The sequence below is a fragment of the Sciurus vulgaris genome, assembly GCF_902686455.1.
Source record: "Sciurus vulgaris genome assembly, chromosome: 13".
NCBI classification, from domain to species: domain Eukaryota; kingdom Metazoa; phylum Chordata; class Mammalia; order Rodentia; family Sciuridae; genus Sciurus; species Sciurus vulgaris.
In genome coordinates, this window is record NC_136474.1 from 52,922,871 (window position 1) to 53,211,228 (window position 288,358).

Below are 288,358 nucleotides of genomic sequence, written 5' to 3' on the forward strand. Positions count from 1 at the left end.
CGGGAACAAAAAGGGATGTCCTCTTTCACCACTTCTATTCAACATTGTCCTCGAAACTCTAGCCAGAGCAATCAGGCAGACCAAAGAAATTAAAGGGATACGAATAGGAAAAGAGGAACTTAAGCTATCACTATTTGCTGATGACATGATTCTCTATTTAGAGGATACAAAAACCTCCTCCAGAATACTTCTAGACCTCATCAATGAATTCAGCAAAATAACAGGCTATAAAATCAACACACATAAATCTAAAGCATTTTTATACACAAGCGATGAAACAGCTGAAAGGGAAATGAGGAAAACAACTCCATTTGCAATAGCCTCAAAAAAAAAAAAAAAATAAATAAAATACTTGGGAATCAATCTAACCAAAGAGGTAAAAGATCTCTACAATGAAAACTCCAAAACATGAAGAAAGAAATTGAGGAGGACCTTAGAAGATGGAAAGATCTCCCATGTTCTTGGATAGGCAGAATTAATATTGTCAAAATGGCCATACTACCAAAAGTGCTATACAGATTCAATGCAATTCCAATTAAAATCCCAATAATGTACCTTACAGAAATAGAGCAAGCAATCATAAAATTCATCTGGAAGAATAAGAAATCCAGAATAGCTAAAGCAATCCTTAGCTGGAAGAATGAAACAGGGAGTATCGCAATACCAGAACTTCAACTATACTACAAAGCAATAGTAACAAAAATGACACGGTATTGGTACCAAAATAGACAGGTAGATCAATGGTACAGAATAGAGGACACGGACACAAACCCAAATTAATACAATTTTCTCATAGTAGACAAAGGTGCCAAAAATATGCAATGGAGAAAAGATAGCCTCTTCAACAAATGGTGCTGTTCGGAAAACTGGAAATCCACATGCAACAGAATGAAACTAAACCCCTATCTCTCACCCTGCACAAAAATCAACTCAAAATGGATCAAGGACTTTGAAATCAGACCAGAGATCCTGCATCTTATAGAAGAAAAAGTAGGTCCAAATCTTCAACTTGTTGGCTTATGATCAGACTTCCTTAACAGGACTCCCATAGCACAAGAAATAAAAGCAAGAATCAATAACTGGGATAGATTCAAACTAAATAGCTTTCTCTCAGCAAAGGAAACTATCAGCAATTCAAAGAGAGAGCCCACAGATTGGGAGAATGTCTTTGCCACTCTTACTTCAGATAGAGCACTAATTTCCAGAATATATAAAGAACTCAAAAAACTCTACACCAAGAATACAAATAACCCAATCAACAAATGGGCTAAGGATATGAACAGATGCTTCACAGAAGAAGATCTACAAGCAATCAACAAACATATGAAAAAATGTTCAATATCTTTAGTAATAAGAGAAATGCAAACCAAAACTACACTAAGATTCCATCTCACCCCAATTAGAATGGTGATTATCAAGAATACAAGCAACAATAGGTGTTGGAGTGGATGTGGGGAGAAAGGTATACTCATACATTGCTGCTGGTGCTGCAGATTAGTGCAGCCACTCTGGAAAGCAGTGTGGAGATTCCTTAGAAAACTTGGAATGAACCCACCATTTGACCCAGCTATCCCACTCCTTGGCCTATACCCAAAGGACTTAAAATCAGCATACTACAGAGATACAGCCACATCAATGTTCATAGCTTCTCAATTCACAATAGCCAGACTGTGGAACCAACCTAGATGCCCTTCAATTGATGAATGGATAAAGAAACTGTGATATATATATACATGTATATATATACACACACACACACACACACAATATGGAATATTACTCAGCTATAAAGAATAATAAAATTATGGCATTTGCAGGCAAATGGATGAAATTGGAGAGTATCATGCTAAGTGAGATAAGTCAATCTCAAAAATCCAAAAGATGAATGATCTCGGTGATAAGCAGATGATGACACATAATGGGGTGTGGGTGGTGGGCAAGAATGTAGGAAGGAGGGACTGTATAGAGGAAGAGAGGTGGGAGGGGTTGGGGGAATGAAAAAATAATGGACTGAATCAAACATCATTACTCTATGTAAATGTATGATTATGCAAATGGTATGCTGTTACTCCATGTACAAACAGAGAAACAGCATGTATCTCATTTGTTTATAATAAAAATAAATTAAAAAAAGAGAAGAAAAATATGTTCCATTTTTAGGTAATTTCTGTTGATAAAATTTCAAAGTCACTATTTTTTTCTTCTTTAATATATGATCTGCTGCTCATCCCAAGTGTATTTTTCAGACTTTATGATTTTTATTCCTAGAAATTTGATTTTATTCCTTTTTATATTTTTCATGTCACCACTTAAACACATTCAATTTTTTGTTCCTTGAACATGGGGAACATAGTTTAATAACTTTTTAAATGTCCTTGTCAAGTAATTCTACCATGTGTATCATTTCCAGTTTGGTTGGCTTAGATTTATTTGTTTACTTATTTTTCTGTATTTTTCTTTGAATGCCTGCTAAGTTTTGGTTGGATGCTGGCTGTGGTGAATTCTACCTCGCTGAGTGCTGGATGTTTGTATGTTCCTATAAATACTCTTGTTTTGGAATGAAGTTGAATTACTGGGAAATAGCTTGATCCTTTTGGGATGTGCTTTCAAGCTTTGTTAGGTGAGACGGGAGCTGTGTTTAGTCTAGGCCTAATTCTTCCCGACCTCGATGGCACTCTGAGTATTCTAGCCAGTGCCCGTTAATTATGAGGTTTTCCACTCTGGCTGGTGGGAACACAAACTCTTTGCTGGTGAGTTAAGGCAATTGCTTTCTCTAATCCTGCATAGTTTTTTTTTTTTTTTTTTTTTTTTTTTTTTTTTTTTTTTAATTTAAACATCATCTTCAGTAATTTCCTGAGACACATGCTTGGGTCAGGGTTCAGCTGAAGAATCCAGGGAGATCCTCTCCATTCTGTGGTCTGGTCTCCCTGGACTCCCAGCTCTTTCTTGTCAAGTCGGCAAGCCCATTGGCCTCGGCCTGGGCAACCTTCCCTGCACTGTGGCCTGGAAACTTCCTCAAGGCAATTAGCTAGAGCAACTGCAGGACTCATGCTGTTCCGTGTCCACCTCTCATAGGTTGTCTCGTCTATTGCCAGATATCCATCCACCAATGTCTTGAAAATTCCGGATGCAAAATGTGTTCAGTTTTTGAGATGCTGCAGGTGGAAGAATAAATCTGTCGTTCCATAGTATGCAAATGTAGAAGTCCTACCTGATTTTTAATTTAATCTACAGTAAGTATTTAAAGACCCAAACTGTTTGGGAGAGTTAATATTACTAATAACTGATTGCCTATTTTGTGCTAGCTACTTTACATTTCTTTTTTTTGAAAGGGGGTACCAGGGATTGAACTCAGGGGTACTCGACCACTGAGCCACATCCCCAGCCCTATTTTGTATTTTATTTAGAGATAGGGTCTCACTGAGTTGCCTAGTGCTGTTGCTGAAGCTGGCTTTGAACTCGCGGTCTTACTGCCTCAGCCTCCCGAGCTGCTGGAATTACAGGCGTGTGCTTATGAGTACAAACAAGCTCTCCTAGTGTTGGCATGAGGAACGTGAGACCCATACTCCATCTAGTCCCAGGAATGACATCCATTGTTTCATCTGTCGTCAACAAACATGGACTCCTACCATTGAAGATGTGAAGGTTGGCCATTAGATCCGTGGACATGTGATAGAGATATCAACATTAGTGATAAGATTGATAATAAAATACAAATAGGGTGCTTTAGAACCATAGAGAAGTGTCCTCCAGTTAAGGAAATACAGGGAGATCACCATAGGTGAAGGTGAAGGGAATCTTGAAGGATGAGTGGAGGTGATTAAGAAAATAAGAGGAAAAACATTCCAAGTGGGAAGACTTAAAACAGAATGGCACAAGGGGTGCTAGAAGCACCACGTAGGAGGCCACAGATGAGGCTGAGGTACAGGGAGAGTGAGATTAAGGAGACCCTTGCATGCCGCTCAGGACCTGAGATGATTCTGTAAAGCATGAGGGAACCCTGCTGGGCCCTTACCAGGGGGTGACTGGGCTGCCATGCGGGGTAGAGATTCTAGGGGGCAACACCCCCATTCTCAGCAGGAAAACTAATTAATATCAAGTGAAAATGGTTTACATAGGAGGAATTGATAATATGATATTGGGAAGTGCTAGTAGAAATGGAGAGGTAAAGGCTGGTTTGAGAAATGTTTAGGACTTTCTGTAGAAGTTGGTGACCAAGCGAATGTGGGGAGCACAGGAAGTGGCTCCCTGTGCAGACAGAAGGGAGCATCCTGAATGGGGACAGGAACCCTAAAAGGAGAAAGAGAAGGCCTAGAACCTAAGGAAGTTCAGAGTGGACAGCCAGTGGAAATGCTTGGCAGACCCTTCAATTCAGCACTCGTGACTCAATACACTGAAATGATCAGATCATGTTTTACATTCCTGAATGACAAGGCCGCGTCTTATTGTCCTGTGTCCTTCAGGCTGGTTACCGGGCCTGGAGCTCTGGGAGAGGTGCACCCATATAGTAGGGTGGTGGGGCAGCCGTACTTGGATGAGATCACACAGGGAGAGGAGACTAGACTGAGAGGAACAGACATCAAGAAAAGACATTCGCACCTGGGATGGGAGTTTGGGAAATGAGAAAGCGGGTGGCCTCACATTGTCTTGCTACCTCTTCTAGGGGCCCTTCGAACACTGCCTGGTGCAGTCCTGCTGCTCTGCCAGGGTTCGGGAAAGACATTCCCTGGGTTCATTTTCTGTATTAAAATAAAGGCTTTCAGTGAGGTATAGAAATCATTTTGATCTGTCACTCAACTAACTTTGCTTAGAAGAAAAGAGGGCTGCGGGTTGAGGATACCAGGTTACTATAGACTGAACAGAGGCAGAAAGCTACCAGAAGGTGGGATGTGTGTGTGTGTGTGTGTGTGTGTGTGTGTGTGTGTGTGTGTGTGTGTGTGTGATTTTTCTCCCTCCCATCTAGGAACTATAAGAAAATGACTGTTTTTGAAATTATCATGGCAGTAGGAAACAAAATTAGATAGTTCAACACTCTATTTTACAAACACATCTACTCTGCTTAAAGTAAGAGCTGTACGCCAGACCTGGTGGCATACACCTGTAACCCTGGTGACTCACTCAGAAGGCTGAGGCAGGAGGATCTCAGGTTCCAGGCCAGCCTTAGCATCTTAGTGAGGCCCTATCTCAAAGATAAAAAGGACTGGGGATGTAGCTCAGTGATAGAGCACCCTGTTCAATCCCCAGTAACACACACACACACATACACACACAGAGCTATAACTAAATTATTTTCATGAATATGTAACCTACTTAGAATTTCAAAATTTCTGGTCTTTATATGTTTAAGAGCCCAAACATTTATTTAGAATGATATTGTAAATAATGAAACATTTTAAATAAAGAATAATGGGTGAACATTTTAGATTTCGGGGCTCCCAATGTGTCTTCTTGCCCAGGTAATTGCCCATTACCAGTGATGATTAATAGAAAATTCAGCAGTAAGGAGCAGGCCTGGAGATGATCCTTGGAGTCCTCCTCAGGCTGGATTTAATCAACTGTCCTTACTGGTTTACTTCTTTTCTAACCAACATGATTCTTCTGCGACGAAGATTTGAACTTCAGTTCCTGGGATGGGTTTTCCTAGTTCGATTCTCAAGTTTGAATGGATGGCACAGCTAGCGTTCCTCTGGCTTTTTTGGTCCTGTTCATCAAAAGCGTAATTGAATACCTGCAGTTCCTGTTGCGTCTCCAGAGCAGGATGCAGAGTGCTGAGGGCCTGTGTGCTTCACACCGAGAGTGAAGGCAGGGTGGGGAGTGGCTGGTGGGAAACGCCGAGTGACTGAGCCGATGCTAGCATGCATCCAAGTGCATCCGGAGGATTCTGCGGTATGTGGCGAGGGTTATGTGCAAATTAAAATATACGGGGATAGCCGGGCATGGTGGTACACACCTGCCTCCCAGCACCTGGAGGCCGAGACTGGAAGCATCACAGGAATCCAGGATTTCAAGACAAGCCTGGACCACACAGTGAACCCTGGCCTCAAAAACAGATAAATGAAACCAACAAAATATACAGGGAAAGGTGGATTCCTGCACACCTGTGGTCAGTCATTGTCACGGGTGGTAGAGTCTGCTGGGATTATTTCCTGTGTTGGTTTCTGTTCACACAAGCCTCTGACAGCTTTTGAAGAGGAGGTGGAAGAATGCTGTAGCCTACCAAGGCTATTCCTACAAGATTGGGCTGTTTTCTACCTAATTAGGAAAGGATGAAGGTCATTGAATTAAATCTCAGTAAGCACTTCCCTCAAATCACCCCTCTCCACAAATATCTGCTCCCCATGGCCTCACCTAACTCCATTTGGAAATACTGTATTCAATATGGCCCTCAAAAAATAAGAGACACCTTGTTAAAGACTTGGTTGCCAGTCTGTGTGCTTAGGAACTAGGGCCTGGGGCCCAGTGGGAAGAAGATAGGTGCCTGGAGGCGTGTCCTTGAAGGGAATTTTGGGACCCTGGTGCCTCTCTCTCTCTCTCTCTTTTTTTTTTTTTTTTTGCAGTGCTGGGAATCGAACCCAGGGCCTGTGCTTGCAAGGCACTCTACTAACTGAGCTACATCCCCAATCCTCTCTCTCTTTTTTTAAAAAAAATATTTTTAGTTGTAGATAATGTACTTCCTTTGTATTATTTATTTTTATGTGGTGCTGACGATCAAACCCAGTGCCTCACATGTGCTAGGCAAGTTCTACCACTGAGCTATAGCCCTGGCCCTTGTCTCTCCCTCTTTGCTCCTTGACTGCTGTGAGATGAACAGGCCTCTTTGACTCATGTTCCTACCATGATTACTGCCTCACCACAGGACCACAGGAACAGGGCCAAACAATCATGATCTGAAACCCCTGAAACTGTGACCCCAAATAAACATTTTCTTTATTAAAATGATTTTCTCAGGTACTTTGTCACAGTGAGGGAAAGCTAACACACCATCTATTGTTTAATAAATATCCGTGAAGTCAGAAGAAGGCAAGTCATAAAAGTACCTCTAGAAGCTGAGTGTAGTGCTGCAAGCCTGTAATTTCAGTGACTTGGGAGGCTGAGGCAGGAGGATTGTGAGTTCAAAAGCCAGCCTCAGCAATTTAGCAAGGCCCTAAGGATCTTGACAAGACCCTATCTCTATATAAAATACAAAAAAAGGGTTGGGAACTTAACTAAGTGGTTAAGTGCCCCTGGGTTCAATCTTCAGTACCAAAAAAGTAAAGTACCCCTAGAAGATCCTCATCTACTCCTCGTAGCCTAAATTAAGGAGAGCACAATGCTATTACCCAGTATTTTCCACACTTGCCTGATCCCAGAATCACCTGTGCTTGTCATTGTTAAAATACAGTCTCAGGCTCTTCCCTTAGAGATTGGGATTCAGAAATCATGGGGGGAGGGGCGGAGGGCAATGATGGGCTTGGAATCTATACCTCTAACAAATGCCTTTTGTGTGTCTTATGACAATCAAGGCCTTGCACAGTGGTGCATGCTGTAATCCCAACATGGGGAGGCTGAGGCAGGAGGGTCAAAAGTTTGAGGTCAGCTTCAGCAAACTCTCTCAGAAATAAAAAATAAAAAGTACTGGGAATGTATCTCAGTGGTAAAGCACCCCTCTGTTCAATCCCATCATCTAAAAAAAAAAAAAAAAAAAAAGAAAGAAAGAAAGAAAAAGAAAAAGAAAAAGAAAAGAAAGAAAGAAAAGTTTGGGGAATACCAACATAAACCATAACCCATGATAGACTTCCAATGAGAGGAGCTGCTGGACAGTTTCAGAATCAGACAAGAAGTCTCAGAGCTTTTATTCTGGATTTTAGTATTAGTTAGTCATGGATGTATTTCCTGTTCCAAAATCAGTAAGTTATGGCAGTGACCAGTAACAGAACAAAATTATTTTTTGCATGAGTTAGGAACCCAGAAAGTTTTGAGTCCTAGGTATTATTCGAACATGGTGTGCATGCATGTGTGTGTGAGTGTGTTTGTGGACTTTGGCAAAAAAATGTATATACATTTTTTACTTGCCAATGTTCTCAAGTATAAAACTTGGACAAAAATACTAACTTCATGGGACTTCCATGAGGATTAAAAGAGAGACCATCTTAAGCCCTTAATACACTGCCTGGCACATAAGCATTCAAAAGGGTGGCTTACTATTACTATAGTCATAGGCCAGGATTTAAATCTTTATGATTATAAAATATGACTTAAAGTTAGCACCAAAAAATTTTTTTTTGGTGCGGGGATTGAACCCAGGGGCGCTTAACTACTGAGCCACATCTCCAGCCTGATTTTTATTTTGAGACAGGCCCTTGCTAAGTTGCTGAGGTTAGCTTTGACCTTGCCATCCTCCTGCCTCAGCCTCCTGAGCTGCTGGGATTACAGGCATGCACCACCATGCCCTGCCAAATTTTCATTCTTTTCTGCTTCTTTTTTCTTTCTTTCTTTCTTTCTTTCTTTCTTTCTTTCTTTCTTTCTTTCTTTCTTTCTTTCTTTCTTTCTTTCTTTCTTTCTTTCTTCTTTTTTTTTCTTTTAATAAAGGTCATATCCTTCGGCAAGTGAGTTCTTTTGCTATTACCATGTAATTCCACCCAAATGGAATTTGTCTAGAGTGTCTATAAAATTGTTTTATTATTTCATAACTCTGAATTACAAACTGCTAGTCTGCAAATGTCTTATTTGGTCTATACATTTTTTTAAAAAAGAGTTCTTATGCTTACATCTCTAGATATTTCACACAAAAATCTGGATTTCTAGGATTTGAAGGAAAATGTGTTTCAGTGCACAGGACCCTTGTTTTCCTATGACCACAGCTTACAGGATTCGAGGGGGACACATACTGCAGTTTGCTGCCTTCTGCTAATTTACGTGGCTTTCTGACCCTTGTAGGCATCGGAGCTTGTGACCCAAGGTGATGTTTTATTTTCTCCTACATCTTAATGGTCGGCTCTTAGCTGCTCTGTAGGTCATCAATGGATGGACAGAGGAAACAGCGGCAGAACTGCCCCTCTCACCAACACACTGTTCTCAGCCAATCAAGCCTGCAGACTCCCTGGATGGATATCCGCAGAGCCCACCTCCTGTGATTCTCTCACAGTTTTTGACTGAAGTCCAACCCCCGCCTGTCAGTCAAGATCGACTCCCCACCCCCCAGCCCCTGTGGATTCCCTTTCTAGCCCTCGTTTCCCTTGGCCCCAGGGAAATCCAGCGGCAACCCACAGCTTGACCTGATCCTGCCTTTTCCCCAGCCCAGAGCCCCTGTCCTCCTCTATACCCTTTCTTTGCAAGTGGCATCTCCTCAAGGACACTTTTTCAAATTTCCCAACTAGATGTGACCCCTTATCATTTGGCATAATCCTTGGTTTAAAGATGAAGAGACACATGTCCCAACAGGCTTTGGACTGTAGTCAGGTACACGCATTCCTTAATTCTGCCTCTAGATGTGCACTCCATGACAGAAACCATGACACACGATCACAGTATCACCAAAACTGAGTTGCCCGATATATTGTAAGGGATGCTTAAAATACTTCAGCATAGGAATACATTTCTATTTCAAGGAGAAAATGCAATTAATAATCTACTTTATTCTTCTTCCTATAACAACATGAAAACTTACTTTTTCTCAAATATTATAGTTTGTTTTGGGTCCTCTTTAAAAAAATAAAAGCTTAACTGAGCATTAGCCTCTAGCACGTAATTTACTTGATTTCTCAAAATCTTAGTTACTTTAGCAGAGAAGCTTGAGTAATGTGGCCTCTGATGTGGTCATATGGATTAAATAAGTTAAAGTAGCTCAAGCGCTTAGTACGGGGCCTAACACAGCAAACGCTAAATAGATGGCTGTTGCTACACAATGCAGAAACTCATCTAATATTTAGAAACCAGTTTAAAGGTGGCTTGCTCCATTCTATTTTTCTGAAGTACTTCTTCGAGGGATGGGGTGGTGGTGCAGACTGTAATCCCAGTAATTCGGGAGACTGAGGCAGAAGGATCACATGTTCAAGGCCAGTCTGAGAAACTTAGTGAGATCCTGTCTCAAAGTAAGTCTTTTTTTAGAAAGTCAGTCTCAAATTTGTGGTTTGTTTGCCTTAAACAAATATATTTGGCCAAAATTTTTTTTTTTCAAGAATCACTGGCTCTGGCAATAGTAGCTTTCGAAGATGTACACTTTTATAACGACTAAGGTAATAATTCAGGAAAAAGTGACCAGTGGATGGTAAAACTATTGGGTGTGAGTTTGTGGAAGGAAAGGATATTTATAGGGTTTCCTACTATCATTCCACAAATTACTCATTAACAACAAAGAGAAAAAACTACATTTATATTGGTGAAATTTGGTGGATATCAGTTTATCCCAGAAGCCAAGATCGCCACCACCAAACTGGTCCTTGTGATATGATATCACCTATGTAGCATTCTTGTGAAAAAAATGAACAAAAAAAGCTAAGTTGTTTCTATCAAAAAGAAACAATCAAACAAATCCAAAACAATTGACCTAAATTCTTCAAATAAGTTGATAAGGGAAGGCCATACTTCTCCCAAAGGGAAATTTTTTCTAAACTAAGGGAGTCTAAAGAGACATTATTAATAAATGCAGTCCATGCATGATCCTCGATCAGATGACCTGATTGGGATAACTGGTGAAGTTTGCATATGGACTGTATATTGGATTATAAAAACAGTGAAAAAATAAGATTGCAATTCAATTATATTTTAATTGACCCACTTCTTCCTGAAGTACTTTGTTTTCTGGAAATCTCTATATTCCAAGACCTAAATATTGTAAAAATTACAAACGGAATGTTTGCTCCATTGAATTGAATCAGTCTATGTATAAAGAACGGACACGTGAGTTGAAGTTGTATGAATGGGCCTAAGAAGGCGGTAGATGCTCATACTAATGCACACAGTTCTGTGGGGTGCACGTGTTTGGTTGGGACAATGCCAGCTGCATGGAAGGCGTGCTGGCAAATATTAACTGATGACACTGACCAGGAGGGTCCCAAAGCGGGTCCCTGGCTTTATTGATTTTGTGATATTTTTCTCTAATGAGAATGGATTGCTAGTAAAATCATGAAGTGCCTTCTTCCAGTCGGATGTGGATGAAAGAGCAGTTGGTGGGGCAGCCCTGGCTGTTCCCACCTGAGACAGTGGTGTATTAGTCTCAAATAACAGGAAATTACAGAAGGATGTGGCAGCCTGGCTGGCAGTCATTAAAGAAATTCAGTGTTTGGGCTGCCTCTGTTTCGGGGAGTGATAGGAGCCATTAACAGCTTACTTTTAGTTTCAGAAGGCAGAGATATTTTCATTACTGGTGTCCTCAGGCAGAGACTTTTTAATTTAAAAAGAAAGTAAGTTCAGGATGGAAATAGCCCATCACCACAGGAGCATCTCTGCAGCAGAAACACATTATAGTTTACCTGTCAATCTTAGCAGCATGCCAGGTTATTTTAAGTGTCTGGAATGAGGAAGAGGAAGTAAGGAGAAAGGTGGAGGGAGGGCTGAGAGAGGAGCCAGCGTCACTAATACCTTGGAAAAGCCAAGGACTTAATTCCAAAGTGATATTGAAAGCTCAGGTTTCCTACCTCTCGGGCTGATAATAAAGTGATTACTCTCACCCTGAGGTTCCCTCTACTTTCTCCAAAGCCACAATGCCCTACTTTGAACATTTTTGGGGGACAATATTATGGTAGATTCAAGTTGGCCACCTGATCTTTGTTATTGTCCCTGAAGGAGGTGGATTTTATTTTGCTTCTCCTGGAGTCTAGGCTGGCTGTGTGTCTGACTAGTCAATGGAATTCAGCACAAATGCCGTGTGCAGGCCCAGGCCCAGCCTTCAGGAGGACTGTGGCTTCTGCTCCTCGTTCTTGGAACACTTTTATGCTTGGGTCATTCCTTCTTGCTAAGCAGGGCCCAAGCTGCACAGAGGCCAACAGTCAGTGTGATTGACAGCCATCTGGGTGAACCACCGTGGACATCTCGGCCCAATTACACCCTCAGTGATATCACACGGAGCGGAAGCAATCCAGCCAAGGTCAGCACACAAGAATCACAGAACCACCAGAGAGGTTAAAAATGTTCTAAGTCACTAAATTTTGGTGTGGTTTGCTCTATAGCAATAGACAACCAAACCAGGTGTAGCTGAAAATTTCATTGGAGAGTGTGGCTCAGTGGCTTGTGTGAGACCCTGGGTTCAATCCCCAGCACAAAAAACAAAACAAACAAACAAACAAAACAACAACAAAAAAATAAAAGTAAAAAGGAGGAAGTTTTACCTTGCTCATCAAGGCAGAATACCAACGCATAGGAAACAACAGTTGCTAAGTTGGAAGAGAACTGTCTAGAACAATTGTTACCATCATTACCCTTTGGTGGGTTTATTCTGCAAAGTCAATCCCAGCTGAAAGGCCTCTTTTTTGATGCTCAACACAGAGAAAAGGAAGAATTTCATTTGAATCCAGCTCACCCCAATACGTGTGTTTCACACAGACCTTATTTTTTAAACAGAGTTTATTGTATTTAATACATTATAAAATTTGAAAAATTGTAGGAAAGCAGCGGACTCAAACTGGAGCATCTCTAACAAGTAAGAATTCTGGCCCCTTTGCAAAACTGATCAGTTTAAAAACAAAGTAAAGTTCACATCTGTGAGGCGGACAAAAAGTGTCACTCCTGTACAAACTACATTTAAAATGTCATGTCTAATGTCCTTCCATAGCAACGTGCTCATGAGAGTTCTTCTGAAATCCTGCCTGGTCCCCACCTAGAGAGACATGAAACCTCCAAACGCAAAGAACTCCGTTCAAAGTGTTTTTTTCTTTTTTTTTTCTTAAAAAAAAAGGAAAAAGAAAGAAAGGAAAAAGAAACAATGGATGGCTGTTGGCAATGGAGACTGTAAGGAGACTGTGTCCTCCGCTCATGGCTTGTTTATTGGTCAGAGGCCTTGGGAGACCCAGGACACTTCGCGGCCATCACAGCACCGACTGAAGCTATCACCTTATTTTGTGTTTCGTTTTTGCATTTCCTACCTTTTGACATATATATATATTTATATATTTTTTACACCTTGAGGATATCACTATTCCAATTGTTCCCATATGAATACAGGTGTGATCTCTATTGGATATAAATGTGTCTTTTATTCAATTTTAGGTCCAGAACTTGGTTTGCTGTCCCAACTGCACGTACTGTCCCTTCTCTGATTGCGTTATTGGTTGTGTATGTTTTCCTTTTTTTTTTTTTTTTTTTTTTGCATAAGAAATATGTCTGTTTAGTCCAGAGGCTCCTGCTTTATCCGGATGACAGAGGGTACGCGGGGCGTCCGCCTTAGTTCCCGTCGGAGGACGTATTCGCTGAACTGGGACGAGTCCACTCCTCCCCCGCAGGAACCCACAATTTCAAATCCTCTTTGCTGCAACCTCTCAAGGACCTGCAAGGGCACAAGAGAAGCACCTCGTTAGGGATGAGGTAATTTCTTTGAAAACAACACACCAAAGGATGGTTCCAAAGTTTGAGGTCAGGTGCGGGTCTGGTCCATCTGATCCAAACCTTACATCCCTTGGAGATTCTATGCTCAAAGGAAGACCCTGGATTAATGGGCAGGAGGGAGGAACAAAAATTCTAATACCTAAAACATGCCTGCTTGCTTTTCACATACCAATTACAACAATTGGTACTAAGAGCTCCATTATTATCGATGAGGAAACTGAGGCCCATGGGTTGTAAGTAATGGAACTGGGTTTCCAAGTCCAGTATGTTTGACCTCAAATCCCATTTTTTTAAAAATATGCAATGCTGCCTACTTTGTTAAAAAAAAGTGCTCACATTTCCAAATTCATTTACCACTAAAATATATTCTATGAGGTGATAAAGAATATGGAAGGACAGTAGGATCTGAATTTACTTAGCCAGTGATTCATCTGTACTCTTGAGTTTCCCCAACACTGAATTAATATCTATATTTCAGCCTGGACCACTGCTGTATTTCACTAGCAGAACAAATGGAATACGGATTTATCTATGGGTTTTCAAGTTTGTGGCATTTAAAATAGATTCATTGCTTTGTGTGCATTCAAGGAGAGGGGAAAAAAGGGGCACCAATTGTGTAGTAGAAAATACATCCACAATAAAGACATTTGGAAATTCTCACAGAAGCCAAATGATCTAATCTTTAATTTTGAAATCAAATACCCAGTGCCAGAAGGACCCCTGCATTTGTCACTACATGTCTGATCCTCTCAATTGCGGGACACAGTGCTTGCGACTCTTAGATAGGCACAGGAAACTCACCTAACACATTCTTTAGATGCTCGACTTGTGAATGTTCCCTGCCAGGATGCTGCATATAGCTAAATTACTCTACACCACTCTAAAGAGGATCCCAAAATAATTTTTTAAAAATGCCTTGCTTTACTTGTTTTTGGAAGGAAGTGATATGTTATTAAATAACACTCAAAATACACTCAATGATAAAGTGACCCCTTCCTCCTTTTCTTAAATGTTATTTTTGGTTATCTCCCTGGATATGGAATATAATTTGCTACCTTGCAAAACGGCTTACTAGATGAGATTGGAAAACAAGAGTGTGTTTGCTAAAAATTAAACCTCAAATTCTGGCAAATTAAGAACACTCCCAAGTCCTTCTAAATAACTAAATAAACATTTTATGTGTAGGGCTCTATTCTGATTGGTTGGTTGGTTTGGTACCAGGGATTGAACCCAAGGGTACTTAACCATTAAGTTACATTCCCAGGTCTTTTAAAAATTTTTTATTTTGAGACAGGGTCTTGATAAATTGCTTAGGACCTCACTAAGTTGCTAGGGCTGGCTTTGGACTTGCAATCCTCCTGCCTCAGCCTCCCAAGTCTCTGGGATTACAGGTGTGGGCCACCATGACCAGTCCGGACTCTATTCTGTAGGTGAATTCAAAATGCACACAAGTGGCAGTCAGCCTAAGGGCAGCATGAAGAACATACTCCAAGTTCAAAATTAAGATATGTATTAGGGGCAGGTGAATTTAAAGGCATAGAAGAGTCCACTCCAAGGAGAATTCTCTGGCAGTGGCAGGAGTATAGACTGCCAGCAAGAGATGCCCCTGTTTTCTCTGGAAGGATTCTTGGCCATGATTAGGAGAGGAAAAGTAAAGGTGAAGAAGTTGTAAACAATAACACATCTAATTCCTGTGACCTGTTTTTCTTTCAGTGTTATTATGGCCACTAAAATGCTAATATAAGGGAATCCTTAAGTATCTTTCTCCCCAGGGGTTCTGATATACATGATATAATAACTATTCCATATGAGCCAATTTTACCTTGAATGTGGTCAAGTCCTTATTTCAATATAAGGCAAATAGCTTTTAAATACCAACTAAGCAAAGCTGCTTAGATTTAGCAGCCATTTGAGAATGTATAACTCAGTGGCATTTGGGGTATCAGACACCTTATCCCAAAGTCTCTGCGTGCCTACAGGAAGACATCTATTTCTTGGTGATTGGAGCAGGAAGCAAGAGTAGGTCATGGTCCTATTGTAGGAAGTCGTTAACTCAGATGAACATCTTCACATCTGATCTGGGAAATGCATCAAGCACATGAACTGATGAAAAGTAGTCCCTGGCTAAGGAGTGGGACCCACAGTCTTGCTGTCCTGGTTCTGAGAGGTTCAGGCCCTCCTGGGGCTCCGATGGAGCACCTGGGCAGGGTGCGTGGGAGGGGGAAGGCTTCCTGGGCTTTACAGGCATTTAGAAGTCACAGAGGCTGTTCAGCCAGGGCAGAGCAGCCACACACCTCCAGGGGGCGCCATCCGCACAGGTGAGAATGTGACTGTCACCCGCTGGAGCTGTGATGAGTGTGCTTTCCACTAGCATGCTTGCGGGTCATTTTCTGCCAGTGTTTTCTTCTGTTCTGCTCTCAGACATCTGCTCATAAATTTTAAAAATTATAAATAGTTGTGGAACAACCCCCAGAGGCAGCCTGGTCTAGTGAGCATTTCTAGGCTTTGAGCTCAGGAGAAGTATCGTTGGCTAAACACTGAACGAAGTCATGGGCTCACTGCAATGCAAGAGCGGGGGAAAGCCAAGCCCTCACTCTGCTGACCTTGAGTAGTTTCATGGCACACAGATCTGCAGTCAAGACCCAGTCGTGTCTTTTCTCACAGCAAGACAGGGGCGGAGGGGGGATTAGCAGGCTTACTTGTTAGGGGTGTGATAAGAAGACAAGGCACACACTGGCCATTGCCCAGGAGGGCAGAGTCGGTGCCCAGCACAAGTGAGCTATGACGATGACAGCACCCATCAGCACCTAAGGCAGGGAGCCTCACATGGTATAAGCCAGAGTCCTGAATCCCAGCCCAGGTCTCCTCCTCCATCTCAGAAAATGGCAATTGCACTCATCAGTTCCTGGGTCAAAAAGCTTGGGTATCCCTGGCTCTGCCTTCCAACCCACAGCCGGGAATGGAAACCCTTGCTAGGTCTCTACTTGAGACACAGAATCAAATACTTCTCAACGACGCCTTGGCACGCTGCTTTCTAACTGGTGTCTTTGCCTCTGCTGTCTTCCACTTGCTGCAGGAATATTTGTTTTAAAATACAAGCTACATCAAGTTGTTCTTTTTTCAAAACTTCTCCAATGGCTTTCCATTTGACTCACACATGAGAATGAACCCAAAAGCAAAAAAAAAAAATCCAAAGTGCTCACTTCTCTCTCTGGGGCTGTCTGCGATGGTCCCTAGTCACCCTGGGGCCTCAGGTCCCAGCATTCACCCACTCTCTCTGATTCACTTTCTTCACTACTGGCTTTCCTGATATTCCTCAATATGCCAAGTACGTTCCCAGTTTGTGGGGGTGGTCTTCAGAATTGCCGATCCTTCTGCCTGGGACATTCTACCTCAGATACCCCCTCACTGCTACTTGGACAATATTGATGTTGGTCAGGGTCTATCCCCACCCTACTCCACCAACATAGAGCTGCTGTCTTGCTTGTTCTCTTCTCTATCTTTAGTGCTTCTACCAGCACTTGGCACATAGTAGGTGCTCAATAAAGCTGTGTGGACTGACTGAATGAATGCTAAAGGGGGATGAATAATCACCTTCCCACTCGAGTGTCTCGGCTCATGGGAGGAAAGACGCTAGCAAGGTGAAGTTAAGCAACAGCACTACGAGTCATCTGACGGCACACAGCTGGTGCTGCTGTACCTGGACTGAGTTGAGGTGACAGTAGCCATTTAGTGGAAACCTGATGACATGTGTCGAGTCGTGATTCCAGCCCGCGTTGACGGAGTTACACATCACGTCGCCAATCTCGGGGAACACTTCTTCTATCAAGGACTTGTCACCGCTGAGCGTGATCCTCTCCCCGAGGTCCGGGGCCACACGCACCACGAGGCACTCGCAGGGCCGTGAAAAGCGACCCATTTCTCTGTCCTGCTTCCATCTTTCCATCTCCAACAACATTGGCTGAAGTTGAAAATATTTGGCCTCTTCATATAACAAAGTGTAGTCCTGGGGTGGGGGATAAAAAGGCATTTCACAGTGCAAAATACAAACACAAAGTACCGAAAACCTCCACGTTTGGGAGCTAATATTTTTTCACCTCTGTTGTTATTTCAATAATCAGATCTAGGTGTACATTTTTCACCTGTAACACATTCACAAAGAGTCAGTTTACATTCACTTGCTCAGGGAAGACAAGAGGAGTTTCGGGTGGTAGGGCCTGGCAGGGCTCGTCAGAACGTCACACGGATTTAGGTCTGAAGTCCTCAGACTCGACCAGTGAACAGGGAACCGTCATCATTCCCACTTTGCAGATGAAACTGAAATGTGAAAGGATTCACCCCAAACTTTGCTCTTCTAGTAGAAAAATGCCTCTGGGCACTTCCAGTTTGATTTGGTGAAAATCCAGTTTCCTCTAGAACAGACATACACTAAGGTGTATGTGCACGTCACTAAAGCCCACACTTCTTGTCCCCTTCAGTGGCAGCTTGGGAACCAGCCCAATGAGGGAGGGTATGGGGCCGGTGCATAGTGGGAGTGGGCCTGGAGACCCCTGTGGATGGGCGCCTGGGGGACCAGCGTGTAGGGTCTGCCTACACCTGTGCTGCTCTGTGATGGTTTGGGGTGCTGCTGGAGAAGGCGAGGCTGTCACCGCCCTGCCCCCGGCCCCGTCAGAGCTGCCGTGGAAAAGTCAGAGATGCAAACATTAGACCCTGACCTCTGCAAGTTACAGGTGCCCATTTCTGAAAGCACAGTCACCCTGTCTTTTGATATAGCTTCTTTTCCTCTAGCATTACAAAAGAAAAAAAAAATTAAAGCCAGAAATCCAACAGGCATTAAAATACACAAGCCCCTGAATGAGAAGATGAGAAGACAAAACAGAAGAGGCTGGAAGAAGCCAGCAACCTAGGGACAATGTTAACAAGCTGGTCAATATTATGTCTGAATGTAGCTATGGTCACAATCATTTCTGGGTGTTTGATAAGTGGATACTTGTCTAGACATGCTGACTGAGAATGTCTTAATCAAGTGACACAGGCACGTCTGCTTGCCTTGCACGGGCTGGAGCCGGTGGGCGGTGCCTGGGGCCAGTGTGAGAGTCGGTGCTGCAAACCTGTGGCCCGATGCCCCGAGAGCATGGTGGGGCACCAGGAGCAGAGCACGGCCATGGGGAACCATTTTCACGTTGCACTTTGCTCATTCTCTTGCCAATCAAGCAGCTGCAGCAGCTTTATTCAGGATTCCGGAGAAGGCAGTGTGAACAGAGGAGGGCACCAGTGGCCTCCAGCTGGTGATCCACTTTCGGGACTGAGAGCTGGAGCCAGGTGGGGGATGCTGCTGTGAATCCTCAGCAGAATCAGCTGCATCCTTACTCTGCCCCCCTGGCAACCCCAGTGTGCAGGAGCATTGGTCCCGCAGGAAAAGAAGCCACTGCTCAGTCTTCCCTGCACGTGTTCCTGCCTGCCTCGCCTCCTGACCTGTAGGATGTAAGGAGCTGAGGATTAAGCTGAGGTGTGGCCACTCTCAAGCCAGGGCAGAACCGGGGCCCCCAGCTCAGCCCGCCAGGGAAGAGTTGGGAGATGCCGCAGGTTCCCCTGGCCTCCCTGGGATCCCCACTCCCAGGCCATGTCATCTATGAATCACACCCACTGTGAGACACTGACCTAAATACTTACTTATCAAGACGACAGCGGCAGGACTTAGACAAGCAGTAGCAATGAGAACTCCTGTGACAGCTTTTAATTTTCCTGAGAGATTTCACTACAAATTTTAGCAGGAGGAAGGATCGAGACTCCTGTGAAAAACATGCCTTGCCTTTCTAGAGCCATCAAGTCTTCTGATCTTAAAGGTGTTAAGAACAGTCTTCTTGACCAACCTTGACACTCTGGAGGAATCTTTCCAGTGTCCCTGGACAATGACCACTCAGCAGCGTTTCCAGGGACAGGAGGCTCACTGCCTAGTGAGGCACAACATTTATTTTGCTGTCAGCTCCAATTGCTGCAGGTCTTCCTTAGGAAGACCTGAATTTTACAGCAACACCAATTTATTTGTTCTAGAGTTATGGTGAGTCTAATTTTTCATTGACCTGCCAACTCTTAGAACATTCGGAGACGACAGTTTGGTCTTCATATTCTTCAGGTTGAATGTACTTGATCTTTTCAGCTCTGGCTCATTTGTTGGGAATCTGAGGTGCTCGACATCCAGCATGTCCCTGACTTGTCAGCACGTGCACTAATATCCTAACCAGAACAGAGCCTGCCATTTCAGCTGGGCTCCAGTGAGTGCAGCGAATAGGACCCATCTGGATAGATGCTTTAACTACTGTTATTAACAAATTTTCCTATTGCTGCTGGGAAACCACCACCAACTGAATGACTTAAAACTACACAAATCCTGCCGGGCAGGGTGGTGCACTCCTGTAATCGCAGCATTTTGGGAGGCTGAGGCAGGAGGATTGCACATTCAAAGCCAGCCTCATCAACTGAATGAGGCCCTGTCCCTAAATAAAATATTAATAAAAGGGCCGGGGATGTGGCTTAGTGGTTAAGTACCCCTGGGTTCAATGCCAGGTACCAAAAACAAAAACAAAAACCAAAAAATGAAACCACACACGAAAAGTCTAAACGGGTCACTAATGCTGTGTTTCCTCTGGAAGCGCCCAGGACAGAATCCACCTCCTTGACTTCTCCAGCTTCCAGAGGCTGCCCGCCGTGCCTGACCTATGGCCTGCCTCACTTGCTCCTCTGCTTCAGTTGTCACCTGGCCTTTTCTCACTCTGACCCTCCTCCCTCCCTCTTGAGTTATAGGCCTTGTGATTGCATTGAGAGCGCCCCGGTAATCCTGGATAATCTCCCCAACTCAAGATCCTTAGCTTAATCACCTCTGAAAATTCCTTACTGCCATGTAAGGTAATGCATTCGCAGCTCCCAGGAGTTAGGACGTGGCCATCCCTGGGGGCCATTATTCTGCCCACCACATAGCGTAGGGCCACGTTAGCTTCCTTGGTCTCTCGTGACTCTAGTTCGCGTTTTGCTTATGGTGGAATTCCTAAAGCCTTTCCACAGGGCTTCTGTGAGCTAGCTCTTTCTCATTCAGTGTTTAAGTTTTCATTTAGTTCTTTATTTTTTTTCCGGTGCTGGAGATTGAATCCAGGGGACGCTTTACCTCTGAGCCATACTCCCAGCCCTTTTTAGTTTTTACTTTGAGATAGGGTCTCACTAAGTTGTCCAGACTACCCTTCAAACTTGTGATCCTCCTGCCTTGGTCTCCTGAAGATTTTGGGATCACAAAATCTATTGGGTGCCTGGCCTTGTGAAAGTTTTAAAAGGCTTCAGTATTGGTCACTCTTTAACTTTCATATGGTAGATTTTGAATTTATTCTGACTGAGAAAACCTAAAGTCTCTCATCCAGCGTCCTAAGTCTCCCTCTCGCCTCTGTGTCATTTGTTCTGCTTCTATTGTCAATCATTTCTCAAAGGACTAGGAAGATGGAGCTATGTGCAGCCTTTGTTCAGGGCGACGCTCAAGCAATAATACATAATGGCTCTGGATTTCGGCTTTTCAAGCAGTTATAAAACCTGTAATTCTAAGATCATCCAGCCCGTAATCATGGCATCTATTGAAATGTTGTATGTCTGGGTGGACTCTGAGGGGACACTGGAGGGGCCCAAGTCTCCATACTACCCAGGGATTCTCCTTGACCATCTAAGGCTCCAGTCTCCTTTTCTGCAAAATGAGGACAAATTATATTAAAGCTGCTTCTGGCCCTAATTTTCTGTGAGTCTATGTCCATAACAAAGCCCTGATCTACCAACTCGCCTAAAATAACCCAAAGGTTAGGGTGTGCCTAGCATGCTGGAGGCCTGGGCTGGATTCCCAGCACCTCAAAAAAGAAAAGAAAAGGTAATGAGGCTAAGAGGACTTGGTGTTAGAAGTCCTCAGGTTGACTCTGAGTTCTTACCATTTCTTTACCTCTAAATTCATAAACCACGTGTTTAACAAACTGCTCTAAAATCTGGCTCCTGGAAAATTAGAAAAAAAAAATGATTCTTTTAAGACATTTGGCCCTGCTCGGTGACTTCTGAAGGACTTCTGGCTATAACAGCGAAGGCTGAGAAGGGCCCTGCACGGTCAAGCCTGGCCCTGGGACAGCATCTCATGGGCCTTGCCTGAAACTACTTCAAGCAGCCAGGACTTCTCTGGCTCTCCTTGACTTCTCTGGCTCCGTGGTTTTCCTTCATTGTGCTGCTCTGTCCCTTTCCAGGCAAGAGCCACTGCCTGTGCTGGGGGTGGGGGTGACGTGGGAGAACAGCTGAGCACCTGTGGATGGCTCACCAGGACAAGGAACTTCTAAGGCGCAGCCAACTCCACCACTAAAACGGTCCCTCTTATTGTGCTACCATTTTCTGCAGAGTCGTACTCACACATCTTTCCATTTCTGGCTCATCAGAAAACTCCCTGCAAAGAGCAGGCCGTCTCCTGGGCTGCTTCCTTTAGAAACTTCAGCCTCCTCTCCTCCCTTAAGCAGCCTCATTTAATTTCATTATCTAAATCCCACTTTCAGAGGTTGGCATGGTTCTTTCTGGATTCTCTGGTCCTGGGCTCACCCCTTTCTGGTCGCTCAATCTTTTGAAATCTTCCTTCATGTTTTGGTTCTGATCTGACAGTGTCTTTCCATTGGCTTTTATAAAACTTGAAATAACTTTAGTCTCTTCTTCCCAAGGCATTTGGAAAGAGCGTGGGGGCAGCAGCTGCTTCGGCACCAGTTATTCTCCTCAAGGAAACGAATCCAGAGCATTCACTTTTCAGCTCTTCTGGGTGAGGAGCTTTCGGCAAAGCAACCCAAGACTGTGTTGCATGTCAGCCAGCGCAGGGGGCAAGCCTCTCATGCCCCTTTTATCGTCTCTGATTAAAAAAGCACCATTCATATTACTCGCTTAGGCCCCATATGCAGTTAACGGGAAACCAGTTATGCACCTATCTATTATGGTGCTTAAGTGATTTTAACATCCTAGAATACATATTTTTTAAATAGATTATTTTTTTGAGATTTGCAATGATTCCTCAAGGCAGAAAGATCAAGATCTCATTTTACAGGTGAGTTTCCCTGAAACCTTCAGACAGGTACAAGGAATAACAAGGTAAATTATGGTAGACTCCAGAATTTGAATAGGCCGTGTTTATAACTTATTTTTGGATAAAATACATAGAATTCAGAAAACATCCTTGGATGGAGGAAAATTATACACATGGTGTATTAGTTTCCTACTGCAGCTATAAGAAATTGCCATAAACTTGATGGCTTAAAGCAACACAGATGTATTCCCTTATGTTCAGGAGGTCAGAAGTCCAAAATGGATCTCACTGAGCTGAAATCAAGGGGTTGGCAGGACTGCCTGCCTTTCTCAGGCTCTAGCAGAAAAATCTCTTTTCTTTTTTTTTCCCAGCTTCCAGAGGCTGCTGGATTCCTTGGCTCGTGGCCAGCAATCACATCACTTCCTCCATCCCGTCTCCTTTTCTGAACCTCCTGCCTCTCTCTTATGTGGGCTTCTGTGATTACACAGGACCCACCTGGATTATCCAGGATAATCTCTCCTAGTTAAGACCCTTAACTTAATCCCAACTGTAAAGTCCCTTCTGCCATGTAAGGTAACATGTCACAGGGTCTGGGGATTGGGACTTCTGGGGTCACAACTCAGCTTGCCACACACAGTTACTTGTTCCACAAAAATCATTCAAAGGCTTATTTAACTCCTAATGTACTTAAAAGTTTTTCAGAGTGATTGATGTGTTCTTAGGCTCAAAAGGCAACTCAACCACTCACTCATTCATTTAAAAATGTTTACGTGGCAGATGCCACTGAGGCACGGTGGGTACAAAGAGGGTCTTCTTATGAGGAAAAGGTCCAATACCCGCCAGGAACTCTGGAGGCCCTTCTCACAAAGCAGCATCTAAAGTGCAGCCATGATAAGACAAGACAGGCTTCTGTAGGGCTTGTTTTCTTCCAGAGATCCCTCCCGACGGTTAGGGTGGCCCGATTGTTGTGTCAGTATTAGGGGTTTGAGTTCTCCAGAGTTCTTCACTGCCCTGGCTCTGCAATGCTGCTCTGGGATGACATCTTTCTTTCTTCAAAGCCTCGGTGGAACTGGCCCACTTGCTCGCGTTCACCTGTTCTCAGTGCTCCTTCTTGCCAGGCGGCTCCCCCCACCCCCCCATCCAGTGGCACCAACTCCCAGATCCTGTGACTACTCTCGTTTTTCTGGGCCAAGGGCACCCAGCCTCCGATTTGTCCCGATGGCTACTAAAGGAAAGGGAAGCAGCAAAGTGTCCTTTCTATGCCCTGTCACTGTCTCCGCCCCCACCCGCTGAATCTCACAGGGACTCGAGTATGCAGGTCCATCTGCATTTTGAGGCAACGCTCTGGTTTGGCAAGTCACGTGGACCCTACACAACCGGAACTCGGCTGGATGATGCCTCCGCAGAGGCGAGGCAGGGGCCGGGGCTGGCTGCTCTGCCCTCCTCTTGCTGCAGCCAGTTGTGTCTCGAGGGAATGCAATCGGGAGGAGAGAGGTGGGTGTGGGCAGGAGGACCAGGCAGGAAAATCCTAGATGGCAGCAGCTGACATCAGGGGCTGGGGTAGATGTCCCAAGTGGGCACTCCATCAGGTACTGGAAAAGAAGTTTTGGGGGAGTTCACCACTCTTCCTTCTCTGCGAAAGTTCTAACCAAAAGAAGTGAGGACCAGGAAGCCATGTATATGTTGCCAGTGGTGATTGGCTAAAGGGTAGACTGGAGCCAAACTGAGCCAATCAGACCGTCTCGTTCTAGAACGAAGGAAGGGGAAAGACACCCTGGACGACGCTGGGGCAGATCCGTGTTAATGATAGTACTCATAGAAAATCTCACAAATGAGGTCCTCAGAATGTGTTTCCACCCCTGAGAGAAGACTTCCACTAATTCTATGAGGGAAACTAGTAAATACTTCCCATAAATATTTCCAGTCTGTTTGTTCTCAACTTGTGTGCCTTTGATGCTTGAGAGCATTTTGCAATGTCTGGAGACCATCTTGGTTGTTGAAACTGGTGTGGGGGGTGCTACTGACACTTGGTGGGGAGAGACCAGGAGTAAATGCTCAAAATTCTACATTGCACAGGACAGACCCATCCCAAAGAATTATTTGGTCACAAGTGTAACAATGATGAGGTTAAAAACTCTGAGCCCGACAGAGATCATTTTTTGCTGTAGCTTAAGGAACATGTAACTCACCCTGATTGAATGGTCAATCCTAGCTTCGTCAAGGGCTAGTTTGGGCAGGTTTGCTCATGTGACATGACATGAGGTATACAACATCCCTGGAGATGTGTTCCCACTGGAATGTTTAACTTAAACCTATCAAACCTTTACTTGCCAGTTTACAGGAAACCAGGGGATAGATTAGTAAAAAAAAAAACTCTGCATGATGGACAAGCGGACAAATCTAGATAGTGGGACATTTTGTAGAAAACTGACCCAGTCTTTCTGTATCATATAAACAGGAGTCCTGCTAAATGATAAGAGGATTATGGGCCATAACTTGATTCACTATGTGGTCATACTGTCTTAGAAAAATAACCTCTAAGAGACATTTTGGGGTCAATCAGGGAAATTTGAAAGTGATTACAGTATTAGAGGAGATAAAATTTTAGTAAAATGGAAAAGTAGAGGATTATTGTAAAACAAACAAACAAACAAAAAAAAAAAAAAAAAAAAAAAAAAAAAAAACCACCATGGAAAAAGATCCAGGAGGCTGCGCTTTTAAGGTTTTAACATTGGCAATCTGAGAGGTGGGAATGTATTGTTTAGACTTTTGGTTTTACTTATCTATATTTTCATTCTACAATGTACACACACTTCTGTAATATTAAAAGGTTATTAGGCTTTTGAACACAGCCAGGGACTGCCTGGCAGCATATTTGTCTGTATCTAGAAGTGGTGGGCATTCACAGAGAGAGGTCACAAAAGATGTTAACATTCTGGGGGTGCGGCACTCACCAAAGATGATGTTAAAAATAAAAAGCTAGAGGACAGAATTTTATGGTTCTCCATATAAAACAGGACCCAAAACTCTAGACTCATGATGAATTGGAAATTGCTATTGTGTGTGTGTGTGTGTGAATGTGCACATTATGAATCCATGTGTGTATGGTGAGAACAAAATTAAAATGAACAAAACAGTGTACTTGGGGGCAGGAGAAATGAAGGGAAAAGGATTGTTATATCCGTAGCAAAATACTGCAGAGGAGTTCTGTAATCACTGATCCAGAAAAGAGTCAAATAATTTTCAATGAAAACCAGGGTACCATTTAAGTAGTGTTTTGAAATATGAGATTGTCTGGATTGTTAAACAGGTTTCTAGCTCAGCAGCACATTAGTGGAGTGCGATTTTAAGGGGTGCAGAATGCTATCATTTCACACCCTTCACTAAGCATTCATGGCTGGAGAGAGAAGCCGGTAATCAATGCTCTACCTGGCAAAGCCAGGAAGAGATTCTCTGCATATGCAAAAAGCCATGTCCCTTACCCAGGGTCAGAGAAAAGCTTGGGTGAGGAGGGAAGCCCCAGGGGGACTGTTCAGGAGGTGCAGATGGAGAGCTCATAGGGGCACTTGGCAACTGTGATGTGTGTAAACTGAGAGACTGCTGGTGTGCAATTCTAATGTGGGCCACACGAGCCCAGTGGCCACCTCAGCATCCACTCACTTCTGCTGCTTCTCCCTCCCAGGTTCCAGAACACCCTGAGCTAATTCATGGCCTGTCACCCAGAGGTTCTGTGGGAAACCTTTCAAGGCTTGGGGATACATGAGTTTCTTTTGACATGCGTTCGTTTTTTTCCCTCCAAGATGGGCTACAGCCCAATTCTGAGCCGATTAAAGGGCATGGTCTGTACTGAGAACTGATGAGCAGCAGGTGTCTGAGGGCTCCGGAATCCTCAGGGAGCACATGAGAGGTGTAGAGAAGCAACAGTCCCAGTCCTAGGCAGGTGAGTGACTGGGTGAGTCCTCAAGGGACAGTCCTTTACCGTCAGTTGGTTGCTGCTGAGCTTCACGTGGGTAACCTTTCCTTCTCAGTGTCTAATCTGAATGCTCTTGGAGGAAAAGTCATGCCTGCTATGTAGGTTTATGTGCTGAGCATGTGTTTAAAATACTTAGTTCATTTTTTGGAACATGCTGCAACTAAAAAGGAATGGCCGTTAACATTTTCTAATGGTAATCCCCAACATGTTGTTTTGTGATTCCTTGGAGTCTGTGCCCCTTTTAATAACAGTAATTATAAATTAACATATCACCCTGATAAGTTGGTTAGGATGGTGATATTATATACACATGCTTCATATATTTGGTTTAGTTCTATGGAATTTTAATAGCTATGCAGTATCTATTTATATCCAGCTTCTGGTCTCTTGTGATTTTTGACAATTTTATGCTGTTTAAATTAATTAATATTAAGAAATTATTGTGGATATAGAGACTATCATGCTAAGTGAAATAAAGTAATCCCCAAAGGCCAAAGTTCTAGAGTTGTCTCTAGTATGTGGAAGCTAACCCACAATAAGGGGCAGCAGGTGGAGAAGAATAGAAGTTCAGCCGCTTAGAGAAAGGGGAATGGAGGGAAGGGAGGGGGCATAGGAAAAGGAAAGAGAGTGGAAAGAATCTGACATAATTTTCCTCAGTGCATACATGAATACACCACAGTGAATCTCACCTCTGTGTATATCCACAAGTCTGGATCCTAGTTAGAATAAGCTATATTCCGTGCTAGTGTGATTATATCAAAATGGATTGTACTGTCATGTACAACTAAAAGAACCAATAAAAAAGAGAGAGAGAGAAAAAAAGAAATCGTGGACCCAGCGCACAATGTCCTCAAGAAACACATAAAAATGTCCCTGCTGTAAGAACCTCACAATGCAGTAAGAAGTTGACGTGTGCACACCACACATCTGTAGTCAGACAGGAGAACATAAATGGCTGGGTTTCACATGAGTTGCTATGAATCAGAGTCCGGTGTGAACATAAGACTCACTCATTCATCTATCTATCCAGCCCTGTACTTAGCTGTGCCACAGGTACCGACATGCTTACTGGCAGGTGTTGACTGAGCATGACGGACAGGGCTGGCTGGCTTTCCAAACAACTATTCACACTCGCTACCTCTTACCTATGATTCTCACTACTGAGACTGATAAAGAGGGGAAAACTATCACTTTCTCAGCCTTCTTTGAAGCTCGAATGGGTGGCTCAGTTCTGGCCAATGAACTACCAAGGGAAGTCTTCTGGGGGATCTTCTGATGAAGATAGAGTCTTGTGACTAAAGGACATTTTGCCTTTTTCCTGTCTTGAATAAAGATGTGATGCCTGAAGCTGTGGCACTCACCTTATGATTCTGAGGTGGCAGTCATGAGACCAGAACATCAGCACTGAGGATAGCAAAACAAAAAGACAGAAGAGTCCTAATCATGCACCTCTGACTTCTTATATGAGGAAAACAAATTTCCATTCCTTTAAGCCACTGTTAATTGTCTATTCTGACCCTGGCAGCTGAAAGCTCTCCAAACCTGCAACTGGGTGTACAGTGCTAATTAATAGAGACAGAAAATTACAAATGTACTGCATGTGACCATGGAGAGTCGGGGCACAGGAAACCTAAGGTACAGCAGTCCCAGGAAGACTTCCTGGGGATGTTATAAGGAATAGGATAAGCCCTGAATTCAAGAGAAAGTCAGAGAAAATGCAATGGGCAAACTAGACAAGCAGGTAGGAGGCTTGTTCCTTAGGGTTCAAGAAGACGGGGAGCTCAGACAAGTCCTATAGGGCGTACGTGCGGGCAGAGCTGGGTGGAGTGGGCAGGGGCAGGTCTGTCCAGCCTCGTGGGTTCTTGCAAGGATAGAATGCTTTGCTCCAGGAATAAAGGGGAGATTCTGCAGAATTTCTGCTAGGGGAAAGTTATGATACGATGTCTTTTCAGAAGAGCTCACCTGGCCAGGAATGGGGTGGAGATGGGGGAATGCAGAGAGGAAGGTGGGTGTGGCATCAAAGGGCAACCAGAGGGGACCCTGTGCAGATGGGATTGTCCTGTGCCTTGACTGTACCAATGTCAACATCCTCTTGTGATGGTGTATTGTCATTTTGTAACATGTTCCTACTGGGAGAAGGGGACTGGGCAACATGGGATCCCTCTGTATTTTTATAAGTGTGTATTAATTTATAATCATGTCAAAATTAAAAAAAATCTAAAATAAGTGTCTCCTGGTGTAAAGAGTTGATGAGAGAGGGGTAAAGGTGAAAGAGGGAAGACCATCATGAAGACACTCCAGTAGTCTGGAGAGCTGCTGAGCCTGGGGCGAGGGAGGTGGGATGAGAGGGTAGATAGATTTCAGAAGTATCCAGGAGGTAAGAGGGGCAGATGAACTGATGGAGTGTACATAGGAGGCCACGAAGACAGGGAAGATGCTGGCAGATTCTGGTATCTTACAGAGACAGGATATAAGGGAAGCGGGGTGGGCTCAAGGTGGCAGTGGGCAATGGGAGAGGGCCAGGGTGAACTCACGTTCAGGCAGCTTATATTTAAGGAGTTAATGAACTACCCAGCTAGGGATGCTAAGTGAGCATTTGGAAATGCAATCACCTAAAAGTGAGGTGATTTTAGTATTGTACCAACTAAACTTATTTGTGATGAGTCCAGGGTATAATAGGACTTTGATAGCAAAAAACATGGAACCCTGTGGCTGCTGCTTTTCCTTCTACATGTCTTCAGTCACAGTAATGTGACTACTTCTTTGGCAAATTCATTTTTAAAATGTATCATACTCTTGTTACTTAAGTAATAATATGTGGATGCCTGCCCCTCATAAATAAAATAACAAAATTCAAACAAAAGTATATAGAACTAAAAGTGAAATTTCCTCCTTCACTCCTTCCCTCTAAGAAACTGTGAGAAAATGAGTGTGTAAAAATGTCCCTCTACTTCTCCATGTCATACTTTAGCCCTTTTCTATGCACTTACTTGTCTGTCCACAAGGGAAAGAAGCCCAGATCCAAGTGGCAAGTGCCTGACATTGGTGGCACCAGGTCTGATCAGTGTCAGGGACACTGCTGAAATTTGTGCCCCATTTCCTCTCTTCACATGGGACCAGTGCCTGTTTTCTAGGGTGAGCATGCCTTTCCCCTAGCTCTTCGTTGCACTTGGAGCTAGTGTAGGAATCAAGCTTACTTTCTTCAAGCCCAGTGGCCTCAGAACTGCTGTCTAAACCCAATTATCTCCCTCTGTGGTGGTGTCTGATCTTGGGTGTCCCTAGCACAAGGGCCAGAGTAGGAGATATCACTTGCCTAATCCAGTTACTACCTATGGGACCTAGATAAAAATTTATTAATAAAACAGCATGCATGAAAATACAGGAAAAAGATTAAAAAGTTGGCATGTAAAGAAAAAACTGTGCACGTTGCAAATTCCCCTTGACAAACTTCGTAGGAGGGTACCGTATTGGAAATGGCTTCTCAATACACTTTCTGATTTGAAAGCGATCATCACTGATGAAGTAGCTGACTTTCATTTAGGAGCCATGTTGCACAAACCAGGTCCCCACATCTTTGGATCCTGGAATCACATTCAGCATGGTGAGATGAACACCCTTGAGTGGGTCCTGGGAACTGCTACTGGCTGCGAGCAGCAGGCTTGGGAGTCTTCCTCAGGTTCATTCCAGGGCAGCAGGGGACCTGCTAGGCTGGCTGCAGTTGTTCCTCTCTCCCTTATTTTCTTGTCAAATGCACACAGTTGTTTTCATGTAAAATAAATGTGCACGTAATGCAACTCCTCTGTGCTCTTTTCCATTTCACTAAAAATCCTTGACACATAGTCCATTGTTCAAAATTCAGGAGAAGATGGATGAGAGGCTCCTGAACCATTTGCTAATTTGGGATCTACTCTTGTAGCCCTTTCTAGATGTACACATATATTTTTTTTCTTTTTTTTTTCATAAATGTGAACATAATATCATTCTGTGACTTACAATTTTCTTTGAATAATAAACTTTTGGTGATTTCCCTCCTATACATCAGCAGATATACATGAACCACCTTCTCTGTGACTATTTCGTAGTATGGGTATTCTGTACTATATGTAACCATCTGACACTGTTGAACTTGGCTGTGTCCAGTTTTTGCTATTTTGCACATGACTGCAAGAAATGTTCTATGTATGCATATGTTTACATATTTATATGAATATTTATATAAATAATAGGTATGAAATTGCCAGATCAAAGAGTATCTATGTTTAAATATGAATAGTTACTGCTGAATCTTTCTTCAAAAATGTCTAATAACTTTCATTCCTAGTCACACTTTGTTTCCCAACACTGCATATTATCAATCTTCTAAATTTTTGACAGTCTAATGGATAAAAAGGAGTATATCATTTTATTTTTGTTTCTTTGATACTAAAGAGATTGATTATCTTTGCAAATATTTCTTGGCAACTAACATATTTTTTCCTTTGGGAAAATTTTGTTTAGAGTTAAAAAGTTTCCCACTGGGTTTGTATGTTTCTTATATCTTTTTAGGAGTTTTTTTGATGGAAACTATTTTTTGTGACAAATATTTCTTCTACAGTAATGCCTTCTGGGTAGTAAGTCTTATTTCGATAAGCCCTTTCTGCCTCAAAATTATACTTTTAGAAATTCCTTTGTATTTTTTTCTAATAACTTTGGAGTTTTAGTTTTTATATTTATTTCTGGATTTTTCATGGACTTATGATGATAGGGGCTCTAGCTTTATGATTTTCCCAAATGTCTCAGTGCCAATAAGTGACCATTCCTTCCTTTTCTCCCTGGTTTGGAATACCACCTTTATAATTTATCAAACGGCTATGTACACACACACATCTACTTCTACTTCTGGATCTTCTTCTTGTATATTTCAGCTCTGTCCAAATAACACTTTTAAATTATTGCCTGACAGTTTGTTGGGATGTTGGTAGGACACATCTACCATCCCCTACCATTACTCAATAGCACAACCCATAATAATTTTTTTGCTATTCTGAAGCTTGTTTTCCTTCTATATAAGCTTTATAAATGAATCAAATTTCATTTAAAAAACCTATTACTTAAATGGGTTTGCATTGAATGTATAATGATTTAAGGACAACTGACAACTCAACAATATTGAGGCTTCACACCCAGGAACACAGAACGTTTCTTCATCAGGCAACTCATGTTTACATGTCAAAATTCACTGTTTTCGAAATAAGACTTTGCATATTTATTGTTAGGTTTGTGCCTAGGTATTACAATTTTTGTTGTGGTATGAAATTTCCCTTTATACTGTGAGATTGATGCTTGCTATTCTAAAGCAAGATATTGATTGTAGTATATTGATCCTGAATTTAGATGCTTAATGAGTTCTTTATTAGTTCTAACAGTATTTAGTTGGTTCTCTAGAGTCTCCTATTTACAGAAACATTATCAGCAGCAAAAATCACAGTTTCATATATTTCCTTCTAATACTGGTGCTTCCTATTAGTTCTCTTGGTCCAGTTTTGTTGCCTAGAGTTACCAACACAAAGTGAGACTGTCTGGGGTGACCACTTTGAACACTTGTTACTGACTTTAAAGGGAACAGTTCTGAACTTTTACTGTTAATCTTTCCTTTTGATTTACAATAGACAAAGCTGTCTTCTTGGAGGTAAAAATTTCCCGTTATATCTAGCTTGCCAAGACTTATTAGAAATGAACTTTTCATCTTTTCAATTTATTTAAATGAATCATAACTAAAATCCTTTTTTTGTTAAAGCAATCCTCTTTTTGTCATTAATGATAATATGCTTTATTTCATGAAGACAGTAAAACCATGTCAAAAAGACCTGTGATGTCATTAGAGTTGGTATATGTTAAAAATATAGAATTAGAAATTTTTTTGGAGCACATCAAAACAAATCACATATATATTGTTAATTTCACATGGATTCCCTCACCTTGAAATCATCAGGAATGAGGAGTTTTGATGTTCGTAGAAAATTCAAGATATATCTGAACATTTGTCCATCTCTGTCAATGAAATAGTGCTGTTTGAGACTGTCCAAAACAATGGGCTCTGTACCATCAAAAAGTCTTCCGATTCTGTGATAGAAAAGAGGGAACAGTGAAGACAATTAGATCAACTGGCCACTAAGACTAAGACTCTGACAGTTTTGTGTCACTGTCAAAGGTAGTACTTTCGCAGATGGAAGTCGGGGAAAATCATCCATTAAATAGTTATGGCTCACTCAGAAGTGCTGGTCCCTGCTTGATAAATATCTCAGGATGAGATAATTCAAAATAGTTTCAGATTTTCTCAAGTACAGTCTTTTGTTCAGTGTCATCTGCAAAGAAAATGTTCCTGACGTCGTGATTATGGCTAAGTGCTGTCAATGTAATGGAAGCACCTGTCTTTTCCCTGATGTTACTTAAAACAACCTTCTCTGCTACTTAAAAAAAATGTAAAAAGCTCCAAAAGTGTCTTTAAAACTGATTCTACTAAAAAGGCAATTCTCTTTTTAAGAAACCTGTTTTCTGAGTTTTCCACATCCATAATTCCAAGCTTCTTATAATGCCTATATGCTAACATCTATTATTAAAAAAAGAATAATTTAAAATATCATTCGTCTAGGAGAATATGTTCTCCTTTAATGATATACCGTCCAGTTTCTTAGGTCTTAGAAAACAGCAATCTTAACAGTCAGGCATCATCATAAAAAATAAATATTTGATCATCCCAAACTGTGACCTAGTTTTGGAAAAAGCAACTGCACATAATTTTTTAAAAACAGGGATCTGTAATACGTTTTTCCCATTTGTACAGTGTGCTGCAGTTAGAGCATTTTGTATTCAGGGTCATTTGTCCTGTTAAGGTGGGTTGAACCCACACATTTAAGTACATGTTAAGTTAACAGAAAGTGGTCATATCTGTTCTATTAACAAGCAGAGGACTAGCTAATGATGTACAAATATTTTATATCTGAAATAGAATTTACACACTAGAAATAAATTTCTTTACCAAAAGATTTATTTTACTTTTCCTTATACTGTAGGCCGGCAAATGCTCCATTTTTTAATTAAAAAAAAATTGCTGATCTCATAAGTCTATCTCTGATTTGGAATATCATTGTATTCATTTGAATATTTTTTGTTTTTGTTTTTTGTGGTGGTGGGGATGGAACCCAGGGCCTTCACATGCTGGTTAAGTGCTCTACCACAGAGCTACAAATTTTGCTCTTAAAGTTGTTTCTTTTTTCTTTTTTTGTGCAGGGGATTGAACCCGGGGGTTATTTAACCACTGAGCCACATCCCCAGCATTTTGAGATAGGGTCTTTAGGGTCTTGCTAAGTTGCTGAGCCTGGCTTTGAACCTGTGATCCTCCTACCTCAGCCTCATGAGCTGCTAGGATTATAGGTGTACGCCACAATGCCCGATTTGAAGCTTTTTTTTTTTTCTTAAATAATTTTCTAATCTTATGTTGAAATGGGACAGTGGCAATGTAAATCAATTTTACCCCTCTTAAAATATGACAAGCAAACAAGTAGGAAAGTTGCTTCCCTCGCTCCCCAAAGGAAAGTTGTGTGCATTTTCGTTTCAATAAAATTTTTTTAAAGATGATTTTTAAACTCATGCCCTATCTGAAGAGAGTATATGCAAAGAAGAAAGCAATGGTAGGGTTAGATTTCTAAAACTCAAACAATTTTTCTAAGCTAGTGTTTTCGTCCAGCTTTCCATGAACGGAAGGTGATGATCTGGGGTGTGGATTGCACTCACCCTGGGATTTCTTCACTGCATGCTCACTGACACATTAGTCAAACAGTTGGTAGGCCCAAAACTAAAAGATGATTAGTCACTTACTTGTAATGTTTCCAGGATATTCTGATGCAGGGTGGGAAAGAATGAGACAGGTTTGCCTCTTATTAAAACATTTTACTGTTAATAACATGATAAATTTTCGGTTGACAGGGGAAGAACATGGAGCTATAGCAATGCTTTCTAGATGTCTTGCACTATCCTCAGCACTTTATTCATGTAAAAATCCATTATCTCCATCTTAAAGATGAAGAAATAGGCTTGAAAAAATGAGTAACTTGACCAACTAGTTAACCAACTAGGATTGGGGGATTTGTACAATGTCTGGATCCAGAAGAGACTCCCCACACTGATGGGAATGAAAAGAATTGTCACTACTGATTGAAAATTTTTTGGTCTAGAGTTTTTGTTTCTATCGTATTTGCTGAGCAAAAAGTTGACAATCAAATCTAAGCCTCTATACTGATTATTTTGGGGACCTGAAATAAATCAGCATCAATGATCCTAAGTCATTTTAGTAAACAGATAAAGGAATGGAAATTATTTTATTCTTAGATAAATCCTATGCCTTCTATCTTAAATGCTTCACTTCTAGACTTTGATATACCCAGGCACAGAATGTGAGATTAATAAATTTTATATCAAGTGAATGAGAAAAAGAATCAGGAATAAGTGAGGAATGTGGAATGGGAATGAGGCCTTGCCAGTTACTAGCTTTAATCTGAATGAATCAACTTCTCTGTGTCTCCATTTCTTTTATAAAATTGTCTCGGTTTATCTTATAAAATAAGAATGTCAAGGTTGATGAGAAAGTCCAGTGGGTCATGGTGAGCTCAAAGGCTCACGGTAATAAAAGGTATTCTAAGTGAGCCAACAAAAATTTGTACAATGGCAGTTCTTAGAAGACTTGGCACAAAGGAACAGGATTTTTTGGTCCCCACCCTGCCTGAGGGTCCGGGGATTCGAACCGTGGTCCTTGAGCATGCTAGGTGAGTACTCTCCAAGAGGAGCTATCTCTTCAGCTTCAAAGGAACAGGGTTTAAGGAAGAAAAAGAACAACTGTAGCAGAAATACATTGTCACAGACCTTTCCAAAATACAAAGAAGTGTCACTGAAATGGTTTTTAGGAGGCAAAATTCAAAGCCAAAACAGCCTCTAGTGGATACAGGAAATTGGGCATGGATACAAAGGTATCTTCACTTCAGATTTATGTGAAATAGAAAAAAGACGTAAAAGAAAGGACAGGAGAGAAATCTAAGCAGAGACCCTGAGCAGAAAAGTTGGTCCCACCTGCGGGCCTAAAGGTAGCTGTGATCTCTGGGCAAGGTTGCGGTTGGGGAGAATGTAATCTCCAGGGGCACTCAATCAAGACTAAAAGAGACAAGAAGCAAAGGAAGAGTTGAATTCAACCAGCATTAAAGGAAACCCAGTCTGGACTACAAAGGACAATGAGAAAGAACCCAGGCCATGTCCGGATGCTCCCTTCCTCAGTGAAACTGAAAGTGGTGGCTACGTCACCTCTAACCCACTGCTGCCAGCTGGAGGTTGTGCACCCCGGAACCTTGGGCCAGGTGGAGCAGAAGTGCTCCAGTGGGAACAGGAAAAGGGAAGGGCCAGACGTGGTGGAAGTGCTCCTGTGGGAATAGCAATAGGGAAGGGCCGTGTGGGGCGGAAGTGATTCCATGGGACCAGAGACAGGGAAGATGGAGTTCCAGGGTGGTGGAAAGTGGCTGAGGGCACTGCTTACGGCAGTAAAGGCTGTGTGGGCCGAGGGCTGTGGAGGGAACTGTAAGGACTGGAGGGAAGGACCCTTGGGCCACAGATGCACATCCCTGACTGAGGTGAAAGTCCTCTTGGAGCAGAATGAGTTCCCCATTCAGAGCAACAAATGTTAGAAGCAATAAAAGTAATTGTTGTGCTGCTGATTCCTGCCAACTTTAAAGGGAGGAACATTTTGAGTTGTGAAAACAATACAGAAGGGGAGGGGAGGCAGTGCCAGTAATCATAAAATGGCGTCCCCTGGTGGTTTTTGACACCGGGCTGGCTGTACTGTGGAAAATTATTGTTTGGCAAAGCAAATAAAGGGAGAAATCAACACAGGCTGTATTTCTTGTGGACATATGAATGGAGTTACAAGTCAAACTGCAGTGATTTGTAAACTCTGGTGCCTGAAAACTATGTGGAACTGATTACAGTTTACTAACCTTGGAGAACATTCCTGTTTTCCAACTGACCAAGACCAAGCTGGCTCCAGATGATGTATGGCTGGGCTTTTCTTCTTGTTGTTTTTACACTCATTGACCCAAGTGGCAATGTGGAGAAAGATTTCCTTCCACAATTTTTGAAAAGGATAATCATTTTACCATTTTATTATGGACAATTTCAAACTTATAACAAGGCACAGAAAATGTTATAATGAACTCCAAAATGATCATCATCCAGTTTCAGAAGCTATCAACTCTTGGCCCATCTTATTTAACATCCATCTATCTCTATGCCCTATTCTCCTCCCCTGGTCTCTTCGAAGTAAATCTCTAACATCACATCATTTTATCTGTAAATATTTTATTAATGAATAGGATTATAAAGGTTCATTAAAAATATACATTAATTGATGTTGAATTATATTCTTCTATGTTGTCATAACATAAGTCAGGATCTAATCTTGGAGTAAATCAAGTTGCCCTTGGAGGGAAGTGAGTCTTATTTCCTGTTTCGGCTCCCTCTTTCCTTGGCATTTACAGAATGATCTTAGGGGACAGAGAATGTAGGGCTAGTATCTCGTTTACCTGGCTTAATGAGTCATTTGTTAAGAATTTTTCTTGTATATTCATTCACTTATAGGACCTGGTTTCTCTAATTTACTGTGACTCCATTCCTTAAGAATTTCTCTTTTCTTGTGTAATTATTCAGACCAATATTCACTGAGTCTGACAATACTCAGATGTGAGGAGACGTGCCACAGTCTTTGCTTTTGTGGAATTTAACAGTCTGTGGGGCAGGGAGAGCAGGTCAAGTGCAGTGTGATCCAGAGAGTCAGTGTATGTATAGAGGGACTGTGAAGAATGCCCAGGAGGTGCCTCTAACTCATCAAACTCAGTTATGGGTTAGTAGGGAAGAAAGAAAAAACTCTTTGGAGACCTGAAGGACAAGGAAGCTGGCCAAATATAGGGGTGGGAAGTAATATTGGGTAAGAAAGGAGGTGTGGGGCGGGGAGGTACAAAGTCCTGAAACTGAAAAAGCCTGCCATGTGAGTCCTCTTCACTGGGTGTAGATTCAGGCAGATTGAAAAAGGAGGCTGGAACAGCCCAAGCCAGATGGAAAAGAGCCCTATAAGCTAGGTCAAGGAGTCTGGATTTGGTCTTAGGGTGATGGGGACTGATATCAGGCCATGCCTTCAGGGATCTTAAGGGGAAAAAAAGGCCTATTTAGAAGTGAGACAGATTGAGATGCCATATCTCAACTATTTCCTCACATATAGCTTCTGGCTTATCCAAATTCTCTCTCCTTTGCCTAACTTTTGACTATGTCATTTGCATAGTGCCTTGGTACCCAACCCTGACAGTACAATGGACTTACCTGGAGGGCTTTTTAAAAATGCCATGCTGAGGGCCCACCCCCAGTTATTCTGACGTAGTTGGGTGGGAGCGAGGCTTAGGCATCTGTATTTTATACAACTTGCCAAGTCTCAATTAAGTTGAGAACCAGTATAAAGGAGGATGAGCCGAGTGAAGAAAGAGAAGCAAGTTAATGTCATCAGCTTGAAATGGTTTGTTAGTCATGTTCTCACTTTCCACGGTCACAGCACACTCTTAGAAGTCAACCACACTTCCAGAAATGAAAGATCCCTAGGATGACCTAGTTCAGCCTTCTGTTTAAAAATGTAGAAGCAGAGTCCCAAATATATAACCCTCAAGGATCCATGGCTGCCTAGACACAGATCTACTCTGAACCCCTCCCTGTTGCCCCTGGCATGATTTGTGGAGAACTGTCACATTGAAACCCTTGGAGGACAACTGCCCTAATGCTAGTTACTACTTAGCGAATAGTATCATGTACCAAAGAGTGACCGGGCTGTCTTATGGGCTTTATATCATTTAATCTTTACAATGATCCTCTGAAGTGGCTTACTATTCTCATCTTGTAGACAAGGAAATAAGCCCAGATGGTTAAGTCACTTGGCCAAAGGGACATAGCTTTCAAATGATGACGCCTGGGTGCCAACCCAGGTCTGAATCCAAAGTTTGCTTTCTTGACCACTAAATACACTGCCTTTTCATTTGTATTAAAAACAAACAAATAAACAAAATATAAATGATTCCCCTTGGGAGATATTCCATTGTTATATTTTGATAGAGTTCAGTATCCCAATAGCTAACATTATTTGGTTATTATCAAATTTGTAGGTAAACCAATGCATTTGATAGCTGGGGTTCAAAAAGTTGAGGCTCTGGGACTTTGTTGAGATCTTCTCATCTCCTAAACCAAAGCAAACCAAAATGAAGCACCCCAAGACTTCTGAGGTTGCTTTGAGTACAGCTGGTGGAACCCCAAAGGAACGTCAGAACAGAGGGAGAGTGGGGACTCAGGGAAATGGAACCCATTCCTCCAGGTACCTTCTACGCTATTTGCTGTTTTCTCACATTTAATCCGGACACACTCCCATGGAATGCGTGGCTGCAAAGGAAAGTCAACTTGGAGAGCTTTCCAACCCTACTGAGGCCACCTTCTGTCTCCAGGTTCCACACACCCACTTCTTCCCAGGCTGCCACTGCAGGGTGAGCACCTTGTCAAGACCTGGCCACCGCCTGTAACATGACACCAGGCTCTGCTTTACCTAGAGGCAAGCTGGATAATCCTGTCAGCCTTCCCAGCTGCTGCAGGTTCATTACAGAGGGGGCACTCCTGCAGCTGCTGTGGGATGGACTTGTCCATGGAGGGTGGAGAGGATCCTGGGAATGAAGTGCAAGCCCCACCAAGGGATAAAGAGGATGAGAAAGGGGTGGGACACAAGTTGCTGGACCTTTCTACCCATGTAGTTCTCCTTTGCCAAGAAATATCTTTTTTCCCCTCCATCTCTGGGTTTCCAAGCCACAGAAAAATAAGGGTTGGACTTAAGGAAAAGATTTCATTTAGTGTCTGGTTCAGATTTATTTGGCTGGCCAAGAGATTCAGCGGCCACTTCTAAATGACCTCTTTAGCATTTGGAGATATTTTTAAATTATAAAAGTGATACCTACTCCTTGATGAAAATGGGAAAAGTATAGATGGTGAAAAGCAGCAAAACAATCTGCCATGAGTTTGCCACTTAGGAGGACATTTAAAAATCCGATTTAAAGAGTATGCTCCTATTGAAATACTTTGTCTTCATAAGCTTGCAGCTCCTTCTCCTTCCCTTTCCCCTTCCCCTTCTCCTTCGTCTTCGTCTTCTAACCTGGATTCCCAACCAAGTTGCTGTCCTCATAGTTTAAACATAAAGTAGGTGGCAAATGGAGTAGAAGTCCGGGTGGAGGTGTGTAAGCTTGTGTGTGCAGCACCATAGTGTGTGCGTGTGGGTGGGGTGGGGTGTACCTGGGCATGCATGGGAGTCTGAGGTTTGGGGAGAGCTGTGTCTGCAGGAGGAATTTGCCCTCCAGACAGCTGGAAAGGAAGGAGAGTTGATAGAAGAGACAGTGTTACAACAAAAGGATATCTTCTCTGTTCTGCTCAGATGGAGAGGAAGTAAACAAGGAGGGAGGAAAGGAAGTGAAATCCTAGATTAATATATGATACTTTTTGAAACGTGAGGTTCAAGACTGAATTCTTCCTATCTTTTTTTTTTTCTAAACCTTTTTATGAATTTATTTTTAAACGTTCATAATAAAAACTTTCTTTTTAAAAAGGGACTGCTTTGCTGGGTATTATGGTAATGTTAAAAAAATCACAATTTACAGTCAGAAGTTTGAGGGATCGCAGATATCATTTAATTTGCTTGAAGTCTTAGAACTTAAAAAATTCTAGACATAGCTCTTTAGAGTTTCCAGACTTGGTAAATTTCATCTATATTTCATGATCACAGATTAAAAAAAAGTCACTTTGGAGCTTGTTATAGAAATGGATAGAAGTAATTGAAGGGAAGGGAGAAAATAATTTTTAAGTAAAAAGCAAAACAAATCTTTACCTACTTATGGGGAAGTAATGTTTCCAGTACCTGTTACCTGAGGCAGCATCATTTTCTTAAATGATATATAGAACCAAAGAAAGTAGGGGAGCCAGGAAATGCAAGTTTAAATTATATAGGAAAAAGTCTGAGTGTAATAACAATGCAGGAACTTAGCATTTTTGAGTATCGATCCTGATGGCAGTATTGACAGCTCAGGGGCAGCTCAGATCCACTGAGGACATTGCTTAGGACATGAATCTTAGGATTCCTTCCCATGACTCTTGGGCTAGAATATTTTAAAAAATTTAAAAAGGAGTCCTATTGACTGTTTACTCCAAAAAAAAAAAAAATGTATAATGATCTTGAATGTTTTTTTAAAAATCACTAGAATTTAGAATTTATGTAAGCAGGCTTTTTGTTTTTCTACATTTATTGAATGCCTACATGTACCCACTGCTCTGTGTGCCTCTTGAATGGAGCATGGTACAGAGCAGGTGCCATGGAGGGACAGAGGTGAGGGATCCAGCAGGGGCTGGCAGGAAGGCTGCCCACAGAAGGTGAGGCCTGTGTGGGATTTTAAGGTATCACTGAGAATAAGGGGAAGGGAGGGCAAAAGAGCTTGGAGAAAAGATTTGAGACCAGGGGCTCAGCTTGAGTGCAGACACAGAGGCAAGAAAGAACAGGATGGGTGAGGTGGAGATACAGCAAGTAAAGGACCTTTCTCTTCCTGTGTCAACCTGAGCATAAGGCCTGTGGTGCACAGTTCTCATAAGAGCTTCCGTGTGGCACATTTGTGTCTTAGCAGTTCCTAGTAAATATGGCTCTATGACTCAGACCTGGGTTTGAAACCTGGCTTTAGCATCTTTGAGACCACATCTGTTTGAGTTTTGTTTTCTTTATCTGTGAAATGGGACAACACCCAGCTCAAAGAATTTTTATGAGCAACAAATGGATATCCAGTAAGACCCACACTGACTGTTTACTGTGTGCAAGGTATGGTACTGTGTCTGTACAACTCTGTGAGGTTGGTACTGTGGTCCCCATTTTACAGGTGAGGATGCTGCAGCCACCTAATAAACAGGGATGCCAGAACTCCCATCAGGCCGTTGGGTTTCGGATCCCAGCTTGGACCCGCTCCCTTACAGCCCAGGGGTCGTTCCACTCTGTTGTAAAGCGCCTGGCATGGACTCAGTAAATGCTGGCAGATGTTCCTTCTTCTTTTTAGGAGATTAAGTGTTATGCCCTCAAACAGAATTCTGACTCTCTATAAAATCCCACTGAATTGGAAGAAAACTTTTAAGATCACCTGGGCTCCCTCTGTGGTTTGTGCAAGTATCTGTTTTAAAATGATTTCTAGGGCAACTAGCTATTTTCTAAGATCTGTCCAGGATCAGATAGTAACCTCTCCTGGAAGCCCAACTGGGTATTTTTTTTTTCCCCAGTGAGCAAGCTTTCTGTTTAGGTTTCCTCTTGCTTTTTATTTGGCCAGGCAAGCATGAACATATGCATACGAGCCTGCCCCCACAGCCACCCCTCCCTCCTCCCAACAGTCTGTTCTACACTGGGAGATATTTTTGACACACTCCTTAGTCTTTTGTCTCCATTTAAAACTCTAGAATATGTTTTCCATTTTACAATAATAATTACTATTCACAGAAAAATGCTATAATAGCTAACATTTATTGAAAGTTTGTGTCAGGCATGCTGCTAAAATAACTTTATGGATCATCTGCTTTAATCCGCACAATGGTTCTATCCAGCATTTTCAAGTAATATGTTAATTATATTAATGAGAAAACTGAGGCACAGAGCCATTAAGTGACTTGCTATGGGTGCTGAGTGACATGGTGTATTTTTCCTGAAGAGTGAGGGCCAGCCTGTCCATGATGCTGTCCCTCTTTACCACCACCACCCAGAAAAACTTAGGCGTACTAAAATTTAAGGCTGAGCATGTATCTCAGTGGTAGAGAGCTTTCCTAACATGTGTGAGGCCCAAGGTTCAAGGCCAGCACTACAAACAAACAAAAACAAAACCATACTTGGACATACGATGCTGTCCCTGACACAGAATGTCCATCTGTCCTAGAACTCCAATCTCCTCTGCTCTGGCACCTCCTGCCAATCTTTCTTTATCTTGCAGTTGTGCTCCAACTTTCTTGGGACAGGACAAACTCCTTTGCAAGTGTTCCCAAGGGAGGTAAGCTATACAAGAAGACGGTCCTTAGTCCTGGGCTTTTTGGTATTGGCAACTGTATATGTGGGACCAGAGCCTTCCTGTATTTTGAAACGTTCTTGATTCTTCCATCCTTGTCATCAGTATCTCTAACAGATGGAGCCGAGTCTGGCCCCCACCCCACCATTGCTGCTCTCCAGGTGACCCATGCTTTCTACTGTTCTCAGCGGTCATCCATGAGGACAAGACAGGAATGGAATGTGTCCCCACGTCTTTGGGTGTTCTACTATTCTAGGCTGTTGGAATATGTCATAGTCATCGCTCTGAATACAAGCATCATAGTATTTACATGAGAGGACGATGGCCAAGCCAGCTTATTTCTATTTCCATGTGAAGTTTTCTCACTTGTAATCACGCCAACAAAACAGCAGCTTATGATGAAAGTATGGAAATCTTTTGCTGAGTATTTCTAAGAGAAAAACCAGAGCTTAATGGTATTTAATGAAAAGAACAAATATACAGTTTACCTAGAGACCAGGTAAATGTTTTTGAACACCTTACAGCTTATGGACAAAAACAACTGAATTTACCTCTGTACCTTCTTCTCACTCCTCCATATCATCTCTCTCACTCTCTGTCTGTCTGCCCCACTCCTCTCTCTCTCTCTCTCTCACACACACACACCTGCATTACTGACATCATGCAAGGGTCTTACACTGAAACAGTCTCATTTAAATATTCAAAGTACCAAAAGGTGATTGGGTGAATGAAGATAAATAAATTGTCCTGTCATTGTGTGACTTCACAGTGACGAGGAAGCTTAAAAACACATCATCCAGAAACGAGGCTGACCTTACAATGACAAAGCCAAAGGGAGCAGATTTAACCCCAAGACTGTGAATCCCTAATAGAAAAACTTCTTCAAAGAAGAGATGAAAACTGAACCTGGACGAGTGTCCTCCTTATGCAGCTTCCAAAGTATAAGAACATATTAAAGAATATCTCAAGGACTGGGGAGGTAGCTGAGTTGGTAGAGAGCTTGCCTTGCAAGCACAAGGCCCTGGGTTCTAATTCCCAGCACCACAAACAACAACAACAACAAAAACTCAAACGTCTACATCGCCAAATGATTTCTTCTTAAATGTCTAATTGCTTCTTCACCTGGCAATGGATCATGTGCCTGGTTGGCTTTCCACTCTGAGAAGCTTAAGATTTTTAATTCACATTGCAAGATTACTTAAATAGTCACCAAGTCAAAATGACATGTGAAAAAAATAAGTTTATATCGGCTCATGATTCAAAGACAACACTGGCAGGCGTGCGTGGTTGGGAAATACCCAAGGAGGCCGCTGACAGCATTCTGCCCTCGGCGGCCCCCTGGCCAACGATGCACAGTCTGTAGGTGTGTGTCTTGAGCAACTGTCCACGCCCTGCTGGGCTCAGCTTGGTCGATCATAGTTCAAGAATTCACCACAGGGGCAACAAGCTGGTCCACAAGCACACTGGACAGTCAGGGTATCTATAGATACTTCTCCCCATCCCTCCCAAAATAAAAAGACGGAACCATGCCCTAACCTGCAAATTATCTATAGAAAAAAAAATGCTGGCTAATACGAACTTTGCATTTTTCTCTTTCTTTTAAGGTACTCATATATAGAAATTGAAAAGTCTGAGTAGTCATCTGATAACACTGCTTCCCATAACTTGCTGTTCTACTTTCAGCCAGGAGTTTTAGATGAAAAAGAAATTCTTTTGCTGTTTTAAAATGCTGCATACAAGTTTAAGATGAACCTAGCATGACACGTAATTGAAAATAAAAGCATGTCTCTGCTGTTCAGCTTTTCTAATTGTCACAGACACCTAGCAGGTGAAGAAAGGAACTTTATTAAGGGGATTCCTTGGTTGCTACAGCCTTTAATCTGGTCCATTTTAATGCATCCAGTAACTCCCTGAACCCCACTTCATGCCATCCTGTTCCTTCTGCAGCGTATCATCAAAATGGTGATGTTTTAGTGGAGCACCTTCCTTAGGGCCCTTTGATGATAGATCAGTGAGATCTACCTCCCTCCCCTCCCTCCTTTCCCTCCCTCCCTTCTTTCCTTCCTTCCTTCCTTCCTTCCTTCCTTCCTTCCTTCCTTCCTTCCTTCCTTCCTTCCTTCCTTCCTTCCTTCCTTCCTCCCTCCCTCCCTTCCTTCCTCTTTCTTTCATATTGACTGAGCTTCTTCCAGACTAGAAGAGTCTTTATTTTCTAAGTGAGCTCTAACACCCTCAGGGCCTTCTAAGCTTTTTTAAGAGATCAATTTTTGGAGGCTGGGTGGGAGTCCTGGAACCCGTGCGGCTCCAGTCGCGGAAACAAGTTTGGGCGAGCTCGATTCACCTTTGCTGTGAAGCCCTCCCAGCCTGGCAGGGTTTGCCACTGTTTGAAAGCTCTCGTTAGCTGTCATGCATTGCAATTTATCTTCTCCATGCAGGGAACGCAATAGGAAAAGTTGCATCAGAGCAAAAATAATCATTGCCACCAAAAAAGATAAACAGCAATGTCATTTCGAAGCAACCTGACGACACATGGCATTTAAACAGCATTGTCCAGGGACAGTGCCATTTCCATGGACACTGTGTCTCATTAGATTCAGACAGTCTGGCAAACAACTGATACAATTGTGGAACTGAAACCTCGGGGTGTTTTAAATATTTTCTTTTGTTACCTGATTGGAGCTTCTGGAACCTTCTGAACACAAATGCCTGAAAAACACGCACCTTGCAGAGGACACGTGACTTCTCATCCCCTGCCGCACCTTCTGATACCCCTCCAGGAGCATCCTGGGCACAGTCCAAAGGCCAGTACAGAGGGCACATCGACCCACTTTAGCTGGCTACTGGGGACAAACTTGCCACTTTCTATTTACAGGCATCTTGAGAATAATCTTCAGAAGAAGCTGAACACTGATAATTCATCTAATTGAGGGCATGCATCCTGAATTTTTTTTGTTGTTGTTGTGGTGGGCATTGAACCCAGGGCCTTGTGCATGGGAGGCAAGCACTCTACAAACTGAGCTCTATCCCCAGCCCTGCATCCTGCATTTTTAACAACAACAACAAAAAAATGATATTTTAACAGGTGACACATATAATGATAATGAGTGAACTGTGTGGTAGATGAGGTGGACAGGATTCTTCTACAAACACAACTCAGGTTCCAGCAGAGAGTGCCGCTGTGTTCAGAGGGCCCATGAGACATTTTTCAGTGTGACGTTATGAAACTACTCACAGGAGATTTATTTTTAAGTGCTCAATTTTTATTTGAATTAATGAATTAACTAATTTTTTAAGAGATGGAGTCTCACTGTGTTAGCTAGCCTGGCCCTGAACTCCTGGGCTCGAATGATCCTTCTGCTTCAGCCTTCTGAGTGGCTGGGATTATAGGCGTGTGCCACTGTGGCTGGCTAGTTTGCTCAAATTTTAAATGAAAATCATATTGCTATGTTTGGTTTTGAATAAATGCTTCCGTTTGGAAATGCTTGTTTTCTACATTGGTTTAATAAAAACAAAAAAGATCGTGAGGCTCTGTGGTGCACACTCGTAATCCCAGACACTTGGGAGACTGAGGCAGGAGGACTGCGAGTTCAAAGCCAGCCTCAGCAAAAGCAAGGGGCTAAGCAATTCAGTGAGACCCTGTCCCTAAATAAAATACAAAATAGGGCTGGGGAGGTGACTCAGTGGTTGAGTGCCCCTGAGTTCAATCCCTGGTAATCCACCCCCACCTAAAAAGGGAAAAGACTCACTCAACTTGAAAATAGCTTGCACATGTTTTTTTGTCCCAGCCAAGGGCATTGCATGCTGGTGTAGGGTGCTTCCTCACTGCCACAGAGACCTCCTATCTGTGTGAAGTCGATGTCGAAGGACTGGGAAAATGACATCAAGCTCCATGGCAGACACAAGAATAAGGTTGCAGGGCTTAATAATTCTTGCCTCCCAAGTTCCCCCACGGCAAAAATGCAGTTTGTCTTTTGAAAGTTCATGTAAAATGTTTTAATATTGGTCACTATTTGCCATAAGAAGTTCGCAAATGAAGCACTAAATCTCAAATCACAGCTATGTGACTGACAGAGGCTACAGATTGTGTAGAGCTAAAGTGAGCCCCAGAAAAGAGATGTATGAAATTCATGAGCTGCACTGGATGAAAAGACATTCAGACATTTCAGCTCCTTTAATGGAATTGTTCTTGAGAACACAATAAACTGGAACATACTTTTCACATATTAACCTTGCAAGAAATTACCTGAATCTCCTATGAAATACCTCATTAATTTTTCAAACAAATAAATAGACCATGGCGTTTTATTATTATAAAAGTTCTTTCTTGTGGGGTGAGGGGGAAACATGAAAATATGATTTTAGAAAAACAGTAAAAATGACCTTGGCATTGCTCAATGACACCATTCATCATGCCAGATCTAAAACAAGTACAGTCAGTATTACTGTCCTAAGCAACATGAATCATGCCAGAATCAATTAAAAAAAAAAAAAAAAAAAAAAAAGTCTTGCTTTCCCAGGCTGCGTCCTGCCAAGGCACCGTAGTGCCCACAGCTCTGCCTGTTGACCTCATTGTACGTCTCCGCAGATCAGGGGATGCATGTGAATTGCTTGGATGCTTATTAAAAGTGAAGATTTCAAGTGAGCCAATAGCTCAGTGTGCAGAGGGCTTGCTTATTGTGCACACGGACCTGGGTTCGAATCCCCAGCACCTTGGAAAACAACGTGGTGGCTTCAAAAAAAAAAGTCAAGATTTCTCTGGCTTCCTGAGAGACACAGATCAGGTAAGCAGCAGGTGGAGCCCAGGAACCTGCATTTTCCCAAGCTTCCAAGGCAACGCTGATGTGTGTGGGATTAGGAGGTGGTATCCATTGAGGACAGCAGGGGTCACCCTTCTGTCAATCTGGTTCATCATTATTTCCCTTCAGGGTAAGGAGACTAGAAATCCCTTTCTAGTGTGTGCCTTGAAGAAAAAAGGATGTAAATCTTTGCTGCCCAGATTGAAGGAGGCCCGTTGTTCAGTCCTAGGGTCACCCACGCACCTGATGATTCACAATATTTGACCTTTACACTGCAGCAGCTCCAGAAAGACTGAATTGCCCCAGGTCAGAGGAACACAGAACCACACTTATTCAATGTTCAATAGCTATTTATCAAGCATTTGAGCACAGGGTGCAAGATTCTACTGGTGGGTCTTTTATTTGTTTAAAAACCCAGGGCAGAACAGGGTATGGTGGCACACACCTGCAATCCCAGCAGCTTAGGAGGCTGAGGCAGGAGGATCATGAGTTCAAAGCCAGCCTCAGCAAAATTGAGGTGCTAAGCTACTCAGTGAGACTCTGTCTCTAAATAAAGTACAAAATAGGGCTGGGGATGTGGCTCTGTGGTCGAGTGCCCCTGAGTTCAATCCCTGGTACCAAAAGAACACAAAACAAAACAAAAAAAACAAAACCCAGGGCATGAGTTTAGAAGGTCTATTTTACAAACACATTTAAAAAAAAAAAAGGCTTTCTGTATTGGTGTGTGGGTGTGTGCATATATGTGCACACCTTGTTTTGTGCAGAAACAAAACTGTTTGCTGCGTTCATAGGGCACTTGTGAGTCTACTGTTCCAAGAATAGGGTCCTGGGAAGAAAGAGGAGACTGACACAGGCTAGACACTCCCACCCTGAGGAGTTGCCCTCAATGCCCCAGTGTGATCCTTTCCTTCCAGTGGATATGCTGGACTGGGGTCAGAGCTGGTCACTGACTGTTTTCCTAACAATTTCTCTTCACGGTCATAACCAGTCAGCCACCGGACAAGTGGCAAGGTCTCTGGTCCAAGGCCAACTTTGTTCTTTGCTGTAGACAGGCTTGTAACGTTGGATATGGGTGGCCTGAAGAAAAAGAACTTTCAGAAACCCACCAGCACATAAGAACAAGACCTATTTGTCCCGTTGGCCAAAGGCAGCACTTACCAAACTGTTTAAAAAGTCACAATACACAGAGAGAAATCAGCATGGAATTTATATAACACTGAGGTAGGGAGAGAAGGCTGCTCACGGTGGGAAGCAACTGACCAGAGAACTCTGGCTACCTTGGCAGGGAAGGGGTTGGCCTGTGCCTCAGTGTTGACTGAGAGGCTCTTGATGACTAGGAAATAAGGTAGAGGTCACCCTGAGAAAAAAGCAGCTTGAAATACTGGAGACAACTGGCCCTCTGTTGGAACACACTTCTGAAAAGTGGTATGATGTTCTGTGCTATGGTTCGTCCCTCTGAAGTTCCTGAGATGGATCTTGGTCTCTTAGGTAACAGTATTGACAGGCAGTGGGACCCTAAAGAGGTGGGGCCTAGTGGGAGGGAGTTGATTAAGGTCATGGGGCACCAACCTTGTGAATGGATTCTTGAAGGAGTCAGGTGAGGTTCTCTCCAGCTCAAATTAGGTCTCCCAGCAGTGATTTAGGTCTTGCAGGAATGAATTCATTCTTGTGAGAACAGTTTGTCACAAAGCCAGTCTGGCACTACTCTGATCTCTCCTGCAATGTGAACTCTTGTCTACACATGCCTGTTTCCCTTTCCACTTTTCTGTCTTGTGCATGATGGCATATGGCCCTCATTAGCCGCTGAGCAGATGCCAGCACCATGATCTTGGACCTCAGAACTATGAGATAAATAAATCTTTTATTTATAAATTTTCCAACCTCAGGTGTTCTATTACAGCAACAGAAAATAAACTAAACCAAACTACTACATGGCTGAGCATGGAAAACCTAAAAAAAAAAAAAAAAAAAATCTATGCCCAGGTCCCTGCCTCAAGCCAGTAAAATCATTAATTATCTTTAGGAGCAGGGCCAGGCATTGCTTGTTTTTTGTTTTGGAGGGTTTTGTTTGATTTTTTTTTTTTTTTTTAGTACTGGGAATTGAACCCAAGGGTACTCAACCAATGAGCTACATCCCAAACCCATTTAATTTTTTTTTTTTTTTTTTTTTTTTTTAATTTTGAGACAGGGTCTTGCTAAATAGCGGAGGCTGTCTTGAACTTGCAATCTTTCTGCCCCAGCCTTCTGTGTAGCCTGGATTGTAAGTATGCCCCAATGAAATGAGTTCAGCCAGTCAGGCTTTTTTTTGTTTTGTTTTGGTGGTGATGGGAATTGAGTACTTGCATGCTGGGCAAGTACTCTACCACTGAGCTACACCCCTTGTTCCAGGCATTGCTTTTAATTATTATTATTATTTTTTTTAGGTATTGGAGATTTAATCTAGAGGTCCTCTACCACTAAGCTATATCCCCAGTCCTTTTTAATTTTTATTTTGAGACATTTTAAGGTCTAAGTTGCTCATCATCTTGCTAAGTTGCTGAGGCTGGCCTTGAACTTGTGATCCTCCTTCCTCAGTCTCCATTGTTTTATTCTTAAGAGCCCCAGTTGATTCTGTCATGCCCCTAAATTTGGGAACCACTGTAATCAGACAGGAGAGAGTAAAGGCCCTAGAGTCAGACTAGGGACTGGAATGCTGGCTTTTCCCCTGAAGGCTAAGTCCACTTACCCTTCTCAGAGTTTCAGTGTTCTTATCTGAAAAGCAGGGTCAATACCATCCCTACCTCTGGCCTAATAAGGTTACCATGGCACATAAACGAGGTAATAGGTGTAGTGAACCCAGCCAAACCTTCTAACTTACTTTATACTTTGAACTAAATTACTAAATCATTTGCCCTCTATTGTTTTGAGGATATGGCCTCTGGGTACAGTGTCTTCCCAGTCTTCTTCCACACATTAAGCAAACCTGTGACTGTCCTACTCTGCAGCAGGCACAGTACTAGGTCCCAAGAATGCAAGGTGAAAAACAAGTGAGAGAGAGAGCTTTGCAAGGAGGTGGGTTTCTAGCTAAGAGAAGGGCAGGTCGTTCACAAGTGAGAAGTTCATAAAAGTTGAGAATGGACGCAAGGTCCTTCCTGAGTTGTTCCATTTCTAACACACAGTATTACTCCAAAGTCACTCTCTGCCATTAAGGCACCAGCAGGAGTGCATGTGTAAAGGGCCTGTAGCTGACAGGGTGGGTGGTCTTCACCTTCTTCCCTTGTTTAACCTATAAAAGGAGGAGTGGGCTTAGAGAGAAGTCAGTGTTATGATCATTTGCCTCTGTGGGGCTTCTGCATGCATGTTTCAATGTCTTTTAACTCAGTACTTTTGTCAAAAGCAAACATAACTTCAGTGATCAATAAACGCAAAATGAAAGAAAATGCTACTCAGAGAGCGTATCAAGGGTAATACACTAGCAAAGTAATCTCAGAGGATCTGCCCTCCGGCCACCCACACCCAGGGCTGGGAGCCCAGGAGACAGACTTCCTGTGCGGTTCCCTCCCACTGAGACGAAGGGGGAGCAGACAGGTCTGCCACCCATCAGCTCTCCATGAGTAACAGGATTCGGAAGATGCAATTAATCACAGGTCCGGTGTGACGCATGATACCAATGCAACAAAAAGCTACTTCTAAATCTAAGCTAAAAGGAAAAATAGACTTCTGTTCTGAGAATTTAGATGAACAGATAAAGATGTTTCTTGGGGAGAGAATAACCACGTGAACTTGATCATAGAGAAGGCAAACGACATTTATCCTGTGTGGTTCCCCCCGCTTCTTAATCTCACCTACGACTTAACGAAATACTGCTCTTGGATGGTTTGTTTAGTGTTGGTCCCCTCTATTATAAGCGACAAGAGACTGAGGGCTTTTATTAGCCATTGGGCCTTGACAGATGGCAGCAGATATTAAATCTACTGAATGAATGACAACATGCTAGGGAAAACTGCAGACACGGTGTCTTTTCTCTAGATGACACTCCAGGACAAGATGCTGTAAGTCAGATTGCTTAAAAGTGAGACCTGTTTTGTTCCCTGCTGGCAAAGGAAGTTTGCTGAGCACCCTCCACACTACAGTGTAACTTAAGAAAAGATGATCTCTTCACCCTAAACAGAAAACCCAGCGTCACTCTTAAAAACAAAAACAAAAACAAAACTTTTGAAGCCATTTGTTTCATTTATTCTTTGCCTATTTACCAGAGGGGCAATTTTGGAAAAGCAATATTATAAGATGAAAAGGAGAGGAGAGGAAAATTTCCCTGTTACCCTGGAGAAGCTCTCCGTCTTCCATTGGCCAGGTGTCGTCTCCCCGTTTCTCCTTAAATCCCTCTGTAAACTAATTTGCTTTTTCAAAAGATCGGCCCATCTTCAGATCAGAGCAGTTCATCATTTTATGCATTTCCTTATGAGTGTTCGCAGCGGCTGGCATATGCTCTTCCTTCCTTCACATTTGTGTGGCGACTGTACAGCCATCTGATTTCTGCTCCTTTTAAAGTCCCCAATAACCTATTCTCTTTAATTTAACATAGATGTTGAATTTCCAAACATGAGGCAGGCTACGACAAAAGCTTTCTCTTCCATGCCACGCAGTAAACGCACAGGAAAGTTCAGCAGACCGCTTGGCAAGGTCTATGCATCTATTCTGGGGGCATTTTTGTTGAGATCCATGAAGCACGGGGCTGCCTGACCCATGTCTAGGGAGCACGGTGTTCAATCTGGAAGCAGGACATCGTAAGATGCAATAGCACAGGGTCCCTGACCCCGATGCAGGATTGTAAGAAACTCCCTAGGCTGGCCTAGGACAAAGGCATGGAAATCCAAACAACAGAGCTCAGTTGTACACACCCATCCTCTAACATTGCACTCGTCTGACTTTTCTCTCAGTAACAATCCTGTCATGGCTCACGCATCCAAGAGTGACGCACGCCAGAAGCCAGATCACTGCTGGCAAGGCATACACACTTGGCATCTCCACCTTAAAGCTCCAAATACACACACCCCTTGGGTGGCCACGGGTGTCGACTGCAAGGCTGCAAGTGGAGTCTCTTGGGTTTTGCAATTACCTACATATGCCAGTGTGCTTAGTAACTCTGCTGCTATTTCGGAGGGACCAATTTAGCATAATCTACTTATGTGGGAGTTAACTCATGTACCAGGTTTAAAATACACAAAAGCTTTGTCAAGCCATCAAATCAGATGGCTCAGGGACTGGAAGGAGAGTTCTGTCTTTTATCCGTGGGTCAGTGATTGACACTGAGCTCTTTTTGCCAAGCCCCTCACCTTGCTGGCACCCCACAGGTCCTGTTAATTAGTAGAATCAGCGCACTTCCTGGTTTGAAAAAGTGAATAACCCATGCAATGCAGCTACTACTAAGATTGGTTTTGCTAAGTTGATAGTAAAGGATGAAAGAGACCTAACTTTGAACTCAGGTATGTGTCTTACTTTAAAGTAGTTACTGAATGTATTTTAGTATGTATCTTTAATATCACACCCTTGTGCCAAGACATTTTAAAGATGAGCTGGGTGGGGTGGCGCATGCCTGTAATCCCAGCAATTCAGGAGGTTGAGGCAGGAGGATCTCAAGTTCAAGGCCAGCCTCAGCAATTTGGTAAGACCCTATTTCAAAATAAAATATAAAAAGGGCTGGGGGGTGTAGCCCAGTGGTAAAGCACCCCTGGGTTCAAAATCTCTGGTTCAAAATCCTTAAAATTAGTAGAGTGCCTGCCTCTCATGCTGGAGGCCCGGGTTCAAGTCTCCAGCACTCTGGGATTGTGGAAGTCACAAAATCCTTAAAATTTGCAGGGTCCAAGACAAGAGTATAGGCGAAGGTTCACCTCCCATGTGTCTAGACACACTAGCTATGTATCAAGCCAATACATTCTGTCTTCCTCTTCTCTCTCCATCCCCACCAGTACTAGGACTTGAACCCAGGGCACTCTACCACTGAGTCACATCCCCAGTCCTTTTAATTTATTTGTTTATTTTTGAGACAGGGCCTCACTAAGGTGCCCAGGCTGGCCTTGAACTTGCAATCCTCCTGCCTCAGCCTCCTGAGTTGGTGGGCTCACAGGTATGCATCACCAAGCCTGACATGTTCTACCTTCTTTATATATCCATTAAATTTTTTTCTTGCTAGTGATACACTTTCCTTGTCTTTTTTTAAAACTTGATGTAAAATTGCAGATCTGAACAGGGTGTTTGTTTTGAGAATTTCAATTCAAACTGGCCATCAGAATTGGAGACTCAGGATCCTCCAAAAGAGATCAGTGTTGATTGCTGAGATGGTGTAGGCCAGCCTTTGTCTTGTGCATGCCTTCAAAGAACTATTTTGCACCTTACACAAACATCACTTAAAGACTGAACGCGTTGTGGATGGATGTAATACTTCAGTTAATTTGAAAACACGAGTCTCTTCAGCGAAAACACCTCTGATGGTGGAAGTGAATAATAATGTGAGTGATCAGTCTTGTTGGGCGACATAAAAGCCAGCTGCTTATGGATCACCACTCGGAGTTAAAAATAAAAGTGCACGTGGGCAAACGCTAACCTTGGTAAGAAAGACATGACAATGGAAAGTTTCTACCATTTGGTGAAATGGCCATCGTGATAAAGCATGGAATATTCATTGAGGAAGAGACCTGTGTTCTCTTGGAGAGATCCGACATCTTGGTGGTGTTCAAAGCCAGATGGTGAACACCAGGACCTCTTAGGAAGATTGCAGAGTTCCCTGTTTTATTGGTCTAGGGCAGAGCCTCGCATGACTTTTTAATGCTTCCCAGGTGCTTCGATACTCATTTGTGGAGGACAGTGTATCACTCTCTGGAGACAGTGGTCTAAGGGTGGTCTTTAGCTCAGAGGGCAGGTTAAAAAGAGATAGGACAGAAAACCATCTGCACCACCTCAAAAGGGAGTAAAGGTTCCTTGTAGGACCTTGGAAATTATAGAATGGCATCATCTTACCCGCTTCTCTTCTGGTGCCAAGGATCTAACCCAGGGCCTTTGCACATGCTAGGCAAACTCTTGAACGACTGAGCTGTCCCCTACCACATCCTGAGTTATGTATATAGGGGTCCTTTAAACTACAACTCTCCTCCTGAAATCTGAGGGAAAAAACAACAAAAGAAAAACAGAAACAAAAGCTTCCCCTGGGCTAATCCAAGGAAGAAGCAGGTCAGAGGGCAAGCAGGGCTCTAACTGGGTGGGGCAGGAAAAGGTCCTACAGGAAAGGAAGCTAGAGGCTCCCTAGGATCTAGAGAAGCAGAAGGGGAGTTATTTGCAATTCCATGGTCACAGGAAACCTGATGTCCCAGGATTTACCCCTGAAGGGTTAATACTATGCAAGAGATTTCTTCAGAAATTGGATAGCACCTGACGTCTCCAGGAAAGCAGGAAGATCTGCTGCTTCTCTGCATCTTTGACGACTAAAATGTGGGTGTGGGGCCCATGAAGTGATTGCTACTTTAAAAGAAACATTTTAAAGCCCATGAGACCCAAGAGGGAGCAAAGCAACACACAATGGTCCCTTCAACAACTGAGGGCAGCGTCACTTGACAGGTACAAGCCACTCAAACAGAAGTTACCTTGCAAGGCTCCTTTCAAAGAGTCGTGCCCTAAGCTGAAAGATCTCTCTTAAAGATATGGATGAGCTTAAGGTGCGTGTATTTAAGAGGAAGGGCAGTAAGGTGCAGGCGAGAAGTTCCCTGAGACTGTAGTAGTCCAGATGTCAGGCTGTTTGCCTGCTCTAGGAAAGGAAGGAATGGGATCTATTTGGAATTTGGAAGGCAGTCTAAAAAGAAACAATTGCCGGGTTTGGCAGAAGATTATACTAGTTTGGGCACAAGGCCACAGCATGATTTTCATAATCACATTTAATCCTCCCAATAACCTTGCAAGAAGACATAGATGCACCTATTTTACAAGACAGAAGACAGGCATTCAGCAGTCAAACCTACCTGCTCGCCTAACAGCTGCAAGGCAGAGAGAAGTCTGCACCCAAGCACAGGATGAACAAGTCAAATCATCTTTACTTGGGCTGGGGATGTAGTTCAGTGGTAGAGCCCATACTGAGTATGCACAAGAGCTGTGGCCCAATCCCCAGCACCCCAGGTGAGAGGGGAAAGATTTTTGCAATTGCTCCTGTGACAGGAAGCATAGGGAAGGTTTGGGAAAGGAAGATGAACAATGCTTTCCTAATTATGTTGGTGAAAAAGAACTTCAATTTTTGAGGTATGCAAGTATTAGGAGGGGGGGGGGGAGGGCAGGTTTAATTAGATCCATAAATATCTATTCATGGTTTAGCACTATCCAATAGAAATTAAAACAAGACACTATAATTCTATATTTTTAGTAGCCACATTAAAAATGTAAAAAGAAACAAGTGACATTAATTTGAATGATATACTTTATTTAACTTAATATATTATCATTCTGACCTGAAATCAAGAGAAGAATTATTGCGATATTTTACAAAAATTTTCTTTCTGGCACTACATCTTTAAAATTCAGTGTGTATTTTTCACTTGGAGAACATTTCAGTTTGGACTGGCCACATTTTGAGTGCTCAAGAGCCACATGTGGCCACTGGCTACCATAAGACACTACAGGCATAGAGAACAATGAGGTCCAAGGGATCTGAAGGGTGAGAATAATAAGGGACAAAAAATAGACTCTTAGAAATACTTGTGGGAAAGAATCACTAATGGCTGGGCGCTGTGCATGTACCTGTAATCCCAGCAACTAGGCAGGCTAAGGCAAGTTCAAAGTCAGCCTCAGCAACTTAGCAAGGTGTTAAGTAACTTGGCAATGCCCTGTCTCAAAATAACAAATAAAAAGGGCTGGGTACGTGGCTCAGTGATATAGTGCCCCTGTGTTCCATCCTCCAGTACTGGGAGAGAGGTAGAGGGTGGCGGGGGGAGAGAAAGAAAACAGACTCTTTGAGTAAGAAACTATTTGAGGTCTTTATCTAAAACATGCAGCACTATTGTGTATATATACCATTCATATATATAATGTATTTATCCTTTCATCTGTTGAAGGGCATCTAGGTTGGTTCCACAATCTAGCTATTGTGAATTGAGCTGCTATGAACATTGATGTGGCTGTATCACTGTAGTATGCTGATTTTAAGCTATCCCAAGGAGTGGGATAGCTGGGTCAAATGGTGGTTCCATTCCAAGTTTGCAGGTGAATGAATGGAGTTGGAGAATATCATGCTAAGTGAGATAAGCCAATCCCGAAAAACCAAAGGCCAAATGTTTTCTCTAACAAGTGGATGATGATACATAGCCAGGGAGAGCGGGGGTAAGGGAAGAATGAAGGAAGGATGGATTGTGTAGTGGGAAATGAGGGAAGGGGAGGAGGGGGGGAAGGAAAGATAATGGAATGAGACAAATATCATTACCCTATGTGTGATTACACAGTGTGACTACTTTGTGTACACCAGAGAAATGAAAGTTGTACCCCATTTGTGTATGATTAATCAAAAAATAATAAAACAATAAAAAACAAGACAAACAAACATAAAAAACCATGTAACACCAAAATGATAAAAGTGGCAAATTATTTGAGAGATGGAAACTGAAGGAATAGAGCCTTTAATGCTTTGTCTTCTACTACTGCCAACAGGCCAGGTAAGATCAGGGAGCTTCAGGAAGAGCCAAATCCCATGGGACATTAGTCAGTGGAAAGAGACCCAGCCAGCTGCAATGAGCAGCCAGAAGAAAACCGGCTGCCTGAAGGGCAGACAAATGGCTCACTATGGAGTGAGCATCCCTAATCCCCAAATCCAAAATCTGAAAGGCTAAAAAATCCAAAACCTTTTGAGTGCCAACCTGACACCACAAACAGAAAGTTCCACCTATGAAAGTTTGTCTCATGCACGAAATTATTTTAAAAGTACTGTACAGAACTACCTTTACCCTACATGTGTAGACATATATGAAACATAAATGAAATTCATGTTCAGAGTCGGGTCTCATCCTCCAAAGATCTTATATGCCAATATTCCTCCCCTAGAAAATCCAAAATCCAAAGCATCCCTGGTCCCAGGCACTTCAGACAAGGTATCTGGACCTGTGTTAAACTTCCCTCCTATATCACAAGTTTGAAAGGCAAACCAAGACAAAAGGTTACAGACCAGTGAATTTTCATACCAGTGAGGATTGATTTTTTTTTTTGACTCTTAAATATATTTTATGGCTTGCCCCTGGAATTAGCTCTCCTCTGAAGGGCCAGCAGTGATTTTCCTGTTGTTGATGCTGGTATTAGCAGAAGTCAGAGGGAATGGAAAAAGGCATTTTTTTGAAGAACACTGTTTATATAACAATATTTAAAAAATACATCGCCATGATGATAACATGAATTTGTAGTGCCTACTTAGGGAAGATGGAGACTCAATACTAATAGTTGACTAATAATAATCCCTTTACTTTAAAATAGTTTCGTGGATGATTGAATAGAAATCTATTTTTAAAAAATCATTTCATTTTGATTAGGAAAATTAAATCTGGAAATCAAGAAAGAAAACTATTTTTTCTTTCTTCTTTACTTTTGTAAAATATCAGGTAGTCAAGGGAGATTTAAAAAATTAGAAAACATGCCATTTTCAGAATGAGGGTGAGTTTTATTCAGTACTATTTATTTAGGCTGTGAGCTACCAGGGATGGGTCACTTTGCATGACATTCTTTAAAAATGCAACAGGTGCCCTCTGAAAGCCCAGGTAGTGCATCTCCACTTCCAAGGAGCAGAAGCAAGCAGAGAAACACCCTTTCTCCTGACACTGGCCCACATGAGCTCATGCCTCCTCCCCTAGCTGCTGGCAGAGCTGGTGAAGATAAATTCCCATGTGAGATCTGGGTAGAGCCACTGGCAAGGTCAGGGGTGTCCCAAGGTGTAAAGGAATTTTTTCCCTTAGAACTCCTTTAGAAAGGGGTGGATGGGGACAAACATAAGTGTATAATTCCTATTCGTAAACCATTTTCCCTCTTCATACTATTTAAATGCCTTGAGCTGTATGTACCCCCCTTTTAACAAGACTATCTTGGCTTCCTGGACTTTTGCATACTATTCTAAATACAATGCTGATAAGATGCTGATAAGAAACCGATAAGATTGTCTCATTTTGTTTTCTAGTTTACAAAGTGATAGGCCAAGTGACCTCTTATAAGATTATCAGAATTTTTGCGAATATGTATTTTAGAAGAAGAGGACAGGAGAAAAGGAGATAGGGGGGAGAAATCATCATCCCTTTTGTATGACATTGAGGATCACAAAGATCTTGGTTGAGTAAAATATCAAAGAACTCCACTCTTGAGTGACATTTGTATATGTACTCGATGAGGCTGTGGGCCAAACTGTGATCTGTAGAAGATGCACAGACCCATCCGAGAGCAGCCTCTGCAGCTTGGGATCTACCTGGGGCCTTGGGCAGGCCACATGCTCTGCTGGTCAAAGGAAAAACAGTTAGGTCATCAAACACATGCACTTCTGAGTCTGATTTTCCCATATTCCAGATTACCTTGATTCGGGGTATTTGGTGAGGGTAGCCAGGCTGCTGGTGTACATGTGGCCGCCCACATCGATGTGGACAGGCGCATTGGATTTTGTGAGTTGTGCTGGAGTAGGAATGCCTTGGTTGTTCAGTGGAGATGCAGGGGATCTAGTGATCAGAGGTCTTGACATATTGGGCCGACTGTCCTACAGAGAGATAAGCAAGTTTAGACATTGTTTCTCTTATCAGTGGAAAGGAAATACATAGATCATAAAAAATAAGCCAGTGACTAACGTTGATATTCACTTGGTAATAAAATCTGAAAAATCAGCAAGCTCTCTCCCTTTTGTTATAATGATTATCAGAAAAACAAATTCTGTAACAAAAGAAAACTTCATGTGCTTAAAATCCAGGAGCTGAACAAATGTTCGTTTTGAGTATTTCTGAGGACGATGAGGGTTTATTATTCTAATGAATTCTCACATTTAACAATTGGTAAATGGCACGTGGAGAAATTCTATTCCTCCCAAATGAAAAGATAATCAACGCTTAAAACAATACACATCTAAATAAAATATGTGTGATTTATACTTCTCTTTGGAAACTTCCTCATTGCTATGCATATGGAATAAAAACAGATCTTCAGCACTTGTGTTCAACAAAATGTTTTCTTAAATTTCTGTTTTCTGAACCAAGAAAAAGAGGGCATAATTGCTCTTGCCATTGGCTCACAAACTTTGTAACCTTGGAAAGAGGAATGATAATTTTATTAGTCAACAGATTTTAAAATTCAGCTGAGGACTGGGGATGTTGCTTAGTGGTGAAGCACTTGCCTAGAATGTGTAGGGCCCCGAGTTCAATCCCCATGACTGAAAAAGGACAGAAACAAAACAAACAAACGAAACCAAACAAACTGATATGCTATCTGCTTGTACCTGCTTGTTCCCTGTTTCTCTTCCAATGAGACTGTGGGTCTGGGGACACTTAGAATAAGAATATACTCTCAGGTGATACATATGTGCTTGTGAATCATGATCAAGTGGCTCTTCTCTATGCCTGACTTCTTGAAGAAACCAAGTTCTCAAAGTGGGACTGAGGCAGATGTTGCCATGGCAACGAGCAGCCACACAGGCAGAGGTGCAGGGTGAGCCATCAGGCCAGGATGGGAATAGCACATGGTGGCAACAAGAGCCTGTTTAGGAAATGGAATTCCTGAGAAAACAATTTTACATCTTTTCCATGGATTCAATATAAGTGTCTCATACCCTATCCAAACATGGTTGATCGCCTTCCAATTAGAGCTCAAACCACAGACAAGTCAAGTCAGGTCTCTGACATTCAATGAGGGTCAAATATTTTGAGTATCCAATGGAGGAATAAGTTAAAATAGCATTTATGTATGAATTCTGTAAGACTGACAATGCACACATCCTCGCAGATTTATAATTTAACCAGAGACTGTTTTCAAACACACACACAATGTGTGCCAAAGCCAGTGATAAGGTTACTAAGGGGATTTTGAAAAATGTCTTTGATGGAGATTATGAAGGGGAAGTCATCAAGTCTTTGTGCTCAAAACGCAGCATGATAAAATATAAATTTGCAAAACATCATAGGTTTCATGATCTGGAACAGCTTGAGGAGTTACCTGGGGCACAACTGTTAGTCTACTCAGCATTAACCACATGTCCAAGCAAGGCTGTGGCTGCACGTGCTTTCTGAAACTCAACGTCCACTATGAATGGAGTGGTGATTGGGCCTTTGCACAAAATGTTTACCATCTGTGTGGTGCCTCTCTGCCTGCTGAATTAAACAGAGCCCAAAGATGGTCACAGAGAAAAAGAGTTTCTTTTAGTTCTTAAATTGGCTGGTGGGTTCATGGGTGTTCACTATTCTTTATTCTATTCCTGGGTATTTTTGATAGTGCAAAATAGAGATTTAAGACACAGAAGGATGTTTACAATGCACAAAGAAAAGGAGATAAAGGGGAATGGGGTAGGGGGGAAAAGTAAAAAAAATCACAGATGGTAGGACATATAAAACAGTTAAGGTTCGGAAGTATTTGAAGTAGCATTTTAAATTCTGGATGAAGGCAAACACATTTTCCCCTTAAAAAAGCAATCATATAACCCCTATTTTTAAGAGATAAATACTACCTGACTTCCTTTTAGAAACTGATTTCCTGGCAACACACACACACACACACACACACACACACACACCTCTCCCTGTTACGATTCTGCCCATCACAGCACTGCAGAGTCTGTAATAGTTTTTCAATTGGACACGTTTTCTATTCTGCCTGAGGGTGCTCAGGCGAAAATGAACAGATTTGCAGGGTTAATATTGTCGTTAGACTGTGACCTCATTCAGCACAACTCTAACACTGCGAGGTCTATATAGAAGGAGGAAAAAAAAATTAAAGCATAACTGATTGGTTGAAGGATTCCAGATTTCTCAGAATATATGCCATTTACATTGTAAATCATAAATGGATGGATATTGCTAAATTTAAAATTAAACCAGTTTCTTTAGCTGGGGTGGGGGATTAACTCTTAGGGGCAAGGATTAGAACTGGTCTTGCTGAGGCCTTCTAGCGCTCCTCCTAGGCTCTCTCCCCATCTTTGTGCTTTTCCTGCTCTGTATATGTCCCCACAGACATGATCATTTCTAAGTTATTAACTGATATTAGCTAACAGTCAAGGGCTTTCATTTGCTATTTTCCATATTGGCATAGACTGAAAGAACTTTTAAAATCCATAGACTGGAGCTGGGAGAGAGAATTTTGGGATGGGGAGTTCTAGGCACTAGTAATGCGGACTGGAGCTGTCAATCATTCAATATCTATCCCATCTACTCCAGTTGCTTCATTTAATGCAATTGTCTCCCTTTACCATACTGGAGCCGATGCTTTTGAATCTTTACCTAGACCCTGAGATCTTGGGTGGCATGCAGCCTAGGAAGCTAGGACAAAGCCAATGCCCACGGTGAAAAAGGAAGTCAATGCCCAGGGCAGCAGAGCTGAGAGTTGCAAAGAACCTGGGTCCTCACTGACACTGTGGAGACACTGAATCAACCAACTCTGAGCCTCCAAATTCCAGATTTTTTGCTATTTGGGAAAATAACCATCTTTATTTTATTTATTTCTTTAGTACCAGGAATTGAACTCTGAGGCACTTAATCACTGAGACATATTTCCAGCCCTTTTTTATTCTTTATTTCACTAAGTTGCTGAGGCTGACTTTGAACTCACAATCTGCCTGCCTCAGCCTCCAGAGCTGCTGGGATTACAGGCATGTGCCACTGTGCCCAGCCACCATCTTTATTTTCAAAGCCAGTGTGAGTTGGGATTTTGGTCTCCTGTCCTGGTAGAGTACCTTTCCTGTACTTTTCCTCCTGCTGCCTACCCGGGAGGTTGTTTGGCTTTGGGAGATGTGGCCTGTCAGGCAAACATCTGCCTGTTGATAGATGCAGCAGAATTTTCTAACGTATTATCACCCTTCTTCAACTCTACTTTCCATCTGTCTTTCCCTTTAATCATTCCCCCGTTGTCTCCTTAGTCTGCATATGTCTTTCACTATTACTTTTGAAGATAGGAAAACCATAAACTCTAAGCAGAAAGAGTACAAAGGACTTGGATATGCCTTTGCTCTACTGAAGAAGCAGCTGAGAGTACTTAAGATATTCTGAAAGCTGGTCAGATGGAAAGCTGTCTCTGCTAAGCCCCTTCTGGAACTGACTCCTCACCCAGGGAGAGGAACCCTGCCCAGCATTAAGCCGTGTGGTTCTTGCCCCTTCCCAGCCCATTGGTTTTTCCTCCCACAATGTTTAACATCTCCTCAGTGCCAGGCACTGGCTAGGCAACCAGAGAACAAGACAGACTGGGCCCTGGCCTTCCACGCTTGTTGACCAGTGGAAGAGAGAGACCAAGAAATGAATAGAGTCAGGGCAGGTGAAGGTCAGGTTACTACAGCAGCTTAATGGAGGAGTCACTTAACTCAGGCTTGGGAGCTGGGAGGGAGGATGGGAAGGGTCCCCAGAGAAAGCCTAAGCTGAGACCTTATGAAGGAGAAGTTAACAAATACTGGGATGCTGGAAAGAGGGTTCTAAGCAGTACTACCAAGGTCCCAAAGTGAGAGAAGCCATGGTACATACTCAAAACTAGAAGTTCAATATGGTACTAAGATTCGATCACTTATTTCTTCCCCCATGGTGGTGGGACAATGCAGGAAACAGAAACTAGTATGATGATGACCTGAGAACCACAGAAGTAAGCAATAATTTACAATTAAAACAAAACAAAAACCACCACAGCATCCTTACATCAGGAGAAGAGGAGGAGGAAGAGTAGGGTGCTAACAGACAGTGGAATTTTCTGTAGTAATGGGCATGTTCTCTATCTGCACCCTTATGGTAGCTACTTGAGTATTTGAAGTGTGATGGAGGAAATGAATTTTTCATCTTAATGCATGTTAATTAATGTAAATTTTAGCTTAGCTCCCTACAGCTAGTGCCTGTCATATTGGACAGCAAGAGTGAACAGGGCTTGAATATTTTTTATATTTAGAACATTTGATCTTAACTCCTGTGTGATGGAGAAGAGACATTTTAGAAGTGAATACAAAAGGCATAGGACCCCACCACACCTTCCTTTCCTCGCCCTTGTAATGATATTTCTCTCTTCCTTACTGACATTATGAAAAATAATAGAAATTAAAAGCCACACAATGAGGAGAAAAGAACAGAGTCCCCCGGATTGGACAGAGGTGCTGGACACATGAGTCTGTCCTGTGTGGTTTTGTCATGTGAAGTGACAGGCAGGCAAGACACATCTGTGGTGACAAAGACCAGAACACTGGTCAACTCAAGGGCTACCAACTAGAAAATTCTACTTCCTGATCTGTGTGGTGACACAGGTGTGCACATGTGTTCTCCAAAGTTTTACCCATGTTATTGTAAGTTCTACCTAAATAAAAGGAAATGAAACCAAAAATAATCTGAAAAAAGTCATTCTAATCAGAATGTTTTCCTGTTTGAATACTCACTCAACTTTCTGTGAAATGCTGCCTTCTTGAAAAGCCACGAGAGGGTTTGGCTCAGTGGAACGGCTTGCCGGGCACTCGCAAGGCAACTGGTTCAATCCCCAGCACCAGTTTTATAAAAAAGACCAAAAACTTGTGTATTATTTCCTTTTGTAGGATTCACTGAGTCTGCCTAAACTACTCTGACATGAAACAGCCCTCTGGAATTTTATTTCTACTTCCTCCCTTTCCCAAATCTTTCCTGTACAGAGTTTTCGGGCAAGATGATCAGTTTATTTTCAAAAATTTCCATCTCCCAGCTGGCTCCAGTTTTTTGCATCCATTTCACCTACCCTGCAGAGTAGCAATGATTTTCTGGAAGTAGAATCCTTCAAGGGATTTGACTTCAGGCATCTTCCAAAAGAAGCTAATGAAAAATTTGTCTCCTAAGTCTAACCTAGCTATGTGCTGTTCAAACAGGAACCCCAGGGCACTGCCTAGAACAGACGAGCTGAAGTTTAAACTGAAAGTTTTAATGACTTTATTTGTTAAGAAAGTATGCCCCTGTCTCATGTCACATTTCACTATCAAGTTGGACTCTTATCACCTCTTTTGCTAAGGAAAGAAACGGGTCTTTTTAGCAACACCTCTGGATAAGCATGCTGATGGTAGAATACGCTATTTGATGTTTTAATTCATAACATTCAATACAGTAGTAAAAGAACAATATAGATGAAAATCTCAACCTGGATTTAAAATGTGTTAGTCCCTTCTGGACCCACTCACATGTGCACACAGCCTCTATCTTATACAACACGCCCGGAGAAGGGAGCATTCTGATTCATTATGTTTCTGATAGTTCTGACAACAGTTTTTGTCATGCAAACTATAATCAAAGTATCTTAGGCAAGGGCCCCACTTCCTAGGATGGAAATGTGTGGTTGCCTTGGGAGTGTTATTTCAGGAATGACACAATCCTTTTGGACTCTCAATAACGGGTCTTGTTGAAAAACATCACTTTCCTAACCATAGTTACTTAATCGGATAGCAAGACCCAACCACAGTGTTGATGTATTTTGAAAGAAGCCTCATTTGTTTCTTCATTCACTCAAGCACTGTTTACTGGGCACCTCTCATAAGCTCACTAGTTTCTATGGGTTTTAACTAAATAATAGAATGACCCTGGTAGGGGGCATGAATGAATTTTCCTGATAATTTCACAAGAGTTTAAAAACCAAACTTCGCATTGCATGGTGATAATAATTTAGACATCTGTTAATCTTAACCATGTGGAAGACAGTAAAAAATTAGGCCAAAAAGTCTTCTTAGCATCCAAATTTGACATCAAGATTTCTGTTCACTTTAGCATGGAATCCCCCTTCAAGTTCATACTCTACTTACTCTGAACTCACACATTCTAAAGAGTGTGATTACTGGTCTTCTAGCTCTAACCACAGTAGCTAATTACCAAAACCATCCCAAATTAAGTCATTTGAAAATCAAACCCCAGACTCAGATTGTAAAGTACACAATATATTGAAGAAATATTTCTGTCCAAAAATAGTAATGCAAAGTTTTTTTTTAGTTGAAAATTTAGAAAAAAATTCATATAGCTATGAAGTTACATATTCAAAATATATTGAGGTTGCAGGAGAAAGAGACCTGTGTTTTGGGAATCTGAGCATTAAGTTTAGCTTCATCCTTTGTGCGATGTTGGAGAAGTAACCAAACCTATGTGCCTCCAGCTTCCTCACCTCTAGAATGGAGATAAACCTTCCCACTGCTAAGCAAGGTCAAGATGGAGATCAGAGAGTGTTTGTGAATGTGCGTAACACAGAGCTTAGCTTAGAGTAGGATACAGGAAGTTTACAGTCGGGTCTACTGAGTCCATGGGTTCCACATCTGCAGATTCCACCAACTGAGGATCAGAAGTACTTTTAAAACCAACTGCATTTGTATTGAACATGTACAGAGATTTTTTTCTTGTCATTATTCCCTTACTAACTAATATAAGAACCATCTACATAGCATTTACACTGCATTAGGTATTGTAAGAAATCTAGAGATGATTTAAAGTCTCTGGGAAGATGTGCATTAAGTTTTATGCAAATAATATGCCATTTTATTTTTCTTTATTTTTATTTTTTAAAATCTGAGTTAGTATTCTAAAACATACAACAAATCTGTACCAATTAAATACTATAAACTGAACAAGGAAATAAATTACAATTTTTCTTCTTTTATAAACAGATGGTAGTGAAATATACAGTCAGTTCACTTCACACAAAAATCATGAACAGCAGCTTATCAATAAAGTTTCCAATATCTTACTCATTTACTGATGCTAAGAATATAAAGGGAAAAGGCACAGCAGGTTGTATGTATGTACTCTCTTGCTTACTATGCCATTTTGTATGAAGAACTTTGGATTTTGGTATCTGCAGGGCTGTACAGTCAATCCCCAGCAGATACAGAGGAACAACTACATTTTTTTCTTTTTTCGTTTTTTATTTGTGGGACAAGCACATTTCTGATCTTCTGAATACATAAAAAAGTAATCCAATGAACGAAATGTACAGAGGATTCTTCTGTGTTCCCAGTGAGAAGAACAAGACCTCTTTTATGTAGGTGAGAAGGCAAGGTCTATGAAAAAGACTGTGATATGAGAAAGCATGATATTACAAGGTACAGATAAATAAAACGAGATAGAGCAGAGCAAGATGCTGAGCTATGTGTTTTGGAGAAAGTGCATGAAAGGAAGTAGAGAGTGAAACCATCACTGTGGGTTTACTAAATGAAATGGCACTTGAACTGCACTGGTTTTCCCCTTTCAGATAAAAATCTTACATCCATAGAATAAAAAGAAAGAAAAAACAGGGTGCTTCAAAGTTGTTTTGAAATGATCAGTTACGGTGTTAAATTAATCTACAATGCTTTCCTAATCTGAAGCTGTCATATGTTACTCTTCTTGCTGTGGCCGGGACAAGGGGTCACTACTGTTTATCTGTTTCAAGGCACAGTCTCCAGCAGATCTGGAGTGAGTGCTTCCACATGCCTTTTCATTTTTTTCTTTTTTATAATGAAATATGCATCTGAGAAGTTCCCTTATTAGATCACCAAGCTGAAGCCGTGAAAAGGACTATTTGCCAATATTTCTCTGTTTTTTTTTCCAAAAGGAAAATAAACTTGAGAAAAAGACATTTTGATGAATTTTTAATGTGTTTATTATAGCTCAAGTAATTTTTAGATTGCTTAGATTTTTTTAAATGTGCTTAAAACACTAGAATATTTAAAAATATATACTACAGCTTTACCATGAGTATTAATTTTTAAAACTGAAAATGTAGCGTTAAAACGACTGGCAGTTTCAGGGGTAACAGATTATGGGGAAAGGCTATTTTTGTAAAAATATGTGTATGTGAAATGAAAAACTCTGGAATTATTAGATGCACCAAAATATTAGTAGGGGTTGGGGCTAGGTGATGATATTACAGTCAGGTTCTTAAAAAATTCTTTTATGTTATAAGGAGTTGAACATTTATTACTATTGAAATATAAAAAAAGTTATTAAAAGAAAAAAAAAGGACACCAGCACAGTGTTGTCCCATTAAATCAATTAGTAATCCTTTTGGCATGCTGCTTATTTTACCTTCATAATAGGTATTTCTTTTCTTTTCTTATCTTTCTTTTTTGACATTTTTAAAAGGACTGAATGAAGAAAGACAGAAATAGGAACTAAACTTAGGAATAATGCTTCCTTCCCTTTGTTTTCTTGCCAGGGAGGAAATGTGTGGAACAGAAAATTAAATGGGCCTCAGGTCATGGTACGCTCATATTCAGCTGACACACAGGACCATTTAGTTTGATCCTGAAAGAAAGGGGCAGGCACCCAGGGTTTCCACACTCTTGGGGCCCATGAGGTCACCTGCCTCCCATTCCCAGCTGCCTCCATTCCGGGCTCTGGGGCCCAGCAGGGACAGAACCATGGAGGCTGCACAGGTACACCCCTGCTCTCCCAGAGCTCAGGGTTTTGCATGCTCTCTTGCAGGGAAAATGCAAATGGCAGCAACCCTTGGTAACAAACTGGCATCTAACACTCATGGCAGGCCTTCTAGTCTGAAACCAGAAACCTCCACACGATGTTAAGTATTATCACCATTTCACAGAGAAGGAAGTTGACTCTGAGGTCAAGTGGCTTAGCCTATAATTACCTAGTAATGAATTTACTGTGATATTTTACACGCCGGCCATTGTGTACCGAGATAAGGTTGCCACTATCCTATTACATATGTGCTCTGGCTTTCCCAGAAGGGATGATTGGTCCTGTCTGTCCCATCCACATTCTTTCAACTGACCTGTCTAGGGACAAGCATAACTGGCTGGAAGGCTAGAAGGATGACCAGTGGTCACAGAGCAGGCAGGAGCCAGCTGGCCCAGAAAGTGGACCCCATTACCCCCCTGCCACGGACTTCTTATCACCCCTCCCCAGAGAACTGGCATTTAATTTACTCCCCCTAACTCTTAATTCTAGGTGCTAACTACAGGACCAGCGGCCTCTAAATAGACACTAAGCTTGACTTGACTGACTTCTTAGATTGAGTCCTTCCAACCTTAATTCAGTCTCTAGAACCTCCTCCTAGATTCCTAGGTGCCCACTTACCTGACTTTTTCTCCATTAGAAAATTAAAAATAGGACACACAGCTTTTATAAATGTATGGCTTATTCCACTTTATAGAATATGTTCATATAAAATTCATTTACTTATTTTTTTATTCACTTGGAAAATTATGGTTGGCTATTCTATTTGTTGCCACACTGGGACCCTATGCAAGTCAGCTCCAGGGAGTTGAGAGTTTAATGTGGGAATTAGTCGTATGCACAGGGAATTACTGAAGACAAGAGACACCCATGTAAATAAAATTTAAAAAATCAAGTTATGCTTTTCATCTCTGAGAACTACTTTGGATGCTCTTAAGTGAATCATTTTGAAGGCAAACAATACTTTGGTACAGCAAAGAATGCCCCATTCTTGGTCTTATGAATCCAGACTGTACTATTCTTAAATAACACTTACTTATATTTAGTATTTTCATATCACAAGAACTATATTTCTAACTTGACCAAATTACCTATTAAATAGGGAACTAGGTGTTGACATTGATTTTCCTGAGGGTGTGGCAAAAAAGGGACCAAGCTTTAGTCTAAGCTAAGGCACTAACGGATTATGTGCCTTGGCAAATTATAAAATCTCTCACTTCAATTTTCCCATTTATACTATATGCAGTTGGACCAGATGGTCTATAATGCTCTTTCCAGTTCTGAATTTTTACTATTGTATGATTTATTACTCTTTTTTTTTTTTATTTTGGGGGGTGCTGGGGATCAAATCCAGGATCTCGTGCATGCTAGGCAAGTACTCTACCACTGAGCTACACTCCCTATAATATGATTTTTAAAATACATAAACTATGGAGATGCAAATATCTTAAGAAAGCTAGCATTTTAGGAGGTCAGAACAGGAATTCTAAGTTCCTTTGTAAGAATGAAGAACTGGTCATGTAATGAAAGGCATTCCAAAAGCATGAGTCCAAAGAGGCCGACCCGGGGAGATTTCCTAACAATCACACCATTTTCTTCAGCTGATTGAGAAGATTAAATTTTAATCACTACTTCTTTTTATTTGCCTTCACTAGCAGGACGAAATGACCAATAAAATATGGTGCTTAATGTGCAAAATGCCTACTAAGGAAAGATTCCTTACTTAATATCACTTTATTGGAGTATTATTTATTTATATCTTACATTGTTCTAAAATATCAAAGTAATCTTAAAGTAGTTTATGTGTGAATAGAAAAATCAGGTTTAGTGATATATTGTGGTGCTTTTTAAAATTAAGGTAAGACTCTCTCATAAGACATGTTGGGTGATTGTTATGGTTCTAATATGAAGTGTCTCCCCAAAGAGTCATGTGTTGAAGGCTTGGTCCCCAGTGTAGCAATGTTCAGAAGTGGAGCCCTTGGGAAGTTATTGGTTCATGGAAGCTATGACCTCCTCAGTGGGTTAATCCATTGACAGCTGAGTGCATTATTGGGAGATGGTAGAAACTTTAGATAGGTTGGGCACAGTTGGAGGAAGTAGGTCACTGGTGTGTGCCCTGGAAGGGTATTTTTTGACCCTTTCTCCCTTCTCTCTCTCTTTGCTTCCTTGCTGCCATAAACTGAGCAGCTTTCCTTTGCCCCACCCTTCTGCCATGATTTTTTTTTAACCTCATCTCAGGCCCAGAGCAATGGACCCCACCAACCATAGACTGAAACCTCTGAAATTGTGAGCCCCCCCCCCCAAACTTTTCCTCCTTTAAGTTGTTTATGTCAGGTATTTTGGTCATAGTAACAAAAAGGTAACAGTGATAAAAACAAGTGAGAGAGAGAGACCGGAGGGAAGAGATATCAATATTTCCACACTAGATCCAATGGGCCATGGATTCTGCTGGGCAGCATGCCTGAAGTCTGTTGGTTTGCTAAAAACTCTTCTCAAGTGATGTCTGGTGCTCATTGGGATCTTTACCCTCAGAAGGTGTAGACAGATTCTCTTCTGGTTCTTTGGGACATCTTGGTTCTTTGTTATATTGTCCATTTGGGGCTGCTAATGGGAACTGGTTTTGAATAAACCAATGTGGAAATGAACGAATGGTGATCTCCGACTCTTCTCTTTATGGTGTGATGGAAGCAGGTCTGCCCACAGTCCGACTGAGGTCAGTGATACTAGGAGTCCCGACAGCAGAACTACTGGCTTGGCATTAGTACAGGAGATTTGTTTCTTGGGATATTTCAGAGAGGATAGGGGTTCATGGAACTTCAGGCTTAGGAGCAGAGGGTGACAAGTCACATGGAAAGCAGAGATTTGGAAGAAGGCATTTGAAGAAACACTAGGACCTGACGAAGTCATCAGCTTTCTCAGTATATTATTGCACAGAGCTATTCTTTACAAGTTTCACACTGTAAAGGAGACATCTGTGTTCTTGGAGATGTATCTTAAAATAAATACCAACAGGATTAAAAAACAAACCAACTTTTTAAAGATCAACCTGATTGGGAAGAAAAGTTTGCTACATAGCTGGAAATGCATTAGAAAAAAAAAAAAAGTCAGACCTTACATTGACATGCTGTCTTATGCATATGAAGTAGTTGTTTACCAGATCCCAGAATTCCAAAGTCGTTGTGAACAACACTAACTCGTAAGTCTTTTAAAAGGTCCAGAGAGAGAAGAAGCAAGGCCAATATAGTCGTGTGCAAAGAAGGAACAGCAAGGCTATATTGAGATTAACTGCCCAAGGTCGGAAAAGTATGTTGATTGGGAATGAGAAGCAAAACGCTCGCCCCCTCCCCACCACAGGACAGGTGCCCTCTGGTCCGCAGCAATGTGGGGTCGGCCTCATCAGGGCTTCCACCGACTCATCGCGCATGCGCTAAGGCACTCCCGCGGAAAGAAAGGGAAGCTTGCCTCGCGCTTTCTTAGGCGTTCCTACGCACCTGGGCTTCATTTTATTACCTGGTTGTTTAAGCGCAAGACAATGGTGTAGAACGCAAGACAGCGTGGGGGCGGGACAGCGAGGTAGGTACACGCAATGTCCGAGGCTAAAAGGGGTCACGGTCGAGGAGCAGTACAGGGACAGAGAGCCCAGGAAAAGAGGCCGAGAAGAAATGGGGAGAAAGGCAAGAGGAGCAAGAAGTGAGAAATGGTCAGCGGGCGAGCGGGAGGGCTGTGGGAGGGGAAAGTGATGGAAAATACAGGAGACCCGCAGGGTGCGCGGGAGGAGTAGGGCGGGCACGGGAGGAAGGGCCCGCTGGGCTCCTCTCCAGGACTGCAGGAGGGCGGTCTCTAGAGCCCTGTGCTTGCTGGAGGTCCTCTTGTTCATTCCACAGTGGGGGACCGCTTGATCCCGTGAGTGGGCTCTTGTGATGTGCAGCCAGGAGAAGCTTGGAAAAAGGGTTACAGAGGGCTCCAGGGCTTACGATTTGTTTCGGCCATGCTGCTAACAAATCCGAGTGATGTGTCTGTGAATAGAGATTCAGGTACATAGAACCCTGACCCCAGTAAAAAGTGCCAATGCAGAATGCCATGCAGGGGCTGAGATTTTTTTTAAAAAATATTTTTGTTTTAGTTGTAGTCGGACACAACACCTTTATTTTATTTTTATGTGGTGCTGAGGATCGAACCCAGGGCCTCAAGCACGCTAGGGAAGTGCTCTACCTCTGAGACGCAGCCCCAGCCCAGCAATGAGTGGTTTTAACAGGTAGAATGGAAGACCACAGGTACCACCTGAAAGCCAACAGATAGAGTGAAACTACCAAACAATTTTCCCTAGCAACTACTTGTAGTACTTTGTGAGTACTTTCTTCTTTCTGCACAGGGTAGAAAATGAATTAACAATACTGCTGATGATAAAGAAAGTCTGTAAGGCTCTATAATTGAGTGCTCTGATCTTTTTCCAGTAAATGACCTCAGTAATGTGTCCCTCAGGGCAGTGGCCCTCAAAAGCATTTTGATTTGTTACCTACCCATCCCACCCAACAAACAAAAAGAAAAAAAAATCTCACGGCATTAATAAGCACACATGTCAATGAATGAAAACTTAAGTACTAATGAACCGATAGGGATTTTGTGAAAATAAAACAAATCTGTAATATTTTCTAAGACAGAAATATTGACGCAGTCACACTGCACAGTATAGCCTCCAGTGCTACAAGGAACCAGTCAGCCCGTGCTCTGAAGGAATCTCCAGGGTTACCGTCCACACTCAGGTTGAGTGACCAAAGAGCCCCACCCAATCATTTGGTGGCCTTCTGGTCATTTTTTAAACTATAACAGTACCCACCTCCTAACATCCTGCTTCTCAGGGTGCAGACGGGATAAAATAAAATGCAAAATAAAATGCACTCCTCAGAATCATTCTTGGAAATGTACCAGACTGTAGGCTCTTTGGGGATAGGAACTGTGATTTGTTCACTGTAAACCCTGCCCCCGACCCTGCCCAGTCTCTAGTAAGCCCGGCACTAAATAGACATTGGTCGAATAACTCAATATGGAATTACAGAAGAGAATTTAAAAGAGAGGACACGATGGTTCTCCATCTTTCACCTTCCTTCACATGGACTTTTTTCTTCTCTCCAATAACCATATAAAACAGAAACAAAGTTAGTACAGAGGACAGAAGCAGAAGCAGGAAAAAATCTGATTGGGGCTGGAACAGGTAGAAAGCTTCAAGTAAGGTCATCTAGCAATAGAGCCACATGTTACTGGTCCAGAGCCCATGAGAGATGTCATGAGGAATGGAGATGTACATTTACTTGTGGTACAAGTAATAACATTTTAAGATCAAGTGAAATATTTAAAGGTATAATCTTATGAATTGATAGTCACTCTTTAAAAAATTCTTTTTGGAAAAAATATTCCTAACCCAGGCACCATGTTACACAGGCAGGTGAGAATGACAGCTTCGGGGTCACAGGTGGGCCTCCACCTTACCTCTAGCACATACCTGCTGTGTGACTTCACCGCTTTGCACCTCAGTTTCCTCATCTTTTGTTTTTTGGTTGTGGTACTGGGGATTAACCCAGGGGCACTCTGCCCCTGAGCTACATGCACCATGGCTCTTTTTTTTAAATTTATTTTTATTGTACACAAATAGGATACATACTGTTTCTCTGTTTGTACATGAAATAAGGGCACACCATTTGTGTAGTCATACTTTTACAAAGGATAATAGTGTTTGATTCATTCTGTTATTTTTCTCCTCCCCCGCCACCCCTTTTTTCCCTTTATACAGTCCCTCCTTCCTCCATTTTTGCCCCCCTCCCAGCCCCCACTATGTGTCATCATCCACTGATCAGGGACATCATTCGTCCTTTGGATTTTTGAGATTGGCTTATCTCACTTAGCATGATATTCTCCAGTTTCATCCATTTGCCTGCAAATGCACCCTGGCTCTTTTTAATCTTTGAGACAGGTTGTCTTGCTAAGTTGCCAAGGCTGGCCTCATACTTGTGATTCTCCAGACTCCCTGGGATAATAGGTGTGTGCCAGCACGCTAGGCTGTTTCCCCGTCTTGAAAATGGTAATAATAATGTCTTTTAGGGGGTAGAGGCGTAACTCAGTTGTAAATCACTTGCCTAGCATGTGCCAGGCCCCACGTTCAATCCCTAGTACCACATATATTAATATTAATAATGCCTTTATGATTACTGTAAAAAATCAGTAACTCATGTACAAAGTAGCAGTCATGAAAAACATTAGTGCCCAGAGCATAACTCTGCTCACACACCATCCTTCTGTCTTTCTTCCCTTTTTTCCAGGGGTTCCAAACTTGCTGTGCAGTCTCACTCAGCATTCTCTCTACTGCCTTGGATGCAATGCTATACAAACACCCAGAAACTTAAACTTCACAAGTATTATCTTTGCAACTGAGGGTGAATGTGTACTAATGAACTTTGATATTAATTATCAAGAATCATAAGTAGCTGGGCACGGTGGCCCACGCCTATAATCCCAGCAGCTCTGGAGGCTGAGGCAGGAGGATGACGAGTCCGGCAAAAGTGAGGTGCTAAGCAACTCAGTGAGACCCTATTTCTAAATAAAATACAAAATAGGGCTGGGGATGTGGCTCAGTGGTCGAGTGCCCCTGAGTTCAATTCCTGGTACACACCATCCCTCAAAAAAAAAAAAAGAAAAAAAATCTTAAGTAGCTGGGCATGATGGCACAGGCCTATAATCCTAGGAACTCAGGAGGCTGAGGCAGGAGGATCGCAAGTTTAAAGCCAGCCTCAACAACTTAGCGAGGCCCTAGGCAACTTGGTTGAGACCCGGTCTCAAAATAAAAAAAAATTAAAAGGGCTGGGGATGTGGCTCAGTGTTCAATCCCCAGTACTAAATAAATAAATAAATAAATAAAATAATAAGTAGTGAATTCATATTTTTTCCAGCTTTCACTTTATTGTCAAAGTTTTAAAAATACAACCTTTATCTCAATTAGGACCCATGGTGAATGATTTCACAAATATGCTTAAATTTCACAAGTCCTGCTTTTCAGAGAGCTGCTAACTAATGATGACCTTGGCCTCTGTTTAAAGAATCCCCATGTAAGTGGAAATGGTCTCAGAAATACAGAACCTGTCTTCCGTCAGTGCTTCTACATATCACAGGCAAAGGATGAGTGATGTTAAGAGGTTAACTACTTGTTTGTATGTTAGTCCATTACTTTTATGGGAAAGTGGGATAAATTGTAAACTATCCTAAGTCTTTAGGATATTGTGGCCTTCAGGATGTGCTGGCCTTCTAATGGACATCCTCAACTAAACAGTGATCTGATGAAATTTACAGTAGTGGCACTTTGTTTTCCAGCCTGTTTATTACCATCCAGAGAAGATGGCCCAAGTATTACTAGTCATTCGGCCACTTATATAAACTAAAACTCAAAGTGAGTCCCATCACTGGAATTATTTCACCTGCTGATAATATACTTGCTATCCTATTTTGTGTTCTTGGTACAAGGATATTAAGATGTTAAACAAATTAAGTAGTGATTACCACTTTGCTCTCTAAAGCTATATTCAGTTGCACTAATAACAATTTAGATGATAATAAAGAGAGATAGGAGGAGGTAAGAAATTAGCATACTTGAAATGTAAAAAATAATTGTGGTGAGGGACCGTGGCTGCTCTAGGTGAAAGTCTATATATTCAGAGCCAATTGCTGCCATTTGTTACTCTTAATTTAAAAATCTGTAAGAAAGCATCAAAATCAATTCAGTTCAGTCTTAATGAGACAGCTCTAGCAAGAGTCTATTCACTGTACCTGCTCTAATTAGCATGAATATGTCCTCAATGTCAAATCTGACAATACACTTAACTAAATTAATGTTAAGCCCGTAACACAGAACCACATTCTCTAAAACAGAATGCATGCTAACATTTTGGCAATAAATAGCAAGTGAATTCAGATCTGGAAAAGAGCTGGCTTAAGACTGTTTCTAGAAAAAAAAAAAAAAAGGAAACTGAGGCTTAGGGAGCTGGGTGGCCTGCAGCTGAGAAGTAGGGTAAGTAGGGTGGTGGCTTCATTGCACACACCTGCCCGGCTATTTGCTTTCTGCCATCTCCCCAGAGAGAACTGGAGGCGGTGTAACCTTGTAAAACCAAATGGAAGTCAGATGATACCCACCTGCATTATTGATGACTAACAGTATTTGCTAAGACTTTACAACAGAAGACCTCAGGTACCCCCATGGAGGTTATTAAGTATAATTCTTACTTTTTAATTGCCACTTAAGCTGAAATTACTACCTCTTCAAGATTTATACAAAGATAATTTAGAGATTTAGTTGGAGGTGGATGTCGACATGCACACTAATTGACCTTAATTCACATGTATTTCTAAAGTGATATGAAGGATAAGAGATGAGGAAATATGACAAATTAGAACTAAAAAAAAAAATTAAAAATAGCTGCTAAAAAAATGGCATCAGCCAATTCCATAGTTTTCCTCTAAAATGTTTAATATGTCCCAAGCAAGAAACTAAAATTATTAACTACTACAAAGTTTTATTCCAGTTTGCCTAGCACTGGAGACTCTGAGATAGGTGAGAACCGTCCCCACTTTGAATTGATATTACATGAAATATCCCAGGGTTGGGCTGGCATCTCCCCTGTTTAAATTTCCTAAAGGCTTAGGTCAGTGGAGCTGGGTTCAAGTGCTCTTGCACTCACCTGCTGCCCAAAGCTGTGAAACCTTGCCACACCAAAAGCCAGGAAGCAGAACTCCTTTGGTGGGGTGGCCACATTTGCTCATTGCGGACCCTGTGCTTTGTAGGGAGAGCTTACATTTTAGGCATGGATTAACAGTAGAAACAGGCAGAGCAGCTGGGTGAATGGACCTTGAGGAGACAGAACCACTCTCCTTGAAGTTGCATGGAATGGCCAGGGCCCGGAAGGATGGAGAGCTGTGGCTGAGATCATCACAGAGGGGTCTGTGGTGACAGCCTCTGAGTCCTCTAATGACAGCAATGACAGGTAAGTGTTTTGGAGATGCTACTGTGAGCCAGCACAGTTGAAAACATGCACTGTCTCATTTACTCTTTGTGATGATCTTGTGACACTTCAGTGAAAATATCACTACAGGCATACTCCAGTATTCTGAAGAGCTCATCTTGGCAAAATGCTCAGTTTCCCTCAATTATACCCATTTCCCAGGTAGTAGTAATCAAAGACTTAAAAAGAAAAAAGATATCCTTAGAAACTACCTCTTTACTAAATGGGCAAAAGACTGGGTGAGGTAATGCATGCCTATAAACCCAACGACTTGAGAGGTTGAGGCAGGAGGATTGCAAGTTCAAAGTCAGCCTCAGCAACTTCGTAAGTCCCTAAGCAACTCAGTGAGACCTTTTTCATAAACAAAAAGGTGGGGGACTGAAGATGTGGCTCAGTGATTAAGCATCCCTGAGTTCAGTCCTTGGTACCAAAAAAAAAAAAAAAAAAAAAAAAAAAAAAAAAAGAAAGGAATAAACACTCACTTCACAGGGCTGAGCTGCTGAGGGTATGAAATACCTAATATAGCACCAAGGGGATAATAGGAAAGCAATTCTTTTTTTAAAAGATCAAAATTGTCCTCCACTAACTATGGAATTCTAAGGACTGGATTATTAAACTTCACTAGATTCCTGTTGACTCACAGTTCACTTTAAAAACAGATGCAAGCGCTGGGGTTGTAGCTCAGTGGCAGAGCACTTGCCTCACACATATGAGGCCCTGGGTTTAATCCTCAGCACCCCATAAAACTAAGTAAATAAAATAAAGGTATTGTGTCCATCTACAACTAAAAATATTTTTTAAAAAGCAGACGCAAACCAAAAAGCCAGAATGAAGAATATGTACTAGATTTCATTTACTTGAAATTCTGCAAAAGGTGCAGGAAGTGGGTCACAGACTGCTTGTGTGCTATGGTGCACAAGAGGGTCAATAGGCAGGAGGAAGCTTCTAAAATGATGGACATATGTTTAATTGAATCTCTTCTCTCGTACATTCTTTTTTGGGATTGCATACTATATTGGTGCTGTGGGTTAAACTGTGTCCCTCAAATATTCATATTTATATTCACATGTTGAAGTCCTAACCTCAGAATGTGACCTTATTTGGAAGCTGTAGTTGTAATGAATTAAAATGGGGGCCTTACAAGATGGGAACTTATTAGGGTGGGCCCTAATACAATGATTTATCACAGGGGGAAATTTGGATACAGATAAGCACACAGGAAGAACCATATGCATGTTAAGACACAGATTGAAGTGATATACCTATAAGGAAAGGAATGCCGAGGTAGCTAGTGGGGGTGGTGGCATGCATCTGCAGTCCCAGCTACTTAGAGGCTGAAGCAGGAGGATCACTTAAGCTCAGGAGTTGGGGCCAACTTGGTCAACATAGTGGGACCCCATATCTTAGGAAAAAAATTGACACCAAAGTTTACTAGGAAACCACCAGGAGCCAGGAGAGAGGCATGGGACACATATACCCTTGTAGCCCTCAGAAGACATCAATTCTGCCAACACCTTAATCTCAGATTTCTGACTGCCAGAGCTATAAGACAATAAAGTTTGGTTGTTTAAGCCACTCAGTGCAGGTTCTTTATTATGGCAGCCCTAGGAAACGAATAATCAGGTAAATCCTTTTCTCCAGCTATATAGGATTTGACACTTTGGCCAACTCCAACTTTTTCAAGTTCAGTCAAATCTGATGCCATCTGTTTCCAATCATGACTGTTGCTGTCCCCAAGATGTCCCCTGCACTCTTCTGAACAGCATATCTGCTCAGAGTTCATGAACTAATGAAAGTCAGTATTTCCTAAGCACTTACTGTGAAGCCAGGCACTGGGTCAAGGGTTGTGAGTTTCACCTCTATCATGACCACAGTAGGAATGCATAGAGTATCATTTGCAAACAGAGAAACAGGTTTACAAAGGCTAAGTACTTCAGTCAATGCACAAAGCTGTTAAGTGGCCAAGACTCAAACAAGACTGCAAGCACCTTCCTCAGTACCTTGTGCACTGCTCCATAAAACTAGAAATGTTATTTCTAGCCTTGTGGATAACTTTGGGAGTTTCTATATTAGAACTAAAATTATTGTGAATGGTACACAGTTACAGAAATATATTTCAAGTTACTGAAAAATTACATTTTCACGGTGATGTAGATTTGTGTTTCTCACATTGTTATGAGAAATCGTGGGATTAGAGAGGACCAAGTGGGGGTAGGGAAAGGGTTAATGATTGAGTACATTTGGGAAACACTGAGTTAATCAGGTTTCTTGGCTGTGGGTGTAGCTCAGTGGCACAGCAGTTGCCTAGCATGTAGGAAGCCCTGGGTTAGATTCCCAGCACTGCAAAAATCAAAACAAACAAAACCCAGTCATCTTTACATGAGGTTTCCAAGAGGATGGCACTGTTTCCCGAACTTACCGTATGGTGTGACCCTTTTTAAAATTTTTTTTTCTAATACCTATTACCTATAGCAGAACCAGTGATTCCTCTAACTCTGGGAAACTATCCCAATGACATACTCTCTGTATAAAACTGCTATGGGACTTGGCTATTTTGAGACTTAATTTTTGCATTAATAAAATGTAGATAATAGTCCTTTTCTCCCCCGACCATCTCTAGGGGTTGTTTTAAGGATCAAATTAGATATATGTGAGAAGGACATTAAAAACTGAAAAAAATCATATATGTAAAATAAGCAGAATGTGGTATCATGAAAAAAAGAAAAACCTTACTATTTAACCTAATTTTTTTTTTTTTTTTTTTTTTTTTTTTTTTTTTTTGCATCTGGAAAAATAGTGGTGGGTAGCCTCCAGTAACCTACTACTATTTCTTCTTTTGTAAATTAAGAATTTACAAAATTTACCCCTCCCCTATTGGGGATTGAACTCAGGGATGCTCTACCACGGAGCTCCATCCCCAGCCCTTTTTATTTTTAATTTTGAGACCGGATCATGCTAAGCTGCTGAGGCTGGCCTTAAATGTATGATCCTCCTGCCTTGGCCTCCCAAGTTGCTGGAATTACAGGTATCAAACATCATGCCTGGTGTAAGAAAAACTTCTGGCAGACTGGAGAACAAAAACCGTTTGTGGAACAACTTTTAGAGTTCAAGTGACCAAATCCTGGCTGGTCCCAGTAAGAATGACACCCTCCCCACACCCTCCACCTGCTTCTCTAGGGTCTGGGAATGCTCACTGTTGGCCAATGTGGCTCTAAGCCTAGGACAGACTTGCATCTGCAGTCCTGGAATTCCTCACCTGAGCAGGATATAATGGCTAGAGTAGTGGCACTAGAGACAATGGGGGTAGGACTTATTGCTGGACCTTCTCAACTGCTACCTTGGGGCATCTAATGCAAATACCCTGAGACCACATGCTTGGGTGTCCTGCTCTCCTGGATGAGGAGGCACACCCTGGGGCCTGGCTCCAGGTGATCTCTATTGCACCTGGAGAAGCATCTGACCAGCACACACTCCTGCCTTCCCCAGGGGCCTGCCTGCCACCTGGACCACACCCACCCTCACTTACAGGCCATATTTCTCTGCTGGGGGTCACCCTCCCAGGAAGAAGTGCTCATAAGCTCCTGTCACTATCCAGCTTTGCTGAGAAGAAAAGACTCCAAATGATTCCAGATACAAGAGGAGAAAATTCAAGGTCCTACTTCAAAACATCCTGTTTCTATAGACAGAATGAGCTCAATTTAACAGTTACATATTATTTCCATTTTATCCCATAGCAATGACACTTACATAAACATGAGTAACTCAAGTAAACATGAGTTCCCAATGCACTAATGCTCAGGCATCATTATCTCAATGACATTATTCCATTTTCTTTCTATATTGTTCTATTTTTTCCAAACCTTTAAATGGCTGCCCTTCATGCAAACATTTAAGAAAGCCCTACCTTTCAAAAACCATATGCAGTGCATACACATATATCTGAAGAATCCATAGGAAAATGTTAACAGTGGTTGTCTCCAGGGACAAAAATGAGGGACTGGCAGTCAGAACCAGGAGGCAGGCTCATTTTTCATAGTATATTTTTAAATTTTAACATGTACATGTGTTAAACTTTAAGGCTTTTTTTTTTTAACTTTAAAAAAATCCAAAGGCACCAAACCACATATGCTCCTTGGGAGTCATTTGTTAGAACCACAACTTCTACTCCTCCTCTAGCAGAATCCTTGTCCTCCCTGGCCGGATCCATGCACTGCCTGGATGAACTGTACTCAAAAAGGGCCTCTAGAAAGAAGGCTGAATATCAAAAAAGTTCACATCCCTAGGAAAAAAAATCCCTCTTTTAGAAAACCCAGCCAATTCCAGCCTGCAGTCTCTGAAGCCTTCCTTTGATGAGTGGCACAGACCAGAATGATCCAAATACCAGCTTTTAAGATCTTGCCTTATTTGTCACATGCAAGTTGGTCGTTCCCCCACGCCTCCGCCTCCGCCCTGCCTCCCGTGCACTTTTTTTCCTACCAGTAAACACTTCCCAGAGGCCTCCAGGGTTGAGAGGAAGAGGACACTAGCTGACCTCCACTCAGTGCTTCATCATGCCCGGCCTCATGCGAATCCTCCCCTGAGGGAGGACTGCTCCGGTCTCCACAGATCTACTGCAGATCGAGTAACCTGCTTCAGGCCACAGGACAAACTGCGACAATGTGCGCACGCTGGTCTGCTTTGCAGCTGGCTTTGTTTCCTCAGCAGAGTTCTGGGGTGTGAGTCCCTCCTGAAAGCCAGCATCCCCCAACCTGCTGGCCTCCAGCGAGGTCAAACAGACGGTTCCACCTCATCTCCCTTCTCTGCACCAAAACTGAAGTAACATGCTATTTCCCAAAGATTTGCCAAAACTTTTGTGCAAGCTGTTCCTTGTCCAGAACGCTCTTCCTCTGATCAGCCCTGTCATGCCTCTGACCTTTCCTGAAGGCCCATCTAAGAAGCCCCACTCCCCTGACAACACCTGTCACCTCCCCTCATTTTCATATTCTGTTCAAAACTTACTACCATGTAGTATTTTTTTCCTGTTACCTAGTTCCCCCTTCACCCATCTCATTCCCCCTAGAATCTAAGCCCTAAAAGGGCAGGGCCCTTGTCAGTTGGTTGACAGCTGTAATTTCCACAGCTGCTTGCATTAGGTGTTCACTGAAAGTAATTGAGAGTGATATGCCAATTACTGACCCCAGCCCCCAGAGCTGGGGCTCTCCGTTTACAGTGGAATTCAGATCTTCTGTTCCTGGAGGCTGGAAGCCAATCTTAAATAGCATTTTCCATGAAATAACAACAATAACAAAAAATCCAAGGATGCAAAAAGTTGTGACAAATGTGAGACGTGTTAAATGTGAGACAAGACCAGCCCAAGGTTGGTCAAAAGCCTAGGAATGGACCCAGCTGTACCACTCCTTGTGTTAAACTTTAAGACAAAGTTTGGTATTTATCCCAAAGAATCAAAGTTAGCATTCTGTAGTGATCCATGCATACCCAGGTTTATAGCAGCATAAGTCACAATAGCCAAGTTATGGAACCTGGGGTCCATCAACAGATAAATGAATAAAGAAAGTGTGGTATATATACACAATGGAGTTTTATTTAGACACAAAGAAGAATGAAAGTACGTTGTAGGAAACCAGTAGAATAGAGGAAGGGGACCAGGCTGAGGGAGGAAGGGAAGGAAAGGGGAGGTATAGGGAATGAAGTTGATCAAATTATCTGTGCGCATGAGTGCATGTGTAACAATGAATCTATTAACGTGCATAATTAAAATGCACCAATTAAAATTTTTCAAAAAGTCACCAGCACAGAAGCAGCCCCTTCCCTGACGCATTTCTAGGGACTCAGGAGCACTCTGAATAGGGAGACCATGTCACCCACATGCAAGGACCCTCCCCACCCTCAACAATTTGTGAAGTTCACGAACTCTGCAGGGTCCGGTTCAGCTCTAGGAAGCTGGGATCTTAGATGGGTGTTCCTTTAGGGATTGTGTAGCTCCGGCCGAGTTGCAGGGTTAGTTGGGTAGTCTGTGGATGACGATTTTATTGCTTCTAAATAGTTATGCAGGGGTCTTAGCAGGTATTGGAAAATCTAACAGAAAGATACTAGGTGTACGGAACATGGCAAAGTTGCTTTCTCCGAGCAAGAATCAAGCCACAGGGGGCATGGTGAAGTCTGGGGGGGATTCCTCTTTACTCCTTTTGTGCGGTACCCAGAAGGCCGCTGGAAGCATGGAGATGCTCCGCTCTTCCAGACTTGGCGAAGGAGAACCTTCTAGGTAGACAAAGATGCTCAACTCCCGGGGCAGCTTTTCCTGGAAAAATGGTATTTTCAGTCCAATGCATTCTGCACATTTTGGGATTTTGTCCCCCCAACAACTCTCAAACCACAGGATACACAATGGCCGGTTTCTTTGGTTTTCAAGCAAAACTTTTTTTTTTTTGTTCAAAGCAATAATGAAGAAGCAGCAGAACAATGAACAGAAGTGCTTTAACCCCTAATCCTCACAGCACGCTACAGTCTTTCTTGTAACATTCCTGCCTGCTGTGCGTGCCTTTAAAAAGTCGCAGCTTCTCCTCTTTGTCCTTTCAGGGAATACGAGTCATCTCTGCAGGACACAGGAGAGGAGTCATCTCTGCAGGACACAGGAGAGGCCCACGTTCCTCAGCCAACTGCCCTGCCGTGTTTAGGGACAGTAGGATCAAGCACAGGTTTTTCCCTCCATTGCCCAAAGGGGGAGAAAGCCTCTGTTGAAATGTTAACTATCGAGAGCTTTAAAAAGGGGGAGGGAGAACTGACCAGAGAAGAAGAAAGCTGGAATTAGATAGGGACAATTACACAAATTAAGTAACTTATTGCTTTAATGTCATTAATTCCAAGTCAATGACCAAATTTTTCTCTTGTGTATTCAAATCCAAACAAAGCTATTAATAAGTCTTCCATCCAGATCTTTCAGAAAGGTAAGATGGAAACACAAATTTTTATGTTCCCAAGGGAAGAGGACTACTCTAAATGAGGAAATCACCAGGGGAGGGAGGGTGGGTAGGCGGACGAATGGGATTTATAGGGCAGGGATTCTGAATGGTAGTGTAAAGGTGCACATATGGGGTTACACATCGGTACAACACTGAGTGAGCCCTAATGTCAACTGTGGACTCTGGGCAGTACTGATGTGCCAGTTTCACTGGTTGATCAGAACACATACACCTCTTCAATGCTAAATGGTGACAGTGGGGTCAGGAGGAGTGTTGGAATTCTCTGTATTTTCCACTTAGTTTTATTTATTTGCTGTGCTGGGGATTGAACCCAGGGCCTTGCACATGCGAAGCAAGAGCACTACCACTGGACGACATCCCAGGTGTTTTTTTTTTTTTTTTTGAGACAGCATTTCCCTAAATTGCCTGGGCTGGCCTTGAATCCTGCTCCAGCTTTCCAAGTAGTTAGGATCATAATTGTGAGTCTCCATGCCCTACCTTTCCACTTAATCTTACTGTGAGCCTAAAACTGCTCTAAAAAATTGACGTTTATTCATTAAGAAAAAATAAATGAGAGGAAAAAATTATAAATCAGTAACTTTTTTTCCAGAAAAAAAAAAAAAAAGCTAGCAAATAGAAGCCTTTTTCCTTACATCAATCTAGTTCAAGCAGACCCAATTCAGCCTCAAATCTAGATATTTTCTCTCTGCACACATGCACACTACTTAAAATCAATAAAGTGATGCTAAGACTGGTTTTCTGTTTGTTTGTTTTGTTTTGTTTTTGGTACCAGGGATTGAACCCAGAGGCACTTAATCACTGAGCTAAGTCTCCAGCCCTTTTTATTTTTTAGTTTGAGACAGGGTCTCTTTAAGTTGCTTAGTGCCTCACTAAGCTGCTAAGGCTGGTTTTGAACTTGCTATCCTCCTGCCTCAGCCTCCTGAGTCACTGGATTACAGGCATGTGCCACCACACCTGGCACTAAACCTGCTTTAATTCCAAGAAACACAAGGCCCAGTGTGTTGGGCAGAAGGGAACTCATTGGTTCTCTCTGGTTTGTGCAACATTTCTATTTTATCAAGCTTTTCTTTCAGGAGCTTGGTTGTGGCTCAGTGGCAGAGCACTTGCCTGGCATGTGTGAGGCACTGGGTTCAATTCTCAGCACTGCATATAAATAAAAGGTCCACTGACAACTAAAAAAATATTTAAAAACAAGATTTTCTTTCAGTATAATGGGTCTTTACCTTAAACTTGATCCTCAGCTTTGTCACAGACTCAATTCAAATAAAAATGTTGCTCCAGTTCAATGGGGTTGAACAAGGGATGCGCTTTACGGGGGTTGGGGGTCCAGGATCCTTTAGGAACCAGGACCCCAGAAGCCCTGCACAGGAGGAGGGTCCCCTTGGGCCAGGCCAGGTGGTGAGACCAAAGTGCTGGTCTAGCCCAAGCCAATCTTTCTGGTCCACCTTTTTAGAAAAGTACATTAAAAAGTTAATGCCACCTTCTTTCCTGCTTTCTTTAAACTCCATATTTCTCTCATCATAAAAATATAGAGAACCCCGCCCCCCACACCGCTGCTGTCCTGCTGCTACTGCTCCACTGCTCCTTCTTTGACAGAAATACTTCTAGCAGCTTCTCCTTCCTCAACTCCAATAAGGCTCTGTCCACAAACAAAGGTGTAGAGGTGATTAATGGCCTCCCCGCTGAGAAGTCAAAGGATTTAGCCGGTGGTCTCATCTTACTGGGGATCTCAGTTGCGGCTAATGAAATCGGTCACTTCCCTCGCTCCTGAAACTACACCCATGAGTCCCCCTCCTCCCCCTTGACGCCCAGTCCTCAGGATCCTGCCACACCCCAGCCCAATAGCACCCTTCTGTGCCCTGCCTCCAGATGTTCCTCTTTACTGGGGTCCTCCTCTTCTCCCACTATGACTTCTAAGCAAAATAATCTACCCAAATGGCTTCATCATCCTCTATAAAGTGATGGAATTCCAAATTTAGTCCCCCAGCCCTGACCTTTGCCAGACTTGTGTGCCTGGTTCCTCATAAAGCATTTCCACTTGGTTGTCCCATAAGCCTCTCAAATCCAACGAACCTGTCAAATTCCCCTCCTGTTCCCACGCAGGGGCCCCGTTTCAATATGCAGCACACAGTTCACTCATTGCTACACCAGAACCTCCAAGGTCTGTGGCTGCAAGTCCCAAATGTCAACCTTTCAGCCCAGTATGCCACCCTAGTCTTATCCATTGTCACCTCTCTCCAGATCTGGTCCCTCCGCAACCCACCATCCACATCTCTAGTATCAAGGGTGGGGGAGGGAGGAGGGATGTGGGAGGGGTAAAAAGGAAAAGCAGCAGCAACCACAAGTTGGATCCTAGTCTCTATTTCACACCTTCCATAACTGCCCTGCCTATAAAGTGAAGTTTGAACCTTTCCCATGGCCTTGGCATTTGAAGGACAGCATCCTTGCAGAGTCCTTCAATTTTCTTTTTCATTACTTCTCTATTGTGCTCTATGCTCTAAGCTCACAGACTTTCTGTTCTGGAATATTCTGGAACATTCCACAAACTCTCCTGTATAAAGGCTTATGCATTTCCATCTACCATGTCTCTCAGTTCAGAATCTTTTTCTCTGCCTTTGCTCTCTCTGCACCCCCTGAAGGGAAACAAAGAGTAAATCCCAAAGGAAAATCAGGACCAGAGAAACAGACCAGTTGTAAAAAGGTGGTGGAATGAAAGAAAGAGGTAGTATTTATCATTTTATTAACTATACTCAAATCATAGTCTTTAAATTTAAAAGAAAATGGTACATGAGACGTTTGTTTTTTAAAGCTGAAGAGAGCACAAATTTCCAAAGGACAGTAAATAACTTTAAGAATACTGATTTTAATTTCCATAGTTGTGAATGATCATGAGGATGACAGGGGCCCAGCACGGTGGTGCACGTCTGTAATCCCAGCGGCTTGTGAGACTGAGGCAGGAGACTCGAGAGTTCAAAGCCAGCCTCAGCAACAGTGAGGCACTAAGCAACAGCAAGACTCTGTCTCTAAATAAAATAGGGCTGGGGATGTGGCTCAGTGGTTGAGTGCCCCTGAGTTCAATCCTTGCTACCAAAAAAAAAAAAAAAAAAAAAAAAAAAAAGATGACTGGGGTCCTGGGGTCCATGGTCAAATCCTGTAAAATAGGACTAGTAGTAAGTCACTGATACGTCTCCTCTACTTAAAAACCTTTGTGTAAATCAGTCTCCCATATTAAAACCCTGATACTTCCTAATATAGTACATGGTGCATCTTGATATTAGAAGAATCAAATAGGATTGAGAAGAAGATGCTAAACAATAACTGCATCAGCAAAACCCCAAGAGAGATGGCTACACAGACAGGATACAAGCCCTTCTCTGACCCCCTTTCTTCTCTAGAAGGTTGCTTACATATGGACCAAATTCCATCTGGAAATCGTTGATGTTTATTCCTTTGGTATTTCAGAGCAGTATGACTAGAGTCCCTTTTACCCTCTTTCCTAAACCCAAATTATAACACTGGCCCTCAAGGTTGGAGTCCCCTCCTGAAGAAATTCTCAGTTTTGCTCTATGGACCTATACTTTGAGCAAATACTAAATATGGACGGTTTTGTGAAATAGGCACTTTCATAAAAGGGTTTCTTCCCGGTTGCCTTTCCATGGCTGGAGGTTGAGCCCATGAAGGGTGGAGGAGACATGAGAATTATAGGGAAGTAAAAAGAAAAAGAAAGAAAGAGAGAAAAGAAAGCATAAGCAAGCTCGGGGTCCCGAGGGGACAAACATGGGTACAGACCTAAGACGCAGAAAAGGCTAACAATTCATGTGGTGACTTGGATTCAAGTTCATCTTAGTCCTGGCCCTCCCTCATCTCCAGGGGGGCTCCACCTGCCATCCAGACCCACCTGGGACCACCAGGACATCACAGTTGACGGAGTTGGTGACTGAATTGGAGTGTATGTGATTCCCACTGTGTGCTAAGACATCAATAGGAGATGAATTAAATGTGGAGCATGGGCAGCAGAGAGCGTGACTTCAGGGGTGCCATCATAATCGTAGACCCTTCAGAGCAGAGTGCAGTGCCAGGCACCCCGCAGGTGAGCAACGAATATTTATGGAGTAGCGAATGCTTTTTTTCCCCCTTTATGTGCTATTGGAAAAGCTGTTTATTTCTAACCTAAAGAATTAGTTTTTTCTTATTTTCAAATGAGGGTAAAATAGTTAGATCCTTTCTGCTTCCAGAGAGGAGGGTAAAGATGATAAATGGACCTTAAAATGTACTTCCAATCCCCTAATGTGTGCCAGGCATGGGAAATCATGCAGTGAACAAGAGAGGGAACATTCCTATCATCAGAGAATGGACTTTATTTTAAGGGTAGAATGAATAAAAATCATGAAGATATTAACACTCTTAAAAACATTCAACCATTGTTTTTTTAAAGAACTACTCTGGATATAGCAAATAAAAGTATAAAATAACCCTAAATCAATGAGAAAATTTCAACCATTGGTTGAAATACAGTCACTCAAATGCATATATTACATGAAGTCTAACATTGTAAAACAAGACACACACACCCTGAAAGCATATAAATGCTAAGTGGAAGTAGCAACAGATACTGTTGTATCTGTAGACCAAAGTATGTTTATCATTAAATAGTCTGATCCAATATTGGAATTCACATCAAGGACAAATGAGAGTTCTAAAATGGAATTCCCTCTGTGTATTTAAACTCTGATCTAATTTATAGACATTTAATTTTCACACATTTTGCCAGTATAGAATCACAGGTTCTGAGGGTAGGAAGCGATTCTAGACCTGGCCAGGTGTTATTTCTGGAGCCTCATGGTCCTATTTAGCAGGGCTTCTTCTACATGGGTTGGTGATGGTCTGCTATGTAGTGGGAAGAGCAGGATAGTTTAACTGGATCCAGCAGCCCTGCCTGCTGATCTCACATTCTCCAAATCTAATCCCATGATTCTAAACAATGCCTACCTACCTTAACAGTTTCTTTTGATCCCATCAGTAACAGTGTAGCTACTTTTACAGGAGTACAGGAGATGGACAAATATTCTGACAGACCTAAAGAGTTGGGGAAAGTATGTCACTGAGAGAAGAAAGAACTCAGTCCTGAACAACTCGTTCAGCTTTCGGATGGCGTGGGAGACCTACCCAGGAGGAGGCCAGATTGAGGAGGCACCATGTAATCGCATATTATAAAGCCAAGCAGAACCTAGCATGTGAAGACAGAGGGCTTTGTCAACCAGGAAAGAGAGTCTGCATCCGTGAGTCACCATCAGTTCTTGGCCCTGGTCCAGATTCTGCTCTTTAACCTCCCTGGGCCTCCATTTCCTCAACTGAGCGTCCACCCTACCTGACAACAGGTTGAGGAGGTCAGATGTGCTCCCCACTCCAGTTCTTAAAAAAAGAACTTTGCTAATACCTGTCCTGATACAGTCTGCCCATCCTCCCCCTAACTATTTAAAGAACTCCACATCTGACATGGCTGTGCAACAGAGACCACATTTACTTGCAAGAGTGGATGAGGCCAGGCACAGCTTCATGTGCCTTAGGTTTGCATGGTGTCCCCCTTATGATTGCCAGCAGAGTGATCAGAGTCTGTGATCTGCTTCTGCGTGGGTGGGACCCAAATGGTCCAAAAAGGGAATGCATGTCACCAGGAGTGTAAAGCAGCTGCTCAGTCACTTCACTCTATTTTAATGACAGTTCTGTTAGTTTCAAGGTTTGTCTTTCCATTTAAAATGGCAAATCCACAAGGAATGAGACCTTCTCTGTTGTGTTCTTCACTGGGTCCTCCATGACCAACACATACTAGGTGCTCAGTAAATAACTGTTGAGCAGGTAAGAGACCTGGGATACAGACCCAGGCTTGCCATTTACGAACTATACTTCCTGGGACAGGTCATTTACTTCTTTAGCCTACAAGATTGCTAGGGGGATTATATGTAATAACGTACACTGAGAATTTATGGTAACATGTCGTACATGTAGGTAAGCTATTGAGTTGATCATGAGGATGAATTGTTCAGAAAGAGGTATAGCCTGCAATCAAGCAATACACAGAAGGCTGATAATCTGGCTGAGATCACACTTCATGATATACACAGTGCTGATATCAATTCCAAACCAGTGGATGTAAACTAAAGTAGGCTTAGAATGTGAATTATTTGACGATTTATGTCAACTGAGCAAGTATTTCAGACAAGTCAGAGAAATGACATAATCTGTCTCAAATGAGCACTTTAACACAAAGAATACCACTGTTCTGTGTAATACATTGCCAGAAAGTTTCATATTCTTTATTGTATTTGGATGAGGTCTTTCTGGTTCAGTGGCCATGAGAATATTTTAAAAACTATCTATAAAATCTATAAATATCTGCTTCTATGTGCTGTTTTTAATGATAAAAGCGTAAAAAAATCCTAGTTGCACATTCAAGATGAGTATTTTTACTCACTTATTGAAACAAATTCAGAATATATTTAACTAGTATCACAACATCCAAATAAAAAGTGACTGCTATAAATTCATTGCTTATAATTAGGGAAAATCAAATTATGTATTTTTGATGAGATGGGTAATTTTTTGTGGGGATACCAGGGATTGAACTCAGGGGCACTCAACCACTGAGCCACATCCCTGCCCTATTTTGTATTTTACTTAGTGATGGTGTCTCACTGAGTTGTTTAGCACCTCACCATTGTTGAGGCTGACTTTGAACTCTTGATCCTCCTGCCTCAGCCTCCTGAGCCCCTGGGATTACAGGCATATGCTACCATGCATGGCAGAGATGGGTAAATTTTATTGAATGCTGAAATATTGGCTTTGCCAGTAAGTCATTTTATTTCCATTTAAAATCTACTTAAAGTTGCCAGGAATAGTGGTGCACACTTGTAATTCCAGCTACTCAGGAGTCTGAGGCATGAGATTTGCAAGTTCAAGGCCAACCTGGACAATTTAGCAAGACCCTATCTCAAAATTTAAAAAAGGGGGGTGGGTGGGAGGAGACTGTAGTTCAGTGATAAGAGCACTTGCCACAAAGAAAAATCTAATTAGTTACTATAAACATTAATCCTTTAAAATTTTATATATAGTATATTTGTTAGGGAATACAAGTTTGAGAACTTTTATTTTTATATTTTAGTGAGTCACATATTAATTCAAACTGGAATACCTATAATTTAATATCCATTCTTCCTAAACTTTCATTTTTCTCAATTATTATTTTACTCTTACCATAGATGTGAATTTCCCAAATAATTTCTTTATAGATTTCCATTCTTCCATCTGTGTTTACAAATATTTTGATTCCTGTTGGACCCTTTATCTTATCTTCAAAATACAATATTGAGGATCAGCTGTAAAATGTACATAACCCTCTAGTTTTTCTCTAATCTGTCAGTAATCTCTAAACAACAGAATTTTTTAAAGCTATCATTTATTGAGCACTTACTACATTTGGTTTTGTTTGTTTCTGCAGTGCTAGGGATAGGACCGAAGCCTTGGGCATGCCAGGCAAGTGTCCTTTTGCTGAGCTACACTGCAGCTCCACTATAAACTTTTAATATAAGTGAGTAGATTTCTCTTTATCCATGACTGAACTTTCAGGGGTTTCAGCTACCCCTGGTTAACTGTGGTATGAAAATACTAAATAGGAAATTCCAGAAGTAAACAGTTCACAAGTTTCAAGCTGCATGCTATTCTGAGGAGCAGGATGAGATCTTGTATCCAGCTGTCCCAGGGATGTGGACCATCCCTTGTCCATCACATCCAGGCCATACATGCTATGCCTTGGTGAATCACTCAGTGGCCACCTCAGTTATGGCGTCTCCTATCAGTGCATTCACAATGCTTGTGTTCACGTCACCCCAAAGTGCAAGAGTAGTGAGGCCTGGTGATTCACCTGTGCCAAAGAGAAGCTGTATACACTCTTTAAAAGGTGAAAGTTTTTTATTTGAATGAGAAAAAAAATCATAGGCTGAGATCTACACTAAGCATGAATTTTCTGCACAACTGTGCAAAAGCAAAAGGGTGTGTGCTTCTCCAACTGCAAAAGTGATGGCCACAGCATGTGGCAGGTGTAGTTATGATGGATGTGTGTGTATGTGTGTGTGTGTGTGTGTGTGTGTGTGTGTGTGTGTGTAGGAAAAAACAGTGTGTTCAGGGTTCAGCATAACAGGTAGTTTCTGGCACCCATGTGGGGGTCTGGGACTGTATCCCTGGAGGATAAGGGGGATCTACTGTGCCCTCATTATCCCCATTTAATAGATGAGAAGTAACTTGCCCACAGCCAATCAAATTAATTATTCGCACAACTTGAACTTGGTTTATCCCACAGCGATTCTATCGGAATCAATAGGGAATGGGTTTTGTTCCAAACAGATGGTACTTTTTTCCTGTATGACTGGAGATCCCTTCCCCACCTGCCTCCCCTATACTTTTTTCCCTCCTGTGACTTTCTCTGGATTTCCCTTCTATTCCCATGTCACCAAAATGGACTCTATCCCTGGTGTTACCTGTCCTCATCAACAAAAGGTGTATACATCTGTGGTTGCCGCTTTTCATTGATGTTCCTGCAGTAAGAAGCCAGGTTACTCGGAGAGGGCTGATCCCTGTCACTTGCCTGTTCTGGCTAGGCAAGAGCTGCTTGCTAAGAGCCAGCAAGGGAAAGGCCCAGGCAGGGAGGGCCTGTGGTCCTGCGCCAGCAGGCAAACCCTCGCCCCATAAAGTGCCTTAGTGTCATTAAACATTTTCTATTTGTCAGGCACTTTATAGCCATTTTTATTGGTCCTTTTTACTAGTTATAACTCTGCATCAGAACCATGTTTTTTTCTTTCTTTCTTTTAATTAAGTGCTCTGAGTGATTTGGAAAAGAATGAAGGCCTTGGGGAGCAAGTCTTCAAGTGCCAAAGAGTCAGAGCATAGATAAGGAGTGGCAGAGACCTGGGACTGGTCCCAGCAAGCATGGTCCCCCAGCAAGGAGCCAGTCAGCACTCCAGCGCTACAGAAAGGGCTCTGCAGGGAAGCTTGACTTTGTATTAAGAATCTGTTCCCAAACTGACCTAAGATCACAGCTTCCAGGCACTGATATCTGGGGGTGTGCACTGACATTTGGAAGAGGGGCCATTCTATTTCACCCTAATTCATAATGCTCACTGTTACCGCCCTGAATCTCCAAAAGCACAAAAATCACATTCAAATTCTCTTAGTATGTAAAGGACACATCCATACATACACTTGTACTCAGTGTCCTTTTTGTCCTTAATGCTAACTGCACCAGGTTTATATTGTTAGCTATCAAGTACAATAGCTAACAAAAAAGTAGGCTGTATAATAGGCCTGGACCTGGAGCTGGAACTAGACTCTTAACTTTGCTTCTTTGTAGGGACGTGAAGTTGGGAAGCGGAACTCTCTGTGGGCCAGTTTTTCTCATCTGTGGAATAGGTATGCTTAGAGTTCCTACCCTCCCCACAGATGGCTTTTCCTACATAAAGAGTTTCCAGGACTTATCACACCCTCAGGGCTTATTCTTCTGGTTAGGTGTCTGCCTCCCCATGATGCATATGAGTAATCTCTCCAAGGAAGAGGATTTCGTCCCTGTCCCAAGGTCTACCTAACCAAGTACCTGACAGAAGAGGCCTGTGAAGTTTCCTTACACTGAAATCACCTACAGGAAAGTCCTTGGTAAACTGTAAAGCACTCTTAGAATGTAGCTTCTTAAATGATAATGAGTACTACTATCCCACAGACCACGAGATGTCAAAGAAATGATGCTGGGCACCAGAGGAGCCAGGCTTTTAGTGATCATAAAAGTGGTAAGTGAAACCAACTGAGACCCAGTACTGGCTCTGAATCCTTTGGGTTATTACACATAGATTCAATCTTAAATATGAGGATTAACAACAGGTGGACATGACAGTGTCTGACATGCGGTGAAATGTGGCAGTTTCCTCTGAGTTGGGACCATCAACATTCTAGGGGAGAGGCTGAGCTTCCCTTATATGAAAGTCCAAAACTTTGATATGCAGCCATCATGGAAAATTCCACAACTGACCACATTGATGGTTTGCAGTCAAAACATAGGGTTGCTAAAATCACTGTATAATTACCTATAGGCTATGTGTATAAGGTATATATGAAACAAATGAATTTCTTACTCAGACTTGGGTACCATCCCTGAGATACCTTATCATGTAGATGCAAATATTTAAAAAAAAAATCTGAAATCAGATATGAAACACTTCTGGTCCCAAACATTTCAATAAGGGACCTTTGGTCTGTACTAAGGTTTGCCCAACAGGGTTGCAGTGTTATAGCAAAGAAAAAGCTTAAAGTTTCAACAAGTATTTTATTTTTTGAATTTCCATACTCTGCTTACACAAGTTTAAATAATTAGTCTTTTAGTTTGGTCAGTTTGCCTTTGGTTCCACTTCTTAGATACCATTACTTCCAGAGTTTACCTGTGCATGGTCACCAGATGAGAGGAGACCCTACTCTCCCATCAGCCATTGGGACTTGTGCTAGAAATCCCACTGCCGTTTCTCCAGTGTCTTACATACATCTCAATTTTTCCCCACTTCCAAATTCCTATCCTTGCACACATTGAGCATTCAATAAAAGCTCATAGAAGCAAGTCCAGTATTCAGAGCTTTTCTGTATAGCATTCTCCTTCACCTTTCATCTTTTAGATCATAACTCACATCCCCAGAGAAGGTTCTAGAAAACATACTTGAGTATGTAATTATGGGTGGGATTCTATGATTCCATGAACCTCTTGTAAGTTCAAAACAAAACAAAACAAAACAAAACAAAACCCTGAGAAACTTTCCTGGAACTTTACCATTACCATCCTCATAGGACGAAGTGGAAGGGCAGCGAATTCACCAGCTCTGTGAATACCCTGCCTCTACTCTCTAACAGTACATGTGAATGAAGAGTGGGTTCTGGGCAAAAGAAAATGAAGCTAGCTATGAGTTTTTAGAAGTTCTCATTATACTTTTATTTAAGCTGTGTGCTTCTACAGCAACATGTTTTTAAATTGCTATCTCAATCCATTGAAAAAAAATATTCTCCAAGTTTCGTTTTCATTCTGGAGTAAAAAAATGAGACATTTGTTCAAGATGGGACACCTAAAATATCTAAAACCTATGAAGACATAGTTCTGCCAGAACTATGCCACAAGCCTGGTGCAGTGGGACATGCCTGTAATGTCAGTGACTCAGGAGGCTGAGGCAGGAGGATTGCAAGTTCAAAGTCATCCTGGGTAACTTAGGAAGGCCCTGTCACAAACTAAAATGTAGCTCAATGGTAAAGCACCTTGGGTTCAATCCCCAGGACACCTTCGAAAATAAAATGCCACAAAAGAGAAACCAAAATTCTAGATGAGCTGGTTTAATTAAACAGACTGCCTAAAATCTACAAATTTACGCTACAAGGACTATGCTGACTGAATACTGTGAATATTTGAAGGGAATAAAATAAAGCAGAGGTAACAAATCCCTGCACTGTCACATGAATCATTTCTACTTTATAAGAGCACTTTGTCACACTAAACACAAGTCACTAGAGGTTATTAATTGGTGGGTAATATTATATCGAAATTTTACCAAATACCTTGATCCTGTATTCTATTCAAAACATCTATCAGTATACCTCAACTTTAAGAGGTATTTCCATTTTTTTTTCTTTCCTTTTCAGTACTGGAGAGTGAACCCAGGGGAGCTCTAAAACTGAATCACACCCCCAGCCCTTTTTATATTTTGAGACAGGGTCTTGTTAAGTTGTCCAGGCTGGCCTTGAACTTGAGATCCTCCTCAGTCTTCTGAGTAGCTGGGATTACAGTCACGCACACTGTGCACAGCCTATTAATTATTATGCAGTATTCAAGACAGAGTTCAAGAATTAGAAAACTAGTCCATTTATGCATTAGGGAAATGCAGATACCATAACATAGGATCAAACCAGAGGCCTTACTTCTACAATACTCAAATTAGGAGATTTATGAAAGTGATTGCTAAAACATAAAACAACCTTCAGGATGTTTTAAGAATCCCAGCATTGTGATCACTCCCTTAGTCCCAAATCACTTCAAATAAAATTTAATGTCTTACAAAACACTGTTAACCAGGCACAGTAGTGTACACCTGTAAACTCAGCAACTCAGGAGGTTGAGGCAGGAGGACGACCCTGGCCAATGGGGTAATGCAGCAAGACAGTGAAAATAGAAAATAGAAAGGGCTGGGGATGTAGCTCAGAGATAGAGCACCCCTTGGTTCCATCCCCAGGACGGAGGGAGGGAGGGAGGGAGGAAAGAAGGGAGGAAGGAAGAGAGAGGGAGGCAGACAGACAGACTGACTGCTGATTTCATTCTAAGTCAACTTTTGTGAATCTCTTGGAGTTGGGGCAGCAATTACTTCCAGAAGTGGAATCCTTAATCACCTTTAACACTTGAAAATTCTCAAGGCTCTGTAAGACAAATAGGAAGGGTCTGCAGAACAAATCTAGAAGAAGGTGTGGAGTTAACTCTTACCTGGACTACAGCACAGGCAAATCTCAAAGGGAAGCAGAGAAGCATGAAAACAGGTTTTGGAATAAAGCCTGCCTGTGCAGGGCTCTGTGAGGGGAAGGACAGTCCAAGAGGGCCGGAGTGCAGGAGCCTGCCCTGAGATTTCAGTGTACCAGGACACCAGCAGCACTGCTACCAGCCAGAGTCCAAGGATGCCCCAGAAGAAACAGCAGAGGCCCTGCCCAGCACCTGGACGAGCTACTTCCAAGAGAAGAGTTGAAGCCTGAGGCTGGGACTTCATCATAAAGAACTGCAGATTTCACATGCAACATTCTGTGCTAAGAGAACAAAAGGACAGCAAATGTTCCAACAGCACTCATGTCCTCAGCACTTTTCAAACAGTTAAAAGGGACAGATGTGTACCCCATCTGACCGAGGAGAGGAACTGACGCGCAGGGAGGTCTGGGTAGAGCTGAGATCTGGTCCAGGGTCCTGGCTCTGGACCAGGACGCTGTGATTTGGTTTCTCAAGAGAGGATGTCCCAGTCTCCAGACCCTACAAAAGGCCAGGGACCTGCCCCCACAGGGCCACATGGGGCATGCTGCCCACGTTAAATACTCTTTCTTATTCCCTGCACACAGTGTCACTGCTGTGTAGTGCTGTGTTCTCATGAGCTCCCTCCTCTTCAGCTGTCATGGGAAAACACCTCATGTAGCGATGTGACATAATGCTCTACCATCTTCTCTACTGGATTCTTTTATTTGAAGAGTTGAGAAATGTGGAACCAATCAAACATGGATTTAAAAAGCAAAGGCTCTGGAACTAGAGGGGCCTAGGTTCAGATCCCAGCCTAGTTATTTGCCAGTTGTTGGGCTTTAAATAAGTTTCTCACTTCTGGGGCTGGGGATATAGCTCAGTTGGTAGAGTGCTTGCCTTGCATGCACAAGGCCCTGGGTTCAATCCCCAGTGCCCCCCCACACACACACACAGTTCCTCACATCTATTAACCTTAGCTTCCTCCTTTGTGAAATGGAAAGAATAACCATGACTCCCTAAAGAGCTCGGCAGGATTACATGAAAGCCCAGGCAGACCAGTGCTCGACAAGGTGTCCAGTGCACACAAACCAACCACCTAGGAATCCTGCTGAAATGCAGATGCTGATTCGGGGGGAAGGAGCGAGCACTGAGATTCTGCATTGCCCACAAGTGATGTGCATGCCGCTGAGCAGTGGAACTTCAGCATTCCTTGGTTATTATTAATGAGTGTATTTCACTTCATAGCTACATAGTTGTAAGAGTTGACGTCGAAACTCTGCAATGAATGAATCACGACTGTCTCTGAAGACTGCAGCCCAATGACATGACAGCCTCATGCCCCCAGCACTCCCTGCAGTCCCTCCTGCCTGGATCTGGTCTACTGGTCCATGCACCAACCCATGACAGCCAGGAATGTAGAAATAGTTCACATTTCTAAGACATGGTCCTTCCAATGACATGTGAGAAACCCGGGTTAACCCAGTCTAGGCACATGGAATAAAGCTATAAATTGATGACTACACACTTCCCAACTAAACCTTGACATTTTAATTTGGTAATTCAACTCCTCACAAAGGAAGCCACATCTGTCTCTGTCATTCCTTAGCATTCCTTTCTCAACTCCTCTGCCTCTCTCCAGAGGCCAACCACCTAACTGTCTTAAATCTGTCAGCCTCTTCAGGTGGCACATTTTTACCCTCTTCCTCCCAAGACCGGATCCAAACACCCATCTTGCAGGGTTTGCTGCCAGAAAGTCAGGAAAAAGCAGTAATTCAGGTGTGAATGAATCTGGATCCCCCCAGGAAAAAAAACTACAAAGAGGATTTTCAAATGGCAAATGGTGTTCATAGAGACGGACTGGGAGTGGGAATAGCTGAGCGGCCCTGGCCCATGCCCCAGCCTCCCCTTCAAGATCACTCCAGGTTCCCTTGGTTCTCAGGTTACATAAGGGGCTCATCACAGGAGACCTGCACCATCACACTGTCCACACCCCCATGGGATTAAAAACAACCACAAAAGTCACAGCCTGGGTGGGAGCAGGAGCTGAAGTCAAACACCTCAGAATGTAGAGGGTCTCCGGAAAAAGCAAGATACCACTGGGGCTGAAAATGTGGGAAAACTCAAAGCAAGCTGCATGCACAGAGGAGTTGCCTAAAAGCACATGTGATTTACAAAACCCAAACACTCTGGCCTGACGATATTATAACATGCTTCTTACTTCTGTTATTTAAAAACATCCTGTTACCTAAGAGTTGGGCAAAATTTAAGATATGATATAAAAAAAAGTATCACTAACAGAAGTTCATTGTCCTATAATAAATGGATCTTTTTGAAGAGTGAAAGAAGACTCCCATCAGTCTGTTAAAGTGTGAGCTGAAAGGCAGGCAATCTGATGGTAAAGAGAGTGCTGAGAAGCTGGGTTGGGAGGCACACACCTGTAAGAGCTTTGGGAGGCTCAGACAGGAGGATCTCAAGTTCAAGGCTGGCTCAGGCAATATAGCAAGACCCTGTCTTAAAATTTTTAAAAAGTTAAGAAATAAATAAGAAAAAAAAAAGAGAGTGTTAGAAGGTTTTAGAGAATCACCGAAAGCCTAAAACATGCCTCTCTGGGGTTCAGTCTCCTGTAGTACAGCAAGTACAGCAGTGTCCGTGATCCAATCGACAGTCATGGGCATGAGATAATACTACCTCATATTCAGCAATCACCCTACTGCAGAGAGGCATCTCAGGGGTGTAATCATTCATCTCCAGACCATGCAGAAGCTCATTCTGATACACAAAGACTCAACAACATTCTGGGCATGTCCTCTCTCAAAGGAGAAGAGCAAGCCAAGAGAAACCTTTATAAATCCAAAAACCCAAAAGAAGTTTATGGAGCCCCAAATTTCAAGAGGTCACCTGTTCCCACTCAGATATTTAGGTATCAAGCAGAGAATGTCTTCAGCTTCAGGGATTCATCCACTCACTTGTCCATCCTCTGTGAATCCCTACCGAGGGCATAGTCTGAATCCTGTTCCTCTCTGCAGCACTTGGCAAGCACAGAGATGCTCCATTATCGATGCGTTTGGCATCTCAGAACACCAAAAATGTTGAAGATAAGCGTCCTTGTTCAATGTTTCAAATCCTAAGGCTATGATTTCTTTCATTTTAGTATATCAAGGTCAATCAATATCCCTTTTTGGGCCAATTAATTCACACTACTCTATTTCTTATCTAAATTCTCCAAAGATGTCTTTAAAAAGGCACCTTGACCAATTGCTATAATGCAGCGAAGGACATGTGCATAGAAGTAAAACAGGTCCTAGAAATAAATGTTTTGTCATACAACAGATGCATGGATTACCGGTTTACATATTTGGTCCTAAGACTTTTAACACATAACTACATAGGAACTCCTCTATTGATTCTGCTTTTGAAGTGGCAGCTAAGACACCAAAAAGTAACTTGATACCAGGTTTTTATTATATAACTGAAGTGGAGTTCCTTGGTGGAGGCCAAGGCAAGAGCTGTACCAAGGTAATCTCACATAAAACAAGCAGTCCTCTGGAAAGAAGGGCTTCTCTTCATTAAAAATGTACTTATCAATGACAAGAGGGAGGCCCTTAGGTAACATTTGCATGGAACACCAGATTTTTTTTTTTATGGCAGACAAATATGCCTTACTTTTTTGTAGTACTAGGGATCAAATCCAGGGTCGCATGCATGCCAAGACAAGTAATCTACCACTGAGTTACATCCTTAGCACTGAGAGCCAGATTTTAAGATCAGGGTGATACAAAGATTTAAGTTTTAGATGAATAGTATTCATATTCTTGTTTGGCAGCAAAAATATTTCTACTTCACATATCAGTATTAAACATAGTGAATTAGCATTTAATGTGGGTTATATCAGTTTAAAGTAATATACCCTGCCTGGTGTAGTAGCACAGGCCTAAGTCCCAGCTACTTGAGGTCGAGGCAGGCGCATTGTTTGAGTTCAAGGTCAATCTGAGCAACAAAGCAAGACTCTAGCTCAAGAACAAATAGAAAAAAAAAAAAGAAAGAAAGAAAAAAGAACAAATAGAGTAATATCCAGGTACAGTGGCACATGCCTGTAATCCTCACAGCTGGGAAGTCTAAGGCGGGAGGATCACAAGTTCAAAGCCAGCTCAGCAACTTAGTAAGACCCTGTATCAAAATAAAAAAATAGAAAGGGCTAGGGATGTGGCTCAGTGTTAAGTGCCCCTGGGTTCAATCCCTAGTACAAATATACATATATATATATGCCCAAATACTGATTGCAATATTAATATGACTACATAAAAGAGAATATAAAATTATGATTTCTTTCCCCATATGACAGCTGCAAAACACTGACTGCATTGCATTAGATTTATTTTTATTCTGATCAGGTTTTAATATATAAAAAGGTCAAAATCTTACCAGATTACTTGCCAAGTGGAAAACTGATTAATTTATAGATTCCTGGTACAAAAGCCAAACAGTAGGTGCTCAGTAACTATTTCCTGAATGAGTGAAGAAAGCTATGTACTTATGTACAAGACATTCAGTTCCTCCACCAACTTCAAGTTTTCATGAGACAGCAAACATTTTGTTGCAGAAAAAGGAATGTAGTCCCAGGCTAATATTAAAAATAAGGAAAATACCTGTTGTAAACAAGGCAGTTATCTTTGTAGCACCTTATGGATCCATATAACCATTGCAAAGAAGTCTCATTACAATTACTATACTCCTCTTACAAGTATAGACATTTGATTCCATCTTGAAGCGGGAAAAGGGTCTCTCTCCCACCTAGTCCTCAAATTCAAAATAGAACTTCAGCAATTACTTCAATAATACATAAACTGCATGCTTTTTTCTAGGAAATATAAATCCAATATTGCTTCTTTCTTCCCACTGTAGTACCTGAATGAAAACTGGATTCCCACTGCTGTCAGCCTCTGACTTCTTCCCCCAGGTAATTAAGGAACAACTGTGTGCATCTGCAGGGTTGTGCCTATGTCCAGCTTAGACACTGTAAGGAGCATATCTGGTATACAGCGAGTGAGGCCAGTCAAACATAAATAGTGGACATGCCCCACAGAATCTTAATGCTAATAGATTTCCTACTTACAGAATTCCTTAAAAGTATTTCTGGAAATAATCTGGGTTAGGGCCAAGCAAGTACAACCAGACACCTTTGTCACAAGCTTGCAAATACCAAGTACTTTTTTTTTTTTTTTTCTTTTTTTTTTTTTGGTGGTACTGCCCAGGGCCTCATGCAAGCCAAAGCTTGTGCTCTACCACTAAGCTACATCTTCAGCCCCTAAATACATTTTATAGCGAGCTTATGTGCACATTTTTGTTTGGTACTGAAGAGAGGCACAGACTCTCTCCAAAAACTTTAGTAACAACTGTGACATGTCAAAACTAAAATTCTATTAGTATTTTCCCCTATGAATGCTGCAAAATAAAATTACAGAGTCTATCACCCATCTAAGTTGAAGTACTGTTCTCTGAGGCAGGAAAAAATGCTGTTATTTTCATGCAAAGAGAAAAGATATGACGATACAGAATACAGTGTTAAAACTGTTTAAAATGGAGCATGTGAACTGGTGGCAGAGTTCAGCAGAGGACTATGTGCTTTAGCATGTGCAGGGCTCTGGGTTTAATTTCGAGCCTCCCCAAAATAAATAAAATTCAAAATAAAATATAATAAATTGGAATGGGTAACTGCCACTTGGGAGCTAGCAAGCTGTACCAATAACTGGATCATTTCAACAGCTTTGTTGGGTGGGGGTGAGAAGGGAGCTAAAACTACTCTTAACTTGTAACACAGCCATTGCAGACTTAGAGTGAACCAGTTAAAGCAACCATTACAACCCCACCCCAAAAACAAGATACTTCACAAGAGTAAAAATCCCAAATCCCATAATCTTGTTTATCCCTGGGTGCATTCATTTTCCACCAGAACCATAAATGATACACTTGTAACCACCCTCAAGACCTTTAAAAAAAAAGGAGTGTGGCTCTCCTCCCTTATCCATGGCTTCACTTTCCAAGGTCAGCAGTCTGAAAATGCTAGATGGAAAAATCCCAGGAATGAACAATTCATAAGTTTTAAATAACTTTTATTTTATCATTATTGCTAATCTCTTATTGTGCCTAATTTATAAATCAAACTATCATATGTATGTATGTATGTCTAGGAAAAAAGTCAGAATATATAGGGTTTGCTACTAGCTGTGATTTCAGACATCTGCTGGGGGTCTTGGAACACATTTCCAGGGATGAAGTGGGGCCACTATAAATTCATTTAAAGTAATAGGCTCTTCATTTTGGGAGGAACTTGCAACATTAGAAGAGAATCAAAGCATCAGTGTGTGACCTCTGCCTTATGAGTAAGTCTGTAATAATGTGGTCAGCAGCGGGCTCAGAGGCACCACTTGATGAGGCCTGTCGGTACTGAGGTTAGAATGAAGAACTAATGAAGGAATAATGACTGAAACTTGAAGTACAGAGGGCATTTCCTGGGGATTAACAACCATTCAGGAGACTTGGTGGCCTCAAGAAATGCCACTGGCCAGTAACTCTGGGCCGTCATTAATTCCTGGAAAATGCCCTGGACCTCAATCATTATAGTGATTTTAATAAATACAGAAGGAAAAGTTTAATATTGGCTTTCTACTTAAACTATAAACAGCTGTTTCATACTTAGACCACTCAGATTTCCCAGCATGAGTTCTTTAGAAGTTACTAAAGAGTTCCCTTAAACACCTTAATGCTCATTTAAAAAAAAAATTAAGTGAAAAACTGAATATTAAATAAGTGCAAAGAGGACTGAGTATGTAGCTCAGTGATAAGAGAGCTTGCCTAGTATGTGCAAGGCCTGGGTTCCATTCACTGTGAAAAACAGAGATAGAGAAAAAGACGCAAACAGAATAACTTTATGTAGTGTTTTAACTAAAAGAGAATTAAGGCTAAGTCTTAGCTTTTGATTAGCTCAGCTCTTGATTGAGAGCCATGTAAGCAGCACACGGACCTCAAACGTGTAGCTAACTTGGGAGTTCCCTGACAACAATTCAAGAATAATAAAAGCATCAGTATATAATTTTATGGAACTGATTTATCACTTAGGTAAATAAGACTGTGGCAGAGGATCACACTCTTTATAACAAAACAAAACTAACAACGATCAAGACAACAAAAAAAGACCCTAATCTTTTGTGGATTTTAAAGTCACCAATTCTCTATGGCACCAGTGTCAAGAGACCAGCAGACAGATGCAAGTAGATAACCTGTTTCATTGTTATTCCAAGTACATACATGGTTCAATAAACTTTCTTAGACTTTTAATTACTAAGGTGCACTTTTAAGGGTTTCTACTTTATCAGAAAAAAAAATGTGAACATTTATTTTCGCTTTCAATGATAATGCAAACTCAAACTCCTATCCTTAAAAACTCTCTAAAACAATCTCCCTGTCAGAAATGGATGACCCCAGCAGTACGAAAGACACACAGCCTGCAAGTCTTGTGTATTTTAGAGAACTGTGCTATTTATACTGCCATTCACAGCCCCTTTCTCTGTTGGCCTTGAGGCTTGCCAATTAGCTGGTAAACCTCTCAAAGGGTCAGTTTGTCCAGAACTGGAATTTCCACTTTGGAAAAAGCACAGAGGTAGGTACCTGACATCTGTCCCTGAAAGGCCTGCACTACACCTCCAAGTTTAGGGCTGAAATTCCTATTCTGCTCAGTGGCAGGGAGGCTGAAGTGGTAAAATCTCTTATGGCTACTGCTGCGTGCACAACAGGATCCCCAGAGACCTCTTATTGGTGGCTCCTAGAGAAGAGTGTCCAAAAAATGAGTATAATTTGAATTATACTCATAAATACATTCCTCTAGGTAAAATAATAAGGGAAGAAGCATCAAACCCTTCTAACATCAGGCCCCAATCTCAATCTAAGCTTTGGTACTTCTGAGGATAAAGTAATTTTAGGGTGGATGTAGTTCCTCATCTTTGATGAGGACACCTGTGAACTGATTTGCCCAAGCAGGCTCCGTGTCTAGGCTAGCCTGCTTACTCTGATGGTGGGCCACTCTATCTTCCTCTTCCCCCAGATGTTACTTTTGGAAGGGCTAAGGACAGACAGAAATGTTTCAGTGCCCCACAGCAAGCTGGCTGGGAACCTCCCATACACTTTTACTGTGTAGTCTGACTGGTAGCACGGAGACCTAGTTCCCATCTGAATAATAACCTTAACAAGTGATTAATGAGCGAATTTAGTTAATGGAAACTACAAGCCAGAGGTCACTTTACATTGGACTGCAAGCAACGGTACACAGGGGGCACTCGACTTTTCTCTCCAGTCTCCGCCCCTTTTCTTAAAAAAAAAAACAGGAAATGGAATTGGCATATTTTTTAATAATTTATAACTTTCTGCCTTCATAAGTTATGGTGAATGTGTAACGGAGTAGTAGTTTAACACTTTATTCAAATGTTTTAAGTAGCTGCTCCCTCTCTATATACATCCTCCCTGCACTGTGCTTTATACAATTCACACATTCAATGAAGAGGAGGTGCAAGAGCCAGTTAATCCTTTTGTTCTGCAAACTTCGACGTTTCTAGCATACTGCTTAGCAGTGATTTGTTAGGTAGCACGTTCCCCTACCCCAATCTTTAAAGGTTAGGTGTAAACACTTCCTCTGTCCTGAAAAGCACCAAGAGAGTTAAGCTTCAAAAGGTGAAGTCAAATTCGATGCAGTATATTGGCTACTTTTAAAAACTTCCCCCCAACCCAGACCTACGTTAGCACAAAAGTTAGTCCCGAAGTGGTACCAGAGAAATATTTCATGCATAGAGGTTGGTTTGGTTACCTGGGTGGGGGAAACAATAGCAGGTGAAACTATTGTGGGTGAATTGGTGCTTCTGTGCCCATTGGCTTCTGGAAGAAGAGGCAGGGGGTCGTGTTTCACGGAAACCACCACCACCGCATCCACAGGCTCCGAGGGGCGGATACAAAGTCTTTTGGGGGAAGAAGGGCCGCAGATTTCCCCGGACCCGAACACTGACTCGTAAAGGGCGCGCTTGGGCGCAGCCTCGGACTTCACGTCGGGCCCGACCTGGCTGTCTTTGGGGAGGATATAAGTGTTCCCCAGCGAGGGCGGCTGGGGGCGGTGGTGGTGGGAGGGATGGGTGGGGGTATGGTGGGAGTGGTGGCGAGTCGCCCCGTTCAAAGCCTCGGCATAGCAGCCCTGCGGGGCTGGAGAGCCCAGTTTGGTGCCAATACCCGCGATGCTGTTGAGCGTGGCGATGGAGACAGCGCCGATGCAGTGGTTGGTGTAAGTCTTGGATAGCTTGGCCGCCTTCGAGAGCATCTGCATCCTGGTGCCCAGCAAGTTCTTGCCAATGGCTTTGTTCTCGTACCAGGTCACATCGCCCTCACTGCAGTGGTCCCGAGGCCGTTGGAAGAACGCCTTGCACAGGGGATTGCGCTTCGACAGGTACTTGACGAAGCTGGCATAGGGGCAAAACTCTGTGCCTGTCTCGTACATGCGGGGCAAGTTCTCCTCGTCGCTGCTCTCTGCGCGCTTCTTGCTCCACGACGACGAGCGCGACTTGTGGTAGGGCCCGAGGGACTTAAAGTAGACGAACTTGCGACCGTCCTCGTCCATGGCCAACCCGAAAGAGTCCTCCTCCAGCTCGCGCTGGTTCTCGCGGCCGCGCGTACAGAAGTACATGCACGTCTCGAACCAGACCTTGTTGAGCAGCCCAAAGGGTGTGTTGGTGCTGAAGACGCTAGAGGTGTAGAGCTTGCGCAGGTCAGCGCGCGTGATAGCTTGCTTCTGTACCACCGGCCCCGCGCCCTGCTCCTCAAGCTTGCGGATGACCGCGGCCAGCGTCAGGTTGGCGCTGCGCAGCTCAGGGTCCTTGGTGAGGTCGAGCGTGCGGCAGTACGGGGGCTCGTTGAGGTAGCGGTTGAGGGAACTGCGGATGCTGATGAGCGACGACTTGCTGTAGAGCTGGCCGCTCTTAGAGCGGGCCTCGGCGTAGAAGGAGCGCAGCACGCGGCACAGCGCCCCCTTGTCCATGGTCTCGAAGTCCGGGCTCTGCGCCTTCTCGCTCAGGTACTCCCGGAAGATGCGCACGGCATAGCGGGTGGCCAGCCGTGTGTTCTCGCTCAGCCGGGCCCGCTCGGGGCGCTGCAGCACGTCGGGGTCCAGCTCCGCGCCGTCCCCGGGCGGCCCGCTGCGGGCCCGGGGCGCCAGCAGTCGCGGCGGCGCCTCGGGCTCCAGCGCGGCGCTCTGGTCCATATTGATCATATGGACCGGCTCGGGCTCCAGCTCCTCCCCGGCCGAGTCCTCAGGCTCCAGGGGCTCGTCCCAGTCCAGCCCCATCTCCTCCTCTTCCTCCTCCTCGTCCTCCTCCAGCCCCCCACCTCCGTCCTCCTCCTCCTCGTCGTCCCCCGTTATCTGCACCTCCTGGATCTCGTCCTCCTCCTCCTCCTCTTCCTCCTCCTCCTCGCCCGCGCTGCAGTAGTGCGGGCGTCCGTGGCGGCGTCCGCGGCCCCCCGCACCGCGCTCACCCTCGCCCCGCTCCCCATTGTTCTCGGCGGCGGCGGCGGCGGCGCTGGCGCTGCCGCCCGCGCTGGTGTTACAGTCCCCGCTGCCAGGCATTCTCGCCATATTGCCGTCTCTCTGCCAGTCCTCGGGCAGGGCGCATGCGCTATATTGGACCGCAGCGCTGAGAGCTTTTGTGTTTAATGACCTTCAGCTACCGGGAGGCAAAGCCGGGCTCTTAAAGGAGCCGCGCTCCAATTGTCATCCGGAGCGCTGTTCCGGAGGGGCAGCGGCGAGCAGGGGATGCAGGGGAGGGGAGGTGGGGGTAAATTAGACAGGGAGAGGGTAAGGGACCGCGGCTTGCCGGACCTTCTTCCCCTACCCCGCTCCCCACTTCTAAGAAAACTTTGAAGGAAAAAAAAAAAAAAAAAAAAGGAAGGGGAGGGAGAGCTGTCGGTGGGGGCGAAACACTCCCAACTTACCCTCTGGCGGAGAGGCGCGCGGGCCCGGGCGGGAGAGAGGGAGGGCCGGCGGGAGGGCGGGGCGGTCTCACTTCTCTAAGTAATGCCCGAGGAGCAGTGCCCCTTCCACCGCCCCCTCATTGCCCCCCAGAACCGGGGGTTCGGGGCGGCGGCTGCGCCGGGTGGGCCGCGGGTACTGCTGCGAGAAGCCCGTGTCTGGGGCCGCCCGGAGCGGAGTGGAGCAGGCAGGTTAATGAGCAGGGTGGAGGAGGCACGGCGAGGCCCCGCACCCTCTCAGCGCCCGCGGCCAGGGCGCAGCGGGCGAGGCTTGGGAGCGGGATGGGGCTGGCGGCGGCGGCTCCCCCACCTACTTGCTGGCGGCGAGGCGCGGGGGCCTGGGGCCAGCAGCGCGGCTCCCAGCTCCCTTTCCGACTCTTGCAAAGGAGTGAAACACGCCCCACGTCAGCCTCATCCCTTTTGACTTTTCCAACTGCCACTTTTAAGCTGTCATTAAAGACCTGGGGCGCTCCCCGTAGGTCTGGGGCAAGTCCGCGCTGGTCTAGCCAGCCTCGGGAAGGAGCGAGAAAAAAAGGCTGGGAGGGGCGGGTGGGAGGGGAGATGCTAGAAGAGGCACTCAGGACCCCAGGGACCCCCTTCCCACTTGTCCAGATCGCCGCTCTCCCAGCCCCAGAGCAAAGTGACAACACCCTCCGGCAAGGCGCTCCACCAGATTGGAGTTAAAGCAGCGCAGGTCCCCAAGGCCGAGCAAGCGGGCGGTCGGAAAAAGTGAACTTGGGTCTCGGTTGCCCCAGCCGCGCCACAATTCCGGCAATTCGGATCCCCAGTGCGCCCTCACTCGAAGTTGCCAACCGCCATTCGTTCGCCCTCGGGGCTCTGCTGCCTCCGGCGCGCGGGGGCGGGCACCTCGGAAACTGGAAAGGCAGCCAAAGACCTCGCCGGGTCCCGCTTTCCCATAGGAGACGCTGTCCCATTTCCAGCCAAACACCCGAACCCGGCGCGCCCAAGCTCCGGGCGCGCCCTCTCGTCACCACCTCCCGCTCTCTCGACCCAGGGGCAGCCCCCCAGTGCCGCCCTGGACCTCCACTGTTCTCTTTGGCTACGCAGCTCCGGCCGCCTCCGGAGTTCGCACTGCATCCTAACTTTCACCTCCTTGGGCAGCCCGAGTGTCTCCTGGTGGACCGACCAGCTCGGAGGAGTCCCAGGCCCAAAAAGAACCAACGGAATCAGCCAGCAGTGCGCCCCCGTGCTAGGCCCGCTCTCCAGGAGGTAGCCTAGCCAGCTCCTCGAGTGCATCCTACAATTTGCTTCCAAGTTCGAATTCTGGATATTTAAGCCTTGCGAGGTCTGTCAACTGTCTTTTGCCCGGTCTCCGGCCCTCCCGTCTTGTTTTCAGGGCAGTTTATCATTTTGCGCACCGAGAAAAACCCACCCATCAACTTATAATTTAAAAAGAAGGAAAGGGAGACTAGGTTTCTGGGCCGCGCGGGTAACCAAGTGGGAGCTGACTATGTCTTCTGCAGAGATCGCTGCTTGCTCTCCGCGTGCCTTGGCCCTGGACGCCCAGCAGCGTCGGGGAAACAGCGCCAGGTGCGAAACAAGTTAAAGCAAGTCCCTGCCTCGCGGGCCCCCTCCGGCTCCTCGGGGAAACACACACACACACACACACACACACACACACACACACACACACACACACACACACACACACACACACACACCACACTTTCTCTCTCCCAATCTCACTCTCTTTCATCCGCCCTGCTTTCCGCAGAGAATCTGCAAGGAACTCTGAGGTTGCACCTCTCGGGATTTGTTCCCGAGATGTGGCCAGAGAGATGGCCGGCTTTGTTAACAACACACTATCCACCCCACCCGCCCCCAGAAATATGTTGAAAGCCGTGTTTGACAGAACCTTGGGCGGTGGGCAGTTAAGTCAGTTGCACACAGTGGCACACATCAGTCACACACTACTTCCGGAGGGCTGACCCTTTGTCCCGGGATGCCCCAAGGTTTTCTGACCACTAGACGCTGAAGCGGAGAATTTCAGCAGTGCTGAGAACTCAGGTGGGCGCAGGGCAAGTAACCCACCAGGGGCCACTACTCTGGCGGCCCTCACCTCTAGCGCAGTGAACCCAGATCCTGCGCTGATTCCAGGGTGTGCTCCTGCTTGACCTGGGGGTCTAGGACTGTGCTTCAGCCCACTGGGGAGCTGTTCCCCACTTCTGCAGGGGTGGGGAGTACTCCCTCTCCAACATACACACACCAGATCCACTCCCCGCAGGGTGAGCTGCTTTGAATTGCTTGCAGTTTGCCGGAGGCGGTGTGCTGGGTTGGACGCTCCGGGAAACAAAGCGACCAAAAACAGCTCCCAGTTGACGTCAACGTATTTCCAGAAAAGAAAATAGTTTTTTGCTCCCAGGACAAAATAACCCCCAGGGCAGGTCTCTACTGGCAAAAGCCGGGGGAAAGGGGTGGGGGAGCAGCAGAACTGAAAAACCCCAAGCGCGAATACCTTTTTAACGGACTTGGAAAAACAGCAGTTTCAGGTGCTGCCTGAACTCTTTGCAAACAACGGGCAAGACCCGCGCTTAAATTACGCACTAAAAACTCACCTTGCAAAGTATGCCTTGGTTTGATTACCGGGCGGCTGTCAATGTGCTTCGTCTACCACCTCCTGAAACACTACCAATTTTTTTTGCCAGTGATACTCAAAATAATGGGAAAGACTAGTTCAGGTTAGTTACTACAATAGTCACCAGGTGAGATATGGGGGGGGGGGGGGAAACAAGGAAATATGTACGTACCCTCTTCCCCCTTGACCAAAAAGAAAAGTTGCTTAATTTTTAAAACGCAATAACACAAAATTACAGTTGAGTTCATAAAGGAATTCAAGTTCAGGTTTAATAAATGATCCTTTAAAAAACATCCTGTGTTTGCACACACATAATTCCAAACTAAGAGGAAAGCTTTCTGCTTATTGTTTTTGTATGACACAGTGTTAGTTGTTCAGCCTATCAGAGCAGCTTCTCTTTCCTCCTGTTGACTCTTAGCATCGTGAAGTCCATTCAGCCCACCACTTAGAACTGACGCTGCCATCACTCCTTTGAAAGGACGCTTGCTTTATTTCTTGCACAAGACCTATGGCTTCTTTATCATAAAACAATTCCAGTATATTATGGAACACTCGTGTAATCACTACACTGTCAGAATACTTAAAGATAGTGACACAATTATTTTGGGAGGAAAACCTCCAAGTTTTCCCCCTTTTAAATTCTATTTGTACTGTAGATTCACACTTTATGAAAGTTTATGCCATATAGAAACATTCATATATGTTATTCTTATATTTTTATTATCAATATCAATTAGGATAGTCTTTTTGAAAAGCAATTAGACAACCTCACTAAAAGCCATGAAAGTGTTCATATTCTTTGACCCATAAACTGAGTCCAGTTTTCTGAGCATAATATATCACATACATATACAACTATATGTAGTTGCTTTTTTATCTGCTTGTTTCCTCTACTAAACAATACACTTTAATAGTTTCAGGCTAGTGCTTGGAACATGGTGAAACTCCAGTCATTTGTATTGAATGAATGAATGTCTAGGATCTGTGTTTAGTTAAATCCTACATTTAGTGGGAAACTTTTTTGTGTGAGAAATGTAAGTATCATAAATCTGAATTTCTATAATCCAAAATCAGGACAAAAAGTAATTACATACAACATATTGCTTGCAAATTAAAGTGAATTTAATGACTACTTTGGATTGATATTTTCCTGTTATTAATTTTTTCTCTAGTGGAACATGCTGTACTAAGTTATTGTATAAGTAGAGTGTAGGTCCTTTTCTTTGCCCTTGTAGAATCAATGTTAATTAACCCTTCTGAAGGCAGACCCCTGGATGAGAGGTGTTTGTGTATTAAGAGGTGGGTAGGAGAGGATTTAAATTGGTACATTCAAAGGGTTTTGTAGGCTCTTGGGCAAAGGCCAGAAAAAGCATTTAGCTAATCACTTTAAAGAAACAAATCAAAAGAGAATGCCATACTCTTTTGATTTGATCACTAAAAGATTCATAAAGTGCTTTGGAGGTTAAATATGAATTCATATTAAAGCAATTTTGACATATCTTTGTTTCAGTTTCACTATTAATTCTGTTGAATTCAACCGAAGATCATCTTGAGTAATGTTTTTTGAACTCTGATGAAAACTGAGCCCATGTAATCTAACTACAAAGTGGAAGAAAAGAAAAACAACTCCACAAGTGCAGAAACTACGTCTTATTACTGTAATTCCCATTCATTCCCAATTCAGCTACATAGCATATTTTAGAATGGTGGCTGGCATATAAGAAACACTCAGTAAACATACAAATAGTTCTGTGAAGGGAGAGAGCTAACTTCAACCCAAGATTGTCTAGCAAAGTGATCAGCTTCCTCTCTGAAACCAGACTGCATGGGTTTGAATCCTAGTTTGCCTTACCAGGTGCTCTTTCTATGTTTCACTTCTCCATTATTACATTTTCTGGGACATAATAATTACAGTTCCTACCTTATAAAGGATTGTTTTGAGAATTAAATAAGTTCACATGTGTAAAGCCCATAACAGTGTATGGAACATTAGTAAACATTCAATCATTAGCTCCTATTTATTAAGGTTCTAATATTTCCCAAGCTTCATTATAAATAGCAAAAAAAAAAAAAAAAAAAAAAAAAAAAAAGGTCAAAGACACTTTAAAGGGTTAAGCTATGTGCCCAGGTCTCTCAGGCCTTGCTATGGAAGGCAAGTCTATTCCATAGCTCATGCCTGAGCTTCTTGATCATGCTCAGCCTCTAGGAACCAAAGAATGGGAAAAGAGGAAGGAAGGAAGGATGGACAGATGGGACTGACTTCAAGGGAACAATTCTTTACTGTTAAAATACCCTGGTGTGTAACTTGTTTGGGAATCTTGCAGAATAGTACTAAGCTGGGGCCTGGGACTATGAACACAGCAGAAATGGGCTGAGAGAACAGTATAATTTTGTCACTTGGTCACCTGAATACTGATATTATTTTCTTGGGCTACTGGATGTAGGGACCCATTTGTGTCTTAGAAAAAAAATGAAGAATTTAAAGATGAAAAGGAATGCCCACAAATCCAACCAGATTAGAACAAGGAGGGTATTACCTGTCTTTTCATTTGATGCTTCATCAAAAAAACAGGTCGGAGGAAACCTATGTAGTGATTGACAGGAATAGAATATTGAGTTTCTTATTGCCACCTGCTAATTTGGAACCTTCCAACCTAATACTCACCTTCCCTTTTCTTAGGCTATTTTAAAAACAAACATTATACAAGTGCAGTGTAGTTTTCCATAAGTACATTGTGCATTTGTGGATCCTAACAATGTGTTATCTCCCTTTGTTATAATAATCTGATAAGGAGACTTCACTTGGTTAATAAAGAATTCAAATGTAAAGGTTTTGAAAGTCAAAATTAGGAAAATTAGTTATGATAGTCATTCATTTATCTTTTAGTCATTTCTCTTTAAAGGGTATGTGGGATTGAAGTAGATATTAGTCCTATTATCAAAAAACATTTATTTCAATGTCATTCAATTCATATTCATGTGACAAATAAGTACTTTTTAAACAATGGGGGAGCTATTTACAATGGTTTCAGAATAAAAAATGTTCCTGAAACTATTTGCTATATTCAAATAAAGAAGTCTATCAAGTTAGTAAAATCAAAATAAAACTAATAACAAAACTGTTTTTAAAAAACACTTTATACTCAAACCCCTGTTATTCTTCTCCTTATTATTATTTTTTTGGTCCGTATCAATTAGGATAGCCTTTCAAGAAAGAATTAGGCAACCTTTCCAAAAGCTATAAAAATGTTCATATTCTTTGACCAAGAAATCACTTCCAGAAATTCATCTTCTTAAGAAATATCTCATTTTATTTGTATTTTGGTTAGTTTGGTTTATTGTGTCTAGACCACTTAGACAAATGAGTTTTTGCAGTTTATGTCATAAAACATGCTCCAGAATATTTCATAATACCTTGGAGACCTACCTTTGTTGACAAAAGTCTAAAGAGTAAATATTTGTTGAATGAAGAAAGAAGTTCAATGAGGGTAGAATCATGTTTTCTCAGTTTTCTATAGTGAGGTCAGGCACTGACAAATATCTCGACAATGATGGTAGAGATAAAGGATATTAACTTAAGAGCAACACAAGATAACTTTTAAAGGTCATATTTTAGTATCTTCATGACTTTGAGAAAGTTTAAGGACCAGATTTTGAAGCTAGCAAAAAATGGTATCTATGTATATATATATATATATATATATATATATATATATATATATATATATATATATGGTGGCAATTCACAGGACGTGCAGAAGAGTGGATATGTACCTGCCCTGTGGCTGTGTTTTTAAATGAACTAAAAAAGAAAAAAAAAAAAATCCCCTTTTAAATACCCAGAAGCACTAACCCACATTTTGAACTAATTGACTTACTTTTTCTTAGAAAAGCTTAATTTAACTGATAGGGGCACATGGGTTTATCTGAATATTTAAAGAAGCCCTGGATGGGTTTGTTCTATTTCTTTAATTTGATGCTGGAGATACAGGCTTTGCATATGATGGAGGAAGGCTGCTTTGGAAAGGGTGGGGAAGCAGGAAGCTGTGACCTAACTTTTCTGCCCTAGGATCCAACCCGTGGAGGAGTCCCAATTCTTCATATTCAGTCTTCCTACAGTCTGTCCTTTGATTATGAGACCCCAGGGGTCACATGTTGTCATTACTCCAAATAAAAACAAACTCCCTCAACATCGATGGCATCTGTTTTACAATCTTTTCTCTCTTTATGGCTCATTCCCTTAAATTAAAAAAACACAAAATAAAATTGTGGTTTACCATTCTTTTCTGACTATAAAAGCAGTCATTGGCAAAGATTCAGAAAGTACAGAAATCTGGAAGAAGATATATGTCATATTTCTCGTCTGGTCTTTGACATGGGCACTGTCAACTTTTTTTATGAGTACATGTGAGGATGGTTTCCATTTTCTACAAGAGTAGAAACCCAGAGAGGTTAATTAACTTGCCCAGCATCACCCAGCTTGTAAATCAGACTCCAAAGCACGTGCATTTTCCCCAACAATTGACCAGACCAGAACTTCTGGTTTTATTTCCACGGCTCAGAGGAAACTACTTTATATTCTGGTGAATTTCTGTGCATGCAATGCCATATGGTTTACTGTTCAAGTACTATGTATTTCAAGGTCCATAAATCTAAATATGTAACCAGTGGATGCTATGGTTTGACTGTGTCTCCCAAATTTTGTGTTGGAGTCTTAATCCCTGAAGTCATATGTTAATTGTATTTGAGAGATGGGACTTTTGAGAGGTGATCCATTTGTGGGTTAAGGTTATTGAGGGAGTGGCTTTGTTATAAAAGCTCTCTCTGATACACTTGCTGTCTTGCATGTGATGCATGGTATTGCCTTGGACTCTACAGAGTCCCCACCAAAAAAAAAAAGGCTCTTAAAAACAATCAGCCCCTTGACCTTGGACTTCCCAGCTTCCAGAACAGTAAGAAATAAATTTCTTTTCTTTAAAAATTATCCAGTCTGGCCAGGCATGGTGGCTGCACACTTATAAATCCCAGAATCCCAGCCCACTTGGACGCTGAGGCAGGAGGATCACAAGTTTGAGGCCAGCCTCTGGAATTTGGTGAGGCCAGCAGCAACATAGCGAGGCCCTATTCCAAATTAAAAGAGACTGGGAATGTAGCTCACTGGTAAAGCACCCCTGGGTTCAATCCCTAGGAATGAAAAAAAAATATCTACTCGGTCTGTTGAATTCAGCAACAGAAAATGGACTAAAACTGTGGGTTTTGGCCACTTCTGCCAAGCACAGGCTAAGAGGCAGGCAGGAAGGAGGACTCTCCCCTGACTCCAGAGAAGGCCGAGCCTGAGAAGGACTGCAGGGTCCATACTTTTCCTTCGGCCTTTCTCCTGGTTTTCGTATTGCAGTCTGCAGTAGGAAAACTCGTGAGCTCACTCTGCATCCCACTGTGGGAAGCCGAGTTGAACTGTCAGGGTTTGAAGAGGAGCCTCCTCTAGGCCCTTTTGCTGTCCATATGGTGACATATAGAATACAGCTTTTAAGTGGATGATCACTGAGAGGCCCAGGAAAGTGCTTGCTATGGCATCGTTCCCAGTTCTGTGACATTTGGGATATTGTGAAGGCTTTTTAGACCTTAGCACCATGCCTTGGTGGCTGACGCGCTTCTCAATTCGTGATTAATTTAACTTTTCTAGAACTGCTGCTGGCTTTTAGATTGAGAGCCTGAGGCAGAGGTATGTTAACTTTATGGTGCATCAAATTACCTGAGTAACTTGTTTAAAATGCAGATTCCTGGGTGCCAGCTCCAGAGAGAATGATTTAGTAGGTCATGGGCGTGGCCCAGGAATGTGTGGTTTTCACGCACAGCTCAGATAGTTCTAATACTTATCTGACCACACTGTGAGAAACACTGCCTCAAAAGCTAACATAATTTATCAAATAATAAAATAATTTCTTCTCTAGCATTTGGGGGCCAAGAATTCATTTGAAAATTAAATGAAAGTTATGAAAACTTCCTTAGAAGTTGCACACACACAATTCAGTTTTGCCTACTGTTTCTGGGGTTGGGGGTTTGGGGTCAAGGCTATATTCTTATTTATTTATATTTAAACCCAGGGGGACTTTATTACTGTGCTGTATCCCCAGCCCTTGGTAGTTTTTATTTTTATTTTTATTTTTTTGGTACCTGGGATTGAACTCAGGGGCACTCGACCACAGAACCACATCCCCAGCCCTGTTTTGTATTTTACTTAGAGACAGGGTCTCACTGAGTTGCTTAGTGCCTCGCTGCTGCTGAGGCTGGCTTTGAATTCTCTATCCTCCTACCTCAGCCTCCCCAGCTGATGGGATTACAGGTGTGTGTCACTGCACCTGGTGGTAGTTTTTACTTTGAGACAGGGCCTCATTGAGTTGCCAAGGCTGGCCTAACACTTGTGATCTTCCTTCCTCAGCCTCCCAAATTGCTGGGATTACAGGCGAGCGCCACTGGGCCTGGCTCAGAGAGGCTGCATTCTCAAAATCTGGTCTCTGATATCACTTTAATACTCCCCCACGCCCCTTGCTGGTGAAACCATCATGAGCCAGGTGCGGTGGTGCATACCTATAACCCCAGCTATTGGGGAGAGTGAAGCAGGAGAATGGCAAATTAAAGGTTAGCCTCGGCGATTTAATGAGACCTTGTTTCATAATGAAAAATAAAGAGGCGGAGATGTGGTTCAGGGGCGAGCCGCTGGGTTCCATCCCTAGTACCAACAGAACAAAACAAAACAACAGCAAAACAAAACAAAACAAAAAAAAAAAACAAAAAAAAAAAACCCATGGCTCTTTTCTTTAGTTTCATTTCCCCATTATCCTGCTCTGGTCTAGTTTCCCAGTGTCCTCAGCTGCATCTCCCGCATCTCCCTCACAGTCCTTTGTGGGGAGGACTCCAGAGAGAACAGTCCTGGAAAGTTCAGACACAGGGAGGACACGTGGAGGACAGTGACCACAAAGATGATCCTGAACCTCGAGCATGCCTTCGAAGCTCCTGGCAGCTTTGCGGAAGCATGGAGTGCTGGCCCAACCCCCAGGGTGTCTGATGCAGCTAGATTTGGGTGGCGCTGAGAAGGTGCAATCTCCCAGTGCTGCTGCTGGTTCCCGGACCCCACGGTGAGAACCACTGGCTTAGAAGAAGGGGATAAACCTACCCACTATGGTCTGAATGTGCTGTATCCCTGCCCAAGCACCTGGGAGGTAGGGCCTTTAAGAAGTAATGAGGTCATTTGGAGGGATTAATGCCTTTCTTCAGGGACTGGATTAGTTACCTCAAAAATGAGTTCTTACCAAGCCAGACTGCCTGGTGTGTTTTTTCTCCCTTTTGCACGTGCTTGCTTGCGCTCCATTTTCTGTCCTAAATTGAAGCAGCACAAGGCCCTTGCTCAGCAGCATGCTCTTGGACTTTCTAGCCTCCAGAACCATGAGCCAAAGTAAAACTTCTTTCCTTATAAATCAGTCAGTCTCAGGTATTTTGTTATAGCAACAGAAAATAAACTAAAACAGTACAGAAAGAAGGGACTAAAGATGAGGACACGAAGCCTGGTGAGCCTTCCTGAGGCAGTCCAGTAGGACTGGGGAAGAAATCTTTCGCATCACTCCCTTGGCTGAATCTATGGGGCAAGGAGATGATAGGAGGCCTGAATCCTGGTTGGCCTGGCCCTAAAATCCCTATTTTCTTTCCTGGAGATTTCCACAGGGATATTCCTTCTATCCCCTCTGCCGATTTAATTTTTCTTGCATCTTCAAGGCCCAGCTCCAAATCCTTCTTCTCCACAAAAGTAAAGGCAGTGACCTTTGTGTTTCACACTTTCTTCTAGGCCCTTGGGCCACCTGTAAGTTCTTTGGGAGGCTTCACAATGCACTGTGGTTCTTAATGTTGGCCATACCTTAGCATCATCAGGGGAGATTCAAAGAAATGCCAACGTCACCGAAAAAGAGGGAAATAGCAGCCCTTCCCCCCAAAAAAACAAAGGTAAGGGAAATATGGCAAAATACTTTTTAAGAAGTGCTTAACCTAGGTCACATGGGTATTCATGGGTATTCTATTTGTGTGTGCTGAACAGTCTCATAATAAAAAAAATAAAATAAAAAAAAAAAAAAAAAAAACTGCATCTTCTCCAGATCCTACCCCAGACTCAATTAAAGCTCCTGCAGCCAGGTTAGAGGCCTCTGAGAGCCTCTTATATGCTTTCTGTTATCAAATTCCTTCTTTTCCTTCTTCTTCAAGCCTCTCCTCACTACAGTAGTTCTGGCTGTATGTTAGAATCCCTTGGAGAACTTGCCAAAAATACTCATGAGATCCTTTCCATAGGGGCCCTGATAGAATTGATCTGAGCAGCGGCTGGGTGTGGGTGATTCCTCTGTATAACTATGACTGAGACCAACCACCCTGGATAGAGAGAACTGTTCACATGTGTCTATTCCAGGGTCCTTAATGTAAGGCCTGGGGGTTCTCTGGGTGGTCTTCAGAAGGTCTGCAAACCCACAGAAATCATCTGAAAAGTGTTCCATATATGTACACCTGCATATTTTCTAGAACAATGATCCATAGCTTTTGGTAGAATCTTAAAAGAATCTGTGACCCAAAATAGTTAAGCGGCATCGACACAGATGTGGAGAGATAAGCATGTGCATCCTGTGTATTGGTAGAAGTGGAAATTGGTACTTTTCCAGGACATTTGGTAGTAGTTTCAGTGGGTAGAATATGTATCTCTTTCAACCCGACAATTCATTTCTAAGAATCTGAGCTATGCACAAAGATACATGTACACAGATGCTCTTAAAGCATTGTTATAATTCAGAATCATTGGACATAACCTAATTTTAGAAGTAAATGGTGAATATATAATGTCTCATCTACTCAAGAAAACACTATCTGTAGATAAATTAAAAAAAAAATAGATTTGTAGGTATTGAGTGGCACATCTCCAAGGCATTTTATTAAACAAGTAAAGAACATTAATGAAAAATATAAGTCTCTTTACAGAAAAAAAAAATAAAAATGATATACCTGTATTTTACAAGTGTAAACGCATGGGGGGATGCAGTCCATGAAATAATCTACAGTGGTGACCTTTGGAAGGCTGTGGTATTGAGGGACTTGAATTTTCTATACTCTTTAGTTTGGTATTATTTAAATTTTGCATCCTGAGTGTGTGTTCCCTTGTTAGGTCCATGTGTGACACCTCTGAACTCTGTTTTTGTGGCCTTCACTGCTCTGCTGAGTAGCTCACGTCTCCAGGTACCTGTTGAGTATGTTCTGAGTCCACTGCTTACAAGCCAAGCAGGTCCTCCAAACCAAGCCAACCAAAAACCAAATTAATGAGCTTCTTACTGTCCCTACCCTTCACCCTAGATGCTTCTGTTGCAGTACCTGACACCCCAATTCCTTGTACTCCCAGACCCTCCTAGATGATGCTGCTATCTTGCCCACAGTCATTGGTGATGGGGCATATGACCAACAGCTGCTATAACTGACATGACCAGAGATGGGTCCCTGGTCAACCATTCCCTAGGCTAACCAGAAACTTGAATTCCAGAGCCTGTCTCTCTAGGAATATAGTGAGTCAGTCAGTCAGTAGAGAGAAGAAATGGAGGCAGAGCTGTGGAAGCTCTCCAGTTCCACCCTTGTGGGAGCTTCTGCTGAGGTCCCCAGGGCTGCTCTGTGTCCAGATCTACCTTCTACTCCAGTCTCTGGTGAGCCTAACCCTCCTAGAATATTCAATAAGCTTCCACTTCCATTATAGACCCACTACATCCCTGTGGTTAATTGCCCTGACTTAAATTTCTCCAAGAAATACTCACTGTATTTCTTAGGTGAGGACCTAAGGCCTCACCATCTGCTTAGGTCCAGATCTTATACCTCAGGGAAGAATGGGAAATAAAGAGAAAGGTACCTAAATTCACCTCTATCCAAGGTAAAAAATCTGGACAACACCTGCACTCCAAGTTCTTTCCCCATTCCACTTCCATAGACGCTCCTGCAGATTCTAACTCACTGTTTGTTTCAAATCCATCTGTGGTGTCTTTATCCTTATGTGAATGAATTGTCTTTTCCTTTGTATTAGTTAGCATGCGCTGCCATAACAAAATGCTACAGACTGGTCAGCTTAAACAACAGAAATTTATTTTCTCACAGTTTTGGAGGCTACAAATCCAAGATTAAGGTGCCAACGGGGTTGGTTTCCAGTGGGGCCTCTCTTCCTGGTTGTAGATGGCTGCCTTCTTTCTGCATCCTTACGTGGCCTCTTCTCTGTGTGAGAGCGTGGAGAGAGAAAAAGAGATCTCTGGTGTCTCTCTCTCTTCTTATAAAGGCACCAGCCCTACAGATGAGGGCCCCACCCTTGCGACCTCATTTTATCATCATTATCTCCTTAAATACCATGTGTCCAAATAGAGTCGCACTGGGGGTTAGAGCTTCAGTGTATAAATTTAGGGGGGACACACCCTCCAAGCCTGCTTTTCCTTTATTTCCCATTCCTCATTGCATTCAAGCTAAGAACCTGGCAGTACCTGCACAGCTCCCTGATATTCATGTTAAATCTGTGCTATCTACTGCATGTTCTCCAGTTCCAAAGGCATGACCCTAATTCAGGCCACTTCCGTTGTGTAGTGATGCTGGGAACAGAGTCCAGTCCAGACTGGAGGCAGCAAAACCCCAGGAGAGTGAGGGGCCTCCCAGTGTGTCCAGGTCGTGTTCAGCTTCTTTTCCTCCAATGTCCGTGGGATGCCTTCATGTCCCTTAACTGGAGCTATCTGTGTACATTTCTCCCATGAAAACCAAGGAACCAGACCCAAATGCTCCCTGCCTGCTCCTCTAGGGGACACCACTCCCCTGCACCCATCCTGCCCTCCAATTTACTAGCTGCTATTTCCTTGGCAACACTTGTCCCCCATCCTGCACACCTTGGCTCAGACTTCCTTGGCCTGTCATCCTCCTCAGCCTCTTGTTCAACTGCTGAACTCCCCAGAGATCTTTTGGGAATGATTTCCCACTTAGAAACCTTCCCTAGCTTCAGCAGGCTTGGGAGACCCTTTCTCTACCGCAAGACTGTGCAGTGTAATGGTTGAGTGCACAAATGGAGACATGGTCGCTTGGGTATTGTGTGATCTCAGGCAAAAATGCCTCACCTCTCCGTGTCCATGTCTTTCTTTGTAGAAAGGGGGTCTGACGTGAGAGTGAAATGAGGTGATGTGGGTGAAGTGCTTACAACAATGCCCTTGCATGTTAGCAACCACCACAATCCTGCCCGCACTTAGGGCTCCACCCCCTGAATTGCACCTTTCAGTCTCAGATCAAGTCCCCTGAGGCGTGTTCTCAGACACTCTGTGGAAAATCTGCCTGTGATTCCTTGGCACTTTGGAGAGACCCTCATCTTAACAGTTGCATTATAATTGTTAATCTTCTCCTTATCCACAGTCCTTAGGACTTTATTAAAAGAGAAGGAATTATTTATTTATTTTTGTATCCACCTTACTTAGTATCATTACTGGCACATAGAAGGTGTTCTGTTGGTGTCCGTTGCATGTACTGTAGTTGTGGATTTACTTGCTGGTATTGCCTATTAGACTGTGAGCTCCCTGTGTCCATCTTCCTCCTTGTATAAGGAGAGACAGGGAGATGGTAAATTAGGCTGAGTCTGGACATGCAGCCAGATAGTCTCACTGAATTCAAACACTGCTACTTTCTAGCTGTGTAAACTTCAGGTCACTTTTCCAGCCTCTCTCCAATTAACTTGAACTACCTCCTCAGCCAGGACTCTAGCCCCACTGCCTTGGGGCTTATATCTGAGCTATCAATGTCTGTTCATGTTCTGGACATTTCTCCAAGCAGCTGTTTTCTGCCTGGAGTTCTTCCCTCTTGCATACTTATCTGTTATGACCCAGCTTACTCATGTTAGAAACTTTCATGTAGACATCTCTGATCTTTGTTCTATGGTAATACTTCTATATTATTTTATTATAATAATACCTCCCCAGAGAGACTATGGTATGCATGTATGTATGAACGCACATATGCATTTTTTTAAGAACAACTTTACAGGGTCATAAGAGGTATAATATCTATTCAAAACTAGGAAAAAGGATACATCACAAAGCACCGAAAGGAAAGAGACACAACTGTATCCTAGAATATGATCATGTGAGTCAAGTCTACTCAAAAGTTAGGCCGGTTTTTCTTTGAAGAGCAGCTATCTTGGAACCAATGAAAGAAACAGAGGTGACGAATCCATTAATATTGGTAAGATCCTTTGAAGATGAAGACAATCCAGTGAGGGTGCTAAGGATCGGATTACTATGTAATTAGGGATCAGTTCTGTTCCAGATCAACTCCATCTCTGGCAGAGTTCCACTTTATTTTTGCAGACAATTGAATTCTTTCATTCATAATCTTTCCCTTCATAGGGACGTGTTTCTGAAGGATCCCAGCAAAGGGCTTGGAGAATCAGCAGAATCAGGTTGTCTTCACTTGTCAAGTGATGGAGATGAAATCTATCTTCCTTACTGTTTTTAAATAAGATTTAAATCCCCTTTTTGAAAAGGAAGCAAGCCTTCCTAGAATATACCTTTAGTGTCTGAGAGATAAAGACATCCCATCCAGAATGTCCTATGGTCCATGATAGAGGTTTTCCTGTCCACCTGCAAGAAATAAATGTATACCTCTTTTTTCAGTGACTTGCATTAGTTTGATTCTTCTGAATTCCACTCTACTTTTCTGGTGGATGAGTTGGACTCCTTCATTTGCTGCTTGATGCTGGTATGGGGATGAGCATTTTTTGTTTCCAGAATTTCTTCCCTCTGGGATGTTGGGATATTAGTGCCAAAAAATTTTTTTCCAAAGAATGGAAAAATCAGGTTTAATACTAAGGATTAACTCAGCAGTGGTTGCTAAACTCTTTGAATTCGTTACATGAAAGGCAAAAATAGATCTGTACTAAGTTTACATATCATTGCTATTTTTTGTTATTATTATAGGAATTTGCCGTTCCAGGAGTGTATTATTCCTGGATAATTTTCTCTTTGGATTTATGACGTTAAGTTTTATTTTAGAAAAATGTGTTTCTTTCACAAGTATTTACATTTCTTGCCCAAGATAACTCTCATATCGTGGTGGAGTCTGAACCATGTGGGCTATTCTGGTTTTCAATTTTATACCCAGTAGCTAACACAGAACCAAACTAAGCACATAATGGGGACCAACAACTATTTGCTGAACTGAGTTAAATCTAATGGTTTGCCATTTGGAAATGCAATCAAGTAGCTGAAATTAAATATTGCTTCCTCTCCCAATTAATTCTATGCAAGATTTTGGAATTTCTAACCATTTGCTTCTTGAACTTTTTAAGATTTCATGGTCTGTCCAAGGATCTTAGTGTTTTATCTGTGACCTAAATAAAGAGTAGGAAGTCAGTTTCCATAAGGACGGTTTCTGTCCCGCCTCCTGCCCTGTGTTTTCCCTGGCTGTATTTCCCACCCTGCCAGCCCCACACCTGCATTGCAAAGGCACCGGACCAGTTCCACCCAGCTCCTTCTGTCCCAAAACAAACCGATAGAACCTGCCACTCCCACGGCAGTGCCAGGCTCCGAGCTGGTTAACAATTCTCAGAGAAGACAGCTCTGCCTAGGGAGGGCGAAGATGGGGATAGAGAAGAGATTTCCAACTTGTCAATTCCGTCTGGGAAGTCTGAACTTGCAGTTTGGGGAGGGAGTCTGTTCGCAGAGCATCTGCATGAACATTCTGTGGAGCAGCCTGTGTGCTGAAATCCATGAGGCTGGCACTTGGAGGTTCAACTTGACTCTACAGGCTCTGTGGTCTCATCCCAAAGTCACAGCCCACACAACTGGCATTTCCTCCGGTGGCTTGAAGAACATTAGCCAATAATCCCCAAGCTTTGTTTTGAAGGCAAGTCCTCAAGGGGTTTAGGAGGGGATAGTGACCCAGTCATCTGTTTTCATCCAGGAAAGTGTCCCCAAGGTTGGTTGAGGCATTAGCCTTGAGGGCAGTGCCACAAAGGCCTGCTCCCTGAGGCAAAAGAGCACAGAGGGTTCCCTTTGGTTCTCTGGGAGTTAGGGAAGAAATGAAAGGGCAGGGTCTCCTGCCAACTCTGTCTGTGCTATGATGTTCAAATACTGATCAGCCTTCCTTTGATACCACTTGCCTCATATCCTATAAATCACTTTATAAAGAGATACCTCTCAGGGCTCAATCTTTTTAGTACATTCCCCAGAACAGGGAATTGCATGGTTTCTGCTATTCCCTGTGTTAGGATAAGAAATCCCCAGGCATTTCTGTGTTTCAAGAAATGTGTTACTAATTCAAAGGTGCTGAAATTGGAAAGTTATTTACATAAAAATTACATAACAACTGCTCTGGAATCTACTTGCAATTTCAATAGTGCTTTCTTGAGAGTCAGGGTGGAGTAATTGTTGTAGGACCCTCAAGGGCAGGTGGGAATCAGAACTGTGGGTTCAGAGATGGAGGTTTGGTATTGCTTTTAAAACATCTTCCATAGGGAAAGAGGCGAATACACACTTTAAGGATGATGATTGAGGTTTCTTTTAATCTATTTTAATCTGTTTCCCTCTTTCAACAGCATTTTAAAATAAGGACCCTCTCTCATTCTCTATTGGAAGAAAAACAACACCAGAACTGTGTATTTTCAGGAAAATATTGTTGATGAAATCAAAATCAAGATGATTGAGGCTTCATTTTCTTAAACATTTGTGGGATTTTAAGTGAGCACATTTTAGTTTTTTTTTTTTTTTTTTCTGCTGTGGTCATTGGAAAATTCATTTCCTACCCATTTCCTCTCTACTTGATGAAGCATGATGAACAGATTCCATAAGGTAATGTTAAATGAAAATTCAAATACAGCCAAAGTAATATAAGAGGAATTATCAAGGGGGAAAGTGGAGTAGTTAACAAATATAAATGGGCCAGCTCATGCATTTTTAAATATTTTTTCCCTTTGACATTAAAAAAAAAAATGAGGTAGGCTATAAAGGCAGTCATTTTTACCCTCTTGCTTCTAAAACTGTTATACCTTAGAAAGAGACAAGTAAAAAATAATTAACATGATCCATTGGGGGCTTAATCAAGGCCAACACTGTTTGCTCCCTGCTAATTTGTAACTAATTTGCCACCACTAATAAACTTTTGGTAATTCTGTAGACTGGAACCCCAAAATTGGAAGTCTAACTACTCTGATATTTTCTTGTGCTAAGCTGACCTTTGTTGGTACTGTTAAAAATCCAAAGCTGCCTTCCAGATGCATTTTCTTTGTGAAAATAAAGTGTTCTTTTTCTTTTTTTGGTTTGGGCATAACAATTTGATTTGAGTTGAAGGGAAGGGAGAGGAATTATTGTTTAATCTTCTTAAAAAGCACTTAGGCTCTTAATTGACCCCACCTCCGTTGCCCAAGCAGCATTTCGACATAAGGACTGAGCCTAGATGCTTTAAAAAATAACATATAATTGAGCTTGTATGATGTTGAGTTTAGAGAGCACTCTTCCATGGATTATCTCATTTAAACTTCAGAACAAAAATGAAAAAGTGCTATTACTATTCATTATTCAACAACTTGTCCTCAAATAACTGAGGTATTAAGATGCAGGGTTAAGAACTGAACCCAAAGCTTGGATTCCAAATCCCAAATTCCTTCACACAGCTGCCACTTAAGAACTGCAGAAGTGCTACCCGGGACTCTCAGAAATCAGCTCAGTGCTTTGGACAGAGTTTCACTCAGTAACTGATAAAAACCCACTCAGATCTCTTCCTTCCTGACAACTCACAGCTCAAATGTCATGGGAAAGAAACACTTCCTACCTCTCTCGCCTTTCTCCCGCCCCCAATAGCACGCTTCTCTCCTATTCAGGCTGTCAGGCTATTCTTGCAAAGCATTTGGGACTCACAGCAAGGAGGAGGGGGGGCACATATTGCCTTGATTCTCTTGACAATGACAACTAAGCTGTTACATTAATTGTTGAGGGGGAGGGAGGGTACATATTATTCACAAAGAACAGATAATTCCCAGTTTACCTAGGGTTATGAAAGTCCTCCTCTAACTTGGTCCTTAACTCTCTCCCTGAATAAATTAGAGATCTATGGTCAATTAATTAAAAGATCATGTAGAGCTGGCACCCAGGTCAACGTAAGCCACGTGCAAATCAATGTTATAGGACAAGTGAAGGAAGGGCCCATGAGTGAGAACAGTAAATTAGTTTGCAGGGAGAGTTTAACTTCTTTGTGACTGAAGATCCCTAACTTTGATACTGAGAAAAGACAGATATTAGTAAAATTGACCAATAATACAATCAGGCTGTCCCTACATGTAGGTGGTAAAGCAACTCAGTCCAACGGAGCTAAACACACTTTGGAATAACCCATGAGTGCCTCATGGGGTGGGGATGGTCAGGGCGCTGAAGAGCTCATACCTAGGACAACCGGCACACACACACACTGTGTTCTGGCAATAGTAAGGTCATAAGGGTTGAAGGGAAATTTGGAGGAGGAAGATGCTTCGGAGGACTAGAGAAGAGGAAAGGCAAAATCTGAGGGGACTTACAAAGAGAATCTTCTAGAATACGTGGTTGATTAGAAGAAATTCAATGAATAAATCCTCATCAGGGCAACTGGACTTCGCTTGAGACTGTCTAATTTATTATGAAGCTTCTGACTTCAGGCCAATTGAATCTTTCTGGACTTCAGTTCCTTGGTCTGAAAACAACTAAGTTGCCTTCTTTCTTTAACATTAAAGAATTCTATGGTTCCTGTGATTCAGACTTTGGGAACAAGGAAAGCCATGCTTCCGTTGATTGGAATGAGAAAATTCTCCATTGTGTCTAAGGATGATGCTTCAGTCATACTCCGAGGTCAGCTCTACTCTGTCTTAGAATGTTCCAGTCTTCCTGTCATTATAACTTTACTATTTTCTGAGGATGCCCCAGTATACTCTGAGCATTACTCTATTACTCCCTAAGGATGCCCCAGTGACATACAGCTCCATTACTTTCTGAGAATGTCTCAGTCATGTGGAGTATAACTCGATTCTCTCTGAGCTTGTTCCAGGAACTTCCATGACACTAAGTATATATATTTGCCAGATAATACTTCCAAATTCTTCACTTCTCTTACTTATAATAATCATAAAATATTTTTACTGGTACATACCCATTACATCTAAAACTCCTCAGCTTTCTTTTATAGAAGCGTAATGGCTTAACAGAAATTTCCAAGAAACTACTGAATATGAAAAAAAAAAATCCTTCCCTCACTCATTGAAGGTAGGGAATGAGTCTCCATTCACTGTTGCATTAACAGGAACCAGTCTTGTCCCTTGTCCCTTGCACTAGGCCAGTAAATACAATACATGTTTTTGGATGAATAAATGGGTAAGTGAGTAAATGAATAATTGAGTTCCAAACTTTGGAAAAACTGCTATAGTCTTAACAACAACAACAACAAAAATCAAGATATCATACTTTTAAAAAATTCCCATATCTGGTTATTTGTAGACATTCTTGGAGCATATGGTGGTTGCACAAGTTAATTGGTACTTATAGTATAATCCATTTCAAGTAGACATTTCTTTAAAAATATCAGAGCAAATATAACCTTTGATAGAATGCACCAACATACATAGTGTTTCATTTATATCTTAAACAATAGCATGAAGTATTTGTGTAACAGTCAAAAGAACAAATTAACCCACTGAGTGAATTTATTCTTTGTGAATGTGGAATAGTGATAATACTCAATTCTGTATCCATTTTTTTAACACTGACCTCATGTTAATGTAAGGATTTTTTTCTTGGCTGACAACACTACAGGATGACAAGTGAAATTTCTCTCTGTGAGATTACTTCAGGTAGTTCAAGGAAAGTGAAATGTCACAGGCATGGTATAAACCAGTACATGAGTCATATCATACCCAGTTCTTTTTTATTGGTTTTGAGAGGGATTTGGTTAGGGCCAGAGTTATCAGCAGGGCAAAAGGATGCAAACCTCAGGATGACTGTGGCAATAGGATGCTCCCGTTAGAACAGGTCAGGGTGTGGGGCTCTGGCAATGGGTGAGGTGCTTGGTTGCTTCCGGGACAGGAACTGTAAAAGGGAATGTGGAATTATATGGATGGCTTGGCGCTGCCAATGTCTCCAGTTTTCTTTTCTTTAATGTATCTTTCAATCAGTCAATCAATGATTTACTCAGGAATGGTACCCATGGTGGAAAACCCTGAGATGCTAAATCACTGGGACCACAACCCAGGTGAAACACTCCCATTTTGTCAACCAGAGTAAATCAGATTTTAAGATGGTCAAACTAGTGTAGGAATGGAAAAATACTGGAAAAGATCAATCCCACAGATACCCTCCCCCAAATGGCTTAGGTTTGAAGGAGATGACTTTACTTTGAATAGTTACTACTAGGAGTTGATTTTCTGAGCTATAGACTGTGCCAATGTATTGTTAGTGGATTCACAAAACCAGTGCCTCTAACCCTGTCAGACTCAATATCTTGTTTTTATGACAAATATTTATAACATCTCACTGTCCTGCCATGAAACTCATAGGTAATATAACCTAGCTATACATATAATCTCAAAATCATTAGCAAGACCTCAGACCCAGACACCCTTTCACTGATGCTGGTCATTTCTCATTCTTCCCTTCTTGGAGCCCATAGTTCTATTGCCTCTTATAGATCACAATTAATAAGTAATAAAATAATTTTTAACCATGCTGTCCAGTTAGCAGAAAACCAAATAATAAAGAATTGAAAATAAGCACCCTTTTCCCTCTCCTTTTATAAAAGCTGATCGATAAGTGAACTGATAAGAGATATTTGTTCTAAAAATTCACACCTGGTACGTGATGCTCTTGGGACTCCATACTGATGCCCTTCAGGTGGTATAGTACCCACTAGTCATTTAAGAAAGATTAACTCATATTCAAAATGGGCCCCAATCACCACTATGGTGTTTACACTCACACACATACCCTTCAAAATGTTCAAAAGTGCAAGTGCTCTCAGGGCAGGCCCTCCTTGTTTTTGAACATCTCACAGTGCTTTGAGCACAAAAGTTACATAAAACATTTCCGTCACAATGAACTGAATTCATCCACGTGTTTATCATAACTCCAAAGTTAAACAAACATCCTCGCATCAATCTCTCTAGACAGAATTTGAATGTACTATATTTCACTTTCAAGTTTGTCATTGTCTCCCAATAGATGAAGACAAAGGTGAGTTGGAGGGAAGATCAAAACTCTCCACCTAGGTTATTCCAGTGATTTCATTGGAGATAAAATGAAGTAACCTGAAATCTGCAGAGTAATTATGTTAGATAGCCTCACGTCATCATTATTCATTCCCAGGATAAAACTGTTTCTCCTGGGTTCTACAAGAAACAAGTTTGGCTAAGACAAGCAACCTCCAATTATAGCGATATCTTTGCTGTAGAAAAAAAAATAAACGTGTAATTAAATTTTGCAGGTGCAACAATCCTGCCACTACCAACCATGGAGGAAATCTGTGAAATTATCCTGAGCAATTTTCTCCAGTGTAATTTGGAAATTAGCCCACCTGGAGACATAAACCCACAGTTTCCTCTGCCATTGTCTTATCGCGTTTATCTTGTCTTAAATGCTGAGACTCCTGTTGCAAAAAGAAACAGGTTTGAACACTCAAACCTCCCCAACGGAGTAGAATATTTCAGAAGTTTGTATTCCAGGCCCATTGACTTTCACGGTGGCTTTAAAGACCATAAAAAGCAACCGAAAGTACTGCAGGGCATAACTAACCTGCCAGCAAAACCTTGCAGAGTCGTGGCAACTCGGATACACGTGCAGACTTGAAAATGCTGAGCGCCTTGCCAAGGCCTGCGTTCCTCCGAAACCACATGCAGCGTCTCCCAAGAACCGGGTGTGCGTGCGAACAGGGTAGGGATCGGGAAACACAAGCTGGTTAACACCAGATACTGCCACCGACCTTCTGGACAGAACCGTTTTGAACTTTCCTCGCGTCTCTTCTGCTGCGCAGGGAGGGGAAGTAACACAAGCTCCAAGTCAGAACCGTGCACTCCGTTTGGGCAAGTCACTGTCCTGTGACCTGGGGAAATGCCTTCCTCAGCCTCGGGCTTGCCGGCTAGAAAAGGGGAGTCTTTATTTGCTCAAGTGCTTTCAGATCGTCCAGGAAAAGATGCTCAACTCTTACTCAAATATTTGTATATCTTTTAGTCTGTGCTCATTCTACTTCATTATCTTCCCCAAATTTCCCAGGGCGTTTGGATTGCTCGGGAAGTTCAGAATATTATCTCCTCTTGCCCGGCATGCCTTCTCAAAGCCTCGCTGAATGCACCGCACACATCTTTTGATTACTGGAGCTTCTCAAAACAGCGAAGGATGCAGGCTTTGTCAGCCCAAACGTCGGGTGTTATCTTGCTATTATTAGCATGGCTTCCTTGCTTTTACGTCCAACAAATAACTGCATATTCCAGACACTGTGCATGTCTAAGTACAAATACTTACCGAAGTAAATGCCCCCTAGATGCCCTACACTTACATATCTCTATTCCTTTTGACCATAGTTATTTCTAGGAAGTCTTCCTAATGCTGCCTGGGTAGGGGCAGGTGTCTCTCGTATATCTTTCTCCAGCCTTTGGTCCCTACATCTATCAGAGCATTTATCACTATGTATCATAATTGTGTGCTTATTTTCCATTATGCCATTGACTAAGAATTCCTTGAAGACAGGGGTTGTATTGTTTATTGTTGTTTCTCCTGTGATTAGTTCATAATGCACAGCAGGAATTCAGTGTCTGTTAAACTGGTGAATGGATACCTATGTTTGTAGACATGTATTTTGGGCCAATCTCTTGATTACTTTAACTTATTAATTTTTATAAATTGCTTTTATGCTTTCAAGACTTATAGATGTTCCCTGGTAACCATTTTGAATAATTCAGAAGTACACATGGAGGAAAGACAGAGTCCCTTTCCATCTCTCCTCCTCAGTCCCATTCCCTCCAGAGGAAGACACTGCTAAGAGCTTTTCTTTATATTTATAAACATGTATTTAATATATCAATGAAAACATTCTTGAAATAACAGTCATTATATTTGAGGTATTATTCTGTCTTGCTATTTTGTAACTATATATACATAAAATATCTCATTCTTTTTATGTTTAAGTTCAGAGGATCTATTTGTTCGGGTATTCATTTACCTATTTGTTTACTCATCATAAAAATGGTCAGTACACTTGTTTTAAAAAAGCAAACAGTGCAGAACTCTATAAAATGAAGAATAAAATTGCCTTTGCCCACGGCAGCCCTTTGCTTGTTCCATACCTCAGAGGTAAATGCTTGTAATCATGCCTACTTTTAATACTTTTGGTGGTTAACCCTAAAACTCTGAATTATTTCTTGATTTCTCAACATTACTTAGTATCTGTCAGCTTCTTGGTAAGTTGAGGTATTTGTACTTTCATTTCACCTTGTCCTGACCTTCTTTCTGTTGTTATGTTTACTTATTTTAGTGGTTACATTAGTAACCTTATATGAAGCACTTACAATTCTGTATAGTCCCATCAACCTTAGTCAGCAGCTACTGGTACCCTGCTGTGTGCTGGATGCTTTGCAGATGTTAGAGCACCTACCTCCCAGCAGCCTTCAAATTTCTCTCAATTACACCATTCATCACTGTCAAGGTTGATGATATTTACATATGGCCTTTAGCAGTTTCCATTTTTTTCCTGTGCAATGCCTCTGCTTTGGGCTTCAAGAAATTTTTTGAGATTTTTTTTTTTTTTTTTTTTTTGTCTGTTAATAACACCTATCTTGTGAGTATTATAGACCAATTCTTTTTAGGATATCTTTGTTATTATCTTGATGGGCTTTGGGGAGTACTAGGGATAAATACATAAGCTTCTTAGACTGCCTCTGGAACTGAGTTCTTTTCTTTTGAATATGATTACTTCTTTTCCATAAATTCATGAGCATTTTTTTGGTGCCAACTGACCATAAACACAATACTGTCTGTTATTTGAATTGTGCTGGAAACAAGTTAAAGATTTGAGAAAAAGTCAATCAAGATTATCATTTCCCTGCCATCACTGTAACTCACTATAGTTTTTCCTATTTGCCCATTTTTTTTCTTTCTTTCTTTTTGTACCAAGGATTGATCCCAGGAGCACTTAACCCAACCCTTTTTATATTTTATTTTGAGAAAGGACCTTGATAAATTGCTCAGGGCCTCACTAAATTACTGAGGCTGGCTTTAAATTCGCAATCCTCCTGCCTCAGCCTCCCAAGCCACTGGGATTACAGGCATGCACTGCCGCACCTGGCCTTGCCCAATTTCATCTTGCTTCCTGTGATCACCTGCAGTCTGCCAGCATATCGACGCCTTTTTTGAGTGCAGATTGCTCACTGTCAGGCACCTATCATCCGCCATTTGCCTGCCTCTTGCCTGTCCATCGCCTGCCTTACTCCTATTCTTGCTTCCTAATAAGCAATAAAAACAAAGTCTTTCTACATAAATAATGATGCATTTTTACTCTTCCATACATCACTTTTACAAACTTTGGTAGTACGTTGTTGTTTGTAAAAGATCCAAATGGTTTTAATAAAAATATATTTACAGTGAAATTAAAACTCTATCAAGGAATTGAAATTGCTTGTACCACAAACTATGGTCACTCTTTGTTCTTATATTCTATTCCAAAGCATTGTAAACTGCTTGACAAATTATAAAGAACTTCCAAAGCTGCAACTAGTTCATTTTTTTTTTTTTTTTATTTGTCCCTAGCAAAGTGCATGTCTTAAAGTTTGTGTTAGATTAGGTTTGCTGAACTCAACTGAACTGACTTCTGGGCTCTAGGCCATGGGAATACCATAGGTTTACCTGTTTCTTTCCTAGGTGACTATATGATGCAGCCCTTGAAATGTCTGAGAAACTCCCTTTTAATCATAATTTTATATGACTTCCCTTCCCTTTCTTGGTATGCCAATATTAAATGCACCAGGGAAACTGATTTCAATTACAGTGGATGCCTTCCCCTTCCAGTTCATCAAATTACACATACCCACTTCCGTGGAGGTTATCCAGTATAATTCTTAGTACTGGGAAGCATGAACAGGGTGCCAATTACTTAAGAAGTGCTCATTAGGAATTAGAAAGCAAATATAATTACCACATGCCAATTGCATAGGAAATAAGAATGCTTTTCAACAAAGCCAAATTTATTTTATGTGTCCCATATAGCTCCCACAGGATGTGTTTTTACCTGTTTTTTTGTTTCCCCACTCTACCCTACCAAATACTGACTACATATAGAAGATAAAAATTAAGAAGCAGGAAACATACTAGACTGCAAACTATCTATTTTACTTCCAGCACCTAGCAGGTCTCATAGTGATGCTCTGCACATACCTACTAGATCTTTTTAACACCTACAGTAGAAAGAAAGTTAATTTTAATTTTATGCAGCGTGGGATTTCTCTTTCTTACACACACACACACACACACACACACACACACACACACACACGGCATTCAAAGGCTTGAATGTGCCAGGGTGGTATTTCAATTTACAAAACGTTTGAAAGGTGGAAATTACTTTAGGGATTGACTCCCCATCCCAAGTTTACAAGGGATAAAATTAAAGTTCAGTATGACAATGTGCCTATAAAGCCCCAAAGACTCTTTTGTAAGCTTAGGCCACCTGGTTGTTACAGCTCTGTTTGTGTAGGCAAAGACCACATCAAACATGCCTCTTCTATCTGCCCCCATCTCACCCACATTCACCACCCCCTTTAGTGTCCAAAAATGTTGTGTTATACATTGATGATTAAACCATGTTTGGTGACTTTGTTTTTTAAATGTGTGACCTTAGGAACTAGTTAAAGAACTATTTTTCAGGTGATTCTAGAGAACACAAGGTAGATTTTCTTTTCAATAACTGTCATCTAGCATGTTCAACCCGATTTAGATAAAGTTAACTTAGGGTTTTCTGCCTGCTTTCCCTAAGAGGTTTAATTGCCTTCCTAGAACTTAGTTGTATTCTCTTGAAGCATAAATATTATATAGGAATGCTTTTAGAAAAAATTCAGATTTTCCATAAATTACATGAAAAAAGCAGAAGTAACGTTTTCCACTTTCAAATTTTCATATCTTCCTTGTTAGCATGCAGAAACATTCAGTAATGCTGGAACAGTACAGAAATGGCTAAACCAATGCCCAAGAATAATACTTGGCACCCAAAGGGTTTGTCCTTGACTTTTAAGGTGGAAAGAGAAAACTGAAGAACTGAAGTCATTTTTTTTTTTTTTTTTTTTTTTTTTTTTCCTGTTGGGCTCCTCTTCATGGTGCTTAGGTCTCCTGCGCTTGCGAAGGAACCCAGGGTTATCTTTTGGGTTACAACAGAACAGAGCAGTGAAGAAAATATGAGCTTGTCTCCTGTATTTACCCAGCCATTCAGACAAGCCGGCCAATAGTGACTTGGTTCTCACGGATTCTCTCTGAAGCAGCTAACATTTTTAGTAAGGCTTTCCAGTTTAGGAGAATTCGGGCCCCACCTGTCCAATGCCGAGAGGATGACCTGGGAAGAGAGGTGACTCATTCAGTCATCCCACCGGGTGCCAAGTTCCGTTCCAAGCTCTGGGATAAGCAGCGAGTATGGCAAACCTCCCGCCCTGATTGTAGTACCCGAAAACACTGGAATGTCAGGTGTCCTGGGTGCAATAAAGAAGACGCAGAACGCTCTTTGCGAAGGGCGGTGTTTCCCACCTGGAGGGGCGGAGCCGAGGGCGCCCAGCGTCTGCGGGGGCTTAGAGTGATTCTTGGGGAACCTGGGGCCTTAATCGTTCAGTGTGATTTGAAGCACTCCGTGTTTACCAGCTCTGCTGGAAAAGCAGTGCCAGAGAGCAGGCCTTTATTTTCTTTCCTCTCTCCTTTTCCTTTTTTTTTTTTTTTTTTTTGGGTACTGTGGATTTAACCTAGGGGCGCTTTACCCCTGAGCTACATCCTATTCCTTTTTATTTTGAGACAAGGCCTAACAAATTTGCTGAGGCTGACCTGGAACTTGCAATCCTCCTGCCTCAACCTCCCCAGTCATTGGGATTACAAGCGTGCACCCCCGCACCCAGCCAGGCCTTTGTTTTCTTCAGCAACTGCCTAAATGTGGAGCCCAAATATGTGATTTATTACTAATCGTTATTGCTATTATTATCACTGTCGTCTTTGTTGGCAGACATTCCTGTTGTTTCTAGATCTCATTCTCAAACCACAAAAACTCACAGCTCAGAGGACATCTGGGAGGCCCTACAGAAAAACAGCTGGTGCAGGGGTCAGCACACTGTGGCCTGTAGGCCAGTCCAACCTGATAATTGCTTTTCTCATGATTGCTTTTATAGGGATACTGGGCAAAAAACGTGATGCCCCCAGTTTTTGTTTGTTTGTTTTTTGGTACTGGGGATTGAACTTGGGGGCACTCGACCACTGAGCCACAACCCCAGCACTATTTTGTATTTTATTTATAGACAGGGTCTCACTGAGTTGCTTGGCACCTCACTTTGGCTGAGGCTGGTTTTGAACTTGAGATCCTCCTACCTCAGCCTCCCAAGCCACTGGAATTCGAGGAGTGCACCACTGTGCTGGCTTGTCTGCCCCCCCCTCCATTTTAAATGGTTAGTAAACAAATAAATAAAAGTATGTTTTGTGACATGAAATGTAAATGATATTCAAATTTCAGTGTTCATCAACAAAGTTTTATTAGAATACAACCTTGCTCATTTTAAACATGTCTGTGGCTCTTTGTGCTACAACAGCAGAATTAATAGTTGTGATGAGATCTTGTGGTCCACAAATCCTAAAGTATTTATGATTTGGTCCTATAAGAAAAAGGCTGCTGACCCCTGGCTAAAGAAAGTTTGTGTTGTGCTCAGTAAGGAACTGGTTATATATAACACTTATGATATGTGCTGGAAAAAGAATACTGCACAACTATGAAAAAAACAGATCTCTATATGGACAACATCTGTGATAAGTAAAAAGAATAAAAACAATTTGAGTGCAATATGTTTGGTACCTCTAAATATCCTACCAGGATATAAACTCCTTGAGTCTAACCTGTGATTTCTTTGGCCCCCTGATGCATCCCTAGAACCCAAAACTTGTGACCCATGTCACTCTCAATGAATGTTTATTGAATGAATGAATGAATGAATGAATGAATGAATGAATGAATATAACATCTAGGGAGCTATAAAAGAAAAGATTTATAAATTTGGCACGTACATATTTTAAAAAATAATACTTTTTTTTCACATGGCAAACTATCATGAGCAAACTCAATAGATTTTTGATATACCTTCAAAAAATTACCAAGAACCTATTTTTTAATGAACTCCCACAATCAATAAGATCAATGACCCTGTGGAAAAGAGGGCAAAGGGTATAAATAGAAAAGTAATTGGAAACAACTCCTGTTATGGTTTGGATGTGAGGTGTCTCCCAAAAGCTCATGTGTGGGACAATGTGAGAAGGTTCAGAGGAGAAATGATTGGGTTGTGGGAGTCTTAACCTAATCAGTGATTTAATCCCCTGATAGGGATTCAGTGGTAACTGAAGTGGTGGGGTGTGGCTGGAGGAGGTGGCAATTGGGGCCGTGGCTTTGGGGTATATTTGTATCTGGCAAGTGGAGTCTGTTTATCTGCTTCTTGATCATGATGTGAGCGGCTTTTCTCTGCCACTCTCTCCCACCAAGATGTTCAGCCTCTAGGAATGGAGCCAGCCTTCTAAGGACTAAGACCTCTGAAACCGTGAGCTCTCAAACTTCTCCTCCTCTACAATTGTTCTGGTCAGATCTTTCAATCACAGCAGCAAAAAAGCTGACTAAAACAGCTCCTTAAACCTATGAAAAGATGGCCAATTACATAAGAGAATAACAAATTAAACTGAGATACTATTTTTCCCATTCTCAGAGAATGAGGACACACTGTACTCATGGAATTAAAAGTTGGTAAAACTTTCTAGGGAGAACAATTTGGCAAACTCTAATCAAAATTTAAAATGCATATACTCTTTGACCTAGAGATTCTAATTCTGGAAAGTCATCCTGTAGAAATAGTCACATTTGAAATGACACAATTGCATGATTACTTATTAAGGCATTATCTGTAATTCCAAAATACTGGAAGCAACTTAAATGTCCCTCAATAGGAAAAATATTAATGTGCAGTTTACTAAATATCATGTATCCCTAAGAAAGAATGAGGTAGTTTTTCATGTCTTGTTATGGAAGGATCATCAAATTATATTTTAAAAAAGTATAAAGAGTGTGTATGGAATGAAATCCTTTGTTTAAAAAAAAAGAAAAATAATTTATATTAAGTTCCTCACATAGACCACCTTTAGAAAAAAACACATGAGAAACTGGTAGTGGTGATTGCATTTGAGAAGGGAAACTATTTGGGGAATAGGAAGGGAGTCTCACTTTTATTTTTGTATATTTTGGTTCTTATTATATCATATTTCACAAACGTAATTAACATTGAAATGTGAATTGTACGAGCTTAATTTGGAAGTAATATTGAATATACATAGAAATGTCTGAAAGTATACAAATAATTAACATTATAAGGAATTTTCCTTTTTAAATTATGTATTTCTGCAATGTCTAATAGTGGATGGATAGCAATAAAAAAGCATAATGTGCAGAAGTGAGCACAGGCATTTATTTAGAGAGATGGGAAATAGGACTTACTAAGGCAGCTACTTCCAAATCACCTAATGCATGTAATCTTGCTTTTGTTGTGACTTTATTCTGTGCAAGTGATATCTGAGATACTCCCCTTAATCTTAGAGGAATTCAGAAGCACTTGAGCATAGATAAGTGACATTAAAATGGATGAAGGATTCTTTCATCTGATCCTGTTATCATCCAAATCTTTAACACAACCACAATACAGCAAGGTCACTAGTTACTTCTGCAATCATTTTGATTACATGATCTTTCCTTAACAGTTGTTTAGGGAAATTTCAAAACATCCCTTTTGTTTAAGAAAAGTGGTTGGACTTCTTGGTCTATCAAAATACAAAACCAGCTCCTAAAGAAGGTGGAGAAAGATCAGGACCGTTTCAGTAATGGTAACTATTTTCTTAATGTGCAGGACAGCCACCCAGTCTCCCTACAAATAAACACCAGGCTTACCTCGATTTTGACTTCGAGCTGTTGTTTTGCATCCTCAAGTTAACACCATCCCAAAGTGCAAGACACAAGTTTAGGCTGGGGTAATAGCTCAGCGAAAGAGCATTTACTTAGCATGTGGGAGAGGCTCTGGGATCCATCTCCAGCAAAACACACACACACGTTCTATGCAATGCCTGGCCTCTCTATGTTTTCCAGAAGCCAGCTGGTTTTGGAGTCAGTCCTGAAGGTTTTGTCTACTTCAGGTCATTTGATCATTTGATTATTCCCTGTGCAGAAGGTCAGGATTCTAAGGCATGGGAGTGAAAGTTCTGATGGTCCACTGAACGTGCTACATTACCCTGGACAGAAGTTTCTTGTCCAAGAGAGGAGATGCTCACCTTGAAATGTGGCTGGCACAGACTGAGATACAGCATAAATGTGAAATATATACTGGGTTTTGAAGGTGAGGCAAAAACTAAGTTGACTATCATTATTACTAATGTCTTATGATGATTACATGTCAAAAATAATGCTTGGATACACTGGGTTAAACCAAATGTATTAATAAAATTGTTTTCATCTGTTTCTTTTTACTTTTTTTATGTGACCACTAGAAAAGTACCTGTGTGACTTGCATTATATTTCTATTAGCACCAAGTTAGAGGGTTACACTCATGAGCTTCTTCAACCATTTCATCCACTATTATTCACAAGATTATGGTGTGCCAGACACTGAGCTGGGTCCAGGGGGTACCAAGATGACTCAGGTACAGTCCCTGCCTTTTAGGAGCTTTCCTTTTAGTGCAAGAGGAAGATAAGGCAGGTGGAGACAAGTATTCACAGGATGTTCCCAGAGCACACAGAAGACTCCTGATCCAGGCTGGGCAGGGTGTGGTGATGGAGTGGAGTAGGGGAAGGTTCCCAGAGGAGATGAAATATAAGCTGAGTGCTAAAAATTGTCAAGAGCTCACCAGATCAAAAGACAAGGGAACATACTGGGAAGGAGTTGCAGGCACGGAAAGTCATGTGTAAAGAGAGGGAGGCAGAAGGTGACCGCCTCCTCCAGGAGTGAGCGAGGGCCCAGCTGGAGTTTGAAGTGCACAGAAGGGACAGTGGAGATGGCAGGCAGGTCCAGATCATGAGAAGCCCTCCTACCAGGTGTTTCCTGCTTCTGACTTTGGATGACTCTTACTGAATATTGTTATGCCTCTTGATACCAGGTTGGATATTGATTTTTAGAGCAGAGGGGAAAGGTGAACTTAGCAGGAACTTGACTGCTCTACCTGTGTTGCCAGCACTCACTGTCTGTTAGGAAGGTGAATTTTCTGTTCGTTTCCATCACTGGCATGCTTTTGCTATCCAAAGCTTTTCAGCAAATAAATATTTAATTACGGTAAGCTCACTACCCCTATTGATAATTTACTTAAAGCCTAACATCACTGTCCAAGTGGAATTCTTCACCTGTAAAGAATTCAATGTGTGACTGAGGTCCTGCAAGAAATACTGGAGTCAGAAGTTTTCCTCGGCTACTTAATGAGTGACCTTAAGCAAGGTAATTAACATGCTGGGGCCTCTGTTCATTTTTTAATGAGGGGTTTCAACTCAATGATCTCTAGGTTTCTTTGAGTTTTAACTTTCACAGTGTCTGGTAAATGGTATGCACACTAATAAAGAATTCTCTAACTGGGAAAAGTCCAGGTACAATGGCAAGAAAGCAAAAATGGAATCTCATTCAGTTTAATGGTCCAAGTCAGAGAAGTAATTACATATTTTGCAACTATTATTCAAAGTGTCATATTTTATTGAACTATGCTGTGTGATGCATCTGATATTTTTAAGCAAAATTGGCAAAATGTGAGCAATAAGCACTCCTTAGATTGCTCCCGATAATAATTTTTAAGTCTGTTAAATATGAATTGTAGTTAAAACTTTAGAAGTATCATATTTCTATAATAGTGTTTTGTAAAAATATGAAATAAGCAAACAAGTTTGGCACAGTTTTAACTCGATAGATTTTCCAGTAGCTTGGGAGCCTTTTCTAACCCAAGTCAATACTCAGCAACTATCACAGAACTCCTATTTATTTGGAATGCTTCAGATTACTCTGTGAAATATATAGTGCACTGTGTGGGAAATTCTAGGATTGCACAGTGTAAAGTAGCTGTTCTTAAACTGTTTGGCCTTGGGATGCCTTTACAGTTTTAAAAGTTATTAAAAATCCCAGAAAGGTTTTATGCAGGTTATATCTATCAATATTTATCATCTAAGAAATTAAAATTAAGAAAGCATATTTATTTAAAAGTTCATTAAAAATACTAAAGCCATTACATATGAGCATATGTAGTATATTTTACTACAAATGATCTTATTTTTCAAAACAAAAAATTTAGTGAGAAATGTGGCTTTATTTTATGCTTTCTACAAATCTCTATAATGTCTGGCTTAATAGAAGTCAGCTGGATTCTCATATCTACTTCTGCATTAAATCTGTTACAATATCACATGTCATGTGGCCTCTGGAAAATTCCGTGTACCATGGAGAGAAAATGAGAGTGAAAGAGACAAATAATGAACAAATAGGCACCATATTTCAATAGTGTGTCAAGGAACCCTCCAGGGGTTCCTGGATCATACTTTGAGAACTGCTGGCATAATGATTAGCTCAAAAATTTTTGTATTCTCTGGAAAACAAAGAGTTTGAACATAGGTGAAGCTTATTAGTAAGTATGGAATTAGTGACAACTCTGCAGAGTTAAAGAATGGCTAAGACATTGGCCCTGGGAGCCAAGTATAGGAAACCTGAATGTAGCATTGAAGGATGACAATTGCCTTGATGACAGCTGACATTAGAAACAAGGTAGCATATGTGTGTAAAAACCCATTGTCAGAATGATTTGTAAGCCATGTCAAGAAAGCACAGCACCGAAAAGGAGGAGCCCACTGGAGAGGGCACTTCAAGCCAGCCAGTTGGACTTTTGCATAATGTAAGAGGCTGTGCAGAGCCAAGAGAGGGTTTGAAGGTTCCTGAAAACCCACTGTAGAGATCACCCAGTCCATGCCTTCCACACCTTCTGTAGTAGCAGAAATCCTTTTGCAAAAGAATAAACATGAAACCCTAATTTATGATGTATAGATTAGTGTATACTTCTAGTTGAAGTAGGGAAGTGGTCCATGTGGCTTGGCTTACTTATTCTTTGTGCTCTCTCTAGTCAAAGCTGGCTGACCCTGAGACATGGCCACCATGAGATGAGCAGCCTCCTTGGCTACCATACACACCTGGTGCCATGATGTTCTGCCTCACCATAACTCCAAAAGCCATTGGACCAACCATGGACTGAAACCTCTGAAACTGTGAGCCAAAATAAATCTTCCTTTTTAAGTTGATTTTCTCAGGTGTTTTATCACAGCAATGGAAAACTGACTAACATATTTCTTGTTGCATCCTCATGAAACCTTTCTGAGGTTTTATTACCTTACACATATTTATAGAAACAACAAGCTGAGAGAAATGAAGTAACTGGAACAAAGGGCACAGATCTCAGTGGTAAAGCCAGGCTTTCTGAAATTCTCCACATCAAACAGTCATTTAGACTTTAAGTAAACTTGCAAAAGGTTATTAAAGGCAGGCCAACAATGCTTTCAAAATATGTGGTCAATGTGGGAGTTACTATAATGGCCTGCCCATTGGGGATTCCCTTTCTTGGCAACAAAATTGCAGTTTTATCCAGGTATCTGTTAGCCACACGTATCAAGGGACATTGAATCCCTCCCTAGATCCTGGTTCAATCTCGACTGGTATTACCTCAGCAGGATAATTCCATCCCCTTGACAGAAATGGGCACACAAAGTCAGTGAGTTAAGAGGAGAAGTTCACTGAGAAACTTGTATGTACCTGCTGATAAAGATACATGGAAAGAAATACCACCTTTTCTGATTTTGTGTAGTCAGAACTACATGTGATAATCTGGATCTGCGACAGACTTCCTGTAAGCATGAGGAAACTTCTCTGAGAAGCAGAACTCAAAGGAGCCAAAGATTTTGTGGTTGAACTGCTGAATTACTAAACCCTAGAAGTGACAATACATTTTTCTTATTTATTAGAAATGTATTAGGCCATTCTTAAGTCTTTTATTATATGCAGCCCCAAGTATCCTAAACAAATTGTTACTGTCCTATCTACTTAGAAAGGTAGCTGATGAAGCAATCTCTCAAAATGTGCACTTACTTTGTTTTAGCAAGGCTTCTTATAGAAAACATAGACCCCATCAGGCCTTCTTTTCTGCTGCCTGTTACAATTGTACCTGCTGAAAATGAATAGTTATTTGCAGAGCAATGTTAAAAGGTTACATGATGCAGCTGCAAATATTGACTTATTTGGACTACTCTATGTTCCATTATGGGTGAAAATGGCCTATGTGCATTTTTGGCATTTACAACTCGAGAAACCTGGCTCCATTGTATATATAAAGTATAGCATTTTTCATGTGCTCAATAAAATTTTGTCTAGGGTCCACTTTGTATCTCTTACAGACCCTAATTTTCAGAGAAATCTACTTTTTTATTATTATTAAAATGTCTCCATGTCTAAAAATCCTGATGGTAAACTCCAAGTCCTTGTTGGTTTATTCAATAGACCAGGAGTTGTAATTATTTATTATCCACACTAGTGGGAATATACAATCAAGGGTTTGGATTAGATAAATTATATGAAAATACCGTGAAAAACTAGTTCAACTTAATTAGAATAAGACATACTTCATGTTTGTATAGATGTCAAAATATATCCCACTGTCATGTGGATCTAAAAAGAACAAATAAGATTTAAAAAAAACCTAGTTCAACCTCTTTTACACATTTTCAGAGGACTATTTTTATCCTTGTGCAGAAAGGGTAATTGAAGACAAAAGATAAAGCATATTGCTCAAGGCCCCCTAACTAGTAGAAGAAGGCTGAGCTGAGATTGAAGCTCAAGCCTACCTGATTGCAGAGCTCAGACACGACCCAAATTCTGTTCAATATGCTAGAATGACCCCTGCCCCACCATTGCTCATGGCCAACTTCCTACAGAAACAGTAATGAGCAGGAAGATGCTCAAAAGGTGTGTGGAAGGAGTGGGTAGAAGCAAAGGATCTTCATAGACTACACACAGGAAATCAGCCATTCGAATTCTCTAGCTGCTCTACAGTCCCTCCTAAAGCAAGCAAACAAAACATCCTGGGATAATGAACTATGTCTTAATATCAGAACATGAAATCATGTACTTATACAGTAACCATGACAGCTACTTCATGACTTTAGTGGCAACTTCTCCTGTACATATTCATGATGGTCTTTACCATGTCTAATACAACCTAACAATGTTTCAGCCCACCAGGGTCTGTGTGTATAATGGGGCTACATGGGTTATAATGGAGCTGAAGGATTCCCATCACGTGCTGGCATTGTAACCATTGTGTAGTGCAACACAATACTCATGTTTGTGGCAATGCCAGTTAGATAAAAGTATAGCGCACACCATTTGTATATTACCCAATACTTAGGAGTAATCATAACTGTTACTGGCTTATTCATTTGCTATTTTATATTTTTTTCATTATTTGAGAGTATACTTCCTTTATTTATTAAAAAAACGTTCACTGTAAAATAGTATGTGGTGACACTAGTAGCGATCTCATACATCTTGTGTTTATCCCACCTGTCTGTCTGTTTGTCTGTCTTTGGTACTGGGGATTGAATCCAGGGTCTTGCACATGCTAGGCAAGCACTCTGTTACTGAGCTATATCTCCAGCCCTTTTAAAAATTTTATTTTGGGACAGAGTTTCATGAAGTTGCCCAGGCTGACCTTGAACTTGTGATCCTCCTGCCTCAGGCTCCAGATTATAGGTGAGTGCTAGTACCTCATCCACTGATTGCATCAAGAGGTCCCGTTGAATGCTTGACCTATACGGCCTAGGTCTGTGTAAGAATGCTGTATGACGTTTGTCCAACAATGGAATTGCCTAATGTTGCATTTCTCAGGACATGTCCCCATCATTAAGCAAAGCATGACTGTAAAGCCTCATGCAGAGTCTTTTCACTACGTGGTAAGAGCATAGATTATGAGGATTAAGTTCTCAGTTCCTCTCTCTCACTTTTTTCTGCACTAGGGATTGAATGATGAGCCCTCTGTCACTGAGCTACATTTCAACCCTTTCTATTTTTTATTTTAAGACTGGTTCTTTCTGAGTTGCCCAGGCTGGTCTCAAGCTTGAAATCCTCCTGCCTCAGCCTCCTGAATGGCTGGGATTTACAGGTGTGTACCACTGCACCCCACCAGTTCCCATTTCTGAAGAGTAGAATTGTCTGATTCTTGAAACCCATCCTTTAAAAAATGTCTTATAATACAAAAACGTAGAAACAACTTATTTTTTCCCTTTGTCAGAAAAATAATCAAAAGAAATGCTCAAAACGATTCAGTTCTTCTGCAGTAAAATACATGAAGATACCCATGGTCCTATCATATGATAACATATCCTTTGCAGAGGAAAACATGAAAAAGATAAAAGCTTGAAATTCCAGTTTCCTTGGGTTTGCTCATTTACAGTCATTCCATGACGATTGTCACCAGCTGTGATGGCTTTGCACCATCATCTACCAATCTCTAATTCTCTCCCCAAGCTCCGTTCGTGGCTCAGTCACCTCTATTCAGAGTAGCCTCCTAGACGCCATGCTGATGGTCTATCCAACATGAACCCCTTGTGTTCTTGATCTTCTCCACTCCAAAGATCTTGACTGCCACCCACTTCAGCAACCCACCCCCATGGCTGCACCCTCAACTTTGTCTTCATTTGGAACGGCTCCAGCTCTGAAAGATCAGGCATTATAATGTTCCTTTCTCTGCAACCGCCAACTCTCTACTTTGCTATGTCCCTGGAGATAGCTGATGTAATGACAAAACAAACAAACAACAACAAAACCCCAAAAGTACAGGCTTTAGCAGTTGAGACACCTGTCTTTAAGTACTGGCTCTGCCCTTGCTAGCTGTGTGACCTCAGGCAAACGCCTTCGTGATTCTGAGCCTTATTTTCCTTATCTGGGACAGAGGAAGAATAATAAATACTAACCCCTCTTTTGCAGTTTTGTAGTAAGTTACAGGTGGCTGAAAGCTGGCAATATCGATGACGCTCAGTGAAGCCAGTCTCTCCCCTCCCCGTCACCCTTCCACGGACTTTGTTCTGGGATCTCAAAAAAAAAAAAAAAAAAAAAATACTGGTCTTCACAGTCTTTCAACTCCTTCTGGGCTTCAAGTTCTGTCATTTCATTCCTACGATGCTCCACAACTTGGTTTGGGTTAACATTAGTCTTGGGAAAATGAAACATTTCCATGATTCGCTCTTGCTCCCAGGCTGCCAAAAGCATTTAGCTTGGCCAAGAATGCAGCCAATATCCCCCACCCTTGCCATAATGGGCACTGAACCCCGGGGTGTTCTACCACTGAGCTTCATGCACAGTACTTTCTTTTGGTGCTGGTAGGGAAACGGGACAGGGTCTCCCTGATGCCCCGGCCGAACTTGAACTTGTGATCTTCCTATCTCAGCCTCTTGAGTAGCTGGGATTACTGGTGTGCACTGTTGTACCTGGTGGCATTTGGGTTTGAAGCTTCTCATATAAAAGAAAAAGAGGAGGAAGAGATGGAGGAGGAGAAGGAAATGCTGGGGGGGGGGGGGGGAGAAGAATGCCAAAGCAGGATCGCCTGTGATTTTGCTATTGTATAGGGATAGCACAGTCATTATGCTCTATATTTTTAACCTTCAAATACTTAATTCATTAAATATAAACTTTAAGATTTTAAGGAGGCCCAATAAAAATCACTCATCTTCTCCACCTGAGTTGTTTATTAGCACAGATTAAGAAATGCATCTTCACATAGATTTCAAAAATACATCTGCAGGTAAGTGAGCTTCCTGGTACAGACGTAGGCCAACTTCCCCACTCTGTCTTAGGCAGAACTTGACCTAGACCTTGCCCAGCTGGAGAGGGAGGGAGCAACCCCTTGAAGACTATGGTTTGAAAGAGCACAGGGAAATGCCTGAGGACAGGAGAGGAAGAAGAGGAGCTCTCCAGGCCCAGGTTGCTTCTTCAAACTCTGAAAAACGATGCTACTTGTTATTATAATAATGAAAACATCAGGTTATGGTCCATAAATACAAACATGTAAATGTCAATTGAAACACTTTTTCCATTTTTAAATTGGCTTACCATTTTATTGTTGAAAGAGTTCTTTATACATTTTGGATACAAATCTCTTGTCAAATTGTGGTTTATAAAAATGGTCTATTCTTTTTTACTTTCTTGATGATGTCTTTTGAAGCAAAAAAAGAAGTTTTAAATTTCGATCAAATTCAATTTATATAATTTTTCATTAGTCATTTGTGGTTTTGGTGTCAGATCTAAGAAACCATTGTCAAATCCAGGGTCACAAAGACTTACTTGTTTTCTTCTGTTAGTTTTAGTTTTTACACTTAATCGTAAATGTTCATTTTTTGATATAGTACTTTGGTATATGATATGATGTATGATGTCATTTATTTCACTTTCTTTCATATGTGGACATTCAGTTATTTCAGCACCATTTGCTGAAAAAAACTATTCCTTCCTCACGGAACTGTTTTGGCAATTGTAGACCGATTCTACTGTACTGAGATATATGCACTCCTTATGTCAATACCTCACTGTCTTCATTATTGAGTCTTATAAAAATTTTTGAAATTGAGGGAAATGTGAATCTTTCAGCATTCTTTATCAAGATTTTTTAAATTATTATTCTGATGATATACAAGATCAGCTTGTCAATTTCTGCAACAAAGACAGCTGATCTGGACAGAGATTGCAATGAATTTGCAGGTTAATTTGGGCAGCAATACCATCTTAACAAAGTCAGAACCTCCCCTGGGTGCATGCCTATAATCCCTATGACTAGGGAGACTGAGGCAGGAGGATTGCAAGTTCAAGGCCAGTCTGGACAACTTAGTGGGACCTGGTATCAAAACAAACAAAGGGGCTGGGGGTATAGCTTAGTGGTTGAATACTTGCCTAGTGTGAAGCCCTGAGTTTTAGTCCCAGTACTGTAAAACAAACAAACAAAACAAACTATAATATTACATCTTCCAATTCATGAACGTGGCATATTTTTCAATTTATTTAGGTCTTTGTTCATTTCCTCTCATGTGTCTTGCACTTTCTTAGTGAAATTTATTCCTAGCTGCTTTATTCTTTTTGATGTTATCACAAATGGTAACATCAAATTAATTTCAAATTAATTTCATTTTTTGATTGGTCATTATTAAAGCATACAATTAATTTTTTAATATTGCAAGGTTCTTGCAACCTGGCAGAACTTGTTCATTTGTTTTGCTAGTTCTTGGTGGATTCCTTAGTATTTTGTATATACAGAATCATGTTATCTGAAAATAAAGTTATGTTTCTTCCTCTCCACGGAGGCCTTATTTTACTTTGTTTCTTAGTTGCTTTTGCTAGAACCTCCAGCACAATTCTGAATAGAACAGAAGTGGTGAGGACAGACATTCTTGTTTTGTTACTGACTTTAGAAGGACAGCATCCAGTCTTTTATCAAATATTCTACCACTGAGCTACACCCAAATAACTTCCTCACTGGTCTTTTTAACTCCAGTCTCTTCTCTTCAGGAAAGTTTCCGTTATATCCCTCTTCTAAAATACTGGTGCAATCATTTAGTTTGATGATTACTTTGCAATCGCCTCAAAAACAAAAAGCAAAATCAACCCCCTAAATGTGGTTGATGAGTCCCTTCATAATATAACCCTAGCTACTCCTCCAAGTCAGGCTTCTAGCCATCTTCCTTTCGACTTGAGGTATGTGCTCAAGCTACATCTAAATCCTTCCCCCCTCTCCTACTAAATATACCAATTCTTTTATATCTTCGTAACTGTGGTAGATTGATTATCCTCTCCACAGTGTGACTTAGTTCTTTCTGTCAACTGATGAGGTCTAGTCCCCCACCCTTTGAATCCTGGCTGTCCTCATGAGTTGCTTTGGCCAGTGTAGTACAGACCAAATAGCTGCATGTGGGTTTGCTGTCTCTTGGACCTCTCTCTGTCATTAGAGCAGGCCTGAGCTAGCCTGCTGGACCATGATAAATCAAGTGCTGTGCGCTGAATCACCCCAGCCAAGGCCAACTCTGACCATGCAAGCCCTCAGCTGACCTGCCTGCTGACCTCAGATGTGTGAGCAAACCCATTTGAGATCAGCCCAGCCAGACTCAGATCAGCAGAAAGGCCTAGCTGACAGAGACTCAGGAGGTATAATAAATGGTTGCTGTGTTAAGCCATAAGCTTGAGGAGGCTTGTTTTGCAGCACTTACTGTGGCAATAGGTCAAGCATACAGTGTTTAGCATGAGCTATTTGCTTTGAAATACCTGTTTTTCCCCCCAGTTTAGTAAATTCCTTGACTCATCTATCAAGACACAGATCAAATATGATCTTAACTGAAAAACCTTCTTGTCCCAACTTGGGCAGATCCAGTCCCTTCCTTTGATGAGCATCGTACCTTTACCATAGTATATAACATATAGTTACTCCTGCACATAGCGATCTCTCCTTGAGGAGGAGCTAGTTGAGGGCAAGGACCACCATTGTATGATGTGCACAAAAAATATCTGTTGTATGAATGAAAAAACAAATTCTAGATTGTTTAGCATGCATAATCATTTCTCTTTTATTTTCTATTTCTCCCAAACTATTACTAAAGTTCCTTATATACATTAATCTTTCCATTTTTTAATTTTTTTTTATTTTTGGACTGGGAATTGAAGATGGGACACTTCCATTTTATTTTATGTATTTTTACCTTTTTTTTATTTTTATTTTTTTTTTGGTACCAGGGATTGAACCCAGGGACACTTAACCTCGGAGCCACATACCAAGCCTGCTTTTATTTTTTGAGACAGGGTCTTGCTAAGTTACCAAGACTGGCCTCGAACTTGTGATCCTCCTGCCTCAGCCTCCGGAGTAACCAGGATTATAGGCATGTGTCACTGTACCTGGCATGGTCCTTCCTTCTGTGATGCAGGCCACCCCCACCTGACCCCCACCATGTCTATCACTGATCACGTGACACTGATGTATTATGCTTCTTAGTTCATTTTGTGCATTGCTGTTATAACAGAATTCCACAGACTTGTAATTTGTAAAGAACAGAAATTTATTTGGCATATGGTACTGGAGGCTGAAAAGTCCAAGATCAAGGGGCTACATCTAGTGAGAACCTTCTTGCTGCATCACAACCTGGTGGAAGGCATCCCATGGTCCAGAAAGAGCAAGAGAGGCTGACCTTGCTTTTGTAACAAACACACTCTTGAACACAAGGAACCCCTCCTCACAATGACGACACTAACTCATTGATGGGAGCTGAGCCTTGGTGACGTCTCCTAAGGTTCCCCCTCTCGATGCAGTGGCATTGAGGATTGCATTACAACACGTGGACGCTGGGGACACATTCACGCCCTACCACTTTCCCCACGTGTGACTTTCAAGTCTTCGCAGTGTCGGATTTTCCTTAATAGGTAATTTCCCATGTTGGGCAGTCAGGGTACTCCTTGAAATTTAAAAAGTCTTAAAAAGTTTCTCAGTTGTTCAACGAAATTTTCAATTCTATTCACTACTACCCTTGTCCATAGACTAAAAGTAGTTACCTGTTCACTTTCAATGTTCTACCATCAGTTTCCTTAAAAGTGACTAAACGTCGTCTGTCTGATCTCTCCTCTTATTTGCCTCACTGATTTCCTGTTTCCAAGTGAGAGTGGGGATGGCTGAGGAAATCCCAGCTAGGTGGGATTCTGTGACCTGTGGTTTCCCCCCACTCACTCAGGGCCTTATTTGTCATATGCCAGTTGGACATGGTTCAGTTGTTGGTCCCTCATACTAAGTGATGAATTTGTGACACAAAGGATCTGAAGAAAGGCACAAAAATATTCCTCTGATCACTGCAGCATTCGGGGAAGGAGTCTGGAAGAAGACAGTAGCCCTCTCTTGGTGGTGGGAGGCTTGGTGGGCTGCTCTCCATCCTCTCCACTGTCACCCCCAGCCCAATGCCCCCTCTGTACCCTTCCCTGTATTTTATGTCATTCCCCAAAAGTCTGAATGTATAACTGCAGTCATCTTTTGCTGTTAGTGGAAGGCTTATTCCAAGCCCCACTGTGGTACTAAAGTCCAAGGATGCTCAAATCCCATATAGGTAATGGCCAAGTAATTTATATAACCTGTACCTGCTCCTGGATGCCTTAAATCATCTCTAGATTAGTATAATATCCAATTCAATGCAAATGCTCTGTAAATAGTTGTTTTGTTGTTTGGGGTGGGGGGATAATGACAAGGGATAGAAGTCTGTACTTGCTCAGTACTAACGAAAGACTTCCTGTCCAGTTTCCCATTTTCAGCTGGCTGTTATCCGTGGATGTGAAACACGAGGACATGGAGGGCTGACTGTAACCATGACCTATGTCTTACAGTGCACAGGGATGCCTCACAACTTTATTCCGAACACAGTACACTTAATTATCTTGGAGAAGGGCATCTATTAGCAAGAAGTGTGTCATGTGCCCCTTGCAAGGTCTGATTTTACCAGAAAGCTTTGCTGTCACACATAGTTGTTTCTGACGTCAAAGTTAGCAATCATTTACACAACAACACAACAACAACAACAGCATTTAATGCCATTCATCAAACGAGATTGTAAACACTAATTAGTTAGACTTCATTGTATTCTGTCAGGGCTCAGTAAGTGATGATGCTTATTTTATAGATATTGAAACAGAGACAAGAGATTAGTGGCATTTGCCCAAGGCTACAGAGGAAAATGTCAAAATTGGGGTTATAACTCTTGTGTCCTGTCCACTAGACCTCTCTGGATTTACAGGATAAAATTTTAAAATAGTTCCAACGGCACAGATAAGGCAATGAAATAGTCCTGCCACATCAGCCACTGCATTTTGTATGATACACTGAAATAAAAATCCCTAAGCATTAAATATTTAAGAAGAAAAAATTTAATGAAAAGAGTAAACATCTCAAGTGCCTGGCATTCATGCACCATGGCCTAATTCTCCTTAATGGGCTGTGATTTTAAAATGAATTCAGCTCTCGCCTCTCTGTACAGTACCTTTCCATGCTGGGCAAATGAAGCCAGCTGAGTTGAAGCAGAAGGTTTCTGGCTTAGGCACCCAGTTCAGCCCTCAGAAGGTTAATGGCACCATGCTATCAGGCGATGGACCTCCATATCTAACAGTGGTGTCTCAATAGCAGTTCAGGGGACAGGGATGCCTCACTGTAAAGTGCTCTGCTCTTTAAAATTCTGGATACAATTTACTTTTTAAATAATTCGCTGATTTTTTTCCCCTCCTCATTAAGATTGTTTCTCAGAATGATATGGAAACCTTGCCTTTGAACTCTAAATGGGGCAGTTTGGATGGACTCCAATGTTCAGATTGCTAACATGCCTGCTGATCCAACTCTCAACAAAATTTTCTGTTCTCTCAGTGACACTCCAGTCTTTAAATTCTAGAAAGATCTTTCAAGAGATGACTTTTAGAAGCATAAAATCAATTGTGTTTCATTTGGAATAGTTCATTTAAATTCCACAGGCTCGAGTGAAAAAACTTCTAAAATGGTATTACTAAATGTGGACTTAAATTTCTGCCCTAAGACACATAAAGTGTGTCAACTTGCTGATTTTGGTCTGTGATCTGCATAATAGGGTTATTTGCATGATACCCACCTCGAGAGTATTTTATCCACTGAATATTTAACAATGCTTTAAAAATGTTTCATTAAAAAATGTACTTTGATAAAAAGAAAATGAGTCATAATGTCATGTTTATGAAAATAAATGTGTGTAAACCTGTGGTTTCTGACTATATTTACCTTGTAAATCCATGTATAAGCAGACATAGTTTCACATTTGTGTCAGGGAAGAGAGGGTGTAGTAGATCAAAGGTGAACACGGGATCTTTACTACTCCTCTCATGGAAAGGTCAAGTCTACTCCACCCCTCCCCCTTTGAATCTGGCTTGTGTCTATGACTTGCTTTGACTGAAAGAATGCTGCAGAGGCTGTGTGACTTCTGAAGTTGGACCAAAGAAGTCTTGCTGTTTCCACTGGATTCCTTGACTCCATTGTTCTTGGAGCTCTTTCTTAGAACTCAGTTGCCATGCTATAAGAAGCCTAAGTCATAGAAGAGACCATATGAAGTCCCTCTGGTAACCAGGCTTTGCCTAGCCCCATGCCAGGCGTGGGAGCCATCTTGACTGTCCCAGTCCAATGGAACCTCCAGTGGAGTGGCTGTCCCAGCACCTTGGTCAGCATCACATAGAGCAGACGAAGCTGCTGCTCAATTCACAGAATCATGAGTGAAAACGAATTGATATTTTAAGGCACAAAGTTTTGAGGGGTTTACTACACAGCAGTAAATAATGGAAACAAGAATAATGATTATAAATGGGCATCAAATAAAAGCACCATGAAATGCAGATTCTAACTCCATCTTCTGTGAGGGCATATGTATTACATCCATAGTTGAGTCCGTTAAAAGGTAATGGAAAACCATTCATTCATTCCTGCTATAGACCGCATATTTCTATCATCCTCCAAAATACATATGGGGGAGGTATTTGGAAGTGGGGCTTTGGGAGGTGATTAGGTCATGAGAGTCGAGCCTTCATGAATGGAATTAGTGTCCCTTTAAGAGACTCCAGAAACTCCCTATGACTTCCTGCCATGTGAGGACAGTGAAAAGAAGGCAGTCTATGAACCTGGAAATATGGCCTGGCCAGACGCTGGATCTGTAGGCAACTTGATCTTGGACTTCCCAGGCTCCATAACTGTAAGAAATACAATCCTGTTGCTATAAGCCACCTAGTCTATGACAGTCTATTATATCAACCCAAGGACTAGGAAAATTCCTCCCCCAACACCTTTGCTTATGTCTGGAATCCCTCTCCACCCTTCATGCCTATCAAATCTTACCTACCTCTGCAGGTACAAGTCAAGGTCCATCTCCATAAAGGACCTTGACTTTCACTCTAGTCCTCAGCAGCTTTTCTCTTTCTGACCCATGCAAACGTTCTTCATCGAGGCCACTCTGTGATTCTTTATTTCCCCCCACAGCTTTACTGAGGCGCCATTGACATGCAATAAACTGAACACATTTAAAGTGCACAATTGGATGAGTTTTTAACCTATGGATGTACTTATGAAACCATCACCACAATCAAGATAATGAACATATCCATCACCCTGGAAAGTTCCTTTTGCCCCTTTGTAACATCATCTTTACGTACCCCCAACCCACCCCATGTAATCACGAATCTGTTTTATGTCTGTTTTTGTTTTTTAAGATTTATATAAATGGAATAACACAGTATGCAACTTTATTGGTTTGTTTTTTCACTCATCTTAATTATTTTGAAATTGATCCTTGTTGGTATATCATTTATGGATACATGTATAAATCTGTTTTTTTTCCTGAGGATTACATTATATAAGAATATTGAAAGTTGTTCCTCCATTCATCTGTTGTTGGTCGTTTGGGTTATTTACAGTTTGGAGCTTTAATAAATACATAAAGCTACTGTGAGCATTAATGGACAAATCTTCGAATGGACATATGCTTTATATTCTGTTTGAGAAGTACTGGAATGGAATGGCTGGATCACACAGTTAGGTGAATGTTCAGCTTTTGAAAAATCACCAACCACGGTGCCACTTTGCATCTTGCTGACATTGGATGAGAGCTCTAGCTCTCTGCATCCTTGCCAACTCTTGATATGGCCATTCTTTTACATTTTAACCACTGGGATAGGAATAGGGTGGTATCTGACTGTGGTTTTAATGTTCCATTCCCTAAGGATGAATGCTTATTTGCTATCAGAATACCTTTTTTTAGTTCAGATTTTTTAAAGCCATTTTGGGGGAATTTTTCCCTATTATTGAGTTTTGAGATTTATTAAGTTTTGAGAGCTCTTAATAGATAGTAGTTCTCCTTTATCCAAGATTTACTTTCTATGGTTTTAGTTACCCATGGTCACACCTGAAATCCAGAAATATTAAATAGAAAATTCCAGAAATAAATAATAGATAAGATTTAAATGGTGTGCTGCTGTAGTAATATGATGAAATCTCGTGCTGTCCTGCTCCATCCTGCCTGGGACATAAGCCATCCTTTTATCCAGCATGTTCGAGCTGTACAATACCCACCCATTTGTTTAGTAGCTGTCTTGATTATTGGGTCACCTGTGACATATCTCATTGCTTGTGTTCAAGTAATACTCATTTTTCTTAGTAATAGCCCCAAAGCATGAGAGTAGGGATGCTGACAATTTGGATATGTCAAAGAGAAGCTATGTAGTGCCACCTTTAAGTTCCTGACTTAATAAGGACAGAAAAAAATGGTATGCTGATGTTGCTAAGATCTTCAGTAAGAACAAGTTTTCTATTTGTGTCATTGTGAAGAAAAAAAGAAAGTCATGCTAGTTTTGTTGCCACACCTCAATCTGCTAAAGCTAGAGCCACAGCACAGGACAAATGCTTAGGAAAGATGGGCAAGGCATCGAATTATAGGGCTCTGTACTATCTGTAGTTTTAGGCATCCATTAGCGAACTCAAAACGCGCCCACCTGGGATAAGAGGGGACTATGGTACTCCGAATACAAGACTATCGTCAGATAGATGCTTCTTTCTGTGGGTAGTTTTAAAAAATCTCTTGTTATTTTGAGGAGCAAACTTTCTAATTTTTTTTCAAGTTTCATGTGTTAATTTGCTCTTGCATGGATTGACCTTTGGTGTTCTAGCAAAGAAATCTTTGCCTAATCTAAGGCCACAGCGATTTCCCCATTTATTCCCAGAGGTTTTATGGTTTTAGGTTTCCTATTTGCATAATTTTTTTTGCTTATTGAATGTTGCATTTTTTTCAGTCCTACTATTTGAAAAGACTATCTTTTCTCCATCCAGTGACCTTGGTGATACCTCTGTCAGCAATCAGTTGCCCACCCCCCTGGGTGCACACTTCTAGAATCTGACAAGAAATCTGCCATCTTTATCTTTATTCTTTTGTACTGAGCATGTCTTTCTTTCCTGTGGCTACTTCCAAGATTTTCTCTTTATAAAGGATTATGAACAATTTGACTAGGAAGGTCCTGCTGCTGATTTCTTCATGTTTCTTGTCCTTGGGATTTGTTGAGCTTCTTGATTTGTGGGCTTATGGTTTTCATTAAGTTTGGCAAGTTTGGGGTCATTGTTTCTTCAACTACTTATTTTCTTACCCTCTGGCTCTCTTCTTTGGGGATTTGAATTACAGGTATATCAGACTGCTTGACGTTTCCTCATATCTCACTATTGTGTTTTAATTTTTTAAATTAATTTTTCTGTCTCCATTTCATTTTGGATAATTTCTGTTGCTGTGTCTTTGAGATAACTAATCTTCTTCCATAGTTAATCTGCCATTAATCCCATCTAGTATATTTTTCATTTCAAACATTGTAATTTTCACACAGAAGTTTGATTTCACTTTTTCAAAAAAAAATATTTCCAGGTCTCACTTAACTTTTTGGACATGCATAATACAGTTAAAATAAGTGCTTAATGCTTTTATCTGATAATTTAACGTATGTGTTAGTTCTGGTTGGTTTTGATTGATTAACTATTTGCTACTTTCCTGCTCTTTTGCATGCCTGGTGATCTTTAATATGATGCCAGATGATGTGAATTTCTGGGCTTTGCTTTTATGGTTCTTTGGGTGGTTCTGGAGTGGTGTTTAGGCCAATTATTCACCATTACTGAGCCAAGACTTCTCTGTAATAAAGAAATAAAGACTTCTACCTACTGCCCCATGAATTGAAAGCTTTTCCAGTCTGGCTGGTAGGTGCTGGCATGATTTCCAGGTGCCATGTGAGTACTGGGCAAGGTTCCCCTGATAATTTTGAATGAACAGTCTTTCCCCAGCCTGAGGTAGTTTCCTGTTACCCAAATAAGAAACTTCAGAATACGACATGCTGATCACACTCTGATAATACTTCAGGGGACTCCGTGCAGAGCCCAGGGGTTCTCTTGCTATGCAGCTGTCCCTTCTAGCACACCCTAGCATCCTCGGTGTCCCTGAACTCTTGGTTCTGCTCCTCGACGCAGGGAGGCCACCAGCCTCTCTCTGGGACCCCTCTCTGTTCTGAGTTGAATTGTGTTTTCCCTCCCCCCAAAAAGAGACATGCTGGAGTTGTTACCCCAATTGCCTCAGATTGTGATCTTAATTGGAAATAGGGTCTTTACAGAGGTAATCAAGTTAAAATCCAATATGGTTATTGTCCTTAGAAGAAGAGGACATTTGGACAGAGACAGGTACAGAGAGAAGATACTATGAAGACCCAGGGAGAAGATGGCCATCTACAAGTCAACGAAAGCCCAAGACTCCCAGAAGAGGAACGTGGACAAGACTCTCCTTCACAGTCCTCAGAAGGAATTTACCTGTGGACACTTGATTTTCGGACTTCTAGCCTTCAGACCTGTGACAGTAAATGTCTCTTCATCGCCCAGCTTGTAGCACCTTCTTATGACAGCTTCAGGGAACTAACTAGAACATCCACCTTACATGGTTCTCTGGAAACTCTCCAGGCAGGAAGCTGGAACAACCTTGGGGTTCACCAAGTGGGATTTCCATCTCTCATTCCTTTGTCATCTGATGGCTAAGGTCTTAAAAACCAGCATCTCTTTGTTTTTCATTGTTGTCTCAGGTGGAAGAGTAACTGGTTCCTGACACTTCTTGACTAGAAGCAGAAGTTCTCACTCATTTGGTTCTCATTTGTACAGCCTCCAGCATCAATCACTGCTGGCTATTACAGTACTGTGACCTTGTTTTGGCTTGCAAATGGATTATGAACTTTATTTTTTTCACACGGTTTTTATAACGTTTATATAACGATGATTGTTGTTACCTATTCGTACATGCATGCAATATAAACATATAATCTGGCCAATATCACTGCCCAGCACTTCTCCGGGGATTATGAACTTTAAATCAGAGGCCACATCTCACACTCCTTCTCTCCTGGTCTGGTGCTGTGTGCACAAGCAGAGTGAGGTACACATGCAATTTTTGGTTCTTCGGACTCAGCACATTGAGGATTGACTCATGATGAAAAATCAATGGATGTGAAATTTCTTATTCTCCTCGATATTTTTAGAGTGTGAAAAATAGCCTGAAACTAAAATAATTTTGTTCCTATCTTGTTTTCAAAGACGTGACACTCTTGACTATTTCCTTTTTAAATTAACAGTCACGTACATCATAGCATGGAGCTGTGGGAGAAATTCTTGGGCCCAAACCACCCAGACTGTGAAGTAAAGCGGACAGCCTGTCAGCGTGCATCTGGATTTCCTGTCCGTTATTTTGCTTGTTTCTCTGCAATTTTTCAAAGAAGGATGTAACTTTATTTGGTACCCAGGCTTTCCCCGATAAAAAAAGGAAAGGAATCGGAGAAAAATCACACTTTTTTTGCTCCATTCTACAGATTCAAATTAACTCACTTTTAAAAAAAGGAAAGGAATCGGAGAAAAATCACACTTTTTTTGCTCCATTCTACAGATTCAAATTAACTCACTTTTTAATTTTACTGCTAAAAGAAAATGCCCACAGTGAGCTGCAGGATGCACAAGAAACTCTAGTCCAAGGCTTTCCAATCATCAGTTTTCTAAATTGTTAATCTATAGATTTGTGACTTTAATACATCATTTACAAGGCAGGTATTTTTCCCCTGCTTTGAACAGAGGGAAGAGTTTCTTTCATGTAATCAAATTGCTGACAGAATATGCTTAATAACAATTTTATACATTTAACCAGTAATCATTAAGTGTGTCCCTACCTCAGGGCCTTTGCATGTACTATTTCTTCTGCCTGGATTTCTATTCTCTCAGGTTTCTACAGGGCTCATGCCCTTACTGATTCAGACATAGGTTCAAAGGTCACCTACACAGGGAGGTCTTTCTTGACTACGCCATCTAAAGAAGCATTGCAGTCCTACCACTCCTACCCCTTGTGACTTTCTTTTCACTTGTCCTGATTAATTTTCTTCCTCATATCATTTGTCACTTATGACTTAACGGTCAAAAATGTACATGTATCAATATACATGTTTATGTAATGCATGCATTTGCTTATTGTCTACCTCCCACTATGGTGTCTACTTTGTAAGAAAGGAACTTTTTCTGTTATGTTCTATGTCCAGAAAGGATGAACACATGTTTGCTGATTTCTATTCTGTGCAGGCAGAACTATGATGTGAATTGTTCTAGTTCCTAATTTCAAGGACTTCGACTTCTAGTAGAAGTAAGCACAAGAATTCATGCTGTGCTCCAGAGGAAAGGAATGGATTAGGGAATGTATTTTAATGCACAAAGGAAGGAGGGGTGGGGAGATCCAGAGTGTTTTTGAGATGAATCTTGCTACAGAAGGGTGATGGGCAGAGGGGGAGGAAGGAGCCATTCAGCCTAACGGCACAGAGAGAGGAGGTATCTGGAACCTCAGGAGTTGGCAGAATGCTTTGGACATGGGAGAAGACCTGCATAATTGGGTTTGTGAAGACACAGCAGAAAAGAAGCTGACATCAGAGATTTAGGGCCTGAACTTGGACCTGAGGCCAGTGTTTGGAATTTATCTTAAAGGAGTTAGGGAAGGTGGTATTTTAAAACCACTTGAGCTAGCCAGTCTTCCATCTTGGAAACCCGGATGTTTATCAGTGCATCATTGAAAGTGAAGTCACAGATGTGTGACTGGCACTTATCTTGTTCCCTTAACAAATTGTTTCTCCTAGCAAGTATGCACCATGAAAGCATTGCACTGCCGTGAGAATAATCAGCAGCTTTCACAGACACCTTGCTTGTTGATTCATTTACTTTAAAAAAATAATAAACTTACCTTACAGAGGATCTTCATTTATATTTCTGTTTAAAACTGAACCCATCACTGTCTTGAGGAAGCCTCTGGATTGGGTTACATGGATCAGAAGAATTCCATGTGATCAGGAGGACAGAACCATGAAGGGGACCAGAAATAATAATGGTGTCCCTGCCTGAGCAGGGGAATAGAATGGACTTACAGAAACCTCATTAACTGAGCTGTAACAACTCCACCCCATCCCACCTCATCCCTTCCCACCTCTACCCAATCCTACCAGTTTACAGAGGAGAGTCCAAGCCTTGGCCAGATTGAACAGCTGTTCAAAGGCTGCTGGGTGCTCAGCAACTGGACCAACCCTAAGAGTCAGGTGAGACTCTTTCTAGGGAGGACCACGATGAGTAGCATGAAAAATCAGCTTGGGTCTTAAAGTTGGAGCAGGAGATATCTGTCTGCTGGCGGTGGGCCCCTCAGTTTCAGTACCCTGTCCCCTTGAAGTACTGGCCACTTGCAAATTTTACAGTACCTGACTCTAACTGAAATAGAATCATGCATCTGCCTTTTATTTTATTTTATTTGTTTTTGGTACTGGGAATTGAACCACTGAACCACATCCCTGGCCCTTTTGTATATTTTATTTTGAGACAGACTCTCACTAAGTTGCTTAGGGCCTAGCTAAGTTGCTGGGGCTGGCTTTGAATTCAGGATCCTCCTGCCTCAGCCTCCTGAGCCTCTGGGATTGCCAGCATGCCCGGCCACATCTGCCTATTTTTACATGGGAGATCTTTTTGCTGATTGGAGACAAAAGGGAATTGCAAGGAATGAACCTGGACTTTCGGGAAAACATTCAGCACCAGCTTCCTGCAGAAACAGGAATTGGGATCATTAGTGCTTGCAATCAGCATGAGAGATAATCATATTTTCCCTCCCTCTTTGCTGGTTAGACCTCGGGTGCTGGCCAACGTATATCATTCCGTGCTCTTCATGGTTCGATGTCACAGGTCTGTGGCTGAGGGATTGCTAGATAAATTGAGTGCTTTCTGGCCCATTCCCTGGCCTTCCATTACTCCCCACCTGCCACAGGGGTTGCCAGATGTGTTTCCTTGTTTTGTGTTCTAATCAGATGTGGATTGCTATTTTACATGTTTCTCTCTATTTTCCAGTCAGTATTAATCCTTCCAGGCTCACCCATGATGTTATATTTGTATTTATAACCATTACTTCCCCACCCCCATCCCTCCGGGGTGATGGGGATTGAACCCAGGACCTTGTGCTTGAGAGGCGAGCGCTCTACCAACTCAGCTATATCCCCAGCCCTAAGCCGTTACTTCTAATACAATCTACAGCTCCACCCGTTCTGCTTACCCCTCTCCAGATGCTGCACAGACTACCTTTGGGAAGGCTAACTCAAAGAGAATAGGAGGCTCAATCTAGTTCAATAGAGTTTTACACATAATTTTTTGTGTGTGTTTTGTTTATGTGGAGACCAAGTAAAACTTGTCATTTTTATTGTTGTTATTGACATGGGACTCTGCCCAGACTGTCGAGTGTACTCTGCCTGACCTTGACTGAGTGAAGAAAGAAAGGGAAAGGGGGCCAGAGTGGGGGGCAGGTCTTGTTCTGCTCACTTAACACCTATGGGTGGTGGGCTCGTACATTTTGCACAAGCTGGTCATTCCAAGATTATCTTTCAAGGTCATTTTTCCAGCCTGAGCCCATTCAAAAACACTGCTGAGAAAATAGACTATATCTGAGTTCTGTTGCATTCAGGGTCAAGGGGTAGACATTGCAGTAATCCACAGAGCGAGTCATGTCAGCCAGGAGGAATGCCTGCTGTCAACTGTGGTATAAAGACATGTGTCACCACCACTGAAGTTTCTCACCCTCTCTCTCCCGTGAGTTTTTTTTTTTTTTTTTTTTTGATTGACTTCTCAATAAGCAAGGTAACTAACAATTTAGCTTTTGAAATATGACATAGGAAAAAATAATCAGTACAAACAAGAGTCTTTTGGTCTGTTGGAGAGTTTTATTGAGCTAAAAATAGGAGAAACCAGAGGGTATAATGTTTTATAAATGATGAGAGGCATTTTAAGTAGCCAACAAGACCATTTTAATGCATTTAATTTTTCAAACTATGCCACAGCCTCCAATGTGGCTGAGAATGGTTTTGGCACTTAGAATGTGGTGTGTTCAAGTCTCCCATATGTTGGTTATAATTGAACTGAAAGTTGGATAAGAAAATAAAGGGATGTGGGCGGAAGAGAGAACTTAGCTTAATATATTTGTTTTTCTCCCCCAAACTGCAGCTCTGAGTTTGGCATTAAGCAATAAGAGACTGGAAGGAAAAAGGAAGGAAGGAAGATGGGAGAAGAGAGGGAAGAAGAAGATGAAGGAAAGTCCATGTAAATACAGGTCAAGTAACTAATTATTCTTTCTTAACTGTTCTGCCTATGCCTGAATATCAAGACTGTGTTAATGAGGAAAACTTCTGACTCGAATGAATAAGACCTAGGTTTACCAAAAAAAAAAAAAAAAAGAGTCTGCCACTCAAAGTCATATGACCTTGAACAAGTCATTTTATCTTTTTTTCTTTTGGTACTGGGAATGGAACCCAGGGGCCTTAACCACTGAGCAATGTCCCCAGCCTTTTTTTCTATTTTATTTAGAGAAAAGGTCTCACTGAGTTGTTTAGGGCCTAAGTTACTAAGGCTGGCTTCAAACTTGTGATCCTCCTGCCTCAGCCTCCAGAGCCACTGGGATTACAGGCATGCACCACTGCACTTGGGCCATTTTATCTTCTTAAATCTTATTTCTCTCATCTGCAAAATAGGTGTGTTACAACTATCTCACAGGTGGTTGTGCAGAAAGGTGCCAACACCCTGGGAACCTGTCAAGTGTTACACAGGTAAAGACTGTCACGGGAGCAAGAGAGTCAGGGAGCCCTTAGTTTTTGTCAGAGATCCTTTATAATAAATAATAGTGCCTTATGGCTTGAGAAGACTCAAGTCCATGCTCCAGGAACTGGACCTACTGATTCTACCTCTGTCTTTAGAGAATCAGAAGTCAAGGACTCAGGGAAACACATTATCAGAATAGACAGTGCTTCTGTCTCCATCTTCCCCAGACACACAGACCCCGTGACAAGAATAAATGTGAACGGGGAAGGAAGGACCTTAAGGCAAGAAAGCATTTTAAGATTGACTCTGCCAGCCAATTCTGTTAGGTTCTGTAGAAAATTTGTTGTCTTGTAAATTCAGTTATTGTTCTGTTTCATTTGTTTTCCAAATCAGGGTTCTTATTACATATTTAGAATTAAAATAGTTGCATTCTATTGATGTTTGAGAAATTGTAGATGGATGAATCAAATTTTGGGTTGGATGGTTCCTTTCATGGATTGTAACAATTACCTGCTTCGGAGTTTCTTTAAGAACAGGAAGATCGGGCTGGGAATATAGCTCAGTTGGTAGAGTGCTTGCCTTACGAGCACAAGGCCCTGGGTTCAATCCCCAGTACTGCAAAATAATAATAATAATAATAATAATAATAATAATAATAATAATAATAATGAATAAAATAAAATAAAAACCAGGAAGATCACCTGTACCTTGTGGCATGTGTCTGTAGTAAAAGCACTTGGGAGACTGAGTCAGAAGGATCACTTGAGCCCAGGGGTTTGAGATCAACCTGAGTTGCAAGACTTTGCCTCAGAAATAAAATAAAATAAAGGAAGATCAGGACTTCATAATCCTGCATGCCCATTTCTTCCTGCCATAGAGGGGGAACTCTGCATGTCCTCTGCCCTCCTCGAATTCTTGCACAATTATTTTCTATGTGGCAGAAGTAGCACAATCGGTATTATCCTCGTCTCTGATCTCAATGTTATAAAATAAACTTTGTATATACGTCTTTGTTATTTACAAACTCTTTTGAGCATCTTGTCTTGCTAAGTAGACATTAAATTCCTGTATGGGGACCTCAGTAGATGCTACTTGTATACCTACTCTAAACTTCCTGTGAAAAGTGTTTTCCTTAACAATTATGTCCAAGTTATTATTTATTTCTTCATTTGACTCGCTAAATAGATTTTACTTCTGATTATAAAAAGAACTATGTGCTCACCTTTGGAAATAGAAAAGTGAAAAGAAGAAAATGGAAAGTTTCCATATGATGAGCACCCTCTGTATGGCACTGGGAACATGGGGTGCTGGCCGCTGGTTTGTGTATGTGTTTGGGGGTGATGTAGATGTACTGTAGTTAGCACAGCAGGGGGTCCAGAACAGCTTCTCCCCCATGCTCAATGCTGTTAGGATGGGTTTTGTTTTGCTAGGTGCTTCAGGGATGCTGCCAACTGCAGGTCCTATTTTTCTGGGCCAGTCATAGCCCCCGACGGACTCAGGGGGCCTACCCCTGGGCAGTGGACTGGAGCAGAGTCTGCAGGCAGTGGTGGGGGGTGGCTTTAACAGAACAACGCCCCTTCTCTGCTGGACGTGGCCCTCTCTGTGTGTCTTCAGACTGGAGCTGAGCGCTGCCATCACACCGCAGGGTAAGAGTGCAGAAGCAAGGGGCCGCCATTCATCAGACCCCAAATCCCGTTCTCTGGACTTCTGGGGTCTGAGCTAACTCACGGCCTTCTCAGGTAGGTCACGTTTAGTTCTGTGTCTTCTGTGCCGAGTAGCCCAAATCATCCCGCCCTATCTTGCATTCTTTCTGCAATAGTGTGATGCGCATATTTTCCTTGTCATACAATAGTCTTCAGAAGCCAGCCCTGCAAAATGGACATTGTTTGCTTGTGTCCTGCCCTACAGGGCTCTGAGCTCTGTGTGTGCAGAGATGGGTTTTTTTTGTTTTGAGGTGTTTGCCCCCTTATGCTCAGACCCTGGCAATGTCTGGCTCAATAGGGACACTGATTTTGTGGAATGAGGGAAACTGATGAATGGGGACAATTATTGAGCTCACAATCATTCTTAGCTGTTCTCTAAGGAACTGGGTTTACCAAAGTCACACTTTGGTAATTTGAATTTGCCAAAGGTAAGTCTGAAGGGGAAAACAACCTCTATTTTAATTTGATACTGCTTTGTGACACATACAAATTGCAAATTAGAGAGTAATTTTAAAATAAAAAATGAGTGCTATGCCTTCATTGCTGGACAGCACTCACCCTCAGACTCGGATGGTGCCTATCACCTGATTGAAAAAAGGATTCTTCACAAAGCTACGTTTAAGAATTCACTGGGGGGCTGGGGTTGTGGCTCAGTGGTAGAGCGCTTGCTTAGCCCGTGCGAGGCACTGGGTTCAATTCTCAGCACCACATACAAACAAATAAATAAAGGTTCTTCAACAACTAATAAAACAATTAAAAAAAAAAAAAAAAGAATTCACTGGGAGTTGGGTGCAGTGGCTCACGCCTACAATCCCAGTGGCTCCGGAGGCTGAGACAGGAGGATTGAGAGTTCAAAGCAGGCTCTGCAAAAGTGAGGTGTTCAGCCACTCAGTGAGACCCTGTCTCTAAATAAAATACAAAATAGGGCTGGGGATGTGGCTCAGTAGTTGGGTACCCCTGAGTACAATCCCTAGCACCCCACCCAAAAGAATATTGGGGGAGATGTGGGTATTTATTTTTTATTTTCATGTTTTGTCCTTCTTTAATGTAGGGATGTCACTTCTGGTTCGAACTAACAGTCACACCAGTGATGATCTGGTCCATGCGTGCTTTTCCCTCAGTCTGGAAGCTCTGAGAAGTCCAGAGTCATATCTGCCTCTGTCGCTGAACCCAGCACTTAGTAGTGATTACTAGTAATTACACAAATATCTGTTGAATGGCTAAAACTTGGGAGGGGTGGGGAGATACATGTTTGAAAAAAAAAAAAAATGCAGGCTATCCAGGAACAGAGTCTATAATTTGCAGGTGGAAAAAGAAAACAAGGACAAGGTGATGTGGGGGCGGGGGGGGGGAGGGGAAGAGGAAAAGCGAAGGCAAAGGAGCAGAAGAATCCCACCTTTCTTCCCCCCAACCCAGTTGCCCTGAGGAGATGCATTAACTGGAATCAAGCACAAGGAGGCGCACCAGAGGGGCTGTGAATGTTGATCTACTGAGCACTTTGGTCTTTGCTAACCTTATCTTTATTAATATCATGTTGATATAGTGTGGCTTGAAAGCAAAATTTCTCTGGTTAAGACAGTCCTAGGAAACCGAGATCCTTCTTTCATAAGGTCATCATGCACTTCAGAAAACATTTTTTTTTCTTTTTTTCTGTGTTTTTGCACTGCTAGGAATTGAACCTGGGACCTTGAAGACGCCAGGCAAGTGTTCTATCATTGAGCTACACTCCCAGCCCCAGAAAACATTTTAATCCAGGATAAATAGAAATTAAATATGCAACTGAAGGTCCTCGGGTACTTTCTGTGGCCTCTCTGCAGCCGAGTTAAATTGGTTCCAGAAAGGAGCCAACCGGTTCATGGATTTCTAGCCATTCATTCCCCAGGCTTGACCTCTCCTTCTCTACTGAGTATGGACTAATGAAAAGGCACTGAACTGGAACGTTAAACTATGAATTCTGTTCCAGGTTTTCTCTCTCATGAGCTGGGTGGCTAAAGGTAACATTTTAGGCAAAGGGAACAGCCAGTGCAAAGGCCCTGCAGCAGGAAATGACTTAGTGTACTTCAGGAACAGAAAGGGGGCATTGTGGCTGAGCAAGCGGGGAGAGTGACATGAAATAATGATGCCTGTTCCTTGTTTCTGAATTTCATCTCCCTCCTTGAGGGTTTCTAACTTATGTCTTACCTCCTTCTTGAACTTTCTCTGACGGATCTAAGGATCCTTCATCTTTGGACTTCAGCGTTTCCAGAGTACACCATCATTGCACTTACAACTAGAACCTTAAAAGTAGCTCCCACGTACTATCTTCTATGGCTGCCTATTTTTTCTTATGATTTTATTACCTCTCTTCAATTTGATTCTTGTCTTTGAGAGCATATTTTTTTGATTTGTCTGTTACAAAAGCTCAACACTAGTAAGTTTTATTGCTGGGAAAACACGAAGCTTCCAAAGTCACTGTTTCCCCACCAGGGTGTACTTGAAATATTAGATGGAACCACGTGGAACTGTGATTTGTTGTGGGGTTAAAAATATTAAACATCAGCAACTTCATATGATTCAACCTCTATTATAACATCATTTAAAATTTCACTATAGTTAAATCTCCACTGACTATCTTAATACTTTGGCTATGTTTCCAGGAAAATTCTCATCTTGAACTTGAGCTCTCCAAGGAAATGTTCCCTTTTAATGGAGCGATGTATCTTTGGTCACCTGACCACTCTCTGTATTAGCTGTGGGTGGCAAAATTAAAACAACAACAACCACCAGAGGAAAAAAACTCAACACTATGTAATTTAGCATTTGTTTAATTTAGGCATGGATGCGGCATCTGGATTTTATGTGTGTGTCTAGTTTCTAGTGATATGATTTGAGAAGAGGAATGGGTTCTTACGCATGTGTGACCTAGTCCAGAAATTCCTGATAGAAGTCATGACTGTACCTAGTTATCCATAAAGGAGGAAGCACCTGGTCCTCGCTCTAGGCCGGGAACTTGTTGGTGGAATTGCTTTTCTGTGCCTGACTGGAAGAGGAGAAACCGGTGCCCCCAGGGATCTTGCAGGCTGCCAGCAAGCTGCCTTGGCCCCTGCCCGCTTCCTCTCCTCTGATCTGCCAGGAGTGGTTAGAATTACAGCCTTCCCCAGGCGGGGGCCCTCCTCTGCTTCCTGAATGGTACCGTGGCCATAGAATTCACTGGTGCTTTATGGGAGTCTGTGTTCTCTATGCAAAACACACTTTTCAGCGTTAATCATTTATTTTTCATTCAGTTGAAGGCACTTATGCAATTCTTTGAACGTCAGTTTTCTCACCTCTGAAAGAAGAAGGACCTGAACTAAACAGTTTGAAATCTTCATCAAAAGACCAAAGACTTTTCATTGGTGAGGTGTTTTTTGGGGGTGTGTGTGTGTGTGTGTATGGTTTTCTTTTTTTTTTTTTTTTGTACTGGGGATTGAACCAAGGGCACTTAACCACTGAGCCACATCCCCAGCCATTTTTTAAATATTTTATTTAGAGATAGAGTCTCACTGAGTTGCTTAGGTAGGGCCACACGCAGTTGCTGAGGCTGGCTTTGAACTCTCGTTTCTCCAGCCTCAGCCTCCTGAGCCACTGTGATCACAGGCAGGCACCACTGTGCCCAGCTTGGTGAGGTGTTAATGCATCTGTCACACCTTTATCACGGATCTGATTTTGATCATAGTGCCCTATATTCCGTTTCTGTGCCAGTTTACTTTAAAGGGTGGAAATTTATCTTCATCTGAGCAATATACATTTTGGGAACAACTTTATTACAGCTTAACCAGACTTCTTCAAACATGCCAAAAGCACTAAGAAGGACAACTTGAACGTTCTCAAGAAGCAGTTTGAACTGGGGGAAAAACAGTAAGAAACTGTACGCTTTTTTAAGTTTAAAATCCCCCTCTTTTCCCTTTTTCTTGAGTTTTAAAAATAGCCTAAATGAAATCTTACTCGACTTTCTACAAGAAAACATACCTTGAGGCTTAGAGGCAGCATTAGAAATTTCATCCTAAAGAATTATTTTTTGGGGGGAGGGGATGGGGTGGAGTTATAAGAGCCTGAAGATAGATGCTTCTAATTAAATTGCCCTCTCAACCAGAACAGCAGAATATACACTATAATCGCCACAATTCGGTTTAAATCTGGGACGGAATGATAATTTTGTTAGTTCAGAGGTTTTTTAAACTATGGCTCATAACTGCTGGAGTTTCTGACGACTTTTCAAAGGTTCTGCAAGGCATGTGTATTTGCCGGGGGACCAGGGGACTTTTAGTAAATGAGTAAATAAGAAAGATTTCACAGTCTCAGGAAGTTTCGACAGGTCTCAGATGATTAGGAAGTGCTGGAGTTGTCTTTCAGGCTTTGCACAATGCGACAGACCTGCAACCTATTATTAGGGAGGAAGTTGAGGATGCATTTCCACAGCAGTGATGGATTGACTCGGTTCCACCTGCGTCCTTCCTCCCAGGTTATCTGCAGGGCAAGCTTGAGGGGTAAAAGAGGGTGATGGGAATTGTAAAGGACTAATGAGGGAAGTAGGTCCAGCCCAGGTCCTGGCCTCTGCCCTGCAAGCCAATCGAGGGGGAGCTCATCAGTCACAGGCAAAACAGATCATGCGTGCATTCACTTGTACAATAACTTTGATTGAGTACGATAGGCTTAGTCCAGAGCTAGGGGCAGGAGATACTGAGGCAGAAGAGGTGGGTGGGGTCAGCTGCTCACATTCTTGGATGAGCAGACATTACTAGATAAATATACAGGGAATATGTTAGTTAAAATTGTAATAAGAGCTGTGATAGAAATTTTGAGTTTTACTGAGAGCACAGGACACAGCTGCAACTAAGCCTGCTGGGGGCAGTAGGCCTGTGAAATAAACATTAAACTGGAATTTCAAAGGTGAGGAGGAAGATATCCCTGGCAAAGAAAGTGTTGTAGGATCAGCTTTCCATCAGAGGGACTAGCGTGTGCAAAGTCCCTGTGGTCAGAAAGAGTATGAGTTTGTTCGAGGAACAAATAAGGGGGCCCGATCTGTCTAGAGCAAAGTTTCCCAAAGTGTAGTCCACAGAACCCTGAGTGTCCCTTGGGACCTATTCAGGAGATTGGCAAGGTCAAAATTGCATTCCTGGAGCTAGGGATGGAGCTCAGAGGTATTGCTTAGCATGAGTGAGGCCCCAGATGTGATTCCCAGTGCCACAAACCAAAACTCTGTGTTTCTAATAAAGCAAACATGTGCTTTGCTTTTTTCTTTCTTTTTTTTTTAATTGTGTTGACATTTATAGGAATAGAATAAAAGCAATGGTGGGTAAAACTTCTGGCACCTTCAGGTAATAAGAGCTAGGGCGCTAACTGTACCAGTTACTATACTTTTCATTGCATTTTAAAAAGTGCCAGTTTCACTTCAGAATGACCTTGAAGAATCAGTAAAAATGATTAATTTTATTAGGTCTTAGTACTGAGTATGTGTCTTCTTAATGTTCTGAGTTCTAGCATGAGGCACTTCTGCTGGGTGCTGGCTGAGGCAGCTGGTCTCAAGTTAAAGCACTCTGGTTGCACCGTGAGCTGTTACCCATTTTTCATGGAACACCATCTTCACTAGAAGGAACAACTGACAAACCAAATGTGGTTATTAAGACTCGGGTAACTGTCATTTTCTGAAAGTGAATGACGCCTGTCAACTCAAGGAAAACAGCTGGCAGCATTTCTGCCAATAATGAAATTCAAGCTTCTGAGTGAAAATGTCAGAATTGTGAGAAACCTGTATCTGCCATTCTGTATGGCTTTGATATCTTCCCAATATTTGCAGGACATGCTTTTCAGATAACATCGATGGCATTAATAGTGCAGTTTCCTAACAGACTATATAATCTCTCATTTTGCCACAGAAACTTATCAAACCTCCTTTGTTGAGGGGAGGGAGAAGGGAAGAAATGGAGAATGAAATAGGAAAAATTATGTTACATCATTTACTAGTGTCACAATGAACCCCGCTACTATTAAATCTATAATGTACTAATAGAAACACTTAAAAATCCTCCTTTAGCCAGGTGTGGTGTCCTGTGCCTGTAATCCCAGAAACTTGGGAGGCTGACAGCAGGAGGATCACAAATTCAAGGCCAGCCTCAGCAACTTAGTGAGGTCCTAAGCAGCTCAAAATAAAACATAAAAAGGGCTGAAGATGTGGCTCAGTGGTTAAGTGCCCCTGGGTTCAATTCCAGAACCAAAACCAAAATCTCCTCCTTTGTCAAAAGCTGCATTTTATTTATAAGTTAAAACACAAAAATTCTAAATAGAATAAAATCAAATGCTGTATCCATAAACCAGGTAGGGTTTATTCTGGGGATGCAAAACTATTTTAATATCAGGAAATTAACAAAATTACCTCAACATTTAAAGGAGAAAATATGATCTTACCAACAGGTATTGAAGTCAATGTAACAGACATTCCTAATAAAACCCTAGCTGAGGTATGACTAAAAGGAAATCATTTACATATAATAAAAATATTTCCGAAGCAACCCTCTATTGAATATACTCATGGCAACATTAAAAACATGATGTACATCCACAAGACACTAATTTACAAAAAATACTATAAGTAAAGAGCAGAGAGATCAGAGAAGGGAATAGGATGGAGGGAAGGGAAGCGGAAGTACCGGGGACCGCATCAGAACAAATTGTGCTCCGTGCTTTTATAATTGTGTCATCGTACAGTCTATTGTCATGTATAACTAAAAAGGACCAATTAATTTTTAAAAAGATTGCATTTTAGCATGCATGAGGTCCTGGGTTTGATACCCACAAAACAAACAAAAAAACCAAAGAAATAAAACCAATATTTCATTTAAAAATGAAATCTACATAGATAAGTCTGCCATGACCATTCTAATTTGACTTTCTCTTGGAAGATCAAGTGAACACAATTAAAAAAAGAAGGAAAGAAAACACAATTAGAATAAACACTTGAAGAAATAAATATTTTTTTATAGTTGTCAATGGACCTTTATTTTATTTACTTATTTGTATGTGGTGCTGAGAATTGAACCCAGTGCCCCACACATGCCAGGCAAGCGCTCTACCACTGAGCACAAACCCAGCCCCAGAAATAAATATTTTTATCAATGATATAAAAATCTAAGATACCGTAATATTTTTTTTAAAAAGGCCTTAGAATGCATAAGAAAATATAAGAACAAGAGGATATAAGGTAAATAAAAACACGGGTATCATTAGCTTTTCTCGATTCTAATAACATACAGAAATTGAAAAGGGAAAAATGTTCTGTTCATAAAATAGTGAGCAAACCCATGTAGGAACACAGTTAATAATGAAGGTTCATCTGAATGAAGGAAACATAATCATAGGAAGGGTCATAAAACAGGGTCTGAGGAGATGGAAAAATATTCCCCGCTTTTGGATCACAAGATCATCTCTCCCAAAGAAATACATAAATTGTGCGCAATTACAATTAGAACTGCAACGGGTTTTGCTTGTTTGTTTGTTTGTTTTGGTGGGGAGAAAGGAGAGCTGGCTGGATAAAATGACTAAAAACTTCTTATGGAAGAATAAAGCTCAGGAAGAGCAGGAAAAGAATAAGAAAGAAGAGCAACAGGCAAATTACCTTACTGGACATCTGCATGCATTGTAAAGATGGTATGAGGTAAATGTGGCATTGTTATGAGAATAAGAAATGGACTAGTGGAAAAGAAGAGAGAATCTAGAAATAGTCTCATACAGGAGAATTTAATAGACATTGTCTATCAAATGTTAGTAGTCCAGTTTAGTGGGAAAATAAAAGAATTATTTTATAAAACAATACTAGTATAACTGTCTATCCATCTAAAATAAAATCAAATTCCTATTTTGTGCCATATACAAAAACACATTCCCCAAGTATTCAAGTATTAACAGTAAAGAACAAAACAAACGATTACAGCAATATCTAGGAGTGCTCATGGATGATCTAGGGACAAAGGAATCTATAAGATTAGAAAACATAGAGGTGATAAAAAAGATACAGGTGACCACATTAGAAATGGTCCCATAAACACATAGGGTCATTATTTGCCAATTAAAAATTAAAAAAAATTTAAAACCTGGTGCTCACCCCCAGTGTGTGGGGTAATAGATACTATAAACAAATTTAAAGTACAAATGATAGCTTCAGGGAAAAAACTGGTAACCCAAATAGCAAACATTAATTTATATAATATAGAAAGTGATATTTATAAACTAGCAACCCCAAAGAAAAGTGATTAAAAAAAGATAGTTTATTGAAGCAAAAGTCCAGACAGATGACAAATATACAAAAAGATGCTTGGATTTACCATTGTCGGAAAATGCAAATTAAAGTAATAACAAGATATCACGTGAAGCTCGTCAAGCCCTCCAAAATTGAGAACATCTACAACACATATTACTGGTGGACATGGAACGTTTATGGCATTTGGGGAAAGAAATGTGGTAGTATCTATCCAAATTTTTTTAAAAACACAGAAGAATTAACAAGCTGTGGTATAGGCACACAATGGAATACTACTCAGCAGTGAAAACAACTCTTCTACATGCAAGAGCATGGTTCAATCTCAACAACCATGCTGACAAAATAATCCAGACACAAAAGAACCCTGACTGTATGATTCCATTCATGTTGAGTTCTAGAGCAGGGAAAGTTCATCTGCAGTATTGGAACCATGTATCAGGGGGTTTAGTTATAGCATGATCTTAAAAAGTGGGAACGAGTGGAGATTGCTTCATGGTGGTCCACATCAAGGTCTAGTGCACCGTCAGGGAAAAGGAAAGGAATCAAGCCACAGTAGTCGGCTGGGAGGGATTTCTACAGGGTTATTACCCGAAGCAAGGTGCAGAAAACACTCATGCTAGGATGCTATTTTGTGAAACAATGACCCCCAACCTTCCTGTGCAAACGAGTATAGGTGACACGCATGCATGTGGATGTCATGTCTGTACTTCATCATGGGAACACAGAGGAGCGCATAGAAACACATGTGTTAGGAATGTTCCTGTGGGTTCTGGGCGAGGGAATGGGAGGAAAAGAGGAGGACAGGGGCAGCAGGCTAAGAGAAAAGACTGAGCTAAAAACAACAATAGGAACGTTGTCATCGCATTTGTGCATTTATATAACTAAAATGTATATTTATAGACGACTTCTCAAAAGGATGCTGTCCATCTTGTAGATAGTTTTAAATTTGGTCCTTGGATGAAACTAGAACTTTGGAGCTCTGTATTTGGACTCTATCATTTTGGTCCCTCTTTATTTTTACCAGGTTGAACCTCAGTCCTCTTGCTTTTACAGAGAAGGAACTAAAGCCGAAAAGTTTGATGGGTGTGCCCAACGAACACAGCCAGGAAAAGCATGGATTTGAACCCAGACAGACCAAAGCCACAAGCCATGCACACCGCTCAGGGTATTAGCTAAACACTTTCTGGGACTCTCGGGGAGATAGGGAGGCAAGGTTAAAGGTGGTCCCAAAAAAACTCAGCAAGAGAAATAAATTCGGGAAAAAAAAAATAAAATTAATTGTAAAAATCCATGTTAAACAAAAATATCCACATCTGCAAAAAGGTCAGGAAGCTAGCCTGCATGTGGCACCCAGCTCAGCCCTGCTCACGTGACCTGGTCTCAGTTGCCTGGGAATCTGTCTTTATGAACTATTTTCATATTTTGTTCATCATGGCTTTTTCGCATTCATTTTTATTTTTAAAGATATTGCATTAAAATATCATTTTTTTGCGGGGGGCAACCCTTAAATGTTGGGCCTGATGTTTACTGTCCATCCTGCTCTATGATCTGCCCATCTTCATAGAAAATTTGGCAGCCAAATGAAACTAAGCAAAACATGGTGGATCTCTGAGGTTCAGGTTTCCTCATCTATAAAGTGGGAATAATAATCATAAGGAATAAGGAACTAAGAAGATCTGAACATGGAATTATTTGTGTAGTACACGCGTTGTTGGGACGACCCTTGCTCGTGAAGGGATAAGCAGGTTGAGTCCCCCAGTCTTGGACATGCTCCCTTGCACATGGCCTGCCCACACCCGTTGCTGGGGAACGTCCTGGAATCTAGTCTCTTTGGATGGAGATTTGGCCGTTATAGGAGACTTCATCAAGCATGTTCCATCTCCTGCTTTGAATATGTGACATGAGAATGGACAGTGCTTCTCTAGTTTGAATTTGACACAGATTCACCCAAGGACCTTGTTGAAAAATCCCAGAGGCTTGGGAGGCTGAGGCAGGAAGATTGCCAAGTTCAAAGTCAGCCTCAGCAACTTAGTGAGGCCCTAACCAATTTAGCAAGAACCTGTCTCAAAATAAAAAATATAAAAAGGGCTGGGATGTGGCTCTGTGGTTGAACAGCTCAGAATTCAATCCCCAGTACAAAGAAAACAAAACAAAACAACAGAACAAAACAAATACCCAGCACTGAGTGTAGCTTGGCGGTGGAGCTTAGCATGCTCAAGGCCCTGAGTTTGATCCCCAGAATCAAAACAAATAAAAACACCATGTTCGGACTCAGTGGTTTTGGGGAGAGGCCTGAGCCTTTCATTGCTAACAATTCCTGAGTGATACCAGGTTACTGGTCCACAGACCTCACTTGCTTTGAGTGATGAGGAGTTACCAGGCCAGGCACATGGTGAGCTGGTGAGCAAGACCCTGACGTGGACTCAAATAATGATAGCAGCCTACATGCAGGTGTGGCTGTGAGCACTTCCATCTCCACAAAGCCCTGTAAATCAGGGGCTGCCATGTCGACATCTGCCAGCCAAAGGCCATCACGAACACACCTCTGGTCACACATAGGTAGGTCTATTGTTCGCTGCAGTGAGTGAGGACAGAGAGCAGGGAGTTGGCGGCTTTACTATGGGATTCGGTTGGAGCTGGGAGAGTCCGAGCTGGGTTAGGAAATGAGGGGCTAGTCTGAGACCGGGTACAGTGCAAGAACGAGGACAATTCGATGATTGGGGGTATTGTAACCACCCGTTTGTCCACGAGGATGGAAGATCAAGGTGGGCCAGACATGCCACCAACAGAGAAGCAAGGCTATTCCCAGCCCTGCCCCCTCTGTCTTCTCTGCACTGGGAGCAGCTCTCTTGCCACTGTCCCCCACCCTCTGAAAACATATGCCTGCTCCAAGTTCCTCTCCACCCGCTCCTTGGTCAGCACCTCTCAGCTGCTGAGCCGGCCACAGACACTGACCCATGAGAGCTTCAGCAGCTTGGCAGTCCCGTGTCCCCTGACCTCACTTATCCCTAGCTGCAGCTTCTACACCAGCACCATCTCAAGGGACATCGACACAGCAGCCAAGTTCATTGGGGCTGGGGCTGCCACAGTTGGGGGGTGGCTCTGGGGCTGGGATTGGGACTGTGTTTGGAAGCCTTATTGTTGGTCTTGCCAGGAACCTTCCCTGACGCAGCAGCTCTTCTACGCCATGCTGGGCTTTGCCCTCTCAGAGGCCAGGGGGCTCTTCTGCCTGATGGTGGCCTTTGTCGTCCTCTTCACCATGCGAAGGAGCCGTCTCTGCCTCGAATTCCTTCTCCCGTATCTTGCCTGCCCTGTGTGTCCCTTTTCATTAACCTCCCCAGGCAGTCTGGGGAGAGTGGTTGGCTCAGGGTTTGACAGAGGAAAGGCAAATAAATACTGTATTAAGAAGAAAAAAAAATAGAGAAGCAAGAGGCAAGTTGGTCAGAAGACGGGGAGTTAATGCTCGTGTTTGCTGCATGTCATTCTCCCTGTCTGTTACCCACGGTCACCAGTGGTCTGGTTGCTGGTTTGATCTCACCTAGCCATGGAGTGACCTTATCTGATCACTGTTTTTATTCTGCGAGTGATACTTACACTCCTTTGGGAACACTGCAGCCAGTCCTGTCCTTTGACCTGGACAAGCCAGACCCCTGTGCCTCTGAGGACCCCTCACATTGAGTAGCTCCTTGGAAGTTGCTAAGTCCCTCCTACAGGCAGACTGGCAGTCCATCATGCCTGTGGGCCCTGAGCCCGAGTTGGAAGTCACGTGGAGCCCAGGTCCTGTTTCTGTTCTTTGGAGGCTCTATGAATCACTGCATTGAACGTGGGGGTGCCCCATCCCTTTAGGAGGACCAGGACTCACACCCGTGTGGTCAGCATGTGGCCCTGTGCTGGGATACCTGTTCCAGGAGGGCAGCCTGGCCACTGGATTGCTCTTGCTGGCCACCGATGCAGTATTTCTTTCAAAGGACAGCGTGAGACTCGGTTGCCACGATGGTCCTGACATGCTGTTGTAGTTTGGATCTGGAATGTCTCCCACAGGCTCACGTGTTGAGGCTTGGTCCCCAGTGCAGGGGTGTTCAGAAGTGGGGGGGCTGAGGAGTGCCTGGCTCATGAGGGCTGTCATCCAATCCACCAATGGGCTCTTAACTGAATGGAGGTGGTGGAAACTAGGAGGGGGGCCTAATTAGAAGAAATAGGTTCCTGGGGTGTGCCCTGGAAAGTTTTATCTTGTCCTCGGTCCTTTCCTTGCTCTCTCCCCTTCCCAGTCACTATTCAGTGAGTGGCTTTGCTCCACCATGATGTTTGGCTTCGCCTCAGATCCAAAGTGATGGGGCCAAGAGAGCATGAACTGAAACCTCTGAAATATTTCCTCTGGTAAGTTGATTTTCTCCCGCAGTTTGTCACAGTGACAGAAAGTTGACTTGCATACATGCCAATCTGGAGTGACTCAAATTATTTATAATAGATGGTGACCCAGAAAAATATTTGTGTGAGGTCTCAAAATATTTGGGTACACCCAAGGATTGGACCCCCATTCCAACCTAGCCAGCATGTGCCAGGGCTATTTCCCACTTTCTCCATTATCATCTTATCGAGAAGAGGAATCTGAAGTTCACAGATTCAGCAACGTCCCCTCGTTCCACAGCAGGTCAATGGTGAAACAGGGATTTGAACTGCGGCTCCGGCTCCTGAGCCTCTTCTTTAACCCACCACCTTCCCTTACCTGCCTTCCTACCTCCACTTACACCTCGTTAGCCTCCAGCCTCCTCGTTTGTGCTCCCTATACTGCTGACTTTCCCAGTGCTGCTCCTAGTTTTCAAATTGCTTAAAAATTATTTTTTAGTGTGCTACTTGGAAATTTCCAGACATCTACACTTTGCTGGTTCCCTCCTTCCTCTGTCAACTCTCTCTCCTTTGCAGTGTTTTTGACTGAGTGGGGGGCAGCAGGGGTCTCACATGCTCCTTCCTAGTCTCCCTCCTGGATTTGTCACAGGATAATGGGAACATCCCAGAGTGTTAACTTTGGCTTTATGTGGACACCAGAGGCTGTGAACAAGGAAGAACGTTCTTTCAAATGGCAGGCGGACTATCCAGATTGCTGGGGGCGGTGCTGAGGTTAGCTGTGAGGAGGAGGTGCCGTGTGGGAGGAGATGTGAAATGTGCTGAGTCTTCTATTACGGGGTCAGCCCACCTAGTGTGCTCACCCTTCCCTCTGCAGATTTCAAGAACTGGAAACAGGAAAGTTGGACCACGAATAATTAGTTCGGCATCCTTTCAACAGCAAGAGGCAGGTAGCCCTGTTGGTTCAGTGGGGTGAGGCCTGTTTTCTGCTGAGAAGATTCCTGAATGCAAAAACAGTAAGAGGGTCTCTCTGTGTAAATCTAGTGGTCAGCCCACCCTGCAGGCAATGTGGACAATGGAAAGAGTGTTGGCTTTGGAGGCTACTGACCTGCACTGGCCAGCTGTGAAAGTTATATATGCCCTCTTGGACTCAGCTTCCCCATCTGAAGAGTGGGGAGAACAGTTCCTTCCTTAGACTGCTGCAGCACAGACTGGAAAAGATGAGGTCAGTGCAGAGCTGGGTACAAAGTATATTGTGGCAATGGATTCTCTTTTTGTCTGAGGGCACGGGCTGGCCCTCCCTAATGTCACTTCAAAAAGGGAAGTCTCTTCTAAGTATATATATATATATATATATATATAGTTCGTTTCAAAACACTGGTTGCAAACCAAACATCCATTCATACTTCCAAAGCTTTTGTCCCCACTGTCACCCCTGCAGGTGATGAAGTTCAAAAGCTCTGAAGCCCGTTATGTAATAGAAGCTTCTTTCATGTATCCCAAACTCCTACTCTCTGCAGTTCAGTGGTGACTCAGTGCAAGTTAACTCTATTCGTAGCCTTCCCAGTACCTTTGACAGTTGAATATCTTCTTTTCCTTTTTTAACATTTTATTTATCTCTCACCAGAGTTTTGCTGGTACCTTTAAAGTCTTAATATATACCTGCAAGAAGATTCCAGGAGTGAGAGTCCCATACAATTTCTTTTTCGGTTTCAGAATTTCTGGTCCGGCCTGGGATTGGCTTGGGCTGGAGCAGCAGCCTCAGCGCAGGGGCTCAGTTAATGCCTTTGCTTGTGGTCAGTTGTGTCAGGGTTTGAATCATGCCTCTATTGCTTACAACTAAGTCCCATGTGTCCGGTGGGTATGACTGTTCCAGCCACAGACAGGGGTGGGGGTCATGGGGCCCATGCAGTGCAGCCTTCAGGGACCAAGAGGCCAGGGTGAGGAGCTGCAGCAGCTCCCAGCGCTATTTCCAGTGGCCAGTCCACCTTGGGACCAAGCCTCACTCATCTTCCCACTGCCACCTCCCTCCTAATGCATTTCCAGCCACATTTTCCATGTTTATTGTAGTCAGTTCTCATACCTACAGGTTCTGCAACCTACCTCCCATGGGAAGAAATTGCATGATTTAAACTAGAAGGAGGGACGTGTAGGTTAGGTGCTTGAGCACCCTTGGACTTTGTATGTGCAAGAGTCCCAGAATCCATTTCTGGTAGTTACCCAAGGACTATATTGCCAATTGGTATTCCTGATGTTACTTTTATTATGCTGTCCTTCTGCTTTAAAAATCTTTTTCCAAACCCCCTTTTTTATTGATTAATCCTGTACGTAGAGCCCTGCATGGACCAGCTGCCTTCCTCCTCCACCTCCTTTGCCTCCACATCCCTCCAACCGTCTTCAAGCATCTGAGGAGTCTATCTGGAGATGACAGTGAGGCTGCCACTCGGTCCACAGACTTGGGAACTCCCAGATGGCTGCGTGTGACAAGCAGGCCCCAGATTCAGGGGAGAGAGTGGCTGGAGTCTGTCTCTCCAAGTGTGCAGAGGGGTCTAGTTTGGTAGAACTGAAGTCAGAGGAGATGGGAATCCATGGCAGGAAAGGACACTATAAAAGGAGAGGTTGAGCTGGTGCGGTGGTGCATGCCTGTAATCCCAGTGGCTCAGGAGGCTGAGGCAGGAGGATTGAGTTCGAGTCCATCCTCAGCAATTGAGCAGGGCCCTAAGCCACTTAGTGAGACCCTGTCTCAAAATTTTAAAAAATATGTATATAAAGAAAGGGAGACTGGGATGTGGCTGAATGGTTGAGCACCTCTGGGTTCCATTCCTGCTAAAAAAGAAAGAAAAGAAAAGAAAAGAAAGAAAAGAAAAAGGAAGGAAGGAAGGAAGGAAGGAAGGAAGGAAGGAAGGAAGGAAAGAAGGAAGGAAAAGAAAATAAAAATGAAGGAAGGAAGGAAGAAAGAAAGAAAAGAAAAGAAAAGAAAAGAAAGAAAGAAAGAAAGAAAGGAAAGAAAGAAAGAAAAAAGAAAAAGATGCTGGCAGAACACTGCATTTAGGGGCAAAGAGGTCTGGAGAGGCTGGAGCTGGGGATGTAAGTGGGGCAGTGGGAGGTGTCACCAGTAAATATAACCAGGTCAGGTCAGGGCATGCAGGGCTTCCCAGGCCAGGCCCAGGGCTTTGGGTCATATCCTGTAGGCCACTGGAGGTTACTGAACATTTTTAAGCAAGGACAGAACATTGAGTAATTTTCAAAGAAAAGATCAGTTAAATGGTTGTAAAAGAATTTCATGGTTATTATAGAGAATTGGGAAAACATGGAAAAGTAAAAATTTGAAAATAAAAATCCTTTGGCCCAGAGATAAACACTGATAATGTTATTGTATTGACTTATTTTTTGGTGTTGGGGATTGAACCCAGGGTCTCACACATGCTAGGCAAGTGCTCCATCACTGAGCTAACCCCCAGCCTCCCTTGACTTTTTTTCTTGAGAGAAAGTCTCACTAAATTGCCAGGGTTGATCTTGAATTTCAGATCTTCTGGCCTTGGCTTAACCTCCTGAGTCACTGTGATTACAGGCCTATCCACTGTGCCAGCATGTATGGACTTCTTTTTTTTTGGCGGGGAGGGGAGTTACTGGGATTGAACTCAGGGCACTCAACTCGACCAGTGAGTCACATCCCCAGCCCTATTTTTTATTTTTATTTGGAAATAAGGCCTCACTGAGTTGCTTAGGGCTTCACTTTTGCTGAGGCTGGCTTTGAACTTGAAATCCTCTTGCCTCAGCCTCCTGAGTCACTGGGAGTACAGGCAGGCACAGGCAGGCAGCATCAGGCAGGTCCTTCCACCCCCAGCTCCCGGCCCGTCACAGCCACTGTGTAAGGGTGCTTATCGGGTGGCACTATAAACACATCTTGGCTTTAGTCCTCACCATGACACTGTACTGGGTACCACAAGGGGCTTCTCTGGGTCACCGTTGGTAAGTGAGATGGGCTCCGGGGCAGACCTTCCAGCCACAGCACCTGTTTGAACCCTGGGCCACTCTGCTGTTTAGAGATCACACTCTATCATGTATATATATATCGATGTGCATGTGCGCAGGTAGAGGAAGCCTTTTGTTTAAAATGGAGTTGGAGTCCTAATTTTCTGAATTGGGTTTTTGAAAGGAGAGCTTTGGGGAGAGCAGGCAGGAGAGGTGGGGAGTAGCTCACGGCGGAGACTTGGGATGGCGTTGCAGTGGTCCACAGGAGAGCCACAGCTCCCCAAGGAATGAAATCAAGGGACCGGCAGGAGACAGTTGCGGGAGGCCTCCAGGAGAGAGGAAGAACGAACCTGCATGACTCTGCGCATGCGTGTGTCACTGTGTGCGAGCCCACGTGCACCTGTGGCTGCCTTTCAGTGTGCGTGTGCCTAGGCGGGAGTCAAGGGAGGGAAGGATCAGGAACATCAGCACCTGGCTGGGTGGGATGGCCACTACAGGAGGAGAAACTCTGGGAGAAGCAGGAAGGTGGTGAGTTTGCTCGGGGCTTCAAGGGCTGTGCTATCTCCCAAGTGGAGGCGTCCACTGGGTCACTGAGGCGCGCGAGTGCAAAACAACGGAGTCCGCTGTTGTTTGTATGGAACTGGAGGGACACATGATCTCCTGGGAATGGTGGCAATACAATGAAGAGGAGGTTATCTGTAGAGGAAGCTCAGGGACATGGTCAGGGAGGACAGCAGCTGTGAGCTGGATGGCACTGTGGGATCCAGATGCTAATTAGAGAGCAGCTAACCGCACCCGAAATCACACAAGCAGGGTTGGGTGGGAACAGAAGAGGCGCTAGACTCTCAGCTCTCCTCCCACACCTGCCTTCAAGACCCTTTCCACGTTCACCTCGGGTTCGCATTGTCGTTCCCACCTGGCACGTGGGGTGCATCTCTGAGGCCCATTTACGTTCTCACCTCCTCCAGTAAGCCTTCTGGACCGCCGAGCTTCTGGCACTTTCCTGATGACAGCTGCCCTCCCAACCACGGACATTTATCTGGTTTCCCCAAGATTCCGAGCCTGGAAGGCAGGGACTTGACCTTCCTTATTGTCCTCTTGGTGCCTGATCACAAGGTGCTGAATAATCGGTTGCCTATAACCCACAGCCTACCTACTATTTTACTTGTGTAGTTTGGATTTTTAAAAATATACTTTCTCCATACACCAGAAGTTCCTCTGCCCTTTTTAGCTTAGTCACAGTTTTGTGAATTCTTCCCACGACACACTCTTCCCCGTTGGGCTGGCATTTGCAAGTCAGGCAACCCGAGAGCTGCGTCTCGCTTTCTGCTCGCTGTCCCCTTTTCATTTCCCCACTGATCTCTACTGCAGTCATTCCCCGCCAGTCCCCTCACCCCAAGTTATGAGATGCCTCCCCCCAGAACCTCGGGTGCATTCTTTCTGGACACGGCTGGGTTTGCCCAACCTTTTAACTCTTTCTAGGTATCCATCAGTCCCTTGGGATCAGGGCAGATATATTTTGCTCCATGTTGATTCTTAATTTATTTTTAAAAAATTCTTTATATGTATATATATTTAGTTGTTGATGGACCTTTATTTTATTCACTTACTTAGATGTGGTGTCGAGAATCGAACCCAGTACCTCACACCTGCCAGGCAAGTGCTGCAGCACTGAGCCATAACCCCAGCCCCTCCATGTTGCCCCTTTGTGTGTGTGTGTGTGTGTGTGTGTGGTTCTGGGGACTGAACCCAGGGTCTTGTGCTTGAGAGGCAAGCACTTTACTAGCTGAGCTATCTCAGAGCCCTCTATGTTGCTTCTTTAGGCACAAAATATGGTGACTTTTCACCAGCCCTCTTGGCACCTATATTGGCATGATATGTCTTGATGCCAGCTTCACAACTCCATCCTGAATTCCTTCAAGACTTGTAGGTTCAATTTAGAACCAGAAAGAATCTGCCCTCATCTACGTGTGTATGTGCATACATACATGTGTGCATGTATTTGATGAGTACCAGGGATAGTTATGCTGACAACGGCGTGGGTGATAGTAACTACCATTTTCTGAGCATTTACTACCTGTCAAGCATGTAGTAGATGCTTTATAGATGCTCCTTTGTTAACCCTCCCTTCTTGGCCTGCTGCTCTCCTGTGGCCTGTGGGATCTTGAACTTGCTCTGAAATTATGGCAATGCCAGAGGGGTGTTGGGGCCTCCCCTGAGGGGATGTAACAGAGGTAGACCCAGGATCTCTCCGTGATCAGCACGGGTTTTCTGCAGAAGCTCCACAGCAGCGTGGAAGTGGATGTCCTTCTCCTGTCTCATCTCAGAGAGAGTGACCAGAGGTCTGGATGTCACAAGTGAACTTGGGGAAGCAATGACACACGTTTCCCTCAGATTCCAAAGGCCCCCAGGGCACGTGCTGTGATAATATTCCACCCAATAAGCCATGGTAGATGGGATTCTAACTAATTAAAAAGAGACGCCAAGAGTTTAGAAATTTTCCTGAAAAAGAATAAACTGCCTTCCCAATTTTGATTTTTAAACTTTCACTCCTGCTTAGGGCTATGACCATTTCCGTTGAAAATTGGTAGAAAACAGTATTGATGTTGAAAAATATAAAATAGAGCAATAACTACTCCCTGTATCTCTGAATTGCTTGGGAAAACAACAACAACAACACCACATTCGGTTAAGGAAATAAAAAAGAGAACTTCAAGAAATACTGGACTCAGTGACAAGTGGAGATCCAATTTGGTATTTAGGGATAGTTAGGTGGCATGCCACATTCCAAGGCTGCAGAGGTTCTGATCCCAGGAGAAGTTAAAAATAAAGCCTTTTAGAACATGTTCCACCCTATGTTTTGTAAAGCTGTCCCACTTTGAAAAGGCACAAGCACAGGCTGAAATGAAAGATGATTGGAAAGGTACAACCTGCAGGGAAGGGAGGAGGGAGGGGGAGGGAGGAGGACGGAGGAAGGAGCAGGGAAGGAGGAAGCAGGGAGGGAGGCGGGAGAGAAGGGAGAAGAGCAGAAAAGATGCTTTTCTTCTGAGTTGAAGGTGTGCATGTCAGTCAGTTCAGGCTGTCTGAACAAAACACCTTGAGATTGGGCTGCTTAACAGAAGTTTATTTCTCCTGGTTCTGGGCACTGTGAGGTCCAGGATCAAGGTGCTGGCTAATTCAGTCTGGTGAGGACTCTCTTCCTGGCTTGTAGACGGCCACCTTCTTGCCATGAGCTTCACAGATCCTCTTTGTCCATAGGCAGAGAGAGTTATCTGGTGTCTTTTCTTGTAAAGACACTATTTTCATCAGATTGGGGTCCTATCTTTATGATCTCTTACCCTTAATTACATCCTGAAAGACCCTCTCTCCAAACACAGTCACATTAGGGCTTAGGGCTTTAAAGTATGAATGTGTGCAAAAATAGATGGGTTGTTTTGCAGGGGCCAATGGAAAGAGGAAGGAGGGATGGCAAGAAAGGCAAAGAGGATTAGTAGAACCGCAGAGGGGAATTTTCATATTGGGAATAGAGAGTAGACATCTCAAAAAATCAGGAGCATGTTTATCTAAGTGCAAATGGGTTTGAGATTTTGAGAAGAGTAAAAAGTTCCAAAACAGCTCCATGAAGAATGAGACAAGAAGTTCCACGGAGGCTGCCAAGCAATAACAAGGGACCAGTTACCATGATGGCCATCCCCACACGGGCTTACGTGTTACCTCTTCAGGGAAGTCTCATCTGACTGCCTGTTTTGATTGTTTTCTTAATTAAATTCTCCTCCTGCCACCCCAAGAACATAAATTCCATGAAAGCCTGGATCTTTTTTGTGCATCATTGTGTTTCTAAGGTTTGGGGTGGTGCCTGGCACAGTAAAATCCACGTAAATACTGGCTAAATGGATGGATAATTTTCCGATGGCACCAGTTAGAAGAATTATGTGGACAATCTGCTCCTGTCACTCAGGCTCCCAGGAACAAGTGAGGAAGAGTGAAAGGGGGTATCCAGGGCTCAGTGTTAGCGAGCCAGGGAGGACAGAGGCCAAGGATCTGAAGGAAGAGAACTAGTGAGAACCCAGCTGAAGGAGAAAAGCAGGGAGGTGAGCGAAGAGGAAGCAGAAGGGACTGCAGGCTGCCCAGATGTCAGAGGTCAGGGTTAGTGGGAATGAATGGGTGAATAATTTACTCTGGTCAAAAGAAGAATGCTGGCTATTCTGGAGGCTGAGGCAGGAGGATCACAAGTTCAAAGCCAGCCTGAGCAACTCAGCAAGCCCTTGTCTGAAAACAAAATTTTAAAAAGGGCCTGGGAATAGTGTGGTAGTAGAGCACTTGCCAAACACTTGGGAGGCCCTGGGTTTGATCCTAAGTACTGTCAAAAAGAGAAAGAAAAAAAAAAAAAAAAAAAAGGAAGGAAGGAAGAGAACACTGGTGTAGGTGTAGGAGACTACTGAGGAGGAAAGGTGCCAAGTGACAGAAGTGTCCCATCAGTGTTGGTGGCAGGGGGTGGTCAACATGAGGTAGGAGGCAGGAGGTCCTGAAGTGCAGCCCTGATGCAGGGCAGCCCTAACATGTGTTCCAGGAAGAGCAAATCTGAGAGTCAGTTGCTACTAACAGAATAAGGAGCTCTATGGTTCAATAAGTTTAGAAAATGTAACTTAGAAAACTGATTCTCCATATTACAAGACTTCTAAGGACCTTCAAAAGTTGGGTGTGGTGGCACACACCTGTAATCCCAGATCACATGTTTGAGGCCAGGCTCAGCAACTTAGTGAGACTCTGTCTCAAAATTAAAAAATAAGAAGGACAGGGAATGTAGCTCAGTGGTAAAGTGCCCCTGGGTTCGATACCCAGAAAAAACAGACAGACAGACTTAAAAGACTTCACAAAAGCATATACTGTTTCCTAAATTTATTTTATTGATGAATCTTTTTCCCCCCTTTCCAGGAGCATCTCCAGGGTCTACTGTGCTCCTAGAACAGAGGTTCTCAAAGTGAGGTCCCCGGAAGCAGCAGTAGGAGTATGCATCAGGAACCTGTTAGAAATGCAAATTCTCAGACTTCACTCCAGATCTACCTAATCGGAAGTCCTGGGAGTGGAGCCAGGAATCTGTTTTTTTAACAAGCTCTCCAGGCAATCCTGAGGCATGTTAAAGTTTGAGAACCACTGAGCAAGGAAATACTTCTGGGAGCCTGCTTCATGTTCATATTTGGGAAAGTCTATTCATTCAGGTGTTGGATGAGTCACCTTGATCATGCTGAAGTCATACAGTATGAATACAGAGATTGACATGGAGAAGAAAAATCTGAGTCCAATAGCAATATGCAAATTATTAGATTGTGAAATTTAATACTAGCCTAATTAATGTCACATCAAAATATTAACAAAACTAATTTTGGCTTGACTTTTTTTCAGCTTACTCATCCTGTACGTCCTTCTGTTAGCATGAATCAAGACCTGACTCTTTTCCAATATGCTTTTCAAGTTGTTGGGTGGGAGGGGAAGGAGAAAGAAAGAAAAGTGGATTTGAAATTGATTTCCTTTCATTTCCTTTCTCCATCCTTTGACAGAGGTACCAGAAAGTAATTATGAGACCAAGAGGTAGAAATGAAAAAGAAGACAGATCATTCATTCGTGAGATACATAATTGGCTTTTGAAGAACCAAAAACTTGTCCTAAGTATCAGTGTTACATATTTGGCTATATAAATTCATATTTAAAAATAAAATAATTATTTGCAAACAGCCTTATACATCAGTCAGTTCAGAAGTATTTCACTGGTTTTCCTGATAAAAGGTATTGGGTTAATGCAGAAATTTATCAGAGGCATTCATTTTCAAGTGTTAAAAAATATTATCCATCTGACTCCTTAGCAGAATAATTTGGAAGTGTTCTTATCAGACATTTATAGGCTGCAAAAGAGTTGTCAAAAATAACTCACCTATATGAGCACTTCAACTGTACAATTAAAAAAAGGAATTTAGGTGTATATTTTCAAAAGTAAAATCTATAAGCCTAAAGTTTAAAACTCATTTTGACTCAGAGTTTTCTATAAGAGGGAAAAAGAAACAAAGAAGACCCTTGAATAATTATGCAGAATTAAATGGCTGAGCTCTTTAAATGATTTGAGCTTTAGCTAGAAATATTCTTAGTTTCTAGTGCATTTAGACATAAGGAGATATCAAAAGCGAAAGAATAGCATTATGCAATGATTTGCATGAACACAAAGGTTTAATTGGAAGAAAAAATGATAAGAAATGCCCCTGATTTCTAAGGTGGCTGTCTTCCATCCTGTCTCACTCAGCCCTGGCTCATCTCCCAGCAACGCACATGATTGGCAGGGTCTTCTTGACTCCATTGGTTATGAACTCCTGTGGTTATTTCTACTAAGCAGGGATTGAAATGGAGGCAGGTTCCATCAAGATCTGTTTTTCCCATAGAAAACCTGCACTTTTTATATAGATGTGACTTATACAACCTTCGAATGATTCATTTCTCACATACTCTGGATTTTTGAAATACCATATTCACAGTCACTGAAAAAGGCTTAGTTCTAAAATTTTGCCCCTGATTTGGAGAGTTGTCTGTTCTACCAAACCTCATTTTGGCATACTGCAGACAGTAGAGTCCAAAGTCAATTCTAAACCCTGCCTTCCGTCCCAGACTTAGAAGAGCATTTTTGACCAGGAAAGGGCTAAGTTAGCAAATAATGCAAGTGATTTTCTTCCACCATAGTGGGTTTCAACAACTCACCGGCAGAAGCAACATTCTATTACCTGGCCCTCATGTACAAGAGGAAGGTGACCGTCACTTAGCTGATCACCTGGATCTCTCTACCGCCTTGTGAAATGAGGAGCAATGAATCTGAGCAGAGGGAGGCAGTGATGAACAGGAGTGGAACCAACTGGAATCTTTGTGGGCTGCTTTCCATTTCTGAAAATGGTGGCGAGGCTACAAAGATCTAAGGGTCCCTGATGAAAAATTTAAAAAGAGTAAGATGTTAAAAACCTTATCATATTCAACTGGAATATAAGCCCCATATACTCCCATTGTTGATTTCTCTTATCTCTAAATCACTCTGCCAGCTACCCAGGGACCCTTCACTGAGCACTTTAATATATTGTAGCCTCACCATTAATTTGTTTTTCTGTGTCCAAGTGTCAATTAGAGCAAAAGTGGGTGTATTTCTTTTGAACCACTTTATGGTGTTTCTTACGGGGTTGGGGTGAGGCACAGAGTAAATATTGTTTTCCTCCTTTCATAGAGTGGCTGAGAGGATTAGAGGAGTTAACAAGTGAGCTTGCTAGCATACGGAAAGTGTTTACTAATTATTGATTATTAGTAACAATCACTATTAGTACTAATGGATGAAGAACAGACTCTGAAGCTCGAATGCACTATCCAAATCCTGGCTCTGCCACTTACCAGTGTGTGACACCAGGCAAGTAACTTCATCTCTCTGTGTTGCAATCTCATCTGAAAGATGGGTTTACAAAGACCACTCCCTCTTGAGTGATGGAAGAGGATTCAACGGGATAATGTATTGCAAAGACCTTGAAAACCAGCCTAGCACGGGGAATCATTGTATTGCTGTTACATGTTTAATTCTTACAACAACCTCTGAGGTGGTTTTATTACCCGCCCCATTGTACACATAGTGAAAATAAGGTACAAGGTCACACAGTTAAGTGTTCTCCCAGTGACACATGCCTGTAATTCCAGCTGCTCAGGAGGCTGACACAGGTGGACTCCAAGTTTGAGACCAGCCTGGTCAATTTAGCAAGACCCTATCTTAAAACATGAAAAGGTCTGGGGGTGTAGCTTAATGTTAGAGCACTTGCCTAGCATGCATGAGGCCCTGGCTTCAATCCTCAGTAGCAGGGTTGGGGGGTAGAAAGTGGACTCACAGTTTTAGGCGACCATTAGACCAAGTTTTCAATTCCCCACTTGAGAGGGTTCGTGAGTAGCACCAGACACTATTCATTACACGGTGGCACATGACTGCTTAACCCTGTTACCATCTTTACTAGTAATCCTGATTACTAACTGGTATGCATTACTAGTTGGCACACCCACCGCATGGTCGATGCTGGAGGGTGACAGTACTTTATTCTGTGAATCTGATGAAATCCATAGGAAAACAGACCTCTTTCTAATCCTTTGTATCACTGGGAGACTAGCAGTAGGTGGATTCTAAGAAAGGTGGCCTCGTTCTCCCTCCTCCCTGGCCCACATCCCAGGAGGAAATGGGTAACTCTGAGGTGTTGATCCTCCCAGCTGCCCCTACTGAGCCTCTCAGTTGTTCCTGTGAAGGAGCCAAGGTGGGTTTTAAAAGCTGCTTTGGTCAGGCACAGTGGCACTCACCTGTAATCCCAGTGGCTCAGGAGGCTGACGAAGGAGGATGGCAAGTTCAAAGCCAGCCTCAGCAAAAGTGAGGCACTAAGCAACTCAGTGAGACCCTGTCTCTAAATAAATACAAAATAGGGCTGGGGAGGTGGAGTTCAATACCCGGTACATCCCCCCAAGAAGAATAAAACCCCCAAACAAACAAAAAGTCATAAAAAGGACTGGGGATGAGGCTTAGTAGTAAAGCTCTCCTGACTTCCGCAACCAGCACATAAAAAATCATAAATAAATAATAGAAATAAATAAATAACTGGTTCGGTCTCCCTTTCTACCAAGGGTGGGACAAGGCTAGAAACTAAGAGAGACCAGTCTTGGAAAGACCTGGAGTTTACTTGTGAGTGTGTCGCTGCCATCTGCTGGATGGAATGGATATCGGACCAGTTCAAAAGCTGCTTTGCTGCGTGTGTAATAAGCAAATTCACTGATTGCCATCGTGGGCTTAGAACCTAGTGGTGTATTGGCATCACTTCCCTGCTTCGGTTCTGAGTGTCTGCAAATTTTGGAAATCCCATGACTACTGTGCCCAGGAGGAACTTCATGTGAATGTTATCAAAAGGTAAAAACCAAGGACCATCTTTGAAACATCCTGTTTCCCACCAACAGTTTCCATGTTCAAATTTGGTCTGTTCCCAAATGGTTAATCTATTTGATTAGAAAAAGCCCATAACCATCAGGCAAGCAGGGCATCTGGAAGAATTTGGACCGTTTTGTCAATGGGAAGTGGAAAGTACCATCTGGCTTTACTTTTAGGTTCTTTGAAACTCTGTGTTCATGTAGCCAACAATTAATTTATTGAGCACTTACACTGTATGCCAAGTGCTGTATTTGAAGACTGGGAGTGTAGTGGGTATAGCTTGATGTAGAATGTTTGCCTTGCATGGCTAAATTCTGGGTTCCAGCCCCAGCACCACACACACACACACACACACACACACACACACGGTGGGGGGTGGGGAGCAAAGATGAATAAACACAGTTCCTATTCTTAGTAACATCATATGGATATTTTCTGAGCACCTACTATGTGCTGGTCACCTGCATCCCATTTTATCTCATTTAATTATCAGAACAATTCTCTTACCATCTCCTTTATGGTTTAGAAAACTGATGCTTAGAAAGATGAAGTAATTCAGCCAAGATAATAGTTAAATGGAGAGGAGTTTGTTATCACCATGGACCGATATAGCTTTTTTTTTCCCCCACAGAGTCTTGGTCTTTTGTTTTATACACATTTTCTGTTCCATTAGCTACAAATTTCTAGCAAAGTGAAAGTGCTGCAAAAACAGTAAGTGATGATAGTAGCAGATGCTTGGGAAAGATTTATCAGGAAGAATATTCCTTCCTCTAGCGACCGTTTGAAATCTATCTAGTTAACATTCTCTTCAGTTCATAAGTCTTCTTCTAAACAGTGGCCTTGGTGGCGGCGGCACGAGCTGAATTGCTGTCAGTTTTCATTGGAGAGAAAACAAATCTGTATTTCTGTCGGCGTGAGAGCGTGTGTGAGTAAACGATTTGCTCACAAGAAGAGGCCAGTTCGGGTGTTATGGTTGCAACCATCTCAAACCAGTTTTAATTTTTCCTTTCTCTCTTGGTGTAAGAGTAGGGTGCTTTTGCTGGTGGGGTGGTACCAATGGTGGCAGAGAGGGAACCGAATGGATGGAAGCTGGTGAAAGGGCTGGAACCACTCTGGGCCTGTGAGAAGTGCCAAGATGCCATGCAGAGGGCAGACAGCGAGAGGAAGCACAGGTGGGACAGGAGAGCAGCTGGCAGGCGGGGCTGGTGCCAGCCTGCCAGGTGAAAATCCCTGCTCTGCCGCCAGCCCAGTCTAGGAGCCCAGGCAAGTCTTGCTTCTCACTCCCAGTTCTTTCCCCCCTCGGGGGGTGTACAGTACTTGCCTCGCAGGGTTTCTTGGGGGAGCATTCAGAGAGGTATTGCAGACTGGCCTCAGGTATTGTTTCCCTAAATCTCAGCTGTGGGTATGACAGTGCCCAGAGACTGCAGCCCGAATGCAGTGGGACTGGCATGGATAAAGTGGCTGAGCAGGAAAGCAACAGGGACCAGAACCAGGCTTGCTCCTCCAGAGAAACTGCCCTTTGGATGGATACTACTTATTTGCATATCAGTTTGACATACATACACACTTCTATTTTCCTCCCTCAGCAAAATTTTCTTTTTCCATCCTAGGGCCCTATGACATAGTCCAAGTGAGCACTCTGCCACTGAGTCACATCACTGCTCTCGACAATCTTGTAAGGCAGGTTGGAGTGATATATTGTTCTTGTTCCCGGCCCCGCCCCCAAAAGAAATGGATCCCTAGGTGACGTGGCTGAAATGAGCGATGTTTTTCCAACCAGTGCCTGTCCTTGGGGCTGTCCATGTAAGAATCATCAAGAAAAGTATCTTCTGAATATCACTTGTGTATCAGACCCCCAAGCAGAGAGTGGTATTCAGATTGCTTCCTGGACATAACTGAAACCTGAATTCCTGCAAGAAGTACATCTGGGAAGAAGAAAAGCTATTCTAAAATCCTCATGGCAGATTTCTTTTACTGAAATTTTCTTCCTATTAAGTATTTTTATTTGTTCTTTTCAGTTACACATGACAGAATATATTCTGACATATCATACATACATGGAGTATAACTTCCCATTTTTATAATTGTACATGATATGGAGTTACCCTGATCATGGATTCATATATACACTCTTCCTATTAAGTTCTGATGTTGAAAGAAAAACCAAATGCCCAATTTTAGATTGTTTTTAAAATTAACCAACTGCTTATCAGCTAATGTTATTTTGGTGGTGAATTACAGATTGGACAAAACTATTTTCTAATTGTTACATATGTTTGAGAAGCCAGACGTGTGGGAACAAGTTTTGGAGAAACAAGAACAAAATGGAAAAAATGGACAAGAAACAAGAGACACCCAAACCAGTATTCACGTAAGAAAAGTTCACTGAGACCAGACTAGCTAAAGAGCAGTAGAGAAAGTTAGAGATGCTTATGGAACAAATGTACAAAAACCTAATCGACAGGGAGACTTGTAGTCTCAGGACTGTTAGGATCCTTGAAAGTTTTTTCAGTGAACGATTTGCATATGCCCGTTGTTTTCTATATGAATGGGCTTTTAAAAATCATAGTTGAACAGTTAATTTTTATAATAATTTGACACTTTTATGTTTTTAACACAATTCACTTGTATTTCAAGGCACAGACTTGATTGTGTTCCAGTAAGGAAACAGGCCTATTTCCACGATGAATTCCAGTCCAGGTGGAGTCGGGTAAATGGAGCCTCACAGTGCAGTTCATAAAGGGAAAGGATCTTGGAAAACAGGACCAGTGGGCCAGCAGGTGAGCACCTGAGCCACTTGAGCGAATGGAGCGAATAAAGAATGAACCAGATGCTTTGGCCTCCTTTGTGAATTCAGTTACGCTGGATGTGAATGAGGCTTATTGCTAATCATTCTGCCCACTAGAAATGAAGCCAAAGGTACAAAATCTGTCTGATCTTCAGAATTTCAGGGTCTATTGGATTAGTGTGCCCCAAACCTAGGCATCCACTTGACACTTCTTTCTTTCTCTCTATCTTCTCGGTCACCCTTTACGAGGTTCTGTAAATTGTACCTTCTAAATGGGTTTCAAATCCTTCCATCACTGTTTCTGCTCCCACTACCCAAACCCCAGCTATACTGCTCTTGCCTAGATGACTCTAAAAGCCTTGCAAGGGCTACCTTCATCCACTCTGGGTCCCTCCAATCATCTGCCCATGTGCCACCAGAGTAGTCCTTTCAATCCACACATCTCGCTATGTCACTGCTGCCCTTCTCTCTACTCTCCCCACCTACCTCTTCTTACTCCTCTGAAGGTGAAGACCAGGTTCCTGTTTCACAGCCTGCTCTCCTGTCCCGACCTCTTCCCTCTCTCAATTCCAGGCAGTTAACTTTCCAGTCCCTCACTCAGCTTCTTCCAGCTTGGAAAATGCTATTCCCTTTTCTCTCTGTCTGGAACTGTCTCTCCTTTCTTTTTCTCTTGCTCCTTCCTCTCAAGCATTTGGATCTCAGTTTTTAGCACTTTCTCTGGAAGCTGACTCCAGTTTTGGCCATTTCCCTCTCTGGTTCATGCTACCAGAGCCCTATGTTTTTTAACCTTCAAAGCACTAATCTGTCAGTCGTTCAATTATTCAAATTAATGTCTGTCTCTCTGATCAGAAGAGTCTGGGAGACTGGGATTCTGAATGCTTTTTCTCACTACTGGGTCTCCAACATCTAACACAGTGTCTCCCAAACAGCAGGCACAAATAAATATTTGTTGACTGAATGACTGAATTTAATGAATACAGGCTTGCTACTCTTAAAAGACAATCTATTTTACTTTTTCACAGTATCTCAAACCAAACTCATCAACAAGCAAAACATTATTTACATCTAGTATTTTTTTTTTATGATGAATAAGACATCAGGAAAGTGCCCAGGAAAACTGAGTTCTCACTTGTGCATGAGTAAACTATTAAAATAAACAAACGTGCTTGCATACAAAAAAATTCATTTTTATTCCCAAGATGGTTCATCCTAAGGTAAGGACAGAGAAAATAAATGCTCCATTTGCTTGGGAAATTATAAATTGCAGTCCAAAAGAAGGTTTAGAGATGCTGTTTAATAAACAACTAAAAAAGCCTTGGTGAACTAATAGTTCACAAACATCCTTTGAATGACTTAAAAGCAATACAAATGGAAAGAGATCTTAGCAGAAAACATTTATTACAAAACAATCACTGATTTTGGAAATGTCAAGACAAGAAAGCACTTGTGCAAACAACTGTTATTGCTAAGTCAAATGGAAGTTAAATTTCAGAAAGTTCTCTGATTAATACATCTTTGGCTAATTACTCTTACACTTAAAAATAAATTGCTTTGGATGAATAATTTGATGCCAGAGAGTCTACAATGCATTCTTTCGTGCAAATTGAAGAATATGTTTTCATCATCTAGAAGTCTTATTGCAGCTACTTTTCCAGTACTTGGGTAGTATAATCTATACAGTAATTACTGAATATCCTTGGAAGAATAAATATCTCACATCAGAGTAAGTCAACTGGTCAGTAAATCACAATTACTTAAATAAGTATGAATCAAGCCATTATTGCACATCCCTACTACGCAAGCCCTGGCAAAGAATTACAAAGAGGAAAATTGTACAGCTAGAAGAGAGACCTCTAGTGTGTGTTAAAGAACTTTATATTGTGCTCTGGGCATAATTAATACAGCAAAATCACTGCAGTCATTTTGCATACTGTGGTGAACTATCATTCATTTAAAAATTTCTTCCCAGAACACGTATGGCGTTTTTGCCTAATCAGTTCTTCTTACAAACATCTGCCTAACCCAGTGAAGTTTTCCTCCTGATGCAAAGTTTTAAAGTTCCACGGTCACCTTTGCAACCTAATCAGTAAACATTTAACCCACTGTCATCATAACAACTGCTAACAATTCTTTCCATTCAGGCATCAGCAGGATTCCTGAGTTGAACGTTTGCCACCAGTGTGCAGGCTCCTAAACTCCTCATAGTAAGCCAAATGCCACACAAATACAAACACGAGGAATAAATCGGCATCTTGCCCATTATCCAGTAGACAAATGAATCCACTGCTATTTTAAATTCATCAAGTAGGCTAGCTATTAGTTTCCACAGCTTCCCATATATGCAGGTGAATTCCTTGATGTAGAATCAGATTTAATGAATCATTCTATGGCATCAGTCTCAGCCTTTTAAAACCCTTTATTTTCTCTTTTTCCACATTAAAAGCACATTTGAGATACACACAGAAAATGTTTCTCTAAAACACACACACATACACACAAAACAGGAGGTCTCTTAAGGAGTCTACTGCTGAGAAGGTAAAAGCATTTTGCTCATTTTTAATTTGCTAAAACAATCCAAGCATGCTTGGTACCCAGAGGGTATTCTCAAATAAACTTGTATCTCTAGCTGCCAGCTTAGTTGATTGAAAACAGAAGGCAAACGTTTCTTAAAGAATGAGTATGTTAAACTGTTATGTCTCTCCCAGTACCACCAAGGAGACACACACACACACACACACACACACACAGTCAAGAATTTGCTTGAAAACAGCTAGTTCTATGATCTAAAAGGTAAGGCAGCATTTGTACCAAAATTACTTCTGCCTACTGCGGTGCACCTCTATGAGGAAGCCAGTGCCAGGAGGATGCCGGACAGTTCCTGCGTGCTGCTCTCCACGTACAAAGCCGACAGCCCCACCGCAACTTTGTTAACTTAGTTGGCTCGCGCCCAGCCGGCCCCCGAAGCATAGTCAATGTGAAAACATTTTGATACCGTAAAATCATTTCCACGACATGTTAAGTGTTCGAAAGCACAAAGGCAGACACTGTCGACCCGCGATAGCTAGGAAGTTGCGGTACTCGGGGCGGCTGTGAGGAGCACAAGTCCAGGTAAGGGATTCCTGCACCACAGGTCTGGCTTCCTCTTCCTGGATGTTTTGGGGGCTCCGTCTCACTTTTAACGCGAATTCACCATAACGCGCTCCCCACCCAGTTCTTTTTCCAGGAGGTGCGGACTCTTCCAGCCAGGTCCCTCTTGGGGGCAGGAGAGGAAGCACACTTCACATTTCCATAAAGAGGGGCGGCAGGATGGGGGTGGGGAGTAAAGAGGTCAGAAAGGAGCCAAACCGTCCCTTATGCCCACCTCTGCGCCCCAAGCTCTGGTTCAGACAGCGCAGACGGGAGGCTGCCAGGAAACTCTGTCCCTTTAAGGGAACCTTGGCCGCCAGAAGGGGAGGGAAGGATGCAGACTCCGGACCCAGAGCTGCAGGCACCGCGGAGAAGAGGCGAGCGCAGCAAAGCCACAGCCATTACCTGCAGCGCGCACATCCTTCCCCCACCCCAGCGCCCCCCGCCCGTCCCCGCCTCCCAAGGAGACTTCTAATCCGGAGCATGTGCCGTGCCCTTTATCAGGGGAGGAGGTGGGGAGGAAGAGGAATGAGCGCTTTTTAAAAATAAATGAAACGTTTGCACCCAAGCGGGGGGGGGGGGGGGGGCTGGAAATGGGAGGAGATGGGAGGGGGCTTTAAAGGCGCCCGGGTGGGCGGAGGCGGCGAATCTGGAGCAGCCCGGCCGGAGACGGACGGCGGACCGCTCTGGGCACCGGCCGCGGTTCACAAAGGGGAGCGGCGCGGCACAGCCCGGGCAGAAGGGAAGGAAAAACCGCCCCGGGGCCCAATCCGTTCGGCAGCCACAATGGCGTCTTTCACCCGGAGTCCGGGGGCGCCGCCGAGGCTGCCAGCGAGGAGGGGGCGGCGGTCCCCACCCCCACCCCGGCGGGAGCCCAGCCTCGGGCGCCGCCGCTGCCCCCGCGCGCCCCGCAGAGCGCTGCGCTCGGCTCCCGGCACCCCGGCCCGCGGCGACGGCGGCGGGGGCCGGCGGCGCTGGGCGCTCTCGGCGGGGCTGGTGTGCAGACGCTGAGCTCTGCGCCGGGGAAAGAAAGGACGCGCGAGGTCCGGGGGAGGAGGGAGGGGACAGGGGCGGGCGGGGGAGCGAAGCGGCCGCCGGGGAGGCTGGCGCGCGGGGAGGCGGGCGGACGGACGGGCGGGCGGGCGACGCGGGCGCGGGCTCCGGGAGCCGCTGCAGCTCCGCTCTCAGAGCCGGAACCCGGCCCGGAGATCCGGAAGCCCGGCCCCGGCGCGCCGGCACCCGCTCCCTGGCCGTCCTGGCCCAGTTCGGCAGCGCCCGTTCGCGCCCGTTCCCACTGGAGGAAGAAAGCCGAGAACCGATAGCAGCAGCCCGAAGGAGGCGGCGGCCGCTGCCCCGCCACCGGTCCGAGCGGATCCCGAGCCGCCCGCCCGCCGCGGCGGGCTGTGTGTGTGCGAGTGTGCCGCGCTCTCGCCCCATGCCTGGCACATGCGTAAAAGCGAGTTGCGCCCAAAGTCCCAGCCATACCCTCCTTAGCAAATAATAACAAACCCAAACCGTCAGATCTTACCTGAAACATTGAAGCACAAAGTCTCTCTCCAAGTCCCCTTTTCCTTTTCCTCTCCCCCCTTTTCCGATTTCTCTCCCAGCGATCTGCTCGGCTCGCCACACCAGAGAGAAATGCAATAGCTTGGCTAAGGTAGACAGAACAAAATACAGAGAAGAGTTGCTCCAGGGCTTTGAAACCCCTCAAGGCAAGGATCAGGATACAATTAGCTCATGCCTCTACCTCCAGTCTAAATCAATCTCCAAAATAAAACTTAAATCAAATTAACTGATCACAGGGCAGACAATTGATCTCCTTCAAAAATAAAGCTCTACATTTACGTATGGAGAAATATACATATAGGAAATTTTTTTCCAGATTTTTTTTTTTTTGTTGGAAAAACAGTCTCATTCCAGCCTCCAACTTGCTTTTTACCCTTCTCTTGCACAGAAAAGCTGATTTTAATCGTTGTGATTAGTTTTGATGTAACGTTTCCGCGGGCGATTTCTGCAAATGGATGGAGTGTTTCTTTGCCAAAAGAGGGAAAAGCAGCAGATGATGATAATTATAAGGATTGTTGGTTGTTTCTTTTTATTTGTGTTTAGGGCTCTCGCTTCACTTTCTCAAGTTGACCTGACATTGCTGTTACAGGAAGGTCGCACAACTTGTTGATGAGGATCACCGCCCTGTCTGATCAAAGGATAGGTGATAATTTGGCAATGGAGCAGCACGTTTTGGTTCTTTTTGGCGACATAACGTCCCAAATGATGTGGATAAAAATAAGCACATGCAGTCTGCTTTGCCCCAATCAAGTCTGAATCAGTGCCTGGGGGTGATACACAAACTCATTTCAAATGTTCAACCATGCAGAATTGTAAAAAGATTGAAGGAGTTACACCACATTTTTTTTTTTTAATGGCAAAATTAAAAGAAAACAAGACCTAACATTAGATGTAGCCAAGGACCTACCATTTAGGTTTATTTGATCAATCTTCTGAAACCTTGCCTCCTCCCTTCTCTTTACCTCCACCTGGTATCTTTTATAGGTAGGTTTGTGTAAGTCCATTATTTGACGGAAGTGCTCACCAGAGTCAGTCTCTAACATAAACACATTTCCCCAGATTGCTACTTTAGCCTGACCTCCCCCCACTCCTCATCATTCCTTCCTCTCTGGGTCTTTGTTCAAAGAAATTGTTCTTCAACCAGTGGTTATCTTAAATTCTTTTTAGTTATGGTGGGATATTTGGTGATAAACTCAAGGGTCACCTCCCATTAGGGTTATATCCTTGCAGGATACTTTTTGAAATGGTATGTTTTTGAGCACTTCACAGTTCATTAATTCAAAGGCTTTGCTGACATGTCTTATAAAACAAAACAAAACAAAACGAAAAAACAGGTTGTAAGACCAAGGATACTAGAGGAAGAAAAAAAAGAAGAAAACCTAAATAGAACCAGACATGTCTTGCAGTACCTGCAACTGGCAGCATTTCACAGGAAGTAATTTTGCCTTTAAGGTAAGCAACTGTGGCAATATTAACAGAAAAGGAAAGGGCCAAGCTTTTAAAACATATGGTCAATTTGATCAATCCAATAATGATCTGACAGATTAATGTCATCATGAGAATAAGGGGGTGTTGGCAGACTTTTTAAAGGTAGCAAATTCATGACCTGAGTATCTGCTTTGAGAATATCAGTGCCCTGTAAGAAGAAAAAAAAAAAAAGAATGGCTTACAAAACAACACACACAAATTATATTGCAACATGGAGCTGCTGCCTCAATATTATTCTTTGCACATTCTCTCTCATAGATATATTCTATGAATTGCAATACAAATTTTTTAAATGTTCACAAAACTCTAAATTCAACTGAATAAAAATTTTGTTTCTGTTCCTGAATGGCATTAACTTTTAAAACAGGAGGAAGTGAGAAGAAAAGAGACCATGGCAGAAATATCCCGAGTCATTTGATATGATGACCTCATGTAGGTTGAATGTCTCTTATCTGAGATTCTTAGACCCAGAAGAGTTCAGATTTTTTTTCTCCAGATTTTGGAATATTGCATATACATAAGGAAATATCTTGGGGATGGGACCCAAGTCTAAATACGAACTTTATTTATATCTCATATATATACACACAGCATGAGGGTAATTTTATACAATACATTTCATAATTTTGCTCATGAACTAAAGTTTCATCCTGTGGATTTTTCCACTTGTGGCATTATGTCAAAAAGTTTCAAATTTTGTAGCATTTTGAATTTTCAAATCAGGAATACTCAGCCTGTTGATTAAATGTGGCCTAAAGTGACTTTTAATCCAAAGATCATATGTTACCAGGAGATCCATGTATCATCATCCTACAGTTCTAAAGCTGGAAAAATCCTTTAAGGGCATCTAGAGCTTAATATAGTTTTTACATATAGAAGTAAAGCAGCATCCCAAGGTAGCCATTCATGGACAGGGGACTAGGCCACAGGAGGCAGGCCTAGAAGAGAGGCAAGTGATATTCCCTGAAAGCACCTATCTTCAGAAATTGTGCACAGCATTCCAATCTGTGGCAGCTGTGGCTTAGACCATATGTTTCTTTCTGGGCTTGTCCTAAAGATCTATAGCACAACTTTTTAAGATTTTTTGATAGGAATCAATCTTTGTTCATCAACAGATTAACTTTTGGGAATAGCAACAACAACAACAAAAATAGTAGCAGGTCTGGGGAACAGGTGGATATGAAGATGGCTATGACATTTAGAGTCATAGAAGAAAATATGACTAAAACTAATAAGGTCGACTTTCTTATTAGTTCCTGCAAGCAGTCTGCATGTAAACTCTCCTTTTTGTGCTGGGGATCTTTTACATTTTGAAGAGATATCAATGATGGGGTTTAGGACCGGGATTCAGAGTCTAGAATGTAGTTGCTAAAAAATATGAAGTAACAGATTAAATTGCATTTTGTCCTGTATGTATAAGAGATGTATAATACAGACTTCAGGAGAACCTCCAAATCAAAGGTGGGGACAACTTATTTTAAATTTTAAAATGGATTGTTAATAAAACAACATGTGAAAAGCCAGGTCTGCATCTTGCCAAGTACGAGACACAAACTTAAAGGACTTTACTTTGATCAGCCCTTGCAATGACAAAATGACTTGCAAGTACTTATTTATCACTGTGCAAGTGAACTTCTGCCTTTTGTGATTTCTAAGGAGCTTTATTTATTTATTTTGGGCCAATCAGAAAGAAGTTGGGGAAAAGTATATTAAAAATCCTCTAGCTTCTTTTTTTTTTCATAAATAATTGAAGTGAGACCAGCAGCCTAACAACCATTAGCAATACAGAAGACAATGGCAATAAAATTGTCAGAAAGAAAACAGTGAGGAAGAAAACACAGACCTCTTTTTTCATCTTCCAGCATCTCACTATCAAAATAAGACCCAGTATGTTTAAAGGCATAAAAACAATGATCGGATATATTTTGAATTAAACCAGGAACTTGGCTGGAAAAGTTTATCCCTGTGATCATCATGGAAGAGAAAATAAGATGTTCTTTCAGGGACCAGCAGTCCCCCTTCTAATATGGATGTGGGACAGCTCATTTGATTGCTCGTAGTCACCGAACCCTCAAATCGCAAGTTCCCATAGAATATCACAAATTTGTCCCAGGATAGCCCTGCGGTTCATTCTTGGTGGCGATTTGACAAGATGTGGACATTAGTTGCTGAGATGAAATGTGAAATTGAAGAGCCCTCCACTGAAGCAGTCAGACACTCGGATCAAATTTAAAAATTCCATTGCACTTTCCATTAGGAAGGCGAGAGAAGCCTCAGTTCCTGGGTTCAACCTGAATGTGCAGGGACAATACTCCATGCACCCAGGCGGCTGCTCTTTCCTGTCCATGATCACTAAGTGACAGCATTTCTATTGCTGCTCCAGTGGCATTCACCTGTGACCACCACAGGAGGTTCTGGAACACAGCAAGGCAAATTAAGTTGTTTTATTTCATCCTTGAGTCTGTGTGTGTGTGTGTGTGTGTGTGTGTGTAGGAAATCACCTGTTTTTTATCAGCCAACTTGAAACTCCTAATGCTGGGGAATTTGCTCATTTTCCTGGAGTTGAATGGAAGCATTAATGAGCTCAAACAGAATGGGTTTGTGATTCCTGAAGTTTGGCCCCAGCTACCACCTGTTTATAATTAGCCTCTGGAAAACATCTTAGTTTTCTCTATCATTGTCAATGTTAAGATTTGGTAATATCTCACTTTCTAAGAAGGGGAATTGCCTAATAGTTGCAGATCTGCTGATGGACATAATTTTTTCTGCTTACCCATAATTTTGACATAGAAGCCCATACAAAGCCCTGGTATGAAGGCCCTGAAATCAATTCAGTGTTTCATTAGAGTATCTTCTTTAGTTGCCCAATGTGAGGACTAGTTACAGTCTCATTCTATAAGGCAGCCCAGAAGATGATTGAAGAAATAAAATCTCATTGTGGTCAGATACTCTTGCCCCCAATTTCAATATTCTTATTCAACAGAGAAATAGAATCATTCATAAGGTAGTGGATTATGTGAAGAAAGTTGTGAACATTTGAGGTTATTTGAGGTTAAATGGAATAATATGCAGAAAGTATTTAGAATCATTTTTTGGCACTGGGGATTGAACCCAGGGGTGCTTAATCACTGAGCCATATTCCCAGCCTTTTTCATATTTTGTTTAGAGATAGGGTCTTGCTGAGTTGCTTAGAGCCTTGCTAAGTTGCTGAGGCTGGCTTTGAACTCCGAATCTTCCTCCTTCAGCCTCCCAAGCCATTGGGATTACAGGTATACCCCACCATACTCAGCCACATAGTAACTTCTTAATAAATCATAGCAATCATTATCATTATGGTTTATAGTACTTGTTGATTAAATACCATGGTCCTCAGTAGTGTGTTACTATGTAAGTTAAAAGCAGGAAAGGATATTTAGGCAACGGGAGACCCTAATTTACCAAAGTCTCTTTGGTTGATCTTTTTTAAAGATTATAACTGTCTCACTTTTTCATTATTTCCCCTAGAAATTACATGTACTCCTCACTTTTTCACTTGAAAAATAATGGGGCAAAAAGAGATTTTTCTCCAAGGTAAATCCAAGCTATAAAAAAATTATGTTTGTGATGTTACTTACTAGAGAGCATACTTTCTTTCTGTTCCTTTGAGGATTCTTGATTTTGACAAGACTGCCTCACGCATATGAAACAATTAATTAAGCATTTTGTATAATTGCTTGTGTAAAAAGTGAGACTCAACTAGAATTCTGCCGTGAACCTCGTTTTCTATAATTATTTGCTTTTTGCCTTTCAGAAATCACACAAAATCAGCACCAGCAAGCCCTTTAAACACACACACACACACACACACACACACACACACACACACACACAAATATAGTTTTGAAAATAGGAAGAAATGAACTTCGGGGCTGATTGGAATCTCTAAGAAAGAGTCCCATCCATCAGTCCTCCCCTATTGCCCCCTGTGCGCATTCTGCAGTGTATGTGTATTCTTTTCCTAAGCTTTAGACCTTATCGTTTTCGGATTGTTCTATACAATCTGTGAGGCTATCCATTTTAAAGTGACACAGTGGTTATTTTAAAGAAACATTTTTAATAAGATAAACATTTCATTAGATGGTTCTTGCTATTTCATATTCTAGCACCTCCTTGTAAACTGGCCAGGGCTGAAAGTTACTTCTATTTGCAGTCTCATGCACAGTCCATCCTGTTCAGAACCACTTAGCTTTGCTTCACTGTTCCACCGTCTCAGCCATGGCTGTTCATGAGAAACCCCATAATACAATTGCGGCACCTCCGGGGCACCATATACATTTATGTAAGTTATCTCTTCGTGCATCCTTTGGGTGTCAGAACCTCTCAGCTTTGCTAACCATAAAAAATCTGCCTTAAGCATATTACTAACTTTAAAACCCTAATGATATGGATGTCATATTTCAATTTTTAAAAAACCTTTCCCTGCTCCACCCCTGAAAAATTCCTATAAAACTTATCCAATGGAATCATGCTGTGTTTAAAAACAATTTATTTAAAAGGAGTGTCTTGAATATGCTCGAGTTTAAAGAAAAAAAAAAGAATAAAACATGGCTGGCCAAAAGATAATAATTAAATAAGAAGCAAACAGATTAGTCTTCACAGTGTAATAAGAACCACTAGAAACAAATTGCGACTGGAAGCAAGAATCTGTGTACTTTCTTTAAAGTTATCAGGGGAGGAAATGTTTTCTAGGGTCTTAATGAATATAAACCTAATTAGTTCATTTGGGCACTGGGAGGTGGGAAGTAAATCTATAGGGTTACTCAACAGGGGCATTTAAGTGGTTTCAACATTATTTTTTAATAATAACATTAATAATAGTAGTGATAAGAACAATTATGTCTGATGGCAGGGATCTTCCATTGCGTAAAGACCATCTGGTCGTGACAGTCGGATATAAAATTCTAAAATGAAATCCTCAATCTGTCCCTCTAAGGTTGCTTTGTAGATAATAGATTCCTGAATTTAAAAAAAAAAAAAAGGAAAAAAAAATGTATTCTTCCAAACATACAGCAGCTCCTGCTGAGAAAACAAAGTCTGTATGTCTGTTTCTTTTCTAATTGTTGACGTCTCTAAACAAAACAAAGACTCTGTGAAAAGGCTTATATGATAATGATGGTAACTTATTAGTTATTATTTATTTATTTATTTATTTATGATTTCTGAAGATTTTGTTAGGTAAAACATTATTAAATCTGGTTACTCCTTATTTCTGCAAGGTTGGAGGGGCAAGAATTTCCCCAACTTTCCCTCCTACAGTGAACTCTATTTAAAGGAAAATTAGTGTAGGGGGCAAAATCTTTGTTCTGCACCAGTTTTAAAACTTGTACAACTTGTGTAGTAAAGAGAAAGCATTTGACTCAGAACTTGAGAAATGGTCAGAATTCATAGATATGTTATTTTAGTTTTATTTATTAGAGTTTAGCTATTTCTTAGTTTTAGATTCTCTTTCTGTATCAAAATATAGTGAGGACAAAGGGACAAACATTGTGTGAACCCATGTATATGGGGGCACTTAGAAGTGGCAACCCGTAGAGACAGTAGATAGAACAGCAGGAGAGTCAGGTGCAGTGGCCCCTGGCTTTAATCCCAGCAGCCCCAGGGGCTGAAGCAAGAGGATCTTGAGTTCAAAGCCAGTCTCAGCAAGTTAGCGAGGCTCTAGGCGAGACCCTTAGTGAGACCCTGTTTCAAAATACAAAATAAAAAGGGTTGAGGGTGTGACTCAGTATTTAAGCACCCCCGGGGTTCATTGGCTGGTACAATTTAAAAGGAATTAGCTATACAAACATTGAACTCCAACAATAAGTAGGTGAAGGGGAAACATACCATGTGGTAAAAATACAAGGCATCCAGTTCTCTGATTCCCTTCTTAATTTGGGTCACATCATAGCACATTGCAAATGATTTGCACCTGAGCGTGGCTTCTCATAAAGCCCAGGGTCAGAAAACCCAATGCTCTGCCCATCTTGAGCGTGAGCCCAGAAGATCACTTCACTATCCAGCATCCCACTCCTCAGAATGCCCCGCTCATTGCAAAGCCCTTCCCTGGGTTAGGAAAACATGGGAATTCTGGGCCAGGTGAATCCTGAAACTGCTGAATGGCATCTGGGTAGTAGGAATGATGGAGGCAAAACAGGCCGGTGTTTGACAATGTGCTCCCTGTGCTTGTCCTTATGTGGGTATGACCTTGCACCTGAAAATAAGAAATTTGAAACAGCTTTCGAAGTAATAAAATAATGAGTGAAACTGGCTATTTAGAACTATGAACCAAAAACCTGTGTTTTTACTTTTTGATTTCTCTTGGGGCTTCAGTTGAGTTGGACATGGCCACTGCCTTAGTTTTCTTGCATTTCAATGGCCATCTGGAGATGCCTGGACTTATCTGTTCAGCCTAAAGAGCAGCTTCCTTTGGCCTCCTTGTAACTTGTTATAATTTTATGGGTGAACTTTTATTTCCTGGAAATATGTATGTGTATACACATTAGTCTAGTACGATGAAGAAAAACCTTTAGATTAAGAGTAAGAACATGTTTCCCCTATTTCATTTATTTCCTGTTAGAGTGTCATTCTCTGATTCTTAAATCTATTCAGCTTTTAAATGCTGGCCTGTGTCTGTGGCTCATCTTATTTCTTGTGGCACTTTGTCAGGCAGGTGGGGCTGATGGCAGAGTGGCCTATCATAATGGCATTAACTGGCACGCCTCCCCCATACACTGGTATGATCAACTCATCCTCCTGGAATTGCATCTTGACTCTCTGACATGTGCTTTAAAGAAAAAGGAAGAACCCTAAAAGGACAAATAAGGTTTTTCCTCATGCTGGATCTAGAAAGAATTAAGCCCATGGTAGAAACTTATGGGAAAAGTTTTAAATTGTAATGACTAAATAAACACAAACTCACACAGCCCTCTTCCCTGCAGGTATGTGGGGAACAGGATTGGGGTTGGGGGGTAGAAAGATATAAAGCTACTTCTCCCTTTCCTTTGTTGGGCTCTTAGAGGTCACAAGTTCTCATTGTCATTGCCTAGAAAACTCAGCAGAGTAAATTAGGATGACAGTGTCAATCTTTGCTTTTAGAAAGCATGTTTAATTTCAAAGCATCTTGACACAGATCTTGGTCTATATTTTAATCTATGATATATTTAGCTTTAACTGACTCTGACATTATTTTACCTAGTCCTGTTATTTTCCTAGCATACCTTTCTTTTTTTTTCCTTAAGCTTTTTTTACTCAGACTGAGACAATGAGGAGTTACATTTCTATAATTTTTCAAACATTATCCACTCCATGGCTTCATTTGGTCCTCTCCCCCAGGGTTCTTTTTTGTTTTTAAATTTGTTCTTTTTTAGATATACATGGCAGGAGAGTGTATTTTGGCCTATTATACATATGTGGAGTATGACTTATCTAATCCCAATGGTACTGAAGATGGGGAAGGGGAAAGAGTGTCTCCCTCCTGCCTTCCGACTCCAGACCAGCTCTTCCCACCCGATGGGCTCTTGCATTTGTGCTACTCATAACTAGTCATTTTGCTTTCAATTATCTGTTCTGTAGCTATTTTTGGCTTCCTGGGCAAAAAACAGGCTCTTAATAGGAGGCATATATAAACTGAGTCAGTGAATGAACTTTTCCAATAATTTGTTCTATGCCACAATATTCAGCAAGTAAAACAGGAGAAATCAAGTCAATGGATTTCTTGAGAGATCAAGCTCCTTGTTCGAATGATAAAACGGGTGACATCTTCCTTTTTTCTCTATCTCTTTACTATGAAGACTTTGACTCTCATACTTGCTCTGTTATCACATCCCCCGTAAGGTCTCCTGAGAGTCTGCGATGATCTCTGTAGATGCAGCTGATTCCTGGAAGGAGGTAACATGCTCCTTCTTTGGTGGTTGCGTCTGACCCATAACAAACATGCATCAGACGAGGTACAGCTGTCTTTGGAAACCTCAGTAAGACTTTTGTCCTGTGAGTGAGAAGAAAAGGGTTGGCTTTGCCCAGAAGGAAGAATAACAGACTATTGAAGGTGAAGTTAAAATATTCTGTTGCCCATGCCCACACCCATTCTTTTATATGTGGAAGGAGGGAGGCAGATAGGTAAGAAAGTAGCGGGAAATACTTTTCCCACAATCCTGTGCTGATAAATATCCCTGTACCCTATGCTGGGTCATAATCCCTGTAACTTGGTTTAGTTCACAGGGTCCAACTCGGGATGCCTGGAGGATAAATGGACCTAGATTGGTCTTGGGAAGGCAGAACACAAGGTCTCCATTCTTTGGATGCCCCCCCATTCTCCATTCCCTTCTTCCCTCCCTCCCTTCCTTCTCCCTCTCTCTCCTTTTCTTCCTTTCTCTTTCACCTTGCATAACAGCTTCTCCTTGGCACCTCCCCTCATCCTCTGTTGGCGACAAAGGGAAAGGTATTTCCCAACCAAAGCAAGTTCTAGAGAAATATCTTCACAGCCTAATTAGCTGGCTCTAATTTGGGAGAAGCTTGGTTGTTTCCTAATTAGACTAGGAAAACCTAATGGGAGCGCTGGTTCCACCTCCCCCAGGCGAGTACACAAAACAGCTCCCATCCGAAGGAAACCGTGCTTACTTTCTTTGCAGTTACTCTCCTGAACTTCAACTCCTGTTGAACTTGTACCTGTTACACGATGAAGGCCTCGTCACCACCCCCAACACCCCGTCCAGTTACACATCAGACGCGTCAGATCACAATCCTGAAGAAGTCTACGCTTAACCTTTCAAAGTCGCAAGAGTCTTCCAGTTTTCTTGGCCTGCTTGGAGTCTCTATGTACAGTTTCCTATGAATTACACACATGCAGACACATTTCCTTTTGAAGAAGCAAAAGGAAATTGTTCCTGCACATAAAAACAAATTCCATAATTTCTTAATGAATCTTAGGATTTCCCATGCTGAAGTGGACCACGGTCTGGATAGTCAGGTTTCTCACCTCTGGCAGAGGCCACTCTGTGGCTCAGGGCAAGAGGGAGGGTGCATTAAGCCTGGTACCACTTTATACACATCAGGAAATATCTCCTAAGCCCCACGGGTGGTCTCATAGCCTGAAGCGTTAGAATCGATTACCCTTAGCTTGTTTAATTCCAAATGCCCTTGGTGATCACAAAGGACTTGGCCGATGTGGAATTTTAACCCAAACTGTAGGTAAGCACCAGATAGTGGTTGTTGGGACAAGAAGAGAGAGGTTTGTAAAGAGTGTGAGTTCAAGCCACTGAGCTCTTTTTTTTTTTTTTTTGTACTAGGGACTGAACCCAGGGGTGCTCTACCACTGAGCAACATCCTCAGCTCCCCTTCCCCAATTTTTTTTCAAAATTTCGAGACAGGTTCTCACTAAGTTGCCCAAGCCGGCCTCCTCTGGGAGTGTACTGCTGCCTCTCTGGTGTGTACTGCTGAACCTGACTCACCAACTCCTAATATCCCCTTCATACTCAGGAAAGATGTGCACCGCAGTACAGAGAGACAAAAACTGTTCTTCTAAGCACATCGACTTCTCTTGCTGATAAATAGACTTAGTAGGTTCTCAATAAATAGAAAATCTCTTCAGTGGTTTCTCCCTGCTCTGGAAGTAAAGTCCCAAATCTCTTAAGGCCCTGCCTGGTCTGGCCCAACTCTCTGCACCCTCATGAGGCTTTCCTCTTCCACTCTGGATTGCCTCTGCTATTCTGGACCTTCTTTAGCTCTTCCAATTCAGCTCACGGCCCCAGGGCCTTTGCATAGCAGGCATCACCTGAATGTAGAATGCACTTTCCCTTCACTAGCCTAGTAAATCCTGCTCATCCTGCAGCTCAAATATTTCTTCCAACTCCTTGGTACCTGATCAGAGCTCTCTGTTATAAGCACTTAGTTCACTGGACTTTTCCTTTAGAGTACAAATCGCTTTGCAACTGTGCCTTTGTGGGATTTGATTGCCATCTGCTTCCATGAAGTAGAACTTTATCCACCTTTTCACACAAGTGTATTCAGGGCCTCACATAATGCTTCTTGGCACACAGTTGGCGCCCAGTAAATATTTGAATGAATGAATGAATTCACTTATTGAATAATGGATGAATTAATTCATATAAAGCAAAGGATACGTTAAAAAAAGCAACTGAAAGGGGATAAAAGACCAAGGTTGCTGACAGTCAGGTAAGGGAGGAATGTGTATGCTTAGCATTTGGTGACTGTGGACTTGCCGTAGGTTTCCAAAGCCCCTGAGAATATATCTTAAAAGTCAAGATTCCTACTCACGAGAGTTGGACGGCAGAGACTGAATCAGGTATTCACATACCAATGTTTTAGCATCGTTATTCAAAGGAGCCAAAGGGAGGAAACAATCCAAATGTCACAGGTAGATACATAAGATGTAGTAGATTCATCCAATGGAATATTATTCAGCCTTTAAAAGGAAGGAAGTTCTGACACATGGTACAACATAGTGAACCTTGAGAACATTATGCTAGGTGAAACCAGCCAGACAGACAAGATACCTAGAATTGTCAGATTCAGAGACAGTAGAATGATTGCCAGGGGTGGGGACAGAGGGAATGGGGGATTAGTGTTTAATGGGTACTGAGTTTTGGCTGGGAAAGATGAAAGAGTTTTAGAGATGGATGGGGCGGTGGTTGCCCAACTAGGTGAATATTCTAATGCCACAGAACAATCTGCTAAAAAATGTTTAAAATGCTGTCTTATGAATATTTTACCGTAATTGAAAAAAAAAAAAAGCAAGGGAATGTGAAACACACACACTCGAATGTAAGCTCTCTGCAGGTTCAGAGTCCCCTGTTCAGATTGAGGGCTCATTGTATCTGTACGATTCTGTTTAAAACATACCTGTTTAGCATCCTTCATTTGCATTTTCTGTTGAAAAATACTCCAGCTCTTCCTCTGAATATAGCGTAAGGGTCAGTAGACATCAGTGTTGTGTCAATGTGTCTTTCTGCAGAGGTCCCCCTCCTCAGTGCCCAGGTAGTACAGTAGATTGCATTTCTACAACAGAATGGTAGTCCTGAAATTGGGTCCCATTTTAACTTTTATGTGGTTGGGCCCAGTGGCCTGCACCTGTCATCCCAGCAACTCAGGTGGCTGAGGCAGGAGGATCACAGGTTCAAAGTCAGTCTGGGCAACTTAGCAAGACTGTCTCAAAATAAAATAAGACAAAATGACTGATTGCAGCTCAGTGGTGGAGTGCTTGCCTAGCATGTTATGTTAACTAGGAAGAACATGATCAGTCTGATCCCTTTCTTACTGGTGGAATCTGTTTTCTACACCCCCCACCTCCCCAGGGTTTACTGAGTAACGCTTCGGAATCCACTGAGGCTGAACATATATTTTAGGAGATTATTTGAGGGTTATGCAGCCTTAGCACATCGTGTCAAAGCCTAGGTTCCCAGCCTGTGAATTGAAACAGCACTGGCTTCTGAGTCCAGAATGTGTTTGTGTAACTTGCTGCTGTTGGGTCAGAATGTGCGGGTGTAAAGGCTATGGAGATGGGAATGTAGGACTGGGTTACATTCAGCTGGGCGGTGTTGGCAGGCTATGGTGGCCACAGGGAGGTACTGAGAGAAGAGAAGATGACAGTCTAAAGGGATCCATGGCCAAGCAAGATGGCTTCTTCTTTGACATCTGAGAGAGGGAGTGTGGCCAAGAAGGGACCTGGTAGGTACTAGCTGTGCAAACTTGTTGGCAGGACCCTTTGAGCATCTGTTTGCTTATGTTTAGAATGAGGATAATTAATACCTGCCTTGTGGTGGTGTTAGAGAATCAGAGAGCATATGTGTGTAAAAAGGCACATGTATATGTATGTGTGTGTGTGGTACATGTGTACCTCTTGGGTTTTAAGAATAAAGCCAAATGATATCCTATTCTTGTTATCATGAAGATTTACTTTAAAAAATAGGTAACACTCTGTAACACAAATTTCTAGTTTTTTAGAGGTTCTCTGAGTTCAGGTGTGGGTATTTTCACATCTATGCTTTCTTGCTTCGTTCTTAGAGAAAAACTGAAAGGAAATTCTGCCTCTCCAACTTACCCCTCAACTCTCAGAAACAAGAAAGCAAAACATGTCAACATTTTTTGTTAACCCATTCTCTCTTAAGCATTTTATTTCCCAAGAACAAAATGGAGGGAAAAGAGTCCCAGCCAGCAAAGTGGTTACTGTCTAGCTGGCAAAACAATGTTTTGTATAGCAAATAACCAGAGGGTAACCCAAGGTGGTGTGCACATCATGACTGGCCCATGGGTCCCAGGGAGAAATGATTGTTAGGGCTGGGGTTAGCTTGGCAAGGCATCATGGGAGCCGTCGAGGATAGTATTTGGGAGTGGATTTTGGAGGCAGACAGACATGAATGAGTCCCTGCCCCACTACTGGTATTTTGGCTAGTCACTAAATCGAAACCCTTGGTTACCTCATTTGTAAAATGAGGAAACTGATATTGCTTCTCAGGATGTTGATTAAACAAGGTAACTTAGAGCACACTGAGCACAGGTGTTGGCTCAGTAAATGCTTAACAAATTGGATATTTGTGTCTCTTGTTAAAAGTGAATCTTAGACAATAACAAATATTGACAAGGATATGGAAAAACTGGAACCTCCATGCCTGCTTGTGAACAGGGAAAATGTTGCAGCTGCTTCTGCAAAAAATCTGGCAGTTCCCCACTCTATTAAACATGGAAGTACTATGTGACAGAACAAATGGACGGCTGGGGTTGTAGCTCAGCAGCAGAGCACATGCCTAGCACGTGTGAGGCACTGGGTTTGATCCTTAGCACCGCATAAAAATAAATAAATAAAATAAAAGCATTTTGTCCATCTACGACTAAAAGTATTAAATATATATATACACACATGTACAACTTCTCTGTGAATTTTATAGCAGTAGTATTCATTATAGTCAAAAAGTGGAAACAATTCAAGGGGCTACCCACTGATGAATGGATAAACAAAATGTGGCATATTCATACAGTGGAATATCATTTGGCAAGAAAAAAGAAAGAAGTATCGATCCATGCTAAAATGAGTGAACCTTGCAAACTAAGTGAAAGAAAGAAGCAGATTACAGAAGACCAATAGCATATTCTGTGATTTCATTTATGTGGAATGTCTGGAATAGACAGATCATCCTCAGAGACAAAAAAAAAAAAAAAAGTACATTACAGGCTGCCAGGGTTGTGGTGGGTCAGGGGAGATGGGGGGATGCAGGAGGGAAGATGGAGTGGCACCGACTGGATCTAAGGCTTCTTTGATGGGTAATGAAAATACACTGAAATTAGCAATGATGATTATCCAGTATGTGAGTGTATTAAATACCACTGAACTGCATTTAAAATGCGTGAGTTAGTGTATGAAATATAGTTCAATAAATCTGCAAAAAAAAAAAAAAAAAAAAAAAGGGGTGTGTGTGTGGGAGTGGATAATACAAGATGCTGCATTTAGATTGGTAGAGAGAGGGGAGGAGGGCCGAGCAGGAAAAAAAAAAAAAAAAAAAAAAAAAAAGAGTGGACCGTGAACTCTAAGGCGTGGTCCTGGATTCCGACCACAGAAAAGAGCAACTGTGCTGGTGGGGTGAAATGCTAGGTCTGGTCCTTTAAGAGTGAGCAGCGTGGCCGTTGCATTGACCCCAGAGGCAGCCCACGACCTGCCAGGGTGGCAAGAAGGGTGAAGAAAGCCAAGTTTTAAACACGCCCGCCTGTAATCCCAGCGGCTGGGGAGGCTGAGGCAGGAGGATCGCGAGCTCAGCAACTTCGCGAGGTCCTACGCAACTCAGAGAGACTCTGTCTCTAAATAAAATACAAAGGAAAAAAAAAAGGGCTGAGAAATGGAGGCAGAACTGTGGTCGTTTCTGATGGGAAATGGAGACGACATGGGATTGAGCAGTGACTCTGTGGCAGAGCACTTGCCTGGCATGCATGGGACCCACCCTCCTGGAAAAAGAGAAAAGAAGCAGAGACATCTCTCTGGGTGTTGGGGCTCCTGCTCTGGCTGGGTCTGTGGGGAATGCTCTAGTCTGGAGCGAGGGACCCTGAGGGTCCTCTTTGGACCCCTCCAGCATTGCAGTATGGGGTCTGGGCATCAGATTCCGGCTGTGTATGGTGGTGCCGCCCCATTTGGGCAGTTCTGGGAACATGAAGAGAAACGCCAGCGTCCCTGGCAGTGCATTTGGTTCCTGTGAAAATTGTCCTTGGGGCAGGAAGATCCTCATTTTCGGTACAGAACGAACACAAATATGATATTTCATATCTTCTCTGCCATTCTCGCCCTTCCCTGTAATTGGAAACTTTCGCCCTCAGTCTCACCTGTAGGATTCTGTCTTCAGATGTAGAACTCTCTTCTCCAGCCCTCCCCGGCCATCTCTCTCTCTCTCTCTGTGTCTCTCTTTTTCTTCCTTCGAATGCTCAGGATTCTTTGTTTTTCAAGTCTTCTTAGTGATGGTGAGGGGAGGGGGCAGGCAGGCAGAGGCTCCTCCGTTGCATTCGCTTCTGGTACAGCCTGCAGCTCCCGAAGGCCGCTCTCAGACCCGTCCGCGTGGTGTTTCACAGCCTCTTCCTTCACACTTTGGGCTTTGTGCTCAGAGACACGCGGAGACCGCGGGCACTTCCCCATGGCCTCTTAGCCAGCCTGCAGCTCCTTCTGAGGGCAAGCATCTCCTCGCCCTTCAGCTTCCTATTAACCATTTCCCTGGACCCAGGCGCCTTTTCTTCAAGTTCACTTTTACAGTTTCTCCTGGGATTTGTCCTCTGTCATAATATCAAGCCTCGCTCTTCTGGGGGTCCAGCTGCCCATCTGCCTGAGAGCCCGGACCTCCCCTGCCTACATACCCACGCTGGCAGCCACCTACATAAGCCTTATTAAGAAGAGCCCTCTACGTGGTATCCATGTCGCCTCCCCTGATGGCCCCTAGTGTGCTTCCCAAGCAAAGCCCCAGAGAATCTTTGTCATCCCAAACACTATTATTGTTTTAACAACTCAAGTTATTGCTCAAAATTTTCAGTTTTATCATTTTCCTCTACGAGATGCATACGACTTGGGTGCCTGTTCTTGGGAAGCGAAAGTCACAGGAGACTGCTACCTTGGGTTTATGGGAGAGTCCTAGTCTGTGGGGACACGCCCTCTTTCCCTGCCTCCCTTTTCATCCAGATTGAGCACTCCTGGGCCTTTTCTCTTCCTTCGCCTTCCCAGCTGCCCCTCTGCATCCCCTGCACCAGACCGTCTCACCGTTTCAGTCATCAAGGTCAGTGTCAGAAACAGCCTCTGCTTTGGACGCTGGACTTTGCAAGTGTGGTTTTTCTTTCTGGGATTGAAAGAAATCCTAATTTTCAATCCAGCACAGCTCAACCCCAAACCAGCCTGAAGAAGCCTGAAGGTTTCTTTCCATCTTTTGGTCTATTCAGAATACACATGGAATTTTCAGGGTTTCTTTGGAATCCAGAAGGCCTCAGAACATTCTGGAGATTTTGAACTTTCGGGTCCAGTATAAGAGCTAAGGTAGCTGTGAGTGTGACCCTGCTCCTGTACACTAAAGTCAATCAGCTGTCCCTGTTCTTATTCCCAGAACACCTGACCCTGAACTGCCTCCTCTCAACTGGCTCCCATTCTGAAGGTCTGGAGCTCTGAGACTAATCATTCGTTCATTCATCACTCTTGCAATTGGTCCACAAACACCTGGAGAGAGGCACTGAGGGATATGATTGTAAGACCTGAATTATTGTCCATTCTATGTCTTACTCTTAGGATAGGGGCTCAGGACCCCTGAGTGGGGAGGAACCCATAAATTTAGGATGAACATAATTTCCCGCCATAAAATAACAATGTTCTGTTTACATATATTTTGTAAAGCTTAGTTCTGTATTGGCTCAGTACAAACTTGATCAGAGATCTTAGTGTAAGGGAACTGTAATGAGCCCTGGTATTTTTGTGTGATATGGACTCTAATTAAGGCAGAGTTCCCCTCTGAGGAATATACATGGAACCTTGCGCTATTAATATACCCATGGGCCTTTGTTGCTGTAAACTTTGGCCAGCCTTTCTCCTCCATGTGTGAAAACACTTTAGGAACCCACACACCTACATCTTCGGGTGAAGGGGAAGACAAGCTGCCTTCAGGCTGCCTTCACCTGACTTAGTCTTGCACCTCAAGCATCCTTCCCTGATACCTGAATGTACAGCAGGAGAAGCCTTCCCACCTGGCTTCCTGCTAAAAAAAGTTTCAGGCCATGCAAAGTCTACTCTGATCCCTATGTTGGGATCGCTTCTTGGGGTTGCAAAGGGAGACAAGAGTGTTTGACATTGATAATAGGAACTAGTGCTTTTCCACATTAACTCTGTAATCAAGCAATACATTAGAAATCCAAGATACTATCAGTTGTAATACAGAACACCATTTTGATTTCTGTATTAGTCAGCATTCTGTGACTATGATAAAAGACCTTAGGTAATCAACTTAATAAGGGAAAAGGTTTATTTTGGCTCATGATTTCAGAGATTTCAGTCCATGGTCACTTGACCCCATTGTCTCTGGGCCTATGGTGAAGCAACACATGATGGCAGAGAACACATAGTGGAAGAAGCTGCTTACCTCATAGTGGCCAGAAAGAAAAGTGGGAGAGAGAGAGGAAGGGGCCAGAGTCTCAACATCCCCTTCAAGGGTACCCCTCCAATGATCTAACTTTCTCCCACCAGGCCCCACCTCTTAAGGGTCCCACCTCCTCCCTGTAGCACCATGGGCTGGGAACCAAGCCTTTAACATGTGTGCTTTTGGGAGACATTCAAAATCTATGCTCTAGCAATTTCTTAAAAGATAAAAGAATGCAGCCCATTGAACTATGACAACAATTGGTTTATTTGGAAAAGTGCATCTTAGAATCAATGAAATATATAACAGTGGCTCCACTGTAGGACTTTGGAATTAGGACACTTGGGTATGAATCTCTGTCACTTCATGTTTGACTTTGGCAAACCACGTTCTTCCTCAATTTCCTCGTCTGTCAAGACGATATTCATAACAGCAGCTTCTACGTGACAGAGTAGGAGTTTTAAATGACCACATGTGAAAACAAAGTACCTGGAGTATGATCAAGGTCAACACTTGTTAGTTGAAAGCTAATGAAGAACAGTTTAATAGCGCTTTATGGCTACCATTATTGAACAGTCTGTTCCTGGAGTGATCCCGAGCACTCGATATGGATTATCTTCACCTACAGTCAGGTAGCCAAAGAGGAAGAAGGACAAGGTTGATAACCCAAGGAGGAAGATGTGGTGATTATTCCCACTCTCTGGATGCAAAATTGAGGCACAGGGAGGGTTCGGAGTATCTGCATCTTAAATAAATGCTAAATACCCCTCTTATTTTTATTCATTTATTTTTTGCTTAATGTTTTACTTTAAACGGTTTTTCCTCTTATTCAGGAACAGATTTACCATGAAGTTAATGAGACTCTGCTCCTCTCAAGTGCTGGCAGCCACGGGAGAGCATGTGCAGTGAGTGAGTTCTGAGCAGTGGAGGGGGGAGGGGCGACTCATCAGCACCTGGAGACGTGGTCACATTCGAGATGGGCCTGGAGAGAGAGAGAGAGAGGACTTTGGCAGAATGAAAAGGAGGGTGAGAACCTGCGTGGCTGAGGGAACAACACGTTTCAAGTCGCGGGGGGTTGGTGGTACAGAAGAGCTTGGCTTCTGGAAGGGTCAGGGGATAATGCAGTAAATCTGGAAATAGGACTTAGGATAAAAGGGTTGGGAGACTTTAAAAAGGGTATGACAGAGTATTAGCTTCGTCTGGCTGCTGTAGCAAATTACTGCTTAAAGCAGTGAGAATTTATTATCTTACTGCTCTGTAGATCAGAAATCTAGAATCAAGAGCTGGCACTGTGCTTCTTCTGGAGACTCTGGAGGAGAATGTGTTACCAAATTGCCTGGTTTTATGTCTTCTCGAGGCTACCTACATTCCTTGGCTTGTGGTCCTGCTATGGTTTGGAAGTGGTTTGTCCCTGGGTTAATTCTCACAGAAGGGAGAGAGTTTTTGCTCTCATGGGATTAGATTTCTTACCTCAAGAGTGGGTTGTTACAAACAGAGGCTGTCCCTTGAATTTTGTCTTTTGTGCGCATTTACCACACCTATTGCGCTTCCACCATATTGTGATATAACACAAGGCCTTTGCCAGAAGTCCACGCTCTTGGAATTACAGCCTCTAGAATCTCACGCCTAAACAAAACTCTTTTCCTCCATTCTTTATAAATCATCCAGTCTCAGTTATTATGCTACAGCAACAGACAGTGGACTAATTCAGGTCCCCTCCTTGAATGACTCCAACCTGTTGCTTCCCTTGTCACATCTATTATTCACTCAGATCCTCCTGCCTCCCTTTTATTAGGGACCTTTTGATCACATTGAGCCTGCCTGGTAATCACCAATGATCTCCCCATCTCAAGATTCTAAGTCACATCTGTGAATTTCCCCCTTTTATGGTTGATAACGTATTCACAGGTTCTAGAGATAGGATCTAAATATCGTTAAGGGATCCTTACTCAGCCTATCTCAGACATTTGCATTAAACAATCAATGGAACAGGAGATATTGGGGTGAGGAGCTCAGTTAGGAGCCTGGTTCCAGACGGAGTGTAATCTTGTCATGGACAGTGGCATGGGGAGGGTGGGGAGGTGGCCGCAGGTAGACTCTTTCTCATGGACCTGTTCTGAGCCTTTGCATGTCTAATAAGCCCTCAGGTGACACCTGAGTTGCTGGATCCTCTACAGCTCATGGCGTCAGAAGTTCCTGGGGAGCACCAGTGCTCCAGGGGTATCAGGAAGGAACCCAAGAGGCAGAGCCAACAGATCCGAGAAATCAGAATAGCCCCAAGAGAGGATGGTGTCCTGAAGTCCCCAGAGCAGGAGAGGATTTTAAGGAGGATGTCATCAATTGGGGAAAAGAATAGTGCAGAAAACTTCCCAGATTTGGTCACTAAGTCACTAGTGTCCTTTGTGAGAATATTTTGGTGGAGTTTGGGAGTCCCAAGTTGGTACCATCTTTCTTTCTTTTCTTTTTTTCTTTTGTTGTAGATGGACATGATGCCTTTATTTATTTTTATGTGCTGCTGAGAATTGAACCCAGGGCCTCACACATGCCAGGCAAGCGCTCTACCACTGAGACCCAGCCCTAGCCCGGCGCCTTCTTTCTCTCCCTTCTCTGAATAAACTCTGTTCAGCTATCCTTATGTGACTAGGTGGGGCCAGGTTAGCAGAGATGGGCAGAGGCGTAGAGGACCTTCCTTCTTTACTCTGGCAGCAGCTGTGGTGTGTAATGGGCACTCAGAGCCATGTGGTCTCAGTTTATGGGCTTGCTCTGCTCTGGGAAGCTGCCATTTCCATTGCATGAGCTTATTTTGGGACATACAGAATATTTATTTGTGAAGATACACAACAGCGGAGAGCCTGACATAAGAGGCCTCGTGACAATAGTACAACTGCAGCAGAAGTTACAAGAGGCCCAGCCTCATTGACAGAGGAAGGGCCACTGGAGGTCAAGGCTGTCCAAGGGCTAACTTAGTCCATACTTCCCTGGGTCTCCATCAGGCACAGCTGTTTCCTTTTGGAGTTTACTTTCTATTATCTCTGCACCCCTGCCCCCAAGTGTTAAAGACAGACTGTTTTCTTTGAGGTGCACGTGACCTAAAATTATGGGATTATGGTTTAGTAGTAAACGCCATGCCTCTAAGAGCACATTAACTACTGTTGACTGGTCTTGATATTTTTCGACTTTGGCGTCCCTTCTCTCTGGACAACCATCTGTCCTCTTAAGAGCGCTGTTGCACAGTGGATAAAGCTTCCCTTGGCTAACTGGTTCTTTTCTGTATTATGACTCCAACAGCCGTGACCTCACCAAGCAGAAAGGAGATCTCCACTGTACCATGTGAGTGTTCGTGCAGGAAAACCCTAGTAAAGAAAGAAAGAAAGTAGCACCAGAAGCTTATCTATTCTGTCTCTGCACTGACAAGGGAACAACCATTTCAAAATGAATTTTCCCAAAGGAAAAATAAGAGCTATTTTTTGAAAACTTTTGGTTTACATTTATGTTGCTCATTTGTACTTTCCTTTTAAAAAATTTTATTTATTTATTTATTTTTATATTCAAAGGAGAAAAAAAATAAACCTGCTGCTTAGACTTTTAACTTTAAAACATTTTGGCATTTTATTTGGCTCATTCTTGGATTGTTCATCTTTTAAAAAATTAAAAACAAGTCCCTTCTACCCACTTTGAGATCGATGTATTCTTTTTTATTCTCCTGGAGTAGCGTTTTAAAAATGTCATGTCAGGGCTGGGGTGTAGCTCAGTGGTAAAGTTGTTTGCCTGCCCTGTGCCAGGCTCTGGGTTTGATTCCCAGTATTGCAAAAAGAAAAAAAAAAAAAAAAGTCACATTTATTCTATCATGACAACACTGGATCCAAATAATCATTTCACCTCATCTGCTGCATCGATGATCATCCAAAGACATACCCGGTCATCAAAGTTGTGTGTGTATGTGTTTTGTCTGCTGGTGCTTAGTTGGCAAATTTAACAAAGGAAAGCATACTGGCACAGGTAAATAAGTAGTCAGTGGTATTGTGTTGAACCCAGGTTGAAGTAGATACATGATGGGAGGGTGACAGCTACTGCTCTGAACTAGGGACAGAGAAAGCTGACATGAGAGGTTTGTGAACTCTGTCCAGTCCCCATCTCTCTGAGAGGTGGGGCCCATTATTCTTCTTTTCCAGAAGCTCAGAGTAGGTAAGTAGTCTTCCACATATATTTTGTGTCTCATTTGTGTCTCACAACTACACAACTATAGCACAGTGATTTCTTTTCCCTTTCCCCTTCCCTCCTCCTCCTCCCTTCCCCCTCCTTCCCCCCCCCCCCCCACTCCTCCTTCCTCCCTCCTTCCCTCCCTCCCCTTCCCCTCCTCCTCCCCTCCTTCTTTTTTCAGTGCTAGGGGTTTGGCTGTAAAAAGAAAAATATGAATAAAATATATCAGCATAGGTATTTCTAAGGCTTCACACGCACATGATTCTCATGAGTAATTTTCCAACTCAGTGTCTTTGAGTTGTGTTTGCCTGCACAAGATCATCCTCTTGTCGCCAAGAGCATTGGGGACATAGCATCTCCTGAGAGATGTTCCGCTCCATCTCCAGGATTCCCTTCTGAGTCATTCCATGGTTCTGTGGCTGTGTACTGGCATTGATGACCATGCTCCTCAGCTGCTGGCTGACAGTGACTGTAAGATGTATTTCAGAAACTTTAAAATGTGAGTAAATATGTTTCCTCAGGTTCAAAATTGAGGTCTTATTTCTCCTGGACACTAAGGGAACCTTTGTCACCTGGTCCCAGAGGTGGACGTCTCACAGGTCCTGGATCAGCACCTCCTCTCACATCACCTACACCCCCTTCCAAACCTCTGATGGAGGCAACTTGGTGAACCTTGAAGGGAAAGAAAAATCTAAAACCACATGAAGAATTTATTCTGGTCATTGCTGTGGACACCTCCTTGGTGACTTCAGCGGGAAGTCCTTTGGAGCAGGCAATTCCACACACATTTGAATTAAGTGTGTTCTGTCGGAGTCACTGGGATGTAAAGGTTCTGCCATTTCATTCTGAGCATGGAGGTTGGTTAAGAAGATAGTGAGGAATCCTGATGCGGTGGATCCTGAACTTCCTTGAACTGTGGGTTTCTACTTGCAACTTTCATAACCCACTGTGTATAGCCCAGTTGTACATAAAAATGGCACAATCAGTTGTGGGGAAAAAGTCCCAGGTCTACAGGTGTTAGAGAGGAACCTACATCACTGTAACTTAATCTCAATACATAATCCAATCTACCTAGACAGATGCTTCTTTTGCCTATCACGTGGGACAGATCACACCAAGGGAGGACACCCAAGATGTTCATGCGTTCTGCATGAAAATATGTCTGTATATTTTTTTTTAATTTTTCCTGTTCAGTTTTCTTTAAGCACTGGAGTTTGTTTATTTGTTTTATATTTTAGTAGCTAGGGACCAAGATATTTCTCTTTTGTTTGTTTCTCTAACTCTTTTTACAGTTTAACAAGTCAAATACAAAACTCAGGGGAGTTAATAAGCCTCGTGATGGTATTGTGCATAGTATCACATTATTGATTGGATATACTGCATTGGAATGCTGTAGAAAAAGCCCCAAACCAAAAATTTCAGATGCCTGAAGCTTTGAGCTTTCCAATTAGGCTGAAAAGTTCCCCTGATAACCAGTAGTACTGAAGCTTTTAATATTGTTTAGCTCTACCTGTTATTAGCAATGCTTTCTAGTTATGAAGGGCACTGGATCACTCCATGTCAGTGAAGTAGCGCATCTAACCCACTCACACACTTTCTGATCGAATATTCTATCTGGGGAAAAAATATCTTCAGTTTAACATAAACTGATCATAATTGGAAGCAAATGCTTCTTTCCCTTCTTCAATGCTATCTCCTCCTGTGCAGCCTATTTTGCATCCAAAGATACATTTGAAAGTCGAAATCCCTTAGAGCGAAATATTCTAAACTGACAGAAGAATTTCTAGTGGCACACCCGCCTGGAGCCATGTTTTTATGAGGACATCACTTTCTATTTCGAAGCTCCAGCATGCACTCTTGCTTTCTTATTGCTGGAAGCCATGCCACATCAACTTGCCTCCCTCTCAGCTTTTAATGTTTTTTTAATGGAGTCCAGTTTTCCGCCTAAGTTATGGTTAGTTTTCTGACAAACCATCAGACACCTAAGTAACCATAATGGAGGTGTCCAGATGTGACATGGGAAAAGCAATGGCAAAAACTTTCATGCCTCTAAACACAGCTGTATTATAATCATTCAGATTTTACCTGTCCTCTAGGTTTGCCATGAAGGTGAATAGGGGCTTAAGAAAACACTTTAAAAATTAATATGTGATATGAAGTCTTTCCTTGTAAGCCACAAGCTAAAGCGATCATTTCTAAATCTGACTGGCAAGGAGAGTATACTGCCTGTATAGTGAAAGAGGAGTTCTGCCTCCTGTGTTTCTCAAGCATGGAATTGCTCATGGAGCAATGAACTTAGCTATCTAAGGAAACATGCTTTGCAGGTACCTGGTGGTTAACAAAATAATTGTAAATTAAAATGAATGGTAAATTATGGAAGATGCCAATTGGTCATGGATCCTGGATAGTTCTAGGATCAAGGAAGAACTATACACTCTTTAAAGGCAGCAATTTATACAGTTTTATCTACTCAGTCTGGAAAATATTTGTGGAACATTTGGTAATTAAATATGCTCTCAGCTGAGCAATAATGCCTGGGGTCGTCCTACTGGTAAAGGAAAGGTGAGTGTTCTTGCTCTGCTGGGATTTGGAGATTTCTGCTTGGAATCATGTGTGTTGTCTGTGACACTGATTGTGGAGTTAACAACCTGTACCATAATTTGAGTAAACTGTGTCCTGAGTAAGAAACAAGCAAAATCCATCTCTCTGGATTCTCAACCACTGGCTTTTGCTTGGACTTTAGGTTTTAGCTCAATGTCTTTGCCCCCCAGCAAGGCCTTTCTATGCCCTGAAGACCCCTCTGTCTTCAGTTCCTTCATGTTTATATCCCCAATCATTGTTTCAGATGATTGTCTTCATTCGTTTGCTGGTTTATTAAATACCTTCCTCTAGTGAAAAATGAACTCCTTGAGAGTGGAATGTTGCTTGTCTCCTTCACTTCTGATCCCCCAACTTCTAGAGGGAGGGTCATCATAATGCAGGCCCTTTAATAAGCACAGTAGAAATAGATAAATAAACAAATAAGTAAAAAAAATAAATAAATCCAGCTGACTACAATATAGTTTCAGAGGGACTTATGGAACATTGGATGGCCCGTAGGCTGTGGTAGGAGATATCTAAAACGTAGCCTGATGAGGACAGGCATCTTTACACTGGAACCCATCCCCTGACAACATCTGTCATAGTATCTGACATTTTATCTTGAAGGTGTATTAATGGAGAGGTCTTGGAGAGGTGACCTGGTGTAATCCATGCCAGTGAGGAAGTAGGGGACAGGCCGGGCAGGGGAGGCAGATTCTCAGGGATTAAGCACACAAGAAATTTCCTGGATTGACAGGGATTTTTATCTCAAGGGTGGGCAATTCTATTAACCCCAAATGCCTTGAACAAAGAGTTGTTTGTTTTTTTTTCTTGGACGAAGAATAGAAAAGTACTTCACCACGTGATTACTATTTTGGGTGCTTTCTGTTAATCCATGTCGTCTTTTACATTAGTTTTAAACTGTTCTTACTAAAAAAGCGGTTGGAGTCTAAGATTCATTAGAAAGATTACTAACTTAAAAAAAAAAAAAAAAAAGGCAACCTTCGATGAATTTGATGTATTTTGCAGGAAGGGGCCTAGTTTGATGTTACCCAGCTTAACTTTTCATCCAAATTGCCCTTGAGGAGCGTTTTTTAATCTGATTCATTTTTATCTGTACCTTCTGAAGTGGCATTTTACTCTGTTTTTTACGGGAGGGTAGAGAACACAGAAAGCAGCTTTTATTCACTCCAAGGACAACTAACTCACACACAACCAAGGGCAGAATCAGTCCCTAGGTGCATTTATTACCCTAAGGGTGTCATGGGTGCGTGTGTCTTACTTAGGAACCTCTTCAGAAATAATTACCTTGTGATTAGTATCTGATGCTAATGGTATATTTTCATTTAAGAAGTCTGAGGTCTTTATTTACCGAGACAGTGAATGAACTTCTTTTCACCTTGTTACTGACTGTTTTTCCACCATTGCCTTAATATAGACACAGGCAGGCAGGCATGAGCGCCTGCAGAATACCCTGCAAGGGGCAGCATTGTCAATAAAACAGTTCCTCTTCATATTGTGATTCCAGTTGAATCAAATTGAAAATATTCCTGGAATCTTTTTTTTTTTTCTTTCTAATTTGAGACGTATATTCTTTAGATGGTGTATAAATAAGAGAAAAGGAATTAAACATGTTTCTATAGATTTTATTTAATGCTTCTGTTTAATATGAGCAGTCCATGTGGAAAAGGGTTTACAACAAGATTAACTATGTAAAATATATATATTGTGGTGCAGGGGATCAAACCCAGGGTTTTACACATGCTAGGCAAGCACTGGACCACTGGGGTATACTTCTGGCCTTAGAACAAGTTTAACTAAATGTGAAAATAGAGATAGAGACATTTTGGAGTGTTCTTCCCAGCCAAGGCTCATTAATAAAATTTTGGTTGTGTTAAAAGACTTCTTAACAATGGGTTTGGAGACAATCTTGTGTCCGATCTTTAATCACTAACAGTTATGTGTTTCTTTCATCACTTCAGTGATTCCAGAAGGTTAGCATGTAATGTAGAAATCATAACTGCATTGTGAACCACCTATGAAAAGGCCATAACCAATTATTTTGTTGTCATAAAGTCACAGCCCACCAATCTGATGTCTGTGTGGTAGTTTAGGACTTGCCAGGTATAGTTACTCGCAAAAAAGAAAAGAAAAGAAATCAACAAAATCAGCTTCGAAGGAGGCACATGTTTGTTAATAGACTATTTGGGGGGAAAAATAATATTAAATGCCCCATTATCAGAGTTAAGTAGTGTGTACATGTTTTCTAAAATTAAAATGTGTGAGAACAAAGGGCATTTTCTGGAAATTGATAGGGTCAGTATCTGGAGTCCTTAGGCACAGCCCTCCTGAGTGTGTCATCCCAAGACTGTGTCATGTTTTCCCCCCAAAAGGGTTGGGGGGGGTGGAAGAAGTGTGCAAAACAGGAGTTTGGACCTACTGGAGTCTCCTCTAAACTCAGAGCAAGGAGTTCCTTTAAGACGTTTGCATGTAATATTTAGCTGGTGCATTCACATAACATCTTGACTTAATAAAGAGACTAGCAAAAGGAAAAGAAAAGAAAAACGAGAGGAAAAAAAATCCAGCAGCAAGACAATAAAAAGTTTCCTCCTCACACCCACCGCCTTAGGGGTTTTTCCTTTGAGCCTCAGAGCTTATCCCACTGAAACTCATCAATTTTTGCTTTTATGCTGGAAATGCCTGAAAACATTTGAAGCTTCACAGCCACCCCTTGGGGTGAGAAAGTTTCACAATGGTGAGCCTCAAGGCCTGTCCCCAGGGAAGGCCAGGGGCACAGGGCAGGGAGAGAGGCGTTCTCTCTCTTCCTAGGCGGGGATCAAGTGCCCTTCTCTCTGCCAGCCTGCGAACAAAGGACAGAACCTCAAAGCTCCTGCCCCGATGCCTGACCTCAGGGCCAAAGGCAAAATATTTTATCTCTGGGTCCTAGTGACAGAAGCTCCTCAGGCCCTGCAATTGTGGCTTATGATGTGACTAGAAACCTTTGATGGAATTACTGTTGCCTCTATTTCTCTGCCCAGTCATTTATTATTCTGTATATTTTTTGAGAGCTGTGGGAAACTTTCATAACCAGAGCCTAAGCTAGGCAAAAACTTGTTCTATTTGGAATTTGTAATGAAGGCAAACATGGCCTGGATTTTCTGAAAGGCTCCTTTGGCTGCCTGCAACAGCCCCGGGGTACAATCAGACAGGGATGGAGAAGGCCTGGGAGCAGATTTTGTTACCAAGAATAGGACAGAACAATATTTGCCTCCAAAACACTAGGTCTGCTATTTACCTTCCCAGCTGGAAGAAGTGAGAGATAAATGCATATTTCACATAAAGTGTAAATACCAATTCTTTCATTTCTAATTTTCAGCATTCCTCCCCACCCCTTTAACTCCCCCTTAACAAAAGGTTAAGGAAAACCATTTAGCATATTTGATTTACTGACCTAAGGGGAAGAAATTCTTTATTTCAGAACTTTTGACCCTAACAGAGCTGTGACTGCCTGGAATCAAAGTATGGAGGAAATGAAATAAAAATTGTGAGACATTTGAAGGTGATTATGGGTTTTGAGAAGGCTTCCTTCCTTTGGTGTGCTGGGCCTGCTGGGAGACGGCAGATTGTAGGGAACTGCTCAGAAAAAACAAATTTTGCTGCCTTTAGATGAAAAACTTTTCCTACTTTTCAGAAGTTCTCGCAAATTATTTACCAACTCAAACCCGCACCCTCAAAAGAGACTCAGACCCGAACAAAAGTGGCAAGATGTGGTTCCTAATTTTTATTTAAGTCAAAGGTTCATAGTAAAAGTCCTCACTGTTTCAAGTTAATGTTTATTTTTTCACCATCATTTAAAGAATTTCCTAAGGCCCTATTTCACTGCTGAAAGCAGAGTTAGAGAACTCAGATTTCATGCCCCAGGGCTTGAATAAAGGAATAAAACAGCACAACATTGCATCTATTTAACTGTCTCAGTTCTAAGAGTCCTCTCGCAGAGGGGGGGAGAACCATCTCTCTAGGTTAAATGAAGCTATCCCGAGACATATTTGCAGAAAAACACAATTTAGAGAAAGATAATCATTGTCAGAAATGACCCAGGAATTCAAGGCCCTATGATTGAAAACACAAAGCTTAGAAAGGTGCATTCTCTTGCTTCCCTGCTTGCCTGGATATCAATGAACATCAGCTAAAGGTGGCTGAAGAACCAATTTCATGCATCTACTGTACGAGGAAATGAACTGAGCCAAGGGCAAAAATAAAATTATACAAATGTTATTATAGACTAGCCTGCTTCTGTCCTAGTTTAATTCAAATTTTAGTGCTGCAGGCTTTGCTTCTGGCAGTAGCCTTCCTGAATAAATCAACATTTGCTTACATCTAAATTATTAGGGAAGCATGTGACTTTGTTTATTGTATAAATTATACGCAAGGTTAAAGCATTAACTGTTCAACTGGCTTTGTTCAGTTACCTCACCACCTCTCTCCCAGATCTTCTCTCCCACAACCAGGAAATAAAGATTTCAAACTAATTTTTTCAGACAAATCAAATAACGAAGCTGCAAAGCATTATGAGGCTAAGGTTATGGACAAGAGCACATAATGGGAGACAGTTCCAGACTCTGGGAAACAGAGAAGAACTGGGGCCCAAGAAACCGTCCACATGAGCTCTGATATGGCGCCCACACCCAAGGGAATGGTGATCTGGTAACTAATCAGTTAAGTTGATTAAGGCAGCCAACCAAATGGGATAATTTAATACAAAATACAGAGAGTCTTTTGACTAGGATTTCAGCAGGCAAGGAATTTCAAACCATATTGCAATGTGGGACGCAACATTTGTATTATCTTTATCTGTTAGAAAGTTAGACATGCACTTTCTGGAAAATGCACTTAGAAATAATAGTCTTTTTTGTTGTTGTTTGCTTGTTTTTTTTTTTTTTTTAATTTGTTCTAATTAGTTCTACATGACACTAGAATGCATTTTGACACATTGTACACAGATGACACACAACTTTGCTTGTTTTTTGACTCTGTGTATTACTTGGAATAACTCCCCAAAGCTCATCCATAACTATTTGGGAGATAAGGATGAGCTTTAATGACAAGTCATTCCCAATAGTTAGACAAATCAGATATCAGGTTGTATTGTTATTAGAGCATCCAATTAAAATAAACATGGAGGATTCAATGTAGACAAATTAGAAAGTGATTATTATTATTATTATTATTACTATTATTTGCAGTGCTGGGGATTGAACCCAGGGCCTCATTCATGCTGGGTAAGCTGCTGTACCACGTTACATCCCTGGCCCAGATGTTAATCTAGAAGATAATTATTTGCTCTATAAAAGGTTCTTTGTATAAGATCATCCACAATAGGCTTCTTTTAAACTTTGACCTTTTCCACTTGAATAAATTAATTTATGACACTTATTAAATTCAAATTTTCCAAGTTTTTATATACAGATATAAGTTCTATCACCACAAAACCCTTTGTGGGAATGAATACTGCTGGTCAGACTTTTGATCAGAATGATCCTTTTCAAAAAATAATTTAAGGTGTGCTCAAGAGGGGAATTCATTTCTCATTCCACCATTTCTGAATTTTTCTCTCTGCATCCTAACTTGGGCTTTGAGATCTTGGACAGTAGTTCCCTGCATGTGGTCCTTGGACCACCTGTAAAAGTAACCCTGGAATGAGTGGAGTCCAGAAATCTCCATAGTAACAAGCTTCCAGGATTCACAGGAACTGACATTTGAGAAATACTTTCTCAGGGTCTAATGCGGAAGTGAACAATATGGCACTTTCTTTTCCATGTGCTTTTCTCATTACCTCTTATTCTTGTACTGGAGCCCAACCCAAAGGAAAAATGGGATCCCAACCCCAAAGTATTGCCCTGTATTGTTTGGTCAAGGGAGGACATCTTTGGAGGATGCTTACTTACTGACTCCACATTGATAGTGCACTAATGAAAAATCACTACTCACAACTACAGTTTTATTTGAAATAATTTATCAAATGCAAAAGTGGAGTGCTTTCCCTCCCTATCATTATTTGTAAGAAATAATTTTTCAACAGTAACATGCCAGAGTGCAAAAAGCAGAGACTTTGGAATCAGATCACCTGGTTTCAAATCAATTTCATAGTTCACCCTCATGTGATGTTTGGCAAAAGGATGGAATGTTTCCAAGCTCGGTTTTCTTGTCTGGGACATGAGAATAACACATTGTAAATAGGCTGGGTGTCAAGAGAATAATAAATATATACGAGGAGTTTTGGGATATGGTAGCTGCCCAACAGTTGATGGATGATGATAATGATGATTCACCATTTTACAAATGGTTTTTGAATCCAGAAATAGAGGACTTAAAGGACTTGAACAGTAAAGAGCTGGCCTGCTGCTGTTTCTGCTGTTGCTTTTGCTGCTGCTGCTGCTGCTGCTGCAGCTGAGGAAGTATTGAGGCATTTCTGGTGCATAAAGTTAGGCTGGCCTCAACCTGAAATGGTTTATTTCCCCAAAGTCAGAACCCTCTCTCAGAATTCCTCAAAGGAGGAGACAAAGAGCATGCATACCAAGTTCAGAGGGAAGCCACTTTCAGGTACTTAAAGAGCTGGTATTTTGACAGACATTCTGTGTTGGAAGATGGCATATTTACCTAGAAATTACTGTGATGAAAACTGTAGGTGAAGTGGGAACTTTGGGTCACTAAGGAGAGAAGAATTACTATTTCCATAGAATTAGCAAAAGTTTTTATAAAAGAGATGTAACAAAATAGAATACAGAAAAGATGCAAGGCAAACAGACTTAGGACCAAAAAATGAGAATGGAATACAGGAAAGAGTATAAAAGTACTGGCTTAGGGACTCCTAGGTATGGCCAGTAACAATACCAAAGAAGACAATAATTTCCTAGTGGCTTAATCAGCAGAACAGATACAATAGTCTTCACATTACTGGTGTCCTAGCAAACTTCATTCTTGCTTGGAGATGTTACACTATACATTTTTAAGTATGTCATATCAGTTATCATATCAAGCCCGTGAAGTTGATTTTATTCTTAACTCCGTGATCCTGTGACTATCTTAAGAAGTGACTGAATCTTGAGACATGGAAAATACCAATCAAATCCCACATTGTGTGAAATGTCTCCACAACAGAGTTTTGTTGTTTGTCTTCCAAGTATCCATTTAGGTAAAACGATATCCCAGATTCCCTCTGGGAAACCACACACTCCCACCATCAGGTTATATAGTTTAAAAAGTCAAACCCATCCCCTACACCAGGGGTGGGTGCTGATTGACCTGAACCAATCAACATTCTCTTTGGTAACGCAATTGGTCCACTCATTGGCTAAGTGGCCCAATGAGGACCAGGAACGGAGACTATCGTTCTTTCCCAGGGAACTTGAACTTGGAAGGCTGTACGTTGGTGCCACTACGGCCATCTTGCCACCACATGTAGACCAAGACTAAGTTCAGTGAGGAATGCACTGCCCAGCCAAGAGAGGGACAGAAAATAGGTCTTGGTGACCTTAATGAAACCCAAATGAAATCATTCTTGAAGAGAGTCCCATCTGGACAGTTTACTTATGTAAGTCAATAAACTCCCTTATGGTTTAAGCTAGTTTGGGTAGAGTGTGGGGTTTTTTTCTTTTTCTTTTTTAATTTTCAACAGAAAAGAGCCCTAATTGGGGTAGGATTTCTTGCTACCACTCCATCCACAGAGGATTATAGATAGCACTTGTCTGTCAGGCGGTTGTTGTGCAAACGGGGGCCAAGTGGAAAACAGGCAATCTTAGGGTCTAAGAAAGTGTAAGGACAATCTCTCCAGCATACAGCATATTCTGCAGAGGTGGCTTGTTACCTACTTTGACATTTGTTCTTTCTATCTTAAAATCCAGAGCCATTATTTTTTGATCCATTTTCTTAAAGAAGACTTTGTCACCTCCTCTGTGATTTGCATGATTATGTGACTAAACTCTGGCCAATAGATTTAAACAGCTCCTTAAGGTAATTAAGGTAATTTTATTTTATTATTATTATTATTATTATTATTATTATTTTTAGTATTGGGAATTGAACCCAGATACTCTACCATTATACTATATCCCCATCCCTTTTTGTTTTGCATTTTGAGACAGGTCTTGCTAAGTTGCGGAGGGTCTCTCTAAGTTTCACAGACTGGCCTCCAACTTGTGATCCTCCTGTCTCAGCCTCCTAAGTTGCTGGGATTACAGGTGTGTGCCACTATACCTGGCTTCTCCAAGTAATTTTCTGAAAAGATAACAAGCAAGTAGTCATCACCTTCTTTCTTTGTCCTTTCCTTTATTGTACTGCCTAAACTGTGGATTTGGTAGCTCAAATTCTATCATTTTGTACCATGTGGCCAGGGCTCTACTTAGAAATGTCAGAACTGTGTGCTAAAAGGATCCTGTGTTTCTAGAACTTCAGAGAGCAAGCCTTCTAATAATTCTGGATGACAACTGAATTCTTAGTTTATAAAGAAATAAGCCTCTATCTTCTTTCATTATTTTGAAGTTTTGCTAGTATCAAGCCTAAGCCTAATTAAAACTTCCTAATGGCAAGTCTAAGGAATATGTTTTACAGGAAATTAAATTATTTTCTCAGTCTCTCTATGACTATTTGTGAAACTGATAATGAGTACAGTTAATGCTTGCAAAGCCCATGTGATGTTGATATATCTTATATAAATAATTGTAACAATATTCAAGTTAAAGTCAGTGCAAACCAAAATGATTGAATTCCATATATGTGCCAGGTGCCAAGCTAGGTCATGGGAATTTGTCAATGATCAAGATGTTGACTTATTTTTTTCCTTTTTATTATTAATTAATTAATTATTAGTTTTAGTGCCTTATAGTTACACATAGTAGTTGGGATACTTTTTCCTTTTTTAAAAATGATTTCTTTTGCAAATCTTGGTACCCTTGGATAAATAATTCCCTATTCCCCACCTAGTTTTTGGCAACCATAATCCTATTCTCTGCTTCTGTGCATTTATTTTAGATTCCTCCTTTAAGTGGTATCCTGTAATATTTGTCCTTTGTTTTTATTTCACTCAGAATAATGTCCTCTGGGCTCATCCATGTTGTCAAAGCTGGTAGGATTTCCTGTATTTGAAAGTCTGATTAACATTCCATTGTGTATATGTAGCACATTTTCTTTATCCATCCATCTGCTGGTGGATACTTAGATATTCCCATACCTTGGTGATTTCTATTCCTTTGGATACATTCCCAGAATTGGGATTTTTGGATCATCTGTAGTTCTATTTAAATTTTTTGAGGAACCTCTTTAATGAATGTAGTTTAGTGTAATTTCACTTTATTTTTGTTTTCTTCTGCTTGTATTTTAATTTCATATTCAAGAAATCATTACCAAAGCTATTGTGAAGAAAATCTTTCCTTAACGGTTTTTTAGGAGTTTTGTAATTTCAAGTCTTAATTTTAAGTCTTTAATTCATTTTGAGTTTATTTTTGTTTATTGTATAAAATAAAGTGCTAAGTGCCCAATTGGACATTCTTTTGCATGTAGATGTCCAGTTTTCCCAGCACTATCTGCTGCAGAGACCATTCATTCCCCATTGTGTATTTTTGGCATCTTTGTTATAGATCATTTGCCCATCAATGCATGGAATTATTTTTGCACTCTCCATTCTGTACCCTTGTTCAGTTTTTATGCCAGTACCTTGCTGTTTTGAATACTGTAGCTTTATAGTATATTTCATATAGGGAAGAATGGTATGACCACTTTGTTCCTCTTGATAAAGGTGTGAATTTCATAGATAAATTTATTTTTTAGTCACAAGCCAATTCAATGCCATGTTTTTTTTTTTGTACCAGTGATTGAACTCAGGGTCACTCGGCCACTGAGCCACATCCTCAGCCCTACTTTGTATTTTATTTAGAGACAGGGTCTCACAGAGTTGCTTAGTGCCTACTTTTGCTGAGGCTGGTTTTGAACTTGCAATCCTCCTGTGTCAGCCTCCCCAGCCATGCTGGGATTACAGGTGTGCGCCACGGCCCCTGGCTCAATGCCAGGTTTGAAGGTAAGATTTTAGAGCAGTTTTGGGGAGAGATGAAAGTCAAGATGCCATGCATGTTGTAGTTTGAACAAATGTTGTTTGTAATGGCGTATATATTCCCTGAGAGCTTCTGTCTCACCATAGCTATGGTTCAGATTCTGTGAGTGTTTACCAGGGCTGAAATTTATAAGCTACATTGAAATCAATGGATTCAATTTTATTTGTCTTCCAGAGACACATTACATTCTTAGATGAATTTGAAAAAAAAAAATCAAGCATTTTTTTTCAGCGTTACAATTTAATGAATGTTAGTAATCCATGAAGGATTTTGAAATAATTTTTATTAGTGATTTCTTAGTAAATTAAATTGTTATTTTTTATGTTAAAGAATACTGAGGCAGAAAAAAGAAACTAAGAAAGATCACATGGATGGTGACAGTAGAGACTGGTAGAGGCTGAGAATATCATGCATAACCTTGAGCTTGGTGGATTCCTATCTATCCACACGTTCATATCTGAGAGTTAGTGGTAGGTATCATTTGTTTGGTTGGTGAATGTTCTTTTCCAATGTGTTGGAATTCTTGGAAGAAATAAGTGTTCTGTCAGGAGTGATAAATGCAGGGAAGTAAGAGGAAAACAAGCTATGATAAATATGTCATTTTGCAGTTGCCCTGTAATAAATCACCCTAAAACGTAGTGGCTTAAAACCACAGCCATTCTCAGTGGTTTAAAACAACAGCATGTGATTCTGGAGGTTGGCAGTTTAGGCTGAGCTCAGCTGGGCAGTTTTGGTCTTGTCTTCCTCCTGTGTCTGCTGCAAACCCTTGGTTGACGAGGTAGGCCTTTTAGAATTGAAGTGCCTTGACTCTCCTCCACATGGTCTCTCACCCTCTACAAAGCTAACATGAGCTTTTTCCCACGACTGTGGGAATAGCAGTTTTAAGAGGAATGGAGACACATGAGACACCCTAAGTATTATTCTGATCTTCTGTTGCTTCCGGTGCATGCCGGGGACCCAAGCAAACTGCAGAGTGAGCCCTCTTGACTGGAGGAGCTACAAAGTCCCTTTTCAAAGGGCACAGATACAGGAAAGGGAGCGGTGTGACCATTTCCCCATCAACCTACCATCATGAACAGCATCAGGAAACTGTGAGAAGAGGGGCTTGATTTGTTCTTGAACTAGTGAGTAGAGAAGTAAGAAGAAAAACAAAAAACAAAAACCGGGACAGAGGCGAGGGAGAAAGAAAGGCATCAAGGAGCAATGAGTGGTTAAAATGTGATACAAATAGCAATAGGGAACCCCAGAAAACCCTTAAGCAATTCAGAAATGTAGATGAAGCCGAGGACACGTCTAAACATCCACAGAGTTATGGGCGACTTCTGGCTGAGGGCCTACCAAGATAAGTAGAACGTTTGTATCTCTGGGTTTCTGAGTCAGTTTCTGGACCAGCCAAATTGTGGTGGATTTATTATTTACATTACAACTCCATTTAAAAATGAAAACATATGTCTACATCTTCAAGGCTTAGAAAATACCATTGAACATGCTGTAGAATTTTATATCTAGTAACAGGATGCAATTTCCCCATCAAATAAAATTGCTGTTTGTTTTCTGTACTCTATATTATTATGGAAATTTCACAGTTTATCAGCTGCAGTGAAGTCAACTGAAATGAGTAGTCCACTTATGTGAGCTGCTTTCTTCCACCCACTGAAAATTCTGCTTCCCTTTCTGTTTATGTTAATATGGCTTTATGCTAATAATGTACTTTTTTGTTTGTATGTTTGATGCCATACAACCTGATACATGAGAAAAAAGTAAAAAGTTTTTAAAAATCACTTGGTGGAATTCCGTAGGCTCTCCTTTTCTCCTGCCTCTGTTGCCGAAGGACCACTGAACCCAACAGATAAGGAGTTATTTAGAACCCAATTAATTTTGCTGACTTTTGCAAAGTGAGTCTGAGTTTCTTCGTAGTGACCCCAAGAGTAATGGTAATTTACGGTGCAACTGGGCAATTTCGTCAACAAACTCCTCTTTCGGGAGCAATTTAGAGATGGCTTTTCCTTCTTCTTCTTCTTTTTTAAAAAAAAATTTGTGGCAGTCTGACAACAGCAAGCACCCAAATCCTGTTAGCAAATAATGTGATTTCTGAGCTTGGGTTCTGCACTAACAAAGTTACCGGGTGTGTGTCACCAGCTATGAGATGAAGTTAATAGTCACGTGCTTGGAAAAATATACAATGTTAGAGTCTGATACTTCCTATTTTCTCTGAAAGTGGTTTTCAAGGCTGGTGTCCATTTTCTCATTTTAATTTGTTGTCTCATGCTTGGCTGACTGTGCACTCTGAGCAGGAGAGCAGGATTGGCTGGCAAATCCAGGAAATATATGGTGGGAGAGTCTCTGTATTTAGGAGCCTGGAGAATGGTTACTTAACGTGTAAATTGTAGAGAAAATATTCAGAAAATATCCATTTGTGTAATTACTATTCAAAGAACAAATGGATGTTTCTGGTAGCATGCTTTCATTATAAAGCCATGTCAATTAATCCTTATGGCTAACAGCACAACCTTTGAAGTTAGTTTCCATTTCTCTGCAGTTGCATGACTGTCGGCAAATATCTTCAACCTCAGCCACCCTCAGCCTAATAATAGCTCAGGAGATTGTGGCAAAAATCAAATTAGATACCACATTTGGTGCATAGTGCTTGGCATACAGTAGGTGCTCAGCACTGATGTCACTCCATCACTGTTGTCCTTATCACTGTCATTAGCAGTCTCATCTCTTTATCTTGACATTTGGGACCAAAGTCCACCAAGCTGGCGTCCCTGTATTGGCCAGTAGGTGCTGGGTACATAGTAGGCCCTCAGCAAATTCTTGAGGAGTAAGGGAGTAAATGAACCTGTCAATTATATTGTAGTTACAGTGTTGTGTGTGTGTGTGTGTGTGTGTGTGTGTGTGTGTGTGTGTAGGGTGGGGTGGCCTCCTTAAAAAGAGGATCAAAGTCACCTAAGTTATCATTGCTTTTCATAACATACAAGTGATCAGTCACCAAGGACTCCTTTGCACCCAGGATTTATTTATGTGTTCTTTTGAAAATCCTAAATGGAAACCCATAAAACGTGGAGAGGCCTGAGGGCATGCAGACCCTCACTGGCTTATCTCCATCTACTTTCCCAAGGCCGCCCTGCAGGTCTGCCTTCAGAATTCTAGCGCTCAGATGAGCTCAGGGCAAAAACAACCGTCCTAAAGAATCATTAAAATTAATGCTTTTCCTGTTTGCTGTTTGACTGTTTTAATAATGCTTTAAAAAAATGGAAAAAGGGCAATGTTCAAGTTATTAACTGAATTCCAGGCAGAGTATCCATCACAAAACTCCAGAGATTTCAACGCCCACCCCCTGGTGACAGTACACCCCGTTTGTCCAGGAAAGAATCTAAGGAAACTCCAAAAATATGAAGTGCAGAGAGATTATGTTCAAATTTCCTCAAGTCTCTGAGTTTCCACACTCTGGTCTCTAATCACCCTCTTCCCCAGGACTTCCTGGGGTGTTATCTTCTTTCTAATTGGTGCAGTCTTCTTAGTGCCCTTAATTATACAATCTCCTCTTGCTTTTAGTGACCTCTCTCCTCTCCTTGTTTAAAACCTATACATCTTTCAAGTCTGAAGACAAATCCTCTCTCTTCTAGTATACAGTTTCCTACAACTCTTGGCCCTCCTTAGATCCACATGATGTAGCACTGAATTGTTTTTTGTTAGCTTTGTCTTCCTAAATAGGTCACCTTCTCCTAGAGGGCACTAATCCCCTTGTTTTTCTCTTGGAGAGGCTCCAAGTGATAGATACATAGTAGGTGCTGATTAAATATTTGTTGATTGATTTCCTGCAAAAGGGTAGCTGGAAACTAAAGTTAAAGCATTAAACAAACGGAAGCAGTGATCTGAATCTCCCCTTGGGAAGATACTCCTAAGGGAATGGAAAAAATTCTTCAAAGAGCCTTGTCAGCTAATGTTCTGTTTTGAATGCCCCTCTAATGAGATACCATGTAGGGGTGGCGCCAGGCTGCAGGAGAGCTCTTCTCCTCTCCTGGGGGATTGGGGTGGGCTACCAAGGGCTTTCCAGGGCACCGGGGCTCTGGGGCACTGGGGCATCTGGGGAGGATGTAAATCAAAGAAGGAAGTGAAATGTTTGTACATTTGGGTCCACACCCAAGTACAGGTAATGCACAATTGAGAGAGAAAGAGAGAGAGAGAGAGAGAGAGAGAGAGAGAGAGAGAGAGAGAGAGAGAGAGAGAGAGAGAGAGAGAGAGAGAGAGAGAGACACTTGGCAGAGGTAACTGAGAAGCAGCCCAAACCCCTGTTCCTCCTCTTCTCACAGCTTGCTGGATTTCAAAACTTCTTTCCTGGGCCCAAACTGGGCAGGGTGCTTCTAAGCAATCTAAAAACAAAAGCCTCAGAGCCCCGTGGAAAAGTTAAGGGATAAGTGGGACAAGTGGGTGCAGGAGAAGAAAGACTACTTCTTTCCCTTCTCTGGAGAGACCAGGAAGAGCAGATGGAGGTCTGTGGGAGCACACTCTGAAGTTTGATGATGGGTGAGTGGCTGAGGTCACACCTGTGTATATTAAAGCCACTGCTCTGAGTTCATGCACAAACATTTTTGATAGCTCAGCAGTCATTGGGGAACATTAGGGGCCATCATTTGAGAATTTGAGGCAGGGACTAACTGCCTTGCTTGAGATATTTGAAGAAGAATCATTTAATCCTCCAGCTAAATATTGAATAAGAGCAGAAAGACAAGGATTCTTGGGTCCATGGAAATCTCCGATATCTTCCAATAGAAATAGATGGGAATCACCAGGTATGGTGGCACACAGCAGTCATACAGTGACTCCACAGACTGAGATAGGAGGATCGCATGTTCAAGGTCAACCTCAGCAACTTAGCGAGTCTCTGTCTCAAAAAATTAAAAGGGCTGGGGATGTAGCTCTGTGGTAAAGCACCCTTGTGTTAAATCCCCAGTACAAAAAAAAAAAAAAAGGTGAATCAGTATACCCTCCAACAGAAATAGACATCAACACTAGTCTTAGATGATGGTAAAAAAAAGGGTCATATGATTTGCTTCCTGCGAGTGACTTTTGGCAAGGGTTACCTGGGAAGTAAATGCAGGCTGCTGATTAATAAGATGGAATGATCTCTGATGTCAGTGTTGTAGGGGTCTAGTTCTTGCCCCCACTGCACCTTTTAGCGGTTCTGGGGATTGAACACAGGGCCTTGGGCATGCTAGGCAAGTGCACTACCACTGAGTCCTATCCCCAGCCCAGGCATTGTAATCCTTAAGTGGAATTTTCTTTCCCACTCTGGGTTCAAAATATTTCCTTTTGTAAGAATATTTTCAAAATAACTTTTTTGGAACTATAACGGGATGCATGGAACAATTACACACACTCCTCATTTCTCCTCTTGGATCCTTGGCTTTTATGTCTGCTTAAAATTTCTCAAGATGGTTTCTATGTCTCTTCCTGGGGAACATTCTTTGGTGAGTGCCACCCAGGGACCTTTGGGGTTGCGAAATCATCAGGGTTCCATCGGCATACCGGGGAGATTGCTGGTGATACTAAGAATGGAGAAGCAGATGAGGAGAGGAGAGGAGATGAGGACGTTTTTGATATAAAAAGACATAATCAGTGTTCGAATGGTTAGATATGCAATAAGTTGCCTGTGATTGCCCTGGGTTCCTAGAGGATGTTCAAAACAGAGAATATTCCAGGCAAAGTGCTGGTTTAGTTTCGTCTGTGCTTGGCAGCCTATGCTTGGGTTGGGTGTGGGGAGGGCTCCATAGTGGAAGGCACTCTCCGAGGCGACTTTTCCCCATTCCCTACGCTGAGAAGGAAGAGGGCAGAGCAGAGTGGGTAGAGAACAGAGCCCTGTGCACACATGGGCGATGGGGTGTGTGTGTGTGGGGGGGGGCAGCGTGGGGGAAGGGGCTCCAGTTACTCTCCTCTGTGACTTCTAGTGTCCACTAGCACCTCACCTCTCAAGTGTGATCTGGGGGCCTCTGGACACCCCAAGATATTCTCAGAGGATTTGCGAGGCCCTCCTTTTTTCTGACTACTTAATCCTGTGAGGCTGAAATTTCTTCAAATACTCCAATTAAAAGAACTTACTGCCACACATGGAATGCAAAAGCAGATTTGAGAAACTAGCTGCCTATATATTAAGAGAGATATTAAAGGTATGTTACTTTGATTGCTAATTATTTTGTTTTGGAAAATACGTTAAAAAAACAGAAAAATGTCATTTATGTTACTTATGTGTTATTTATGTTAGCATATAGTGGGTTTATTTTCCTTTTAAAATAAATGTATACCTGGATATTTTTAAATGTTCTCAGTTTTAATTTCAAATATGGTCACTATAGGTAGATAGATAGGACCCACATAAACAGAAGTTCTTTGGGGTTCTGGATAGTTAGGAAGGGTGGAAAGTGATCCTGAGACCAGGGAGTTTGAGAATCACTGCCCTAGGTAAGAGCTTGTGTTGTCTGGCCATCCCTGGGGCAGGAATTCTCAGAGAAGCAGATCCCTTTCAGGCACCTGTCAACTCTAGAAAGATCCGCCCCTCTGCTCTGAGCCAGCAGCTGGTTCCTCCCCTCCAGTGCAGGTGCCTCAGGTGAGGCGCTGCTCCTGGTTCAGGTAGATTTGGCTTCCTTTACTTCACAGCACCGTTTGATCACATCTTGCTCTTCCTTGTTGACTTGCACATAACAGCAGCACCTACCTCATGCCTTCCTCCTTCTGATGTCTAGATGAGGGGCAGCAGGAACCAGGGAGAACGCATGCTCAGTCCAGAGGTTTAATCAAGAAATAAAAGCAAAACGTCCTGGTCCCGGTTTTCCTATTGGCTTCAGAATGAACATAATTAGAATTATTAATGGATGAACTCATGCTTTAAAATGAATAATTGTAGGTCATGTTGCCACGAAGTTATGAAGACAAAGGACTCCAGATGTGTGTCTGTTTCTGGCCACTCGGCTTCTTAGGGTGGGACTGGAGCCTTCCTCTGCTCATAAGCTCTGCCACACAGAGGCTGCTGACCCTGAGGCAGCTTGGCTTTCCTCTGCAGGCAGGTGGGCTTGCGAGTCCTGAAACCCGGAATCTGGCAGGCTTACCCACCCAGAACAGGCGTCTCTGAAAAACACCAGCTTCCCCCTTGGATAGATCCTTTCACTAGATGGTAGAGAGAGAGGAACTGAATCAGCCTCTTCAAAAAATTATTCTCCCTTAACACAATTCCCCAAATATGTCAGCTGCCACATAGGTGTCCCGATCTGTTTGTCTTGCTCTTCCTCTTGCTGGTTCTCCTCTGAGTACCACTGTCCTAGCCTGAGCATTTGGGAGGTGTTCCTTCTCATCCCCACAAATTGCAACTCTTTGGTGACCTTGGTCTTGCTCTTGGCATTTCACAGTGGCCTCCAAGTTCTTAGAGACACTTGAACAGGTTCCATGAATCAGAGTTGCTGGGTCCTGACAGGGCAGCTCTTGGTGGCACACTGATGGAATTCTTCACTCACTCTGAATCACAGTCTGAAGGTGGATTATGTGAGAGATGATCACGTCACTTGTGGTTCCAACTGTGACTATTTTGAGAGCGAATGGAAGTTCTATGAATAAGGACACCAGATTAACAGGGGGACTACTGGGATTGACTTTCTGTTTTCCTGCAACATGCCTGATCTTTTTAGGAGTAGGGGTCAGGTGCCCTCTCTGAGTCTGACAGTTTCCTTCTTATTTTCTCCACGAAAGACCTAGGAAATTCTCATGCAAATTTCACTCCTGCTGAACTGTTCTGACAAAATAAAAATAGTGGTTAACATCTGTATAGCAGTAAACACATGTTCAGCACTGTTCTATGCATTTGACATTTGTTAATTTAGCCCATTCTTATAATCCCATGAGATTGGTATTCTCTTTTTTTTCCCATTTTATAGAAAAGGAAGTAGGCACACAAGGGTTAAATAGCTTGGCTAAGGTTGCAGAGCCAGTAAGCAGCAGAGCCAGGATTTGAACCAAAGAGGCTCCAGGGCTGGTGCCTGTAAACCTGGCAGCATCCTTTCCACACCTTGGAGCCTTATGGTTTAGTTCAGCCAATGCTTACTGAGCACCTCCATTGTGCCTGGCCATGGGCTGGCTACTGCTGGTGCCAAGTGAATGGACACAGTGCCTGCTATGGTTCAGTTCCCCAGCAGAGAAGGTCAGTCTGGCCTACCTTAGTACTGGGAAAGTAATCTACAGGGTCTTCTATAGGGAGGGCCAGCCCTATCCTCTTGCAACATGCAAGTGATCTCATTTGGATGGCCACCACTGAGTTACTTGAGTTCTGAAGTCTCAGACTTCCTTATTGTGGGCTCCTTTGAACCATAATTGAAATCTTTCCATCAGAGGCAGAGGGCCCAAAGAAATAAACTCCATTTATGAAACTGCCAATGGGGTGTTCTCTGTAGGCAGGGAAGGTTAATCCATGTACTGGTGGTTTAACAATGGTGGTCTACCAATTGGTAGTCTACCAATGTCAATACCCCATCTTATTTTGGGGGTGCTGTGGCTTTTCAGAAAGAAAGATGGGAACAGAGTTTCCAGTGACGACCTTTTTATTCCATCTACTTCCTCCAGAAGTATGAGATCTGATGAACATATGCAATTTCAACTACGTTAGTATGGTCTCCTCTAAGCGTTCATGTTGTCAAAACATAGGCATTCAAATATAACAGAGAGGCTTTAATCTTCTTGGTGTGGTGCAGGGCTGTCTTTTTTTTTTTTTTTTTTTTTTTTTTTTTGGCATGAGCACATGTGTGAGAAACAGAGTGCTTATTGTCCAGCATGTCAGGGCTCCGTGTGGGCCAAGGAAGTCTGATGAAGTGCATCTGCTCTGTGGAGAGGTGATAAACGGCAGGTCCTCATGCGCAGAGGAGAGATCAAACGGTTAACAGTGTTTAGCTTGCCCTTCAGGACAGCCTTCCAACAGTGCAAAGGCATGGCATGCCTGTGTGCTTAAAATTAGAAAAATTACAAAAATGAGAAAGGAATCCTAGTGGCCTCACTGCCCCCAGCTCATGGCGTAGTTTTACCTGCTGTGATTATGTAGTGCTGGGTTTTGTACAAAGCACATGGACACACCTCTGCCCATCTGGGCCCCACACAACCCTCTGACTGCTTTATCTGAAAAACTCTGAAGGAAGTTAAGATGTTAAAAACATGCTACCAAATAGGGCATTTGTCAAGTACAGCTTTTCCTAAATGAAAATGTGTCTAGTCTGTTGAAGCTAATTTGTCACAGTGCAGCACCGGTTGTTGAGTGTCCATCTCAATGAGAGGGCCATACACTGAGCACTTAGTTGGGCTCAGGAATCGGCTGGCACTTTCCATGGCTCATTTCTGCCATCATGTGAAACTCACAAAGTGGGTGATGCTCAGTCATTTCATTGATGGGGAGAGTAAGTCTCACAGAGAGGAGACAGCTTTTAGAACAATTCTAGGATCCAAGCCTAAGCTGGTTAGGCCACAAAAACTTAACGTGGACTCACCCTGTTTCTTCCTGTGCATGCTGAAATATCCCTCGGAGACGGTTCTTATTGATATGTTTGCATTCAATTTAATGAACTTTACACTGGGGGTTGGAAATTCCTAGAGAATAGGGTAATTGTGTGTGTGTGTGTTTGAGAGAGAGAGTGGTATTGAAGAATTCAGCACAGTCCTAAATCTTAATAGATTTATTCTCTGAATTTTATTAAAAAACTTCTCATACAGACAACAAAGCTGAGAGAACATTGTAGGGAACATTTGTTGACTTACTGCCTAGATGCCTAGATTCTGTCATTAATATTTTATTATACTTATTTTATCATCTCTTCATCTTTTCTTTCCCTCTTATCTATCCATCCCTCTATCCATCTGTGAATCTTTTTTTGATGCATTTCAAAGTAAATTCGAGACATCGATACAGTTCTCCCTAAATTCTTCATGAAGCATATAATTTAACTACAGTTCAATATTCACTTACAGGCCTTTTCTTTTGGTGCACAATTTATGTTTCAAGAAAGGCCCAGGTCTTGAGTACACACTTACTGAAGTTTTGATAAATATGTGCACCTGTAACAGTCAAACACTTCTCAAGACAGAACATCTTACCATCACCTCGTAAGTTCCCCAAGCCCCTTCCTGGTCAATTTCTACCTCCCCTGGTTCTCCACAGGGACAACCACTCTTCTGATATTTCTGCCAATGACTCTTGAGGAGGAGCTTCTTCCCCTTAGCATAATGTTTTGAGATTCACCTGAATTGTTCTGTGTAGCAATAGCTGACTTCTTTTTATTGTTGGTTGATATTTCATTGTATGAATAGTCTATCATCTATCCATTTCCTACTGATGAGCTTTTCATGGTTTTTGGTTTTCCTGAATAAAGTTGTCATGAATATTCTTGTGCATGCCTTTTTATGAACATGTTTTTGTTTTTCTTGGGTAAAACCAGGGAGTGGAATTGCTGGATTATGAGGGCAGATGTATGTTTAGTTTTTATAAGAGACAATTTATCAAAGTGGTTAGACCATCTTAAGATCCTACTAATGATGTACAGTATCTCTCCACATCCTTGAGTGTTTGGTATTATCTTTTTTTCTTTTTTTCTTCCAAATGTAGTCAGTCATTCTGATAAATATTAGGTAGAAAATTGATCTTGACAATAAAAATGAAGCCAGGTGTGGTGGTGCACACCTGTAATCCCAGCAGCTTGGGAGGCTGAGGCAGGAGGATGACAAATTCAAAGCCAGCCTCAGCAAAAATGAGGCAGTAAGCAACTCAGTGAGACCCTGTCTCTAAACAAAATACAAAAAAGGGCTGGGGATGTGGCTCAGTGGTCAAGTGCCCCTGAGTTCAATCCCCGGTACCCCTTTTCCCCTGCAAAAAGAAAAGAAAATTAAAAGGCCGAGGATGTAGCTCAGTGTAGAGCACCTCTGGTTTAATCCCCAGTAGCAACAACAAAAAGAGTGATATAACGATTGTTATGATTAATATCACTCTAGCGCAAATTGCAATTGATGTTCCTTGGATTTCACTTGGAAACTCATCACTCTGGTCATTGGGTCTGACCTTAGCTCTCTAAGAACCCGCCCTGATGTTTCCTGATTGACAGATGGAAGTGCTCCCTGCAGTGCCGATTTTCAGGCTGATGCTTCTGGTATAAGGAGCTCACTTAGGGCTCCTTTGTGTAGCTCTGATGCTTAGCTTTCACCCTTTGACATTTCGTAGCGTTATGTCTTTGTCAGACAAACTTCTTAGATCAGATTGTAATTTCTCTTCTTTTTCAGAGTTTTGCACCCAGCAAAAGGTCGATGATTTAAATGTCAAAAGAGGTGAACTCCAAATAAAATGCAGAATAAACAGTTTTGATGACTTAGACCTTCCTCTTCTGCCATTGTTACATTTCAAGCCTCTTCTGAGTCCTCAATAAATAAATAAATAAATAAATAAAACCTATATGAAAAAAGTGAGCAAGGAGTTAGTTGGAAGAAGGGGCTCAGCAAAGGGCTCTTTCATCTAGAGTGATTACCTTGAACCTGGGGCCTCAGTTTCCTCCCTTGTAGAAAAACGAGGCTGGAACAAATGAAATGTAAGATGTTCTGCCTTTTTGAAATATCAAAAATAACTTTCTGTTTTGTTTAGAAGAAATTTTTAAAGCTTGAAGGTAAAGATTTTACGTCTTTTAATTTTTTAAAAATTATGTGGTCCTTTAACATTTCTTACATCCCCTCCAGCAGCTTCATGATCCTCTGATATATTCAAGGAAACAAGTCTCTCTTTTATATTTTGACTTCAAGGTTTCTGTAATTATGCCCTTGACTGAATCAGATGCTGCAGTTCACTCTGGTAGGAGGATCGTCTCTCATGCTGGGGAACTGTGATTCTCTTGCATTTGCTCTGAGATCCTTTTGGACACACTGGGCTTTTGCGACACTTCTCCCCCCGCCCTCCCCCCACCCCCCCACACACACTTCCATTGTCATTCTGGGCTGCTCAGTTGTGTTTTATAATTAAGTGGTGGTGGTATAGAGAGAGGGGACTGAGAAAGTATGTTTAAGACTGTGTACTTGGAGGCAACCATTTTGGAACAGGAAGGAAGGGGGTTGGAATAGCCAGAAAGGATTGGCTTCAGGGGAAATAGCCCAAATCTCAGTTCAAACAAGATAAGGGTTAAAGAGATAGAATCAGCTGATAAAGGTGTTTTGCTTTGCACTATTGCTAATGCCTTAAATGTGTGGGAGATTTTCCTGGACTTTCATTCCCTGCAGCCCGAGGAAGAGAAGGTATCTTGGTGATAGAGCAAACCTACCACTCCAGACAACCTGCAGACTCCAAATCCTGGCAAGCACTAAGGTTTCAAGCATAGAATTCTTGAACAAACATACCAGGTGTCTCCCTGCATCGATTGTGATTTTTTTTTTTTTGGTGCTAAACGGAAAGAAAACACTGCAGATGATACTGAAGGTCAAATGAAGGTAGAGAAGCCGCAAAACAGCAAGACAAGCACCACCCAACTGCAAGCTAATTGGGAAGGAATTGGTTTCAAACTGACAGACTGTGGCCTGATAACTGAAATCTCATAGGGACAAAAGGTTCGTGTCATTTAAAGGGGTAGCTTTGCCTATTTAAATTGTGCAAACAAAAGAAATGAAAACCCCCTCGTGGGATGGGAAGTTCTATTAGCAGATATTGCCATCCTGGCTTTTTATGCCCTCCTGTGTCACAAACCCTGAACATGTGCTGTGTGTCCTCAGGCATTCATTGGTTAATTTACTTATTCAAAGTAAGGCAACAACAACAACAAAAGCAACAGAAAAACCCCAAACAAATTACACACGGGGCACAGACAGCATTAAGATGCAGTGCACAATTTTGATATGTGGGTTTTTAAAAGAAATATGTTTGGTCTGAAATTGTACATGTGTTAAAACTCCAGAGAAAGTGAGAAGCTCATAATGACTCTTCTGGGAATTTTTAAAAAAACGAGTCTTTGAAGGTATCATTGTATTGAGAATCAGGAATCAGAGGTAGGATGCCAGGTACTACTTTGTGGTGAACAAGAGCCATTTTGGGTTTGACTTTAATCAGTTTCCAGGAAAAGCCACTGGAGGTGGCCACTTTTTTTCTATCATATGGATGTGGTAACAGTTAATCATGTACTTAATTATATCCTTTGGTTCTGAAGTCTTTATAGAATGCCTACAAAAGTAGCCTTGTAGGTATTTCCTTATATTTTCGACCTGAATTATAATGAGTTAAATGGTACTTTAAAGAGAATAAAGCTGAATTACAAAATGAGTGAATTAAGCTTTAAACTTGGCAGTGAGTTGGGTTTTCAAAAACCCAACCCTGTGACAAACCTCAGTGACAATACTTGGGGCATTTGGCAAGACATTGCCTACATTTTGCTAATAGGAATATTAAAATCCAGAGAGGTTTAAAATATATTTGTGTCACAAAAGAAGTTGGGGTAGAGTTTTAACCAACCTTTTCTTCTTGTCTCCAAGACAATCTCTTGGTTTTTTCCAGTCATGGACTCTGCTCGTCCTGTGTACTTTGTGGACCATTAATGTATTTAGTTCTGTCTCTGACATCACAGCATTTAACTTTGGTTTGATGACAGGCACCTGTGTTGAAGAGAAAGGAATACGAGTTGAAATAAGGAAATTGAAAATCTGGCTGGAAGTATAGCTCAGTGGTAGAGCGCATGCACAAAAACCTGGGTTTAATCCCCAGCAGTGGAAGGAAAAAAAAAAAATGAGGAAAGAAAATTGTAAATCTAGTTACTCCCATTGATGCTTCCAGAGAGAACTTCCTTTCTAGAACAACACTACTACTACTACTACTAAAATCCAAACAAACTTACAGTCAAAAGGTATTTGCTATTTTAATACTTTATATATATATAAATTATATTTACATATATAAATTATATATATCATTGAGAAGAGTGTTGAAAGTTTGAAAGTTGTCTTTATTACTTCATCATTGCCTAATAAGATTTCCCAAACTTGAGAGCATTTAGAATTAAGAAACTCCAAAGTTACATGTCATGTGGATTGCGATGATAATACTGCAGAGACTTTCCAGTCTCATCCAGCAAGGATGACAAGTCCCTGCCAGCTCCAGCCCATAAGAAGTAGCCTTGGGAACTATTCCAGGGGCTTGTGAGCAAACTTTGACTCAGGGAGCCAGGCTTCGCGTGGCTGGTGTGTGGATCGTGGTATTCCCATGAGAAATGTGCTTTTCTGGGCAAACTGAATTTTATTAGACTCGAACCCTGAGATGTGAAGGACCAGCTCTAGGAAAATGAAAACTTACCTGCCCTCTAATTTCTCCCTTACATTTTGTCACCGTACCAGAAATGACTAACCAGTATCTGCAGGATTTCTTTGGTTTAAGGCTCTCTGTCCAGCAGGTCCCCATTAAAATGCAAATGTGTTACTCAGAAGGAGCTATTCATCAATCCATTCGCACCTTAGCAGGGATTAGTTTATCAGATCAGAGGAAGAAGAATAAGGCCCCAAGGAATGGGGGTTGGGAGGTCTAATTTGATTGGAAAGGGGACTGAGAACAGTACTTCCAATAGGCCCTTTGCAAATGTATCTCCTACTTCTTTAAATACACCCTTGCTGCCACTGAAATTCAAATCTATCTGGCTGTCCACTTCAATTCTTATCTTTTCCCTGTGGTGTTTTCTGAACTACCTGGAGGGAGGGAGGTTAGTTTTCTCTATCTGAATTACTAACTTTCATTACTGTACCATTCATTAGTCAAATCTTATCTTTGTTGGCTGGGCCAGGTGGCCCACACCTGCATCCCAGAGATTCTGGGAGGCTGGGGCAGGAGGACAGAAAGTTTGAGGCCAGCTTTGGCAACTTAGTGGGACCCTGTCTCAAAATAAAAAATAAAAAGGGCTGAGGATGTAGCTGAGTGGCAGAGTCCTCCTGGTCCCCCAAGCTGGGTTCAATCCCCAGTACCAGTACCAAAAAAAAAAAAAAAAAAAAAAAAAAAAAAAAAAAAATCTTATCTTTGTTGTAGATAATCTTCCCTTTGTGAGCATCTCAATGGCCAATTTGGGGGTCAGCTCCTGGAGTGCTCAGGAACCGAGCTAATGATCCAGAGGAAGAGAGGATAAGTTGGGTGGGAGTGGAGAAAAATGATGCCCGTCCACACAATGTCCCGGGGGATCTGTCAGGAGGCTTCGCCCAGCTTCTTCCCTTTGTGTCTTTACTTTGAATTGATGACTTCCAGGCTTTGGTTTTGGTTTCTTGTTCAGGTGGTTCTCAGCCTCTGATTCAGAGGCCACACAAGTGGTTACACATCAAACACTGAATGCATTGTGGGGCCATTTCGCCAAGCGGGGTGGCTCTGCCTCCAGTCTGGTAGGCAGTTCTGTGCTGTGGATGACCGGACTGTACCATTCTGGAAACCACTACAGCTATGCCTTTTTGGTCAGGTTCTGGCCTCTAGGTAAAGGCCTTGACAGAATCAGGTCACTGAAGAATGTTCTAGACTTTGGGCATCCAACCTCTGGTCAGCAGCTCTACCTACTTAACCAACCTAAGATCTGATTTTTTTTTTTAAGTAAAGAATGAGGACCAGGTTGAATGAAGGTCATTCAGCTGGTGACCACATTCTGGGGTGCAGTGAGATTTGATTGGAAGCATGTTGTCGGTGGTTTCTTTTTGAATTTCTCACCTTGGTCATATGCCCACAGTTCTCTTCAGCTGATTATATGGTAGGGTGTTGACACCTTGACTTCTTGATATTCTGTTATATCATTTAGGAGTTTTTGACTGCAAGCAGCATTGAGCTAACCTAACTAAAGAGAACGTTTAATGGTGTTGGTAAATCGAAAGTTGATGGATGAAAATGTAGATGCAACTTAATCATATTCGTAAATGAAGCCGTACTGCTCGCATTTCCAATTCTCTCCTCTTCTGGGTTGGCTGCCTTCTCAGAGCCAGGGTCCCAAGGACAGTGTCAGTGTCTGGCTTATGTGGTTCTCAGAGCACATGATCATGTAGCGGAAGAAAAGCACTTTTTCTCTCTTCCTTCATGGCAGTCTCTAAAAAGGACTCTTGTTGTTCTCACTTGGGTCACATAGTACCCAAGTCACCCCGAGTCACGGGCCCACCGTTTCTGAGCAGTGTGTTTTCCCTTGATTGACAGCTCTACCAGTATTTCATGGACTGGGAAGAGGCAGGTGTCCCACAAAAATGATACAGGGTAGATGTCCAGCTCACCCCATAAATAGCTTCACATTTTGGGTACTCAATATGTCTGCCTATAATGATGATGAAATGTTTCTTGGGATCCAGTTTCCAAAGAGGGGAATGTTGGACCTTGTGGGGTGAACTACATGAGGGCACTAGGTGGGGTGGGGGAGAGGCCAAGGGTACTGAGGGTGAGGAGAGTTTTACATAAAGGAAATCGGGGTAGATGTTGCTGATAGTGAAGATCCAACTTTTCTTATTTCACATTTTGGCCTTTGGCTGATCCTGACGGACAGAAAGTATTTGCAGAGCCAAATGACTTTATAAAATAACATGTTTTCCAGCAATTTCCTTTTGTTGGGGGAGGGGGTGACATACAACACACTTTCTGGTTTTGATGAATCGTCCCAGATAGCAGGAGGCTTTATTCTGCTTTCCGACTAGATCAATCTTCAGGCCTCAAACTGTGTATCATAATTAGCAGTGCAAACCCCCAGAGAAACATCTCTTAGTCTAAAGAAAATATTATGTGGACTGAGTAGAGGAATCTTGTTAGCTTTTTTTCCTCCCCCTTTAATGGATATTTGGTGTCCAAGCTGAGTGAGAAAGGCACTCTTAAGAAGATGGAGTCTGATGTGGAGATTTCTTTATTAATAAGTGCAAGCTGAATGGAAGAATTAGCTTTCATGTTTAATGGTCCTTCATTAATTAGTCCGCAGTATCACAGAGAGAATTTAAAACAATCCGACTACATTTCTTTGGAAGGAGGAAAAAAGAAAATCTGTTAGGACAGTGTAAAACATTGAGACCCAGTTCTCTTTGGTTGGAGTTCTCTGGGGACTGCCTGCTTGCCCTTTACCCCTGACCTTGAAGTACCTTCAAGAATAAGTTCATGTATAAGTTCTGGAATGACTGAGTTTCTATGGCAGGAAGTCAATATAGAGAATGGAGTCAAGAGCCAGAGAAAGCATCAAATCTTTGGTGACATTTTTGAAGCCCTGATGGAACTTTACCTAAAGCCCACCTCTGTGTGCTAATAAATTTCCTTTTCCATAAGCCAGTTTGATTTTGATTTCTTTTCAATTGAGAGTTCTAATAGTCATGCCATGTAAAGATGAAATAGAGGCTGACAAGAGGAGCTGTTTCATGGGTTAAGATGATTAAGATAAGCATTTGCGGTATAGCATTTACTTCCCTTCTGTGCTTTTTCTTGACTTTCCTCTAATTAGGGTCCTGCTCTGTTGAAACCTGCAAAGAAGCCTGAAATGAGTGAAATTTCCTGTCTGGGCTCCAGTGGGCTCAGAGAGGGCTGGGTTTGATGTAGGTGTTCAGACAAATGTGTTTTTGTCGTCTTGGGAGTAGAGGAGAGACGGCAGAACAGGAGCAGCGTACTGAGTTCAGAAGATCCCTGGACAGGAGGCAGGAAAGGGTGGGGTGGTGCCTCTATTAGCCTGAGACTCGGGGACTGGAAACTTAAGTGGCCAGGGCTCAACTTTCTCATTTATGAAACAGAATGATCTGAAGGATCTACACATTCATGCACTGAAGCACCAGCAGGGCCTCCCAGGGCTGAAGGAGGCTTCTCCCTCCCGACCCTGTGGAGGACCCAGGTGACCCTGTGGAGGTGTGACTCCTGGAGGCGGTTTTTGCGCTGTTTGCTTGAATTTTTAGAATTATCACAGATGCTGTGGTTGTATATGTGGAAAAACAATTATGGTGGGTGGGTGAATCCCCTCCCCCTGTTCATTGATTTGAGCCGAAGTCTGGAGAATAAGCCTCTTTGAAAGATCACTAAGACTTGTTTGAAGTCAAAACACAAGTGAGTGGCTGAGGGGACACTCAGCCCAGGGCCATCCCAGGGGAGCTGGAGAGCCCGGGAGACAAATGTCACCTACTTCTAACTCTGCCAAAGGCTGCTCTCCAACACGCGTGCCCTGGAGTTGCCGCGTACCCCACAGGGGCCTCTGCCTGGCTATGGTGGCGCCTTAATCAGCAGGGGCTGCAAAGGGGGCCTGCAGTGAGATTGTTCTCTGGCCAAGACTCATGGGCATCTTCGCAGTTCATGGATCTTGTTCTCTTTTTAAATTGAGATATAATTTACATATCCGAAAAGTCATCTCTTCAAAGTATATAATTCAGTATTTTTTAAAGTATTTTCACTAGGTTGTACAAATCATCATCATTATCTAACTCCAGAACATTTTCTTCTCCCCACAGAAGAAATCCTATATCCATTAGCACTCACCGTTCCCAGCCCCTGGTACCCACCCACCTGCTCTCCGTCTCTATGGATTTGTCTGTCCTGGAATTTCACATAAGTGGAATTGCCCAATCCGTGGCCTTGTGTATCTGGCTTTCTTCACGTAGATTCATCCACTTTCTCCACTGAGGATGTGTCGTTAGCTTTCTTTTTATGGTTGTATAATATTCCTTTGTATGGATATACCACATACACCATTTGATGGACATTTGGGTTGTTTCCACTTTGGGCTCTTATGAATAAGGCTGCTGTGGATATTCTTGCATGGATTTTTTTCTTGTAAAAAGAAATATTTTAATTTCTCTGGGTATAGCCCTAGGAGTGGGATTACTGGGTCCTATGGTAACCATGTTAACTTTTTGAAGACCTGCCAATCTCTTTTCTACATTAGGCATCTCTTTTTAATAGCAGGTACACAAAGAAAATTAGACTTGCTGTCGTCTTTGGATGAAAAGGTTGGTGCCACGTTATCCTTTATGCATCTCTCTTCTAATACATTCTTTGGGCTCTTAAGTTATGGTCAGTAGTGAGCTGGGAAGAATTTTGACATTGGAATTAGAAAGGATGGTATATTAAAATTTCCTCATCTATAAAGTGTGTCCAGGTTTCCTGAGTCATGAATGAGACAGAGGTTCAAGAGCTCTTGGCAAAGGCCCAACAGTGAGCAGGCATTGACTCATCATTAATGCCCCTTGACCTCCTTAACCTAGGTTCATGTCATTGTTCTCTGTACGCCCAGAACCTGGCAAAGTTTCTTGATACTAAGTCACTATTCTATACTTTGTTGGTTAATGAATGAAAACCTGAGAGAATGAGTGGAAGAAGGTAGTCGTGAGCAAGTAAATTCCAGCATGTAATAGGTGTTCAATAAACGGCAGGGAATGGAAAGAATTAATCTGAAAGAAAAGCGCATTAAACCTACAGGAAAAAATATGCTCTGCTAAAAAAGTTCCCAACAGAAATATTTTTCTTGGCATTTGGGAGCCTGCCTAAGATCATTCATGGGCAACATATGTGCAGCTGTCTCTTCCCCTTTGAAATTAATTGGTCTTTGCTCAGGCTTCTGTCTGTCTCCACAGAGGAGAAAAGCCTTCTCTTTTGCAGTAACAGTCACGTGACATTTCCCTGTCTCTTGTCATTGGGGACCCAGTCCTGGGAGAGCCAGAGAAAGCCTGTCTGTCCTGTCTCAATGCTTCTGTTGGCTACTTTATGTACTGGCATCCTGGGCCTGCTGGGATGCAGTTTCTAAACTTGGCAGGGACGGCCCAGCACACAGGGAGATAAGACAGTTAAGTTTAACACAAATTGAATGATTCCAGCCTCAAGTCCCAATCAAAGAGATTTACTATGTTTTTAAAAGGACACAAATGTTGACCTGACTAGTGAAAAGATCCATGGAGGCTGCAGAGAAGAAGGAGCCAACCATGAACCACTGAATAAATGTGGCCACAGAACATCTTAGTCACGATCATCTAGAAATAGAAATCAACCTTGAACTCCAAGATTGAGATTTGCTCTTCAGATAGCTGACCCTGTTTAAGAACAGCACAAGTTTTTGTTAAAAGATTTTAAAATGCACCCAAGATATATCAATAAGAATCTGGGCAAATTTCCACTTTTGAATGGAATGATTTTCTCTGCTCTGTCTACAGAGGTCAGGCAAAGTGCAATTATTTGCATAACTCAGGCAGAAAAATTCTGTGGAGGGGAGGGTGGATAGGAGTGGAGGGTCCTAGTGTTACAGATGGTCTGTCCTCATTGATCAGGCTCAAGTGCTTGACTCCTCATTTCTTCTTCCCGGGGAAGAGGGGACACACTGATCAATTCGCCAAAAAATACATAGCATGGCATCCATGGGTTGGACATGTGCTTCTGGTGGCAGGGGCCAGGAATGCAGGGTGGATGGTGAGGACAAGGGGTCTTTTTGAGGGGCTCTGTGGTTTGTGTTGGGTAGTCAGTGTCTGTGGTGGTTGATGCTCTGTGGCGATCATGTTTTAGTGGGAGAGAACTTGGGGCTGAAGGTGAGCTAAATCTCTCTTTATCCAAGAAGGTCACCACAATCTGCTAACTCAGAGCGCATGGGGTCAGTATGGAGCATTGGCCTGGCAGGAGGAGAAGGGAGACTATTTTTATTGCCACTTTGGAAGAGCTCATGCGTTGACCTTGGACAAGTCATTCCATTTCCCTGCAGCTCCTCTTTCTCCACAGTGAGAACATTTGATCCATCTGTGTTTCCCACCCAGCACCCTGAGGAGACCTAGGTTTTGCCAGAGAAGTCTCTTGCGTCATCATGGGTCAAGGGGAGGGGCCAGGCAGAGGGGGGCTCAGGTGTGCCTCCTAAGTTCCCTTCTCACTGAAAATTCAGAGCCCTGCCAGGTACAGTGGTGCACGACTGTGACCCCAGCAACTCAGGAGGCTGAGGCAGGAGGATTGCAGGTTCAAGACCAGCCTCGACTCTGTCTCAAAATAAAAATAAAAATTACTGGGGATATAGCTCAGTGGTAAAGTACCCTTAGGTTTCATTCTCAGTTAAAACAAACAAACAATCAAACAAACAAACAAAAACAAACAAACAAACAAACAAAAAACAGAGCCCCCTGGACCTGGGGCAGTTCTCCGCTCCTGGTTTCCTTTCTCAGTACTTGGAGTAGCAAGATGAGAGCGCAAGTCTTTTCTCAGTTTTCCTGCGAGAGCACATTTCTATAACTGAGGATCTGCTACACATTCGTGTGGTCTAAGCCCATGGAATGGGAGCAGAGAAGCCTGCCAGCTCTCATTACAAGTTCCACACATTTTGATGGCCTCGTTTAGGAAAAGGTGAGTCTCTGCATCTGGTTTTTAAATCACACAGACCCAGAAACTTGTTCTTATAGGTTTTCTAAAAGAAAGAGCTGTCTCACAAAATGAGCCTCCAGAGAGGTGGAAGTGGACTATTCTTTGCTTAAAATATATTGCCTGATGGCCTGAGGGCTTGCCCAGGAAGAGGGAGGAGGAGGGAGTTCAACGCCCTGTGACTGGCTGCTTGGTCTCTATGCTAATGAAGTGACCATCTGCATCAAATAATTATAAGTGGTCTCCCCTGACTGATCCCCATGTGCTGACACAGACTGAGAGGAGGTGCCCCCTTTACGGCCGCTGCAGCCTGGGGAGGAGAGGCTGGGGAGCAGATCACGTGGACTCCTTCACTTCAAGGCACACAACCTGCTGAGTGGACAGGTGCTGGCAGTGTGATGTCCATGGGCAATGAAGCCTGCCTGTCCTACAAGCTGACATCTATATCTCCGTCCATCAGGAGTTTAAAACTGACACAACATAAGGAATGTCACTCTGTATTACTCTATGTTCACATGTGTTTCCATTGCACTAGAAGCCCTGTGAGCAAATATCTTGGTCACAACTTATTCTAGTTTGATGGGATTAAACTGCTGCCGGGTGGGGGTGGGGGTGGCGGTGAGAGTCACTAACTCTCTGGTTTTGTTTTCTGGTTGTGGGTGCTATTTAACATTTGCTGGAATGGTGACATGATTTCGGATTGGTTTGTGTGTTGATTATTCTGGCCAAATTCAACCTTTCCTTTGTTGGTTAAATAGAGTTGGCATTTAGATCTGATATCTGCACACTCTAGTGCATAACAAGTTTTGCTTGCTAATTTTCCAAACAGTGCTGCTTTGGAACCTGTGTGTTAGCACCAGTGTGTCTTGGGTCTGACAGGCAACTCTTCCTTGTCTCGGGGGTTTCCTGGTTCTGACTCTGGCTCTCTGCCCATTCTTTCTCCTTCGGCATTTGTGTCCTAAGAAAATCCTGGTCTGGGCAGCTTCAGGCCTGACTGGGCAGACACACTCAGGTGAGTGTTTGTGGTGCAATTTTATATAACTAGGAGCATAGAACCTGCTTCTGTTTGCTGAGAGAAGCTAAAAAGGCTTCTGAGAGGTTGAATCGTGTTTTATAACTGAGGGATGACAGATATATTTCCACTGCATTTTAATATAGATTTTAAGAAGGTCAGAAGAGTTTCATATGCAACAAATCTCAGTTTTATTGTTTTTAAATAAAGACACATACAGGTCTAATGGATATTTCTTTTAAATAGAAATTAAGATCGATCTATCTATCTATCTATCTATCTATCTATCTATCTATCTATCTAACTATCTATCAATCATCTACCTATCTACCTAATTGCTTGCCAGTTGTTCTGAAAAAACTAGCACTAGTTTGTCTTTCTGGGTAAATGCACTTCAGGATTTTTCTGGAAAGAGTGAGAAACCTCAAACAGGACAAATACGGATAAGGAAAATTTATTAATGAAAAGACTAAACTCTTTTTTTTTTTTTTTTTTTTTTCTCCAGGAAGCAGGACTTAATTTTGCAACATGAACTAAACTCTTAACATTTTTTTTCTTATATGTTGGGAATTGAATCCAGGGCTTCACACATCCTAGGCTAGCACTGTATTGCTGAGCTATACCCCAAGTCCCTCAGTGGTTTTTAGTTGTTTCCATATATACAGTTATTTTACATCATTTTCTTGTTTGGTTCTTTTGATGACAAAATTAAAAAAATTATTATGCTTTTTAAATGAGGAAATGGGGCTCTGAGAGATGAAAGGAGACGGACATAGAGCAGTAGCTTGGTGTTCCAGGTCTTTGGAAATGATAGGAAATTGGGGTAGAATTTGAATTGTTTGTTTCTAGGAAGTTTTGTAAGAATTCATTGGTGAATTCTTCATGCAAATGTTTTAAACTATTGATCAAATTCCTTTATTGTTTGTAGGACTATCGAGATTGTGTATTTCTTCTTGAATGAGCTTTAGTAATTTGTGTCTTTCAATTCTTCTAATCCATCTAGTTGCACGTTTATTGGCATCCAGTTAATAATATTCTTTAATCTCTTTTATAATCGCTATAGGATCTGTAGTGATGCTTTATATTTCATTACTGATATTAGTGATTTGTTTCCTCTCTTCATTTTTCATCAGTCTGGCTATGGGTTTATCAATTTTGTTCATATTTACAAACACCAACTTTGGCTTTTCTAATTTTTCTGTTTTCAGTTTCATTGATTTCTGTGTGTGTGTGTGTATGTGTGTGTGTGTTGTAACACACAGAGCCATATCATTGCCCACAGTATCATCTATCCTAGTGGCTGCTCTGGTTGAACTTAAAAAAAAAAAACACAAAAACATTCTGTTGTAGAGTGGAGTGTTTTACAAATTCAATTAGGTCAAGTCCATTGATGGTGCTGTTCAAATCTTCTGTACTTGCTTTAACTTTCTGTCTACTTGTTCTATTGATGACTAAGCATCAACTTTAATTGTGGATTTGTCTATTTTTTCCTTTGACTTTTACCAATTTCATTTTTGAAATCGTTATTTGGTGCATAGATATAGAATTGTTATGCCCCTCTTGATGAACTGATCCCTTTAAAAGCATAAAATTGTCTATATTTCTAATCTGTGTTTTAAAATCTACTTTGTCTATGTAACCACTCCAACTCCCCCCCTTCCCTTCCCTTTTTATCTTTTTTGGTACCTGGGATTGAGCCCAGGATGCTTAATCACTGAGCCACATCCCAGCTCTGTTTTTAAAATATATTTTTAAAATTAGAGACAGGGCCTCACTGAGTTGCTTAGTGCTGCGCCATTGCTGAGGCTGACTTTGAACTCATGATCCTCCTGCCTCAGTCTCCTGAGCCACTGGGATTACAGGAATGTGCCTCCATGCCTGGCCCCAACTTTCTTCTGATTAGTGTTTTTATGTATTTTCCATCCTTTTAACTTATGCATATAAGTTAATATATATTAAAAATATACATATATAATATATAATATACATTTAAAATATGTTCCTTACAGATAGTATATAATTGATTTTTTAAATAATCTGAGAATCTCTGCATGTTAACATAAAGGTATGGATCTTTTATATTTTGTGTAATTATCCATGATTGAGTTTAAATCTCTTATCATGCCATTTTTTTTTTTTTTTTTTTTTTTTGCATTGGTTCCATCTGTTCTTTGTTCCTTTGGTCTTCTTTTCCTGTCTACTTGTAAAATGATTTTTTTTATGATTCTGCTTTATCTTTACTTTTTTACTCACTAGATATACCTTTCTATTTTATTGATATTGTTAGTTGATTTTAACATCCCTGTTTGCTAGTCTCATTATCTCTTTCCTGGTTTCCATTGCTTGATTTTTCCATTTTTATTTTCTTAGCTTTTTTCATGTTTTGTATTTTTTAAATCAGAGACTACACATTGTAAATTTTACATTGCTGCTTGCTGAGTTTTATTGTATTTTTAAATATATTGTTGAATTTTGTCCTGGTGCACTGTTAAGTGGCTTCGAGTCAGTTTGTTCTTTTGTTGTACTCTTAGGCTTTGGTAGAACAGATTCAGAGCAATCTTTAGTCTGAATCTAATTGAATTCCATTATGAAGTCAGTATCCTAGTATGGATTCTACTTAATGTCCATATTTCAGGATCTTCCTATTTTGTCTGGTGGGGCACAAAATCATTCTCAGCCCCATGTGAGTTTGGAAAGCACTCTATGTATTCATTTCTGGTAATTCTTTATCTTACCTCTGGAAATTTCTTGCATTGCATGTTCAGTTCAGTAATCAACCAAAGACTTAAGAAAGCCCTTCTACAGACCCTGGGAGTTCTTTCACCAAGTAGATTTTGGTACCTGATTCTCTACTCCTCCAGTATTACTTCCTTGGCTTTTCTGACCTCTGGTCTCCATCTTCTCCACTCAGTAGAGCTGCTTGTCTTTGGGGTCTCCTTTCCTGACCGGAAGCCTGAGAACTGACTTCATTAGCCGTTTTCAGTCCCGGTTCTCTTGGAGGACAGTCCCACATCCCCTATGGCTTAATGTCTGAAAGCAAGCCATAGGTCTGGTCCTGTTTTCTTCTTAAGACAGGAAGATAAATTCAATTTCTTATTCCATTCATAAGCAGAAGTCTTGTCTTCTACATAATTTTTTCTTATTAAAAGCATTTTAGAGTTGGAAAGTAACAAATTTCGAGGATGCATAAAGGTAGATCCCTTGTCTTCCATTTCTCTGCTTCCAAGCAGAGGCTGCATTATAACTCATTGCTTCCCAGAACCCCAGGACATTTTGAACTTGGTTTGATTGACAAGTAGATTAAACATAAAAAAGATAAGTTGGGTCTGTTTATTGCACATGGAATTCTTCATGATTGTGCTGTTTGCCTCCTTAAACACCCCAAAGTACAGCCTGAAAATTCTGCTCACCTCCAGAGATGGTCCTATTCTTTGTTTTGACCAATTTGCATTTATTTGTTTCTTTTTCTTTTTTTTTTTTTTTTGGTTATGGGGATGGAACCCAGTATCTCATGCATGCTAGGTCAGTGATCTACCCCTGAGCTATGTCCTGAGTCCTTTTATGTTTGTTTTATTTTGAGACAGGATCTTGCCAGGTTGACCAAGCTGGCCTCAAACTTGTGTCCTGCCTCAGCCTCTAAGTAGCTGGGAGTAGTGTTACTGCACCCTGCTGCGCACATTTCTCAGAAGGTTACCAGTGTCTCCTTGTGTCTCCATGAGGATTGTCTCTGAGGATTTGTCCATTGAAACACTCCAGTGGTAAACTTCACTGGTGGTAACAGAAAAGCTCAGAAAATGAAGTTCTCAAAAACTTGCATCAAAGAACCTCTAGAGACAAAGGAATGTGAGTGTGTCTCCTTGAGCAGGACAAGTTGAAGCAGTAAGCTACTAACATTTTATTAAAATCTCACATTTTGCATTAAAAACCCATGAAGAAATCCATGAATTTAACGGCATGTTTCACAGGTTGAAATCACATATTCTTCACACACTGTGACTGGAGAGACTTCCATATTTGGCTTATTTCTCCACCACCACACAATTAATTTTAGGAGTTGACCTGTGAAGAACCGCACTATACTTCCTCCATTTCTGTTAACCACATGTGAGATTGGGCATAGTTTGCGGGGAATGGAGTCTTACTATGTTGCCTATGCTGGCCTCAGATTTATGGGCTCAAGCCATCCTCCTGCCTCAGCCTCCCAAATAGCAGACTATAGGCTCATATCAGGCTTAGGTATAATTTTTACTTTATCCTTCTTTGAATCTTAATACTACAGTAGAACAGGAATTGACACCTTGTTACCTCATTTTTGGAAATGGCTCATAATAGCTCTGTTGGCCTCATAAATGGACACCTTCTCTGTGGTGACATGATCAATGACCTGTGTTAACCATGTCTGGAACATCTCTTGTGACTCCAGAGATCGGGGACAGAAAAGGCACTGAGCCTTTAGTGACTTATGAAGTTAGATCAAGGTGGCTAAGAGTTCTGAGTTTTCTTGAAACCATTAAGGATTTAATTGATTTCATTTAATTACTTTTTCTCTTGGAGCCCTGCTGTGTAAGCTTCTCTTACTCTCTGCCTTTCCCCCTTAGCTGTAGGGAGTGCTGGAGGAGGAGGGGGACAAGGGGATGGGGTGGCAGTAGCTCCTGTGTGCCTGAGGCAGAGGAAAGAGCCACACCGTTATTCTGCTAGCTGTCTGAATGTCTTTGTGTGGTAGGGAGAGCTGGAGTCATTGCTTTTAATTGAGTAATGGGAAACAGACTCAGAGGGGTTAAATAATTAGCCCAGGGGGATGGGTGGAGTAGAGAGAGGGAGGAGAAGGGACGCCACCCAAATCCCACTGTTCTTAACATTGTGCTTCCTGTGTGGTCCAACCACTCAACTAAGTGATGTCTGCTCCTTTTAAAAAAGATAGATTTGCTTTTCCAAAGCAAACACATTTTACGAAGTGGATAAGTCAATTTAAGGTATTCGGTCAAATCAAAGAACCAGGAGAAATCAAGTCAGACTTCTGAGAGCAACAGGATAGCTGGTTCACAGAGGTCCCCTCGCTCACAGCCCTGAGCTCTGCTTGAAGCTTCTCTCTGCAGGGACACCACGAGGGGCATTTATCCTAGAGCAATCACGAATGTCCTTGCAAGAATTAGTTGCCAGAATTCTATGTGGAAAAGGCTAATCTTTATTCCCACAGCATTTTAGAGGTGTTACTTTAAAAATTCTATATGCAATCCACAGTGTAAATAAATTGCTATCTTTATGTAACCTACACACCATTTCATACCTAGGACTAACCTGGTGGCAGGCCTTAGATTCCCGAGATGTGCAATGAATGGTGTTTTATGGCCTTTCTGCCTGCCTGCCTGCCTGCCTTCCTTCTTTCCTTCCTTCCTTTTTCCTTTCTTTTCTTTGTTTTTTTGAGCTTCGGTCATTCAACAAGAGGCAGGAATAGAAGGTAAATCCTAGAAAGACCCTTTGTCTTAGAATCCTCACCTGGTTAATCTTTTCCATGTTACCATGTCCCATACCAAGTTTGCAGTTAGTCAAGGTGTGGGGTTGTGACTCAGTGGTAGAGCGCTTGCCTAGCATGTGTGAGGTGCTGGGTTTGATTCTCAACACCACAGATAAATAAATAAATAAAATAAAGGTCCATTGACATCTAAACAAATATTTTTAAAAAGTCAAAATGCAATATCTGGCAACTAGTAGCAAGTGGGAAATTAAGTTACTTTCTCTTAGATGGTAAAACTTTCTATTTTATTGCCAGACCTATCTATCCTTAACTCTTAAATAGAGACTATTATTTAAATAAAGGTTCTTGCCATGGTGCATGCCTGTAATCCCAGCAGTTTGGGAGGCTGAGGCAGGAGGATTTCAAGTTTCAAGTCAGCCTCAGCAACTCAGCAAGGCACTAGGCCTTGAGAGTGAGACCAAAAACAACTCACTGAGACCAAAAACAAACCCAAAAAGGTTTTGATTGTAATCAATGCAAAGAAAGAAATACAGAGTTTGGTTCAGATTAGGATTGTGGCTTGAGCTCGGTTCTTTTGGGGAGGCTATATTCCTGCTGTTTTGAAAATCCACTCCTATTTGACCAGAGGGAGCTATCTTACTGTAATTAAGAAGAAATAGTGGGTTTATACTTTGGAGCTGAGCTGTGCAGTACAGTAATCATTAGCCACCTGTGGCTAGAGAGCACTTGAGTTATGGTTCAGCCAGGTTGATAGCACTGCTGTGGTCCTCTTTCTATAGTGGTAGTTTATTATTATCAAAAAAACAGGAATCAAGAGGGTGTGGTCAATCAGGCAGTCATAAAGCAAAAGGAGGGCTAAGGTAAGCAAGTATGTGAACTCTAAATTCTTTAAGTTCAGTCTCAGGGTGTTGGTGAAGGCGGCAAGTACCTCACTTCTTGTGATTGTTTTGGAATATCTCTGGGTCTTTACCTTTTAAACTAGCATTTTCCAGTGAAATATAACATGAACTGCACATATAATTCAAATTTTCCTGTAGCCACATTAAAAAGGGAGAAAGAGAAAAAGAAGGTGAAGTTGATACTACTAATATGTATTTTATTTAATCATTGTCACTGAAATATGTAATCATTGTAAAAATCATTCATCGTTAGTCTGGGGTTCAGAATAAAGGGAGACTACCTCCTGGTTATGTTCCAGCTTGTTATAGATCATACTAAAATTAAGTATGGTTTTTGAAGAACTTTATCAAGGTAGATTAATGTGTATCTCAGGAAATATAACTGGAAGTAAAAAAGAAAAAAACTAGTTATCTATTGATTGCCTAAAATGTGCCAGGATCCACACTGGTTGCTTTTTATATATTATTTCACGAAATCCTCACAATAACCTTATGAGTGTTATTATTGGTCCCTTTCACTGTTAACAAAACTGAGATGCAGAAGGATTAGGAACCTTCCCAAAGAAACAGTTAGATGCTAGGACCCCTAACAGCCCATGCTGCCTGAAGGTTGGCATGGCCTAATTCACCCTGAGGTCTTAGACCCTATACCCAAGGATTGTCAACCTTAGATTTGATCATTAAGCACTCTAAAACAAAGCAAGAAACAATGCATGTTACTTAACTTCCACATGTAGTATTTATTTGATAAGTTTAATACATTCAGAAAAATGAAAGGTGAAAAAAAAAGACATTCATCTTGTAGAAATGAATAAAGGGACACATAGTTTTTTGAGATTGGCTTATCTCATTTAGCATGATATGCTCCAATTTCATCCATTTACATGCAAATGCCATAATTTTATTATTTTTTATGACTGAGTAATATTCCATTTTATATATATATATATATATATATATATATATATATATATACCACAGTTTCATTATCCATTCATCCATTGAAGGATATCTAGGTTGGTTCTGGCTATTGTGAATTGAGCAGCTATGAACATTGTTGTGGCTGTATCTCTGTAGTATGCTGATTTTAAGTCCTTTGGGTATAGGCCAAGGAGTGGGATAGCTGGGTCAAATGGGGGTCCATTCCAAGTTTTCTAAGGAATCTCCACACTGCTTTCCAGAGTGGCTGCACTAATTTGCAGCCCCACCAGCAATGTATGAGTGTACCTTTTTCCCCACATCCTCGAAAAACTAAAGGACAAATGATCTTGCTGATAAGCAGATGATGACACATAATGGGGGATGGGAGGGGGACAAGAATGGAGGAAGGAGGGACTGTATAGAGGAATAAGAGGGGTGGGAGGGGTGGGGGGGAGAAAAAATAACAATGAATCAAAAACTATTACCCTAGGCAAATGTATGATTACAAAAACGGTACGCCTCTACTTCATGTACAAACAGAGAAACAAGATGTATCCCATTTGTTTACAATAAAAATGAATTTTAAAAAAAGGGACACATAGGTGTATAAATAGAGGATATTTTGCAGATGGGAAATACTGGACACAATGGCTTGTAGCTATGTGCTGTGGTTGGATAACATTGGGTAAGTCTGCCATTCATTTGCCCAGCCCCCCACCCCTCTTTTTTTTTTTTTTCGGTCCTGGTTGGTTGAACCCAGGATGGTGCTACCACTGAGCTACATTCCCAGCCCTTTTTATTTTTTATTTTGTGACAGGGTCTCACTGAGTTGCCTCAACCATGTAATCCTCCTGCCTCAGCCTCCTGAGTCACTGGATTACAGGCTTCATTAGTCTCTTGATGTCTCCTTTGTCCTTTGTCAATTCATGTTCTTGCTGAACACTTTGAGTTTCTTGTATATTTATTGGTTACCGAATCTCCTCCCAACTAGTAAAATTATGTAGAGTCTAGGAAACACAGTTGTGGCATTTGATCCTGGTTCATTTGCTAAGGCTCTGGCTTTCCTTTCCAAATAGTTTGGTTTTTGTACACTAATCAGGCCATTTTCCTATTTGGAAAAACCTAGGCAGGATGTGTGCAGAAAACTGGCATGGTGGGTGGCTTCATGTGGAAAGCACAGTGGGTGAGGACCTCTGGTCTTTTGAAGGACTTGGGGAGAGAGCAGAGATTTCAGAGGGAAAACGACAAATTGAACATATTCAAAATAACATACAAATGAGCACCAGGTCACTTCACTGGAGAAGCCTGATGAGCAAACATGCCAATATTAGTTCAAGATCAAGCATCCACAGAGAGCTACAACCTCATCATGCAACTTCCTTCAAGAGCAATTTCACCTCAAGTGCTTTCCTTAGAACTTCCATGAAATTCAAGAGATGTGAGGATTAAAAGCTCTGGTTGTATTGGGAGGTTCAATGTAAAGGCATGCAAACTGTTTTTCCTGGTCACATGAAGTCTCTGAATCATAGCCGTCCGGTTGGATTCCTCACTTTTAGAGAGATGAATAAATCCATTCTAGAAGCTTCCCATATGTGAAGGACTAAGGTAACGGGAATCATGGTATATTTTCTGAATTCATCCATTGATGATATTTGGAGATGGATCTTTTTTGAGAGATATTTAAGATTAGCTTAGGTTAGGTGGGGCTTCTGTGATGGGACTGGTGGACTTTTAAGGCAAGAGAGACCTGAGTTGATACGTTTGCTCTGTCTCTCCAGGAGCTGCCCTCCACCATTTGATGATGTGGCAAGAAGACCCTCATCAGATGCCACCCAGATGCCAGTGCAGGCTCTTGGACTTCCCAGCCTCCCGACTATGAGCTAAACAAACCTCTATTCTTTATAAATTACCCAGTGTGTGTTATTCAGTTATAGCAATAGAAAAGAGACTAAGATATATAGTTATTTTTTTTTAAATATTTTAAAAACCAAGAGGGGATGATCAAAACAGCTAAAGACTAGTTATGCTCTAACCAGATCATGCATCAGGGTATGCTGATTATTTTAGATGTGGTTGTTGTTTTTGTAAGTCCTTGCTGGTCTTGCAAATATAGGTTTTCATGAAGAAAAAACTGAGATAAAATGAACCCCAATTCAAACCAAATTGTTATGGTGTTTTGGTGTGTAAATGGAATTACGTTTTTTATAGCAGTGATTTTTAGTCACGTGCACTGAGTTAGATTGATTGTCAAATTTGGGGAACAGAAAGAATTTCCCTCTGGGGTGTACTGGCAATTATTTTTCAGTTGTTTTTGCCCTGCCCTGGAGCATGAAGCCAATATCATTTTTAGGATCAGGTGAGTTTATCCAACATGATCAATTTCCTGTGATTGTCTGCTGTTGTCACTGGGGGAGGGGATAGCAGCCCTCCTTGATCACTTTGACACTAAAAGCTGTCATTTGGAAATTGGCCAGGACATAAAACTCTGAGCCCCTGATGACAGCCACAAAAAAGATCAAGAGACTAATGAAGTCATGGGGAGAGTCAGGATTGTGCAAAGCAGGTTTCCCCTGGCTCATGCCTCTACTGCTCCCTCTAATGAGGTACAGCACTGGGTAACTGGTGTCAAGTCACAATGCATCAGCCTCTGGAGGGTTCTGGCAGGGCCTGAAGAGTAATGTGACATGGCAGACACAGTGGAGAATAATGAGTCAAATTCTCCCCGCTGCTGAACATTGCCCCATAGGAACTGCAGGTGCTGAAGAAGGCCGCATGTCACCATTTAGAGGAGCAATGAGTTCTACGGACACATTTGGACAGGGAAACTTAGTTGACAATTTTGTGAGTTTTCTGGGAACCTGGCCAAATCCCTTGGGTGAGATTGTCCCCTCGCTAGTTCTAAGAGCACTGTTATCTGCTGCTGGGAGTCTCCCTCTTTGGGTCCATTTCTGTCCTCCAGATGTTTCTGCTTGCACTGGCCTTTGAAGGACATGGGGAGAGAGCAGAGATTTCAGAGGGAAAAGTACAATGAATAATATACAAATGAGCATGAGATCACTTTGCTGGAGAAGGCTGGACACTCTAACTGATGAGCAAACATGCCATCGTTAGTTCAAGATCAAGCCTTCACAGAGAGCTACCATCTCATCCGGCAGACTCCTTCTGGAGCAGTTTCACCCCAAGTGCTTCCCTTAGTGTGTCCATGAAATTCAACAGATGCAAAGATTAAAAGCCCTGGTTGAAAATAGTCAACATGACAGAATGCAGGAAGAAAATGACAAACTAATAGGAAGAGGAGGAAGTCAGAAATAGTTCCAAAGAGGGAAACTTTCATTTCATTGTAGTGGGGAGGAGTACAAAAGGGGAGGAGGAAGAAGAAGTCATTGGAAGAAAAGCTTCTTTTTAAAATTCTTAATTAAAATTTTAATGGGAAAATAATAATTGTATATATTTATGGGAAACGGATTTATTTATTTATTTTTTTTAAAAACTCTTTAAACATTTAATTCTTCAGCTTTAATACACACAAATGCTATTAGGGGGTGGGGAGGGACTGGAGAGGGGCAGGTTACAGACAGCCTCCATTGGGATCAGAGTGTCAACAGTGTTACTTATAAATCATATTACATTAATTTTATTTACTGATCTAGGCAGCCAGAGGATGGAAGGATATACATTGTGAAGTAAACACATTCATACTGGGGGTAAGGGATGCTGGCAGGAGACACAGCTTTTTAACATCAAAAAATGTATAAAGTATTTAGCAAAAGTTACAGAAAATAGACCAGACAAGCAAGTTTAAGTTGTTAGAAAATTCCGCTTTCAAGGGTTTGCTGATGTGCTTGTGTCTGTGAAGGGGACGCCTCCAGTCATCTCCTTCCTGAGGGAGGGGAAACAGTTGCAAATTTGGGGCCATCTCCCAGGATGGCTGGAGACCCTTGGAATGTCTATCCCTGGATCCACGTGGCTGCCTGGGAGCCGCACCTTCACAGGGAGTCGCAGGGATGGACGCGCCCCATTGACAAAAGAGTAGAGGTCCAGATGGGTGTGCGTGAACAGGCTGCAGGATAAAGGAAGTGGCAGGGCAGGGCAAGTCCTGGCTCTTCCTTTAGTACTGCAGGCTTTCCCTCTCTGTCCCCATGCCACACTGTCCCCATGGAAGAACCCAGGACCTGACCATTTACCTCCCACCGTTGCAATCCCATGAGAAATTCCCCTCAAAACATACAGGACGAATGTACTCAAGTCCCCAAGCACCACAAAGAGAGTTGTGATTTATTTTTAATTTCATTTTATTGTTGAAGTGCTGGGCATTTAACCCAGGACCTACTAGTGTGCTACACCACCAGTGATGTTTTGATATATGTATATGTAAGATCAGATGGAGGCAACCCAAGGACAGACAGACCACATGTAATTTAAAAAAAGAATTTCATTGGGGTGGCTCTCGGCGAGGTTCACCGGAAGGCCGGGGTGGAGGGTCGGGGAAGTCGCTCCACAGCTCCGCGTGGGATGGCAGGCGGTTTTGTAGTTCAGGATAAGCAGGGAAAGGCTTCAGGGTTTAGTGTCCACCTGGGGTTGGCTGGAAACCCAGAAGGGTCTCGCGTCCTCCTAGGATTGGCTGGGTATTCCGCTGATTGACGGGCGGTTGCGAAATGCCTTTAGGATTTATCTGTCAGCACCTCTGATGGGTTGTTCCCCCACGCATGCGCGGGACTGCGTTGTTCCTTGCATGCGTGGGTCGTGCCCCCATCCGGCCGCCTCAGACCACCTAACTACATTATAGCAAGATTAAATCAAGCTAATTAACATACCCATCACCTCACCTACTTATTACTTTTTTGGGGGTGTGGTAAGATTATTTAAAATTAATCCTGCAGTAGACAATCCATTATTTTTGACTATGGCCTGCAATACATTTTCTGAAATGTGTTGTAAAAGGCACACTTCCAAGAACTCTTGCCCTGATAGGGATTAACTGTGTGGCAATTGTAGGCAGGTAGAGGGTAGTTGGAGGAGTCATTAGAGGAGGGTGGCTGGAGGAGGTAGTATATATTTTATTCCTAGTCTGCAGTGTGCCTCCCTCTGCTTCCTGGTGGCCATGTCTTGATCCAGTTTCCTCCACCACACGCTTCCGCCATGATTTTCTGCCTCATCTTTGTCCTAGAACACTGCTAGAACTGGCCGTCTATGGACTGAGAACTCTGAAACCATGAGCCCAAAATAAACGTTTCCTCCTCTAAAATTGTTCTTGTCAGGTCTTTTGGGTATAGTAACAAAATAGCTGACTGTAACATATGCTGACGGGCTACTTCAGTGGAGGGTTTGGAGATGCAGGGGAGAAGGGCTTATGATGGAGGGTGGGGTGAAGGAGAGTCTACACACAGTATTCCACACAGCACAGGAGTCGTCCTTAGTATCAGGGTACAGGGTAGAGCATTGACAGAGATTTGGGTGAGTTGACAGATTTATTTGGGAAAGAAAGCAATATGTCCCTCAGATGGCTTCTATTTTCCCCCATAAACATGAGATAATAAACAATTATGAGACAAGGGATGGGAAGGGGTGGGACTAGAAAAGGTATAAAACTCTTTTTTTTTTTTTTTTTTTGAAAGTGGAGGAGTAAACTAAGTAGGGGAGCATAGCAGGATTTGCCAGTAGAGTGAGGACCTACTGAGCAGTTGCACCATGAATTGAATAAGGGAACAGGAATGTGTTTTCATCTCTGGACTAGCAGGCCTGCAGTAGCTCCTTTAAGTCTGAGGGAGGCCATTGCAGCATGATGGACTGCCTGGTTTGAACCAAGAGAGACCCAGGATGGAATCCTGGTTTTGTTTTTCACTAGTTTTTAATTCAGAGAATTTTTTTTAAAAGACCTTACAAATTAGTTTGCTTGTACATGAAATGGAAATTATTTCTACTATTATTATTCCTATCTAAAGGGACTGAAGTTAGCCCTCATAAACCTACTCCAGGCACTGACTTTTCTTTTTTCAGTTTTTATTTTTTATTTAGTTTTTAAAATTTATTTATTTATTTATTATTTTTTACAGACTGCATTTTGATTCATTGTACATAAATGGGGCACATCATTTTGTTTCTATGGTTGTGCACGATGTAGATTCATACCATTGGTGTAATCGTGCTTGCTAACTTTTGGTACCTCAAGGGTATGGGAGAGAAAGTTCTGGAAGTGCACCACAAAACCTGGTACAGTTCCTCAGCCTTTTGCACATTAGAAATTGCAGAATGAACATTTTCTCAGATGCATAGAAGAAGCTATATGATGGTAGAAGGTTTTCCTCCAGTTTTGAAGACTAATAATAAACAGTGAGTTCCTTAGAAAATAAGAAAAAATAAGAAAATAATAATAAATAAAATAATCCAGCATTTTACCCCTTGCTTCCTCTATCCTGCAAAAAACCCCATTTAATTCTCTTTTGAATAGTTGTCTAATTTGGTTGTCTTTATTGAATCTGATTTTATCTAACTTCTGTAGATGGAAAAGGAGGATAAGGTAAATCTTTGGAGGGAAACCTTATATTCAAATGCAAGAAAATTAAATATCTTAACTTGCAGAAAATGTGATGTAAGTTGGGGAGAAAAGCATTATTGAGCTGCCAGGCAAATCAGGTATGATTCTGCAGCAATTTATACTGAAGCAACTTCAGAATATACACACCTCGATACATAGCTTGACTGATCAGTGTCATTAACACCTGCACAATCCATCATCCAAATTCAACACCTACTTTCTCTACTCATGCAGTATTAGAAAATCTCAGCCATCTTATCATTTTATTTGAAAAAAATTTGGTTTTCTAAAAGACTATTTTTAAAAGACATCACCCTAATATCACTAACATACCTAAGAAATTCATCAGTGAATTCTTTAATATCATGACAATCTTTAATATTATAATATTAATGTTGTAACATTAAATATTGCACTATTAATATCATTACCATCTTTAAGTATCATAATGATCTTTAATATTGTCAAATGTCCAGTTGGTGTTCACTTTTCTAATTGTCTTATAATTTTTTTGTACTGTGATTTATGTTGAACTTCTACCATTACTTCAATTCAAATTAGGACCACAAGAGTTTTTAACTTAATCTCTTTCATGTTTTACCTTCTTTCATCATTCTTTATGATAGAAGTATTTTTGGTAAGATGGAAGTGTTAAAACGAAAAAAAGTTAAGATGAAATTATTTGAGAAAAGACAGTTTAATCTAAATGCTATGATTAGGATGACATGAAATTCCTGATGATGGAAATATTTATGGAATTAAAGATTTAGTAATTAAGGCTGACACTAAATGGTTCACTGGGTGATAAAACAACAACCACAAAAAGAAAAAGAAAGAAAAAAAAAGAAAGAATGAATGAAAAAAAAATATACCGTCACAAGGAAAAAAATATATTGTGAATGCACTGGAAAGTTTTGTTGTAAATAGTTTATAGTTTTGTACAATTCTGCAATTTTGGATTATAGGAAATTCATGTGCTAATTTTTTTAGAGGGGTACTGGGGATTAAACCCAGGGGCACTTAACCACTGAGCCACATCCCCAGACCCATTTACTTTTTATTTGGAGACAAAATCTAAGTTGCTTAGGACCTTGATAAGTTGCTGAGGCTGGCATTGAACTTATGCTCTCCTGCCTCAGCCTTCCAAGTCACTGGGATTACAGGCATGTGCCACCACACCTGGCTCCATGTGCTAATTTTAAAGACTTGCTTCTGTGTTCACGGGAATTTAGTTGATTTTATTTTGAACATTGGTGCCACTTAATTTTAGCATTTAGTCATTTTTAGGGAGTATTTCAGTGAGGGTCAAAAATGTCTAAGTAATATTTTAGCCAGGTTGAAATCTATACATAAAGGGTATTTATGTAAGAAAAAAATAAATTTTAGGAGTAATCTGCTTCTGATCTTAATTGACTCCATTTCTAAGGTTATTCAAAAATATATCAGACTATCCCATCAGTTTTTATCAGACTTTGAGAGTGCTCTGTCAGCAGTATGCCTTGAATGAACAATTACACAGAAATTTAGAAATATAAGGAGTATTTCTGGAAAGAAAGACAAGAAATTGTCTGGCCTGTCTAGTTTTTATCTTTCACATTCCTTCTTGCTACGCCTCAACATGGTCTTTGGAACCCTCCTGTATTCTTAGAGGCATTCTAGAAGTCCAAGTCCAGTATTCTTAGACCCAGCATGAGAGATCCTGGCTGAGCTCCTCTTGTAGTGCATGTGGTCAGTGGTCACCGAACATGAACTTGAGCATGTTATCAGTGGCAGGCTTTTGGCTTGAGACTGAACAACTGGTACTCCTGGAATAATCCAGGGTGTGTGCCAGGTACACAGTGGTGCAGGACAAACAGGTTCCCTGCCCCTCTGGAGCCTCTGAAAAATGCTTTGTTCATTTCTCCTGATTCTCTATTTTTATAATCTGCTGAAACATCGTTTTCTCTAGGGCTTGTATTTTGCTTTGTTCTGCTAGTTCCTGTTTCAGTGATGAGTTCTATTCTGAACTTCAAGATGATGTCTGGGTTTCTGGGACCCTCCAACAGATTCCTCCATTGGTCTTTGATCAGAGCATTACCCATTTCTAAGATTTCCCTTTTTCCTGCTCTGTAACCTTAAGCTGATGCCTTAGAAGTTGATGGCCACCCATTGACCTCCTGCCTGCTGGACAGCATGTCTGTCCTGACTTCTGTGACAGTTGTTCTGACCCTTGTGGTTGTAGATCAGTATATCACAACCAGCTATGACCTCAGCACAGACAGAAGGTGAGATAGTGTGCAGGTATTTCAAAGAACCCTATCTCCCTGAGCTCATTTCTTCCTCTTTCTTATATAGATATTACTGAGACATATCTGGGTGACAATTTGAAGACTCTGATACACAGTTTGATTTGCTCGAGGTCAATTAACAGAAGTATGGGGAGTGCCTAACTCTACCACTTACTGACTGGGTGACCTTTGGTGAGTTACTTGACCTTTCTGTATCTGAGAGTCCTTAATGGAAATTATAGATAATGACAGCATTCATCTGGCAGTGAGGATTAAATGAGATAATCCTATAAGATGCCTAGAAAAGTGTCCAGTACATGGTGAATGCTCGGTAATGCTCAGTAATGTCGGCTACAATTGTCATCATTCTTAGTAGTTGATTAGATTAGATGATGTATTAATTTTCCTTTAACCATTTGGCATTCATTCAGAGTGAGCTGAATGTCTCTAAAGTATAAGATTTTGAAGAGGAACACAAATGATTAGTGATGCTGATGATGAAATAAGGTGAGAACTGATGTTTGAGCAGTAGATCTGTATTGTGGATGTCATCTACGACCTTCACAAGAGCAGTTTTGGTGGAATGATGGACATGAGAGCCTGATTAAAGTGGGACCAAAGAAAGAATGATCCAGAACTTGCTGCTTTCTATAGTCAGAGAATATTCCAGCCAACAGTAACCTAGGTTTTCAAGAAGCAATTCTTGCTGGGCACTGTGTCTTATGTCTGTAAGGTGGTGGCTCATTTGTATGACACAGGGCATGTCTTTAAAATTGGCACATGGAGCCGGGCACGGTGGTACACACCTGAAATCTCAGTAATTTTGGAGGCTGAGGCAAGGATTCCATGTTCAAAGCCAGCCTCAGCAACTTAGCAAGACCCTAAGTAATTTAGTAAGACTGTTTTAAAATAAAAAATGAAAAGGGCTGGGGATGTGGCCTGTCTCTCCATGGGGCACTGATGTAAACCAAGTGTTCTGGACAGAGGAAACATCACCATCTTTATTTCTACAATTTCCTGTCTCTTCCTTCCTTCCTCTGGTTAACTTTCTGCCTCAGGTTGCTTTTACAGGAAACTTCTAGAAGGTTTCCTTCCATTCAACACAAATCCATCCACGTGGATAGATGCCTGGAGAAGAACTTACCGGTAATGTTCAACATATGCCACCTTTATGAAAATCAATCCTAAATTCCTAGTAGTATGGTCAACTCAGCTGTTTGCTCAGAAGCACCCCAGTGGATGATACTCTAGTGCTTCTAGACAGAGATGGGTCTAGAAGCAAGTAGCTAATAGGTGTTTGTTTGGGTTTTCATTTGACATCAGTCAGCATCCTTCAGAAAAGGAAATGTGTACTTGTTATTTCAAACAGAGGGGGTTTAATACAGGGGTTGGTTACAAAAAAACATTCAAAGGTTGAAAGAAAAACGGGGACACTGAAGGATTGACAAACCACTAACAGTTGAGAATAGCGACCACGTCTGAGGCTGGAAGTGCAAAAGGGAAGAAGTGAGGCTACCAAAACCTATGAGGTCAGAGAACAGCTTAATTGAGACTCAGGGGACATTAAAATGTAAGCTTCTGCAAGAAGCTCCATGAGAAAAGAAAATTTTGTATTGTTTTCTGATGAATACCAAATGCTTGCCATGTTCTAAGTCTCAATAATTACTAGATGAATAAATAAGAAAGTTTTGTTGGGGCATTGTGGGAAGAGTCTCCTCAGTCTTCTAAGGAAGGTATTAGAAGAAAAGATGGTGTCTTTCTTTTATCAAATGTGTTATGTAAGTGTGAAACCTAGACGTTCTGCCGCCATTTTGCCACATGGCAGGAAAAACAGCCAATTTGCGTTGGCAAGTTGACTGACTTGCAAAAGACAGAGTGGAGAGATGAGAAGAATTTGGATCCTTTCCTAATGACATTTTTGTGTTGTTTAATCAAAAAGATCCCAAAACGTTTCTTCCCACTGGATATTTCAATTATAAGAGAAAACGAATTTCCTTGATTATTTAAAACTTTATCCTAACTAATACAGTGGCCTATATTTCATCCCTTTGATGGCTTGTTTGGTTTCTAGTCAGGTTTAAGGGCCAGGACATAGTTGGAAATAAAGCTAGTCATCATCTTGGCTAATTCCTTACATAGGCAAATGTAAATCCAATGCTATGGATTTGAATTGGAGCCTCTATTCAGGGATTGTATCTAAAGTTAAAGTCACTTACACCAATAATTCCCTAATAGGGATAAGTCATCTGGAACAATGCCTACTAAACTTTAGTTTTCTTTTCTTCCTATAAACAACCTTGGATTCAGAGGGATTTCCAGAAGTTGGAACCTGGGGCCAAATTTCTGGGAAAATTTATGTTCTGAATTTTATTCTCTTTTTAAACCTAATTTTTCTCCCATGAAAGAGGTATCATTCCTCTTTCTCAAAATTTTAACATCTAAGAGACCATCATTAAAGTCATAAGGACCTTCTAGTTATTACAAAGCTTAGAATTTTTTTGTTTGAATGATTACAAATACACCACCATCACTTGAGGGTCTCAGGGTATGCAGACAAAATACTTCAATTGGATTTAAAACAGCAGCTAAAATATCCTGTTAAGAAATTGAAACATCAAAAACAAAACAAAAATCAGAAACAAAAACAAAACCCCAATCTTACCTGATGTGGAATGCAGCAAAGGTAGAAGGATAAGTAAGCCTGGTATCATTTCTTCAAGGTCAACTAGCTGGCAGGCTGCTGACCCAGGCACTGGAAGGAGTTGCCAAGCAGGCCTGGCCTCAAGAATGCCAAGTATTTGTTCCATGACTTACTATAATTTAAAGGGCACTGACCACACCACTCTTCAAGACCACCATCCAAAATACAAACAAGAAGACTTTGGTTTTATTGTTTTTGTTTTTACCTTCATTTTATTTTTAAAAATTATTTATTTATTTTTTACAGACTGCATTTTGATTCATTGTGCACAAATGGGGTACATCATTTCGTTTCTATGGCTATACACGATGTAGATTCATACCATTCGTGTAATCATACATGTACATAGGGTAATGACGTCTGTCTCATTCCCATCTTTCATACCCCCCCTCTCATTTCCTTCTACATAATCTAAAGTTCCTCCATTCTTCTGTCACTCCCCACCTCCCACCTGCATTATATATCATCATCCACTTATCAGGGAACACAGAACCTGAAAACTTCCCAAATAGTTATTTTGGATGAAGAAGTACTTTTTAAAAAATCATGTATCTGAGGCCAGTTAAGGAGGGAAGCCTATTAATCATTGATATTTTGAGTCTAAATTAATCAATATTATATCAGTCAGTTTTACGTTACTGTACTAAAATTCCTGAAGCTGGGTATTTATAAAGAAAAGAGGTTTATTTAACTTGAAGTTTTGGAGGCTGAAAGTTCAATATTGGGAAACTCCATCAATTTGGCCTTGAGTTAGGGGTCTCTTGACTTGATCACATTATGGCAAATGGCATCATAGGGGAGCAGGTATAAGAGGGAGAGATCAGGTGATCAGAGAGGAAGTCAGTGCTCTGGGAGTAGTGACCTTCCATTGGGCCCTACCTCTTAAAAGTCCCACCGCCTCTTAATATTGCCACACTGGAGATCAGGTTTACAATATATGAATCCTTGGGGTCATACTTAAACCATGTTGAAACCACAGCAGATGTCTTCCAAATATGCAGTTGAGACCCATCTCCCAAGTGAATGGACATTGTATTGAAGGAAAGAGGAAATTTTGAATCTTGGAAGATCATGGGAAACAGCAGGCAAGGATGAAGCTGTCTGGAAATTTGAGCAGACATTCTGTAGCATGAGGACAAAGGCACTGGGCACCTGGGAGCAGCGGGCAGTGATGATTGTGGGAGAAAATTTAAAAAAAAATCTCTACGTTACATTCACATGCCAATTTTGTCTATTGCAGGATTAAAGGCCCTTCCTACGAAACTCTGTTGGACCTTTGCAGGATTAGTTAAGGGACAATAATATAAAACCTGTAGCTTATTTTTATTGTTATGATGTTTCAGAAGATGAGAATTAATGTCTGACCATCCTTAATACTTGGAATACAAGAGATTCAGAAGCAAATGGAAATTGACTGATGCAGGCAGCAGAGCCAGAGTTCTCAAGTCAGAATCCGCAGTTTCTGATTTTAGTAGACCTGGGGTGGGACCTGCAGTGTGGGGCATTTCTGACAAGTCCCCTGCTGCTACTTCTGATGTTCCTGGCTGCACGGTGGCATATTGAGAGCCACTGTGGTAGAGAAATTCATTTGGAAGTTAACTTCAAGCAGAGAGTATTGCCAGAAAGACAAAGTTTATTTTCAGAACAAAAGGTTATAATGACCAAGAATTGGAGCTTTTATTCAGGGGACTATGTTTGATTGGTTGATGTCACTTACCCTGACAGCCTCACAATAGAAGTAAAGCATCTGGTGCAATGTCCATTAAACATTAGTTTTCTCTTCCTTCCTATACACAACCTTGGGTTCAGAGGTGTCTTTAGAGGTTGGGAACTGATCTCTAGATCATGTATTAGTTCATGAGCACTGTGCATTAGCATTTTGTTGCCCTGAGAAAATAGCTGAGAAAATTAACTAGAGGAGGACATATTTATTTTGGCTCACAGTTTCAAAGTTTTCAGTTTGTAGTTGCTTGGCTCCACTGCTGTGGGCTTGTGGTGGGACAGAGCGTCATGGTGGGGAGCATGTGACAGAGCAGAACTGCTCATCTCATGGTGGCCAGGAAGCAGAGGTGGTGATGAGGGAGAGAGAGAGAAAGAGAGAGAGAGAGAGAGAGAGAGAGAGAGAGAGAGAAGGGGCCAGGGTCTCTTGCCCCTGATGACCTACCCTCTTCAACTGGACTCCACTTCCTAATAGACTATTTGGCTATGACCTCATCATTGGGTTAATTCCATCAATGAGGGTAGTGCCCTTGTGAACCAGTCACTCCTCACAAACCCCACCTCTGAACATTGAGCTTCTGGGGACCAAGCCTTCAACACATGAACCTTTGGAAGACATTTCAGATCCAAACTATAACAGGCTGCTATAACATGTCCCCAAACTGTATGACTTAGAACTATTGGAATTTATTGCATCACATCTCTGAAGGTTGGAAGACTGATACCAAAGTATTGCCAGGGTTACTCTGTCTCTCTCCTGGCTCCAGAGAATCCTTCCTTGCCTCTTCTAGGTTCTAGTGTTTTCTGGTAATACTTTACTTGTAGACCCATTGTTCCAGTTAAAGGCCACATTCTCCTGTGGGTGTACACACATTGTCTTCCTTCCGTGTGTGCATGTCCAAATTTCCTCTTTTGGTAGGAACACCAGTCATATTGGGCTGGGGCTGCACTTATGGCTCATTTAAACTTGATTGCCTCTATAAAGATGCTATTTCCCAATAAGGTCACGTTCTGAGGTACTGAGGGTTAGGACTACAGCATTTTTTTTTTTTGGTGGAGGGAAACTCATTTCAACACATGAGAATGTATTTAACAATTACTATTTCCAAGAATCAAAATAATTCACTAGATCCTATGTGCATTTGGTACTATGCAAAGTAAATTAATTAAATACAGAACTGTGATGCCTAAGGCAGACTTTGCAGATAGTGGAAGATAGAGTAGAAAAAAAAATACAAAAATTTAAGGAATACAGCCAGATTACCAAAGGATGAATTCTTCTTGGTCCGACCAAAATGGTTCATGGCTATCTCATATGAGAAAGCATAATAGTTTGCACATACATTATTATTAAAGTTATTACCTTCCATTATGGCTGATTATCTCTATTAATCTCTAAGCTGTGAGCTGCTCAAAGATAGAGACTTTTTCAAATCCTATTTATATTCTCAGGGCCTGGCACATAGTAGGTGCTTAATTTGGTGAATTGAAGAAATTAAATCAGGAGCCCACTGGGATTTTGGCAGGGATTTTCTGGGGTCTCTGCTTGTCCTGAGGTAGAGAAAAATTAGAATGGCTATGCAGAAGGATCTTCTGGTGCTGCCAGAAATTGCCCTCCATGGATGCTTAACTTCTCTGAAGTCTCATTTCCATTAAAAAAAATTAGTGTTGAGTTGGAAGTCTACTCCGTACACATCCCTGTTTGTTTTACTACAGAAATAACGTTTCAAATTCCTTCAATAAATTGCTTAATTCCTCTCCCCTCTTTCTGCCTATCTCCAATTTGAGAAAAATGATCTGTCCTGGGAGTTTCGGTCGGGTTTCTCCTATGAGTGTGTTCACCACCTTCCATCCACAGAACGGGGAGGACGGTGGTGTGCGAGGTGGGAGTGTGACAGGGAACAAGGAAGTGGGTGGCTGGACAGAAAAACTCTCAGGGAGCCGTTGATGTTGCCAAAGTGGACAGGAAGGTTGTTGACCTTGGCGAGAGCTGGGCAGGCTGGTGTGCGGAGTTAGCGTGACCTAATCGTGATGGATGGAGAATCTCACGTTTTTTCCTTCTTCCTCCTTTTATTTGGTGGGGGAGGGGGTAGTGGGAACAGTGAATAGACAAGGGAAGGGAGGAAACAAGGGAAGGAGGAGCATGTAGGAGAGCCCCCGAGAGGCTTTGGTCCCCAGGGTATTTTGGTTGTAGTCTTTGGAGAACATTAGGACTGAATTTCTGGAAGGAAAGACTAAGTCTTGATGAGGAGTAGGACAATGTGAAATGACTGTAGGGTCCTCAGAAAAGTTCAGATAGATGAAGATGATTGGCAAAAAGCAGCCTTTGGCAATGCTACCGAGAATCTACTGGAGAAGAAAGTTGCAATGATCCCAATTACAGGGATATTGGGAAAATCTCTTTCGCTGTAGGTCTGTGGGGCTCAGAGGGACAGAGCAGGAACTGAGCCATGAATTAAAGGCTGCAGCTGTCCCAGTGCAAGCTCTCAGCATTTCTCTTGCCCTATTTTGTTTGTTTATGGTGGCAGGGATTAAATTCTGGGCCTTGCTAAGCATGTACTCTGCCACTGAGCTGCACACCTCCCCACCCCTCTCATCACCTGTCATTGTCATCCAGCTTGTGATGTCCACCTCCAGAAAGGAATGTGCTTCTGCATGCTATGATTAATTCGATTTTGGTTCCAGTTGCTCTGTTCCTGAAAGTGAAGGAGTAATTGCATCAGTCTATTATCAGCTATTTGGTCATTGCCTGGGATAATATCCTAGAAAAGAAGAAACTTAGTGAAAAGAATGTATTCTGAAAAGGCAATTAGAACACCATGTTTTTTGCTCTGAAAATTTGGCACAAGGAATTTAATTTCACCTAGCATCTTAGATGATTTCTCCAAAGGTATCATTTCACCCCTTGAAGGCATCCTTGCAAACTAGCATAGGTCAGAATTAAAAAGAAACCAATCCAGTTCAGAAAGAAACCATAATACAAGAAAGAATGAGAATGAAACAGAAATTTGGAACCTATCACGTGACGTCTGCTGGCAGATGCAGCTCATGCTGTTAGATGTGATTCTGACACTGTTCTCTGGCTAGAACTGGTGAGAACTTAAAGTATTTTATGGGTCATGAGACTTTTTGGCTCTATCTGCAAGCTGCCCTAAGGAATTGTCTTTTTTATGTTTTAACTATTCCTTCTGAAGCTTACTTTTCACTAAGAGTGGGCAACCAGAGAGGTCTTTGTCCAAATCCATTACATAATCCCTCCAGGAAATGCCGTGACAGGGTACAGTTGATGAAATAGAAACCCTGGGACAGTGACCTTTCTCCCAGATATCCGAGGACATACTTTATGCTTCACTGGGCAAACATTCCTCCTACCAGACTGAATTCAGTTCTAAAGATTTCTTTCCTTTGCAAGGGGCCAGGAGACACAATAGGTTGCAGAAGTGTGAAGAGGTTTTTCTTTCAATAAAATTATTATCCCATGTTTCCACAAACTGGAAGTAGACATTTGTTGCATGATTAAATAGAGAGGCACCAAAAATAATAACCTGGTCCTTGGCCTGTATGCAGAATGCGATTCAAGGAGAAAGTCAAAGGCAGCCCACAGTGCCAGTGTGTTCTCATCACCTTGCTATGTTTTGATAGTTGTTTTCTGTTGGTGTGCTAGTTAAGAATAGGTATGATTCTTTTTGACAGTTACCTTTACTTTTTTCCTTTTCTAGATATGCAAGGTGTTAACCTGCATCTTTTTTGTGAAGAATACACACACACACACACACACACACACACACATATTTATAATATCTGATTCTTGCAAAATTTGTTTAAGCATGTTAACATTCTATGTATTTACTTATGAAGCCTCAGGGTTGATCAGCAACATCAAGAAAAAAAAAAAAAACAAGTAAAAAAAAAAGAAAGAAATAGGAAATAAAAGGAAAAATCCCACAACAATAAAATCCTTCTTGCTTCCAGGGACTGTTACTTTAAGAGTAATTATTCTGCTAGTGACAATGACAATGACTGTAACATGAGCTCTTACTTACAAATGACAGTAGAGTCGTCTGAGTGTCCTTGAAAATTATAGTTCCTGTAAGACTCACCCAAAACAGATAAAATTAAGAGCGTGGGCATAGCTATTTATTTGTGACTAATTAGTGAACTATATTCTTTCCTAAGCAGAAAAATGACAAGCTGTCTCTAGTACACAAAGGGTCAGAAAGTTCTAAGCCTGTTTTTCTCATACTTGGGCAAAGCACCTGCTCATTTAGAGGATAAAAATGATTTCAGCTCTACAATATTGTCTTAAATTATTTTCAGTTATAATATTACTCAACTTTATAATATAGACAATTTAAGTGTGATGAAAAAAGAATGTGTATTTTAAAAAATAATAGAGTGCAGAGCTTCTTATATGCCCATTAGATAAACATTGTTGATTATGTTGTTGAAATCTTTAATTTTTAACAATTATTATTATTATTATTATTATTGATTATTTTGCCTGTTGTATCTACCTGCTTTGGAGAGGGGTGCATGTATTAGTTTCCTAGGGCTCAGTCAACAGACTCCCACACATCTGGAGGCTTAATCCACACAAATGTGTTGCCTCAGTTGTGGTGGGCAGACGTGGGAATCCGGGAGATGGCAGGCCCACCCTCTCTGTGGAGGCTGTAGGGGAAGCTCCCTTCTTGCTTGCTTCCTGTTTCTGGTGGCTCAATTGTTGCCTGGCTCATGGACTCCAATGGCTGCCTCCACCTTCACATGGCCTCTTCTGTCTCTTAGAACACTTGTCACTGGATCTGGGGCTCACTGAGATAACCCAAAGTAATGTCATCTGAGAATCTTTAGTTACATTTGTAAAAGCCCCTTTTCAAAACAATGGGAAAAAATCAGGATTGGGGGCATCAGGATGTGGACATATATTTGAGGGCAATCGTAGAGCCCATTATAGTGTATTAAAATTCCTCACTATCCTGGCATCTCACACCCCATACATCTGCCAATTTTTATTTTATGTATTTGTGGTTGTGTTATTAGGTAACCATGAGTTCAGGATTTCTCTCCCTGATTCATTGTCCCTTTTATCATTATGGGATGATCTTCTAAATTCTCCCCTCTCTATCTATCTATCTATCTATCTATCTATCTATCTATCTATCTATCTGTCTATCTATCTATTCCTTTAAGATCTGTTTGGCTGATGTGAATATAGCTTTTATATAGCTTTTCCAACTTTCTCTGGCTTGGTATTGCTATATTGCATTATTTTCTATTCTTTTACTTAAAATTTTGTGTTTTATTGTTTTTCAGAGGTGTTTGAGAATGGCTTGTAGTTAGACTAAAAACTTTTAAAACCTTGTTCAAAAGTAGAGAATATAGCATTATATATATAATATAATATATATATTATATAGTCATTAACCAGATCAGTTATCAAGATTCTATCACATTTGTTTCTCCTATTCCTTTAAAAAGATTCCTTTTCTCTTTATTTGATCTTCCTTGCAGAAATACTTTAAAGCACTTCTCAAATATTACACATAATTTTACCTTATGTATGTTAAAATAATATGAATGTTTTCTTCATTTATAATAAAATACCATTATTATATCCAATTAAATATTAATCCTTTGGCATCATATATATATACCATCTATATATATATACACACACACATATATATACACACATATATATATTTACACTATAAATATACCAATATATGAGTCCTCCAATTTTCTGTGCTGATAATTTGAATCAGGATCTAAACAAGGTCCATGCACTTGATTTGTTACACCTCTTAATACAGAGCAGTTCTACTTTTCTAGTTTTCTTCTTTCATACTCTTATTTCAGAAATAAGTTAGTTTCTTGTAAAATTTCCCTTATCTTACATTATGAAAATCAGTGTTTTCCTTTGAATGTTGTTTATCTTGTTCTACAATTCCCTATCTTTCCTTCAGTTGGAGATTATCCAGGTTGAGTATTTCTGTCATTTAACTGGTAAATTTGATCCATTTACATTGATTGAGCTTGCTGATTTTATAAAATGTATTTCTACCATTCATTTTGTGCCAATTGTCTGTTTTTTAAAAGTATTTTTTAGTTGTAAATGGACACATCATCTTTTTTGTATTTATTTTTATGTGGTGCTGAGGATTGAACCCAGGGCCTCACACAGGCTGGAGCCCCAGCCCCAACTGTATGCTTTTTAAAGTATTTCTTCATGTATTTCTTACTTAAAAATTTTCTTCCGTTAAACACTTACTTTCTAGTCTTTAAGTAACTATCTTTAAAATTTTTTAATGATCATTTGATTATATAAAATCTATAGCAATCCTATCTTTACCATTTTTCTTAAAATGCAAAGCCTAAATACTTTACAATCACTACTTCATATTACATGTTATTTTTCCCAGTATTTTATATAGTCAGGGCTTATTTAAATTTATATACATGTTTATCAATTACTTAACTCATAATTTCTTTTAAATTTAGCTGCTAACTTTGTAGTTTGGAGTCCTTAAAGTATGCACTTTAGTAATTATTTCATTGAGGGTTTATAAATGATAAACCTTTTCAATATTTGCCTAAAATATTTTTTCTTTAAGTACCCTCACTACTGAATGGCAGTTAGTGTAGGTGGGTATAGAATTCTGGATTTTTTTTTTTTTCCCCCAGCAGACCAAAGAAATTATTCCATTGTCTTCTGACCTCTAGTTACAGAGAATTTTATTTGCCAGTGTAATTTTCCTTTCAGTTACATCTGTTCTTTTACTCTAGTTTTAAGATTTTTCTATTTCAGGATTTAAAGTGGTATATTGTGGGATATTTTTATTTTACTTATTGTGCTTAAGGTTCAAAATCTTTTTTTCATCTGAAGATTTATGCCTTTAATCAATTTTGAGAAATGCTCAGTTATTCTGTTCATTTTCATCTTTCTCTTCTGAATTCTTAGTAAATGATTATTGAACACTTTTATTCTCTTCTCAATGTATCTTAAATTTTCTTACCTTTTAAAATCTTTCTTTATTTTAAAGATTTAAAATATTTCTATCTTTCTATATTTTGTTTGACACATTCATATCATTCATTAATGTGTCTTTTAAATGACATCTAATTGGTCTTTAATCCATTCATTGAGTTTATAATTTCAATGTTCATCTTTTACATTAGGCCTTCTATTTAGTTATTTTTCAACTCTTATCAGACTTTGTCATATTTCTTTTTGTTTATTTTATCCTTTTGAATCTCTTTAATCTATTTAAATATACTTCTCCATATTCATTTTCAGATTGCTATTACTACCTGTAGTTCTAGGCATCAGATCCTCTTGCTATATTTGATTTTTCCCATAATCTTTTATCATGAATTCATTTTTAGGTAGGACTTGCACTTTTTTTTAAAGTGAGGATTGAACCCAGGACCTTGCTCATGGGAAGCACATGATTTACCCATTTTGAGTAAGAATGCTCGGAGACAAAAGTGTGGTAACATCCCTCCAAAATGGATCTGCATTTCTTCTGCAAGGTACCCAAAAGTGATAAGAAATATATGTTAATATATTGGCTCAGAATTTCCCAGGCCTGTGGATAGCAGCATTTAATCTTTGAGCCCATCAGAGACTCAGTCCAAGTCTGGCACTTTCTCTTAACAAGTGTTTCCTACAATGAGCCAAGGCAGGCCCTCGAGTAGCAGGCAGAGTTTTTCCTACTTCTGCTTCTCCAGAGTAGCAGCTCTTGAAGATCTGGCTTTACATGAGTTATACTTTCAGATTTCAACATCGTGTGAGTCTTCTACTCTTCATTCATTATAAAACCCAGGCCTTTAGGCCCCTTCAATTAGGCCCCCTCCCGACCCCTGCCAAGCTCACTCATGAGCATGAAATGCAACTGTAGGTTTTTGTTCCTATCACAATCAGATTCTTCATTGTTTTCATTTCTTCTGCAGCCAGACTTGATCCCACTTGAGTTCTCCAGTCAGTGCTCTTATAAAACTTGCTACTTGGAGCAGAACAGAAATAGTTGAAAGATCACTTCAAGTCAGATGAATCTTGACTTCAGACTCTCCCCTTCCGCTGCAAATAGTTACGGGGTTTAGAACCAGTTTAAGAAGGACCTGGCATTAGTCTGCATTCAATTAGCAAAACCACACAAACCAGAGGGATTGTCCTGCTCTGTCTTGCTGGATGGTTCTGGTGCAGTTAAAATGCCCATGAACTCCAGTCTGTGGTCCAGATATGACTTCAAAAGCTGTGCTAGCTGTAGATTTTGCCCCAATTTTTGTAGTTGCTTGCAGAAAAAATAGTATGGGAGGGTCCATGTAATTTCCCTGCCATTGCTGGAAATCTAAAAGAGAGTGGCCTGCTGAGGCAATATCTTTGACTTTCTACCAAGTTCAATCCTTTTTATTATTAGTAATTTAATATGAATCACGACAGAGTCCCTTTCTTCTTTCTCAATGAACTCTGTCTTAGAGTTCTTAGAAAACATGCAAAAAATGTATAATCATGTTTCATGAATGTATAATTTTTTCTTTCATTACTTAACTATAGAAAAAAATCAGAAAATAACTTCTTTTTTCATCAAACATTAAGATATAATCCATAATTTAGATAATTAGATAATAAAGTTTACATGTCACTCCTGAAAATTCTATATATAGGCACGAGTCTCCTTTTCTCCATGTTTTCAACTTCCTGGCTTCTCTTCAACTTCAGTGAAAAAGTATCTCTTCCTATCCTTGATCAAATAGCTTAATCTTCTCCTGCCTACGATTTTCAATTATACTGGCTTTGAAAGGTCTGAGGACATTGTCTGTATTAAAGACACTGCAGTCTAGCATTCTTATAAGCTGTGCAGGCTCAAATCCCATATGAAGGCTAGATCTCAATTTATCATAACCCCTGGGCATGTCCACATTTCCTATAAACAAATCGAAATTATTTCCCCTTTTGATCTGGATAGACTGAAAAAGAAATCTCTCTTTTGGGGATAAAACTTCTTTTCATTTCACTCTCTTCTTTTTCTTTTCTTTTCTTTTCCCTCCCTCCCCGTCTTCCTTCCTTCCTTCCTTCCTTCCTTCCTTCCTTCCTTCCTTCCTTCCTTCCTTCCTTCCTTCCTTCCTTCCTTCCTCCCTCCCTCCCTCCCTCCCTCCCTCCCTTCCTTACTCCTCTCTTTCTTTCTTTCTTTCTTTCTTTCTTTCTTTCTTTCTTTCTTTCTTTCTTTCTTTCTTTCTTTCTTTCTTTCTTTCTTTCTTTCTTTCCTCCCTCCCTCCCTCCCTCCCTCCCTTCCTTCCTTCCTTTCTTGTTAAGGGAGCTTGTTTCTGATAAAACATAGGAAAGGAGAGTCCACCAGCCCTTATGCAAGTTTCCTGTCTCCTTCTCCTTAGCTGGCAGAAGGACTTCAAAAGTCTCCTCCGTCTTCTTCAGCTTAATTCCCATGGACATCTCCCATTATGGCCGAGAGAATTGATAGGAAATCTGAGATGAAGCAATATGAAGTGTCACTCAGAGGACCTCTCGCTCGGAGTGGAGAGTGCATCACCTTCAGCCTCTCTTACCTCCATTCCTGAGGCCTGCCAACTATTGCCTGTGCTGTTACTTGTTGGCTGGAGCATGTGCAGGTGGGAACTTTGTAGGTGCGTCTTTTCCTTTTCCTTGGTTCCAAAGCTTGTTTGTGTTTCATTATCTTTTTCATCCAAGGTGAACGTGAGTATTAGGCAGTGCTCATAAAACAATTGTTTGGCTTATATACAGGAATTTTCTCACATTCTTGCAGGAAGGATTTTCTCCATGCAAAGCCCAAAAATATGCTATCCAATACACTTCCATCTCTCTTTATACAGTAAAGACTCTTGAATATTTATTTAAAGTTTTGTCATATTGAAAAAGGAAGGACTCCATGGAGGTGACACCCCGGAGGGAGAAGCTTTGACACAAAACAGCAAAGTGTTTTTGTTTCTTGGGTTTATACTTAGGTACTTCCTTTAGATCAGAGTCTGGTTGCATGTATCCTGTAGATGCAAAACTGAAATGAACAAAAGGCGAGCCATTTTTACTCAAAGAATTCTCTGTACAGGTCAAGGAAATGCCAAACTTAACAGATGTCTTAGACTGTGCCCTGCAGGTCAATAAATTAGAGTTTTGTTGAACCAGGAAGAGGAAGGAATTCCAGAACTTCAGGTCCCCCAATGGAAATGCCCCTTAGGACAAGTCTAAACTGGGGAAATAGCACTGGAGTTCTTCCAAGTCAGTTGGCCCAGTCTCCTGTAACTCATTTCTGGGCCCCCTGAAGCTGTTTGTTTAACTCTGCCTTCTACAATGCTACAGTGTCAAAGGGAGTTAATCATTAGCAAGTGTGAATAATGTCAGTGTAACACAGTAAGATTGCAGCTCTGTTTGGGCAAAATTTTAAGCATTTTTCAGGTTTCAAGAAAAAAAAATGACCACAGAATGTTAAGGTAGCATGGAATTTTGAAAGCAGTTAATTCACTTTCTAGTATTTTAAATCCCCCTTCTCATTGTGCACCTAGAGGAGAAGGTGGCATGATTCCCTCCTGGTGATGTAGTGTTGCAGGTGCCTGGTGATGGTCTGATCTAGCTTGTCAGTTTAAGGCCAGTCTGTGGAGATCAGTGTTTGGAGAGCAGGTCTAGGATCCACTAAAAGGTTCAGGTTAGGGTCTTCAATCTCCCCATTCTCCTCCTCTGGCAGAACCACCAGCTCCTGCTGTTTAAATAATATGAACCCATTTGGGACCCAGAGCCTAAGAGGCCTACTTGTCCCCTGGGTTGGGGGTCACAATGAATTCAACACCTCTTTCTGGATTAGAACCACCAAAACCCTGTGTCCTAGAATCTGGGCTGGGAATGGATATAAAGCAACACTCCAATAGGCATGGAAGGATGAATTTTCCATGGGTTCATCTGAGTTCTAGTTGAAAAGAGAGTGATCATCCTCAAACATGATCAAGAGCTCACAGTCACCCAAATGGCTCTCAGGTCAAGAGTCCTAGGTTTGAAGAGGCCTCTTAATAGCAGGTCCTGATCCTGGACTGTCTCTGAAAATCAGTCACATGGTCACCATGAGAATTAGAAATTTCTTCCACAAACATGTACAGACAGACTTCATCTTTTTCTGAGACTGGACCCACTCAAGTGTGCCTTTCTTCAGTAATATACCAAAGCTGCTCACCTTGAGGCTCAAGCCAGTCAGTCACCAAACACTAAGACCCAAAGATCTCCAATTAACTCTCTTTGCTTGATGCCTGAACTTAGTTTGGCCCTTGCAATTTCTCTTTTAGACTCCTTTTCGTCAATCTTCCTGACCCTCAAATTCAGTCCAGATGTTTCTGGAGTCGCCTCTCTAAATGCAGCTTGATCTGAGCTTTGCCCTGTAGGGACAGTGTTCCCCTTGGATGTGACCTGCTATTCCATTCCCTTCCTAACCGGGACTTTGCATTCCACACCAGCTCCGTCTCCACTGTCCCCTACCTTGTACCAACCACATGATGGGGTCTTATTTGTCATGGATTTTCAGACCTCTTGCCTTCTTGCATATCCCTCTACCTGGAATGCCCTCCACTCAAGGCCAACTCGGAAGTTCCATCTCGCCATCCTAGGAAGCTGTTGGCTTATTTCCAGTTTCCTTGGTTCCCGCTTATCCCAACCCCTTTGAGCTAAATGCCCCTCTTCCATACCCTCGCAAGTCCCTGTCTGTTGTACACTAGAGGACTGTCCATCTTGGATCAGAAGCATTTCTTTGTCTGTCTGCTTTCCTAAAATACACAGTCCTGAAAGTCAGAGCCATCTGGTTCATTTTCATACCCTCTTAACACACTCGTAGAGTTTGGTTGAAGTTTGTTGCAGTGCACAGAGCTGAAGTCTAGGCGACATCTGTGTTGGAGTCAATAACCTTGATTCAAAATGCAGCACTTGATTACATTGTAAAAGGAACACCGAGCTTGGTGGTTCACCTTGCTGCAGTTTGCAGTCACTTGGAGGTCTCAGTGGAGAGGAGCAAGTCTGTTGGGAGTTTTCTGGGAGAAAATCCTGGGGCCCCCTGCCTGGGGTTCTGACCTAATTAGTTGGGGATGGCAGGGCGTCAGTACTGAAACAGTTCCTAGGTGGAATGCTAATGCCGAGTTTGAATTTTATCTGCCCTTCCCCATGAAGGATAAATAGGTACATTTATTGTTTTTTTCTGGTATCATGTCTTTCTGATGTGCTTTGTAAGTTCTTCCTCTTTCTGTTCCTCAAAGACTTTCTTGTTCTTCAAATTGTAGGGACCAAATGCAGTTAGAGAGTTGGACCAAGTATTGGAGAAACGTTCAGTTCTGGTCACACAGTCGGTAGAGTCATTACCTACGAAACAAAAATATTGATGCCTGGGCCTTGACCCTAGATCTTGCAGAACACATGGACTTCTCTGCCTTTCCATGTATGGCAGACCTTACATATCATCCCTGCTCTTTGGGGAAAGGGTTTTTTTTTTTTTTTTTTTTTTGTCTTAAAGGTTGTTAGGAGCCAGGCACAGTGGCTCATACCTGCAATACCAGCAACTCAGGAGGTTGAGGCAGGAGGATGGCGAGTTCGAAGCCAACCTAGAGAGGTCCTAAGCAAATTAGCAAGACCCTCTCTCAAAATAAAAAAAAAAATAAAAAGAGCTGGGGATGTGGTTCAGTGGTTAAGCAACCCTGAGTTCAATTCGTTGTACTGCCCAACCCCCCAAAATATATAAAAGGTTGCTAGAGAGAGGAAGGGCAATACTTGGTCCAACTCTCTAACTTTCTGTACTGGGAGTAGAGAAAGGAAAGAAATTGGAAGGGGAAAAAAAGTGCATATGATACTTAGTGGAATAGTACCAGTAACAGACTTAGGATCCATTTAGTGACACTAAAGTCAGTCATGGGAAATTGCTTTCACTTCATGCTTCCTTTTTTTTTTTTTTTTTTTTGCGGTGCTGGGGATTGAACCCAGGGCCTTGTGCTTACAAGGCAAGCACTCTACCAACTGAGCTATATCCCCAGCCCCACTTCATGCTTCTTAATGATCGATTCTTGCATTTCATAATAAAGGGGGTGAAGTCAAAGAACAGCCAACCTTAATGCTGTGTGGTTTAATATTTTTTATCCTTGGGGATCTGGTAGTGGAATGAGATCTGACCAATGAACTTCCTCTTTGCATACCTGCCCAAGTGGCAAACTGATGTAGAAGTCCAGTGGTCAAGTCATAGAAGTGAGGCTTTATTTCCCATTAGTGTGTCCCTCAGAACTCTTAATAGGCTGCCTTGGGTGAGGGGATGAGAAACCCAAATTCTCCATTTACATTTTCCTCTTATGGAAACAGGAGGAATAGCTGGTTTCAGCTTGTTGCTCATAGATATA

At 41.9% G+C, this 288,358-nt stretch overlaps 1 protein-coding gene, 1 long non-coding RNA gene and 1 pseudogene across 5 annotated transcripts; 2 read left to right on the forward strand and 1 right to left on the reverse strand.

Annotated features, from left to right (window-relative positions):
• Positions 1-13,253: 13,253 nt before the first annotated feature.
• On the reverse strand, positions 13,254-197,314 carry KCTD1 (potassium channel tetramerization domain containing 1). Of its 3 annotated transcripts, none has more exons than XM_079109307.1 (5): positions 197,102-197,314; positions 59,076-59,254; positions 32,522-32,666; positions 17,219-17,524; positions 13,254-13,459 (listed from the first exon to the last, which is right to left on the reverse strand). In XM_079109307.1, exons 1-5 carry the CDS (start codon positions 197,108-197,110, stop codon positions 13,301-13,303), a joined length of 798 nt encoding a protein of 265 aa, XP_078965433.1. In that variant the 5' UTR covers positions 197,111-197,314; the 3' UTR covers positions 13,254-13,300. The 3 variants fall into 3 exon arrangements, with proteins under 3 accessions (XP_078965433.1, XP_078965434.1, XP_078965432.1); XM_079109308.1 differs by lacking the exon at positions 197,102-197,314 and adding an exon at positions 107,705-108,182; XM_079109306.1 differs by lacking the exon at positions 197,102-197,314 and adding an exon at positions 105,540-107,659.
• LOC306642672 lies at positions 91,245-96,440 on the forward strand. Its single transcript, XR_013758597.1, has 2 exons — positions 91,245-92,257; positions 92,290-96,440. It is a non-coding gene; the product is annotated as an uncharacterized lncRNA (long non-coding RNA).
• Positions 170,989-179,428, forward strand: LOC306642815 (ATP synthase F(0) complex subunit C2, mitochondrial-like; annotated as a pseudogene). Its single transcript, XR_013766870.1, has 2 exons — positions 170,989-177,941; positions 179,049-179,428. The product of XR_013766870.1 is annotated as an ATP synthase F(0) complex subunit C2, mitochondrial-like (transcript).
• Positions 197,315-288,358: the final 91,044 nt, after the last annotated feature.

Excerpts from the sequence above, each read along its gene's own strand:
- KCTD1 (XM_079109306.1), bottom strand. The coding sequence starts at position 107,348 with ATGGCGAGAATGCCTGGCAGCGGGGACTGTAACACCAGCGCGGGCGGC. Across the intron at positions 32,667-59,075 it reads ACCAAATACCCCGAATCAAG|AATCGGAAGACTTTTTGATG; the intron begins GTAATCTGGAAT and ends TTTCTATCACAG. Across the intron at positions 17,525-32,521 it reads TCATTCCTGATGATTTCAAG|GACTACACTTTGTTATATGA; the intron begins GTGAGGGAATCC and ends CCCCCACCCCAG.